The sequence below is a fragment of the Tauraco erythrolophus genome, chromosome 20 (assembly GCF_009769465.1).
Source record: "Tauraco erythrolophus isolate bTauEry1 chromosome 20, bTauEry1.pri, whole genome shotgun sequence".
NCBI lineage: Eukaryota > Metazoa > Chordata > Aves > Musophagiformes > Musophagidae > Tauraco > Tauraco erythrolophus.
This window is the reverse complement of record NC_141484.1, coordinates 8,220,429-8,472,880: the sequence shown is the minus strand read 5'-3', so window position 1 is coordinate 8,472,880 and position 252,452 is coordinate 8,220,429. Positions and strand designations below refer to the sequence as shown.

Genomic DNA, 252,452 nt, shown 5'->3' with positions numbered 1-252,452 from the left:
CCCATGCTCTGGCGTGAGGACATGAGACCTCCAACATCTTCCTGCCCCACAGGAGCCTGTTGCACGGGTGTTTGGCCTGGTGGGAAGGCAGACAAGGATACAGAATGGCAGTAATTAACGCAGCCTTTGTTGCTCTGTGAAGATGTGGCTGGCAATCTGCCTGACTACTTTTAGCTTTCCGAATAAGCAAATAAGTAGAACCTCGCAGCTAGAATTAGCCCTTTAAGTCCCCAAGGGACATAAGGTTTTTTAAAATAAAACAACTAAAATCCTCCTCGTGCAGAGTTCAGATCCTGGAAGGAGAGAAGGAGACTCGCATGTGCTGAGGGATTTGCATCTTGATTTTTGGGTGGAAGCTGCTCAGACCATGGAGTAACTGTCTGCTTGTACCTATAAATTGATCAGCTCTGCCAGGTGCCAAGTCATGAGCTGAGTCAAAACTTGAAAGCTCAGGAGAAAGGCAGGAGCTAAGTGCGCGGTAGATGCCTGTAGTTATTCATGGTTGCAGTGCATAGGTAATGTTTACAAGCATATTTCAGAGGCAGAACAAAAACTCTGCATGAAGAGAGATGCTCGTCGCCTTACCCATGCCCACGCTCTCCTAAATCTCTGCAACTTCGTCTGCGTGGGACTTAAATCCGTTTTCTTAGCTCTTCCCTTTAGAGGGCGTCCATGTCCCACACATCTTCAGGATGCAAACTTCGCCCGCGAGCTGCAGTACAAGGCAAAGCCTCCCAGAGGTCAGCAGAACATGGTGGCTCTTCTGAAGAGTCTGTGAACCTTCCTAGGGATGCGAAGGGAGTTACAGTCTGCTCTGAACAGTTCTGATTGAACATATTCTCCTTCCTCAGGCAGTTGCAATGCGGCTCCCGAAGGCAATTTGGACATAATTTTTATAGACTTCCTGTGGCCAATCTCCATCAGTTACGGTACTTTCTTGCTCTGGTCTTTGAAAGGTTGAGCAAGTAAGGAAAGCTATTAAAAGGACATGGAGATCATCTACATGTGAACATTTTGGGGCTGCTCTTAACTTCCCTGCAGAGGATCTGGAGGGGATTTCTTCCTCCAGCAAATCATATTCTACAATAAGCTGCTGTCTTTCTGCTTTCTCAAGGCACTTCAGTATCTGTCCTGTACAGCTGCAGCATTACCCCCTGCGAAGAAGCCTGAGCTCTGCTCTAGGGTATTTGGTTATCTCTAGAGCAGACAACAGGAGAACGGGCAGAATATGTGACAGAGAAGGGAAAGGCAGAAGGACAAACAGACATCAATGACGGAACCTTTCCAATTTCAGCTAGGCTTTGATCCCACGCTCAAACTGAAGGACAAGGTCTCCTCCCAATTTCCCACCCATTTCCCCTCTTGGCTGCCTGTAAGTCCCTCCAGGGAGAAACTCTCCACGCTTACTGACAGCAATTTGATTTCCTCTTGATTTCCCCCTCTGCCTGTCCTGGTCCCACCCTGCAGACATGGCTCCATGAAGACTGGAGAAACAAAGCATCCGTTCATTCAGAGATGCCCCGCTGTGGTTATCATCTTCGACATATGGCTGGGGGAAGCAACCAGGGTATTGGAACGCATTAAATAGCGAGTCCCCCATTGCTAACTGCGTCTGGCAGGCACCAGCCCCCTGCATGGCTTGAGCGTACGAAGCACGAGGAGACGTTGAGGTGCAGGGGGTGGCTAGATTGATGCTTGTCTCTGTTACGTGTGCTGTGTGCACAGCAGTGCACAAACATCGGTCCCCTGGGGATATGGCTGGAGATTGCTTGCTGGTATTTCAGGTGCCAGACTTCTGAGAGGAAAGATCTGTAGTGTTAAAAAAAGCCTGCTGTGAGGTCCCAGCTCCTGCTGCTTCAAATCAGACCCAAGCAATTCCAGAAGGGCCCTTTGCAGCTTGGTAGCAGGCAAGCAACATCTTTCCACACAGGACAAGGCACACTGCAAACAAAATGTCCTTCCCTTCTCCCAGCAGCAAAGCTCTTAAGCCTCCATTTAATGTTCAATACGTGCTTAAACCGATTCCTCCTCAGCACGTCCTGTGTGCTTACATAGAATTTTATCAGGCTCAGAAGTGCTCTGCTGTAATTGGGGCCTATCTAAAGGCTGAACCTTGTACGCTGAAGAACAAGAGCTTTATCTTTACAGAGTATCTGTGCAATGAAGGGATGGCTTTTCTGGGAGCATGGCGGTATCTGCAAGCAGAGCTATGATACGGATTCCTGCAAGTGGAGAACGGAAAAGATTCCTTTTTCTCCTCCCAGCAGTGTTGAATAGCAGAATAAATGGCAACTTCAGCTGCTCAGCTGTTTCTCCCACTTCTTCCCCCTTTCCTCAACTGGGTTTTGGGCACAGTGCAACAAAGCCAGTCATAAGGTCATGTCTTCTAGTGCAACGGGGAATGGAGCCTGAGGAGATCGCATCAGGGGAATTGAGACAAGCTGATCGACTGACTTGATCGCTTCAGGTCTGATGTCCCAGCTAGGCAAAGTGACCATCTTGTCAGGACTAGCCAGATTGCATTCGCAGCTTCGTTCCTTGGAGGAGCTGATCAGAACAGAGAGCACACAACAAATTGTTCCGATTGCAGTGTATGCATGGATAAATCCCGGGGCCAGACATATGCACTTTGTTGAACAGCAGCAGTAGGAATCCAGCTTCTTATAGAATAGATTCTCATAGAATCTATGATTCTTCATGGGTGAATATGTTTAATTAAAATATATATCCTTAGGGCATACCCAGAGATGGAAGATGTGTACAGTGACACAAATGCACTCAAAGATGGTAGGAAAAACTGAACGCCATAAGGCTAGTGAAACTTAGGAGTAAGATTTCCATCACAGAACTTTAAGGCCAAGCTAGATAAAAAATTACTGGCAATTGAGAGTTGACCTTGCTTTGGGCAAAGAAATGGATCCTTTCTATTTTCTATGCCAGCCTGAGAGATTAAAGTCATGGTAAGCAGAAAGAGAGTGATTTGGTATAAAAATATCTAGGCACTATTAACGAGGAACTTCTCAGGCCCTCTTTTATCACAAACAGTATTTCTGTTTGCCCAGATTACTCGGCCAACCAGCCGTTGATTCAGTCAACCTGATCTGCACTGTCATATAAAGCAGTATTTCATCTATCAAGCTTAGATACAAGAAATGTGCTAGGCACATGCAGAACAAACAAGTATTTTCTTGCAAGTAATTAGCATAAGCTGCACTGAGGTCAAGTGGTAGTGTCAGAGCACAATACAAATCACCAACATTTCTTTCTGCTGAAGGCTGAAAATGGAGAATTGCAAATGCCATATCTCTCTTGCTTCCCATGGTTTTTTACCAGAGGAAGGAGATAATTGTTTTGAGGTACTTTTAAGAATAGCATCTTTGCTACTTTTGTTGCTTAGTGGGAAAGAACATGTTTGAAGGATGAAAGGTCACGTTATTTCCGGACTTGTTAGGTCATTTTTCTTGACCTTATGCAGGGCAAGCAGGTCAAATGCCTACATAATTTGACCAAGTTCAAAGTAGTAAACTGAGGTCTCACTAAACTACAGAGGGCAGTTGGTTAAAGGCCTGCAGTTATTCCTCCTGATATCTGTAAGAAGACCTGTCTGGGTGGTATCTCTTTGAGGGGAGGCCCTTTTCCACGGCGTCAGACCAAGGGCCATCCAGAGTAGCATCCTGTATCCAAGGGATGCCCAAGATGGATTCCTAGGAAAGTGCAAGAGCAGGCTGATTGCATAGGACACATCTCCCAGTACCCTATCAGCCACTTGAAGGGTGCAAGCTTTGAGAGCCGGATGTCAGTTCAGTGCCTCCACTAATGGATTTTCTCTGGAATGGAGATTTCAGTTACCTTCCTTTCCATGAACTGGTCCAGCCTCCCTGTGAACCTGTAACAGCCGTTCCCTCCTGTGCGGAGGACTTGCACAGGTCAGCCCATGCTGCAAGAGGGACCAGCTTCCTTCTGTTGGTTCTGGCTCCTGTTACTTTTGTTTGATGACTCCAAGTTCTTGTACAGGAAGAGATCATGAATGGTCCTTCCTACCCATCCTGCCTGTGCGGGCAGAACTTATGGATCTACTTATCCTTCCCTTCTCTTCAGGCTCCCAAGTTTGATCTTTTCAGAATAGATCAAAGAATGAGGGTAGCATTGTTTTAAACCACAAGTTTCCTACAGAATGTGATGTATCCACTTGCAGATGGCTTTTATGGTCTCTAAAGCCTCCCATGGATTAGCCCACGGTTGACTGTATAAACATTTTCTCTATCCCACATCCTGCTTCCACAGCATGTCTCGTACTCACTTCTCTGTCCTTTCACTCAGTCCAAACATCCTGCAAAAAGCCTCCAGCTCTCCTTGACAGCCTTGTCACTCCCTTTCCCCCCAGCCTCTGCCAGGTTGCAAATAAAACTCAATCAGCCCAACACAACCCCCACATTCTTGGAGACCTGCCCACAAGACCCAGATGCCTGCCTTTCTGATTTAACTACCAACACATGTACTGCTGCTTTGCTGTTGACCTAATGCTTCTGGTGTTGCATAAAGGTCGGTCTGTCTTCAGCCGTCTCTCCCCCTGCACATTCCAAGTGCTCTCCTTTCCCCCCTCAGCTGTCATCTCGAGCAGCCTTGCTGCTGAAGGAGGTGGGTGGGAGAACATGCACCGCAGGAGATGGCTGATCTTCCCTAGCACTTGTGCTCAGGGATGGCAGAACTCAGCCGTGGCAGCATCCTCCTCCTCCTCTCCTCTCCGCCTCAGGGGGACAAAGCCCCACCACAGCTGCCCAGCACATACGTATGCACCAGTGTGTGAGTTCTGCGGCTTAGGGAGTGCTGCTGGGGTGTTGGGGGGGGGGGGGCTGCATGGTGGGAGCTGGATGTACACCCCTTTTTCTAGCACACCAAGGGCTGCCCTTACCGCTACTCTGCCCGCACAGATGCACAGCCAGAGCCTGCAGAGGAGAGGGAGATGCTGTGACTTACCAGCCTCTGGTTAACCCCCTTCCCCGGCAGCTGGTGGGGGCATGACTGAAGCTTGGGGGGTGGCATGGGGGTTTCTTCTGCCAGACCAGCTGTGGAGCAGATAAACTGAGGCAGGGATAACCAGGACAGTGTGGGTGGTAATGTCTCAAACCACAGCACCTGATTTACCAGAAGTTGTGTGTGAAGTGCTGCTGACTTGGAGCAGCTGGCAAAAAGGAAAACAATCCCCCTCCTCCCAAATAATTATTTAAACAGTATAAAGGTCTCTGTAAATGTTTAAATCAACAACATGGTTGGGAGGGGAAGGAGAAAAGACAAACAAGTTTGCTGTTTCAGTTTCGCAGAAACAGATCTTAATTTTTGGCAGGGTTTTATTCATCCAGCAGATCCAGCTGCCAACACTCTTTGGGAGGCTCCAAATTCATAATCACTTCCCTAACATCTTCCTCCAAGAGGCTGCAGTTTGGCACAGGCACCACCTTTGATGTCTGTGTTTGGCCAGCACCTCGTGCCATGGGATCCCGGTTCATGGCCAGGGCATCTATCCTAGGAGTCAGTGACTGAGTGCTCCTGACGATGTTCTTTCCCAAACCTGAGGTTTATGGTGGCCAAAGCTCAGCAGGAGCCAGGGAGCTCAAAGGGGCAAGGTGCTGCGGGCTGGCTGACTGCCAGGTACCTTGTGAGCAGGGCAGGAATGAGGAGCCTCTCCTTCCTCTGAGCACCTCTCTCAGGAGATGGGGGCTCCCAGTTCCCAGCCCACTGCCTCTCCTTTCCTTCCTCAGGTACCTCCATAGCCCTGCCAGCACCTGGTGCATTACAGCAGCAAAACCCTGTGTAATTCCTGTTTAAGTACACGGCTGGCAACATGACTTGAACTAATTCAGCTTTTTGCTGTTGAAGAGCTGGAGCTGTATTCTGCTTTGGTTCCAGGCTGAGAGGGACTTGATCTGAAGCCCTGGGTGTCTCAGGCTGCTGAACACCTGTGGCTGCTTTCCAGCCTCCATGTGGATCTGACGCTCTGGGTCCCAGGTCCTAAGCCCTGAAGCATCTGCCCTGGAGCAGGACCATCACTTGTGTGGGATCTCAGGGGAAGGGGGCCATCCTTCTCAGCACGGGGGAGAGTTTAGGCTGGGAAAATGAGGGTGCATCCATGAGAAAGACATGAGAACAAGGTCTCCAGGGAGTAGAGGAGGACTGTACTTCCCACCAACCTGCCTGAGGTCTCAACTGGTCACCAGCCCCCAGTCAAGGCTCGTTTCTTCCTAGTCCCACCTGCTCTGCTCCTGCCCAACCAGGGGAGGGGCTTGTGCTCCTGCCCAGTCTTGTGTTTGCTCAGGTCTCCCTCTGGCCTAATTCTGCTCAGTCCCACACCAAGCCGTGGGGTATGTATCTCCTCAGCATCCATAGCTAAGTAGTTGCTTGCTGCTGTGAGTTTTTTGGCTGGTGTGTGCAACCTGTATTGCTATAGAAATGTGTTTTAATCTGCTGTGCTTGCTCTACAGTCTCTAGAATTATGTTCCTGCTTCAGCTGTTTGTTTTGACAATGGTACTGGGCTGTGATCTGAAGATGCTGTTTCTAGAGAAGCTCAAATACCTGTTGGGTGGCTTAAGAAGCTGACCTTGCTGCTGCTGGCTGCTGCATGGCTGTACCTGGCAGATACTGGAGGGAAGATGTATGCAGTGGTCCCTCATACAGCCAGTCCCAGTCTCGCTCTTGCTGCTTCTGTTGCTGGAGTGACCTGGTCCAAAGCAGAAAGACTGAGCTCAGCTGGGCTGGCTCAGCTCGTGAGCAGGGCTGCTTCTGTTGCCTGGGGCTTCTTGCAGTTTGGTGGGGGAAAACCCTGATACTGCTTTCAACCAAAGCCTGAAGTGATGTGAAGGACTAGCCTGCTTCTGTGCTGTCCTGCCTCTTTGAAGTCCTGTTCTAGTCAAATCAGTAACTGCCTGCAGATAGCACCGGGGAAAGCTGTTGCTGGGGTCTCCTTTGCTTTTCCAATGTCAGCCAGCTCCTGTGCAGAACCTACACTGAGATAAAAGAGACTGACACAGTGTGAAACCTTCCTCCTCTTCAGCAGATGGTGTTTGCAACAGTGGACTTTGCTTGTGTTGTTGTAAGAGAATGGCCTTGTCTAGCCAAGAAATGGAAGGAGAAGCTGCAGTCTAGTCTTGCTGAGACTGGTTTGCTATGTAAACCTGGCCTCAAAGCCTGGATCACAAATGAACTCTTGCTTTTTCAAGGATAAGACTTTTCTGCTATTTTCAACTTACAAGCTAAAGTGTTGTCATGACTTGCCTGCAGTAGCTCTAGTCACTCTGCAGCATTCAGGGCAATCTCCTGGGACTCTCAATGACCGAGGATGTGATGTGTGTTGCAATGTGAACTTCATGTTACCTTCACAGAAAACCTGAATGCATCTTAACTGGATGGTTAACTGGTCACTGCCTTAGGGTTTAGCAGATCAGTGATACATCTGTCCTAGCTGTGAACTCTACATGCTTCATGCCTAAAACTCTTCATGATCAGAGAAACAGTGCCCCTGCTTGAGTGAACCACTGAGATGGTGTGAGTTATTGGCTGGTACTGTGACTGACTGAGCCTGTTCCAGCATATCCTGCTAAAATGATGCACTGAGAAGGTGAAGCTGAACCTCTATCAGGCCCATTAATGTCATACTGAGACTGCTGAGCACTAACTGCAATGGATGCTTTCAAGATAAACCTCAGTCTCAGAGTGAGCATGTTGCCTGAATGCTGCCTTCTGCATTGTGACTGAGAGTGGAACCTGATTAACTGCAAAAAACAGATGTCAGCTGATGTCAGCCCTCCAAGAAACCGCCTTACCAATATTTCTGACCTTGTTCTATCTATTACATTCAAGATGTGAGCAAACCAGAGCAAGTGTTCCTTCAACTGGAAGGGCCAAGAAACCATGTGGTCTGAGGCCGCTTGTTTGTCTTAGCTGGTCCCAGGCCTCCAGAAAGTCTTTCCTCAATTCCATTCTGGCTATCTCTGACCACCTCCCTGTTCCCAAGTAGTGCTGCTGCTCCCGAAGCATTGCTGAACTCTGCCTGACTGCATCAGCTACCTGAGCTGCTCTGCTCCTTGCTCCTCCTGGTAACCAGAGACTCTGTACATCAGTCTTTAACCTCCATTGAAAAACCTGCTGAGCCACAGCAATCTGAGAAGAAACCCACAAGCATGGCAGAGAGACTGTTGCAGGCTCTGCTCCGCATTTGGTTAATACCTGGGGGAGATATTAACCTTCATGAGGAAGGGGGTTATGTACATCTGTCAGCTCTACTATTCAAGCATGCAGCGATCCCATGGACACAGACACCTCCTGAAATCTGAGAGCCAGCTTAGCCCACACAACCCCTGTGTGCATCCCTCCTTGCTAGACTGACTCTGATAGCACCAGGCTTTCACACAGCTCTTGGGGACAAACCTCACTTAGCCCTGACAAGCCTCAAAAGCTCTTTCACAGCAAGCCATGTGTGAACTCAGTGTGTCTTGTATCAGCACCATCTACCTGACTTTATCCTGCCCAGTTACAATGGGCACGACAGGCCTGCACAGGTAAGAGGACACTGGGCACAATTGGACTTGGGTGGTGGGGCTGGGAGGGTTCAGCCAGAGTGCACTCTTTCCCACAGCGCTCTGCCTTCAGCTAAAGAAAAGATCTCTCTTTAGCTCCTCTTTCACTCAAAGCTTTCAAAGTGGTACCGTATGGATGCTATCATGATGTTCATTAGTCTCTGTCTGAGCCTCCTCATGATGCAAAAATCCCTGGAGGGGACGGGCTGGAGTGGGATGGGTTTTGCTGCAGCTGAGCTCTGGTGGTTTTTCCCCTGGGGTTTCAAGAAGTTTTGTTCCACCCATGAGAAGTGCCAGGCGTCAAGGGAAGATTTGTTTCTTGGCAGCTGTTCCCATTTTGCTCTAGAAAACAGATGCTGTGCTAGGAATGCACCGTGACTAAAATTCCTCTGGGCTGCTCGGGTCAAATAGCAAATAGCAGCAATAGGGGAAACAGGGGGCAGGAGAGCTGAGCCCTTTCCTTTGCCTTCCATCCTCCCCTGAGCCAAAAAAGCTGGAGCTGAGCAGTTTGAGGGAGAGGAGGAAGCTGGGGGGTAGCAGGCTGCCTGCCTCCCACCTCTGGCAGCCGCACGGTGCAGGCACGCACGCCTGGCTCTGCCTGTACCTCTCTGGGGAGCTCTGGCATTGTCAGCCTCCTTGCTTTTGCGGTGGTGTCCGATCTCCTTGGAAAACAGACCGCGCTCTCTCTGTTTGTTTTGCAGAGGGCTCAGGGAAGCTTCCAGGATCAGAGGTTTAAACAAGGGGTGTGATGAGCGGTGACAGTTTGGGAAAAACACAAGCGGCAAAAGGTTTTGATGCTGTCAGAGAACATGACAGGCAAGTTCACAGCCCCGCAGGCCTTTGGCTTCTTGTTTGCTTTTGCCAAACGGGGAAAGCAATCCTGTGCGGTGACGGAGTCGCAGGCGGTGACCCTGCGGCAGGCGGAGCGGCTCTAGAGACGCTGAAAGCAAAGCAGAAAGCCTAGACAAGGGGCTGGGGAAGCTGGGCACCTCTTTTTGGGTGGATACTGAGAGACATGTGGAAACTCAGCTGCTCCAGTATGCTCAGCTCCATCCTCCACATGCTGGTTGCTGAAGTTGCTCTCAGGGCATCTCTTCCTTCTGCTGCTCAGGGGCTGGTAGGACCATTGGGGGTGAGAGGTGCAGGCAGCCCAAAGCCTACCTCCTTGCCCCTCACCACTTGAAGGTGCTAGAACTGAGGAACGGGCCATGCCTGCCCAGAGAGCCCTGGGTGGATGGTGAGCACAGCCTGGACACAGCCCTAATGCTCCCAGCCCCTCGATGCCACTGCAAAATGGGTCACCCCATCAAAACAAACCTTGCCTTGTTCCCAGACTAAAAGAAGGGGTTGTGTGATAAAAAACTGCAGCTGGTCTCTCTCATCTCCCACCAGTGTCTGCATTAACCGTCAAGACAGTGACTTCCTTGATGCTGGGCAATTTTTTTCTGTGCACGCATCCAGCTAATCAATTAAGTTTCTCAGCAGCTTCCTCCAGCATTCAGGCTTGGAGGCTGGAAGGAATTTGTTATTCTAGGCACTGTTGGAGAGGCATGAACTGTACTAAAAGCAAATTGGTTGCGCTTTCCAAGCACTGACACTCTTCACTCACAGCTTGGCTTTCTGGTTCTCCTCCCTCAACCTTCTCCCTGTTCTCCTGAGCACCTCTGGGTGCAGCCCTGGTCCGACCAGCTCAGACAGAGCTGGCCTGAGGCACATCTGCTCAGCACTATGCTGCACCCTGCCATGGTGGGGCTGGGTGCTGGGGATGCTTCGTGTCCCACACAGAGGTATGGACATTTGCCTTGGGGTCTTCGTACCACAGGTCACTCAGACTGTACAAGGTCTTAACGCTGCTGGATTGCCTCTCACCTGCTGCAGTCAGGGGTACATGCTGAGGCAGGTTGGTTTGTCTCTTAGCTCAGTCCTCTGCTAAAAAAAAATATTATCTCTTGATGCTTTTTTTCCTTTTCCCATCTTGTTTGCTTCCTTCATGGTTGTTCCTTGCCCTGCCCAGGCGTGGTCCTCCACATATGGGAGGGGGACGTTGTGTGATGTATGCACATCCGTCCCAGTAACCTTGGCCTTTGCGGAGCTGAGCACTGGGCTGAGAAACAGAAGCGGAAGGATCCAGCAGGGTGGGTGGAGGCACCAAGAAATACAGGGTATTTGGGGTGATCTCAGGAAGATTTATGGATGGTTGAGAGCAACTGCATCTCCTGCCAGCTCGGCTACACCCTGGCTCTCTGCTAGTGGGAAAAGGGTTATTTTTTATGTGTGTTTAGCAATGCAATGGCTTTAGCATGAGAGCGGCAGGATTGCCGGAGTCAGGAGGGCTGCAGAGGTTTGTTAGGAGCTCAGCCAGTTGTGTAAAACTTCTTACTCCCCACACTTTGGCCAGTCAGGATATACTCACACATCCTCCCAGGCCAAGGAAAACTTGGCCCAAGCAGAGCAGATCTGCTGATGTGCCGTTGGCTGGGTGGCTGGTGGGTAGGGATGGCCACAGCTTGAATCCAGCGTGGCCTGGAGGTGAACAAGGTCTTTTCCATTAGGTCCTGCCTGGCAGCCTCAATGATGCCTGCTCAAAGGCTTCCCTGCCATCTTGTTCCCCCAATGCGTCATCCTGCTTAGAAATCTCAGCAGAGAGGATAAGGAGAAACTGGGTGGAGAAAATGACCCATGCTTTCAGAGGGTTATCTTCATCAACAAGAAGATTTCAGCCACCTCTAGTCCTGTTCTCTACAACAAGATAACCTGATGCTAATGGCATTGCTTCTGTAGGATAAATCGCATAGATGTTCTGCTCGGGAGGTAATTTGGTGAACCAGGAAAGAGAACCCAGGATGCCTGCTACCAGTCTTCTTTCCAAGCTGTTACACAATACTACTCCAGGGTTAACAAACTGAAAACATCTGGGAATGATCAAAACTATTTAGGCTCTGGGAAAGCATGGCTGGAGAAAGTTTGAAGGAAGCAACTTGAAAGCTCAGCATTGTTAAAAGCAGTCTGGAAGCCCTGGAAATAAAAACTAGGGTAACATCTACAAAGAGTGAGGAAGTATCAAGAGGAGGATCTAGTATCCTCTGAGGAATAGAGAGGAGCCAGAATGAATTGTAATGCTCAAGCCTCTACTAAGCTACAGGGCATTAAAAATTGCTTTGGAACAAACAGATCTGCCTTTCCTGTGGTTTCCACTGGCAAGGGAGCAGAGGGAAAGACCAGGGGTCTGTCTTAAAAACAGCCTAGGGAGTGGAAGTGCGATTTAATGACAGATAATCACAATCCTCCCAAAGCCCAGTAATGCCGATGCAGAGCCTGCAGTGAGCGGTACCTGCCAGGGCTGGCTCTGGGAGGATGCGGGGCACACAGCGCAGGTTCGGGGCCAAATTGCATCCCTGGCAGGGCGCCACCAGCCAGAGCAGAGCTGTGGCAAGGAGAAACGTAACCCACAGGCTTTGCTTTCCAAGTAGCAGGATACGTGCTTGGGCTGGCCGATGGCATCGCCACGGGATGGATTGTGGTTCCCGAAACATGTTCCCCACGGAGAGTGACAGCACTGTGCTGCCTCCTGCCACGGGAAGCGTGCTCAGACCTCCTCTGGGGTGGAAGCTCAAATGACCGTGGGATCATCCTCTGAGCTCGGTGGATAACCCAGGGCTGGCGGCTGGAAACACTTTCCAGCCAGCAGCAGGGACCACGGCGCTCCGTGCACTTTGCTGAGCTACCTGCAGCACTGACCCCGCTCCTTTTGCGGGAGCCTGGGAGGATTCTTCCCTGGCGTAACTCAGAGAAAGGCCACGGAGCCAGCTCTTATCGATGGAAATCTCCTCTTTTAGCATCACTGGGGAGGCAAGTCTGTTTCTGGGAAATCTTACTTCTGCTAATTTATAGGAGCTTTAATCTTGAAAGGCCTCTCTCAGTGCTTTCTGTTCCCTCTTCTACCACTTCACATCTCCTACTTCTGCCTCTCACTGGCTCTGGGGTACAAGGTGCTAATGTCACCAAGAGACAGAAAAGCAGCCTGGGCATGAGGAGGGTGGGCACACCAAAGGAAGGACAACCAGCCACCGCAGGAGCCATGGAAATGGTTAAGGATTTGGGGAGCCCAGATCTGCCGCATCTTCCTTGACAATCTGGCCTCCCCAGCATCCTTGTAAATGAGAAACCGCATAAGGCTCACGCTCTATTATTGCTACGGAGCATTAGAGTCTCTCATTTAGGATAAACATTCTCATCTCCAGCAGAGCATGAATAACATTAAATGAGATAGTTAAAATGTTTCAGGCCAATTATAGCCCTGGTGTAACTTCGGCAGAGTTACACCACGGATTAATTTGATCCGTAGAGCTCTGCCTCCTGTTCTGAATTGGGATTCCAGCACGGGTAATTACATCCTGCCTCTCTGCACTTCCTCTGGAGTTTTAATTGGGTTGAATGGACCAAATCTACAGCAAGTGTAAATCAATGTAATTGAGCTCTCTCTGGAGAGGAACCCTGCTGATTTACACCCTCAAATCTGGGCCAGCCTTCTCTCTTTCCTCTCCGCCAGCCTCCAGCTGCCCCAGGGGCTGGAGGCTGCCCACCAAAGGGCAGCATGGGCTGAGGTTGGTGCAAGGAAACTGCCCTGACCCAACACCAGCCTCCCTGCAAATGACTCAGCTTCTGCTCTTTACTTCAAAAAGTCACCAAATTTCCAAACTGAGGGCCAAGGGAGCACTGCCCTGCCTCTCTGCCATGTTAGTGCAGGTCAGGTCTGCTCTGGGGTGCTGGCAGCCCAGCGTGGGTGCACAGCAGCCCGCACCCCACTGTACCTTCTGCCAGTAAACCCACCACCCTGATCGCATGTGAGAGGGACCAGCCCTCACCTCCCAGCCTGGGTCTCAGACCGGGCTCCCTGTGCATTGAGACAGGCAGCTGGACTGTCTCCCTCTTCCATTTCCCAGCCTTCTCAGTAAATCAGCATTAATGAGGGACATTTGACCCTCTCTTTCCCTGAACAGCCTTAAGAGGCATTTTTGTTCCATGAGATAGTTAAGAAACTTGAAGCAATTTCCTCCTCCTGCTTCTGCTGTAGTTTTTGGGTTGATTTTTTTTTTCTTTTAGAAAAGGAAACACAAGCAGCCTTTTAGGATGCCTCAGAAGTGGGAGCAGAGGGGAGACAGCAGTGTCTGATACAGAGGGGATGGAGCAGACAGGCCAGTCAAGATGGGGTGACCTCAGCCCTGGTACACTTGGTTCATCAGGGTGACCATGTGTGCAACCAAGAGGGTCAGAGCTGAGAAAGTGCACTTGCTGGCTGTAATTAGGAATTTAATTGCGAGGCATTATCTCACTGAGTTGGAGCCTGTACAGAGCCATACATCCTCCATAGCCAATTGTATACAGGGGCGACGGCAGAGGGAAGAGTGCTGGGAATGGTCTGCCTCACACATTTCCAGGACTTTCTTCTGCTGTGTGGTCCCTTTCCCTTCTCACAGAGAAACGATGAAAACAGACAGTCAGATAAACCCTGGGGAGCTGGGCCCGGCAAGGTTCCACGGCTTCGCTCCCTCCTCCAGGCTGTGTGGGACTGCTGGTCTCACACCACCTCCACCACCTCCCACCCAGCTGGGTGTAGCCCACTTGCTGTTTCATTTGTCTTTTGCTTTTTCCCCAAAGTGTATTAGTGGGGACAGAGATGGAAAGAGTAAGAGCAGAGATGTCACAATCCTTCTTTCCTCCTCAAACAAATGGAATCTCCTCAGCAGGACCACTGTGGTGGGACAATGCCCTTCAGCTTCCTGGCCCCGAGGAGACCATCAGCATCCCATCCCTCAGAGAACCACCGGTGACATCAGGCCTGGTCCGTGAGGGCTGTCGCTACCAATTCTGTGTTTCTCATGAAGTGTAGGGTGATTTTGGCCAGCAGAGAGGACGCAGTTAATGAGGTTAAGTGAATTCCCACTCCCACCCACCAAGGGCCTTCTGGGACCATCACAAATCTCAGCGCAGACAGCAAACACCTCGTCGTGGCCAGTAACCCTCATGCAGCCGCTCGCTAAAGGCAGACTTGCCTGCTCTTGGCTCAGCTGCTGGCTGCGGCTGAGTGAGTAAATAAAGAACATTTTTCACGAAATCCACCCTCTCAGAGGTCCCCTGATGAAAAGTTGGCCTTTCCCTGGCTCAGGAAACCTTTATCCCCCAAACCTACAACACCCCCATGCAGTCGATTTAGCAAGCGATGTTTGCACACCCAGGTTTGCAGTGCAGTGACCCTGTTCCCGGCAGCACCGTGACATTTGCAGGCACCATCTCCAGCTGGCCCCACGCTGTCCTTTTCGGGATTTTTTCTGTGCTAGACCAGAAGGGGAGAAAGGTCAGACTGATGGTAAGATCCAGACTGAAATCTGGATTTTCCCGAAGCCCAGGATGACTGTGCCTGGGCTAACCCTGCAAACTGCGGGTCCAGTCATCTACGCTCAGCGGGTTGCACCAGGCTCTGCTCTTAGTCCTTGGGGCTATCATAGCTCCAACAGACACACGTCTTTCTTGAGGTCCTCTCCAACCCATTTCTGACCTTGCATGAATGCAGATCCTCCTTGTTGCTCATCGCTGCCCACCCAGAGCTGAACAGCCTCAGCCCTGATTCCTCCTCTGCAGTTGAGCTCCTGACCTTTATTTTCCCTTAAATCAATACCTAAAGCCACGCTACAGTAATACCAGCACGTCAGGGGAGTCCAGGTGATTTATATCAGCTGAGGAGCTGATTCTGCTTTTGAGGCTTCAATCCCGATAAGCTTTTGCCTTTCCAGACCTCAATCTCTTCTGCACTGCCTTCAGCACGTGTACGTTGTGTTCATCCTCTGCCTCCCCCCCCCCTTCCTGGCATTATTGACACCCCATCTTGCTTTTAATGTGCTATAAAATGAAAGCAGCTCCAGGTAAACCAGCAGGATTATTTTTCCTGATCATAGTACTTCCTTTATCAAAAAGAAGAAAAAAAATGTATAAACTGAGTCAAGCTTGTAAAGGCTTATTTAAAAGCTTCAGGGAAAAAGAAAATCTATTAGAAAAACTCTGTAGGCATTTGTGAAGGTCTCACTGAGGAGAACCAAGCTGCTGGGAGATCTTGTCTGTGTGTCTAGCCTTACCTCAGTGGTGAGGTGACTACAGCCCCAGGATGGGGAGAAGGTGCTGCTGTCAGTCAGGAGCATCCTGAGCAGGAGCCACATCCCAGGCTTCTTCCCCACCATCGCTGATCAGCAGCTCTCCTTCCCCTGTCACTGTGTCCTGCTCGTGGCTGCCAGCAGTGGTTGGCTCTTGGAAAGGAGCAAACAGCCTCTTCTGGGTGCAAAAGGGGTGTATTTGGCACTGAAAATTCATGCCAGTCTTGATGAGGCCAGCACGACTGTGCCCACAGAAAGGAGTCTGCTCTGTAAGTACTTCACTCACCCAAAAAGCAAACACCTGTCTCCTTCTGCCTCACTCGTATTGGCAAAAGCTTTGGGAACTGCTTTTTCAGTTAGGGTGAAGCTGATGTTTGCAAGTCTACCGATGACTGATCAATACATGCTGATAGACTTTTTCCATCAGAACGTTTATTTTTCCAACAGGACACCGAGTTCTCAAACAAATGACGGCTTGCACAAGAAATCGTCTGCCTCAGTTTGGCAGCAAACAGAAAACAGGAATATTTTTCTTTACTCTAAAACCAAATTTTTGTGGCTAAATAGAGCCAAAAATATACCTCCCCCCCCACACTTCTCCCAGACACAAGACATCTCTGAATGCTGAAAGCAACTCTTCCCCGCCGCAAACGGGCCAAATAAACCCAGCACGAGACTGGTGCTTAGTAGAAACAGATGCGCCTCTATTGCTGTCATCTACAGCAAGCTGCGTCTGCAAACTGAGCTTTTATTAACATATTTGTATAGATGGGAAAGCTGCAGAGAGTGTGCAAACCCCAGCACCGGGAGCAGGATGCTGGGTCACTCCGCACCCACAGGCTGCGTTATGGCTTGCAGAGGGCATCGCCATGGGGCTGCTGGCCACCTCCCAGGGCTCAGCCTTAAAGACAGGCAAATTTCTTTTCTGCACCAGCATTTAACCCAGTGCCCAGTTCTCCCAGAGCTGCGGGAGGGGAGCCAGGGTGATGTAGGTTCGTTGGTGTGCTGGTTGGCGTCATGGGTTGTTTTGCCGGGGGTTTTGGCATGCGCTGAGGCCGGGATGTGCTGGGTGCTGGCTGCAGGGCACAGGGGAGCTGCAGGAGGAGAAGGAGTCACGGTTAATTGTTTGCTGAGAGCTGGGACAGATGAGGTTATGAGCTTTGAGGGACCTGCTGAAGGGAGAGCAGGGCAGGGTGAGTCCCTGAGCAGCTCACGGGCATTCAGCAGTGCCTTGCAGGCTGGGGGGATTGAGAAGAACAGCCCTGGCCTCAGTTCCCCCCTGAACCCCACGCGTGTGCCCCAGACCAGTGTCCCCTTACCCTTGACACCAAAGGTTTCCTCCTGAGGCCAAGACAGTGGTGTGAGTTGCCCGTCCTTTGCTGGGAGCTGCAGATGGACAGCCTGGAGCTGGCCCTCACTCCCTGGGATCACTGTGCAGGATATGAAGCCACATCAGTCCCAAATCTCCATGTCACATGCACTCCATGCCCACCCCAACCAGACCACCACTGGCTCTGCTGCCTTTTCTGTCCTTATGAGATGTTCTTTCCATCCAGGCAGTGGGTGGGAGGCCACAGAGGAGGGGCTGGATGTTCCCTCACCTGGGAACTGAGCTGCTATTGAAAGTGATGGAAAAATGGGCTTTTCCCTTCCAATCTGGCCGTTTCAGGCTCTAATTTCCTTGCCCCAGAGCGAGCCACTTTTCCAGAGCCTTCACCAGTAGGCAAAGAGACCTTTAAATCCTGGGTGAAACAGGAAGAAACCATCATTAAAATGCCTGAGGTGCCTGTGAGCAGGACAGAAAGGCAAAGATCAGGCTTTTTACCCCAAGCCACTTTCTTTCCACGATTTCCCCAAAGCTGCATCTATCCCAGATAATTGCTACCTCCCACCTGGCTGTTACTCCGAAGCGGTGTTACGTGGTGCGAGGGTCAGAGCCAGCCTCTCTCCTGGTCTCTTCTTCTCCCTCGGGGTGCCTGGGGACAGAGAAGACGGGGTGAGCTGTGGGCAGCGGTGCTGGCGGCAACTTCCAGGCAGCCTGTAGGCAAATTGCCCTGAGACCTTGCTCTCGGTGGGAGCAGAGCCTCCAGACTAATTTGGCTTTTTAAATGGAAGGTGTTAACTTGCTGCGAGAAAGAGCAGCTTCAGATTGAAGGAGCTGAGCCCTCAGTAAGAACAAAAACCTTCTTTTCCCTGTGTCCCCCCGGCCCTGCAAAGCAGCACGCAGCAGGCAGGGATGAATGTCCCTTGCAGGGGGACCAAGCACCTCAGCTCAAGTCCCACGAGGAATTGCTGCAGCACAGTTTAGCCTGGAATAGCTGATTTTATCCAACAATGTTTGGTTTTTTTTTTCTTTTTTTGCCAGGAGATAAATAAATCATACAAGTCCTCCATCACCCACTCTCTCCAACCAGCTGTCCCTTTATCACGGCCCATCCTTCCCCTGGGCTTTGGAACTGGGTCAGTGAGCGACATGCAGCAGCGGTTGCTTCCCACTGAAATTCGTAGAAAGCAGATATGGCCCCTGGGTGATTCTGAGTGGCCCAGCTTTGTCTTTTCAGCACCCACATCAGCCAGCCCGGAGCGGGGTGACCGGAGGAGCAGGCGATGCCCAAGCACAACCGTCAAAGGGATGCAGGGCTCTGCCAGCCGTACTTCCCCGTGTCCCTCTGCCACATCAGCGCTCATGGCTCTGCATCTTCACTACCTGGTAGGGACTAGATGCCTTTGAACTTCTATCTCCTGCCAAACTTGGCTGAAATAAGTCAGCAGGCTCGAAAGCTGTTTGGGGGAGCAGCCACAGGCATGTGTGCACGTACACACACACATGTGCGTGGTCACACAGCCCTTACTGCCTGTGGAAACCAGGCAAAGGAGAGAGCAGCTTCCTCCTGTGAGTCTCACCCTTGCTCTGCTTTCAGTATTATTTCCTGCCTGGTTACACCTGATGATAAAAGGGAATTTGTGCTCGATGGATCGAGGACCAGGTCTTGGGACAGGGCTTGTCTAGCCCTAGGGCACGTGGCTGAAACAAATACAGGAACCTCCTCAAGCTGCCAAAGGAGCCCTGCAGAGACCAGAGAGGTGGGTAAAACCCATCCCCACCTCCAGACACGCAGATGGCTTTTCCACTTCTGAAGCACAGCTCCTTTTCAGTGCTAGAATTTGGGGTCACTTTCAATAACTTGCTCAAAAATCAGAAGAAAAAGCTGGAGATACTCTCTGAGTCACTGGCATGTTGTTACCAAGGACACTAAGGTTCCTGATTTTGAAGAAGAGATTAATTACATTCTACAAATAGACATTTTATCTGCATTGAAAAGCAGCGAGAGCTAGTTCTTTTAGCGTAGCTCATTATGTATCAGCAGGTAGTATTGTGACAGATGTAGGAATCCAGTCGTATTGTCACTTGGGTTTAATCATCAGAAAGCTGTCTTCCCCGGGTCAGCTTCTAGTGAGGATTCGTAATATTTACATAGCACTTTGGGCTGACTGCTTTATTGCTGGAGTCTGTATTCACTTGTCAGTCTCTCATTATGCATGTGCCAGTATTAATTGCATTTAGAAATGAGATTCTAAAGGAGAAGTGAGAGCTATTTAGACCTCCATTCAGCTTGAAAGACAGCAGCCTTCTGTGTGACAGCTCTCGAGATGTTCTTGTGCTCGGCTTTCTCTCCAGCTGAAAAGCAGGTGTTGGAGAGAGTTGGTGTTGGAGCCACTGTATCAGCATAGCCTTTTGTGCATGCCCAGACATTTATATAACCGACAGTATAATGACTCCGCAGAAGTGGCACAGAATTGACCCTTCTGGTACTGGATTCAGACACAGCAAGGTAGAGAGCAGGTCTGCTTGGTTGCTAGACAGATATGAGAGGGAAAGTGATGCTAAGCCTTATCTCCCATGGAAAGAGGGGGGGGCTGTTTTCTTGCTGGTGGGTTAGGGGGTTATTTATTGGCTCGGCTGTGCCTGCAGCACTTTGGAGCTGTGTTTGTGGCCTTGCTAATGTATTTAAAGTCATACAGAAATTCAGCTGACACTTGTCTGTGCATGCCTGCTGCGCGCTGATTGCTCCAGCCCGGAGATGCAGAGCCGTGTGCCGCCGCTGCCGGCTGCCAGCCGTGCCTGGGCAGTGGAAATGAGGAGGTCACGTCCTGCTTCCCAGAGGGAACTAAGCTGGAAGGTTAAATCCAGATGATGCCAAGCTACCGGCTCTGTTTTCTCCAGCCTGAGGTGCAGAGGGTCTGTTCTTGCTTTGCAGTGCGGTGTGTGGGGTGCAGTGTCCTTGAGGGGGGAGAGATCAGTGCAGGTGCCAAACGCTCCTTCTCCCCATGGCCCTGGCTCTCAGTCTTAGGAAAATAACCCTTCTAGGGGCTGGGGAATTTGTGTACAGCCTGTTATGAGAGGGCTGAGAAAGCAGCAGTGAAGGCAAATCCACATTTCTCTTCCCTAAAGTACCTCCTGTGCTTTGCTGTCGTCTAGCCCTGCCCTGCGAAGCCCCCGACCTGTTCCCTGTCCAAGAGCTCTCCATGGAGGGTGTCTCCTCTCACAGCCTTGGCTCTTCCCAGCAGACTCCTTTGGGTGCTCCTGTGCTTCTTTGGGTGCTCATTGCCCGGCGTCCCACTGTGCTGGACCAGCACTGAGACCAAACCCCAGGCTCCAGGTCAGCGGCATCTCTGCCTCCCCAAACCCACATCTCTCTCGGGAGCAGGCGGTAAGCAGCTCCCGCTGGGGAGGGACCGGAGGGGAAGAACATGGGAAAGGCAAACAGAGCAGACATCCGTAACCAGCCCTGGCCCCCGGCCAGGACCTTCTCGTTAAATATCGCATAAACCAAAGAATAAATCACCCGTTGTTGAGGAAATCCAAGCATCGAAGCCCAAGGAGTCCCCATTGACCCTCCTGTCCCTTGGCGAGGAGGTTAGTCCAGGTTAGCATTCCAGTTTGCTTTTTGCCTCCAGTGAGGGGAATAGCAGACCCCACAGCCGGGCTGTTAGGAGGAAACCCTCCAAATCTTTCCTTTTGAGATGGTGGCAGCCAGCTCCAGGGGCCAACTCTAACCCCACGGACCCACGGCTGAGCCCCCCAGCCCTGTGAGTGTGGGCCAAGGACAACCTGTGCTGTCCCTGGCAGCCGCAAGGCATATAAATAGAAGGTGGGACGTGAAGGAGGTCAAGTGAACAGGGGATTTCATATAATCTGATCTTGCCTGTGCTGTTCATTTGTGTCCTTTGCCCAGGACGCACGCTCTGCTTCGCACATGGGCACGTCAGAGCCAGAGGGATGTTCCTGCACCGAGGTAGCGATATCCTGTGGAACATGAGGGCTCCTGTCTTTTTCTTCACTATCTGCTGATTTTCAGGGATGTTTTTAATCCAGGGGCCATCCAGACCAGTGCACATGTGGAAAATCCTGGTCTTTCTTCCTGTAGAGGGTCCTGGTGCCTGCCCAGCCTGAGCCTGGTCCTCTATCCCACCAAATTCCAGTTAGATCAAAACTGGATTTGGGCTCTGGTGCCTCTGGTCTGTTTGTGGTCTGGAGGATGCTGCCTGCCCTCTACCGCACCCATCCAAAGCCTCAGTCCTTCTGCCTTGGTCAGCTGTACCATTTCTCCCCAGTCCTTGGCTGGCAGCACTTCTTTCTCTTGCTTCTGCTACTTCTCTTTTCCAAAATACAAAAAACTGGAGACAAATTCTCCTCTGGTATAAAGCTGTCAGTGGAACTGCACTGATTTATGCCAGTGGAGAGCGAGGTGGGTAGATGAGAGTCCAAAATAGAGCAAGTAGAAAACCTGTTAATAGCCACTGGTCTTTGATGGAGAGAGCAATTAATCACCAAAAGAACTAATCTAGCAGTGTACGGCTTCTCTCTTGGCTGGTGTCTTTGCATCCGGACCAGGTGCCCGTCTGAAAGCTGCAGCAGGGCTCAGAGGAAGCTCCTCCCGGCCATCCAGCTGTGAGTCTCCCTTGTGTTCCTCGGAACCCTGTGCCGTGCCGGGGAGTCCATGAGCTGAGCCCAGCCTCAGGCTCCCGGTGCCAGCACCAGGCATGCTCCCTCCCTGTGCTGTGTTGCTGTCACCGGCCACACGTTGATGATGATGGTGGTGATGATGGGGGTCACCACGCTGCAGGACCCCGGTTTAGATGGGGTGAAAGGGATGCTGATGCTGCTGTGAGTGGAAATAGCCAGGGCAGCCCCTGTTTCCCTCCCAATCCCAGCTTTTTCAGCTCCAGGTTCCAACCTACCTCCTCCTGTAAAGTTTTGTGCTTTCCCACTGCTTGCTCCAAACAGCAAGGACATAGTGGCTGAGCAACAAACCAGTCCTGCAGTCCTGACACCTTCTCCCACACCTGCGTGCTTTACTTGCTCCTAAGAGGATGCCAAGTCAGGGCAAAGCTGTCCCCATACCAGTGTCCTGGGCACCCTGAAGGCAGCTCACGCCCTCTCCCACAGGCAGGGCTTGTGCTGTGGCTGAAGCTGCCTCCTGGGACCGGGGCCCTGGGCTGCCCGCATGCTGCCAGCACCCATGCCAGCACCGCAGGTGACCTGTCCTCCAGCCATGTACCTGCCCTATGTGCGGGCAGCGCTGCCTGCTCACCCTGCAGCTTCCCCAAGGGGTGGGTCTGCAGGCTGCCAGCTCTGCCAGCCTTGCCAGCCACCTCGGACCCCCTGCCCAGAGACAGCCCCCACCTCTGCAGTGAGTGCCTGTTTGCTCAGGCTCATTCATCCAGTGCTGCAGGTAGCACTGGGAGGGCAGGCAGCACCAGGCCAGGAGATGCCTTTCCTGCTTCCAGTTTTGTTTCTCCCTCCCCTGACTTAATTGGCTCATTAAGTGCCAATTCGACCTCCCCACTCTCCAGTCTCCGCTGGTAAATAGATTTGTGCGTCTACAGCGGAAACCTCCTCGAGCTGACCCTGGCATTGGCGCAGGCGGCTGCACAGCAAGCGAGGGTGATGCTGGGCCCCTCTGCGAGCGTGGCCCCGCGGCCACCGAGCTGAAGCCAAGCGAGCGCTGAACGGGAACAAAACCCCATCCCAAAAGACACGGGGAGCTGCAGGTAGTGGAAGCCGCAGCAGTTGGCACCGTGCCCATGGCGCAGTGGGGATGCACCGAGCGAGAGCCGACCCGGCACTACTGTCATGGCTTTGTCATTGCCTTGCTGTGGGACTGCAGCAAGTCCCTTCCCATCTGCTCCCTGCCTTCGCCTGGGAGCCAGGACATGTGTGAGTGTGTGTGAGTGTGCGTGAATGTGTGTGTGGGCACCGAGCACAGTGCAACAGGGCCATGGCTGCAGAGTGGTGGGTGCCAGCTCTTCTGAGAGCCGTACCCAGACCCTCACCCAACCTCCCAGCACTGCAGGGATGGAGCAGAAGTTCCCCAGGGCTATTTTATGCCAGGTGCAGGTTTGCAAGCTGGGGTGACATTGGCAGCCTGGTGATGTGCCCACGTCTGAGAGCACTGCACAGTCTCCTCCCCAGACGGGGCATGAAGAAAAACAGACTGCTCGGCTGGATGGACAGCAGCGTGCTGGACTGCTCCATTTGGGAAACACCTTGATCGGTGCATGTAAAAGCATCCCAGGAGTTCAGCCCTGTCCCTTTGCACCAGAAAGACAGGGGACCACCAATCCTGCGTTTTTCCTTGCTTGCGCTGGTGCAGCGGGGCGGAGGAGACAGCACGTTGCGCAAGGCTCTGCCCAGCACAAGGGAATGCTCCTCGTGTCACCCAGAGGACTAAAACTAGACAGAAAGCAAATGTCTCCAAGGATGGGTCATAGGCTGAGTAGCGAGATCCTCCCCCCCAGGACCACCCATCGCCCCCCCAGCTCCAGCCCCAGGGTCTCGAGGGGACGGGAAGGGGATGGGGAAGGACATACGGTTCGACTTTGTTGAAGAAGCGGCGCCGCAGCATCATGACCAGCGTGCCGAGGAGCAGGACGGTGGTGCACATGGTGCTTCCTCCATCACCATGCAGCGCTGCCGGCCCCTCGCGTCCCTCCGGAGTCCCTGCTCAGCCTGGGGCTGTCACCCGTGCACGGCTCGCCCGTCACGCTGGCTGGCGGGCACCTCTCCCCGGCAGCCACCTGAAGGCTCTCAGGGCTGGTTTAGGAGGAATTAGGGCAGGATCAGATGTAATTAAGAGACAACAAATGAGGACGCTCTCCTCTGACCTTCGGAAGGGAGGGAGCTGAGCTGCTCCGTGACCTGTTGAGCACTTAATAGGTTTTGGTGTGCGGTGCTCCCGCCCCGGCTGGCCCCCGGCCCCGCACCTCGGCCAGGTGGGCTCTGGGAATGCCATTTGATGGACCAAGCCTGTTCCCATCCCATGGGCCCCCCAGCCTATGTTCCTATCCCCCCCCCAGCCCCATCACCACCATGGCTGGGTGCTCCCCTCTGCTCCCCCGTTTCCCATGTGCCTCCCTCCCCTCTTTGCCCAACTTCTCCCCGCTCCTCCCTTTCCCTCCAGTTCCTGTATCCCTCCTCCTGCCAGACCTGCCTCAACCCGCTCCCCCTTTCCTGGCTCTGGTAATCTGACAGGCTCAGACCTGCCTGTAATTCCCTGTGGACGTGTCTCAGCCAGCTGATCCTGAGACTTTGCATCCTCCGCTCGCCTGGGCTGGGTTCGCCTCCTCCTCCCTGCTCTCCCGTCGCACAGCGGCACGCACACCTCTCCCCATGGCACAGCTCCAGCCCCACGGCCGCTCACCAGACCCCGGTGCCTGTTTCCAGTGCCTCTCCAGGGAAGCTTTTCCCTTCCCTGTAAGCTCCTTAGATGTCCCCATACCCGGGCAGTGATGTGCCTTCACGCACCTCATCCCAGCTCGGCCCTTAGCAGCAAGAAACACGTCTTCTAGAGTTGAGTGACTTTGTGGGTTTAGGTTAAAGAGAATAAAAGGGAAATAAACCTCTGTAAGAGGAGGAGGGAACACAGCTGTGTGTGCACAGGCATGCCCGTGAACGCACACACGCAGGGTTTAATGGTGCATGAAGGTCCTAACCCAGAGAAGAGCCCCCGAGCAGACAGGGAGTCACAGGCACTGGCTTCCCGAGCACCCGTGAGTTGGCGCCCCCGTGGGGTTTTGCCCCCACATGAGTATTTCCCCCCAGGTGGGCTTTTGTGACGAGGGACCTCGGGTGCATGTTCTGCACTGCCCACAGCCCCGGCGCTGCTGGCCCCACACCGACACGGCGGCAGCGGGCTCCGAGCCATGGAGACCCTCAGCAGGTCTGACAGTGGTGCTCACCAAAGTTGGGACGTGTCAGCTTTCGGGGCTGTGCTGGGGGCCAGCACACAGCCTCTCAGGTTCTCTCTCTTACATCGGCTCTGGTTTGGCCCTGGGGAGTGCGATGGGGGTGACGTGGGACGGATGCAGTTGCGACAGGACAGCCGAGAACAGCCCCAAGCTGGGCATTCCCGTAATTCATCTGGAAAACAGCTTCTTCCTGCAAAGAGATTTTGAAAGCAGAACCGAATCCGAGTAACCTAAATTGATCCAGGTTCAATGACTGGTTGGGTCTGAAAGAGAAAGCAAAGCCGAGCTTTCCAGGAAGCCTGCCTGGCTTTCCGTTCCCAGCTGGCTGGGGGTGGAGGTGCTCCCCAAATCCAGCCATGACAGGGGCCTGGAACAGCTGTGATTAATCCCCTCTTGGTGGACACATCCTTTCAAAGTGCTCCAAACCCTAAAAACAACAGTTACAAGCAGCACTTGATCATCAGTAAAACCAAAACTCTCTAAACCCATCCAGTAAATAGTCCTTGTTCCTAAACCTGAGGGTCAGCCATGGGCAGAGGGGACAGATCCAGCCTTGCTGCTGGCACTGGCAGGGCGGGAAGCCTTCAGGAGAGCAGTGGAAGAAACATCTCAAGTGCCTTCTCCAGCCAGATGGAAACAAGAGTGAATAATTTCTTCCCGAGTGGAAGTCAGGCCGGAGCGTGCGGAGCTGGCTTACGCAAGGCACTGGGGAGCGCGTGGGGTGGCCGAGCCTGACGTCCTGACCAGCCGTGCTGGAGCGCGCTGGGCTCCCAGGAGCACGTTTCGGTATGCTGTGAAGTCATTGAAGCCAAATAAACAGCGGCTGCTGGCTGAGCTGGAGCCCAAGAGGCTGGAAGAACCTTCTTTTCCCTGGCAATAGGCAGCGTGGCTTTCGTAATCCCTGGGAAGCCATCGCTGCTTGCAGACCCTTCTCCCCTCACCAAGACCCAGCTGGGTTGACACCAGGAAGGTCCCCGCTCTCACGCCCCAGATGCTGTCTGAGGTGCTGAGAAAGAGCAGCCGCAGGAGCTTGGTCCTTCATGGGCTTGTTTGTAACCGTACGGTCCTCCGGAACTGAACAGAGGGCCGTAACTTGGGCCGCTCCACCGTGCCTCCATGGGCACAAGCCCCGGGTGACCCCTGGGTGCCAAAGAGCACCCGGTGCAGGGTGTCAGTCCCTTCACTTCCTCGGCATTGGGTGACCTCAGTGGCCAAAGCCGACCCTGCGTGGGAGCGCATCACTTCCAAACACTCCTGATGGACACCGAGAGATGCTCGGTTCAAAGGCAAGGTAATGTGAGCAGATTAGTTAATGCTTCTTGCCCTAGCCCTTGGGAGCAGGGCTGGAGTGGCAAGGCAGACTTAATGGGTTTTGAAGGCTTTTCTTTTTAAGATATGAATCAATGAAGCCGTACGGGGAGCACGGATAATGTGATCGGAATAAGAAACAGGGCTTGTCTTTGAACCGGAGCGAGGTCCCTGACGGTGTTTACTTCATGTCCTGGCACCAAATGCAAGATGACATGAATATATTAGCTTGCTGGCTTTCCTGAGCAACCCTTGCCATGCTCAGACCAGCTTCAGGAAGGAAAAGAGCAGCAAAGAGAATCTGTTTGGAAGTGTCGTCTTGTTTCCCAATAACCCTGTCATCCTTGCTTACCGCTGAAGGGTCTGGCGGTGACAGGGGCTGTGCTCCCAGGGGATCGGCCGCTTCCTGCCGGTGGGAGAGCTCAGCGTGGGGGAATGAGGGGGAAGGTGGTGACATCGGGGGCTGTTCAGGGTCTGAAGAAGTCTAGCAGCCGGATGATGCCTTGCCTGGGCAGCCCCACGGTGCTGGATCTGTCACCTGGTTCCCAAGTGAGCACCTCTTGCTTCATCCCTCCTGGTTGCATCACAAGATGTCAGTTTCCAAAAAACCCCGGGTGGAACTGGGGGTTTTTGACACAGTTCCCAGGCCAGGACCAGGTTGGTCTGGCTGGGACATGCTCTCCAGGTCTCCCTCAGCAGCTTTTCACCCTGCCCTGCCCTGCCCATGAGCACTGGCAGCACCCAGCCCCACTCCCAGGGCTTCTCACCGCTTCCTTTTGTTCCCCTGAATTCCTTAATCCTTGGAGATTTTTAGATTGTGTGGGTTGGCAGGGATTTTTTGGGGAGGGAGGTGGAAAGCTGACACAAGGTTTGAAAAAGTCACAGAGAGGTCACACTGTCCCTGTCTCACCCACCTGCCTCCCCCCTGCCCGCTGCTGCCGAGGGTCCTGCGGGGTGTCTTCATCCTATTCTTCCATCCTGGGCATCACCCCAGCTGTCCTGCTATGCTGGTCCCCAAACCAGCATCCCCTGCACCCCATATTATCCTGCTCCCATGCGTGGGGACAGTGAGATGGAGGCCGGGGTGGCCCCAGGGGTTGGGGTCCCCTCTGGGAGCTGAGCGGGAGCAGTGGGTGCCGGGGGCTCGGGGCAGGGTCCCACGGAGGGGTTTGCTTTGGTGGCACTGCAGATCCCGGTCTCTGCACAAAGCCACATCTGTCGGACTTGGACCCCAGAGCAGACGAACCCTGTTTCCATGGAAGAAGGAGGCTCAGGGCTGGTTTGGTTTAAGCGTGTTCCCCACCAGCTCCAGCAGCACTGCCTGAGCTCTGGTTTCAATCAGAGGAGGAATGTCTGCCCCTGGCTTTGCCCTGTGCCAGCAGCCGAGATTTCGCTTCCCCAGGGCTGCCCAGGGCTGGGGGGGGACACCTATCACCTCCCTGGCCAAGCTCTTCCCAGCCATGTTGAGGACATGGAGCTGGGCAAATCCCACTCTCTACTGGTCTTTACGAGTGAATTAGCAACCGAGCATCCAGCGACACAGGCAATGGCTGCGTGATTAAACCAGGATCCCACAACATCCCGCGTGGGCTTGCCACCCCCACGTGATGGAGATACAGGCAGCTATGCAACCCCAGCTGGATCTGGGGGGGTCCTGTTGGCTCAAGCCCCTTTTCACCCCCCCAGCATGTTGTCCTCCAGCCCGTTCCCGCAGTGACGGCTCGCAGGCTCCAGGTGCTGATGGGCAGAGCTGAAGCATCGGGATTGCACACGAATCTCCTGGGATCAGAGAAGCCAAGGGAAGGAAATCTGCCATAAGTACAGAGCATTTATACAGGCTTTAGGCTAAATCCTTCCCTCCCAGGGCAGCAGGCATGGCAAAGCCGTTTCCTAAAGTCTTGTTATTCCTTTTCAGGCCAGGACTTTGCAGTTGGCAGCAGGGTTGGATTAGGAAGGGAGAAGGGAGAGGCGTTGCACACTGGGGACAGTGCCAGGTGAGCCGAGCTGGCAACCAGGGGCTGCGTTTCAGCAATGACAGAGTCCAACATCTCCGGGTGAGATAGCACAGCAGCCCAGAGCCGCTCCAGGAGGAGGTGAGAAGCAGCTGCTGCGAAGGACGGAGGAGGAACACCCACCCTTGCACACACATGTGCCCCATGATAACCCTCAGCAAAAATGACAATGAGCCGTATCAGCATCGTCCACCTTCCACCCTGTCCAGCTCAGAGGGAAAAGGGGCAGAGGCAGGGCTGCTCTTCTGGGTGCCTTATTTCATTTAAAATCCCAGGATCACTCCTGTTCTGGCCAGGTTGGTGTCTCAAGGGTCTGGAGAAGTGGTCCTCACTGGTCTCCCAGCATCACACCGGTGCTAAGGGCTTGGGGCAGCTCCTGCAGCTCCTTCCCAAAGCGCTCTCTGTGGGAGCTCATGGGGTGTCTTCCCGAGATCACCCCAACTCATGGTGTTTGTCGGAAGGTCCCAGGGAGCTGGCTTTGCAGGGGACACAAGAAGTCACCTACTTTTCTCCAGGAACCGAATGACAAGGCTGTCCCCACGCAGGAAGGAGGGTGGGCTCAGCCCCGAAGGTCTGGATATGGGGTTTCTGCCTTCGCCCCGGAGACAGTGGAGGAGTCAAGGGTGGGGATGTGCCATCATCCACATCCCACACACCCTGGAGCTGAAATCTCGGGTTTTTTGCCTTCACCTCCCACTCAAGGATCGGGAGCCAAGTACATTTCTCATTGCACCCAGCGCATGGGGAGGAGGAGAGGCAATGTGGGAGGGCACGGGGGGAGTGGGAGAAGCCATTGGCAGGCGGGTATAGACCCCGCAGGAACACGGCACACAGTGAGCGGAGGCTCGGAGTGCCTGGAACCCATCCTCACCCCCTGCAGCCGTGCGAATGGAGGATGGCTTGAAGAGGCACTTGATCTCTCCCTGCTGTACAAAAGCTGCGGGAGGAGCAGGCTGGGTCTTGGCAGGGATGAGGCCTCGCTGGCAGGGCTGACACTGCTGTGCCACCACATTACTGGGACCGGTCCGTGGGAAGGAGGTGGAAAGCAGGAGAGCTGCGATGTTCAGCTGGAGAGGGGAGAGGGATCAGAACGCTGAAATGAACTGGGAACTGAGGGAGACGGGGCGATTTCTCCCATAGGGATCACCCAGGCTGATCCCATCTCAGCCTTCCTGTTGGCCATGGGGACCAAGTACCCCATCCCAAGCCACATGTCCCTGACCCAGCCTGCCACGACAGCAGGCACTGTGCTGAGCTCCCCTCTGCGACAGCAGCCAACAACCACGGGCAGTTTGGGCTGGGCAGGGCGAGAAAATGCCATCCCAGCCCTCAGCACTGCCACCTCCCTCGGCACAGCACCTGGCACCAAAGGGACTGAGGGTCACCCGAGTCACTGTGGGGTTGTACAGGCTGGCAGGGCATCACAGGGCGATGCTGCCCACCTGCCAGAGCAACTCCCAGCTGAGATTTTGCGGCGATGGTGTCAAAGCAGCATCTTTCTCCTTCCGGAAGGTGTTGCCTCCTGACCCGGAGCTCTCAAGAGCAATAGTGGCAGGAAACCATGGAAACGGGTGGCTGGTGCATGGCAGTGCGTGCCAGCGCCCCTGCCCCTGATTTATGTCTTCCATCTCAGACAAGAGGCAGAAGTTGAGGGCTGTTGGGTTTTGTTCGGGATTTCGAGGCAGCGGGTCGGTGCGGAGCATCGCCGTCGCCACCGCTTTGCTCGTCTCCTGTTTACGGAGCGGGATGGCACGTGGGAACGGGGCTGGGCTCCTGCCAGGGCCAGACGTGATGTCCCCAGGGAGGGAGGCAGAGACTTCCTTGGAAAGGCTGGGGAACTTCTAATTTATTTGCTTTTCTCATATTCTAATATTTCTAAATGGAGACTCTTGAGCCAAGACCCCTCGACTCCCAGGGCCGGGGAGCGAGGCGAAGCGCCCGCAGCGGCCAGGCTCACCATGCAACCAGGCGCCGGGCCGTGAGCCCGGCATGGACTAAGGCACAAGGTACAAAACCTTCCGAGAGTCCTTTTCTTTAAACACGCAGCAAGTAATGACTTAACCAAAGCTCCACCTCGATCATCGCCTGAGCGTTCACGTTTGTCGGAACTTGAGGTTTTTTCCCCTTTTGAAGGCGCGAGCGCTGCATCGCAGTTTTGCTCTGGTTTTAAGCCGGGTCGAAGTGCAGCACCTCTTCCCCCGCGTTTTTATGGGAGGGCGATGGGCTCGGCCGTGCCACCCTGGGTCCAGAGGGGCTTCTCTGCTGCGTGGTGGCAACCTGGGGACATTGTTAGTTAATATTTGAGCTCGGGCTCACAGGTGCTAATCCCAGTGGCCAATGGACAGGAGGCAAAGCCAAACGTTAAGCTGGCTGGTGAAAATCTGATGATTTGGAAGGCGGTGGTGGTGTTACTGGTGACCTGAATGATGCCCAACCTCCAGCTGGCTGGGGATGGCCACACTGCTGTGTTTGTTTGCTGGCATGTTCGGCAGCTCCCAGCTGAGCTGAGCATTGTGTCCTTGAGCTGAGGGGTTCATGGACACACGGGGCTCCCGGTCTGTCCCAGTGCAAAGTCGGTGCAGGACCCACAGTGCGGGACCTACAGTGCGGGACCCGTGAGCAGCATCTTCTCCACCGGCTCTCGTTAGATTTGCAAGAGCAAATTTGCTGACGCTGCCGGTCTGGCTGCTGTTAACTGAGGCTGGTTTTGAGAAGAAATAACAGCTTTTTGCCTCGACAGCTCTGCAATAGCAAAGGTCCGGCTCCCAAAGGGGCTCAGCCGCCCCCCAGCCCCTGTCTGCCCGGGTGTCAGAGCTGCACCCGCAGCCTGTCTGGCTGGCTGTCTGTCCGGCTGTCGGTCCGGCTGCCCTGGCAGGGTGCGGGAGGCGGCTGTGCACACCAGGCTGCTTCTCTTGTCTCGGACCCCCTCTGGGGGATTGTCGGTTATTACAAGTCTCTGTAGGATTTTCCTTCTCTCTGTGCAAATGGACTGTGCTGCGGGTTTAATATGCTGGATTGTTGGGGAGCTGGAAATGGCATTCGGGAAAAAAAACAGCCTGAAAAGCACCGGCATGAAGGCAGGGGGAAGCCTGGCGTGGAGGTGTCCCTGCGCTCCTCATCGTGCCCAGACGCCACCGGCAGCGATGCAGTCGCAGAACAACAGTGATAAATTCGTTATTTCATGAGTGCCTTAACTCTGGATCCCTTTACAACTGGGTCGTGCCACGGGAAGGGGGAGCAAACGCTGGTCGTTAAAAAAGGGGGAGCAAATGCTCGTCCCCATGGGATGGACCGTGATCTCGTTTGGATGTCAGGGAGATGCCTGTGGGTGGGGGTCCCTCTCTCCCCTCTCGCCCCAGCTCTCCGTGCAGCCCAGGCACAGGAGGCCAGCGAGGGTCCGTCCTTTGGAATGCAACCGCGTGCAAAACACGGGAGCACAGGGGGGAGAGCGGAGGCAGAGCTCGGCACCGCCAGCGCTTGGGATAACTTCAACTCGGCACTTCGGATTCTCAATTTCCTTGGAGCTGTTTACAAGGGCTGGAAAAAAAAAACTTCCAGCCCTACCTCTCCCCCCTCCTCCAGCACCGTCCTGATGTTGCTCAGAACATCTCCCTCATCCCTCCCTTTCGGGGAGAGAAAAAAAGGGAAGGAGGGAGGAGTGGGAGAGAGGAGGAGAGAGGGAGAAAGTGAGCTCACGTTCACACATTGGCAGAGGCTGGTCTCGCAATGCCTTTGAATATCTGACTTTTAGGCAGTTCCCCATCAGTCAGCCGCACGCACCGAGCCGAGCTGAAGCTAACCACAGCCATGGACAGCACTGGGAGAGCTGAGATCTGATCGCACACAGCAGATCTCCGGGATATTTTTTTTTTTAAATTACATATATAAACACGCCGGCAGGCAGCTGCGCTCGCACACACACGCACACACACACACGTATCCATCCCCGCGTCGGCAGAGCCGCCAAGCAAACACCTTGTCTCTTCTCGCAGGATATACCCGCTCGCACACATCTCTCTTTATCTCCTCCTGGCTTCCCGGAGGATCGTGCCGGCTGTTTTTCATGGAGAAAGTCCAGGGAGAAATGGAGATTGAGAGATGGGAAAGAAGTGAAGACATTTCAGACGCAGAAAAAAAGGTTATTCAAGAGACATGGAGCAGAGTATACGCCAACTGCGAGGACGTTGGGGTCTCCATACTCATCAGGTATTTAAACAAAAACGACAGGGGAAAAAAAAAAAAAGAAGCAGCAAATCCAACTAAATCTCTTTAGGGCTGAGAAAGAGGCAGAACAATATCTATAACTGAACCAAAATGAATGACAGTGAGTGGGGGGCTGGCTGGGTGTATCGCTGGCGGGGAGCAGGGAGGGTTTCGCAGCTCTCCTCTCATTTCCACACCTTTGAGCCGGGCGGTGGCGGGGGGAGCGGGGGAGCCGTGCCGGGGACTTCGGGGGAAGCTGCTTCCATCGCAAAGGTCACCTTAGCCCGCGGACGGAGCTGGGGGGGCGGCGGAGGAGGGCAGAAAGCGGCGCCGGGCTTGGGTGGGTTGGGGGTATTTTATTTTTTTTAAACATCCCCCCCCCACCCCGATAGCTGCGTGCGGATGGCATCGGTACGTAGCAGGCTGGCGGGTGAAATAATGCAAGTTGGGAGCCAAGATAAAACCCAAGCAGGTGTGTCTCCGAGGGCACCATCTGTCCCTCCGGCGGCAGCGTCGGCGGGAAGGAGAGCGCTGAAGTTGGTGGCGGAAGCAGGGTGCGGGGGGCACAGGCAGGAGAGGGGGGCAGCGGCGGGGGGACAGGGCTGCAGCCGCCCCGGGAGCGGGGTGCAGAGTGTGGCCCCACGGCCTGGGGCTGTGCGGCAGAGCCAGGAGCTTTACCCCACACCTGAAACCCAACCCAGGGAGACACTCTCGAGGTGGGGAACAGGGGCAGGTGGGTTCACTTGTACTGTCTGGGGGTGCCACTCTTGGCTGGGTACCCCAGAAAGCACTGAGCTGGAATCCCACGGAGTCCCGTGGATGCCGGGAGTTTGGGGTGTTGGTGGGGTGCAGCACCAGGAGGCTGTTTCCCTTATGGGGGAGGGGGACAGGCAGGGCGAGCAGGGGGGCAGGCGAGGTGCCCGCGCTGACCTGTTGACAAACAGCAAAGATGCTCTCTGGAGGGACAAAGCTCCCGCCACCCATCCCGGGGACCAGCAGCACAGGGATCCCCCTGGGCAGGCTCCCACCTGCACCCGCCGCCGGGCACCCCAGGTACGAGACAGGAGCCTGGGTTGTGTCCTTCCCCTTGTGCTCCTGCAGCCGCGGACTGTGGGTGCTTGGAGAAGCCCTTGGAGGGATGCGCTGTTTATTAATAATCATCCAAAAGTTTTCCAAGAGGCTGAGAGCTCACGTCCCGAGCCCACGGGATCTGCAGAGAGCAGAGACTCCCTGAACATGCCGGTGAGCAGAGCTGGTTCCCCTCCAGTCTTGCTGCCAGCTCTGCAATGGGATTTTCCTAGCAAGACCCCTCCGCAGAGAATCCAAAATGATGTTTGAGTCCCCTCTCCCCCTCTTTCTCAAACGTTTCCTTCTCTCTGAGCCAGCTGAGCCCATTTCCCCAAGGACCCCGCTCCGCGTAGCCAACCGTGTCGGTCAGGAGGTGACAGCCCTGCGGCTGGGGACACCAAACCCACCCAGGCTGGGTTTGAAGCCCACACATGGCAGAGGTCTGGGGGATGCAGAATTCCCCTTTTCCCCATGCCGTGAGCTTCAGCACGGGGCTTGGCCAGCAGCCCTGCATGACCAGCCCCTGGCTCAGCACCCAGGACATGCCATGGCCCCTTCTGCAAGCACAGCCGGGTGCCCACCTGCCCGGGAGCACAGGGAGGGTGGCTGGGTGCCCGCGGCTGGTGCTGAGGGACTCATGGCAATGCCATGAGGTGTTCACCCAGGGCAGCTCATTGCTTTCGGTGTCCCTGTGCGCAGTCACGGGACTTGGAGCAGGGCTGGGGACGAGGGACAGTGAGATGCAGCAGTGGGGACCACGTGGCCAAGCTCTGGTCCCAACTCAAACTTTCCCAGTAGAAGTTTCTGGTCCAGTTTTGTTTTGTTCCAGGGAGAGTTGTGGCACGGTGGTGAGGGGTTCCCCTCCAGCTGTGCCAACAGGGCAGGACTGAGCTGGCACCGAGGGTGAACCCCGACTCCTTGGGAACCTTTACATGCTTGGCCATGGAACGTGCCCTGGTATGTCCCAGCTAAACCCACCCCCGCTCCCTCAGCCCGAGCTTCCCTGGGATGCTTAAAGTGAGGTCTGGACTTCCCGAGGATAGATGACGGTGTAATTCGGGATACCTACCATCCCCTCCAGCAGCACCAGCTGGAGCAGCACACCCACCTGCGCCCCCGTGCCACAGCTCCGGTGGCTGGACTGTTCCCCTCCAGCACCAAACTCCATCCCCATGCTGCTGCCTTGAACCCCACTCCCACCACGAGCTCACCCCGAGCTCCCAGGGGAAGCACGTGCCTGGCAAAAGCAGGGCAGCCTCGGCCAGGGTTGGGAGCACCGGCGGCCGCCGCTCTCCTGGCTGCTTTTCCCAGCTGGCATCAGCTGCCGGGAGAACTGGGTCATGCGTGGAGGCCGCTGGGAGCCCAAGCGGGCGGCAGCCGCTTCCCAAGACATGATTCAGCAGCTCCAGAGGTCGGGGATGGGGAGGGGGTGGCCACTGGCTGGTGGCCACCCCCTCCCCATCCCCGACCTCTGGAGCTGCTGTCGGTGCAGTGCAAGCTGACCCTGGATGCCAAGAGCTGCCCCAACCAGCCTCCGTGCTCTACCAGTACGGGGCTGGTGTTGCTCGTTAGCTCACTGAGGAAACTGAGGCAGAAAGGGATTTGCAGCACCTCTGGACAGAAAGGGTCGAAACCAGTTTGGGATCTGATCCTATTTGTCAAGGGTGGATGCCAAGAGGCGGCGATGCCCACCTGAAAGGCAGAAATGGGGCAGGATGCAGCACCGGCATCCCGCAGGAGCCCTTCAGCCCCTGCCCAGCAACCTCCTCCACCTCCCCCAGCATCTCCATGCTTTGCACATGGGGAAACTGAGGCACATCAGGTTCCCAGCCCTCGCATCTACTGCTAGTGCTTGAAGCCACAGCAAACCCCTGCAGTCCTTCCAGCAGCGCGGTGAGGTCCTGATCCCACAGGGCCTCTGGGCTCCAGGGGGGACATAAACACGAATAATGGGGACTTCTGGCTGAGCAGCCACCGGATCATGGGAATCTGCACTGTGTGGTTAAAACTATGTCGCTAATTGACAATTTCCTCGGTGGGGGAGCCTCACACCGGAGGAAGCACAGTCTCCTCGTCACGCTCATCTTCCTTCTCCAGAGCTCAGGGGCCTCTGCGGGCTCCATCTCACAGCAGCCGCCTTAACCCTTGCTGGAGCTGGAGCTGGAGCTGGAGCTGGACCCGGGGCTGGAGCTGGACCTGGACCCAGACCCTCACCCTGCACATCTGGGGCCATATGTTTCAGCTGGATCTCTCCCAAGTGGGCACATCAGTCAGCACAGCTGGCCACCCATAGGGTCCCTATGTCCCTGGGCTCGTTGCTGTGCCTCAGTTTCCCTATCTGCAATTTAGAAATGGGTCCTTTTTGAAAAACACTCCTCATTAGAGAGCTCGCAGCCGGGGAGCCCGGGCGTGCGAGGGGAGCAGGGCAGCCCTGGCATCAGCATTCGCCCTCATTGTGCAGCGCAGGAGCCCTTCCAGCACGTGGCCATCGCTCCCCAGACATCCCCCTTTCTCTGACGCCCTCGTGCCAGTTTATTGCCAATAGCCCACGCTCCGGGACTGTGCCGGGGGATGCAAGCACTCGTGCGGCTCAGCCCTCCCGCTGCCCACCCTCCGCAGCACCGGGGCGAGCAGGGGCGGGCGTCAGCGGGGGCTTGGGACCATCGTTCCGTTGCAGCCCCCGACTAAGCCCTGGACTAAAACCACTTCTTGCCGTGACTGTCGCGCTCGCTCCCACACCCACACACACGTACCGCGATCGCAGACGTGGGACCCACGAAAAGGAGCAATGGCTTTAAACTGAAAGAGGGCAGATTTAAATTAGATATAAGGAAGAAATTTTTTACAACGAGGTTGGTGAGGCCCTGGAATAGGTTGCCCAGAGAAGTTGTGGCTGCCCCATCCCTGGAAGTGTTCAAGGCCAGGTTGGATGAGGCTTTGAGCGACCTGATGTAGAAGAGGGTGTCCCTGCCCATGGCAGGGGGGCTGGAACTAGATGATCTTGAAGGTCCCTTCCAACCCAAACCATTCTGTGATTCTATGAAAACTTTATGGATCCCATCAGGGGATAAAACTCAGGGATATTTTCTATTAGCTCCCAGGCAAATCTGCACCAAATGTTAATGCCGTGCCAAGCACAGGTGATGCAACCTGCCACAGCCACCGCAGGCTGTGCCACAGCCAAGGGGTTTCTCCTTCACAGTTCCCTCCGTCTCCACTCCAGACCCATCAGCTTTCCAAATTTCCAAAATTGTTGCCTTCTCCATCACTCCCCATGTGCTCTTTCCCTCTCAGGAGGTGTAGGAGGGGAAGCGAAGGGATTGCCAACACAGAATCAGGCCCCTGGCTTTCGACAGCTGCTTAGTCTGAGCTAACACACCTGGTTTCAGACAGTTTGCAAAGAGCTCTGAAATATAAAAGCACTCCTTGGATGCCAGACATTATTATGAGTTTTAGGTTAAAATAACGAAGAGCCTGAGGAATGAGTCTGGCTATGCAGAAAACCCTTTTTCTTTTTTTAGCTGAATCAAGAAACAAAAAGGGTTGAATCCACCCAAAATGGCATTTAAAGCAATGATTTTGCAGCCACCCCCAAAGCCAATGTGTGTTTTGTGGAGGTGTCCTTCGGGAAGGAGTCCATTCCTGGCTGCTGGCGGGTAAATTTCAGAGCAAAGCAGCTCCGAGAGATCCCCTGGCTGCAATATCTCGCTTTGAAAAGGGCCCAGTGGAAACATCGACCTTGTGTGGGGCACTGGCCCTGCCCCACGGCTTGTCACACGCTTGTGAAGTGTCGTGGTCAAGCGGGAGAGATGTTTTTTCTGGAGATGAGGAGAGCCCAAGAGCCAGAGGGCTCTGCTGCTGAGGACGTGCACGAGGAACATTTTCCAAAACAACAGCCCCCTCCCCGAGCGGCGAAGGGGATGAGTGGGGCTTCAATAACCTCTGTCCAGAAATAGCCCCTTTTATACAGCTGCATTTTCTGTCTGATCGCAGCACCTGGAACCAGCCCTTTTGGCTGCTTCATGGCCCAGGTGGCTGCACGGGGATCCCTGTGGCACATCCCCCACCAGCCACAGCCTCAGGGCTACCAGTGGCTCTCAGGGTGTCCCAAGAAGAGCCTTGCCCATGTCCCCTGTCCCAGGGCTGCCCTTGCCTCCCTTCCAAGCTGTGCAGGGCTAGAAAGATCCCACTCGACATCCCAAGAGCTGCAGGGACAACCCCGGCCAAGGGAAGCGGAGGCACAGGGGGGTCAAATGCTGTCCCCAGATGGTTTCCCCAGCTGTGGCTGGGGGAAAGCTCCAGGGGTGAGCGGCCAGCAGAGCCACTGGTATCACCGAGCTGGGGCTGCTGGAAATTGGCACGCGAGTGTTGGAGAGGAGAGGCGGTGGCAGCTGGCGCGGTGGCATGGGGCTGGTCCGCAGTTGCCAGGGGTTCCCGATTTTGCTGGACAGATAGTGGGTCCCAGCGCAGGGACCACGTCCTCGCAAACCTGGATTACTCCTTCTCCACCCAGCCAGGGTTGTCTTCCACCCCCCAACCCCTCTGCTGTGCCTGGGAGTCGGGGATGCGCAGCCAGGCTCCAGCAAGCTCCGTCCTCACCGTGCATCTGCCTTGGAGGCAAGAGTCATGTTTTAGCACCGTTTCCTAACACCCACGGACCCTGCCAGGCCACCCTGATCCCGGTTGGCAGAGCTGCAGGAAGGGTGCCCGGTGCAGGGGGATGTGCTGGTGGCAGGGTGGAGGGGGCTGACGTGGCTGTCCCTGCAGCCAGCGGGCAGGGACGCAGGCATGAGAGGGGCTTGGCAGTGGAGAGGGGAAGGGACCCAAGTGTGGAGGATGAGGATGATGCTGTGGATGAAGGCACTGAGCAAAGGGGATTGCAAGGGCCTTAGGCAACTGGAGGTGTGGGGAAAAGCCACTTTGGAGCTGTTAATGCGTTTATCTGATGAAAGCTGTCCTTACAGCCTCGAAGTCCATCTACGCGGCCAAGAGGCTTTGGGCTGAGTTCACATACATGGTAGGAGAAGACAAAAGCAATGAGGACTTGGAGGTGCACACACGAGCAAGCAGGACACGCCCCCGGGGGTTGCTAACTCATGCCCAAAAGTATTTAGCTGCATCTTTGCTGCTAGGCCCTGTCCCAGCATCACTGGGGTGTCCTAGTCCCCCTGCTCCGGGGCTTTGCCATGCCCAGGGCATTACAGCCTCCGAGCACGGCTCAGCCTTGTGCTGGAGGCTGCTCCCGAGGCTTTGCAGCAGGACGTGGGCTTCACCTGGAGGAAGGCCAGCTACACCTCTTCTCCCTCAGCTGGAGAAGTTGAATTTAGCATCAGTGTGTGGACCAGGGGCTCGGCCCTTCTCCCTCCAGCCCTCCCACGCCAGAGCTGGAGATGCTGCCCACCACCGCCACCACTGTCTCCACCGCTCCGTGAGCCCTTGCAGAGAGGACACGGGCAGAGCTGTGCTGCGGGGGCAAGCAGGCACCATCCTTTTCTCACTCCCATTAGATTTGCCTTTTTCTCTCTTGCTGGGCACTGGCATTGACATGACCGAGACCTTTCCCACCTCGATCTGTAAACTCGGGCAGCACCCAGCACCCCTGCCCCAACCTGAAAATAGGACAATAGGCTACAGGTGGCTGAGGAGAAACAGGGGAGAGACAGCCCTTGGCTTAGCAGCACCACACACCACCTGCCTACCCGTTATCAGCTGCTTTGTAGGCACCCGAGCAAAGAGGAGTTGGAAGGAGAGGTTTGAAAAGGGACGCAGAGAGGCTCCAGGCTGCATTAGAGAGAGTTTCTCCCACGTAGAGGGATGAGGTGAGAGAAAATCTAGCAAAAGAAATGTCTACAAGCGCTGGCTGGGGGCTCAGCTGAAGTCGCCCAGCACCTTCCAGCTTTTTTTCCTTGCAGTTTGCAAACAGGGTAAGTGAAACATCAAGGGTTTAGGTGCTCAGGGGGACCGAGCAAGCAGCTTCCTTCCTTTTTCCAGCTGGGAAAGGAAGGAGATGGCTGGGCTTGAAGATCTTCTCCGTATGGGGTTTGTTCTGCAGCGTCCAGTGAGAGGGAGGAAGGTGGGTTTGATGGGAGGAGAAGCAGTGGCTCTCCTCCGGAATGGAAAACAGGTTCCCAGTGACTGCAGTGGTTTTGCACCTTAATTATTTCCTTTGGCTCTGCTACTGGGAATGGTTGTGTCCTTAAAGTTGTTAAAAGGGCAAAAGAGAGAGGAAAAGCAATCCTGACATCCTGTCCGTTGGGTCCAGATGTAGCTCGCAGAGTACAAATTAGTGGGTGCAGAATGGAATCGCTTAAAAAGAAATTTAATGAGATCGGTATGCCGGCATCTGGTTTCTATCAATCATCATTTTGTATGATATGCAATGGTAAATATCATCTTTTTAATGACTCCGATGAAGAAAAAGAGCCCAAAACACACACGCACGTAATGAGCCAACAAAATTCCAGAGCCTGAGATGTTTGAACTCTTGAAAAATGTTCTGTAGGTGGAAAAACCCCAACTGACACCTCTTCTAATTTGCTATTGTTTGAGTTACTTTATTTCTTCCTTTTTTTTTTTCCTTTCCTCTGGTTATATTTAACCTTTGTGTTAAATTAATCTTCTCTGTTTATTAACAACTACCACTGAGCGAGCCTCCTTCTCTCGTTTTCTTGCTTCGACAACTCAAATATTTGCTCCAGGCCAGAAGTTCTTGCCGCCAGCGCCTGCCTTTCTCCAGCCCTGCAGAGGCACTGGCCAAGGAGAGCCGGCTCCGGGTCTCTGGATGGCTGCAGATTTGCTTTTCAACTTGAAGCAAAGACGCTTTGGGCTCCCCTTTCGGTTCCCCATCGGTGAAAGCGAGCAGGCAGCGCGGGGTTGAGCGTGTTAGCCAGGGGTTTGCTGGTTTTATGTCCCTCCATCACCGCTGCCGTCCCTCCTGCCAGTCCCTTAGGAAAGCCACTGGGCTCAGGTCCCACCGGGACATCACCTTGAGGGTCTGCGAAGTGGAGAAAGGTTGGAAATGGGTTTCTTGGATCCTTCACTTCACTCACCCAGCTTAGGGATTTTTTCGGGTTTGATCAATCTTTGTGATTCGGTGCCGAAAGCAGCAGAGAGGCAGAGGTGATGGGGTGGGAGAGGCGCAAGGGCTCTGCTCCTGCTCCCGGAGGGCAGCAGCTCCTTTTGGTCCGTCTCTTGGCGGGGGAATGCTGTGATTCCTGGTAGTGCACGGGTCAGTCCCCCCTTGCTGCACCCCTTCTGCTGAAAGAGCTTGGCTCACACCAGGAATTTTTCTCAGCGCGTTCCCTGGGTCTTCACATCACGCCCTTGAGCTGAGATCAAATCCAGCTTTTCGGGGAACCTCCAACGGTTTGGCATTCAGAGGCTTAGGCACACATTGACCAACTGCCCCCTGCTTTGGGGTGGTCTGTGGGCAGCAGGTCCCACTTCCAGCAGCACCCACTGCTCCCAGCACCCAGGGGGGATGCCTGCCAGAGCCCAAGGGTGAGTGGGATGGCAAAACCCTTGGCTCCCACCTTGGCAGGGTGTTCGCTGGTGATAGCTGGAGGGCATTTGGGGATAGCTGGGGGGCATTTATCTCAAGGGCCAGCTGGAGATGCAGGCTTGGGGGCTGAAGCAGCTTGCACAGAGATGAGGAGGGACAGAATGGGGGGAGAAGGATGCTGAGAACAGATGGAAAAAGTGGTGCCATTCAGACAGAAAGGAACACTTATCTTTCTGTTGGGAAATGGTCAGAGCAGAAGTCTTGAATCCCAGGAAGGAGTTATCTGCATGGCTCTAGCCAGCTCCGTCCCCTGGCCTGGGGACGGGTGTCCATCCCTGACCACCTCTCCGACAGCTCCAAGCTGAAGGGTACGGACTGAGCATCTCTGTGGTGACAGGAGCTGGAGACAGCCAGGCCCGGGAATGATTTCTCCCAACAAGGACCAGATGTGTCAGGAGGAGCTTTGTCCGGGGGAAGCTGCACAATAACAAGAGGAGTTTTGTCATGGGTCTCCTCCGGGTTTTAAAAGCAACACCTTGTCTCCCCCTTTCCACCTTCCTTCCTCCCCCACCCTTTCCGCCACACACTCTTCACACCTCCGAAACCTATTTTGGGCTGTTTGATGAATCCCAGATGCCTCGGGGAAGCAACAGAAGCGGTGACAGTGCACTCCAGGCACTGCTTCTCCCGCTCCCTTGGCAATGCCCCTGAGCTTTTGCAGTGGAGCGGGGGAAGGAAGGGAAAGGGGAAAAAAGAGGATAACGAAGGGGTAAACGAGTCTGGTCCTCAATATTGCGATTATTCATGGAGCGGTGAGTAGGGAAGAGATTCCCACTTGGTCCTGGAGGGAGGTAGCGATAGCTGGGAAAAGAGGTGGGATAAGTTCACGTGTTTTGGGATGGTGCTTGGGAAGGGGGTTACGGCAGCTGGGTGTCTGTCTGGAGCTGGGGACAAAGGAGACAATGGAGCTGCTTGCCACCTCCTGAGTATCCTCACCTGGCTCCCATCCAGGTGAAGGGCCCAGGAGGAGGGAGGGAGAGACCCTCGGAGGCAGGGAGCTGGGTGAAAGTGGGGAGCAAACACTGCGGCTGTTCTCTCCTGTGTAAATGGGGTGGAAGGGGGTGGTTAACACCACGCGAGTGTCAGCCCCAGCTGCTGAGATCAACTGTCACCTTGTCACCCTGTGCCCATCAAACCCCCCTCCAGCTCCCCAGGGCGCATGGCATGTCAGCTGTGACCGCAGCTTCGTTTGCTTCAGCTGCTTTTCATTGGGGTTGATTTAATCCTACAGAAAAGAGGGTCCTCAGTGGCTGAGAGGGGCTGGTTGGGTGTTTGGGGTGTCTTTGTGCTGGGGGAAATGGCTTCTGGTGTAGAGCAGGGTCATGAGCTCAGGGCTGAGAACTTGCTGGAGACTTTGAGTGAGCTGTGAAAATCAGGGGTGTCCTGGGCAGAGGAAGACTGTTTTGTGTGGTGATGTAGGAACAAAAGCCCTTGGAAGCTGCTGTGGGACTGGGGGAGAGGCTGGCTGGGATAAAGAGACATTTTCATGCCCATCTCCAGCTCTCTGAGACAGGGCATGATGTTTTGATCTATGTGGGCACATACGCAGCATCTGGCACGCCTGGGTCGAGTCTCTGGGTATCAAGAACTCAGTCTTGCCTCTACTTTGTGGATGAATATCCAGCTGCAATGCCCTTGCAGCAGATAAGGAAGGTTGGGAAGAAAGGCATTAATGCTGGTTTTTAGGCAGCTGAATGTCACAGCTCCCGGGAATTCAATGAGAAAACCAGACCTGGCTGTGTTAGATGCAAGGGGCTGGTTTCCAGCATCTCCACCGCTCCGTGCTTTGCTTTAACCTCGCAGCCTGCTCTCGCCCTCCTGATGGTATTTCGTGTCTATTCTTTCTTGAAGGTTTTTTGTCAACTTCCCATCGGCCAAGCAGTACTTCAGCCAGTTCAAGCACATGGAGGACCCACTGGAGATGGAGAGGAGCTTGCAACTGCGTAAGCACGCTCGGCGGGTCATGGGGGCCATTAACACTGTGGTGGAGAACCTCAATGACTCCGAAAAGGTCTCCTCCGTCCTGGCCCTGGTGGGCAAGGCCCATGCCCTCAAGCACAAAGTGGAGCCCATCTACTTTAAGGTAAAGGATGGGAGCGAAAAAAAAAAAAAAATCTCTGGGATGCTTTAGGAATTAGGAAAAGGGCAGGAGGGAGGGAGCCGTGGCGTGACGGTGCTGCCTGTCCTTGCCCGGAGGAGGTTGGCTGGCCATGGGGGTTGATCCCCACGTGACTGTGGTGTCCCGCCGCAATGTGTCCCATGCGGATCACCCTTCCCAAACACAGCCGATGCTGGAGCATCGAGTACCTTCCTCTGCCTGTGTCCTGCCTGCAGCCCCTCCGCCGAGGTTGGGGCAGCGTGTCCTTTCTTTTAGAAATGAAGTGTGATCGAAGGGATTCGATAATTTGAGATCCCAAATCAGGGAGATGGTTGAGGCTGGAAGCAGCACCCCAGTGTGCCCATGTCTCGGCCTCCCCCCTGCCCGGGCAGGCTGGTTACCTGCCCTGTCTGTTCCCTGGGGTGTCGACAGACCTCCTGAACGTCTGTCTTTCCCAGAACTCAGCAACAGGATTACATTATTTTTGTAGGAAAAAGCTAAATTTGCTGTCAGCCGCTCCCTGGAGAGTCATTAACCCTTTGCTGTCTGCCTCCTTCCAGAAACTCACCGGTGTCATGCTGGAGGTCTTTGCTGAAGAATTCGCCAATGATTTCACCCCGGAGGCGCACGGCGCCTGGACCAAGATGAAGACCCTCATCTACACCCACGTGACGGCGGCGTACAAGGAGGTGGGCTGGGCGCAGTATCCCACTGCCACCCTGTGAGCGGCCAGCAGGGCCGGGCGAGGGGCAGGGAGGGCTTCACTCACCCCAGGACTTCACTCTGGTCTCTTCTCAAGATCTTCGCTCAGTCTGGGGAGCCCGGTAGGGCCAGATCTGTTAGCTGCCAAGTCACAATTTGATCTCCATGGGGTTTAAAAAGAAACTAAAGCCAAAAAACCAAATAGCATCAGGAAGGGTGTGTGGGTGGGTCGGGGTGAAGCAGTTGCAGGGGATGCTGGAAGGGGATGCAGAACATGAGGGGAGAGCGTTGGTTGTTGACTCCATCTTATTGTCCTGGCCTGTCCCTCACCACCTCCCACATCCTGCACCTCATTTGTACCATCTCAGCAAGTCCCTTGCACAAGCTCTGCCCCATCCGCTGACGAACAACACAACCTTTGTTTTCCATGCAAAGCCCCCAGCTAAATCTGGCTCCTTACTTTTGGTGGTGCGATGCTTTTGGGGACTGCCGGCTGCCCAGCTGGCACTGAAACACTTTGCTTTGCACTGTCTGGACTCAGCTGGCAGGGTGGCAGGGCCGATGGCTGCAGCCAGAGCTGCTCTCAGCTCTCCATCACCCTGCCCCGCGGGCCGGCAGCAGCCCTCCCATCATCCCAGTCCCTCACCTTGGCTGGCTGTTACAAACCTTCCTGGGGCTGGAGGGAGCAGGAGAGATGTGCTCCCCCAGCATGAGAGAGGAGGGAAGGAGGGGGGATGCCTTTGGGCTGCCTCCCTTTGTGGCTCGGAGTGTGGTGCGTAGGAGGTTTCCCCGTGCCAGTGAGCCCATCCACCTCCCTTCAGCTCCCGCCAGCAGCAGGGACGTGCATGAGGATGGGGACGGGTGGCACATGATGTGCCATTGCCCTGGGAGCTGGTGTGCATCCGGCTGTCCGTCCAGCAGCAGGGATGTAGGGCTGCCCTGCTCGGAGAGAAGGAGATTCAGGCTGCGATCGGGAGGAAGGTGAAGTGAACGTAGCAGGAGGGGTTCCTGGGTGTGAAGAAAGGTCCCTGCTCTGTTAAAATTAATAACTAATGTGTTACATAGAGCATATTCCTGGCCCCTTGGTGAAACTGGGTTCCCTCAAATAAAGTGCCTGGTAGAAATCAACCCATGCAGGAGCTGCATCCCTCCCCAGGGGCCAGCAGTGCTCCCGCCCGTGCCTGGCAAAGGGCTCTCCCCCCTAAAAGAGACGTGGCTGCGGGGCTCACAGCACTCGTCTTGCTCCAACACCAACTCTCCCTGAAGCTGCGGGTGAGTCCGCTTGGTTTTGCTGCCTCAGTTTCCCTGTTGGTTACGAAAAAGGGAGGAGGAGCAGCAGCCTCGTTGCCTTCTGTGCACATGTGCTTGGATTTATAGGATGCTCTGGGGACTGATTCCCAAAGGATTGGGGATGAAGCATCAGGTGTGCTAGAAAACTTCGGCATCCTTGCCACCCAGTAATTCCCAAAATGTCTGTTATTTTTAAAGCACTGATGTTAAGGGAAATGTTACCTATTGAAGTGGGAGGCGGGGGGTTCCCTTCTGAGATTTCCTCTGGCCTCACTCCACTGCTGCCCTTGGGAGCTGGCGGCTTTCCAGGAGAGACCAGCACTTCTCCTGGATGTCGGTTTGACAGGCAGTGAGCCCACGGTCCCTGGCTGGGATCCCCACGGATGCCCTGGGGACATGCCCCTGCCACAGGGAGGGCACAGCGGTGGCTCTCCCCGGGGCTCACCTCCCTCCTTCGGAGTAGCCAGCCAGACACTCCTGCTTTGCTCACCCACAGCTGCTTCATTTGTGCTTTTAATCATCCCCAGGGAATAGGTTTTTTTTCCCATTTCTGGTGTTTTGCTTCCATGCCAAGGGGCTCCTCTGCCTGCAGCCCTGGCACCACTGGGAGGGTGGCCAGCACTGGGTGCCCGCTCCCAGAAAAGCTCTCAGTGGGGTTTCCCCCTTTCCTCTGCCAGCTGTAACAACAGGTTTCTGCTCCTTCCATCGCTCATGCCAAGGTGCTGGCACAGCCCGTGCCTGGGCAGCGGCCCTGGGGCAACTTTGCAAAGCAGCAGGGGGGGCCATGTCTTCTCCAGTTCCTCTGGGCTCGGTTAGATGCAGCCAAGGAGTTTGTGCCACTGCCCGGTGCCCCGGCTCTGGGCAAAGCAGGATTTGGGGAGGGCTCTCAAACTCTTGGCTGTGTTCCCCAGAGCTCCTTCGCTTTCCTGCAGAGTCCTGGGACCAGGGTTAGTCCCAAAACTGCCCCAGGACTCCACTAATGCCACTACAGCCACTCCCTCTGGCCTCGCAGATCTTTCCTTCCTATGTCCCACAGTAAAACGGGTGGAGAGGAGGGATGGAGCCAGGGGCAGTGGTACGACTTGGGTGTGCACAGAGAGTTGGGTGGAAATAACTGCTCCAGGTTCGGCTGTCCTTTGCATGGCAGCGTGCAAGGTCAAGGGGTTTATAAAAGGAAGGGTCAGGCACAGGGTGACAAGTGATGCCACTTTGCTGATGGGGTGGGCTGCCATTTAGGGTCAGCACCCCCGAAATTCAGCCCACCAGCCTGCATCCGTGGAGGTGCCAGCAGCTGATGCCTCCGGCTCGTGTCCGAATGTCAGAGCAGTTGCTCGTCCCTTGCATGGTTGGTGGAGGTGGCTTTCAAACATCAGCTGCTGGCCGGGCTCGGGATTAGGCCCATGCAGATGGGAAAAGACCTGTTCAGTCATTGATGAGGCTCCAGTGCAAGACTGGAGAGCGATCACTTGGAGCAGACTGTTAGCTATTTTTTGGGGTGTATCACGGGACTCTCACGAGCACGGCTCCACCGATTTCTGCCAAAACCTCAGGGCCGGCAGCGCGTGTTTTCGATGAGCTCACGTACTCCCCGTGCTCTGCGCATGCAGGGACGTTTCCATACAGGCATGTTTCATATTCAGACAAAGTTCAAGCGTTAACCTTTGAGGTTAATATTCTCAAGGTGGGAATTTTATTTTTCATTGCAAACCTTTCCCCTCCCTTCCCACAACCAAAATTGGGCTCGGTCGCAATCAACAGGGAAGCAATTCTGGGGTGGCTGGAAGGTGCCTTGGCTGGGGTGGCCACCCGAGTGCCTTGGCTTTGGGGGAGCAGCAGTGAGGTCCCCCCCACCTTGCCTTTGAACGAGGCTTCCTTTCTTCTCTTTTTTTTTTTGTATCCCTAGAAAAAAATCTGACCCACGACCTCGTGCGCCCACGTGTGTGTGTGCTGGGCTCGGGGTTTTTTTCCAGGCACATTTTTCTAAAGAAAATCCGGATGTGTGCAGCTGCTGTCCCTCGAGGAGCTTTCCCCCGCCCCATCAGCCAAATTGCAGGCCAGTTGAATATGTGCAAACAAAAACATGTTTATTTTTACCAGCTCTGTAGGAAGTAAGATGAAGTGGGGAGGGCGGTCGGGGCAGAGCTCGCCAGGGGAAGAGACAGAGATAAAGCCACCACCTCCTCCTCGCCGCCTGCGGTGGAGCAGGCATTGCTTCAATCCGGGAAAATTCTCATCTGGGGAGAGACGAAAATGAACAGAAAAAAGGGGAAAAAAAAAAAAAAACATTCCAGAGTGACAGGGCTGATAAATGCTCTGTGGAAGAGCAGAAAGGGAGGCTGGGTCCTGGCGCAGAGTGTGGCTCTCCGACACACGCACATGCCTGCACAGCTGCTCCCTGTTACTGCCAGCTCTGCGTCCCCCTTGAACCCACCACAGCCTGCTGGGGACCCCTTTGTCCCCCCTTCCCTTCAAGCCCTGCTCACGGAGTACACGATGTTTCACCTCTCAATGTGCTTGGGTTGAAATAAGGGAGCTTTGGGCTCAGCATCGCTCTCCTTGGCAGTGGCAGGTAGGGACCGACTTGCAAAATGATGCCCCCAAATTTCATCAGCGGGAAGCTGGGAGCTCAGGACACGGCACCGACATGTTCTGGGGACCAGCCAGTCTATCCTCTTCCTTGAGTGGGACCTCCATGTCCCCCAGCCCCGTTCGCCTTTCCCAGGGATGGTGCCAGGCTGCTCCCGCTCACTCTGCTCCTCCCTGATGCCTGTGCCACTGCGGCTGTCCCCCTGCATGCCAGCTGAGCTCAGCTCAGAGCTGACCCCCCTGTAACCAGGGCAGGATCCGGCCCCTGGCTCAGCCAGAGCCTCTGTGTTGGCATTAGGGCTGGGCTTGGACCTGCGACCTGGGTGGGAAAGTCTTTCTGTCCGCTGCCAGTAAGAGATGAATGCCAACTGGGGGGGACTAGGTTTCCCCAGGGCAGAGTCACCCCCGAGCACCTCGTCCTTGCTGCCTCTGGGGACACCCACTCATATTAACCAGCTTGTGTCCCCCCAGCCCAAGTTTGACACTGTGTTTGGTCAGAGGGAACTCAGCGCTGGAGGGAGTGGGAAGCGTTAGGTTGAGATCCCATCCACCCTGTCCCCCACTCCCTACGGCGAACACGGCGGGTACAGCTCCACGTGCACCAGCCAGCTAGAGAGACACCCCAATGCCACCAGAGCCGTTCAGACAAGGAACCCCCACAGACCTTGTGCCACCACCCTTGTCTTCTCCTACAGCAAGACAAATCCCCAAGGATTTGCTGCAGGCTCTCCCGGGGGACTCCTCTTGCATCTCTGCCAGTTTGCTCCAGTTTGTCCCAGTAAAGGGGATCCCAGTTTATCTCTCCTCACTGGGGACGTGCCCAACGACTTCAGTGGGGACCAGATTTCGGCTGGCTGGCCTCCGGAGCTTGGCCTTCCCTGCCCCGTGCCATAGGGAAGCCACCCTGGTGCGCCAGTGTCAGTGCGGGGATTGCACGGGGCCAGCACCAGTGATGCCAGACAGAAGGGTGGAAGGGAAACCCATGAGCTAACCTGGGACCAACTTATCCGAAAGGGAGGGATAAAACTACCCACCTGGGTCTGACCTATTTAACAGACCGCGAAGCTAATTATTTTCCATAGCTGAAGTTGTCTCTAATTGTTAGTATGTCTTAACCAGTCCCACCGTGACCCACAGACATGAGCCGACATGGTCTGATGTATCTCCGTGTCTTTCCTGTTCCTGCTGCGGATACTGTTCATGTACGTGTTTCTCGGCGCTTCCGTGCTGGTTTTATACATGCCGTTTCGTGTGCGATGGGTGTAACTTGTTTTTCTTTTTTGTAGGTTTTTAGTATGTTTGTAACCAGACAGAATGGTGTTATTAAAACGAAACTTGTATCTTCAGTGGATAAATCAATCAAACCCCTCCAGCTCTTCTTGGTTTCTTTCTGGTGGGTTGGCTGCGAGGCTGGCGGGATGCAGGGGGGATTTGGGGGGCTGCCCTATTGCCAGGAATGTCTGTGGGTGCCTGCTTGCTCCAGGGCACCGGTGAGGGAGCTTTGAGGCTGGAACACAGCAGCAAAGGGAGGGGAAGTTGTGGCTGCCCCATCCCTGGAAGTGTTCAAGGCCAGGTTGGATGAGGCTTTGAGCAAGCTGGTATAGTGGAAAGTGTCCCTGCCCATGGCAGGGGGGTTGGAACTAGATGGTCTTGAAGGTCCCTTCCAAACGAAACCATTCTATGACTCTATGATTCTATGTGCCCTTCACTACCAGCCTTGGTGCAGAAGGGCAGAGGTGGCCAGAGACGTTTTACTGATGGGCTCAAGTGAGAAGGGGAAGGTCTGCTTCTTCTCTGGGCTCTTTGCTTGGCTCCCAGGTAGGTTGTGCAAACCTCCGAGGGCTCCCTCTGCATCAGGAGTGGTTCCCACACCTTCACCAGCCCAGCCAGTCCAAAACGCATGCAGGGAGGATGAGCTGCACAGCACTGGCCAGGGATTTTCCCTAACAGACATCCTAAGGCTGGTACATAGCCTCCATGGCACGTGGATCCGGGCAGGCACCGAGACGAAGGCTCTTCTCCACCGTGGGACGCAGCAGGGCAGAGCTGGACCTGAAACTTGTGGTGACGATGGCCACAAGACGCAGCAACCACGACCTCCAAGGACTGTGAGATAGTTCTCAGCCTTTAAGAATAACAAATGGCTCCCTGAGCAGCAGAAGCCAAGTTTTCCATGTCTCTGCCCCACGCGGCTCCTCCTGTGCTGCACACTGCAGCTGAATCATGTTGCAGTGGGATGGGTCCCAGCACAGTTGGGTCACATTGTGGTTTCCCTCCATGGATCTTTCCAGCTCCCTCTTTTGCAAAACAGGCCTGTGATGTATTTGAGACCTCTGACAAATTTGGTTGATGCTGGCCAACCTTTCCGAAGTTATTGGCAAAGGACAGATGGATGGACGGACAGACAGTCTTGTGTTATGGTCCCGTAAGCCCCATTTCCTTGGGCTGCAAGGCTTAGAAAAGAGATCCAAGCAATCCTTTCTATGGTGCTCCTCTCAGCTGATGTACGTCAGAACGGGCTTTCAGGGAAGGGAAAGCTCATCCCACCAGGGTGGCAGAAACAGCCAGCACCTGGCCACGGGCAATTTTAAGAGGAGCAATCTCACCTTAGGATCTCAGACTGAGGCTGGAGGGACCTCAGTGGGATCTGAGAAGGAGGAGGGCAGAGATCGGTGCCTTGGAGGCTGCCCAGGGCCTTGGGGAGCCTGATGCTGGCTTGTCTCCTGTTGGGCTGAGGGCAGCAATGATGTTCTCCAGCCCTGCACGTGGAGGGGCAGCTCATGTGTGAGCTCACTTGAGCTAGTCTGGGCTCCCCAAGCTACAGGGACTGGGGTGGCCATGCAAGAGGAGCCTATTTCTTCCCCTACAGCTTAGCCAAAGTGAGCGCAACCGGCCATGGCCGTGGAGAAGGGAACCAAAGACCAATGCACATGGGAAGGGGAACAACCACCCAGTTCAATCTGTCTTCTCCTGCTGTGTCTTTTTTTTGGGGGAAAACCGGTTGGTGTTGTTAATGCACTTCATAAGCCGTCCTCGGAGTCTCTGTCACATCCTGTATACGCTTCCAGGCGGAAGCGAACGGTCAGCAAAGCCCACACGCTGCTACGCTCCAGATGGGAAATGTTGGCTGGGAAATCACAAGTGAAAGGACCAGCTGGCTCAGGAGGGGAGAGGTTGCAGTGTGGACCTGAAGCTCCCAGACCTTTGCACGCTGGGCTGACACTGGCCAGAGCCAGCGGTGGCCGGAGGGCGCTGACACGGGGCTGGTTTTTCCAACGGCTTGTTGAAAAGCAGCCGGGAATTTCAGCATTACCTTGCAGGGAGAAAGCGTGTACACAGCCCTTCACTTTGTACTAACATTTACCCCCAGATCCTGTCACTTCGGAGTGGCTGTGATGATCACGCCGTGACCCGGACCCCTCGGCCACACCAGGGCTCTGCAAATGCTGGTGGAAAAGGAAACAGGGTGGGAGGCTGAGGCTCGCAGTGCACTGGAAAATTAGCCCAGGCACCCAGGTGATGGGCTCACACCCTCCTGCTGCCCTGTGCCCAAGGGGGGCCAAACTCACCTTGTTTCCAAGTGTCACAGCCTGGGATGCTGCTTTCTAGGAGGAGCCCCTCATCCAAGGGAGCCAGAGGGGATCCAGCTTTTAGAAACCGCCTCAGTGGCCCCGATGATGTTTTATGGGCTGGGAAATGGAGGGCGAGGGGAATTTGATAGCTGGGGCATGGCATGGGCTGTGCTCCCAGCCCATCTCCAGCCCCAGGAAAGCCTGTCCGCCCCACCGGTTCCAGCGCTCCCTGCCCAGTGCCTGCCACATGCCGGGGGAATCATGGCTTCACAACACCGGGGCAGATGTGGCTCAGAGGTGGCACATCTCCACCATGTGTCAACATCCCACCAGACTCTGCAATAACTGCGCTGCACAAGTAACTATTAAAACCCACTCCAAGGGAGCTGACGGTGAGAAGTCCTCCCTTGTGTGCTGGGTGGCACAGGGCAAGAAATCCTAGGAGACTGAGCCTGCAGGCTCCAGCTGGCTTGAAGGACACGTTCCTTCTTCTTCTCTGTTATCTGCACTGAGATAAGAGCCAGGAGCTCCAGGCTTTGCTGTACAAACCAGCCTATGGCTACTCTCACCAGCACAGGGCTTTTGGTGTCTCCTTGCTCAGAGCAAAGCCCCTGGAAAAAAAAAAAAAGGCAGGAAAAAAAATCATCCCACCGTGGCGGGACTGACACTGAGCAGGAGCCAGCCCTTCCTCCCGCTCCCGGCTCCTCTTCAGCTGTGCCGGCTGATATGGTTTATCTGAGCAGCGCTGAATGTAAACGCTGTCAGCGCCGGCCGGGATTAATTCCCGGGAGTTTGGCAGCCAAGAGATGAAATAACAGCGCTGGGGGGGGCAGGGGGAGAGTGCACATCTCAGATTGAAAAATCCTCCCAGCTAATTTACAGCCAGGTTTCTCTTCTCCCAGGCGCTTTTGAGAGAGAGCAGAGCCGAGGGCCAAGGCAGGATGGGGGAGAGGGCCAGGAGGAAGAGGATGCCTCTAGGGGGGCAGGCTGCCTCCTCCTCCTCTTCCTCCCTGCAAGACTCAAGGGAGTGGGGCTGATTGGGAAACTACACTTGACCCATGCTTGGGAGCTGGCCCCAGGGTGGCCAAAAATGCTTGGCCCCACTGCCAGGGAGCGAGGGGGTGGAGGGGGACCCAACCAGCAGCCCCCAGCCCAGCCAAATCACCCCCTGGTTTTGCAGGACCCCCCGGGCGCCGGCAGAGGAAGCAGCGCCGAAGGCACCAAGATGCTCCCGGACACCTGACCCTGGGCAGCTGGCACCGGGCCTGAGAGAGGGGCATCCCTCTGCCCCCTGCTCACAGCTGGGTGGGCACACTTGGCCTGGGACCTCGGGGGCGCCACCGCCCCCACGCTAACGAGCACCAGCGACCTTCTTTTTGGGAAGCAAACCAGCAACATGCACATTCCCATTGCTCAACGCGTTAAACGCTGCGGGATCACCCACAGCCAACAGCTTTGCCGCTGGGAGGATTCCCATCCCCACGCAGCTGGGACATCTATCGCTGTTTATTACAAATCCTCTGGTTTATGGGACGTCTATTGCTGTTTATTACAAATCCTTTTTATTTAATTGACAACTATATTTGCTTTAAGGTAAAGCTTTAGAAAACCACCCCACAGATGCCGCTGTTTGTATGTTCAATCGGTTTTGAGGCCGATGTTCCAAACAGCTCCTGAAATAAAATAATCATCAGGCTCTGCCACATTGTTTTGGTTTTATGTTTATGTAGCAGAAGGATTTGTTTTGGGGACGCTTTTCTAAGCAATAGTGTGATTTTTACTTACTTCAGATATTTCAGAAAACAACTACAAATACTTTCTCTTGGTTTTATTGTTTTCTTGGTAGAGAAAAATATTGGCTGGACAGAACAGCCAGCAGTGCACGGGCAGGTAAATCGATTTATTTTACACTTAGGCAAGCCCACTTCTCATCTGTCTGCCAAGGGCTTGGCATCGCTTGGGGCTCTGCTACCTGCAAATTACCATTACACTCAGGATTTAACAATATATTTTATATCTACCTACGGATAACATAGTCCTATAGATGTACAGGACTATATACCCCGCCATGGCAGGGGGCTGGAACTAGACGATCTTCGAGGTCCCTTCCAACCCAAACCATTCTGTGATTCTATGATTCATTCTATGTATTTTGAGGTCTCGCTGCTGCTCAGGAGCCGCGTGGCTTCGTGCGCCTCATGGTGCTGCCACCGTTCCCCGGATCCTCCTGTTCCCCGGATCCTGCCGCTTGCTGCCCTGCCCGTGCCATGCCTGCTGCCAGGACACAGCTGGGCACTTTCTGCTTTCTGTCCCTGCGATGGAGCGTCCCTGGTGCCATCCACGCCGGTGCTGCGGGTGACGAGGGGGTGCAGAAGGCAGGGAGCAGGCCCTGGAAATCGCACCCTCAGCTTCAGGAACCTGATTTAAAAAGTAATCCTAGTGATGACAGCCAGGCAGGAAGGCAGTGAGACAGCAGCCGTGCCTCGCTCCGTGCAAACCCACCCGTGCCACGGTCCACTTTGGGAACAGAGGCTGGCAGCGGGGTCAAGGTGACAACAGAGAGGGGTGTCTGCAGGGATGGGGTGTCTGTCTGTCTGTGCCTACAGATACTAGGGTGCTCAGGGAGGGACAGGGTGCCAGCAGAGATGCGGGTGCTGATGAGGATGCACTGGGGAAGCCACTGTTCTTGCCATCCAGCCTTGCTCTCTATCATGCCCCCATTGCCCCTGGGGTCCTGCACCGAGGGATGCTGAAGCATCGCTGGCCCCCACCCTTCATTGGCTAAGAGGGGCTGGGGCTGACAGAGGGCCATGGTGCACAGACGGTTGGAGCTCTGCTCCCCCCCACCAGCCCAGCGTCTGGGCACAGCTTGGCTTGGTGCCAGCGGCAGGCAGGACACCTCTCCGAAGGTGAATGCAGATGGCTGTGCAGGAAAACACTGTGCTGCAGCCTCTGCTCAGCTGGACACAGACCCACTGAGCCCACACACAGCTCATCCCATGTCCCGAGCAGCGGCAGGGCGAAGATGGGCAAGACAAGGGGGATTCTCAGGGCCAAACGGGTGGCTTCTCCTCCCAGCTCTGCTGCCCAAGGGCACTGGACAGGCAGGACGGTTCATCCCCTCACAGAGCTGCTGTTCCAGTGGTAAACGTTGCATTCAGCTCCACAAACCAGGACCACCCCCAGACAGGAGACAGCCGCAGCTCAGCAACAGGGCAGCCCAGCATCACCCAGCCTGGCCTGCGTGTACAGGATGGGGCTCAGCAGAAGGAGCCGCCGGGAAGGCTGGATAAATAGCAGCGGGCAAGGAAGATTGCTTCTTAAAGGTCACTGCTTCCTCCGTGCTGCTGTGAATTCACCCGCTTCAATCTCTTCTCCTCCCTCCCAGCCCAGCAGCTCCCACTGACCCCAGCCCCAGGGCTGGGGGGTGAAGCAGCCCCCACATCAAACCAGACTATTCCCAGCCTTATTGTCTGACTAGGCAGTCATTTCTACTGGAAGGAAAATCCCCATGGCTGGATCATCGTCCTGCGAGATTTGCCAAAGGGAGCAGGCGGCTCCTGGCCTCCCGCCCTTTCCTGCTCCACTAAATCACCCCAGAGCCCTCCTGAATGTTTATTCTTTGGGAAAGCAATAAAAGAGAAGGAAACCCCGAAAGACAGCCTCCCACCAGCCTGCCTTTGATTGCATTTGATATTTTTTCATTTCCAAGCCCTTTCCCACCGCAGGCTGGCCGTGGAGGGAGGGAGAGAGGAAATAGAGCTTGAAGTGGGTAAAAATACAAATTTCCCACTCACAAATGTGTCTGGAGGGGTCTGTGTGCTGCTAGGGCGGCTCGATCAGTGTCTGAGGGTGCCAGTATCTCCAAGGATGGGAGCTGGGGACCCCCAGCAACCCGGGCTGTGGACTTGGAGATGAGTAGGAGTGTCCCCGTGTTTGCAAAGGTGCCAGAGCACAGGGCAGCCGCAGAGCATGGCACAGGTGGGCAACGGGTACTGCTCCCCACCTCCCAGCCCCTCGATGGCCAGGACATAGGAGTAGTGGGGACGGGCAGGTGAGGACACCGTGACAAGCTCCATCTGCTGCAGAGCTGGGTGGCCCCACTGCCACCACCACCGTGATGCCAGGGGGAAAGGTTGAGAGGGGGGGCTTTTCCATCTGCTCTGCCCTCACAGAACCAGACCTGGGCTCCCAGTTTGCCTGATAGGAAAAACTTCCCCCATCTTTGTGCGAAGCACCGAGAACCGAGTGGTCCCGGGGTGCCCCATGTCCTGCTCAGCGGTGGCAGCCGGTACACCCGGCATGGCACCGGCGGGGATGGCGGAGTGGGGCAGCAGAGGCTGGTGAGATGGAGGTGGGAGGGAAGGGATAGCTGAGCCATGGCAGAGGCTGAGCATCCTCTGCTGCTGCTGGGAACAGCTTCCAGCGGCGCCGAGCGCGGCCCCGGCCTGGCCTCTGCCGTTCGCACCGGGAACGGCAGCGCTGCGGGCAGCCGGCTCCGGCACCGGGCACAGCCAGGGGCTGTGCTGGCTGGCGGCGGCCAGAGGTGACGGTGACAGAGGGGACAGGCGTTTTTTAACCCTTAGTGAGATGACACAGAGCGAGAGTGGGACATGGGCGTCCAAAGTGGTGGCGAGGGCGGGGGCAGGACACGTCCCCTCCATGTGGGGCTTTTCCCCCAGGTTGTGTCCCGAGAGACCAGGGGACGAGGGGATGGGGGGGACAGGCTCGCAGAGGGGCTGCGGGGACACAAACCCGTCTGCCTGCGTGTGGGAGCAACTCAAGGCAACCCTGGGGATCTCACATCCAGATGGGGGAGCTAGTGAAGAGCCAAGAGTAGGAAAAAACTCCTGGAGAACCCGGACTGAGATGTTTTAGGAAGCAGCGAATGTGTTGGAAAGACAAGAAAACCTTGGACTGCAGTCCCAGGATGGGAGCATGGGGTTTTTACAACACAAAAACTACAAGGCTGGGAAAAACCAAGAGCTTTCACCCTGAGCATCCTTGTGATGCTGCCTCTGAAAAGTCTCCAGAGCTGGTGCCAGGCACCCAGAGCCTGTCCACAGGTGGGTGCCCACCTGAAATGCTGTTCCTGGCTCCATCCAGCCCCAGCACATCTCATAATTTTGAGTCCACCCACCTGTGTGTCCCAGCCTGGGCTGGAGGGTGCCTGGCGAGCGAGGAAGGTCAAACCCCGCAGAAGACAGGGTGGGATCCCTCTCCCCAGGGAACAGGCAGCCTCCCAGGTTCTCCAGCTCTCCTGTGGTGGTACAGCCAGGCTCGTGCCACATGTCACAGCCCCATTGGCACCCAAATTTGTGCAATGTCATCATTGGGAGGGAAAAAAACACAGCTGCCCTGAAAGCAAATGCCCTTTTCCAAACATACTTGAATTGTCTGAGAAAAAGTCCTGCTACAGGGATACCAAGGCCAAGAGATTCGGGGCTGAGCTCACCTCTGAAAATCCTCTTTAAAAAGGCCCCAGGGCTTTGACTTTGCTTTCTAACAAAGCCCAAAGCTCCTTGCTGGGGGTGCAACCTGTCTCCACATCCAGGGACTGTACCTGCCCTGGCAGCAGCTACCTCCCAGTGAGCAGCAGGACCTTGCCTGGCCCCAAGCTGCTGGGGACGGATCCCACCCTGGAGAATTTCATGGCATAACAGGGAGGGATGGCTCCTGCCAAGATATCCCAGCCCTAGGCCTGGCACGTCACACCGGGGGCTCCCAGCAAGTCACCCAGTACCGCCACAGGGTGCACCCAGCACAGGATCGATGTCTCAATGCCAGGGCGCACGGCGCTGTGTCCCTTCCCTGCGTTCCTTTGGGGACAGGCCAGCTGGGGCATTTCTGGCCAGGCTGGGCTGCAGGGCGATTGGCACTGCAGAGGGAAGTGCTCTGCTAAGCAGCTCCCCGGTGCTGATGCAACACCCTGACGTTGCTGCCTTGGGGGTTTTTAGGTCACTTCTCTCACTTCCTTATTGCCCAACGCTCCATGGGTTTGCACAGGTGGCAGTCACCATTCTCCTCTTCCCTCTGTGGGCCTCGCCAGCCCACACGGAGCTGTGCCTGGCTCCTCTGCAGAAGGACACATCCTGCAGGTCCAAGCCTTGGAGTGGGATGCAGGCAGGGCCATGGCAGAGATGTTTTTTGTTGGCCGTTGTTTGTCCCAGCCAAAGACAGGCTGATCTGTCCCCACCCAAATGCCAGGAGAATTCGGTGCCTGGCATCTTGGCACGGGTCCCTCCTTGCCACCTGCCCGAGCTTGTAGCTGGGGACACCCCCACCTCACTCTGAGTCATGGGCAGGGAGCGTCCACCCGCCCCACGGCACAGCCCGCGTCTGGATGTCCATGCCCAGCCACCCACCCCGGCACCCGCTGGGCTCTCCCCTTCTCCACCCGCTTCAAAACACAACTTCAAAGGAGCTGGGAGGAACCAAAAGCTTTTTCCACCCTTTTATCTACCAGGAACTGGGAGCAGATTTGCTGAGCAAGACCCCATGGAAGTGGAAGGGGGGGGTCACTGCGAGCACAAGCTCGACGTGCTACTAGACACCAGTGAATCCAAGCTGAACCAGAGACAGTTTTAGCACAGAAGGTCTGCTTGAAGTGTCCCTGTGCAGATAAGAAATATCAAGGAAAAACGCAGTTTTGAATAGGGAGACAAAGTTAATTTCTGGTCCTGCCTGGTCCAGGCTGTAAATTCAGTCTGTGCTCACCTGAGACCTGCACCAAGCCATGAATCAGATATTTTGTGGCACAATCCTGGGCATGTTTTCCCGTATAAAAGCCTCAGCAATACAGCCACGCCAAACCCAATCCATAAAGGTCTCTCCTCAGCCCTCTCAACTCCTGCCGGCACCCAGTCTCCTCCGTAGGGATGGGAGGGAGCCGAACATGAGGCTGTTGGGGAAGAAGAGCGACATGGTGTCAGTGGCGATGGGAGCAGGGGCAGCATCCCCAGGGGCTCACACTGCCAGGCTCTGGCCAAGTCACGGCTTTGAAAGCCAACATGACCAGCTCTGTGCCCACTGCCTTCCGCCTTAGCCTCGCCATGCGTCACCGGGATCTGGCCCAGGCAGCAGGACATGCCTGGGCCCGCAGTGCTGTCTGGGATGTGCCAGCCCACACCGTGGCTGCCACACGGCCTGGCACGCCAGGGTCTCTGCTGCTTGGAAGTGGGATATGGGGGGGACCGTGCCCTGGCATCCTAATAGTGACCAGTCCTAATAGCGACCAGTCCTGATAGGGACCAGCCCTAATGGTGCCTGGTCCTAATAGTGCCCAGTCCTGATAGAGACCAGTCCTAATGGCGCCTGGTCCTAATAGTGACCAGTCCCAACAGTGACCAGTCCTAATGGCGATCGGTCCGGATCGTGCCAGGTCCTGACAGTGACCAGTCCTGATAGCGCCCGGCCCTGGCAGCTCCCGGTGCCGGCGGTGCCCCGCTCGCAGCTCCCGGTGCCGGGGACCCGCGGCAGCCCCCACGCGTGACGCCGTGGGCGGGCGCTCTGCGGGGCGGGCCCCCGGGCAGAGGCCCCGCCCCCGAGAGGCCCCGCCCCGCGAAGCCCCGCCCCGGTGCCGCCCCCCACGTCCCGCCCGACCCAGGTGGAGGCGGCGACGAGCGGTGGCTGGTGCCGGCGGGACCGGGACCGGAACCGGGAGCTCGCCGAGGTGAGCGGGGTCGGGGTCGGGAGCAGGAGCAGGAGCGGGCCGGGTGGGGGTCCTGGTTCTTCCGCGCCGCTTCGCGGCCGCCCGGTTTGTCGGTGCTTTGTGACCGGCCGCGTCCCGCCAGCTTCCTCCTCCGCCCTGCGGCCGCGCTGCCCGGCCCGGGGCACCGGCCCCGCCGGGGCTGGACGCCTGCCCCTGCCCCCGGGGACCCTTTGCCGGGGTCGGAGGAGCGGACGCGGGTCCCTCTGCCCGAGCTGCGGTCGTGCCCCGCGCGTCCGGGGCGGGCAGCGTGGACGGATGTGGGGGGACTCCCCTCTTCCTCCTCTTCATCACAGGGGGAAGTGGGTGCGTGTCGCGGCGGGGTGAGCCGCCGTGCGGAGGGGAGACCGCGGGGCAAGGAGGCCCTGCCCGCTCCTCTGCCCGCGCCCCGCTCCCCTGCCCAGGCTGGGAGGAAAGCCCTAACCTACTTCTGGAGCCGATGGCTCGATAAACAAGCGGGCATGTGGTTTTGTTTTTGTTTTGTGGGTTTCCCCCGCTTCCCAGGTGAGCGGGGCTGGCAGTGCCCTTCGGAAGCGGCAGTGGCCTCCAAGCCACACGCGAGGGCACGCGGGTCGGGGTCCCGGGTTCCTGCCGGCTCTGCCCGGCAGCACCCATCGGCCTCCCCTCCCCATGCCAGGGCTTTGTTGCTGTTGCTGCTTTGAGGTTTGGTTTGAACCCTCGCACGTGCTGCCGCCAGCCCTTTGCAAACAAACAAAACTCTTCGAGACCAGAAGGGTCTGGTCATCGCGCGTCCGTACGTGCATCCCGCAGGGAGCAGGGGGATGCCGAGTGTGGATGTTTTAGCCGGTTGGTGTTTCCTGTTGACCCTCAGTGGTTTTGGGGCTGAGGGGTGAGGTTGGCCTATACCCAGGTCCTGCCCAGCCTTGCTGCTGAGCCAGCAGGAGCAGGTAGGAGCCATCCCTCCAGACTTGCCCGCAGCTGGATTGCGGTCCCCACGGTGGTCTGAGACCCTGCGGGGTCCCTGGGCAAAGGGGACCTGAAAGGCTGTGTTGTGGCCTCTGGGTCCCTGCGGCAAGAGGAAGTCCCTGCCCTCTTCCCCAGTGTGGCGTCATCCTTCCCGCCTCGGGGAGCCGGGACGTTCTGTCTGCATGTGCCCGGGTCCTGGCTGGTCATTCCCAGGGATTTCCAGGGTGAGCTCCTTGTATTGCTGCTGTCCCGGGCTCACAGCATATCGGCCTGGCTGGAGGGATTGGGAGTGCACGCCACCACTGTCCCATGGCTGTCGTGAGTGGGGAAATGCCACACTACTTGGCTCGCTCCGTTGTGCCCTCCGAAGGAGCATCCTTTGGCTCCTCCATGTTTCCAAAGTGGGAAATAACCAGCTTGAAAATGTCCCACTGCTGAAACGAGCTGGCGGGTTCAACCGCAGCCATGCCCTGGAAAAAGCAGAGCCACCTCTGCCTGCTCTACCCCAGGTGCCACGGGCTCTGCACCACGGCTGGCTTTGCAGGTGGCTCGCTGGGCTCCAGCTGTGGTGCCTGGGCTCTGCCATTCCAAGCTTTTTTGCAATTAATGGAGTGATTGACACCTATTGCTGCTTGCTCCTTTGGAGGGCGGCTTCTGCCTGTTTTGCTCCTGTTTACTGGAAAGCAGGTGACCAAAGTGAGCCTCAGTGGCCTCTCCGCTTCCCCCTCTGGCACCACTGCAGCTGTGCTGGAAACTGCACCCCGAGGCGCTGCGAGCCTTGGGGGGAGCGGGGTTTGACACCCATTTGACACAAATTCTGCAAGACGGGGGCCGAGCCTGGTGTCGCTCTCGGATGCATGTGCAAGCGCTTGATGCCTTTCGTGTGTGCCAGGAGAGCGGCACTGCTGGAGCGTGCCCATGGATGCTGGTGGGAGGAACAATGAATGCTGGTGGCTGGGAGAGCAGCTCAGAGGCTGGGGATGCGGGGTGGAGGGGAGTGAAGCTGATGGGGAAGGGGCTGGCTGGGTCATTGTTCCTCAGGGCAGCTGTGTTCCTTGGGATGAGCTGGGGAATTCAGACGGTGTTCCTTGGGATGAGCTGGGGAATTCAGACGGTGTTCCTTGGGATGAGCTGGGGAATTCAGACGGTGTTCCTTGGGATGAGCTGGGGAATTCAGACGGTGTTCCTTGGGATGAGCTGGGGAATTCAGACGGTGTTCCTTGGGATGAGCTGGGGAATTCAGACGGTGTTCCTTGGGATGAGCTGGGGAATTCAGACGGTGTTCCTTGGGATGAGCTGGGGAATTCAGACGGTGTTCCTTGGGATGAGCTGAGGAATTCAGACGGTGTTCCTTGGGATGAGCTGGGAAATTCAGACAGTGTTTGGCTCTTCTGGTTACAGATCTTTTTGCCTTTGCTACGGCACCTGTTTAACTCTTAGATTGAAGCTGAGGGAACCCTTAAATAAATCCTTCCTTCCCTTGGGTTGTCGCCCTTGATCCAAAAACAACCCTGAGGATGAGCTTGGGGTCAAAACAGTGCCTGCCACCAAAGGAAGCGGGACAGGTGATGGAGAACCGGCTGGCGGGGGGCTACGAGGGGGACTGGTGGTGGGAGCCCTGGACCCATGTCCTACATCATCCGTGGCAGTGTGCCACTCCGTGAGGAGGGGGCTTCTTCTTTTCCTGCTGTCCCTTGCCTGTGGTGCAGGAGCTGCCCAGGCCGGCGCAGCACTCCCAAGATGTTTCCATGTTTCCCACGGGCACCAGGAGCCCCGCAGAGACCTGAGCCTGGAGGAGTGAGCATGGGCTTGGCGCTGGCAGGGGCTCTGCACCAAAGGAGTCAATTAGTGAAGGCTAAAAACTAATTACTTAGATCCATATGAGCCCACAAGTGATGGGATCATAAACTCTTCTCTTCTTGAAGAGCTTTTTATCTAATGACCGCTGGTCCCCACTGTCCTGCCCAGCCAGGAGATGCCTGGTAACGTGACAAGCTGCTGGCAGGGCTGGGCACAGTGCCTTTTAATTATGGGGATCCAGGAGCTGTGGTCATTTGGGAGCGTGCAGTGCTTTGAGTTGTGGTTGTTTCCCGACCTCCAAGCGAGCGCTGAAAGCTGTGCGTGTTGAGTATGGAAGAAACCCTTGGCACTGGTACCCTTTTTCTCACTTAATCCCTGTTTCTTAAAAAAACAAACCAAAAAGCAGTTGCTTGGTGGTTGCTCTCTTAACGAGGCATTTCGGATGGGCAATGGACCCAGGGAGGATGCCCTGGGGAAGGTCCACGTGCCGGCTGGCTCCAGGACTAGCCCTGCCCTCTGCTTGGCCACCACACAGGACCCCTGTGTCCTGCCTCGTCCTTGGGGACCAGCACCCAAGAGCCAGCATCGCAGGGTGCTGGTCATGTTAGCTGAGCATGGAGCAGAGGCACCCCCCAAATAACTGTTTTGGGAGGGCAGGGGAGCAGCCTGCACCCCTTGTGGGAGTCAGGCATTTATGGGTTTAGCGGTGTGGGGGTGGGAAGGCGGGGGGGTCTTATTGTGCTGCTGTGCCTCAGTTTCTCCACCTGTGAAACACCACAAATGAGTCAGAAAGCTTGAAGGTCTCCTGTGAAACCCACTGCTTATCACCTCGAGGGGAGTTTGAGCAGCCACCGGCACAGGACCCGCCGCTGTCGCTGCACCTCAAAACAGGGGAGCGTGGGTGCAAACCGACTTGCTCGATATCGGGGGCAGCGGCAGGGCACGGGGCAGGGAAGGGAGCAGGGCGAGTGTCCAGTGATGCTCCTCTGCCTTTTCCCAGGCTGCTGCCATCAGGAGAGAGGGAGAAATCAGCCAGTGCTGGAGGGACATGGTCTCCGTGCTGGATGTCCAGCCCTGCAGTGACCCGCTCAGCCGGGTGGTGCATGGCCCGTCGCTCCTCGGTGGGATGCTCCTGGTCTCCACTCCCATGCCAGGGGCTGTCGCGTGCCTGGCCATCCCGCAGGGCCGTCCCTCCCATCCACAGGTGCCTTTTTGCGGTGCTGCAGCTCCCAGGGTGATGGTCCCCTCCTTCCAGCAGTCTGCGGGGTTTTTTTAGTTGGACTTTACTTAAAAATAATAATTCCTGATGTGTTCCTCTGGTGCGACGGATCCACTCAGGGCAGGACAGATGTGACTTGTGCCCCCTGAGATGCCCAATGTGCCAGTGCCCCCCTCGCGCACCATGGGGCTGCCTTCACTCCCTGTGCGTCATGAGGCAGCTTGTGCCGGGGATTTGACGCAGTTATCCCTGTAATTCGCTGGCCTGTGGGAACACCGGGGCAGGGCTGGGAATGACATCCCGGGATGGGTGAGTGTGAAGGCTGCACGCCTCGCTCACGGGTATCTGGGGCAAATCCCTGGCACCAGGCGTCGGTGTGTCCTGCTCTTTCCCTGGCTCCTCGGTAGCGTGAGATCCTTGCCGAGACCAGCACCGTGCTGCCGGCACAGGGCTTGATGCCATAACCGGGGTGAAGTTGGCTCGTGCACGTGGTGGCTTAACCCGGTCTGAGCACTCCTGGGAAAGGCGCAGAGATGGCTCCTTAAAAATAAGTGTCTCCAGCCCCTGCAAGGAGCTGCGCAGCATCCCTGGGTGGGAGAGCGGGCAGGAGGAGGATGATGGGGGAGACCCCACCATCAGCTCTTGGCAGCTGAGGTGCTGCAAAGTGCCTTGCTGGCACAGGTCCATGGCAATGTTGCGGTGGGGGAAGAGTGTCACGCAGATTCTGTAGGCGCTGATGAGTGTGGGATCCCCCATGCCAGGCTTGCACTGTGTTGGATGGGGATGAGCTGGTCCTGGTCGGGCTTTCCCCTGCAGGGTGTGGACCTGGGTGTTGGTGGCCTTGTGGCAACCAGGAGTGGAGGGAACGAGGCTGAGGAGTGGCCCACGTTTGGCTGCTGGTGTTTTGGGAGGAGAGAGGGGTGGGCAGGGAGCACGCTCCCTGGGTGGCACCGAGGCCAGGGGAGCACCAAGACTTTCAGGGGGGATTAACCTCTGGGTTTGCTACCCCCCAGGGACATGGCCCCTTTGCAGGGTTGGCTGGAGGGCAGTGAAACGGGGTGTCTGAGGGGCACCCCCCATCCTGTTACCAGCAGAGATGCCACCTTTGTCTGCAGCACAAAGGGGAGTCCGTGCAGCTGGGTGCTGTGAGGTTGTTGTCCTCACTCAGGGAGCTGCTGGCCCCGGAGGGGATCAGAGGAGGCTGCTGGCATCCCCCCCTGGGCCTCTCCCTTTACTCAGGGGGCAGTGGGGCCAGCAGCCGCCTTGAAATGACTGCGCTGAGATAAGGAGCCTGTTCCCAGAGATGGGGAGCTTCAGCCGAGGGGGATTGTCCTGCCACCAGCCCAGGGCTCGTATTGAATTCGTGCACCGGGACTGAGCGCTGCCTCCCATCGTCACATCCCACGTGGCGCGGGGATGCTCAGAGCTCACGGCGAGGGGACTCTCTGCTTCTCCCAACCTGGCGCTGCTCCGAGTGGCTTGGTGCTCTCCAAAACAGGCAGCGGAGGATTAGGGAATTCTGCAAGTCCAGCCCAAGCCCTTGTGCCGAGACTTGCTGTCAAAACAAGTGTTTTGCAGAAGAACCGGAGGAAGAAATGTGTGTCCCCAGCCACCCTAGTCGTGATCTGGCACCACAAATTTTGCTTCGCAGAGGGAAGTGAGAATGAACTCAGTAACGACCCATGGCACGGGGATTGTGGGGATCCCTTTGCCTCGGGGAAATAACAACCTGGGACCCCTCAATCCCTTCCAGAAGGGGCAGCTGGGGTGGGAGCACTCGGACTGTCATGCTCATACACCCCGTGTTTAAGCCAAGCTAACGAGGCATTGGAGTAGCTCTGAGCAATTACACAGCTCTTGGATAAAACCGAGTTAAATCAATCCTGGTAGCCCAGGGAATCCGTGCGGTGCCTGGAAAAGAGCTTTCCTTGGGTCTGGAGAGTGCCGCAGCCCTGCCTGCAGTGCTGCCGAGGAGCAGCCGACCCTGCCGCGCTTTCGCCAGCGGAGACGCCCTCGCTGCTGACAGAGACTTTCTCCCTTTGCTCTTTCCGAAGCCGTTGGGGTTACTCAAAGCCTCCATGTGCGTGTCTCCTGATCGGCTTGGGCTCCAGCACGGGGACAGGGCTGGTGGGCCGGGGGTTCCCTGCGCAGCCACGGCCTCTCCAGCAGCACCCATCACCCTGGCTGGTGCCTCGCCACCGCGGGACACAGAGTGAGGTTGTGCTGTGCCGCCTGCTTGGGGTTATTTTGCTGTGAGGGTGCGTGGATCCCTGGGAAGGGGAACTGGGGAGGTGTGGGGTGGGTGGACAGCGGCACAGAGGGACCCTGGCTCAGCGGGGCTGGCCACCCGCCCCAGCAGATTGGGAAGCCTTCGGGTGCTGGTACAAATTAACAAGGGTGGGAAACAAGCTGTGCCTGGGTGCAAGAAATTTTCCGCGTGGCTCTTTCCACCCACTCCCAGATCTCGCAGGCGAATCCTTCCCTCTCCACGCGGATCCCAGCAGCATCACCCAGAGGGTGATGGGGCCATACCCGCTCCCAGCGAGGAAGAGAAGCCCAGCACGTGGCTGTCTTGTGCCATGGCCCTTCTCGGCTCTCACATCCTCTCCCCGCAGGCAGGCAGGGCTCTGCCCGCTGCGCCTTTATCAGCAGCGTCCAGCGCAGCCCCCCTGGCCGACACGCTCTATCTCCCCTGGTTTTGCTTCCTTCCAGGGCGTGCCGTGCATGCCAAGCTCGCCCGGGCTGAACAAACCTGCTGTGGTTGCCCAACCTCCTGCCCGATGGAGAAAATGGGAGAGGATTTCCCAATGGCAGCACAGGCAAGGTGCATGCTGCTGGCTGCGGGCACTGGCCGGGCTCTCACATCCGTCGGTCATCCCTACCCCATCTTGCTACCCGAGCTGTGCTGGAGACAGGAATTAAAACTGCTGTGGATGTCGGTGCCGACCGCGTGGCTCAGCGACGTGGGAGAGGGACGGGACAGCTTAAAACATCCCCTGAAACGCAGCGGTCCCTTCTCAAGACTCAGAGTGAAACCTGGCGTTTCGCAGGTTTGCTGAGCGGCCCCATTGTGGTGGGGTTGGCACAAATTGAGGGAGAAAGATGGAGTTGTCTTCTCTGTGGTGGGGAGAGAAAAATATCAGCCTTGTGGTGCCGGGGTGTGAAATGGCCGTGAATGGGCTGGGGGGGGGTCTGTGGGGCCACACAGGGACATGAAGTCCTTTAGGGACAGGAGAGTTCTTGCAGTGATGCCATAAAGTGTATTTTGTCCATTAAAAAAAACACCTAAATACTCCAAATACAAAAAAACAAGTGGGGGCTGAGAGGAGGGAGGCAGCGGACTGGCTGCTCCCCAGCTTATGGGGTTGCTGCTCTCCAGGTCTCCCCATTTGAGTGGGTGCACGAGGGACTGAGACACACACGGGGCTTTCCAAGAAGAGAGAAAAATATTAAGATATTTAATTTCCCCCCCCAAGAAGTGTTCTTCCCTTTTTTTTTTCCCCAATAATATCTTTTCCTTTCAAGAGCTGTTTGTCTCCAGCTGCTTCTCTCAGATCTGAAATTTGAGACTGGAAAATGGTAAAAAGCTTTTAGAAGGGGAGCAGAAGTGGGGGGAGGTGCTGGGTGGGTGCTCGGGGTCCTCTGCCCAGGTGCGAGTCTGTGGGGGCTCGATGCTCGGAGCAATTGGACCGATTGACTTTCCTACCCAGGGCTCTTAATAACCCGGAGCGCCTTTTAACGAGGCTCCAGCCTTGAGAGAGGTCTTTAACGCACTTGTGAATCATTTATGGGCAGCTGATAGCGCGCGGCAGCGGCACGCTCGGCCAGGTGGACTCTTGGGTGCCAGCATGGGTGATGGCTGCGGGGGTGTTTGGGGGCTGCGGGGGTGATTCGGGGGCTCCGTGGCATCGCTGACCCCTTTCTCGCTCCTCTGTGGAGATGGAGAGGGAGGAGCAGGGACGCATCGTGCTCAGGGTGATGGGTGCCTGGGTGCTCACAGGGGTCCCTCTCCCACCCTGCACCCTTGGGTGGCTCAGAGCTGCTTTCTCCTCCCGACTTAATTGCGCCAGCCTGACACACTTTTATTCCAGTGTGGGTAACGCTGCCTGCCCTCACACCAATAGGCTCGGGGTGAGCGATCTCGATCCTGCTCTGAGCCTCTCTGCACCCACTGCGTGCTGTGTACAGCCCCTTCCGACCTGTGCTGCTCTGCTGGGTTGTCTCTGGTGCCTCATACGATGGTTGTGCTCAGTTGTCCCCAGCTCTACAGGTTGCTGCTTGGCCTCACTGATGGTCCCTTTGCGTTGCTTGGAGCGTCCTGGCATGTCCCACGGTGACGCCTTGTATGAGCCACATCGCTTTTTCCATCACTTTCTTCCTTGGGCGTGCTTCCTTGGGTCAGCTGTCATGATTCACGCCAGGGCTGGTGCTGGGAGCCAGCCCTGCTCGCCCTCCCTGTACCTCGCCTGGTTGAAGGCTAAAACCTTGTCCCCGTGGCTCACCAGCACTCCGTGCACACCTGCCCTAGTAGGAGGGGATGGGGGCTTCGCCCGCTGCTGCTGGGGCGAGGGCAGCGTCCCTCGCTGCTGGGTGTCGGGCTTTGGTGAGCTTTGCTGAACATGACAGCTTTGAGAGGGAAGATGGTGATGGTGGGGGATCTCTTCTTCTCATCGACCAGACCAGGTTACCCTCCTCCACCCCTCTGCCCATTTATTGCTTTCCCCATGGGTGACGGCAACGTCCCCAGTGCGTTTTTCTCTCCCTGGAGATCTTTTCCAACTCGAAGTGACACTGTGCTGTTCTGGGACCCCTCCTCCAGCTGGAAGCACAGCTCCTACCACACTTGGGACGTGCTCGTGGGTGCTGAGTCTTGTGTCCGTCACCTGCTGCTGCTGTCACCACCTTGTTCCCATGGCAGAGCATCCCCGTGCCAGCTCAGCACATCGCCTCTCATTTCCCTTCCCTGGTCCCAGGCAGAGCCACCACGTCCATCCCTGTGGACCCAGCTGAGGCTCCCTGGGGACCCGCAGCCACTAGCACTGGGTGGCAGCTGGGCTGTGCCCTGCAGATGGGGCCATCAGGCAGAGGGTGATGCTCCAGTGGCACTGCTCTCCATCCCGGGGCTGGGAGGGTGAAGGGGACCCGGAGGGCTGAGCTCATTGTGGGTTTGCTCTGGATGGAGGCGCCAACTTGCTTGTTCTCACACCAAGCGCTGGGTGAGGGCAGTGCCAGAGCTGGAGGGGTTGGGTGCCAGTGCCAAACACGTGGGGAGTTGGAAAATGCCTTCCTGGCACCATCCCGGGGGGGTTTCTCTGGCTGGCACAGGGTAAAACTTCTCGTGGGTCAGGATCTGTGCATGGGGGGTGGCTGTTGCCCCCAGCCCACGTGGCCAAGGAGACTTCAGCCCTGGGGGGCTGCTCCCCTCCTCTCTCAACGCCAAACAGTGCATTAACACACAGAGCCGTGAAAGCTGCTCCGGCCGCGCTGCGTGACCAGCACGGCAGGTGCCCGCCGGCCTGTGCCAGCTCCCCCGGGAGCTGCGTCACCTCGCCCGTGGCACAAGGTGGGCCAGATCCATCCCTCCACCCTGGGGAGCCAGTCGGTGGGGAGTGGAATGGGGCTGTAATAGCACTGGGAACCCACTTCACCAGGAAGCACTGAGGTCCTTGCCAAGGGCTGCCTGGGGTGTGATGGGAACAATTAGGGATGGGATTTCGGGCCAGGGGCTGTGCAAGAGCACCATGTCCTCTTGCATCTCCAAAAGATGCAGTTTGGCTCCAGTTTCCGTGCTCTTGGCTGTCTCTGCTCCCACCATCAAGAGCCATTCCCCAGGGCTGGAGGAGGATGAGGGTGGCCTGGGGCTCACTCCGACCCTGCCGTGTCCCCATTGCTGGCTCTCTGCAGCAGCTGGCATCCCAAGCTTCTTGCTGGCTGCCCAGCGAGGAAAACAAACAGCGTTGCCAGCAGGATGGAAAGTTTTGCTTGCTGGGGCTGGACCGCCCGGCTGACGTTCTCCCAGCTTAGCAGCTGTGAAATACCTCGGCGAGGCACTCGGGTTCCGTCCCTGCTCTTCGTGGGTGTCTCTTCCTGAGAGCTCTGCCTGGCAGCAGTGGGTGAATACTCCTCACTTGCCATGGAGCAAGGCACATTGCTGTGAACGACGGCTTTTCCTTCTTCTGCCACCCTGTGCCAGTGACGGGTCCGTGTCCCCTGTGTCTGGCCGCCGGCAGCCCCGTCCCATCCCCATGGTCCCTGGAGCGTTGAGCTCAGCTTTCCATCTGCCCTGGGTGCTCCTGTAACGCTCTGCTTTCCCTCGCGGGGCTTTTCATCGCAGCATCTCTCCCCACCAGGCGAGGCAGGAGGAGTTCAGCCGTGCTCCGAGCCTCCGGTGCATGAAGGACGGAGGAGAAGGAGGAGGAGGAAGGCCACCACGGGTGTTCGCCATCGAGACGCGCTGCGTGGGATCCCTGCCACTCTTATGAGGTAGGAAAACCTTGGTAGGGACCAGCGCTGGCTGAGCCCCCAGGAGAAATTTGGGGGCTGGTTGCTCTCAGCTTTTGGTGCTTAATGACAGTGAGAGGTGAGGCAGCAGCCGAGCTGCTGGCAGCACCCCAGGGTGCTGCTTTGGTGCCTGTGGGGAGGAGGCAGGCAGCGTGCTGGGGTGCTGCCTGCCATCACAGGCGCTGCCTCCAGCAACATCTCGCCTGGCCCTGGTGCGCTTTGTGTGACGGCTGCCTTGCGTCTTCCCAGCCGCATCCCCACCGTGACCTGACCTAGTGCCAAGGCCAAAGGAGAGCAGGGTTAATTTGGGAATGGGGATCCTGCCCAGCCGCCAGCTGGGGCTGCCGGTGCCCCTCGATGGAGGGGTCTTAGCAAAGCTACTACTCACGTTGCGTCTGATGCTCCCCCTGCCCCACATATGTCCAGTCTCGCCCCGTCCCTGCCCTGTGCTGCCCCAGCCAGCCCTGCGCCTGTTTTAAGCAGTGCAGGGACAGGCAGGAGCAGCAGGCTGCCGCCTGGCCCAGGAGCCAGCTGAGGGCAGTGATGCTGTCTAGTGCCACAGGCACCAGGCTCCTGTGTCCCCAGGGAGCTGGTCCCAGACTCCTGCATCCCCATGGGGACCCCATGCTCCTAAAGCCAGGGTCTGCTTGCAGTAGGGTCTGAGTGGAGGGTGATGCCCAGGGCTTGGAGTGCTGGGGGAGCTGTGAAAGTGCCCCCATGCTGCCTCCTGCTCAGGCACCTGCTGTCAAGGAGGACCCTGCAGCAGGGAGAGCCGGGGAGGTCTTGATTGCCCATTGCCTGCTGGAGCACTCCTTCCTCAACAAGAGCAGAGCAGGATACGAGGCTGTACAGCTGGACTGGTTATTGGAGGGACGGGGAGAGAGGAGAGGGGACCATGTCTCCCTTTGTGAGCCCCCATAAGCCCTAATAGGTTCTGGGACTTGCTCCCTTGTGCTTGGATGGAATTACCTTTCCTGTGAGTTCCTGCCCGGTAGAGCCAGGCTGCGGGGACTCTTGGGAGGGGATTGCTTGAGGAATTAACCACCTCTCAGCCGTTAAGCTTCCCCCTCCTTGCACGTGGTGTTGGAGAGGATTCAGTCTCCCAGCCTGGTGTGTGCACACACGTGCTGGGGGGGAACGTTCTGTGTTCTCCCACAAGCATCTCAACACATGACAGGTCCTGGCCTCGTGGCTGGAGGTGGCAGTGGCTGCCCCAGCCCCTGTCACTGCAGCAGGACCCCCCATGTCTCCCATGCCTGTGCCGAGTGGGTCAGGCCCATCCTGACGGGGTGGGCAGTGTGACCTGGGCATCCTGCGGGCACATGCCGGGGCGATGGGGATGATCTGACCCTCTGCTGCCGTCTCTCGCTGTGCTCCCGGCAGGTGAACGGGTGGTGCTGGTGGTCCTGGGGAACGGAGAGCGAGTGGGAGATGGAACCCACTGTCCACCCAAACCGGGAGAGGAGGTGTGGGTGTCAGGGACATGGTGGCTGGGCTGGTGATGATGAAATCAGCAGCATGGCCAGCAGCACAGGGAGCTGAGGCTGGTGAGATCCCACTGGTGCGGCCCCATCCCCTGCGCTGCGCCCCAGCCTCTCCCCATGCACAAGCTCCTCGGGGAATATTTCTTCTCACCTCGCTGGCTCCTTGCCCCCTCCCAGCCTGCCGACTGCCGCCGGCCCAAGATGTCAGCCGGCGACAAGAACGGGGGCAGCCGCTCCAGCAGCAGCCGCCTGCAGAGCAAGAAGCCCCCCAACCTCTCCATCGTCATCCCCCCGCGTGAGGCAGAGGAGGACGGCACCCGCAAGGAGGTGAGCGATGGGGAGCTGTGGCCATTCTGTGCTGGGTATGGGGGGCTGCTGTCCCAGGGGACCAATCCATATGCCATCCTGTCTCTAATGCCCTGCTCTGCCTTCCAGCCCTCCAAAGTCCCCATCTACCGAAAGAGCAAGAGCCTGCAGGAGCCCCGCTCTGAGCGCCAGCCCGGCTTCCGCCGGCAGACATCCCTGTCCCAGAGCATCCGCAAGTGAGGGCCGGGCAGCGGCGGCGGGAGGGCAGGGTGGGCTCCAGTCGTGGCTGGGTGACTGGAGAGGCCCCTCGGTCCTCGTCAGGGTGTTGTGGCTGTGGGTGCCGGCAGAGAATGGGCACCGAGAGTGGCAGCTCAGAGGGGAGCGCCTTGGGGAGTTTCATGTGGCTCTGCTTTGGCTCGCTGGTGTCTGCCTGGGGATGATCCCATGGCAGAGTTGTTTAGTGCCAATTCACTGTTGTTTCGGACATTGGGGATATTTCTCAGCCCTGTTTATGTAGGACCTTCACAAGCACCTTGAGCTGTATGAGTGCTGCAGCCCCTGATGCATTTTCCTGTCTAAGGGGCAAGTCTTGATGGAGTTATCTCTCCAGAGAGACCCAAAGGCCAACGACCCTTTCCCCTTGCCTTTCCCCTTGCCTTTCCCCTTGCCTTTCCCCTTGCCTTTCCCCTTGCCTTTCCCCTTGCCTTTCCCCTTGCCTTTCCCCTTGCCTTTCCCCCTCCCTTTCCCTTTTCCCTAGCTGAGACACCCCAACCCAAATAACCCGCCAGGAGGGATGCCCGGGTGGGGTGGCGGTACCAGGGTGGGGGTACCGGCTGGGTGACGAGCACACCCATCGTGTGTCCAGGGGCACGGCGCAATGGTTCGGCATCAGCAGCGACTGGGAGGGGAAGCGGCAGCAGTGGCAACGCAAGAGCTTGCAGCACTGCAGCATGAGGTATGGGAAGCTGAAGCCTGCCTATCGCGACATGGAGCTGCCCAGCCAGGAGGTGCCCTCCTTCCAGGGCACCGAGTCACCCAAGACCGCCAAGATGCCCAAGGTAGAGCTCGGGGCAGGGGGTTCCCAACGCCCAGCCAGGCTCTCCTAGCACTGACACTTCTCCCTCCTCCAGATCGTGGACCCACTGGCCAGGGGCCGTCCCTTCCGCCATCCCGACGAGACCGACCGGCCCCACACGCCCCATCACGTCCTGCCCCCGCTCACCCCTGGCGTTGTCTCCTTGGCGTCCTTCAACAGCGTCCGCTCTGGCCATGGCCGCCTGCCACGCAGAAAGAGGGAGTCTGTCGCCCACATGAGCTTCAAGGCGGCTGCAGCGCTCCTCCGTGTGAGTTTTGGGGAGCTTGGCAGGGGGTCATCTTCCTCCTGACTTAGGTATCAGCTCTATCCCTCACCCATCATCTTCACTTCTTGGCTTTTTGCCTTGTCTCTCCAGGGTGGGCTTGAGGAGAGCAGTGGGGTTTTTTTTAACCTGAGCTCTGCTTAAAAAGAGATGTTTTCGTGAAAACTGAACTGCTGAATTGGAACTACCCTGCATGGCATCTCTAGAAAAAAGCAGCTTCTGGGTTTCGCTGCCAAGGAGCCAGGAGACCTTTTGCTGCAGGGGAAGCTTCTCCAACAGCTTTCGAGGCCCTGGGGAAGCCTCAGGGTCGGGTTTGTGGGACTGAGACTGAACAGGGGATTCAGAGTTCACTTGTGCTGACTGACATGGTCACGGTCACCTGCTGCCAGCTTCTGCTACCTGCCCTTCCCAGCCGATGGGGATGTGATCCTTGCCTCTCAGTGTTGGGGAGAGAAGCCACAAGAAACCCTCAGTACTTCAAAAACGGGGGGGCTTCTGGTTGCTCACCCTCATTTGCTTCTCCTGCCAAAGGGACGCTCTGTCCTGGAGCCACTGGCTCCCAAGCAGAGGAGCAACAAGAGGAGCTTCATGTACCCCAGCTTCATGGACGAGGACATGGCAGACGCTGCTGACACCCTCGACTCATCCTTCTTCAGTAAGGCAAGTGCCATTCCACGCCAGCTGCCAGAGCGGGGAGGGGTCCCAGTACTGGTAACCCTGTGCGGGGGCTGGATGTGGAGTGGGGACCCCCGTGTTGGTGCTTCACCCTGCCAGGGAGCAGGGGCAGCGGTGGCTGTTGTGCCGGGCTCTGCGGAGTCCCAGTTTCGGTGATGCTCCTTGAGGGTGTCACCCTCATGGGCACGTTTCACACCCTGCGACATGCAGTTACTGGAGTATTGATGGGGATCCCCCCCTCCCCAGGCTCTAGAAGCAGGTGGACCCAGACTGCTGTGGTGATGGGCACACTTGGGCAGAGGGAGGTTTCTCGCCCATCGCACATGTCCAAGAACGCACCTCTGTCCTCCTTCCAGATGGACATGCACGATGAGACGTACTCCATGCCCGATGATGTCTTCGAGTCGCCGCCTCTATCGGCCACATATTTACGCATGCACCCGGTGGGGGAGGATGCCAGGGTGTCCCCCGAGGTGGAGCAGCCCACCCCGTGAGTACCAGCCCCTGAGGCTGCCCGGGTCCCCTGCCGCAGTCAGGACAGTGTCCTCAGCCATCCCTGCCATGGGCCACTTGGCACCTCCAGCATGCTTCTCGGAGGATGAAACCACAAGGCGCTCCTAGCCCGCATCCCTGGCATCCTCTGGTCTGCTCCAGCCCTGGGGTGCAGCTGTGGGGTTGGACACGGGGGATTTTTCTGGCCCCTTTCGATGGGCATGATGGGTTTCCTCCTCTCTCTGCAGGCGGGAGGGTGTCCGGCTCGCTTCGTCCTCCACCGGTGCCGGCCTGGCTCCCCAGCGAGGCAGGCGCATCGCTTCCAAAGTGAAACACTTCGCCTTCGACCGCAAGAAACGCTACTACGGGCTGGGGGTGGTGGGGAAGTGTCTGAACAGGACGTACCGCCGCAGCCTGAGCAGCATCGTGCAGTCACAGCTGGAGATCACCGACAGCCACCGGTGAGGGGGGACTGGCGGGATGGGATGGGCATGGGGCTCCTTGGGGCTCCCCAGCTGTGACTCCGGATGTGCGTCCCCCTCGATGTCTGGGTATCAGGGCTTGGGGGACTGCAGCGTCCCTGTGCCCAGCCACCCTTGAGCTGCTCCAATTTTGGGTCCTTTCCTCCGCAGGCCATATTTCACGTACTGGATCACCTTTGTCCACGTCCTCATCACCTTGCTGGTCATCGGCACCTACGGCATCGCCCCCATCGGCTTCACCCAGCACGTGACGACAGAGTTAGTAAGTTTAAGAGCTACTGTCCGGGGCTGTCCCCTCCCGGCTCTCCGGTGACATGTCTGCCTCTGAAATGGCAACCAGCTGGCTGCCAAGGAGAGCAAGGCTGGTGTCTGGGGAGTGCCTTCAGCACCCCAAAACGGGGATCCTCCTGCTGGGATTAATCCTGGGAACCTGTAGCTGGCTGCGTTGTTCCACTGGCACCCAGGCTGGAGAGAAGAGCAGGCACCTGTCTTCCTGGAGGGACGGTGACCACCAGCATCCCATGCTGTTGTGCTCCGTGCCAGGGCTGGGAGCATCTTGGGGTGCTGGTGGCTCCTGCTGTTTGAGAGGGTCCGTTAAACAGCCAGTGCAGAGGGTCCACGTGTGTCGCAGCAGCGTGCGTGCCAGCTGTGCCACAGAGCTGCCTTCCCTCACACGTGGCTGGTGGGACCCAGCAGCCCTTCCCCTTGGGTGAAGGGGCTGCTCAGACCCCCAGGAGCAGAGGCAGAGGGGGCTGCACCCCCACATTACCAGCCCCCTCGCGGGAGCTGACACTGGGCTGACCTGGCAGGTGCTGCGGAACAAGGGCGTCTATGAGAGTGTCAAGTACATCCAGCAGGAAAACTTCTGGATCGGTCCCAGCTCGGTAAGGGTGCAGCCGGACCACTGCCTCTCGCCCCCTGGCCTGAGGCTCTGCCTTCCACCAGCCTCTGCTCCCCCTGCCCAGAGCCAAGGGGGTCCCTGGGGTGCTGCTCTCCCTGGAGGTAGAGCTCGACCTCTCGTCCCAACCTGCTGACCTGGGCCCTCAATGTTCCCATCCTTTGGGACCTGCTGTGCCCAGTCTCCGCCTGGGCTGGGGGCTCAGTGGCGATTCCCAGAGCTGCAGCATTGTGGTGGGATGGTCAAGAGAGATTCCGTCCCCTTCCTCCCACTGGGGTAATGGAAACTCAGGGCTGTCACCTGTGGGGACCCCCTGCCCCTGCCGAGCTCTCCCAGAGGGTAGCTGGAGGGAGGAGAGGTGCAGGGGGGCCACAGAGCAGCCTCTGGACTGGCATCTCCCTCCTAGATCGACCTGATCCACCTGGGAGCCAAGTTCTCCCCCTGCATCCGGAAGGATCAGCAGGTGGAGCGGCTCATCCAGCGCGAGCGGGACCGGGAGCGCGACTCCGGCTGCTGCGTCCAGAATGACAACTCGGGCTGCATCCAGACCCTGCCGCAGGACTGCTCGGTGCGTGGGTGCGGAGAAGTGCTGGGGAACAGCGGGAAGCCATCTCTGCCCCGCCTGGCACCAGGGCAGGATGCGTGCGGGGTCAAAGCAGTGTGTTTGCTGCCATGTCCTCAGTCTCTCCATCCTCCCTCCATCGTCCCCAGGAGACGCTGGCGACCTTCATCAAGTGGCCGAGCACCAAAGCGCCGGCCATGGGCTCAGGTGGGAAGCGGACATCAGGGGCTGTGTGTCACCAGGACCCCAGGTAGGAGTGACAACTGGGGAGAGGTGGCACAGTCACCTGGCTGTATGTGGGACACGGCAGAGAGGCTGCGTGGGGCTGCATTTCCAGCTTGGATGCCTTGAATCCTCTTGTCCAAGGGGCTGGGGTGGGGAGCTCTTACAAACCGTAGAAGAGCGATGAGGAAGAGGGAGTCAGTGGGGAAACTGAGGTGGGGTCTGTCCTAAATGCAGGCACTGTAGGACACTGAGGTGCAGGATCTGTTCCAAGCCAGGGGAAGAGGCAGGTCCTGGGGCTGCCCATGCCCGCAGCGGGTCTAGTTTGGGGGAGGGATGTGTGGAGGGAGACCAGTCCTGACCCCCCATCCACCTCCTTCTGCCAGGACGTGTGAGGAGCCGGCGTCCAACCCACCCCACGTGTGGCCAGACGACATCACCAAGTGGCCGGTAAGAGCCTGGTGCCACTATGAGCTGGGTGGCACCGACGTGGCAGCCTCTGTGGGAGGTGCGGGGGGCAATGAGACCCGCAAGGGGAGGACCTGGGGCCAGAGCCTGACCACGGCTCCTCTCCCTCCTGCTTCTAGATCTGCACCTACGAGACCAAAACCAACCACAGCGGCTTCGCCCACATGGACTGCCAGATCAAGGGCAGGCCCTGCTGCATCGGCACCAAGGGCAGGTGGGTTGCAATGATGGGGGCACCTGGCCCAGGCTCGGCTCCCCCCTCCGCCCCTGCAGTGTCTGGGTCAGAGGGAGCTTACGAAGCCTCAGAGGGGTGGGAAAACGCAGTGGCGACAGGAATGGCTGCTGGGAGCGGAGAGGGATGCTCGGGGGAGTGGGGAGCGAGGCCGACCCCGAGCAAATCCGCTGCCCACCCTCTGCCCAGCTGCGAGATCACGACGCGGGAATACTGCGAGTTCATGCACGGCTACTTCCATGAGGAGGCAACGCTCTGCTCGCAGGTGAGCGCGACCGGGGCCACGGGGCGCTATGCCGGCGGCCGGCTCACACCCTGCTGCGCTGACGCCAGAGGGTTTTCTAGTATCCTGGGACGCAGTTTGGGATGGGTGTGAGCAGGGAGAATGCGAAGGGCAGCAATCAGCTGGGCTACGGCTGCCGCTGTGTGCCCACCTGGCTGGTGGAGGGCAGGAGGAAACATAGGGCTTGAGCCAAGTGTCCTTGGGGAAGGCGCATCCTGGGTGGAAAGACGGTCCTTCAGCATCTCCTGGGGCACTGGCGATGCTCGGTTGCTCCCTCTGCGGCACGTGGGCAATGTGGGTCCCCTCCACCACCCTGGGTCCCCCCCACAGCTGACATGTGGCATCACCAGCCATGCGTCTTTGACCCATCTTTCTCTTCCTGTGGCTCTGGGGTGTGGGCTGAGCCCCCATCACCCCCGTCACCCCAACCCTGGCTCCTTTGCAGGTGCACTGCCTGGACGAGGTCTGTGGCCTCCTGCCCTTCCTCAACCCAGACGTCCCTGACCAGTTCTACCGCCTGTGGCTGTCCCTGTTCCTGCACGCTGGGTGAGCTGCAGCCCCCCGCGCCCCAGGGGTGACTGGGGACCGGAGCGTCCATTGGGATGGTCCGTGATCCCCGATGGGTTGGGAGAGAAGAAGGGAGGACACCCCCAGACTACAGTGACACGTGCCATGGGTGGCGAGTGTTTTGTAAGCTGTGCCATGCCCCGGGGCAGCGAGTGGGAGGGCTGGGCAAGGGATCTGGCAGGGCAGGGGTCTCTAACTCAGGATCTCCCACCCCCACTGCCAGCATCATCCACTGCCTGGTGTCGGTGACCTTCCAGATGACGGTGCTGAGGGACCTGGAGAAGCTGGCGGGCTGGCATCGCATCTCCATCATTTTCATCCTCAGTGGCATCACGGGCAATCTGGCCAGTGCCATCTTCCTGCCGTACAGGGCGGAGGTGAGGGCTGGGAGGGGGTCTGCTCACATCCCCCCCAAGCCCAGCCAGCTCCCCAGGGACCAAAGGACACCTCTCCCTGTCCCAGCAGAGGTTTGGGGAGGGGGCTGCAGCCGTCAGCACAGAGCTGTCAGCCCACGGCAGGTTTGGCCGTGGCGGTGTGGGAGGCTGGTTGTCCCGTGGCAGGGGGAAGGGGGAGGCTCTGCCCCACGTGTGGGGTTCGCACGTGCCACATGGGTCACGCGTCGCCACGTGTCGGTGTGGGTGCGGGGTCCCTGGGCGGGCAGGTGGCTAATCTGCTGGCAGCCAGACCCCGCCGGGCTTTAAATGGGATCACGCCGAGCGCCCTAATCCCCCCGGAGCGCGTCAGGACGGGGACGGGGGGGCTGCAGCCTGAGAGAGGGTGATGCTGCCTGGCTGCTGAGTCACCGAAAGCACTGACTCTGCCAAAACTGCTGGCGTACCCCCCTCCTCTTCCTCCCATGCGAGGGCTCCTGTCCCTGAGCCCTGCCCTGGTGGAGCCCTCGGAGGGCTGCAGGAGCCAAGCGCGTTTTGCGAGGGGAGGAAACAGTGCCTGGGGATGGGAGCACATCTCTGGGGTGACATGCACGGGATCCCACTGTGACTTCCCCCATCTCCACAGGTGGGCCCTGCCGGGTCCCAGTTCGGCTTGCTGGCCTGCCTCTTTGTGGAGCTCTTCCAGAGCTGGCAAGCACTGGAGAAGCCCTGGAAAGCCTTCCTCAACCTCTTCGGCATCGTCCTCTTCCTCTTCATCTGTGGCCTCTTGCCGTGGATCGATAACATCGCTCACCTCTTCGGCTTCCTCAGCGGCCTCCTCCTCTCCTTCGCCTTCCTGCCCTACATCACCTTTGGCACGGTGGACAAGTACCGCAAGCGAGCCATGATCATTGTCTCCTTGCTGGTCTTCGTGGGGCTCTTCGCCTCGCTGGTGGTCTGGCTCTACGTCTACCCCGTGAACTGGCGCTGGTGGAATATCTCACCTGTCTGCCCTTCACCAGCAAGTTCTGTGAGAAGTACGAGCTGGAGCAGGTCCTGCACTGACCCTGCCGGTGAGGACGGGGCTGGCAGAGGCACTGGCGGTGATGCCTTCCATGGGCTTGAGTCTTCACCAGCCTGCAGGAGATGATGGCTGCTCTGGGATGGGGCAGACCCCGGGCACAGCTTCATCCTCGGGGCCGGTGGGTTTGGGCTCACCCCTGTGAAACATTGCAGGGACGCAGTGGGGAGCAGGGCTGGAGCCACCCTGCCTCGCACCCCTTTAGGGCTGCCTCTTGGTGCTGAAAAGCCATAACTGGTTTGGGGACTGAGCCGGGACCCCAGCCGCTGTCTGCATGGGGTAAGGGCCGAGGGAAGCAGAGTTTCGACTCGTCCGCAGCCAGGCTGGACCCACGTCACCGAGGCTGAAGCTGCCGAGGTTTCCTGCCTGCCCTGGCCCCATCCCACCTCGGTGCCCCCGGGCGCTGCAGCTCATACTGTGAACACGACCCCTTCTTTTGCAGGGGCACTCTTTTGGTTTTTTATCCACAGCTCCTTAGGCCGAGGGTTCCCCCCACCTTGGGCTCCCCAGGGCCTCTGTGTGACCCTGAGGTGTTCAGAGCTGAGCTCCCAAGGTATTTTTCAGTCCCACTCTCACATCCAATGCTCCCATGGGGCTGTGGAAGGAGCCTGGTCCTTCCCCACCTAGGCTCATTGTCTTCCCCCTTCCCTGCCTGAGGGATGCCTCTGCTTCCCTCAGCCCGGGGCTACTGCCCCCAGCATCTCCTCCCTCCCACCAGCCTCGGCATGAAGGCTGGTCCTTCCTGGGGTCCAGGTGACCCCTCTGAGCTGGGTTGGACCTGGGCTGGTGTGAGGCTGTCACTCCCCTGGTAGGTGTTGCTTTGGCAGTGATGGGTCTCGGTGCTGTTAAATGGGGGAAGGTGTGAATCCCCCCACCGGGATGTCCCGGATGAGTATTCAAGGGCTGGGAGCTTGATCCCTCTGTCCACAGCCACTCTCCAGGTGAACCCCAGGAGCTCTGTGGCACCTGCGTCCCTCCCTCCACCACGGGCCAGTTTCCAGCCCCACTCCATCCCTCTGGTTGTTGCTCCAGCCAAAGACAGACACTTCGCCTCATTTGTCTCTTTTTGATACTTTTTTTAAAAGCTGTGGGTTTTTTTTCCCTCCTTAATAAATTTCTACGTGTATTTAATGAGACGTGTGAGACCTCTTCTCCCTTCTCGGAAGTGGGGACGCAGCATTTTTAGGAGGTTCTGATTGTTTTGGTGATGGTCAGCATGGCAGGAGAGAGGCAGAGATGGGATTCCCTGGGAACTGGTGCCCTGATATGCTGGGGTGCTTTGTCCCCCCTGTACCCTTTAAAACCCTCCCTGGGAGGGAACGGGGTTTGGAGGGTCTTGAGCAGAAGGGGAAGCCAAATCCTTGGAGCAAAAAGACCCACGGAGCCTCCTGACCCTGCCTGAGGGCAGAGCCACCCCTCCCTGTATCCCACCCTTCATCAAATGCCCCCGGGCTGGATTTGCCCTATCTCCCCCAAAGCTGAGATGCTCCAAGGGGTGTCGGATGGCTCCCGTGGTGCCAGCTGGTGCCCTTGCTCCAGCTGTCACGGCGAGGTGATGGTCATGGCGGGGCAGGAACACACACGGGCTGCGTAGAAAACCACCACCATGTCTTTATTTGCTGCTTCACAACAGCCTGAGGAGTTTGCAGAAAGGTTGTCCTGGGCCAGCCGTGGGTTTGGGGTGGGGGGGTACTGGTTTGGACTGATCCTCCAGGGAGGTTCTGTGATGCGCAGCTGGGGGTGGCTGTGGGCTGGGCTCCAAGGGGTCTGGAAAGGTGTCGGTGTGGGGGGGGGGTGGCTGCTGGGACCCCTGCCTGGTCTGGGGGCTGGGCAGGGAGGGCTTGGCCGTGATATGCTTCACTCATGGTGTCAGCGGTGGGAGGGGTACAGGGCTGGGGGCACAGGGGTGCGCAGGCTCTGCTGGGTGTCTCAGCAAAACATGGCAGTGGGTGCCCCTATATCAGCTGCTCCCAGGGCAACGTCTTTCCATCCCCGGGGGGTGCGTGGCCCCAGCTAAAGCAGAGACCGGAGGGGTCAGTGCTTCCAGAGGGGCCAGGTGGGAGATTTCTGTCCCCAGCCCTGCGGGGCTGGGATGGGACTGGGCTGATCTGGCTGGAAGGCAGAGGTGGCAGAGGGGGTAGCTGTAGCCAGGGCCAGCTGGAGAAGGTGTATGGCCATGGCAGGGATGGAGGGGGCTTGAAGCCTTTTATCCACCCCTGCAGCCTCTTTCCAGCCCCCTACCCCAGCAGGGCCGGACTGGAGGGGGCTCAGCAGCCGCTGTTCCTGCGCATGAAGGCATGTCCCCGCACGGGATGGTGCATCTCGACGAAGGCCAACTCCCCCACCGTCACCTCGCAGGGACCCAGCGCCTCGAAACCGCACTTCTGGTAGAAGGGCACGAGGAAATCTTCGCACATGAGCAGGGCACGCCGGGCGAAGGGCAGGCACCGCAGGTACTGCAGGTACCGCCACATGAGGATGGAGCCCTTGCCCTGCTGCCGGAAGGTGCGGTGCACGGCCAGCACGTGGATGTGCACCGCCGTGCCCCGCGGCTTGTGCAGGGTCAGCGCCGCCTGCCAAGGGAGGAGATGGGGGTTAGTGTGACTGGGGGGTCCCATCCTGCACGTGTCTTCGTTCCCCACCCCTGTGGAACACGGTCAACGTCCTTCCCTAAAGGGAGAAGGGTCCTGGTGCCATCCCTCTTCACCTCCTTGCATCATCCCTGCAGGCTTTTTCATTTTAAAATGAGTGCTGGGCGGAATTGCTTAACATATTTTTAACAGCATCAGTAAAATTAATTAACAAGAAAGTCCCTTTCCACCAGAGCAGCCCTGTAGCACTTTTGGGAGAAGGCTTGGTGAGTAGCCTCAGGGCCCCAGGACCTTCTCTTTGTCCCCAGGCTCCGGCGGTGCCTCTCCCAGCACAGGAGCACGGGAAGAACAGGGTCTGGTTCTCACCTGGCTGAGCCTGTCCTGGTCCCAGAGGGAGCCGATGATGAACGCCACGAGCCGCCCTTCCTCAAACCAGCCGAGGGAGAGCTCCGGGCACAGGTTCAGAAAGTGGCGGATCTCATCCAGGTGGAGCGGACAGTCTCCGGAGACGGATATAAAGGCTGGAGGGGGTCAGCGGTGAGTACAGTGAGGGGAACCGACGACACCCAGACCCAGAAACCCCCCAGCACCAATGTTGGGGGGAAATGGAATGTGGTGGGGAGAGACAGCATGTGTCCTGCTGCCTGCTTGGTCTGAAGGAGCTCCAAGGGACATGGCTGATTCCAGGAAGCAGCTCTACTCCTCCAGACGCAGTCCCCCATGACCCAGGGACCTGCTCTCTGTTCCTGTTGCTGATTCCAGGGCTACAACGAGGGGTGCTGAGATGAACCCTCCCTCCTGGCATCTCCCCAGCTGCCCTGGCCCTTCAGAGAGGAGGGAGAGAACGGGCCAGGTGAGTCTGGGTGGGGGGAGCTGGGGGTTCCTGGGGTGGAGGGGAGGGGGGCAGGTTGCTGGGGGTGCATCTCAAAATGCCCGTGTGCAATAGGAGGTAGGGTGCAGTGTCCTTCCTCCCACCTTCCTCCTCTCCTGCCCATTCTCCTCTGGCAGTGCTATTTTGGAAGAGCCGCTCCCTGGTCCTGCTCCAGGATTGCCCCAGGCTGCTCAGCACAGGGCATCACCTCCCACCACCCGCACCCTGGCTGACCTGGGAGGGGTGGTGGTTCTCCGCCTCCTTAGGAAGCCCTTGGTGGCCTGGCCACAAGTCACAGCCCCTGGCTCCCTCCCTCATCCCCCACAAGAACTCGCACGGGAGTTTTGCCACCACCATGTACCCCAGCCACTGCCACCAGGCAGGACCTCCCCGGGGCACTCCCTCACCTTCCCGCTCGATCTCAAACACGCTGATGGCATCCTCAGGGCTGAGGCAGCGGAACTCGCTGGCGGGCAGCGTATGGCGGCGCTGGCCCCTGGGGGAGCTTCGCGGGGACCTCAGGTGGACGGGCTTCAGGAAAGGCAATGTGCTGAGCGCCGACATCCTCTTCCTCCTCCTCCTGCCCAGCTTCCCACCTCTCTGTCCGTTCAGGGCAGCCCCAGCAGCGGCACGACACCCTTTACTTTGGCCAATCTCCTCCAACACTCTTAGCCACGGAAAATACCTGCTGATCACACACGGGATTAGGCTGCTTGCCATCCTTTTCCTATACATACGTGTGTATACACATATATATGTATCTCTCTCAAATACTCGCCCACAGTGACCCCGTTGCTGGTTTGGCATCGCTCAGAGCTGGGTCTGGTGCTCAGAGACCGGCAGCCTGGCACCAGCATCGGGCTGTAGCAAACCTGTGACCTCAGGGACCAGGGGGACAAAAGCTCGGTGACCAAATAGGGGGTCTGGGTAGTGGGACAGGGCAGGGACAGGGATTGTCAGAGCTGGAGCAGGGGGGAAGCAGGCGTGGGGCTGAGCATCCTGCCCCACGTCTCGCAGCCCATGGCAAAGCCAGGCAGTGGGATGAGTGGCAGAGCCCTGGGGCAGGTCTGGCCACCGCCCCGGGACGGGCAGGGTGGGATGTGGCTTCGGGAAGCCAAGAGGCTGCAAAATAAGCATCTCTAGGTGAACGCTCCCCATGACCCTCTTGTGTTTGCAGTGCTGCACAGCTGTGTGCGAGCAAGAGGTCAGTGCTGGGCCACTACACACAAACCGCAGTGACCTGGCACGGACATGTCAGGCAGCCAGAGCTGCCTCCTGGAGACAGCCCAGGAGCTGCTGGGATTTACTCCCTTTTCCGGTTCGCTCAGCGGGTAGGCGACACAGCTTAGCCCTGGCTGGGCTCTTAGGTCATGTCCATGCTCACAGATGTAGCTGAAAAGGGCCCGTGGCAGGACGAGTGGGTGCCTGTGGCCGCGAGTCTCGGATGTCCTCCCTGGGCAAGGTGCCCCCAGGCTTTGCCCCCTGCCCTGGGAGCTTTGGGCAGTGTGATGCCACCGGGCACAGCCCACGCCAGGACACACCACCTGCGATGTGGGACCCCAGACCCCTCAGTTCCCCCAGGAGAGCCATTGTCCCCCGAGCTCGTCCGGCAGCGCCCGTCCCACAGAGCCCAGCCAAATCCCTTGACCTGGATCGGAGCCGGTAGCTTCAATCTGCCTCTGGTTTCGTGTGCGAGCAAACAGAGTTAATAAATCCAAGAGAACCACAAACTGAGCGAATAACTTTGCCAGGCACAGGCAGCCCTCACGCCGAAAAAGCGCTCCCCGAGCCATCTGTCCATCCGTCCCTGCTCAGCCCAATATTCAAGGAATTTGCAGCAAAGCCAGGTCATTTTTGATTATTGTCTGAGAGGTGCCGGCTTTCCCTGCTAATTATAGGCTTGTCTCCAGCTAATAGGATTTACAGAAACAAAAGCATTACCAGCACAAGCGTTGTGCAGGGCAGAACTGGCGCAGCAAGCTGGGAATTTTCCATCCTGAAATGCCCAGGTCTGGGTGCTCAAAATGCCTGTTTTATCCAATCCGAGGTGAGACGGGATGTCGTTGTGATTTATTGTCAATGAATTGCTGGTTTGGCAGTGGGTGTGTATCTAAGGGATCGGGTCCATCAGGGAGAGGGGATTTGTTTGGCGGCGGAATTATTTAGCATCCCCAGTGCCAGTTCTCGTCACCAAGGACTAACTGAAACGGTGCTGGGAATGGGTAATTCATGTTCCTGGGAACAATGTATGAGGGAAGTAAAGGGGTGGCTGAGCTGGGGGACAGAGCAGGGTGCTGGGGGGTTGTAGTGTTTGTAGAGCTTAATATCAAATCTTTTGGAACTCCTCATCCTGCTAATTGGATTAGAGGCTCATCCACCTGGATAAATCCCAGAGCAGGTAAGAGGGTAGGCTCTGGGCACCTAGAAAAGGCAGCAGTGGTTTGATCCTGGGCGATGCTGAGCACCTGGGGCAGGTTCTTGGGATGCTGCTGGATCAGGCCTAGGGACAGCAGGGCAGAGCAGCCGGCTGGATATGGCCTCGGGCAGGGCTGGCCTTTCAGCTGCCGCAGGAATTATGGAGAAGGGAGGTTTGCACACCGATAGGCACTGTTAGCCAGGTCACCATCCAAGAGCAATTCTTTATCCCAGATTATATAAAGGCTGTAAAGAGCTGAATGCTGGAAAGTCTCTACAGGGACATCCACAGAGCTGGGGAGTTCAAGACCTCTTGTGCGAGCGAGTGCTCAGTTCCCATTAGAGATGACCGAGAAATGGGAATTGGATCCCTCCAGCTGTTTTTAGAAATTTCTTGAGACCCCAACCAGCAACAGCCCGGAGCAGAAGTCGGTGACGGGGGGAAGGCTGCTCCTTAGCTGTTTTCCTTGTGTTTTTTTCCCCTCTGGCACTTCATTCCTGGCAACCCACGTTATACAGCCGGAGGGCTGATAGATTTGTGTTTGTTTGCTGGAAAGGAACTTTCTGCTTTGCTTCTCAGCTCCCTGCAGATGCAAAGAAAGGTGGGTGCTTACCGGACGGGGACCCCAGCGCTGCTCCTCTGCCCGCCTGGCTCCGGTGATGCCGTCCCGCAGCTGGTGGGAGAGGAGGACCTGGAGTTTTGCCTCCCCTCCTCTTTGTCTGCCGCACCCTCTGCAGCCCCTGCTTATATATTTGTTATTTATGGAGCACGTGATGACATTCTAAGGAGTTTATAACCGTGATGAAAGACAGGGAGAGGTGAGAGGCTTTAAGGTGACAGGCCAGCAAAAGGATCCCATTAGGCTTTTATTTATTTTTTTTTTTTTGCTCTGGCGTGACTGCCCGCAAAGGGATAAAGCATTTAGCTGATTGCTCTGCGCCGAGTCCCCGCTGCGGGCCGGGCACGGAGAGCAGAGAACTTAGCTAGGACAGGAAAGCAACGTACCGTGCCTGATCCAGACCTCTCCGATGGCATCGGGAACCCGTAGGAAGCCGAAGGCAGCCCTGCCGAGCACGGACACGTTTTCTTTGTGCCGAGCATGGGGAGGCTTCTGGCCGTGCCAGGTGTGATTGTATCTTGGGCTTGAGTGTTTCTCAGGGGAATCAGGTGGCTTCTTGAAGGACGAGGGGCCAGACCTATGGTTTCTGCCCCAAAAGGCTTACTCCAAAGACCAAGCATCTCTGCCCCACACAGCCCACGGACCCTGGGAGCTATTACACAGGAAACCGGATAGGCAAAGCCAGCAATATTTGTCCCCATCAGGACATATATAACAAAAAGGGGATTATCCCAGGCGTGAACTCCTAGAAAGGAAATGACTGGGAAGGTCAGCAAATATAATAATTAAAAAAAATGTTGGCATCATCATTATCATCATGAACCAGATGCAGCCCTGAAAGAAGCCCGGAGCAGGAGGCAGAGCTGGCTTTGCTCCACCAGAGACATTTCCAGGGGACCTCAGGACCTGCTGTAGTTTCCAGCCACAGGCAAAGTGACCCGGAGCTAGACCCTTATCTCCCTCTTCTAAGTTTTTTGCCGGGTAGCTTTCTGCTCTTCAGAAATGGCATTTCAGAGCAACTCCTGACCATTAAAACTGAACCCAGCAGAGCTCAGGCTGTCCCATGGCTGGAATAGTCAAGCAGGGATGCTGCCTTTGGCGCTTTTAGCCAGGTCCGTCTCTCCCTGCTCTTACACAGCTGCAGAGGGTCAAAAACTCCATTAAACGAGAGTCACAGCAGTGTGCTGAGATTTACATATTTAGCAGCTCTCTCAGCATCTTCAAAGAGCCCCGAGCTGTCGCTGCGGCCCTGCAGCCAGGCTGGTCCCCGTTGTTGGGGTGCCCGCTCAGGATGATGGCAATTATCTCTGGGTAGGATTTGCAGCGAGGGGCGATGCGTGGGCGGCACATGAATCAGTATTCGTCCCCTGGTCTGCCAAGATTTGAGAATGAAGCAACACACATGCAGCCCAAAGGCTCCTCGGCTGTGCCGCGCTCTGCCTCTGGCCCCACCACAGTGCCGAGTTATCCTGGGGTTTGGGGCGATTCAGCTGCTTTTGGTGGCTGCAGCCTTCCTAGTCCCTTGGCCTCCAGGGGCAGGGTCTGCCATCGCAGGGGATGCAGGTGGCATCAGGTTCCTCCCCTGTGTGGCACCGTCCAGAGAGGTTTATCTCCCAAACTCACGTAATTACTCACGTAATTACCAAGCTGGACACTCTGCTTATATCCCTGTTTTGCACCTTCCCAAGGGGATTCACGTGCCCAATGAGGGTGACACTTTTCTCCTGGCAGTGGCATAACATGGGCGGCAGCTGGGCTCTGTGGTTTGGCATCGTGGCAAGGCCAGCTGCAGGCTCTTATTTCATTCTCCCTTGTCTCCTGCCTTTTCTTCAGCTCCCATGGATCGGCAGCGCACAAGTGCTTGTCGTCACTGTAACTTCACAGCAGGATGCGGCTCTTTGGACATACTCGGTATTCTCAGTGCTTGCCAGTCTGGCTACCTGCTGCTTTTATCCCTCAGTGCTCCTCTCTCATGCTGCCAAGAGCAGTTCAAAATCACCAGCAGGTCCTGCGAAGCCAGCGTGCCTCCAGCCTCTCCACTGGAGCGAGGCGTTCTGTGTGGCTTAGGAGCCTGCGAGCTGGTGCTCTTTCGAAACAGCGATACAGGGCTCCTATGGATGGTGGCCAGACCCCAGCCCCAGGCTCCAAACAGACCCTAGAGGGGCTGGTTCTGCTCTGTGTTCTAAAATGTTTATATGTATATATATCATAGAACCATAGAATGGTTTGGGTTGGAAGGGACCTTCAAGACCATCTAGTTCCAACCCCCCCGCCATGGGCAGGGACATCTTCCACTACACCAGGTTGCTCAAAGCCTCATCCAACCTGGCCTTGAACACTTCCAGGAATGGGGCAGACAACTTCTCTGGGCAACCTGTTCCAGTGCCTCACCACAATCATGGTAAAAAAGTTTCTTCTTTATTATATAAATATAATTTCTTCCTTTATATGTATATAAAATCAAAATATGCAAATATACACATGTGGCTTTCTCCTGGCATACTCCTTTTGGCCCATCAGTGCAGGTGATGCCCTTCTGCAAGGGTGCAGGGCTGATTCCCTCTGCAGACAGTCACAAGGAGCTGGGGAAGGGATGAAAGGATGTTACTTGAGCTTATTTGGGATTGCAGTAACAATCAAGGGATGCAGACTTTGAACACTGGCTTTGACCTGTGCTAGATCAACACGTGCCTTTGCAGGGCTGGTGTATCTCGTTACTCCTCTGCAGGAGCCTTTGAGGAAAGAGTGCAAGCAGAGAGGGAGACAGTTCCACCCACATCTGCTTGGCCATGGCAACCTCAGCCAAAAGCAGGAGGTGGGGGGACAAGGACCCAGCTGGGACCTCTTTGATCCCCTCCCTAGAGCACAGGCACTGCCGGTGATTAGCCTCGTTTCCTTCTCTCTGCTGGGCTGTGGTAGTTTGTAACTAGGTCACGGCCTCTCACGACACAATCCTGGGGAAGAAGGAGGATGGGATTCAGCAGGGGCTCCTCTGAGAGAAGAGAACCAGGCAGGTAGGAAGGGGCCCGGCAGAGGTAGCCCCCACCCTCTGGTCCCAGACTCCACATAGTTTAGGTCCAGTTCTGACTTTGGGACATGGTGACTGGGGTATCCTGCTTCTTACAGCTCCACAGGAGCTCTCCTGCCCATGGTCCAGCCCTGGTACACTGTTGGTGGGAGCCAGAGTGACCTCATGGAGATGGCTGGGGACCAGATGCCATCTATGGGGAAGCCAAATCCTGCATCCCAGAGCAAGGCTGGGCCTGGACCAGCCCTATCAGGGGATTTGTAAGGTCTTGATCTCAGCAAAGAGGATGAGAGAAGGGAGTGGAGGAGGATTGCGCCTGCATGAAGTTATACGTATCAAGGTGACGTCATGCTGAGGCCATTTGTGGGGAGGGCCAGAGGTGTTTGATCAGGGCAGCAGAAGCAAGGAGGGAGGGGCCGGGTAATTCTGTGCAGGATGGGGGCAGCGGGCACTGCTGGGGACCCCCTCTCGCAAGGCAGAGACTTTTCCCTGCCCACTCAGCCTCGGGAGGTCTGCTGGGCTCACTGAGACGGGATGAAAGATTTCCATGTGCTGCATCTCTTGCTAATATTGCTGTTCCCTGGTGTGATGAGGACACAGCGATTCCTGCTGAGCTGTTTGCCAGCACGACGGCGATAAACTCCAGCCTGTCCCCATGGGAGGGTCCAGAGACAACCCAGGACCCGAGCAACGAGCTCTGCTCCCAGGCACCTTTTCTGAAGGCACCAGCTCTTCCGAGCAGCTGGCGGGGTGGTACAGGAACCCGTGTGCCTCTGGGAAGCGGCAAAAGAAGACAATAGTGGTAGGACTGGGCAAGGAGGAACTCGGCAGCAGAGCGGAGGGTGCGGGCAGCCGCCCCGGACCGGCGGACAGACCCTGCCTGCGAGCGCCGGGGCTGCCGGGCAGAGCTGCTGCCCCTCTGGGCCAACGAGCCGGGGCCGTCCTCTCCCTCCCGCCGGGCCCGGAGCCGCCGGGCCGGACCCTGCGCGGCGGCGGGAGGCGGCAGCCCACGAGGTGGCACCAGAGCCCCGCCGCAGCGCGGGCACCCTGGCACTCTGCGGGCATCCCGGCTCCCTGCGGGCATCCCAGCACCCTCCGGGCATCCTGGCACCCTGTGAGTATCTCAGCACCCTGCAAGAGAATCCTGGCACACTCTGGGCATCTCGGCACCCTGCGAGCATCCCCAGCACCCAACAGGCATCTCCAGCACCCCATGGGCACCCAGGCACCCTGCAAGTATCCTCAGTGGGCATCTCAGTACTTGGGGGGCATTCCAGTACCCTGTGGGAACCCCAGCACCCAGAAGACATCCCCACCATTCTGTGGGCATGCCAGCACCCAGCAGGCTTTCCAGCGCCTGCCCCTTAAATCCTGCAAGGCCTGTTCAAAGATGCTTCATGTGAGATGCACCCAGTGCCATCCGGGTCCCAAGGAGGAAAAACGGGGCTTGCGTTTCACCAGCATCTCGACAGGGAGATACTGGTGATCTAACTATTGCTCACACTGGCAGCTTGCTTGCAGGGAGGATGTTCTCCTGCAGCATAAAGGCCATTGCTTCCTAAGACAGCCTAGCAACAGGAATTGTCCCTAAATGGGGCAGAGGGTCCTACTTGACATGTGTCACTTTGCAGAAGTCCCGGGTGTTCAGACCTCTGGCTCAATCAGTTTCATTTGCCAAAAAAATCATGCACACAAAATGCTGCTTGGTTGTGGGGCAGTCTGACTTGCTGGGGCCCCTCAGTGCAGATCCAAACAAGCTGGCAGGTTGAATGATGCTCCTTTGGACACCCAGGGACTGTAACGTGCCCAAAGCATGTCAGTGTTGTGGCAGTCCAGGCCCCAGGCTGTCAGGTCCTGAAAAGTGACGAGTCCTTCTTCCATGCCACTTCCCAATGGAAGCACGTCTGAGCCCCAGCTGGGATCACAGTGCAAAACCACACCCAGCTCAACTCCTGTAACAAGCAAACAGCCCTGACTTCTCCCCATTAAAATCCCCCTGCCGTGAGCCTGTTGGATGTGCAATGTGCTTGTTTGCACGGCTGTTTGTGGCTACCTGAAACCCCACTGCTGCTCTTCAGCATGTAATTGCTCTGAAGAGGGACAGTTTCCATCTACACACGTGCTTGTGCCCATTATGTGTATCTATATTTTATTAGCAGCTGCCACAATGTGCATTAAGGAGATGATGAGAAGCATCACCAGGCTGGATAAAGCTGGGCTTTGAAACCTTGAGAAAAACACGGTGACAGTTCAAATGAAGCCAAAGGGCACCTTCTCCCCCTCCCCGAAGGATCCTGCTCCCACAAAGGCCCGATTCCCCCTAACTAAGGAGGGAGGGAGGCCAGCACCTCCTCCCCAGCTCCAGGTGGGCTGGCTGGATGCCCTGGGAGATATGCCGTGCTCCCCACTCCAGCACAGCGATGGTGGGAGGGTGAAATCCTCATGCTGGCAGCACTCACGTGCTCAGCAAGTGCTCTCCTCCTTGTCTCCTGCACAGAGGTCACAGCTTGCGGACAGAGTCTGTACTCCCAGAGCACATCCCTGTAAACAGCTGTATAACCACACAGCACTGAACGGATATTTAAACTCTTTCCCCAAGCATATGCTGCTATTTTGCCACCCAACAGTCCCTTTTAGCTCTATTCTGTTTCTTATCCCTGGGGTTGACACCAAGAAATGTTTCAGCAGGGAACAACATCAACACCTTAACCCTCTGATTGAAATGATGCTGTATTGAGTAATTAAATGCTGGCATGGACATCAGGCTGGCCCAGGGCAATGCAGGCGCTGAGGGTGCTTTGCCGTCTGCAGTTCCCTGATTTGGGGGCAGGACGGGAATAGTTTGTACTTCAGCATCACTTAGAGCATCCTGCTGCCCTGCCACCCACACCTCGGGATGGCCAAGGGGCTGGGTAGAGCTGAAACACCGTCCGGCTCTGGGCACATCCCTCACCCACACATCACCCATCTGCCCCAGCCTCTTCCCAGCGGTTTCCCAGGGTTTTAAGGCCATTTGCAAGGTTGGAAAATCCCAGCAGGCCTGAGGAGAAGGTCCCTGCTCCCTCGTGGGGTGGTGGATCCCAGAGGTGAGCACAGGCAGACTTTACCCAGGTTACTTTTCCTGAAAGGAGAAACCTTGGAAGGAGTGATGGTGGCCAGCTGGTTGATCCAGCCAAGGCAGAGCAGCCCTGTGTTTGTGGGAGGGAGAGGAAAACACTGCTCTGCTGCTCTGGGGGTTGTCCCTGCACCAAAACAAGTCAGGCTGAGGATTTGGGGCATTTTCCTGATATTCCAGCCAGCGTTGCACAGGTGGGGAGATCTAGGGAGCAAAGAGACAGGGTAACTTTGAGTAAAGGACAGCCAAGGCTGTTTTGGATCCCTTTAGTCCTTTGCCTGCCACAGCAGCAAGACCCACTCAAGAAATCATTTTATTTCAAAATTCCCTGCAGGCAGAGGGGAAAGAAAAAATCACAGGAGTCACTAAAGCCACATATTTGGTGCATTCGCACACCTTAACGGGGGCTTTCAGCAGCCAAAATACCAAGATTGGGCTTTGCCGTCAGCTAGAGAGCACCTCCCAGCAAATAGCAGTGCCCGGTGCCAGGGTGGACTGCCACCCTGTGCCCAGGATGGCTGCCTTGGCAGGGCAGGGAGGGCGCAGGTGGGGGTGAGGAGCGGTGAGTGGGCTTTGTACCCCCTCCTCGTGCAGATACCCACATCCGAGCTGTAATGTCGAGACTTTTTATAGCAGAGCTGTGTATACGCTGCTGGGGCTCAACCCATCGGCTGCTCCAGCTGGGCACCAGGGCTGGGGATATCACGGCTCCTCCGGTGACTGGGGACACTGGGGATGATGCAGTGCAGCCTCTTCAGTGACAGAGTACCCAGAGACGGTGCAGGGCAGCCCCCGTCCATGACCAGGGACCCCAGGGATGATGCAGTGTAGCCTCCTGGTGACTGAGGACCCCAGGAATGATGCAATGCAGCCCACCATAACTGGGGACCCTAGGGATGGTGCAGAGCAGCCCCCCATAACTGGGGACCCCAGGGATGATGCAGTGCAGCCCCCCCATGACCGGGGACCCCAGGGATGATGCAGTGCAGCCCCCCCATGACCAGAGACCCCACGGATGATGCAGTGCAGGCCACTGGTGACCGAGGACCCCGAGGATGACGCAGTACATCCCCCATGGCCGGGAACCCCGGAGATGATACAGTGCAGCCCCCTCGGACACCGGGTGCGGACCGGGCACCTCCCGCCGGTTCCGCGGTGGGCGTGGCGCAGCGGTGGGCGTGTCCCCGGCGGGCCCCGCCCCCAGGCCGTTACTTGCGCGCGTCCCGCCCCGCCCCTCCCCTCCCCCAGCCTGCGCCGGCGGCCGCGCGCTCTCCCGCTCTGCCCGGCGCCATGGCGGACCAGCCCGCTGAGGCGGCCCCGGCCCCCGCCGCCCCGGCCCCCTCCGCCGCCCTGCCCCTGCCGGCCCCGCCGGGCGGCTCGCAGCGCCTCCTCTTCTCCCACGACCTGGTGTCGGGCCGCTACCGCGGCTCGGTGCGCTTCGGCCTGGTGCGCCTCATCCACGGCGAGGACTCGGACTCGGAGGAGGAGGAGGGCGGACGCGGGACCGGCGGCGGCGCCGCCAGCTCGGGAGGCTCCGAGTCGGGAGGCCCCGGGACCGGCGGCGGGGAGGAGGGCCGCGCCAGCCCGCTGCGGCGGGGCTACGTGCGGGTGCAGTGGTACCCGGAGGGCATCAAGCAGCACGTCAAGGAGACCAAGGTAACCGGGGCGGCCGCGGGCAACGCCGGCTCCCGCCCGCGGCCTGGCTCGGCCTCTGCGTCCGTGTCCGTCCCCCCCGCCCTCCCCGGGGGGCCTGGCTCCGGCTGCGAGGCCTCCCGGCGCAGGGGCCTGCGCGGCCTGCCGGTTTGCGGGGCTGCCGGCCGGCTCCCTTCCCCGCGGGCCGTGGTGTCTGGCTGCTCTGGAGGCACTCGGAGGGGGTTGTGGCTCCTTTTCCAGTGTAACCCCCCACCCTTGCCCACCGGAGGTGGTGTGCAGCGGTCTGAGTGTGGGGAAGGTGGACAGTGTCCTCCAGAGGTTGGAATTCCTTTCCCTTCTTTCATCGTGCTCCTTCTGGAAGACAAGAGCGGATGCTGCTGGTGGCAAAGCACGGCTGTTTCTCTGGGGTGCTGGGATTTAGTGGCATAAAGAGAGGCCGGCCTGTGAAGGTGATTTAAGCGAGCTTCCAGACCCCTCTTACGTGCTGGGGATGTGGGCCAGTATCTCTGCCTTTATTGGACGGTGTCGTCATCGCCTGTTTTGGGAGAGTCAACAGCCGAGTAGGGAAACCTCCACTAGATCAAGATTTCGGCGGCGAGTAACCGTGGTTTGGATCTGCCCTTGTTTACGTGAGCGTTTACCCCCCGCTAATGAGGCACACGTAAATCTGTGACCTCTCAATCATATCTGAAGAGCCACAGGGTGCAGGTCTGTGTTAGAATATTCCCACTTCCCAAAGTTCTTCTGGCATGGTGTTTCGCCCAGACCGACTGACAGTACGGAGACAAAAGCGAGCGAGGGGGCACTGTAATATAGCACAAAGGGGCCTGCGAGGAGTGGGCGTTACGCTGAACAAAACAGGCGGCCTCGCTGTCCTTGCAGCAGAGCGGGTCCCAGCGCTCTTCTGGGGTGGCAGGAGAAAGCCAGAGGCTTCTGGGATGCTGTCTGCTTTGCCATTTCATAAATGGCCCCGTGCGCCGAAGGAGAGACTGAGAGGAAGAAAGGTGTGTTGCAGTCCTACGGGCATCGGTAGGAGTGCAAGTGCTAACAGAATGAGCTAAATTTAGGTGGTAGTGTCATTAGGCACGTGACCAGTTGGAGATAAGGAAAATGAAAACAGGTATTCAGAAAAGATATTGCTGTGGGATGCATTTTTACCTTAAGAAAAAAAGAAGCCTTCTTTCTCTAAAGAACCAGGATTCAATCACTGCAGCCTTCCAATAAAATCTTCATGTGCTGTTGCAGCAAAAATTTGTCCCGAGTTGAGTGTGGTTTTCAGCATCTAAACAAAGGCGCCTTGATTCGGGTGAGTAAAGATGGATTTAGGAGTTGTTATTGGATTCCCAAATCTGAAAGCGTTAACTCTGGCTTTAGTCGCTTGGTAACTGCACTCTTTGCAATGTTAGAAAAAGCTAGACTGGGGAGGATCAAAGATAGTTATGTAAATAAATGGTTGGTCTGTCTGTCTTTTCGTGGCCCTTCTCTGGTGTTGGTGCCTTTACCACTCAGGTAATGGACCCTGGGGAGAAGTTTCCTAAGTGCTTGAGGAATTTAGGTGTACTTACCATATTGATTTTTCCATTTGAAAAAGCTGCCCGCTAACAAAATTGAGAGGCATTGTGTACGACCTGTGCTGGAGCTCGGGGTTGCTAGAAACAGATGTGACGCCATCGGAAATGCCTTGTGGGACTTACCATTTTGTGGTTATAATCAGGTTTTTTAGCTGTTGGCTGACCTAACCCTTTTTGTGTTACCCCGATGTGTGAGAACTAGCCAGGTAAGCCTGACATGCTCGTCATTGTCCACGCTGGGAGGGGTACAAACCATAGGCACCACGTGGTTATCCTGCGCCTAAAGTTTGTTGGCTTTTGGGTGCTGTTATCTGCAGATACATCTTTTGGCTGTGACTTGCTCTCTAGCATCTTTGGCTGGGAGATCCTTGTTTGACATCCTTAAAAATGTTCATGTGTCCTCATTGCAGCCAAACCATGGATTCAAGAGGGTGCTTGTTGCACTCTTTTATTTCCTTTTATTACCTTTTATTTCCCTGAGCTCTTAATTCTGAAATGGGCACAGGGTAAAGGTGCTTCTGGGGCCAGGGCTTTCACTAGCCCCATCGTGTGCCTGTTTTGCATGTTAGATCCTGCTTTCCTGTGGAAGGCTGCGTGCCTGCCTATCTCCTCTTTGTCAAGCACTTTAAGATATATGAACCCTGGCGTGTGAATTGGATAGAGTGAGTGTTGTAACTGAGGAAGGGGAGAAATAAAGTTGCAGATTTTGAGGATAGTGAAACAGCTCCTTCAGCTCCTAGTGCAAAGGTCAAAAGCAGTTTCTTGTACCTAGAGCTTTCCTGTCTTTTCTGTAAACTATGGGGAGTTAAAATTCTTTTTCTCAGGGAGCATGTAGGCTAATCACTTCTATTGTTGCTTCTAGAAGTTCAGTGCTTACTTCTGTTCTTTTCTGTTGGAAACAGTAGGCAGACTGCCACTTAAACCCAAGCAAACGATTGTCGATGTTAATAAGTAATAGAAACTTTCTCTTTAAATAGAGCTAGAAGTTGGTACAAAGCCCCACTAGCTCCTCCAACCAAATAAGCAGTTTTTCCGAGCATGTTCCTGTGGTTGATTCCTGTGTTGATAGTCATTAGCAGTATCGTGACAATTATGTGAATAAAAGAAGAACAAGGATTTCTTACGCGCTGGCTCCATGTTCTCCTTTCCTGCCTTCCATGACCACTTTCCCCATTTAAAACACTGCAAAATCATTGTTGCTGAATACTGTAAAACCCAAGCAGTCCCAGAAGGAGAAAGCTTCCCTTTCCAAATATGTTTGCCATTCATGTCTTGTCTGACCCAGCAAACCTGAAGAACAGTTCCTCTTCTACAACTAAAGCCATCTCTTGTCTCCATGCTACTGTTTGAATGCGAGATGTAATTTGCAACTCAGGTTTTGAAAGTGCTGTGAACTGGTGTGAGCACTTGATGCTTTTTCTAACAAATTAGCAGAAGTACTTGAGACCCAGCTGGATTTTAATTTCAGGATTTCTCAGTGCCAGGTTAGCATTCCTGCTGCACACTTGAGCTGCCTTTGGGAACTTTACAAAAATGCTCAAACATTGGATATTAATATGTAAGGCTCACAGGGTGCTTTAAAATGCTGTTAACCTTCACCTTCCTCCTGCCTCTCATCTGAAAGCCTCAGAGCTTGCTGACTCCTTGTATTTTCACAAAGTCTGTGCAAGGCAGATATGGTTCTTCTGCAGCTGGGGGAATGGAAAGTGCAGGTGTTGTGTTTCAGCACCTTATCTGAAGGCCTTCAGCTGGCCAGGCTGCTGAGTTCCCTGCCTCTTGCTCTGTGTCTGCCTCGGGGAGAGAATGCTTGTGCTGGTGTCTTGGTGTAATGCTGTGGTACGCACACACAGTGCTGACTGATTTATGTGTAGGGAGCCCTGTGGGGCCCCAGCGTTGCCATAAGAGTCAAGGTGCAATATTTTTTTTAAAAAAAGTTTTTAGCAGCCTTTTGTTTTGTAAGGCCCAGAATACAACTTGTTTTGGGTTGGCTCTCTCGCTGCATTCAGCTTTGCTTTGGAAACAGATTCAAACTATCAGGGCTCTTCAGACGTAATCCAGTGGCTGATCAGCTTGTTAGCTGGAAATTATCTGATGTTATCTCCGCAAGTCTCTCTATGAATTCAACTCCCACACAGCCCTTCTGTTCCTATCCTTCACTGCTATAATTTCTTGACCTCAAATATCAAGTCATGAGCATAAGGTGAAGTTTCTGAAAACATTATACTCACATCATTTCAAATTTGTAATGAATATTTTGTTTCTTGTCTGAAATTCTGCCGTGTAGCTACTGCTGTGACTTAAACTTTCAAGTTGCAGTCTTTCTGTACTTACAGTATGGGGGAAGGAAATATTTTCTTTTACTGAAAGTCTGTGTTTCCCTCTCTGTCCCTTTACAGTCACTCTCAGCCCTGGCTGCTGGGATTCCAGCCTGCCAGTGTGTGCTCTTCAGATATTAGTCCTAGCTAGTGAGTCTATGGAACTTATTTGCAATTGAGGGATGGATGAAAACAGAGCCTTAAAAATCTTCCATCTTCAACCCTGGCAAGGCGTTCACCATCTGGGAGTGCGGTGATGCAGTGTAGATACGTTGCAGGAGGTGAAGAGGGATAGCTCTGCCTTGCGTGGGCATGGTGCTTTTCAGGAGCCATGGAGAAATGCTGGTCACGGTGCCGAGCTCTAGTTTTGTTGCAGCACACAAATTCAGTGCCCATAAACTATTAATACTGGGGTTTATTGCGTGAGGCAGCTGTATCTAACCCTCTTCTTGCATCTGACATTTCAGTTAGTCTCCCAGGGGAGTTTTTTGAAACCACCTGATGTTTGTAGCCATTAGAGACAGGAGAGGAGAAAAAGCTTACTGGAATTTTTGCAGTTCTGTGTAAAATGGAACCACTTTAATGGCTGACCTTTCTGTCCTGTGAGTACCCATTGCAAGGTTACGTACCCTAAGTATGTAACTTTGATTTGTTTGGCTCTTGCAATATAGACTTGGGGAGCGTCATTAATATTTTACTGCAAAAGTGGAATCCGGCCCAACTCGCAGTATGGAAATCTCAGGAGCACTAAGTAGTGTACACAATTACTGTATGGAGAATTGTTTTGTGTACAGCCTGCAAAGTGAATTGATAATTCAGGAGTTGCAAGTGGCCGCCTGGGCTATGCAATTAATTACAACTATTCCAAATCTAGATAGGAGTGTTATTTTTAAAATGGACAAAATCTGTCCCCAAGCAGGCAGTTTTTGTGGCACACTGTCTTCCAAGGTGCATTCACTTTCAATATGCTGGTATAGCTTAAAAAAGCAAAAGCTAAATTAGTGATGCTCTTAGGACCAGTAAACAAACTAACGTGCACTAAAAGCTTTAGAAGGAATCAGCCAAAGCCCGTGACAGGCTTTGAAATGCCTGTATGAGTGAGGCATATTGCTGCGACTTTCTCATACATGTTCTTCCTTTTCTGATGTGATGCAGCTCCAATGCAGACTTCTGCAAAGAAGTGACTTAAAGCAATTTTAAAGTTACTTTTTTGGCTGAAGAACTTCATTGAAGTTAAATGGCAAGTTTTTGGGGCAAAGTCTTGCTTGCTTATGGCAGCTGTTCTCAGCTCTGCTCTGAGGAAAGACACTATTTTTAATGTTCGGCATCTGTGTTGGTGCTGGGAAATAATTAGCGTTTGCGAAGCTAAAAGCCTCTTCTTGATTGACTGTTTAATTACTTGGGGGTTTTCAAAGGCTCAGAAGGTGATGGCACCTTCCTAAATGCTGTTTATAAAAAAACCTGCCTCATTGTTTCCACTCTACTGTTACCTCCCACCATGTGCTGGGTTTTTGCCCAAATGGGTTGTTGTAAAGCACAGGAGCTGATCTTTCTTTGCACTTGCTTTCGAGGTTGTCGATCCTGAGTTTCCTGGAACTGAGAGATGCGAGATGATGGCTTGGTTTGCTGCCTTCGTTTTATGCTGTGCTCTGGAGCACTTGACCTGTAACTTGGTTCAGGATCTACCTTGTGTAGCTGGTATGGTGTGCTCGAGAGGCTTGTGGCAAGGTAGGAGAATACTAACTCCATATTCTGGAACGACATTAAAAAAATACATGGAGAGACTCCATGGTAATGTGTGAGCTTTTTAAGTTTGCTGTTGGCTGTTAGGCTGCTAAATAGATGTGTTCATGTTTGTGGCTGAAACTGAAATTTTCTGCTAACTTGAATTTACAAAGTTACCAAATTTAGCAAAAGTCATTTTCTTTTGCAAGGTCCTGGGACTGGGTGGGGGATTTACCTCTGACAGATATTGATAGGTTGTTTTTTTTTTCTTTCTGAATGTTAAGTGTTTCTGTGAAGGGAGCAGGAGACTATGTGGGGGGTAAAGCAATAATGATTGTAAGGGATGATTAGAAACATCAAATACTATGAAAAACGTGGTTTTGGCAGTAGAGGTGTTGCGAATTACTGACAGCTGCAATAGCTGCAGTGCTTTCAGATGTGCCTGAGTTTCAAGTTGACAGGTGTCCTTTTAGTTCTGTTGCCCTTTGCAGTCTGTGCTGAGTGAATTGCACGGAGGATCCTGTGCCCACGGTGGTAAGGCAGAGCACATGCAGCCCGGCTTCCTGCAGGAAGGGCTGTTGTGGGCTCGGCTGTGTTTCTTGGTACAGGCGTCTCTAACTGTGTGTTCTATGATCACTCTTACCTACCCCGTGCATTTGACTGTGTCTGCTGTGCTCTCTGCCCCAGCCTTGGGGAGTGCTCGGACCAGGTGATGGAAGTAGCCCAAGTGGAAACTGTGAATGTTTACTGGGTCAAAATCTTCAGAGCGTGGTGTAGATGGAAACAAGCATATTCATTGGTGGTGGATGTGGACTTGATAACTGTATGTGGAATATGTGCTTGTGTGGGAGAGGTGAGGGGGAAGGACAGGTGATGTTATACTTGCCTTCTGCCCTTAATTGTGTAGGATTTAAAGCAGCTGAATGGAGAGAAACATTCAATGAGCACCTGTAGCTGGAATTCCTCCCTCTTACAGAATGACATGTAGGTAGAGGCCAAAAACATGAATTAAAAGTGATCCGATTTTAAGACTAAGAAATCCGTACCTCTGTACACTAGACTGCTTTTTGTTTGTTTGTTTTTAAAGAAATGATATCACCTTTACATTTTGTTCATCCTTCTCTGTCTGCCAGGTGCATGTTGTACCAGAGAAGCTCTGTGACCACGGAGGGAGTTGTGGTGCTGTTCAGTTCAGGTTATGGGGAGGACTTAAGCTGAATAGCATTGATGCCTGTATGCCGTGAGCTTAGAGCGTGCACCATGTATCTACTAACCTGCTGGTCTAGAATTGAATAGTTACAGATGTGTGGAAGTGGTGTCTAGAGTAGTATCTTGATGAGACTGTAGTTTTGGGATGAGTTTTGGAGGTACTCTATTAGCTTCTGGCATAGGGTAGGAGGTTGCTTGGGTTTACAAGAGAAGCAGAGAAGCAGGTGGAAGCCAAGATAAAAAAGGGGTTTGTGCATATATGCAGAGATCTTGAAAGTGGGACGCATCAAGCTACATCTTAAATAATTTGCCTGTTTTTTCAAGGGGTTTGAACAACCAGCTCCCTGCTATGGAGGTATGTTGGATGCTCTAGGTAGCTGGCTAGGCTTATTTGTGATTCCAAAGCTGAATTTGTTCCCTGCTTTTGTCATTGTCTTTAAAATCATGACCTCTGTTTATTTTCTCAGCAGCTGGTGCTGTAACTTAGTAAAATGAATGGGCAGTGTGAAGGCTGTTGGTAGGAGGTGAGACCAAGGACTTGCAGGAAAACAGGCTCAGAGAGGACAGGAGCACTTGATATCTTACTGTAGCTTCCAGGCCAGGAAAAAAAATTAATTCGTGGGAGTAAATTTGAAACAAGGAAACCCTGCTCAGCTTGCATTTGCAGTGGTATCACTTCACAGCCTCTGGTTACAGTCTCTTGAGCTGAAGAGAAACTGTGCCTTTGGTCCATTAAGCAGCATTCATTTTGTACCATAAAATCGCAGCAGTGGTACCGCGCGGTTCTGTATTCAGCACACATCAGACAGCCTTGGTGGTTTGTTGTTACCCCTGCCTGTAAAGCTGATCGCTTTTCTGTGTGTGAGGGAGGGGTTTGGAGACTGACAAATGGAGAGGGCTATTTAATCACCAGCTGAAAAGATGAGGAGCTTAAGGTTTTTAACTGTATTTCTGAGCCCAAAGCTGGGAGTTCTGGTGCATCATTCCTGTTGAAGTGACTGGGTACAGTTTTCATTCGTCAATGGAGGATCAGCCTTCTGCTTAGTAAAACACCGTAATACTGAGAGAGCTGGAATTAGTTCCATCATGACTCATTTATTTTTTTTACCTACTTCTGAAAGAATATAACTTTGTTGAGAATAAAAGAATTTTGCGTATGAATAATTTTTGTTGTAAGAAAGTGTTGCTTCTCCGCTGGTAAGCGTACTTAGCAAGTAGCACTTTTCATCTTCAAAGGTTTTTCCGGGCTCTGATGTGGCAGTGCCTCTTTGGCCATGGGTGTTGGAAAGGTGACAAAAGCTTTCCCTCTCAGGTGGCTCTGGGTATGGCAGCTGGCATCGGTGCTGCCAGGGCCTGGTAGTGCTTTTGGTGTCTTCTCAGTGCCTTCTCTGTGTGACCCTTTCTGATGGGGGCTGGAGAGTTTGAGCTGTCTTGGTGGTGGAGAAGCATTTGATGTTCCTCAGTGCAGTTGTAACTATAGAGTTCTGTCTGGGCATGTTCTCATCCCAAATCATAATACATTGGTTATTCAACATATGTGTGAAATGGGATGCTTGGAAACTGGGTGATGACATACTGTATCTCTTGCTTTTGAGGAAGTCGGGTTTGATTTGATTTTTCACATGTGAGTAAATAAATGCAATAACCTAGCATTTTAAAAAGTTAGTTTAGGTATAAATCTAGTGAGCTGTGGGTTTTGCAAGGCTGGGTTAGAAACAAATGCAGTCAGTGACGTGCAGCCTAGATGTAGGCTGTTAACTTGGTTCATAGTGCTGTTTCGAGAATCAAGTGGGTCTTTCAGGCCTCTTGGCTCAAGATAGACTATTAAATAACTGGTCCTAGATCTCGGTCCTTGGTGAAATTGTTGGCAGCAGTTACGCTACACTGAAACATAGTTGTAGCTTGAGCAGCACTCCAATCACCAAGGAACCTTTGGATTTTTCTTCATCCAACTATATTCCACATGGCACTAAACCAGCCACTTCTGCCTTACTTGCCGCTGGAGAGAGGGGTCGGGGGTGTCCGTTCTGCAGCGTGGGGCTCTGCCCTCTCTGCAGGCACTGCCTGCCTTGAGCTGCCGGTGCTGCCGCTGGCCTGTGCCCTCATATCTTTGCTTTTTAGTATTTGAGGTTAGTGTGCATGTAGCACCACTTAATATTTTTGTTCGGAGTCAATAGGATTTCCAGCAGGGCCATATTTGTCCTTTCGCTTTGCCTTTCTGTCTGCTTTTGAAGACAAAAGTTGTTTTTTCTTTTTCCCTTGGAAGGTGGGTTGTGTATCTAATCCAAGTGAATAATTCTTATGACTGTTGCAAGAAATATTCATGCTTCTGTGCAGTGTCTTGAGTCCAAGTTCCTTGAAACAGCATTAGTCTTGAGACAAAATAGCCACATTTTCTAAATTTAGAATTACTACGCGGTTGTGTAACTGGCTGGAAATGGTACGTAATGAACTGCTGCTTCATCTTTGTTTTGTCCTTAACACATGCAACTTCTGCCAGAAGCCTTTTCTCTGTCCTTGTGCCACAGGTTGTAAAAGTTGCTCTGGTTTCTCATACTGAAGTACAATCTCATTTTAGTGAATTGTTTGTGGGCTTCAGTTAAAAGCAGTTTAAATGGGAGTGTGGGAGAGGGAGGAATCTCTGTCCTTCCTGGAAAACGTCTGGCCTTTTTTTTGAAGTCTGCAGATGTGCATGATTCATTTGCTTCCTGTAAGAGGTGGTCTGGCCAACATTTCGGGTATATTCTAAAGAGCTAGGGAAGCTCTTCGTAAGGAGGTGTAGTAGTATATAATGTTTCCTCCCCGGGGTATATTTAATGCAGCTTGTGATTGATGAACATAGACTTGAATTATCCTGACCATGGGAGCTTTCTGAACTGGAGCGCTCTTCGTAGGATGAAGCAAGTTGTTTCCTTGACTATGCACCTATGTATTCCTGAAACATAAGAAAGAAGAGAGCACCTTGCAGAATTACACAGCAGGGAAGGTGACACTGTCCAGGAAATACCAGAATTCTTGGCTGCTTAGATTAGGAAGAAACGTCAGGATTTTTTAATACATTAATTGTTGTTTTTAACATCCTAATGTGCCAGCTGTCAGTGTTTTGAGATCTCACTTTATGGGTAAAACCTAGACAGTCGGATTCAATGTGTGCTGTTGGCTCTGTAACTACGTTTTCACCCAGAACATCTGACCTGCGTAGCTGAATTGGCTTTATTTGCCCTTTTGACTCTGAGGCTAGAAACTTCCTCTATTTAGTTTTGTGTGGTGTAGGGGATTGTGCTGGTACATTACAGAGAAATGTCTCATTTGATTCACAAACAAAATCTGTCCTGTAATGATAAAGCGCTAAGTACAGGGTGACTTCACTGTAATAAAATAGTGCCGGGCAGGAACTCCATGATTATCCTGAGCCGGTCCCTGCTATCCCTGCAGCAGCAGCCTGCTCCTGTATCCATCAGGGAAGTGCTGCCACAAAAAGAATTAACTGTTTGCTTTGATTTCTTGAATTAGGAAACTGTCCCAATCTTGATGAGAAAATTTGTAATTTCTAGTGTAAACGTGCAAGCAGTTTACACCCATCTCTTGTAAAAAGCAAATCTAGCTCCTAAATAGCTTCTTGTCTTTATAAATGTGCTATTATGTGGTGAAGCACAATAATTTTCTTCCTTTCACCCTCAGACTGTGTATCACTGAATTCCTTGCCAGATAGGCTCTTTCTGCTCATCTTACAGCCCTTGTCTGCACCTACTGCAGCTCGCACCGTGCTTTTGTGATCAGAATTGGCTCTGGCTGCCCTGATCAACCTTGAGTACCTTGTTGAATGGTATTAATGTTTCTTTCCTGAGGCTGCTTTTATCGGAGCTGAGGTGTTAGATGAAAACTTAACACTTCCCATATCTACCACTCCATATTTCACAGGCATGTTATGTGATCAGCTTTTATTTCTTGTTTTGTTGGGGATCTTAGAGAAAGATTAATTATTTATAGGAAGTAAATATCAAAAGTACAGTAATTGATATGGTCACTGTAATGCATATATAAAATCTTTAACTGGAGGAGTCTTTCTGTTTTGTTTCGTTTTTTTCGAGTGATGACACACTTTGAGCTTTGGAAGAAAGCCAGGCTAAGTTCCTGGCTTCCTCTTAATTGTGCTGTCTGTATTTTTTTTCTCTATTCTCAGTAACATAACTTAGTATCAGATTACTGTCCATAGGTACTGGTTACCATTTGGAATCTATCTGCTCTTGCACAATAGTTAAAATAATTGTGAGTTGAATTATGTCTTGTGTTAGTGCGATGAATGTGGCCTGAATGTGTGTTGCACTGATTCTGTGTATTCTGCTGTTTAATTGGCATTCAGGTGCAAACACACAATGTGTATTCACACCTAATGTTGTGTCTTTCGCAGTGATGCACAGTCTTTTTTGTTTCTGCCCCAGAGTTGCTTTCTGTTCAGATTACAGCCGTCTTTGATTAGCATGTGTACAACTATGCAAGCAAGGCAGTTTTGTAGAGAAAACACTCTTATCTGAGAACTCCCATGGTTGGCATACTCGCTTTACAGCAAGTACTGTAAGTGAAGTACAGGGAAGTAATCCCTGCAAAAGCTGTTTTTTTTTTTCCTTTAGTAGTTGTGGAGATGGTTGGAAAATGGTGAGCCCTACATGTTGGGTTTGACACACTGCATTTGACGGTACTAGCTGTAGTAATTGGGTAGACTCACCCTACCTCTGATAGTTACTATTGTGTGTACTTAGTACTGACAACGGTGACTGCCATGAACAAGACTTTCTCTTGTGATAGCTTAATTAATCTCTTCTAATCTATCATTGATAAGCATTTACTATCAGGAGGGCTGGGATGAGAAATGACAGGACTGAAAAGATGGGCTCTTAAAGGCGGTGTTTATAGGGCAGATCTGTCTCTGTGCTCCTGTACCTGCTTCTCCAAATGACTGTTGTGCTCTTATGCTGCTAAGGGGGAGCATGTGGAGGGGGCAACAAACTCAGGATGGAGAGCTTTTGCTTTCCAGAGCTTGGGTCTTTACGACTGTGTAGTATCGTATAGGGTAGCAAGCCATTTTGTAGAAGCATTTATGAGCAGTCTTAGAATCTGTCTGCTGTGTGGCTCCTATCGGCATCTCCTTGGTGCTGGAATGTTCATGTTGATGTGACGATGGCAGTGAACTGAACACTGCAGGAGCTGGAGAGTCGGTGATACTGGTTCTGGAAAGCAGCCTGGGAGATCTTTATGAAATGCTGTTTGTTCTTGTTAGTGCTGCTAACTTAGCTCGGCTGCAGTTGGGTTCAGACTGTCTGCCTCTGATCTACAGCGCTGGCAGTGCCTGAATGAAGGCTTGAAACAAAAGATCAAGGATTAGACACAGAATGGCGTTCATAGCATCGTTGTCCAACCTGTCTGTACTACTGAACATGGTAGGAGAGGCACCAAATTGTAGTTCTTAAGTATTTGCTAGCTTGGCTCTTACCTCAGCTGCTTCCTGCTGTGCTGTAGGAGGATCAGGTGTGTCACTGCTATGGCAGACAGAAGTCTGTTGTGGTAGCAGGGCTTTTCTCATAGCTCATTCTTTCATTTTTGTACCATTTTGCTGCTTAGAGGCCTTTAGGTTTTTATACCCTTTGATTAGGTTTAGTTTTCTCCCCACACCAGGATCTTTGGCACCTCAAAGACCCTTTCTCCCCACCCATTTATTCTCACAACCCTTATCTTTGCTATTTTCATTTTTCTCTGGGAGTTAAGTTATTCAGGACAACAGCGTGTTCATTGTTCTTAAGCACGTGGTTCCTGCCCTGGACAGTGGCAGACCTGTCTGATGTTAACTCCTCGGCTGGCAGGATGTCTTGTTTACACTATTGTTTTTCCAGTTTCATCAGAAAAAAATCCCTGGATGTTCTCAAAATGCTTAATTGGTTAAGTATGGCCTTCTAGCCTGGGAGTGTTCCATCTGAACTGAGTGGCGATGTTAAGCTGGGTTTTTAGGTTTTCCTGCTAATTAATGGTGCTGGTATGTGAGCTAAAAGGGCATCTTTTCCACTAAGTTGCCTTGGGGTATTTGAAATGAGGCGGTTAGGATTATCTGTGTTCTGAAGAAGAGTAAAACAAAGGATGTTTATTATGTTCCCATGTGGAAATGAGGCTCCGGTGGGAACGTTGCAAGGTTAGTGCATGCTGTGTGCATAGCTAGTGCTGCCACTTCCAGCTTTGCCTCATCCAGACATTGCCTTTGAGTTTATCTTGTGCTTTCAGGAAAAGGTGGCACTTGTCATGTTCAGCTACACTGTGATTTAGCAAAGTGGCAAATCTCCATCAGAGACCCGGAAGAGGAAGAGCTTTTAATCATGAGTGGCAGCATGTGATTTGCACCCAGACCTCCAGTGATGGGTGAAATTACCTTTCCCAACACCCATGTTGCTATAAATAGCTATTTTAACTGGGAGCAGGTGCTACCAAAGTGTCACTTGGGTGAAACCTGAGTGATGTGTTGAACGCATGTCTCTGCTCAGAGGCATTGTCTTGCTTCGGTGGAGGTATCGAAGCTGCAGCATCTCTGCCAAGGGATGATGTAATGGTGAGATGGAAGATCTGATAAATAGCTATTTGAAATGTTTTGAAACCCTAATTTTTTTTCACTTATCTCAATACTCCATTCATAAAAGCTGCTGTTGTTAAAACATCACACTAATAGATAATGTATTGTTTTTATCCCACCCTGTTCCCGCACCATAAGTGATTTTTTTTTTTTTTTAGGAAACTCTACACTTTTTCAGTTCTCTACTTTTGTGAACATCACAAGGGGTTTTTTTCATTATTATGAAAGGAGGTGTTGTTTGAGTGCCCAGACTGTTGGTAACATCTAGCAATATGCTTTTTGGTGCAGTGTTCAAGTGTCTTCACAATTCTCTTTTTACAATTGTCCTTTGAAAGAGTAAGCTGTAGTGACTTCCCCATTGAAATATTATCCATCACGTGCCATCTCTGCAATACTGCTGTGGGACTAAGCTTCTCATGCTGAGGTTTGCTGCAAAAGGAAAATAGCCATTTTTCTTGATCTGTTCAACCCTGAAGTGTTACCTGAACTTTGTGGAGAGGTCTGTGATTGGTGCATGTGGTAGAAGAAAAGTAGGATTCAATTGCAAATTTTACTTGCCTTCATCACCATCACTTTCCGAGATGATGAACTTTACTGATCCTCTATGAGACAAGAGCAGCAGTGTCTTTTTAAACTTCCTTAACATCTTATTTAAAGCTGCTGTATCAAAATCATCTTTGCTAGATTAAATAGATCTGAGACTTTTGAATTACAGGCTTTGACTTTTAAGCTAAGTTCTGATCTTTGGGCTGTTCTTGTTCAAAAGGTGCACAACACCTAAATGCTTTGACACTGAGGTGCTTGGAGGCTGCAGGTGGCTGGATGGAGGAGTTGACTGGAGAATGCCTTTTTGCAGCTACCGTTATTGCTTTATTAAGTGATAGTAAGGTGTTGGTAAAAATAACACCCAATTCCACCCTGTGGAATTTCTGAAAAGGCTTAGCTAGTTATCTCTGTTATCCTGCTTGTGACTGGCAAGGGCTTGTGCTGATGCCTGCCGGTGATGTCACTGTGGTGATGATGTAATCCTGGGGAGGTTCTGGAATGTGACAGTGGTGGAAGACTCAAGCACTGATGGACGAGCATGTACCACACCACCAGATAAAGGATTTTTAGTAATTCCCATTTTCATTATACCGTCTCGGCCTAGCTTGTTGACCAAACTGAAAGCTAGGAAGAACTTGCAATTTGAGGCTGAAACAACATGTATGCTTTGTCTGTGGAAGACACAAGTGTGGTAAGAATATAGTTGGAGACACCATCCTGAGTTGGGGTTGCCTTAAAATCATTTCACCCAGAAAGGTGATTTTTGAGACTCTCCTCGGTTGAAAATGTGGATTTCTGGTAGAACGGTATGGTTGTCTGCTATTCAAATAAAAATTTACTAATTATTGCAGTACTTCAATACAAACCATCTGTCAGCGCAACCCTTGCAGGAGGGGAGATGGTTTCAGAGGTGACCTGTATTTCTGCTGGGATTCTGTCACAAATGGTTTGTGTTACTGCTGATCTGGTACACAGAAGGGGAGACCCTTCTCATTACATTTCAGGTTAAAAATAAATATTGGCTTAAGTTTCCCTAAAAATCTGGGGTTAAACTTTGCTTCTAAACAGACAAGTGTTCCACTATGGGCTCTTAATATTTTTAGCTAATTGTGAAAAGAAAATGATGAGATGACCTTTGAAGGTCCCTTCCAGCCCTAACCATTCTATGATTCTATGATAGTTCTGTTTGGGATGGTGTTGAACAAAAGGGAAAATTATGGGATTTTTTTCTCATCTGTGGCTTTCTTACCACGCCCCCAGTGATCTCATATCTGTTGAAATCTCAGACCTATTTCTGTGCAACATAATCTTTGTTGTTTTGTGACAGATTATTACATGCACATTCTGTGGGCACCTCCTGATCTTAACTGCTTCGTGTACCAAAGCAGGAGTTATTTTACTACTGTCAGTATTGTTGAGCTTTGCAGCGTTGGGTGTATCCTGTTCCGCATCACTCATCGACAAAGCTAACAGCCTTGGGAGGTATGAGGGTCTTTATTGCTGGTGGTGGTGGAGAGGGCAGAAAAATGTTGTGGTTTAGCTTGTAAAAACTGTCAGGTTTTTTTAAATCTCTAAAATTGATACGGGATTAGAAAAGTGTAAATCTGAAACATGTCCTGATGGGGAGGATGCGTTGATTGAATTAGTGTTTTCCATAGGCTGTGGCAGTGAGGTGTGTTATTCTGTCACTGCTTTTTCTAGCCCTTCTCGGTTCCTGTTGCAGCGCTGACTCCCTTGGAGGGAGCTGATGTCCTACAGGAATGCTATAGGGGAATTCCCTGGGGGAACCCTGAGCAGCTCAGGCCAGAGCCCCAAGGGATGGGCCTGGCTCCCTGAACACACTGCCCCAGAGCACTTTTGCACAAATTCCTTCCCTTTTGAGCCTTCTGTGGTTCCTTTCTGGTTTTCGGGGGTTTCTTAGGGTGGGTTTGGGGGTGGAGTGTTTAGGGAGGTTGTTTTTTTTACTGGTTCTGCATAAGTAAAGAGGAGAGGCTGTATCTTGGAAGTGATTTCTCAAAACTTTTGGGAAACAGAGTAAGATGTAATCCTTACATGTGAGTTGCTGCTCCCTCTTTGTGTTTTAATACAGCCAGTGATTCTGCTTGTCTATATGTTCCCTTTACTGAGGGCTCGTAGGCTCCTTTCCTGTGGAAAGAGGAGACAAGAGTTAAGGTTGCTAACTGCCCCAAGACTTCTCCTGATTTTGTCTTCCTCCTCAAACCTGATCTTGATGATGGGTTTCACCAGAAGGCAACCTTTTGCACAATAAGGTAAAGCAGCTGGCCAGGCTTGCTGGGGCACGTGGCACCTTTGGTGTTCCTTGATCCCAGTAGTCTCTGGAGCAGAGGGTGCCAGGCAGATGAGGCTGCAGATACTGCCTGCCCTTATTTGAACTTGATGGCTTTTTTTACCACTCGCTCCTGGAGCTTCTGTAATCTGTGTGTTATCTGAAGAGACATGAGGCCGTTCCATCCATCCCTGCTGAACCCTGAAAAAATACTGGAGCTGATTAAACAGGCACATTCCCTCTGGAGATGGGCCTCCTTTGAGCAAAGGAATGTAGGTCATGGTTAAGTATATAAAATGAAAAAGACTCCATTGCAATCGCAGCATTTCACCTAGATAATCCAGTGAGGTCCTCACAGTAGCAGAAAACTTGTTCTTACATATACACTATTTAATATGACTCATTAAGCAAACCTAATTAAGTAGCAGCTCCAACCCTACTAACTGCCATGGCATGTGTGATTCTTAACGGCTCTAGGGCTGGCATCCTGACCAGTGCATCCTCCTGTCTGCCGTATTTTCTCTGTCCAAATTGGTATTCTCAGCCTTCAGTGCCCAAGGCAAGGGTAAAGGAGAAAAGTGGCGAGGTGTGAGGCACCGTCAGGTACCTGATAGGATAAAAGTAATGTTGCATACATGGCCGTCTGAGCCAGGCACGTAGCTCTGGGATAATGAGAAATGAATCCAGACAGATGAATTAAGTGGGATGGAAGCTGGCTCTTCACAGAGAAGGGGGTGCTCTGTGTTCGCTGCATGAATCTGTTGTGAAGAGGCATGTTGTAACATGGAGGAGATCTCCTAATGCACACTTGGTAAGGGGTATATCCAAATTAAAATCTGACAAAGACAATAAATGCCTGTTGGCAGCAAGTGGAAGGCTGGTGGTTAAATTACACAGATGCTCACAGCTGTCGACCTTTCACTACAGGATTCTGCCATATCAGGTGCTTTCTGGATTTTTTTAGTTTCTGATAAGAACACAGCGTGTCACTTCATATTCACAGCAAAAATATCCCTTTTGCTGCTTTTTCTGTATACTTAATGCAGTTTTTAATCTTGATAGTATCTTGAGTACTTGACTGAGTGTATACTTGAGTATATGTAGAGTGTGCACCTTCAAACAGAGAAGTGCCATGTTCTTGGCTAATTGTTCACTATTTAATGGTGCACCTGACTTTTCATAGCTACCATATTCGACCCCAGTGCTAGCTGCGTTTCGGTGGCAGATGACACAGATGACACATGCTTTGTGTATGCATAGCCTGCAAAGCTGGAGAATCTTTTTTGAGTGAAAATCACTGTTGTAAGTGTAGGAGCATCCTGGCAGTGACTGGCCTGACTTGGTTTGAGTTGCTGCTGGAGGTTGCGCACCCTATTCAGGAGCCTGTCAAATCTGAGGAGCATACAGTGGCAGTTAATAAGTAGGGGCAGTTTTAAGGAAGAACCTGGTTTGAATGGTTAATTAGGAACGACAGGCCATATAATGCAGCCTAAGGCTTATCAACGTACGGACCTTTCCCAGCACACGGCTGGAGCTCAGCACCTTGGAGCAGTTCTGCTTACAGCCATGCTAACGCTGTTCAGTTCATGCCACGTGGCTTTTCAGTGGCTCTGAAATCTGCTGTCCAGTCATTTCTTTCCGCAGTCACAGACCTGGAGCTTTGTCCCCCTTCCAAGGGTGTGCAGGTCAGTCCTCACCGTGGCATTTTGGCAGCGCTCGTAAGAGGCAGAGTTCAGTTAACCTCCGTTTTGCTGGAAGCGGGAACGAGGAGGAGGAGGCAGAAGTACTGCTCCAGCTGTCAGGGCAGCAGAGCTCTCTAAATCATCTTGTGAGAGTATTTTTATAGTGTTTGCAAACCTACTCTGTGTTTATGGCTCAGTGTTTCACTGGGCTTGTGATGGGCTGAAATCCCTCTATTATAGCTGAAGGCATTAAAGCAAAGAACACACTGTGTATGGCACATAAGAGTCTGGTGTTAAAGCAAAATACACCCTTTCCTACTGAATATGTGCATAGCAATATGTCTTCAAAAAAGGTCATTTTAGGACCATTTAGGAAGTAGGCGTCAAGTGAATTACAGTTCCAGGAAATATGGGGCTCCCTGTCAAGGATAACTGACTTGGTTTAACAAGGTAAAATGTATTTTGCAGATGAGTCTGCTGATTAATTGTTCTCCAGACTTTTTTATTCTTTAGTGTGTGGATGCGAAGGCATCCAGATGTACAAAGCATACATTTGGAGTCATGCCACGGTAGGGACAGGGATCAGTGGCTTTGTAATTGATTAACAGCATCGTTTGTCCTTAGGACTTTTTCTTCTTGGTTAGGATATTCCCAAGAGGCTGTTAGCACAATCCAGGACTCAGTATTGCTTCTGTGCGAGGAATCTAGTGCCTTTCTGCTCTGAAAGGTGAATGCTTTTCTAAAAAGGAAAAAAAAGGAAAGGAAAAGCCTCTTACTGACTGTGTGTCTGTTTGGAGGCAGAACTGCTGATTTCAGGAAAACGAGCTTTTACTGCTTTTTGCTCATGCTGTCTGGAGTGAGCACTTATTCCCCTAAGGGCATCCTCAGCAGAGCTACTTCCATCCACTCAGGTTACACCTGAGAGAGTCCACGGAGGCAGTGAAGATGGTTAAGATGAAAGACCTCAGCTAATCTCAGACCTTAGGCTGAGCTAGCAGGTCTGAAGGAGGGGTGGGAAGGATGGGAGGGGGAGAAATGCACTTTGTAAGTGTACAATATTTGACAGAGCTGCTGAGTCAAGTGTGACATCCCCAGTGCCATTTTAGCATTGATCGACATTGAAACATCTTAGAGGTGATGTTACTATCTGATGTTTGTCATATTAGGCCAGGAAGAGAATAGACATGTTCCCATGTTTGTGCTGAAGATGTACAGATTCAGAGACGACTTTTTAAACATGCTAGAGGAGCAGCCTGCCGATCTGTACGTAGAGGTGAGGGGTGCAGCAAAGCATCCCTCTAAACTGTTGTAAAACTGAGTTAGGAAAATTCTGATACTTCAGTCTTTGACGGTTATGGGAAGATCGTCAGCTCTGAGGTGGGTTCAATCTCCCCTTGCTTGCCTCTAAGAAGTGACCTTTTAGAAATGTTTCTAGAGAAGGGGCAGTTCTAAGTTTCTCTGAGACGCTTTTCTCGTTAAAAATTGAAGATTTCAGTTTCCTGGTTGGCCTAGAAGTGTGTTACTCCCTTGTGGACTCTTATGATGCTGAGTCTCTTGAACACCTAAGCCATTCTTGAAAATGGGATTGGAGCACCTTGACAAATATTTTTTCCCAGTAATTCGTGATTGCTGTACAGCTGTTGGGCTGTGTTGTGCTGTAGAGCGCGTGCAGAGTTGAGGCGTACGGAGATGGACGACTGCAAGAAGTTTACTGTTGTCTGCTGTGTCCAGAGGAAAACCAGACTGGCACGGGTTAATGTGGATATAAAGGATTTTGGCCATAAAACCTGCGTACAGGGAGGTACAGTCTAACTTCAGCAGGTTTAGAATGGGAGCTGTGTGTACTTCATGCAAAACCAGAGAACATCTGGCTTTATTGCTCCTCTGGCTTCTATGCCATTGTTATGAGCGTTCACTTATACCAGGGGCTCAGTGACTTCTGCAAGCACATCTACATATGTGCTTTTTGGTTGCTCAGTTGCCAGGGAAGGGATGGGGGGAGACGAGACTCCTCAAGCTATAATCTTGAATTATTGTCACATCAAGTGTGCTACTGAATGGGTATCTGTGGAGTGACGTGGAGAGGAGAGCGGTGTTTCCATGCAGATGTTGGATGTTGTGCTGGGCAAATGCTGTGTAGTCTTAGGTTGCTGGCACAAATCTGGAAAGCCTAGATAAATGGTTTAGAATTCATCCTGGAAAACACCTGAAGGCAAAATGATACAGTAGTATTGTATGATCACGTTGGTGGGTTTTAAATATGCTGTTGAAAGCTTTGTGTCCTGGCTGAGATGGTAAGGAAGAAGTCAGTCCTCTAGACTCACGTGTGCAAGGAGGGGGTGAATGCTGTGCTCTGGTAGTATTAAGTCAGACTCTGAAGGGCATTTACACTTCTGTCCCTTTTGCACCATTGCTGTCACCAGTCCCTGGTGAGATTTCTCAGTTACTGAAGGGAATTGAAGTTCAGTGGCTTTGGTATTATAGAATACACAAACAGGAGGCAATGAATTAAACCTGCTCTGACTGGGAGATGTTTTATCTTCCCCCAGCCGTTGCACAAGTAGTGAATTCACCTTTTGAATAAAAAGGCATGTAACAGTGCAGGGGTTGCAGAAATTCACTTGTTAAATAATAACTGGGCTCTGTAGCCTGGTGTATGGATTCAGTAGGGGCTGTTCCTTTTTTTTTTGTAACGGCCAATGCAACATTTATGTATGGGGGGATAATTGGAACTCTTTCAGTGAATAGAAAATGCAGCTGAGGTTTTTTGGGCAATGATGCAATTGTGCTGTGTTGTCCCAGTAGCATTCACACACTCCTGTCTGCAGTGTGAGCTGGGGGAGTGGCTTTGCTGTTTATCAGAAATAAATGCAGGCACGGGGTACCCGGTGGATTCTCTGTAGCATTCCAGAGGCTGCTTGAACTGGTTGTAAACCAATGTCTGACTTAACTGTGGACACGAGTGGTTCAGAAGGCATGTTGTTTAACAGAAAGCCTTTGCAGAACGCTAGCTGTGTCTTGCAGCTAGTGTTAGCTGTTGCACCTCTGAAGACAGCACTCGTCTTCGCCCTGTGCGAGGAGGGACTGGAGAGGTCCCAGACCTCTGCCCCGGCTGTGTCCTATTGAGGAGGCGGGGTGATGGTTTCCTTGTGAGCTCAATTTCAGAGTTCCCCCGAGTGCTCTTAATCACTAGCCGTGGAAGCTGCCCCCACTTCCAGCATGAGCATCCTCTATTTCCCCGTTAAGCTAGCAAATTTACCCAGGTTCTGATCCTCCACTTCATCGAATTCACTGCTCTGCCTCTCCGTGGGCTTCAGACAGCCCGTCTGTCCATGCAGTGTTCTTCGTGTGGAGCAGAGCAGTGAGGCACTGCAGTGTGTTTGGGGAGTGCGTTGTGCATGTGAGATCAACCAAGAATATTTCTCCAGGGGGATGCTCTCATTTCAGAGCAGGCATGAAACTCGGAGAAGCTAAAAGAGAGGCGGTCAGCTCCATGCATTCGCTGCCCAGGATTGACTTGGGCATGACACAGCATTTGCTGTGCTTCCAGCCACAGCTATTTATACATCGCTTTTCAGTGTTATTTTGTCTCCTCTAGGAGATTCTGTACTTGATAAAACAATCCTGCTTAAGTTTATTCAATTTGCTATAGTTCCTAGACCTAGATAAGTATTTTTGGCTATATGGCAGCACCGTACCTCTGCGTCCAAACATGGCTGAATGTGAGGGAATTTCATTGTTAAGGCATGTCTGGATCCAGTCCCCTAAAGTGATTTGACCTACAGACTGAACTCGCGTTGGGTCTCATGTGAATCAAAACTGACATGCTAGAGGTTTAAGGATAAAAGACTGATATCCTCCCTCTCTCCTAGGAGAGAAAATTGCAGCGATTGTGAAACATTACTGTCTGTGTTTGGGGGAAGGGATTCCTGTGAGGGTGGTAGTGGAGGCTTTGGGTGAAAGAAAGGGAAAGAAGAGTGGGCTGTATTACACTAACCATCCTGTGTCAACCTCCCACGTTCGGGTGTCGCATGGCTGACATCCTATCAAAGAGCTCCGGCTGTGTCCAGAATTTTAAGCAGTTTTATAAATAGTGTCGCTCAAACTGCCTGTGTGTGCAGAGACTATGAACGACTGGGGTAGACCAAAATATTATTGGTTTAATTTTTGAGCTAGTCCAAAAACTGGAGCAAGAAAGAGCAGAAACCTGAAGTGTAGAAACACCCATGGATTATCTTTCTCTGCAATGCAAAGCACACGTCTTTGGGGAGGGGGGTGTCTGTTAGAGAGGCAGCGTTGCTGGAGATTGCAGGCTGTGAGCCTCGCAAAGCACGAATATATGAATCTTGTTAAGGCATCTTAAATCATTCTTTCTCTCCTACTCGCCTGCCGTCTTAAAGCTGCTTGCAGGTTATGCTGTCTCTGAATAATTGTGAACAATTAGAAGCTAATTTAAATGGCTGGTTTGTATTCACAGCAGCAGCATATGAGCTAACCAGCTGGAAAGCAGACACGGTGATTTTCTGTTGATATGTCTCCCTCTTGTTCCCTGGCAGTTTTTGCAAGGTGGATTTTTGCTGCGGGCTAATGAGCTCCTCCTGCATGCTGCTGACCTGATGGCAAGGGGAGAGGGGATGCTTCATTCCCTAGCACAGAGTTACCACCAACCCAGCAGAGTCCAGTTTGGCTCAGCAGAAGAGCCCTCCCTGCTTTACTTCAGCAATGGAGCAAAGGGGTATATCTCCTGGATATACTCTTTATTCCTGCTCTCGAAGATGCAGAAAGGGGCAGTGCACTTGCTGTGCCTCAGGAGTGAATTGGTCAGCAGTAGTCACACAAATTTCCTCGCAGCATCCTTTTTATCCTCTGGAAAGGCAGATGGAGGTTCGAGCAGTCCCACTCTTCTCCAGGCCTAGCAGCGTGCCCCAAATGCTGCTCAGTGACAAGTGACTAATTTCTACAGTGCTGATGCTGTCCAGATGGCAACCCCAGCGTGGTCCAGTGAGAAGGTAGAAAACCTGTTGCATAATAACTGTCATCTCCCTCCCAAGGCAACAATTTGAGGAATCCTTTTGCTTCAGCTAAATGAAAGAGCTGCTGGACAGACTCTCATTTGCACACAAGAAGGAACACTTGCTTACTTGGTAAGCTAAAACAGCAGGCTGTTGGGAATCCCAGGAGTCGAGACTGGTAGCTGAAATGGGCTTCTACTCTCTCCCTGTTGCACTGGTTGGTGCCAGCATCCAGGTGGGCTTCTGCTTAGGAGAGTCTCTTCTAGCAGTCAAATGCATCTCACTTAGACCTTGTTAGATACTGCCAAGAAGATCAACGCAACCATTGCTTTTGCCCTGGATGGTTAGATATTCAGCAAGATTTCCACAGCCATCCCTTTGAGTTCTGTTTGAACTGGGTATCTCTCGACAAGCTGGACCGCTTATCTAGGGCTGTTTTCTTCTTGGTGGTGACTGCTGGCTCCGACCTATATTTCAGATGAGGCTTTACTGAGGGAGTGTGTTGAGACAGCCTGTCCGTGAGAAGTGTTGGCTGATGCGTAGGTAAAACATTGTCTACTTTTCTGCTTGCTGCTTCCTACCAGCTTCTCCTGTGTCTTTAACTGCAGTCTCCCGTGGGTTTTTTTCAGGTCACAGTGCCATCTGGTGCTGGAGCACTGCTCCTTGTCAAGTTTTTCTCAAATTCTTAGGCAGAGGTGGTAGGACAGTACTGCTTTTAATCAGCCATCTTACTATGAGAAAATAGGAGGTGGAGGGGTGTCTTGTCATAATACGTGCTGTTGGGATATTGCACTTGGAGGAGATCCTTTAAGCAACTGATTTTCCCAGAACTGCTATACCCAGAAGACAGAAGCAGAAGTATAAACACTGAGAAGGGGGAGCATACCTTTTACCATAAACTGCTGCTGAGAAGAAAAATCCTATGTTTAGATTAAATCCTGTAACTGGGGACATCTTTGAAAAATTCCCCATAGGGCTCTAAGTGGCTTGCTGCTCAACTCACTAGTCAGTAAATCTTTTGTTACAAGATCTTTCCATATTTTGTAGTCGTAGCCAGGTATTTCTAAACTTCAGCCTTCCATATCTTTATGCTGAGCATCATTATTATGTTTGTTCTTTTTTTGAATTATTTTTCAGGTCTCCCCTAGAGTTTTGTAAACTTTTTTTGCGCATACAGGGATTGCTTTGCATTTCCAGATGGAAAGACCAGGTTACTGGTTGGTGTAAGTGAGTATATGGAATGTAAGCCTGTTTGAACAAATAATCCAGCAGCACTTGATGACAAGGTTGGACAAAGTCAAACTTTTCTGTAACTCTTTTCCCAATTGCACTGAAGATCCTTCTTGCCTGTTGAGTCTAGAAAGTTCAGTCGGCTGTTGAGGTTCTTCTGAGGTTCGGTCGGCTCTTCTTTTAAGCCAGAGCTGGCACTTTAGGTACCAGGTTGTCTTTGCTGCTTTAGCTCTTCTTCAGGCAACTCACCCAGGCTCCCATGCGAGTGGGTTCCCTGTTGCTGCATCCCTTTTGCCATGACTGGTGGTGCTCAACTTCTACATGCATGAGATAGAAATGTGAGACTAAGGCTGAAAAGCTGAGAGCTGTTGTTGCTGCTTATAGTTGTGATTGTGCAATTCTCCTTGTTCTGCCTCCACGATCTTCCTCTCTCCAACCATGTTGCTCCCTCTGCTGGGAAATGCTCCCAAACCTACTTTTCCTTTAAATAATAACCCATTAACCTTCCTGTTCTCTTGCCTTCCCTTCCTTGAATTACTGCCTTGTACTTTGTCTTCCTTTTTAGATTGGTGTGTTCGCCAGGTCAGGGAATCTGTCTTGCAGTGTTTTCCAAAACGTCATGTAAATTTGCAGAGCTACAGAAGTGATTTGTTGCCAGTATAATAAATAATGTTTGACAGTCTTGGACAAGGAGAATCCAAGTAAAAGATTGACTTTTGCTAAGCAAAAGATTTATGTTAAAGCCCGATTCCTCTGCAACAAAGCACAGTGTTTACCCACATTGTAATTAAACTGAACTTTTGTTGCATCCAATGATTTGTTCAGACTTTTTAGCCAAATTCCACTTCTTGGAAAAGTAGAGCCTTTCAGTGTCTTTCTGCCAGAAGGCTCAAAGGTGGTATTTTTGTGGGGAGGGGGACGATGCTGCAGCACATGGCTGTGAGTGAAGGACCAGAACTGTGTCAGTTTGTCTTACGAGAGCTGCAGGTCCCTGGGGAGGCTCGCTGTGTTGGGAGATTATAGGAACTAATGACACAGCTGGATTTTTGAAGCTGCCTGTGTAACAAGCCTTCCCGCACCACTAGCAGTGTTGAAAGGGAACAGCAATGCGGAGCCGATGATTTGATTCTTGTTTTTCAGATTGCCTGATCTCCCGTGGGTGCTGGAAAGGCTTCCCTCCTCTGCTGCCTTCCATGCAGTCACCTGCCGGGTGTTTCCCAAATGGCTCTTTAGAAGATGGCTCGTGCTGCCTCTAACAGTCCAGTAAACAATTGGTGTGTAATTTGATAAAAATTCATGTCCTTTTAATACAGGGCCTTTAAAGCTATTGTCGATATTCAGCTGGTGACAGGCAAGTTTATTTTAGAGCAGTATGTGATGGCCTGGGGTTGGAAGCTGCTGTGTTCTTCGCTACCAGCAATGGGATCTTCGTGGGCTAAATTAGGAAATCCTACTTTAGGTCATGCCTGTTGCTTGTTGTCTGAAAAAGTTATGTCCACACTGTACGTTTAAATCCACAGGAGTTTGCTGGTAACAGGTGCTACTTGGGGTAGGCTTAGTGGTGAGTCTTAGTGCTGCTAGTTGTGAATGTGCTGGATGTTGGATGATTGACAGATTCAGAGCTGTTAGTTATGTGAACAAAATAATTGTGATAACATTATCAGCAGACTGCCTGCAGGTAGTGCTGCACGTGATGCAGAGCTCTCGGTTTCCTCTTGGCTTCTGTGAAGTCCTTTAAAGCATTTATTTCCATTTTTGGGAAGCATTTTAGCACCTCCTTGCCTGTTCTATTCTTCCTGCAGCTGAAGTTCATTGTCAGCCTGCCTTTTTGCAGAATGATGTTTTGGACTGCCCAGAACAGCCTCATGAACCAGCTTTTGGTCTCTTTTTGCCCTGAATGTAGATAACAAAGATCCTGCTCGCTGTCCTTCCTCACTTGGATCAATCCAAATGGGGAATTGCATGCTCCTGAATCACTTGAGGTTTGTAAGAGTTTAATATAGGCCATGTTGAACAACATTTTTTTTAATCTCCTAAGGTGCAATTCCTAAGTAGCTCAAAATATTTTCTCGTTTTGTAATTCTTTGAGTGCTTTGAGATGCCAAGCAATATCATGGTATTATGAAAATGCAGAATGATAATGCTAAAAAGCAAAATGGCTAAAAACCTAAATGTGTTACTTATGTGGTAGTGGTGACTCTGTTCTATAGTAGGGTTTTGGGAACCACAGACCACTCTTAACATCTTCTACTTGATCAGGCAGAAGCCTAAACCTTGTCCCAGAAGGGTATATTTCTTCTGTAAGTAACGTGGGAGTCTCCACAACCTCCTGTCTCAAACAGATTTTGAACCTTTTGTCTGGAGGAGCCACAAGCTACATGTGTTTGTCATGTAGGAGTAGCTGGGAGCTGTCACAGACAGAACTTCTATGCCAGTCAGTGCAGAAGATTTATTCTTGCAGTTTTGCAGCTGCATCCCTCAAGGGCTGTTTTTATAAACCCTCAGTATTGTCTAGCTCATTGTTCAGCTCTTCTGGGTAGTAGAATTTCAGTTCTCTAGAATTTCTCAGGAGTCTTAAGTTTCTAGTAGCCTTTCTTCTACCCCATTCTCCCATCTTCCTTCCCCATAAACTCAGTGTGGTTGGAAACCTCTGGTAGTTAGAAATGAAGCAACATGTGCCACTTCAAATGTCACAGTGTGAACCAAATCTGAGCTTCCACGGAATTCTCTGCTCTTGCTGCTTTATCCTCTCTCCTCCTGCTTTTTAGACGGCTCGTGCAATGCAATATGATCAATGTAACAGCAGTCTTTCGAGGGAAGTGAACTTTGTATGTGGAACATATTTTCCCAAGAGTAGTATGTGATGCCACTAGTAATGTGTTGATACCAAAATGATATTAAAAATATCTTGGCTTCAGATCTTCTGGGTCTTTGAATTTCTGAACCTTTGTTGTCTAACTCCATGTGTCCATGCTATGTTTGGACAGCTGATTTGCTATTTTAGACACTTCATTTGGATTTAAATAAAAACAGCTTGTGTTGAGATGATTGCTACACTACTGTTTTAGCTGAAGTGAATTGGGTATGTAATCAGACCTTAAGAGTTAAAAAAAAAAAAAAAAAAAAATCTGGGATGCTGACTTGGGCTGGCTGCTGCCAGTCTTGCTGCTGGCTGTGCTCCCTCCTGTCCCACCTCCACGAGCACCCATCCCACAGCCACCCGTGTGCCGAGGCTGCTGTTGAGCTGCTCCAGGTTACAGCCAGCCATTGCATCAGTTGGCACCATCTTGTCTTCTCTTAGTGCCCGGGACTAGAGCTGGTGGTGCGCCAGGAGCTGCTTTGTGTCGGAAGGTTTCCCCTCAGCCTCTGTTAAGAGCCCTGCAGCAGTCCCAGTCATGAACCAGTGCTACCTGGTGTAGGTTTCTGCATCACGGCTTCACCTTTGGAGTAAAGGATCTAATAGCTTTCAGGTTTAGAAACCAGGAGTGGAAGTATGGTACATCATGTCCTGCTTCACCTGGGCTTCATGTGCTGAGAGGCCAGGTCACTTGAAAGACCTATGAGGAGCCTGTCTGTCAGCTAAATGAGGCAGGATTGTATCTTTTCACAGCCTTGGGCACTCAGATTTAGCTTTAATTTGATTGTGGAGCATCCTCGGTTTTGTTCTGAGGTTTGGAGAGCTCTCGTGCCCTGTTATCCGTGGCTGCAGTAGGCTGCTTTCCCAATGGCTTACTTTTAACCTGGGGGCTTTCTTTTTCCTCTGAGCATTGATGCTACAAGTTTCCATGACAACTTCCAAGCTAACATGTAGGTGTGGTCCCTTCAAAACAAAAATACTAGTGTGGAAATTGCAGAACACTGGCAGTTGGAATTGGTGACCTGGAGGGATGTCCCAGGTAGGAGATAAATTTTTAACTGCAGAATGGATTCAGCCAGTTGACTTGCTGGTAGCATTCTCCAGTGCAGTTTAAAAAAAAAAAACTTGATACCTAACTGTAAACTGGACAGAAATCGGGTATCTAGTTCATCTCTCTTCCCTCATGACATTTGTCCATTGGCACATGAAACATGCGATATGTTTCCTTGCGTAATGCCTCAGCTTGACTAAAAGGACACCATAGAAGCATAATAGATCCAAAAAGCATTACTTACTGGTTTGCCTTTATGCTTTCTTTTAGTCCCACTGAGAGAACTCATTGCCCCTATTACAAGAGAGGCTTTATAAAATTGCAAGTAATTTTTTTTCTTTTTTGTTTTGCAAATGTAGGAGGAAAAGCCTGGGAACAATGGTTTGAATGAGATCGGTTACACAAGGTGTATTAGGAAAGTGCTAGGACATGTAAGGATGGAGAAATAGCCCAGAATGAATAGTGGTAGCAGGTCCGTGCAGGTCAAAGGCTGGCTTCCCTGCCTTCATGGTGGTGACCACTGCTAGCCAAGTCCTTACTTAACTCAAATGACAGGAGCAACTTCCATAATAGGTAGTTCCCTTCTGACTCTTAGTAGGATAAATATCTCAACCATCATATAGCAGTTTAGGCAAATGTGAAGTGTTCAAGGCCAGGTTGGATGAGGCTTTGGGCAACTTGGTGTAGTGGAATGTGTCCCTGCCTATGGCAGGGGGGTTGGAACTAGATGATCTTGAGGTTCCTTCCAACCCTAACTGTTCTATGATTCTATAGAGTTCATCTCCGCATTATGCCTTCCTTCTTTTTTTTTTTCAGTGCCTTGTATTCCCGTTTTTATAAGCAGTTACCAAGGCAGGGTGGGTGTGCTGCTTTTTCTTCTGCATCCTATGTGCTTATTCCCAGGGCTCTTAGTTTGGAGGATAAATCTGGAAAGCCCTGGAATAGAAAACTGATGTTCTCCTCACCACAGTGATTGCGTTGGAGGTAGAGGCTGTGGGATCGCACAAGCACCCTTGAACAAATTTTATTCTTCTTTGGTGAGACATTGCAGTTATGAGACAGCACTGACTGAGCATGAACTTAACAGTTTAAGTTGGTATTGGCAAGCTTTATGCTGGATCAAGTGTCATCTTCCATAGCCAGGGTGAGCTCTGTTGCTGGGTAGCCGAGCAGAAAGGCAGTTGTAAAACCATGGCTGACTCAGGTGAAAGGTGTGCTCCCAAGGTCTGTGTGTCACTGGGTGTTAAAGATCGAGCGACCATGATCTGAAGTTCAGCCTTGGGCAATGATGAGCCATAGTGACAAGGTCTCTTCTTCTTGGTGTCCAACCATGGGATCAGCCTGCAAGGTCCACCGAGTAGCCAGCTCCTCTGAAAGCTGGCAAGGGAGCCTGTCCAAAAGGTGCGTACTGGCATTATTTGATACTGAACAACCAACAACTGCATGCAGATGCATTCAGCCTTTAAAACCAGGGCTCCTTTCTGTGTTTAGCTTGTCCCACAACTTCTGTTCTTGGGTTATTGGAGCAGGGGACAGTTTATTTGTAATTATCTCCTGTGATAACGTTGTCTGCTTGGAGTGAATTGTGGCAGTCGCAAAACAAAATGCTGCTATTTGCAGGCAGAATTACCTTCTTTCACTTCTCTTAAAGTAAAATAGCAAGACTCCTGCCCTGTGCAGGAAAGAGGCTGTATGGGAATAGGAAACAGAGGTGCTGGCAGTAAGCATGTTGGTGTGTCTTTTTCCCTTTGGATAAAAACATTGTGGGAGGGAGAACAACAATGGTAGCTGGAGCCTGCGTAGAGGTGGATTTGTCCACTGTTGAGTACCAATGATGTTATAAGCAAACTCCAGCAGCTAATTGGGGAATTTATCTCTGCTTTTAAATATGCAGGTAGTGATCAGGGGTTTATGCTGCTACAGAGTACTTCCGTGCTGGTTTTGTTTGGATACACATCAACCAGGGCTAGTTGGTCCCTATAGCAATCTCGGCAACTCCTCCATTGTCACTAAACTGCAGAAGCAGTTGCTACTTATTACCAGCCACAATACTGGGCACTGGTGGCTAGTCTGTCATCAAAATAAACTACTCTGCTTTTGATCTCTTGTCAGAAGGTGGCTGTTGGAGAGGAAAAACTGGCCCATGTCTCCCATTTTGCTTGTGGAGTTGAGGGGTTAAACCCAGAGAGTTAGTGTGAGTTTAACCCACCCCTGCCAAGGATGCCTACACCTACCTGCTGAATTGTTTGCTAAAGCAAGTTTATTGCCACAAGTTTATCTCCCAATCTCTGCAGTTAATTTAAAAAAAAAGAAATTTTCTTCAAATGATGAATTTATTTGTGATAAGAAATTAAACAAATGGTTTGAAGCAATAAGCTACCAAGGCTTCATGAGTTAATGCTCAGCAGCTAGGCAGAAATATCTGTCTTCTTCTAATCTACCCAGTTTCAGGTGAGAGCTGTGATGGACCTTCTTTCATTTGAGGTGAGGTGGACTCAGCTGAGAAGGGGAACACATTCCTGTTGGTGCTTGTTCTTTATGCAGAAATGGGAATTCTGTCCCCCTCCTGCTGTGTTGGTGTGAGAGCATCATCAGACCTGGTGAAGTATCAGACGTTCTCCGAGTTGCAGCTGGTGCCTTTTGACTAGTAGATCTGCTGTGGAGCTCAGGCACTGATTCAGCATCTGAATAAGCAAGGAAATAAATGGGTGCCAGAGCTGTTCTACCTCTTCTTTTTGCAGTCAGTGCACTAACCAATGTAACTGACTCCTGGTAGGTGGGTGTTCGTCGTCCCTTTTTGCCTGGGTATAATGGTGTGTGCAGTGATGAGTGTCTTTGGTTTGCCTTATTTAACATACATAATGTGAATTATTTTTTAAAAAGGCAACACAGAACACACCTTCCATTTGAGGTGTTTGGAGAGTGTTGAGCTGAGCTCTGGCATGGAGGAGGACTAGCTGAGAGCATCTCTGGGAAACTGCTACTTCTCATTCTTGGGGCTATTATCAAGGCGCATGGCTAGAACATAAAGCTGCTCCTGTTAATACTGACTTTCATAGAGGTAAATATAGTGACTGAGCTGTAGGTACCTATTTTAAAAGTGCTTCTCCAATATTGAGTTCCCTCACTGCTGAGTGAGGAGGCTGACCTTCGGCTGATGATCACATTGCTCTGGGTATAACAGGCAAGAGGAGGAATGACTGAACTGTCACGTGTTCATCAACAGCCATTCTGGCTTCCTTCAGTCGGGTTTGTTCTGGGTTTTGATAGTCTCTTGTGCGATGACAGACCTGCTAAGTATTTATTGTTGATGCTGGCATTCTGCCTACTACTTGCTTGCTTATCCTAGCACTGGGGCAGGTGGGTCTGGCACATGAAGCTGAAAATAGTTGTGCTGCCTTTTAAAAATCAAGAGATCTGAAAACAGGTTGAATGTAGTTCCCCTGCAGAGAAAGTTTTATGCCTTGCTTTGGGAAGAATTTGTCTGCTTATATCCTTCAGGAAGGATCACACAATGGGAAAGTTAACGTTTGCAACTTTCATGATTTACTGGAGTTGACTAACACACAAATATTGCCACTGCCAGGTAGCATCAGATCATCTTGTCAAGTACTGTTTAATACAGAATGGAGCGTATGCTCAATGATATGTTGAAACATAATGCATCAATTTAAACACCATGTGTCAGAGATTAAATTGCCCTAATGCATGTGAAATGAAGTATCATTATATGCCTTGGAGCTTTGCAGCAAGAAAACTCCACTTAAATATACCCAAACTGCTGCTTCGTGCGTGAGTGCTTACAGCACATGGATGTTGCTGCCTGCGTCTGGATGTAAGAGGCTATCTACACAGTACTTATTTTAACAAATAATTTTAGAAGCTGTATAAAAAATTGATGTCTATCTATATACCCTGGTGGAATGTGGGAGGCGATGAAACCCTTCCACAATCTGGAAATGGGCTGTGGGAGGCTTCAGGTTTCCCACTCCGATGGAGTTCTGTCTCCAGAAGTTGGATCTAAAAGCCTATCTGGCTGGTGTTCTTTCCTCTCTTCCTGAAACACACAATCAAGAAGGCAATAAATACTCAGGTACTTTGGTTTGATTCCGGATCCTGTCCTTGGATTATAGATTTATGTCTAATTTTATAAAGCAGGCTGTAAGCCAGGGCATGGATTAGGATGAAATGCTGACAAAACACAATGGATTTTGGACTGGGGCTCAACAAGGAGAAGCAACAAATGCAGCAGTAGCAGGGAGAGATTCTGAAAGTGAGATGCGAAAGAGGCTCTGTCCCTGATGCTGCATTCACATGGTGTGTAATTAGTGTATTTGCAGGGCTCAGTGATGTACCAGTGCTAATCTGTTCTTGATCACTGAAATGCAGATGAGACTTCTCCCTGTTCAGCAGAAGGAAGTCTTCACTGAGTTACTGAGACCGAGCAAGCCTGAAATTAGAGTTCAGTCATGTTGAAATCAGAGTTCAGTCTCTGTTCCTATGCTTGCGACATTATCCCCTATGTAGCATTTTAGTGTTAGCATATTCGATGGCAACTGCATTCTGTAGTTTTGAGCTTGCTGATAATAGTGAAATAGCCTGCAAGCAGTCTTCAGATCACTGAAGCAGCCTAAAGGACCCCGTTTTGGAAGGACATTGCCTTGGTCAACTGGCCAGTGGTCACTGGAGATTAATCAGGTGATACCTCCCCTTACCAGTAATGACTCCTGGTGCCACAACTCTGCGTGAACTGATGTACAATATGTAATGATGGTCCCCCTGCATCTTTTGTGGCCAGCACTAACTCTTTGCCAGTGAGTGCTTTAGCAGGAGCAGTATGAGCAGTGCTTTGACTTTATCCGTGCTCTTATCAACATTTTGTGTTACTTGCATGGACCTGGGGGCTACTAAGTGCGACAGCTATTCCTCTTTTTTATTTTTCCAAGGCAAGTGCTTGCTACAGTGAATTTGGCACCAATTCCCCTGCCAGCTAAGACTTCTCATTGCAAGTGCTTTGCTTAAAATGTTCCAGGCCAAACAGGATTTCCACAGATATTTGGGGATATGTTGAATGAAAAGCATGCAGGATGAGACACAACTGTGGTGTGATACTCTTCCTGCATCTTCTGACTTCTCTAGTGCATAGACTGGATGTGGGTAGGAAACAATGTGTGCTGCAGACAGAGGAAGAGGAGGGGGAGACTTGAAGTGATGAACAAGTCAGAATGTCTGTGTCCTTTGATGCGCCTGCTGACTTAGAGCACAGCTCTGGACGCGTTGCCTGGTAGCTGTCTTTCAGATCTGTCGTCTGGATTTTGCAAACATGCCAAGGGGGTCAATTCTGTGTATGGAAGTGCCTCAGCATCCTCTGCCGAAAAGCTCCTCAGTCTGGAGGATTGGGATACCGTGCCTTTGTATTTGTCATGTTATTTCTGACCAAGTGTCATCTGGGGTCACTAAATTCAGTGTGTGTCTCTTTCTCCCCTTAGCTGAAGCTTGAAGATCGCTCTGTGGTCCCTCGAGATGTGGTCAGACATATGAGCTCCAGCGTAAGTGCTTTTTTCTTTGTCCCTTTTTGATTGTGATACTGCTGCATGGATTTCTAAGACTTGCCAAATTGCCTGAATGGAACTGAACAGTAATGCTTTGAGCATGTTCTATTTTTAGTGTGTTTGATAGACCTAGCTGCATCCTTTGAAAGTGAAATGCTGATAAGGCTGCCTCTCTACTGTTGCATATCTGCAGAGGTCTCCTGAGCAAGCAAGCCTGATAATGTCAGGTAATGAGACAAGAAGCTTGTCTGTCTTGCCATCTTTTAAGTTTAAATCAGTCCATTTTGGTATGTGGCGAGCAAACCTAATGAGGAGGCTGGAGTGGAGGCAAATCACATTACCGGTGCGTGCCTTTTGGTGCGTGCTGTGGTAGAGAATTCGGACGAAATATTTTCAGGGAGACCTCTCAATCTACAGTGAGCACTATCTTGTCCAATTTCTCCCAGAAATACAGCAAATCCCAACTCTACTGAAGCAAGGCATATGTTGAAGCATCTGACACAGCTAGGTCAGCAGAAAAACTGGTTCTTAATCAGCAGCCTATAATTGTTATCTTTACTCTTCCTGGGTACTGTTTTAAGTCCTAGTCATTCTGTCTGGTTGTACAGCATTTGTGCTTATCAGATGTGTGGATCTGGGGTTTTTTTTTTGTGTAGGGAATACTGGAAATGTCCAGATCGATTGTCAGATGAGATCTGGTCTCTTTAGGAGCTTAGCTAGGTTGGCAATCCCTTGCAGTTGCTCACACCTAACCTATAACCCCGAGCCATATGGCCTGCCATGTGCACGCCTGCATCTTCTCTTGACTTGCTTCCAGTGATGTGGCTACCAAGGTGGTGATGAAGCAGGCAGCTGGCCACTAGCTGCTGCAGTTGCACCACATGGTGTGCAGCCTGGTGCAGGGATGGGGAAGGCCATTCTCTGACCTGAGTGTTTGTTTTTCTAAATAAAGCCTTTTTTGTCAATTAAAAAAGAAAAATAAACCCACTCCTTTTTCGTAGGGTGTTCCAAAGAGAAGAAAAGGGAGGAAAAACTTGAAGGGTAATTTGAAAAATGCTGAAACAAATATTTGCTTAAGAAATTCAATTGTTGTTTGAAATGGAAATTTGAAGTCAATATATCTTACTGAAACTGGAGCTTTATGGAAGTGTTTCAATCCAAACAAAGAACCGCTAGCAAATTGAAATATCAACTGTTCATGCTGTTGTACCTGGCACAGCTGGACTCTGTAGTGTATCCTCCTCGCGCAGAGGGATGCTTTGAGTCCTGTCTCTCAACTCTTTGTTCTCCAATGCTTCTTCAAGTCACTTTAAGCTTTCAGGACAGCGAGTTACTCTCCTCTTGGCAAACATGGATGTGCTGCTTTTGTTTGCAATTTCCATACTTACCCGAGCAGAAATTGGCTTCTCTGGCTTGCTGCACATGTTTCAGTGTGGATACATTACCCAGCAGTTGCTTTGCATGCTTGTTTATTGTCTATTTGCATGTTTAAACACTGGTTTTTGCTTGATCATTTGTACTAGTGGCTGATAACTTAATTTTTTTTTTAATTGATGGAATGGATATAACCCAATATCTTCTCTCTAATCAAATCTGAAGATGACTTACACTTCACCTTACCCCAAGTATGTTTTTAAATGTCAGTGGTAAATGAAACAATAAACCCCTTCTGTCCCAAAGAAAACCTTCAACTGTTAATCAGATGTATTCCAAAAATTACAAGAGCATTTAAATAGAAAATCTGCAGGTGTCAGCCTGCCAAATTCAGGATGTGGGATGGTTGCCCTGCACCAGTTGGCCTGGCAAATGCACAATGTGGAACTTATTCTGTATTCACCACACTCTCTTAGGGCTTGTTTTTAACCTTGAGCGGGAAGGACTCGAAATCTTCTGTTCCTCAAGAGAAGAGAGCTGACTCAAATTCATGTGCTTCTCATCGAGCACTGAGTGTGGGGAAAGACTGCTTCAGGGGGTAATGCATAAAATGAGATCATTTTCTCTGAATGCAGCTGGGCCTGTAAATCTAATCCAGCTGGATGAGAAGTGGTGAAAGTGGCAGAGATCATTTTTCCAGGTGATAACGCTAATTTGGAGGAAAGATTAGTTGGTCTGTAATCTCAGACACCTGGATTTCAAAGGGTGCTGGGCTATGCTGTTGTTTTTACATAAAGGAATAAAAGTGGTGTAAAGATCCCTTATTAGAAAAGAGCTTTGAGGGAAAGAGTAGAAGGGTGGGAGGTAGATGATGTGGGACTGCAGCCTACACTTGCTGAGCTGCTTTTCTCTCAGATGGGAGTTAGCTGGTCTGCCTTGAAGCCTTGTCTCTGGGGAAGGAAGATAGTCCCTTCTCTGCTCATTCACTGCTTAAATACTCAGAATCTCCAGTGTGGTACGTATGCGTCAGGGTACCAGAAGAAGCAGGAAGAAAGTCTAGGGAGTGCACTTGACTCTGATGTGAGTGGGACTTGAACCCATCAGCTGTTCTAATGAAGATCAGTCACCCCCCTTTTCTGGTTCTGTTTTTGGGGTTGAAGGAAAATAATTTTTGTAACAGAACTGTGAAATGCCAGCTTGTTTCATTTGGCCCCTCCTTTAATGGCAGCATCTAATGAACAGGATGAGACAGTTGTGTTTGAAGAGGCTGATAGGGGGCCGTGCTCTGGCTGTAGACCTGCCCTGGAAGATGAGACAAGTTGGCGACTTCTTGCTTCATGACTGCGTTGCTGAGCGCTGCTATAATCTGAGTGATTCAGCAGAACCCCTCAGCCTGCAAATCTGCCTCCCCTGTCGCAGGCTAATGTTTCATGCGGCAGGGAAGTAAATAAACTTATAATAAGCAAAGGTTCAGTGGCAGATGAGAGAGGAGAGCTGTGACTCAATAGCCCTGTAGCTTCTGGGGCTGCTCACAACATCGATCTCTTAACCACAGACAGTGCTCTGTGCTCTCTCGAGTGCTTTGCAACTGGAAGGAGAAGCAAGTTGAACTAAACGCAGTGCTCTTGCCCATGACTGGGTGGTATCCAATGGTGTTAGACGGGAGGAAGGCTTGTAGGGTGGTGCAGGCACCTTCTCCATGGGGAAACTGTCAGTTAGAGAATGGGCAGAGAGTATTGGTGTGCATCACTTGCCCTAGTCCTGGTTTTATTATTCGTTATTCTTTCACCATCAATAAAAGAGGGGATTTGGGCCCACAGACAAGATGATCCACAGAAAACGCAGGTGTTGGATTCGATCATGTCTCAGAGCTGCTGTCATCTTGGCTGCTGATAAAGGAAAATTAATTCTGAAATGCTCAGTGTAGGGTAAGGGATTTGTTTTTTGCATTTTTTTTGATACTAACTACTAAGAAATCTAAAACACAGGGCCTGAACTGCAAAGGATGGGCGAAGGACAGACTGGGCATACTTAATTTAGCTTAATCTGGAGGAAAAGCAGGGTAGGTGGCTGTGCTCTGGCCTTCAGAAGCTGTGGGTTTGGGTTGAGCAGGTGCCATTTCTGAGCAGGCCTTAATCATCCTGCAGCTTGAATTGTGCTGGCAGCAGCTGTTGTGAATCCGACGTAGTTCTGGCAAACCTTTTTCAGGTGAGAGTTACGGTACAGCTTTGGGTTCTTTCCTGGCAGCCTGTGCAGGCTGCAAGCTATGTTAGGCAGAGCTGCTGTCTGTCATGATGGAGCTATAGCTGGGAAAGGCTCCCTTTGCTTTCCAGCCTTTCTAGAAAGAAATGGGAATGATATGTGGAGCAGCTGGAGGGAACAAGCCCCTGCTGCTTTGGACTCTGTCAACCTCCCTGTCATGACCATGCTGGCACGGCTGTGCATGGGCGATGCACAGGGCAGGACCCACTCTCTTCATTGCTGCCTACTCAGGACCTGAGGGGCTGCATAGCACAGGGTTTGTGTGATGTGAGAAAGAGGACTTGCAGCAGGCAGATGGAAAGCAAGCCAGCCAAATGGGCTGAGCAATCTGTCCAGGAATTATCCTGGACTGTGAGTGTCTGTAGGGTATCTTTGCTCTAACTACCAGTCCCCACAATGAGACTGAGTTGAGCACCAGCAAACTCCTGAACTCCCAAAAGGACTGTCCAGGGCTCTGAGTGAAAGCCTTGAATAATATTTAATGTGGTCAAAAAAGAGCGTGGTTTATAAGTGGACTGAGCAAACAAATCCACTTCTTGCATGGTATAAGCCCTTCGAGTGTTATGTTCAAGTCCTTGTTGGAGCAGAGACCTTGATGTTTGAGATAAGGACAGCTTCAGAACTTGCTGATACCAGGGCCACCATTTGTCATGCTGGCCCTCAGTCAGCTTTTATAATGACTTGTGGTCTTTAATAAATAAGAGTATCGATTGTCCCAGCTGTCAGGGGGCCAGGGCAGCTGCCACATTTGACAGTGTTTGGGTTAGCAGCCCTTCCTTGCAGGCCTTTGCCATATGTGTAAGCAACATGCCTATTGTGTGCTCCCTGCCAAACTATCCCCAGAAGGCTCTTGACAGCATGCGTTATTTTCTTGGGGACAAAAAAGATTAAAACTTTGCTAAAAAGTGAGGGAGATAATGACAACCATCTTGTAATTGGACCAACTGTAAATTATCTGACTTGGAACCTTGAAATCTGACAAAAGGTGCCAAGATTCTTTTTCAGTGTGGCAGCAACCTGAAGACCATTTACATTGTCCTGCAAAATCAAGCTTTACATGGAAAGTCACAGATAGCTTTAAAGGTTTTCTCTTGTGTGCTAGGGTTGATGATCTGCCCTGTGTTTGCTGGCTCAGGGCCATAGCTACGGAGGTGCAGAGATCTGCTCAGTTGAATAGACCAAGGAGCCAGACAGATTTTAAAGCAAGTAAACGCTCATCACCTGCCATAGTGTGGTCTTATTTGACCATGTGCAGGAGTCTCTGGGCTGCTGCCTTAGCAGCCAGTGCAAATGCTAACCAGGAAGAAAATACTGCAGGTCTTGAATAGTGGTCTCACCTTCTGAGTTAGAATCATAGAATGGGTTGGGTTGGAAGAGACCTTAAAGATCATCTAGTTCCAACCCCCCTGCCATGGGCAGAGAAATCCTCCACTACACCAGGTTGCCCAAAGCCTCATCCAACCTGGCCTTGAACACTTTCAGGGATGGGGCATCCATAGCTTCTCTGGGCAACCTGTTCCAGTGCCTCACCACCTCAATGTAAAAAATTTCTTCCTTATATCTAATCGAAATCTCCCCTCTTTCAGTTTAAAGCCATTGCCCCTTGTCCTATCACTACATGCCCTTGTAAAAAGTCCCTCTCCAGCTTTCCTGTAGGCCCCCTTTAGGTACTGGAAAGCTGCTATATAAGATCACCCTGGAGCCTTCTCTTCTCCAGGCTGAACAGCCCCAACTCTCTCAGCCTGTCTTCATAGCAGAGGTGCTCCAGCCCTTGGATTATCTTCGTGCCCTCCTCTGGACTCGCTTCAGTAGCTCCATGTCCTTCTTGTGCTGGGGACTCCAGAGCTGAACACAGTATTCTAGGTGGGGTCTCACGAGAGCAGAGTAGAGGGACAGAATCACTTCCCTTGACCTGCTGGCCACACTTCTTTTGATACAGCCCAGGATACGATTTGCTTTCTGGGCTGCCAGTGCACATTGCCAGCTCATGTTGAGCTTCTCATCCACCAGCACTTCCAAGTCCTTTTCCTTAGTTGTCTTGAGGTCATATGAAATGCCGCTTCAAAATGAGGGCCTGAAGGGTATAAGGTGGGTTTGCTCTTCAGAGTGGTCTCTGCACTTCCATGTGCACACAGAGCATGTACGTGTGTATATAGGACCTTCCCTAGGTGATAAACTGTTTTTCTCTTCTGTGTTTTCAGGACAGCCAGTGTGGGACTGTAATTGATGTCAACATAGAGTGTGCTGTGAAGCTGGTAGGAACCAACTGCATCCTCTACCCTGTCAACAGCAAAGACCTGCAACATATCTGGGTGAGAACACAACCAAAATACATGTGGGAGCCAGGGCTTGGTGGTTTGAAGGGATGCTGCTATATTCCAAGTAACACATGCAAGGAAGGCATCCACATTGTGCAAGATGCCTCTGCGGTTTGGTTTTATTTTAAACTTACCGAAAGCATCCTCCCTGGAAGATGATGCAGCATCACCTCATCTTCCCATCTGTTCTGTGTTTCTGATCACATAGCTGAGACCAAATTGACTTGGAGGGCTAGGCTGACGTAAAATTGTGTGAGAACTTCGACACTGATGGGCTGATGCAACGACCTGATCGGGGCAGCCCATGGCAGTGGCACAGAGCTTCTGAGCTTCAGTATTGTTATTGTTTAAACAGGCTATAAACATGCTGAGAGAAGTCAAATATCTTTCTGTCTAGCTGGAACGATCTGAAATGCACCTGTTTCCCCCCATTGAGTGGATGGGTGATTTCCAGAGACCAGATAGGATAGGATTTCATCATTCTTTTCCTCTGAGAAAAAGATAATTTGGGGGCGAAGAGCAGGTGTGTCACAGTCTTTCTCAAGAAACAGCTTGTGGAATGACAGTGGGATGCAGGCTTCTCTGTTTGGGATGGAATATTAGGCTTAGTCATAAAAATTAATTGTTAATATTGACTAAAGGCAAGTGTGACTTAGCAAGTTTAAGATCCAAGGAAAAAATCCCAGAAAGCCTGAGTTATTTAACTGGAGAATCCAGGCTATGTGCTGACTGTCAAGCAAACTCTTCAATGTACGCAGTTGCTGTCATAAATCCCTTTGAGATTGTGATCTAGTCTGCATTGTGTGAGGACTTGATGGCTTCAAGTCCAAGGGTTGAGATTTGTGATTATTATTTTATATAATTTTTTGTTTCCTGTTTTCTTCATAGCCCTTCATGTATGGTGACTATATAGCCTATGACTGCTGGTTGGGCAAGGTCTATGATTTGAAGAACCAGGTCATCCTGAAGCTTTCCAATGGAGCCAGGTACTTCTCTTTCTGTTGAAGACTGTCCCCTTTGGGTTTCATAAACCTGATCTGTTTTAGGGGAACTAGAAACAGGCTGGGCTTCATTCACATAGATGAGTTATCTGCTTGCGTTATCTTCAGATACAGAGTAAGGATACATCTTTCTCTGAAAACAGAGATTCACTGGTCACCCTCTGGAAAAGCTGTTGTCTGAAAGGTGATAATTTTTTTTTCAGTCCCAGCAGATCAGTGCTCCAGAACTAAAGCCCATTGGTCTTTAAACTGTGTTCTCCTTTGAAAAAGTAGCTGCTTAAGGTAGATTGTTATTCCAGACCTTTTCTCAGTAGGAGAGTGTACTTCACTGAGACGCGGGGAGGATTCTTACCTTAAAAAATACTTTCACTCACTGTGAAAGTGTAGGAACTTGCAGGCTAGTGGTTTTTATCAAAGATGAAAAAGCAGCCCGAGACTGAACAGCTTCGCTTTTTCACTGTTATTTGCAACTGTATTAGGAATGTTTTTTCAATGAAGACATAACCCGAAGTCATATCTTGAGAAGAGATTTAACCAAAGATACTGGAAGAAATATCTGGGTAACTTATTTCTGCAAAGCCAGCAGAAGGATCTGAATTCTGTTCCTTGTGCATGTCAGTTACTTGTGAACTAAACCCCTCTGAATTCACTACATTCACTCTGTTACTGAGGACTGTCTTGTCCAACAAACTTTTTTATTGATGCAAGGGAATGAAGGAACCAGTGAAGGCCAACAGGCTTATGGGCCTGGCAGCTGGGCAATAACCCGTCTGTCTTGTAAATTGAGTGTTGACATTGATGTTTAAAAAAAACCCAAACAAACAAACTCACAACACTGCAGCCAGCTCAGTCTTTCTAAGAGAAGTGAGTAACGAGAGAGCTCTAGCAGATGCATCTGAAATGTTGGTTGTTTTAGCTTTCAGTTAACCCAGACTGGAAGGCTGTTATGCATATGCTAAACTAGGAGTGAAAATAGCTACCCATCTCTATCTGTATCGTCTGCAGTTACTGGTGCAATTTAAAACCTTGCTTGGTTTCCGTTACCAGCTCATGCATAGCTGTGTAAAATGAGCTAACTGTTTTCAAATCTCTTCCTAATGAATCATTTGAAATCCCACCAGAACTTGCTCTGGAAATGAAGCTATTACTGAAGCAAAGATACCCAAATTGCCTTTTGGTCCCAGCATTAGTGTGAACAACAAATGAGACCTTGCAGAAGACAAATCTTGTCTAGCACCCTGCATATCTTTAATTTTTTCTTGTATGCTGAATGGAACTTTAGATACCAGCCAGTGCTTTTATAGCTTGTCTATAACCAGTTTGCTCTGGTTATAAAGGCTCAGCAATATACTGCTGGGCATGTGGACAGACCCGCTCAGGCAGTGACTGTTGCTTTTGAGATGGATGGCTCTGGAAATGTGACCGTGTCTCTTGTCTGTTTTCCAGGTGTTCTATGAGCACAGAAGATGGAGCCAAGCTGTATGATGTTTGTCCTCATGTCAGTGACTCGGTAAGCTTCTGGTTCTCTGAGAGTCTTTTGATCAGCTTCATCTTGTAAGCTTTTGTGCAGGAGGGAGGGAGAAGGCAAACTATAGGCACTTATTAATCCTAAAAATTAAACGATGCATCACAGCTGAAAAACACTTCACTAGATCTCCACTTAAAGTGACAGGATGTAGCTTAAAGGTAAGGTAATAATCAGCACGTTTTGAGGAGGTATTATAATTAATATATCCAACTGCTTTCTTTGCAATCAACTTGCATAACATGCAGTCAGATGGCTGATGTCAAGGCAGTTCACTGTCTGCTCTTTGTATCTGTACGTGCTTGAAAAGGCTCTTACTCCATTTAATGCTTTCAAAAGTGTTCCCCTTCTGGAAAAGGGCGTATTGTTTAAAAGGTGTTCTGCTGCGTATTGTTTAAAAGGTGTTCTGCTAGAAGCACGTTTCCAGATCATGTAAAATACTGTATCTCTTGCTGTTCAAGTCCATCGCATTCTCTGACTGCTGCCATACTGGCATTTTCCAAATCACGTGGTGGGGAAGGTTTTGCTAGCCTTTGGGTGGAATGTGGAGTTCCCTGTGTGATGATGGCCTCTAACCTCTCGCACCTTCAAAGGCTGATGACAGCTTGCTTGTTCTTCCAAACAGCATCTGTAGGGCCTCACTGCACTCCTGGCAGCAGTACTGGGACTTGATTGAGAATGATGTGTAATTCTTAAAACTAGGAATACAGTCAGCCCTTATCCTTCTGAGCCTTCAAAGCAAAGGTCCCTTTGATCTAAAACTGCACTTCTGTTAAAATTTGATACCTGTTTCTTGAGTAAATGGAATATCCGTTTAATAGGATGTGCTGCTGTGGTTTTCTTGTTCTGTACAGAAAAGGTATGGTCTGTTGCTAGGTATTTTCCAGTACCTTAGTCTCTGCTGCTTTGAGTTGTGCAGTGTGTTTTCTGATAGCTAAATGGATGTTGTAGCAGCATCCAGCTTCTGGGTACCTGATTTTTTAGATGCCTTGTTTTGAGGTCAGGCTGCTTTTAAAGTGTATGTAAATCCTCTGGGGATTTGCGGTTTGGTCTGGAACGTGACTTGTCTCCAGTGTTACTCTTGATCCTGTCCTCAGAACTGCTGTGTGTTTGGTACTTAACCTGACTTAGATGTTGTCACACTGCTCTTACCCTTTCTGACAAATTACAAGACTTGTTACAATTTTGTGCTCAGTATTTTATCTACCCTAAACTGCTCTGTCCGCCCCCGCGTTCTGAATCTTTGGCTCATCAAGTTACTCTAAATATCAGTAGGAAGGAGCTCTAGAAGAGCAATTGTTGTGTTTACCATCCTGTTTTGTTTTCAAAGAACTGTCATATTAACTAATCCACTTAAGACAGGAGTAATACTTAACTTAATTTGACAAGCAGAGGAGTGAAAGCAGGCTTCCTCTGGCTCTGAAAGCTGTAGGTACTAGAACTGGAGCATGGAAGAGACAGGTTGTCCTGGCCCAGGACTCAACCCACCTTGGCTATCTTGTTACTGAGAATATTTGTGTGGAAATCCACATCTATTATTTCTCACAATTACCTTTGCTTCTTCACCACTGAGTCATAGTTTCTGGTATGGATGTGTGACCGAGCAGGTTGCTATAGGAACTGCCAGATTGACTTCAGGAGAGGAATGAGCTTTAGGAGATGGGCAGCTTGCAGACAAGACTCTTTCTTACAGTTAATCTTACAGATCATGAAAGAGAAGAGAAATGCTGGAATCTTAAGAGCAAAAGTCCTTTATGCTGTTTTTTTTCCTCCTTCATTTCCCCACAGGGTCTCTTCTTCGATGATTCATATGGCTTTTATCCTGGGCAAGTCCTCATTGGGCCTTCTAAAGTCTTCTCCAGTGTACAGTGGCTCTCAGGTTGAAACCTGTTCTGAGCACAAAGAGCAAGTTCAGATGTGGTGGTGGAGGAGGTAAGGACTGACGAGCTGACACACGGCCCACCTTCTGCACAGAACGGTCCCTGGCTGGCGTTTTTGGAGCAGTCAGCCTGCCATGGTAACCTTCCAAAGCAAATGCACTGTAGCCTTGTGTCTTCTGAGGTGACAAATTCCTCATTGTGGACTGACAGGACTTTTGAGTGTGGCTTGGCTTTTCCTCCCAAGGGTCCCTGCCAGCACCCTGTAAGGTGATGGCATGCCAATACACTTAAAGGCCATACTGCTGATCATTAGGGTAGTAGAAGCACCTCTTCTATTGAAACTTAATGTTGCATGCTATCCAAAAAGGGAGAAATTTGCTGACGTTTTGCTGAAAGAGGGAGCAGCTCCAGTCCATTAATATGTCCTTGTGACATTGACTGCTGATTTTGTATTACTAGCTTCCTTCCCAAGCCAGATGTCATCTTTTTTGAAGTTAAAAACTGTAGAAGCTCTCTGTGTTGCCAGGAGCCATGCTATGGGAGTACTGTAGTGGGCCAAGTGCAGTTTCACCGTATCCAGGACATTTTAAAAAATAAAAGCAGGTTTGCTGCTTTCCTGTGCGTAAATATCAGATCCTAGACAGTGGTCTATGAAGTCTCTGAAAAATTAAATTGTCTTCTCTCTCTTTACATTTTAGGTACAGGTGGTAGAGCTAAAGGTTACTTGGATCACTAAAAGCTTCTGTCCTGGAGGTACTGACAGTGTGAGCCCTCCTCCCTCAGTAATTAGCCAGGAGGAACCTGTCCAGGTGAGATCAGTTGAAAGCCTGTTTTCAATCCCAGCACCCAGGGCCTTCACAGACCATGAGTGACATGCCTACCAACTGATTAGACACAATGCTGCTGTTCCCAGTTTGTTTTTCTCCTTGTTTTATGCCTGTATATTCCAAGCTTAATAAATGTGAGAGAATAGCTTCCAAATTGCTTTAGCAGACACTTTAGTTACCAACACAGGGACTAGCATCCCACAATCTTCTCCAAGTACTCTCCATCTGACAAGTACATAGAGGAAAGTGGTGTCTGGCAAAAGCTTACTTCCCTTGTTCTTCCACTGTGTATGGAGCAGTGTGGGTGTCTTTTAACTGTGTGTGGGTGCAGTAGCCAGCTGAGGTGTCCTGGGTCCTGCTCGACCCAGGCGGGTGCTGAGGGAGCATCTGGTGCCCTCTGCAGGCTGCAGCTGCAGAAAATGGGCTGGACAACATTCTGAAAGAAAAGTCAGATGAGTAATAGCACAATGCAGCATAATTCCTGCCTGGAGCTCATAAGGAAGCTGCAGGAGAGGAGCTCTTGGATGACAGCAAAAAAAAATTAAACAGAAATACCAACTTTAAATGTCTTTTGGCAGCTGTCTCTGGGAGGGGGAGCCAGAGGGAGAGGAGTGACTGGTGTCCCACCCAAACCCTTTGTTATCCCCCCCCAGTCCCCGATGAGATTTCCCACTCCTCCTTTAGAACTGTGTGGCTGGAAAAGCTTTGGTGTGGAGTTGGCTTCTGCCACCCCAGAAATGCTGTTGGCATGAGGTCACGCCAGCCTTGTGAAGCCACTGGTCGCTGCTAGGTTCTGTTACTGCTTTGCACTTTGCTCATAGCTGCCCTCCTGTTCTACCAGGGTAAAGCGTCTGGGGTGCTTTGACCATGCCCAAAGGCAGCTTGGGGAAAGGTGCCTCTATGTGTTCCCGGACAAAGTGGAACCTGCAAAAATCACCTGTGAATGCCCTGAGAGGAACTGTGTCCTGGGTGAAGGATCAGTTGCCAAAAAGGTAGTTTGGGGGATCGAGGAGATGCATTGACTTCTCTAAGCGTTTCTGGTCACTGTGGCTTTTAAAAAAAAATCTTCCTGGTAATCACGTGGTCTGAAATGCGACTCCTGAAGTGGTTGGTTGTAAAGAGTAATGCATGTTGTTGCCAGCAGTGAAGTCACCTTGTACAGCAGTCTGACTTCACTGGGTGAGGTGTGAAGCTATGCCACGAGAGAACATGAACAGGACATTGAACATAGAGGTGTCACCTTGCAGGGGTCAAGCTGTGTCAGAGCTGGTGTGCTCTGACAGCCAGGGCTGTTACACGTGTCATTTCATTAGCATGACCTCACGTCTCCCATGGAGCTGAACTGTTCAGTTAAATCCTTGCTACAGTGAGACAAGAACGAAGTACTTGCGTCCTAGGCCAAATGAGTCGTGCTGTGGTTTTTCCACACTGGCCGGAGAGCAGTGACGTTCCTAGAATAACAGGATATCAGCAGTGTGGATGGTGACCTCCCTGCATAGCAGTCTGTTACATAGATTAGCTTGTGAAGCCTCTTGTGACCTTCCATAACAAAAAGTTCAGAACATGCCTAAAATAGCCTTAAAGAGCAAAACTTAATTTCCTTGGACTAGTCCAGTGCTGCTGGAGAACCAGCTGGTATTTGCTCCCGAGTAGAGCAGTGGTGAGATGCTGGTTTGCAGAATAGGAATAAGGAATAGGAATGGTTTGCAGATAGGAATTACCTTTTCGTCTGGTGTAGACGAAATGTGCAGAGGCCCATGAGGTGCTGTTTTCCTCTTTGTGCCAACCATTCCCAGGTTGGCTGGCAGCATGCTGAGTGTACAGTCGTATTGTCTGATGCCAGTCTGCTTTCTCTAGGTGAGGCGACTGCTGAAGAAACAGATAGTGAGATCATGTCATGCTCCCCAAGTCTCAGGGTACCGGCGAAGCCCCTGACAAAGAGTCTGCTGCAGTTGCAGACCAAAAATCAGAAGAGCTTAAGCCTGGATCAAAGTGTGAGCTGGATGACTCTTCCAACAGTGCATCGAGTCCTGGAGAGAGAAAGGAGGAGCCGCCTGAAGAAATGGGGAAGGAGAAAGGGGGAGCAGCAGCGCGACAGCAGCAGCACCCCTTTCTGCTGAAAGACGAGGGGTCGTCTGACTACCGGCTTCAGTCCATGGAGCAAGATGCTGATGATGAGGCAGCTGATGACACAGATGACACTAGCTCTGTCACCTCTTCTGCTAGCTCCACTGCATCTTCCCAGAGCGGCAGCGGCACTGGCCGCAAGAAGAGCATCCCTCTTTCCATCAAAAACTTGAAGCGGAAGCACAAGAAGAAAAAGACCAAGATTTCACGAGAGTTCAAGCCAGGAGACAGGTGAGTTGGATTTCCAAACATACTTGCCACTTGCGAAAATCTTCCTTACCAAAGTTGTCAGATGTAAACCCCCTCCTCGGCTTGAGTGGAGGATGATAGTGTGCTTCATGTTGGACACTCCCATGGTAGTAACCAACAGTGATTATCTTGCGGTGACTGTGCAGTGGCCTGTGTGAAATCAGCTTGGTCTCAGTCCAGCTTCTGACGAAACTGGGGCCACATGATGTGACACTGATGCTGTTCTATCTCGGCTCTGCCCGGAGGCACCGACACTATCTGTGCTGCACTAGACTCTACACAGAGAAAGACACAGGTGAATAAAGATCATACAGCTTAAACATGACACTAACTGGTTACCTCAATGGCAGCTTCTGGAGCAAGGCTGGGGATATACCATGCTAGTGGGAAAGGACAGCTTATCCTGGAGAGAGGGCTGTCTCCAGATCAGCACAGAGGTCTGTGCTGGCAGGGGTTCATGCTGCAGCGGTCTCTGTTATCCATACCCTGCTCTGGAGAGAGATCTGTAACGTCTGCCAGCAGTATACTTTTATTGGGTTTTTTAATGAACAAAATGCACTCCTTGAGAGCCTTGGAGGAATTGATTTCAGTAGGTTGGAGGGGGAGCATTGCATATATTTGCCCGTTTCTAGATAAAACTGGATCTCTGCAGTTTTTACCTTTTTCCTAACTTGAGAATGTTTAAACTGTTTTCAGGGGATGTAAAGACATCTGACAGCTGGGTAGCCTGTCTTGCTGGCTTCCCTGGGCTACTTAGTTGTGTACAGATCCTCCATCAGAAATGAACTAGTGCAGATAATACGTGAGAATCCTCCCAGAAAAGTGATATTATCAAGATTCAAGAAGTTTGAGAAAATGCCATTAACTTCATTCACATTTGGTTTGAGTATTTTAGCTTGGCTTGTATGCAAGCAGAGCTGTTCCTTTTGGGCTTTGAAGAAACGTGGATTTGAAGGTCTCAAAACCTCAGCAGAGCAGTATTCGAGTGAAAGATAAAATGGAAGTGCATGACAGGTCCTGGGAACTGATTTTTTCTTTCGCTTTTCGCTTCTCACCCCACTGCTGAGTGCTTCTACTTCACTAAAGGTTTTGTTAAGGAGAGCTTAGCTAGTAAACCTGGTAGCTTTCTGCACCATACAGGCAGTGGGGAGAAATCCCTGTGACAACACTGAGATTCCTGTGCTGGATCTGAGCAGCTCCATACAAGGAAATGCAGAGATCAGATGTTGGGAGAATTTGCAGATGACTGTGTCACAGAAGATAAGAAATACACATTTTTAAGCACAGAATGTTAAACCCCAGCTGATACCTTAAAGGGTGTATGTGGCAGCTGGTCACAGCTCGGTGTGAGGGGTCTTTACTGTTCCAAGTATTCAGATTAAGCTGGTGAGACCATCAGTAGGTGTGCTGCCAAGCACTGCTGAGAAATGCAGAGTGGATGGGCTTGCTGCAGCTAGTCACCAGATCTGATGTGGCAGCTCATGGGCATCTCTGACTGCAGGGAACCAACTTGGAACATGTCTTTACCATCGTTTAGTGACTTGCTGCAGCTCTCCGGGCATTACGTAGACCTCTGGTTATTTTTCAGTGAGGATATACAGGGATTTTTACTGAGGCCAAGTTGTGATTTCGTTTGTCAAGCAGCATAAACTGCACCACAGACTGGACTGTATCGTTTCCTTGGGTGGCCCACCTTTCTGCTCTCCCATCCTCTGCTGCACGTGCCTCCACTTCCCCCAAGGAACCATCTCTTGGCGTGTCACTCACTGCACTTGACCTGTTACAGATTTCTTTCTCTGATAATTTCTGTTGAGCACTGGACCTACCAGAACTTCATTTTATCTTAACTTAAAAATATTTCTCTGACAGACATATAAAAACAGGGCTAGGGGAAAACATTTGTATTTGCCTATTGTATCTTCTCTATGGTTTGACGTGAAAACAACATAAATGTAGCACTTGTGTCTGGAAGGCCTAGCCAGCAAAATAAAGACAAGATTTAAGATCAGCATGGAATTCAATTCAATCTCCATGCTGTAGGAGAGATGAAAATGGTAGAGGGCTCAATAGAAGTCTGTCCAACTAGACTGCAGCTCCGTTCCTCCTGCCCTCAAGCAACTTGCCTCTTCAAGCAACTCTGTCAAGCTCCACAGTGGAGTATCAGCATGTGGTCCATTGTTGCATGTTTGGGTTTCATTTCTGAGCTGCAGAGAGACATAAGTATGTCTTTGAACAGCTGGGAAGGGGACTTCTGTCTTTTAAACAAAATCCTTTGCTTTACCCACATTCAATGCGTTGCCTCTTTTTTTCTTTGTGGAAAGGCTGAGATGGAGGCTGCTTTATCTTTCCTTTCCAATCCCATGCTCTTCTAGCTTCAAAGACTCCTTAGAGCTGCCAGACTGGAAGGTGCTTCAGTGAGAAGATCTTAAATTTCCAAGTATTTGAAGCTCCTGTCTTACCTCTGCCAGGGGTAGTAAGTGGGTGCTAGTAGATATTAATTTCCTCCACTAGGAATAAAAGTGAGCTCAGCACCAGCTCCCTGGAAAGTAAATCCTCCTGCAATATAGACTTGCAGCAATGTAACATCTGCAATGATTGAGAACCTGTCAAAACAAATCCTGCTCTGTAGTTGCTTCCACTGAGACTAGATGGGGTTTCCTGACTTGCTTCCCAGCCTGCTGATGTGCGTACCCTTGTGTTGCTGAGGTCCATCTTGATTCTTGATGTTGGCAGCATCATGTTCTGGTTGTGCTCATGCATGTCTCCCTCTGGTAACTCATTGCCTTTCTGTTTTCGCAGGGTTGCTGTAGAAGTGGTGACCACGATGACTTCAGCAGATGTGATGTGGCAGGATGGCACCGTGGAGACAAACATTCGCTCCAATGAGCTGATTCCAGTCCATCATCTGGACAACAACGAGTTCTGCCCTGGGGATTTTGTGGTGGACAAAGAGGTATTGGGTGTCAAAACAATGCTCTTCTCAGGGAACAAACGTGCTTTTAATTGTGAAGTATTCTTCAGTCTGGATCTCCTAATTGTACATTGTAGCCCTTTTTACGGTAGCTGTTAGTGCTTGCTTGAGGTAGGCACAAGAGCCTAATGAGGAACAGACAGTGATTCAGGTGATGTCACATGAATGTCAGCAGAGAACTGTTATTTAAATACCAAGGTTGGACTATGACAACAAGCAAGACGTGAAAGGAATAAATGCCAAGGAACAAAGCTAGGACACTCAGTATTTCTGTAGAGTAGAGGTGGCCCACCTTCTTCTCCTTGAAAGTGCAAACAGCTCTGAGCTCTCTTGCAGAATGAGGGGAGAAATGAACAGCTCACGCTGCTTTCTCTGTATGGCTTGCCTGTCATGACCTTCCATTTTTAATTAGAGGGTTTTGGGATCCAGAGGCATGTTCTTGCATCCTTTTTCTTCACCAGACAAATTGGTGACACTAATGAGGGTCGCAGTACAAGTTCAAGGAGACTTACAGCTTTTGGATATGAAATATTGATGGCACACCATCTGACTCACAGCTCCTCTTCTGTTCTAGCAGGGGTAGACCCTCAACACTGGGGAGCAAAAGATACTGTCAGATTGGGAAGAGGTAAAGCTGGCTTTGCAAAAAAAAAAGATACTTTTTGCATGGCCGTTTCTGATGAGTAATAGTCTGACTGGTCTTGTGAGATAGACATAGTTCATGGAAACTAAAATTATCGATCAGCTCTAGCTCTGCCGTTCTAGTTTGGCCTCTGGGAATCTGTACTCAGAGCTCCATCTGTCAAACACTCTCCAAGCAGTCTGGGATACCCGCAGTTCCTTGCACCTCCCTGCTAAGGATGCCAAGAGGTGGATCCTTGTCAGCCGGATAAATCTGAAAGATGTCTGGATACCAGTGTGCTGGATAACAGCCCAGGCCTGGAGAGGTGGTCTGGGCCCAGGTTTGCTGTTGGATTCCCAAGGCATGCATGTGCACATGTATGCCTGCCTGCTACCTTTGTTTCCAGTCCGTTTTTCCAGAGGAGCACAACTGTTGTGGGCGGCACATTTTTAGATGTAGAGCTTGGCAGCCAGGGCTGCTCTCAGGGAGCTCTTGGCCAGCCTGTCCAGAAACTCTGGCAGTCTTGGTGCAGAGCTAATTTGAAGAGCAGAGCACTAAGGTGACAGTGTGTCTTCCCTTGGAGATGGAGCTCGAAAGTGATCCCAAAGTGAATGTGTTCAGCCAGTCCAATGCAACATAATCTTACTTTATCATCACTCTATGCCCTAATAAAATGCAACTCATTAGCTGAGTACAATTTTAACTGTGTAGGAAGAACTATTTTTCCTCGTGCCATTCACAAATGGAAGGTTTCAGCTGTGAGAGCTTGGGAGCTGACAGCCTCAGTTGCTGTGTGAAGTCTGTGCTGCTCCACTTAATTTGTCTCTTTTCTTTCCTACCATTGTGACCAAAAGCTCAGAGCTCCCAAGACCCCGGGTTGTATGGAGTCGTCCAGTCTGGTGACCATATTGGCCGTACTTGTGTGGTGAAGTGGTTCAAGCTGAAATCCAGCGGAGATGATGTGGAGGTAAGTGCAGGAACCAGTGCCTGCTGGAACCAGCTAAGAAAAAGCAGCTACAAAACAGCACAAGCTTCACAGATAAGCCTGGGAGTCAGCTCTGCAGTGGTGTTTGTCCTTGAGGATGAGAACAGTAATGTGCTTTTGGATCTGAGAGACTTAGCTAGAGCTGGTGTTGTTTCATATTTGTAGATTCCTGCAAGGCAAGGAAGACCAAGCAGAGAATTCACATCCCAAAATCAGCATCAGGCTCTGATATGGGTGAAGATCTCTGCTGAAGTGTCACAGACAGTTTATTTCTTGAGTTCACTATAAGAATTTTTTTCCTCCCATGTCTTTGGTAGTTCATGGAAAGAGACTCAAATCTATTGCATGTTGTCCTGCTTACCTCTGCCAGGCACTATGGCCTACAGTCAGCCTAATACTGTCAGGGCTTGTAGGAACGCTGTATTTTAGAGATTCTTGATGGACTACAGTCTAGTTGGAGATGTGTGGTTTGAGTCCTCCTCTCAAATCTGGTCTGCTGCTGTCTACCTTAGAATGGGAGACCATGTTGTCATAACTGAGTAGGGCCCTTTACATCTAGAAACAGAACATCAATCTGACCTGGAGTTGTGCTCCACTGTACCTGTTTCTCATTATTTGTGGGCTCCTGGTGCTTCTTCTTCAGGAGAAATCAAAGTAAAGATGTTTCCCATTAATTGAGAAGCTTTTTGTCAGACTCCTCCTGTTGCCTTTGATCATTTCAAAAGTATACTTTCGGCCTCACTGAACTGGGGACTTCTTTTATTCAAAAGGGAATGAAATTTCTTGCATGTCTCATGATCATAATGGCATGGAACCTGAAGTAAAGGTGAGGATGAGCAGATGAGACAGAGTATCTGTTTCCTTTCATTTTTGTGCCTTGATTGATGTGCTACGGATGAGGTGACCATAAGGGACATTAGCAGCTCCTTGCAGGCTGTTGGAGCAACTGAAAATTGACAAAATATAACAAAGTACTCTAGGTGTTGAAGGCAAGCTCGAAGGTCAGTGCAGCATCCTGGGGCTGACATGTTTGCATTCTGTCTCCAATGCAGCTGATCGGGGAGGAGGAGGATGTGAGCGTGTATGACATCGCTGATCATCCAGACTTCCGCTTCCGCACTACTGACATTGTGATTCGCATTGGCAACTCGGATGGAGCCACAGCTAAGGAAGACGAGGTGGGTTTTGGGCACAGTTGTGTGACCACAATGTAACCAGGCGTTAGTGAAGACCCTTGAAAGAGGCCCTCCTAGGCCCTGCATGGACGTCCTAAGCTCCCTAGCTTGCTAGTTTTGTATCAGTGTCATGCTGTCATGAGTAAAGTGTCAAGTCTGCAAGTCTGGTGGAGATGTAGCCTTAAAATCCTTTGACCTCAGTGGCAGAGTGTGTAGCAGAGCAAGAACGAACTTGGGACAAGAATCGAACACATGCCTGATGGCTTTTAATAAATCTCTTGCTTAGGATTTCAGAGTAACTTCTAATATGAGGATATTCTGTGGGATCCTGAGCAAGAGTGAAGGTGGATTGTCATGAAACCAGTTTCACTTGGCAACAGAAGACTGGGCGTCTGGTGTTCATCTGAGTTGTTATGTACATGTTAATTTTGTTCAGCTGATTGATCTCCTGGAGGGGAAGAAGGAACAATTTATATTGTAGAGAATACACTCTTTGCTAAGAAACAGGCTTCCTTGCTGTGCAGGGAAGACCTCCAGCTTTTGAGACTGTTGCCCTAAAAAGAGTTAAAAGGTGTAGTGTGTCTCTAATTGTGGTTCTAGTTTCAGCAGCATGAAACACATCCGAGCTTGCTCAGCTGACCTAAATAACCTTCTTCCAGTGCAAGATGCTACTTACTGTGCATGCAATGTGCCAGCTGTGACTTGTCTGTTCATGCCTATGCTCTCTGCTGGGAGAAGCTGCTGTGAGCCCCTGATGGTGGGTGTTGGGCGCAGGGGCCAGCTGCTGGCATCTCACTAGAGGGCAGCCCAATTCAGGGGAAGCTCCTGTCCCCTTGCTGGCACGACCCGAGTGGTGCTGCCTGCGGAAAGGCCACAGCCCTGGAATGGCCCTGGTCCTGATCAAAAGTCAGGATCTGCTGCCAGACCAGCCCTCCTGGTCCTCTCCTCCTTGGTGACGGGGGGGGGGGGGGGGGGCAGAATTTTCCCCATCTCCTTGGCAGTGTTGTGGGGTTTGTCCATATGTGTAGAATTATTCCTCCCCTCAGCATGGAACCCAAGGACTCCTGCCACTTCTGTGGCAGGCTGCAAGTGTTGCTTTAGGTGAGTCTCCAATCTGGAAAATACCTGTTTCTCAAAATCTGCCTGACTCTGCACTGAAATGCCTTAGAGAGAAAAGGGACTGACACACTGCTCTTGTTTTCACAGCCTTCGGTCGGACAGGTGGCTCGTGTGGATGTCAGCAGTAAAGTGGAAGTGGTATGGGCTGATAATTCTAAGACTATCATTCTGCCTCAGGTGAGGTCCTGTTCCAGCTCGTGACATCCCTATAATCCTTAGCTGAGTGACAAGTCTTGGTTTTAAATCCTGGGTGCGCAGACATTCACTGTGTAAGGGAATCATGCTCTATTTATTGGTGGCTTCCCACTTCTGTTAGCACACAAAATCCTTCCTTTGTCAGGAGGACTGGGCAACTAATTTGTCATTGCTCCTTATCAATATAGAGCATATATACTGCCAGTATGGGAGACTGTTGCTCTCTTCCCACGCTGCAGTGCACGTACACAGCTGACCACAGCCCTGCTCCTGGCCTCTGGCACCTGCTGCTTTGCAGAGGGGGTTGCAGAGCTCAGGGAACATCAGTTCTGACTTGAGCCCAGGTTCATTGCATTGCTTAACTAAGGCATTGCTGAAAGAAGATTGCTTGTCCTGTCTTGCTTGTGAAATGGCAAAGAAGCTTCCCAGAAGCTGGACTAGAGCCACAAGCCACTTGAGCTAACCTAAGGATCAGACCCCGATCTCTTCTCAGGACAGGGAGGGAAAGGAGTTGAGTGCAAACTTAAAAATACAGATATAGCCTCACTAATCCACTTATCCCCGTTCTGCATTGTTCTGAGGTTTTCCTTGTGCTGTCTTGTAATCTTATTCGCTACTCCACGTACAGTTTCATTCCATGTCTCTTCTCCTTGTTGCCTCAAATTAAGGCAGACAGCCTAAACATAAGAGGAGACCTGCTTCTGTAGGGTCCCGTCTCCATCACTGTGGCAGAGAACACCACTGCCTCCGCCGCAGAGACGCATTTGCAAGTAGAAAGTACTTGATCAAGATTTCTTTTTAAATCAAGCAGCTCTGCATTAATTACAGTAGAATAGTCAATGCCTGCACTATGGCAGTGGACTAGAGCGTTACAAAGCAGGCTGCTGTCTCCCTTCCCCCTGTTGTCACATGTGCTTGGATCACAGGCACAATCGGAGGTCTGATGTGTGCTCCACAAAGGGCTGTTCTCACACTGCGGTGCTGGGGCTCTGCAGCAGCTCCTGCTGTGTCACGCCAGTCCCTTCGATTCTGCCCGTCTGCCTAATTATGGGAGTTGGGGAAATGTCAGGAGCGTGAATTATCAGTTGGTAAAACTGTGATTTATCAATGCCTGTCCATGTGCCCAGAGACTAGCTGTCTGGGTGCTTTTTCTCGGCTCTAAAAATAAAGATGGCATAACTGGCTAATTAACTTTCCGAGTCAGATTTGGATTAGTTTTGAGGGCAGTAAGTTTTGATGGCTTTTCCTGCCTGCAGTCACTTGTGTTGAACCCAACTAACCCCTGCTGGCTGCCTGTCTCTGGGTGGCACAGGACTGGCAAAACAGTGCTGGTTCAGTTCAAGGCTTTGACAAGATGACTGAGTGTCCATGTGCTTTAGCCTCTGGGGTCATATCTTGTAAGATTAAGAGGATTCTTGGGCCGTCATTCAAGTGTCAGAAGCCTGTGGATAAAATGCTCCATCTTGAAATTCCTAACACAGCCTTGTTATTCTTGCTCCCCTGCTTGTACGTTGGAGCATGTAGTTGGAGTCTGCCTGTAAGCCTCTGCAGGGAAACCTCATGAGATTTGTAGCATGTGCAAAAGCATGATTATAACAGGTGAGGCTAGACACAGCGTGGATGGGTTCAGCTTCCAGTAGCGAAGAGGAAGGGAACGTTTTACCTAAAAGCTTATTCAGCAGCTTGGGTTAGACTTCATTGTCCCAGCTGAATTTTAAGCAGTAGTGACATACAACATCCAAAGCAGCATTGTGTGCCACAGAAGAAGAAAGCTGGTGTGGGAATGTTTTCCTGGTTCCAGCATTGTCTCTGTGGAAGGACAGAGTGTGGAGGCAGCCAAACCAGGGCTCTGTGCCAACACAGTTGCTGGTGCAGAAGCAGGACCAGAAATACTAACTCTGCAGGGGATACTCAATACCTTCTGAACTACCTCTGTGCTCAGAGACGCTGGGGCATCCAGGTAACTGTTTGGTGCCTATGTGTGCTCTTCTTGGCAGGATCTCAGCCACTGGGATGGCTGCAGCCCACCTAGAACTTGCCCTAGTTTTCCCCCAATGCCTTACTTCGAAAGGTGGAGGATGGAGATGAAAGGGGTTGAAGCAGCCCAACCAATCCTAGATGGAAGCTCCCTTTTTATGAGGAGAACTGACTTGTATTTAGAACCAGCTAAAACTCTGTGCCTCAGCCTAAGTCTCTTGTAACTTTGCTCTCCTTTAGCACTTATACAATATTGAATCAGAAATCGAGGAGTCAGACTACGATTCTGTTGACGGCAGCACCAGCGGGGCGTCCTCTGAGTGGGAGGATGAAAGCGACAGCTGGGAGACAGACAATGGCCTCATGGAAGACGACCACCCAAAAATTGAGGAGTTAGAGCCTGAGGAGCCGGCAGCAGAGGAGGTGAAAAAAGTAGAGGAACAAGTCCAGGGAGCTGTGGCTATGGCAGTTGCAGATCTTGCTGCAGAGAAAGCTGGCAAGGATGGAGCCCCAAAGAGCTTCCGGGAACTAAAGGAGGCCATCAAGATCTTGGAAAGCCTGAAAAATATGACTGTGGAGCAGCTGCTGACTGGCTCTCCCACCTCCCCAACTGTGGAGCTGGAAAAGCCCACTCGGGAGAAGAAGTTCTTGGACGATATTAAAAAGTTGCAGGAAAATCTAAAGAAGACGTTGGATAATGTGGCTATTGCAGAGGAGGAAAAGATGGAAGCCATGGTGGAGACGGAGAAGAAAGAAGAAAAAGCAGAGGCACAGACACCAGTGAGGTCAGAGTGGCCCAGCGAGACACCAGTGCTCTGCCAGCAGAGTGGAGGCAAGCCTGGAGTCACCTTCACCAGTGCCAAGGGAGAAGTCTTCTCTGTGTTGGAGTATGCTCCAGGTGAGTGTGTCGGGTCAGGCCAGTGTGCGATACTGTCCCTTGCTGTCCTGCAGTGTGTGTTTCTCCCAGACCTTTGCTTCTAGGCCTTTTGGATTAGGTATCCTCTCTTCTTCCTGGTTGTTTTCACAGCTCATTAACTGGGCAGGAGAAATTAAGACAACTTCTGTAGCACAGTCTGTTCTGGGACCTAAGCCTGGCTTTTAGGTGGTACCTCTAGGCACAACTGTAACTTCTCAGGCCACAGAAGTGGGCTTCCCTTTTGTCCATGTTGGTAACTAACTTTGAGGGGCTGCAGAGACAAGTTGCTTTCCATTGCAGGTACTTTCTTGAAAGCTACAGGCTTTGTTGAGGCTTTTTTGCAGAGATGAATTGGTTGAGAAGCAGAGCAGAAACAGCTGGTGTTCTTGTGCTGGGTGTCCTTGGTGGGTGAGTGTCCTTGTTCCAACTTGAGCCAATGTTAATCAGCCAAAAATAAAAAAGAGCATCTGGTTGTGTGGAACACTGGTGACAGCAGAGCCCAAGGTGCTTGGCGAGCCCAGCAGCCGGGCCAGACCTGGGAAGGAAAGGTGGCCAAACTGTTCTGAACCTGCAGGTGTGTGCAAATAAAGTTGGGGAGCTATGCTTGGGTTTTGCAGAGAAAGGGTCATTGCTTTGTGTGATCATGCATCATTGTCCTGACTGTGGGGCACAGGGACAATGTTGTGTCGGGACCATGAGAACAGGAGGTGCAGGTTGTGGCTGTTGTACAGCATGGGGAAAAATCAAATAATCTCTAGACTGTCTCGTGGCTCGGCACCAAAGAAAGTCAATTCTTGTCTTCCAAATTATAGGTTGAACACGTGAATAGATTTGCCTTTGCAAGGAACCTGTGGCAGTTTCCAAAGACAGACTTTAATCCTGCTTTCCTCCTTGTCCCACAGATACCCATGCCTTCAAGAAAATGGAGTTCCAGCCCCCAGAAGCAAAGAAGTTCTTTAGCACCGTGCGGAAAGAGATGGCTCTTCTGGCCACCTCCCTGCCTGATGGCATCATGGTTAAAACCTTTGAGGATCGAATGGCAAGTGTCTGCTCTCAAATGCCTGTGTTAGTGCTGGGCTCAGCATCCGGATTGCTTTCTTCGGAATTCCCTGCTTAGCCTTAATCCTTTGCGTTAGAGCTGCGGGAGGTGTGCAGCATGTGAAATATGGCTGTAATTACCGTAAACAGCTGCTTTCATGTACCCCAAATGAGGGTGACAAACAACAGGGAGCAACTCGCTGCAGGAAGCCCATTCCGGGTGCTTTATGTGCTGAGCTGCCTCCTGCTGAGCATGAAAGGCAGGCAGCCAGCAAGGCTTGAGGATTGCTGGCCATCCCCTGAAGCCCTGCTTCAGATCTGAAGACTTGGTCTTCTGTCAGGCCACAGCAGCAGCTTCTAGAAGGAAGGTGCCTTGAGCCAACTCTTGCAGGGGCTGAGTTGCTTGCAGCCCCTCTCTCGCTCGGTGTAAATACAACCCTGCAGAGGTAGGAGGACCTGTCACAGTGCCTGGCTTATCTCTTCTTTCCACAGGATCTCTTCTCAGCACTTATAAAAGGGCCGACACGCACACCCTATGAAGATGGCCTCTTTCTCTTTGATATCCAGCTCCCCAACATCTACCCTGCTGTCCCACCTCTCTTCCGCTACCTCTCCCAGTGCAGTGGGAGACTGAATCCCAACCTGTACGACAACGGCAAAGTGTGTGTCAGCCTCCTGGGGACCTGGATAGGCAAGGTAATGCTTTCATCTGCCTGTCTGTGGGGAGCAGTGGTGGTGCCAGGCTGCTTTTGGAATAAGCCACTTCCTACCAGGCCAAGAGTCCTGGGTGGCTTATGGTCTCAGGTGGCGCTTGAGCTGAGGATAGCTCTGGCTTTGGACTCTGGTTTAGATGTCTGGAGCAGGTAACTGGTGTCACTTGACTGCTTCTGGGACTGTATTTGGCCTTTGTCCTTTCTCGATGAGAAGCCTGTGGTCAGACCAGCCAGGCTGTGTCACAGTTGAGCAGAGATGCCAACATCGACCTGGGGTGTTCTCCTCTCGTTTGGGTCCCTGGCTCCCATACCATGGTTGAATCATGTACTGTGGCACAAAGTCCAGCTGGAGACTTGGAATAAAGAGAGCCAGGGAAATGCTGTGCTTAGGCAGGTCGATGCACAGGGCAGCTAGGGAGGGGCTGGAACTGGTGTCTGGCGTGTAGGGTTACACCATTCCAGGCAGAACCGACATGATGGGATGTGGTGCTGCAAAAAAATGAGATGGGTTGGTACAATGGCCTGCCAGCACATCACATGCTTGTCAAGTCAGTCCTTTGTTCCCACTGTGGGCCAGAGGACCTTAGCGATAGGAATGCAGGGAAACTGGGGCCTCGCTTCATCTAACGATTATCACAGAGCAAACCGGTGGTGCTTCTGCCCTTTAACACATTTGTATGTGCATTTCAGGGAACAGAAAGGTGGACCAGTAAATCCAGTCTCCTTCAAGTACTCATCTCCATCCAAGGTAAATGCTCCTGCAGAGCCTGCAGGACAGGCAGGGGTAGAGGGAGGAGGGGATGTAGGCATGTGGGGGAGGCACACAGTTGGGATCTGCCACCCCACTTGGGTTAGTGCTGCCTTTTGCTCTCACCTTGCTGGACAAAGCAGTGTCCTTATCTCTCCAGTTCAGCAGTGGAAGCAGGTGCAAGCTTTTCTCATGCCCTGATTTTTGGCTGCATCCCAGATCTGACACAATGCTTTCCCTTCTCACTGCGGCAGCTAAGCTCAGAGCTGTTTTGCTTGTTATTCTCAGCTGACGAAGGTGAACCACTGTGTCCTCAGCCAGTTACCAAAGTTAGTTGAAGTTGCTAAACTGGGCTTCATTCGCAGGACTGTTTTTTAGCCTGAGTCACCCGCCCATCCTACATTGGGCATATTTTTGCACATGATGCTGGTGTTTATGCTCTTTCTGAAGCAGAGAATAATCAGGGGTGTGTCTAGACCATTCCCAAGGCTTCCTGCCATAGGGCTTTGCCCTACCATATCTAGTTAGAGAGCGCACAGACTAAATCAAATCTCTTCCTCAAGGCCAACTTTCTGTGCAGGGAGCCCAGGCATGTGACTTGAGAAACCTTTGACACAGAGCAAGGGCTCCTGCCTTGAATCTGCAGGCAACTCCTGCTCCTCTGAAGTCTCTTGGTCCACCTGTATCTTCCTGTGGGGGAATGACACCATGCAAAAAGCCTTTTCTCATTTACAAAGCTGAGGAGCCAAATTTAGAAAACGAAATAATAAATGTTTTATTGGAACGACTTGGTGTTAGTGAAAAATCTCCTCTCCTGCTGCCTGGGCTTTGAGAGACTCATGATCTCACCTCCACCAGCTCTAATGCAGCGTGTGGCAGGCTGCCAGCAGCCTGGCAGTATTGGTGCCATTGCTACATACATGTAATTACACCAGATCAGAAGCAAGCAGGAGGAAAGCTTGGTATTGGTGACTCGTCACAGTATTCACTGTCTCAGAACTGCACTGTCTGATGGGACTACACTGGGTAGGATAGGACGTGGCCAACTCAAAGCCTATTACTGAAGATTGGCCGTTGGTCTGATTAAAAGGAGGGGAAAAAAAATATTTAAGAAAAAATAAAAAAATTTGGGTGTGTTTATGGGTTGTGTTTTTTGCTGGGAAGGGAGGGAAGGGAAAGGAGCTGTGAAACCTTTCCCCTCTTGCCCTTTTGACCTACTCCGCTGTTGTGTGCCCTCTGCATTGCACTGGTAGAAGACTATTCTTGCCAGCCAAGGATCTTGAATGCCCCTCTCAGTAGTGGCCGAGATCCTCACCACCCTAGCAGAAGGCCACAGACCCGTTCACATGAGTGGTCCCCTTGTGATACCATTCCAGTGCATCTTGCAGGTGCCTGGTTGTCCACCCTGGCCTCTCCTACCTGCCTGCATCAGTGTGGCTGCAGGTGAAGCCGGTGTGATGCCTCAGCAAGGCGGTGGTGCTGTGACCCTCAGACCTCAACCACTTTGGCAGAAATCGGGCTGGCAGCGTCTGCGTGGGATGGCAATTCACGGTGAAGTTCCTCCCTTAACCCCTTGGTCTCCCCTTCTCTTGGCAGGTCTCATCCTAGTGAACGAGCCCTACTACAACGAGGCAGGCTTTGACAGTGACCGGGGCCTCCAGGAGGGCTATGAGAACAGCCGCTGCTACAACGAGATGACCCTGATCCGGGTGGTGCAGTCCATGATGCAGCTGCTGCGCAGGCCGGTGGAAGTCTTTGAGCACGAAATCCGTGAGCATTTTCGCTGCAACGGCTGGCGCCTGGTGTCCCGCATCGAGTCCTGGCTAGAGACGAACGAGCTGGTGGAGCGGAGCCACGAACAGGCCAACGGGGCGGATTCTGCCTCCCTCCTCTCTGCCTGCGGCACCCTGGCCGAGAGCCCAGGAGACAATGCGGGATCACTGGGGGAGTACAGCAGCAGCTTGGAGCAGGGGGCGGCCGCTGAGCTCTCCGACTCGGCGCTGGATGGGAAGGAGGAGCTGGACGAGTCGGAGTTCACGACCTCGACGCCCAACGCTAGCGATCTCCAACAGTACTCAGACTCGGAGAGCACAGGCCAAGCCAGGGGGGTGGACCTGGCCAGAGACCGAACGGACGAGGGGAAGGCTGCCCAGGACTCTGCCTTGCAGCCTAGTGTGAAACCAAAGAAAAGGAGAAAGAGCTACAGGAGTTTCCTTCCAGAGAAGAGCGGTTACCCTGATATTGGGTTCCCCCTCTTCCCTTTGTCCAAGGGGTTCATTAAAAGCATCCGTGGTGTCTTGCAGCAGTACCGGGCTGCCTTAGCAGGGGCCAATATTCCAGAGTGGACAGAGGACAAATAAACCATCAGGTTAGGGACAGGCAGGTGCAGGGGAGAAGGGAAAGCAGCAGAAAGGAAATTGGCAAACGCTGTTACCAGTAAACTGGCTTCTCCTTCCAACTATTCTTCCTCAGCTTGGTTTGTTCCAAAGAAGGTGGTAGGCCTGATGCTCCTCCGAGGAAAAGTTGTCTAAGCATGAATAACTCTTTGCGCCCAGCCCTTCTTCCTTCCCCGTGTCCCATGTACGTGCTCCTCTTGCGAGTTTGACCCTGCAATGGTAAGATTTGAGACCTGCACAGAAGCAGTCTTGCAGCCACGTTCCCTCTGCACTTTCATCTTGGGGCACCTTTCCACACGAGGACTCTTCCCACCCAGCGCTACACCCAGCAGTTTGTTCTGGTGGGCTGTGAGCCAGGAGAAGTGATTGCTGTAGTATCTGGAAATGAAGGGCAACGCTCTCCCAGTCTTTCATTTTTTCTCTGCGTTACCATGGGTTTTATAAAGTCTACCCCGGCTTATATGTCCTTAGACATTGGATTGTGTTTGCGTTGAAGTCGTCTGCATCGTACGGAGTTGCTCTAGTCTTAGTTGTTCACCAATAGCACGAGGTTCTTCCAATCAGGACTTGACAGGCAGAACCAGAGCTCTGCACTAGCACTTGTGCTGCCCTGGTAGTGCTGCGGGGTTTCCATCCAGTTCTGCAACTTCTGGTCATTCTTCTGGAAGCAATTCTAGCCATCCCCACTTCTTTTTCTCCAGAGTAAGGCAAACTTCCCTTTCCCTACCATGCATGCCTGTCTTCGAGACACATGGGATTCGGGGTTCTGCCCTTGTTACTTGCTTAGGTGTTCATGTCTTTCGTTCCCGGCCATCCTGGCTGTCACACAGCACTACACCTACCCCTGGGTCTCGGCTGTGCCTGGGCAGGTGGCAGCGAGTTGATCTTGGGGTGTAATTTAGATCTAGCAGCTAGTCTGGATGGTGAACCTGGCACGACTGCTGCTTCTCTGCCGTTCAGCTGTAGATGGGTATTTGGGAGCTGTCTTGAGCCAGGGTCACCCAGGGGAATGGACGTGTCATGTCGTGACGAGGTCCTGTCGTAGCAGCAGCAGTTTGTGACTTCCTGTGCTGTTACTCAGCCAGCAACTGGAGCACATCAGACACTGGTGCGGACTGTTACCATTTTCTCCCCTTGCCAGCAGTTTCCCGTGGTGGCCTGGGTCTGCCGTGGCCAGCAGCGTTGTGGTCACAGCACATAACCTCGACTGCCGCGCTGCTGTGCTGCTCCGGGAAACGGCTGGCGAGGTCAGCCCGTGTTCCAGCAGCAGAGAGCTGCCTGAGCTGGTGACTGTGAGCACTTTGGAAGCAGTGACTTGCCAGAGTCTCCTGGCCAAGACACCTTCCTGAAGCCTCTTTTTTTGTGTGTGTGCACTTAATTTCACTTCTGGAGCTGGGAGATCACGCTCTGGCACTACTGCATTTGCCCAATGTTTAGGTGTTGGAGAAGCACCCACTTTGCATCCATGTGGGACACAGTCTGTCAGGGAGAGTCTGTTGGTCCTTCCAGCCAGCACAGGGAGCAGGCTTCCCAGGAAAATGTTAGGCTGAGCAGTTGGCTCTGCCAGAAGTAAGGTTGGAGACAGAACTCTCCTTTGCTCTTGCTCGGTATGGCCGTGTTCCCTCCCCTCCAGCCGGGCCAGGATCTGGCCTTCTCATTTTGAAACGGAGAACAGCAGGTGAATCTCAGCAGGTTTGTGCAGTGCTTTCTGTGCCTTCCAACACCGGGGTCTGCACCCACTGGCCCAAATCCCCCCCACCCAGCTCCCTGTGCCTGCTACTTCCATCTGCCCTGGTGATGCTCCGGAGCCAGGGGGTTGGCTGCACAACAACCTTCTCAAGTCGGGACCATCCAGCTGCAGCTCCGGCCCTGCTCTGGCAGCCGGAGCCCTCCCTGCCCGGCAGGCAGGAGGTCTGGCAGCGCGGCAGACCCCCATTTGGGGTGCAGAGAGATGCTTTAAGGCACTGGCAGGGCAGTGCCAGCTGCACGTGTAACTCGTGGCTGGTGCTAAATGAATGAATCCCTTTGAGTGAGGATCGGTGGCGTCTCTGAAATATAAAGGGGCCGATTGGAGCAGAGGGGTGAGGTTGTTGCTTCGGGGCAGGGGAAGGGCAGGCAGAGGCTTGTTCCACAAAGGATTAAACCTCTTACCAGACAAGAATTGTGGTTGGTGATTTACAGACGCTGACTTCCTCTGTCCTCTCGGCTGAGCTGTGGCTGTCCTGTGTGTCCAGCTGGGGAGGGAGAAAACCCTTTAGAGCTGAGCCACGGCTGGAGGTGGATGAATTGAGGTCCTCTAGGGCTCCTTGCTTTGCCCACCCTTTACTCTCTGCAGGTCTCATCCCACGGGAGGGCAGTCAGCAGGGGCTTGTCAGGCTGCCCACCCATGCGGGGAGGAGGGCAGGGTGCTGGTGTGAGCTGCTCAGACCCCGGTGAGTCCTCTCCTTTGCCCAAGAAGTCTCTTTTGTTTCCTCTGATCGTAATCAAGAGCTTTTTGCACAGGTTCCTGGGGCTTCCCACCGAGGAGGTGTGTATTGGCCGCCTGGAAGGGGGATGCTGCTCCCCGGCTGTCACTACCCCTGGCATCGCTCGCTCTCTGTAGCTGGTTGTCCCAAACTGAAGCGTGCACAGAGGTTTACAAATTTTCTAAAGCTTTTGATAATGTGAAGCTCCTGGGTGATGAGGTTGGTGGTGAGCACACTGCAGCTATGTAATTTTTTGTGTATGTATGTAATATTTAAGGGTAACAAAATTTAAAAGGCTAAAACCTTAAAAAAAAAAATTAAAAACACACAAAAAAAAAAGCCAAAGCATGATGCATATTGTTAGCCTTAAAACTGGCTACATGACTGTGTGATGTACAAATGAGAGCAGCCTGTAACTGTTTTAAGTGCTGGGGTTGGGGAAGAAGCATTACAAAATCAGTTTGTAGCCTTGATTCTGTACAGTATTTAATGAGAAAAAAAAAAAACCACGACCTGACTATTGAGGCCATGCTTAGAGGTGTGTCGTTCACGTGCAGATGTGGATGCTTGGTTGCTTACAATATATGTATAAAGTGCTGTGTGACCATTAAAACTTTTTTTACCTGCAGAATTTTTTTTTTTGTTTGGCTAACCAAGGTGTAATAAAGGAGGGGAGATAACTTGCCATTAAATTTTGCCTCTGTGAGTAGTTCTGACTGTTGTCTCTTTCTTTTCCTCCCCCCTGCCACGCTTGGCACTTGCCCCCGTCTCCGGCGGGCGTCCCTGTGCCAGGGGCTGGGCTGGACGGTGTCCTGCTGGCTGTCGACAGTGAGTCCAGAGGGAGCCAGGAGCTGGCAGCGAGGGGCTGCCCCTGTGGCTCCGTATAAACCAACTCCCCAAACCCTGATTCACGGGGCATCTGTCAGGTTTCTTTTTATTATTTTCTGTGCTCTTTGGCGCATGGTGCACGCCAGCGGCTCGGCGTGTGCCGCAGCACGGCTGGCAGCTGCCTCGGCGGATGGAGCCAGACCCGGGATGAAGCAAAACCCCTGGCAGACCCCCCCCAGCCTGGCAGCGGGATGGCTTGTGGGCTGCTGCTGCCTTCCCAGCCCCTCGCCTCGGTGCACAGGTAAGTGTGATGAGATGCCAAGGGCCTCCTGCACCTCCAGGGTGCTGGTGGGGTGTTTGCCCCCACGCCTGCCCTCCCTGGCGCCCCTCTGCCTGCGGGGAGAGGGCTCCCAGGGTGCCGGTGCAGGCAGAGGAGACGGGCAGTAATGTTGGTGTTCTGAGACTTGTGGCTTTGCTGGAATTGTTCAAAACCAGCTTCCATCTGCCTCTGGAACGGTGTGTGGCAGCTGCTGGCACCTCCCTTGGGTGTCAGGAGCAAGGGGCTCCCCTGGAAGAGCCACTGGCTGACAGGTTTTGGAAGCTGACAGCTTTTGTGCAGCAAAACCTGCAAAAGGGAGGGCGAGGGAGATCCCAGCCAACCTGCTGCCATGAGCGATACATCACTATGAGATGCCCGGAGGAGACTCCAGGGAGCCTTTTGGGTGCTGCGAACCCAGACGGCTCAGCTCCAGTGAACCGTCTCGCTTGGCGAAGGCAGCCAAGAGCTCCGAGCGCGTCCCCTGCCCCGGGCTCTCCCCGCAGCCTCCTCGGGCAGCGGCGGCTGTTCCACGCGGTTGGAAAGTTGAGCGCAGCGTCGCTGAGCCTGTTTTTACACCTGGCCCAACGCCATGGGGGAAATAACTTTATTTTGGGAGGTGGTTCGCAGCGGCTCCCTGCTTTGCTGGCCTGGGAACAGGAGCCCAGCTCCCCCTGAGCAGTGGGGCTGGGGAGGGGGGAACAATCAGGCTCTTCTTTCCCAGTTCTGCAATCCTAATTGAATAGTTTGCAGATGAATAAATGCAAACAGCCACCACTCTTTACTCTTCTGCTTTGTACTTGAGCGCTGTAAATGAGGTTTAATTACTGCAATTTTATACCAAATAGGCTGAGTAATCCTCCCCCCCCACCCCCCGCTGGGCAGGGACCTGCGGCACCGGGAAAGGGGACCCGTGATCCCAGCAGAAAGCCAAACCCCTCGGCTCCAACGACCCCCTCCTTGAATCTCTTCCATGACCCCCTTCCCTGCTCTCGCTCGGAGGCACTAAGCCTTCCCCAGGACATCCCAAAACATCGCTGTGGGGCTGAGCTCTCTGGATTCCATCAGCCCTGCTGTGAGGCTGGGTAAGGACCCCAAAAACCGGGGTCAGTGGCAGCAATGCCTCACGTCCTGCCTGTGAGCCATCTCCCCTGGGAGCATTTCCCAGGGCCGGTGCTCCGGGCTGGTCCTGGCCCCGAGGTGACAGTGGTCTGGCCAGGGGCAGGCTGCCGGGGAGCGAAGGGCCACGGCGCTGAGCTAAACCTGTCCTGACGGCCGCGTGGCCGGGCTGCGTGTGAGCCCAGCCCGGGGTGACGGCACCGCAGACGGCTGCGAGCTCGGATTTAAAACCCAGAAGGGGTTTTTTTGCAAACGCTAGATATTTATTGCATTTCTCACAAGAATAAACTCTGCTCCTACAGGAAGCTTTGGGTAGAAACGTTCTTAAAAAAAAGTCTATTTCTTCTGTTCGATATATTGGTCCTGACCATCCCTGGGGGGTGGCACTGGCTCCGCGGTGGGGACGCGAGCGGTGCCACCGTGTGCGTCCAAGCCGGGGAGGGGACGGGGCTGTGCCGGCGCAGCCGCCCGCGGCCGGGATCTCGTACCGCGATAAAACGTGCTGGTGTCTCACCAGCACAGGGTACCTGATGGGGCTCGTGGCTCGTTTTTGGGACAGCGCTGGTGGCTGTGCCAAGGGGGTAAAGCTAAGCGCGGGGGCAAGCGAGGGGACGAGCACCCACGGCCCCCGAGAGCTATTGCTATGGGAGGAGGAGGAGGTTCCTGAGTGGGAGGAAGGCTCTGCCGCCCTTGTGCTGGGCTGTGCCGGCAGCTCAGCGCTGCGAGGGGAGCGACCCTGGCTGCTCAGGAGCCGCTGAGGACACGGCAGAGGCGGCCATGGATCTGGCCCTGCACAGGCTCGCAGGCCAGCACCTCGCCGTCCACCGTCATGATGCCCGCGGCCGTCCGCGGCTCCAGGCGGAAAGCCCGGACGGGGACGTAGCACAGGTGGGGACAGTTCAAGTCTAGGTGAGTCCCCCTGGCCATGGCCAGGAAGATCTTCAGCAGTGCCACGCGGCTGATGCCAGCCTTCACATAGAAGAGGTGGATGCAGCCATCGTGCAGCCGGGCTGCTGGTGCCATCAGCAGGTTGGTGCCCAGGTGGGACTGGTAGATGGCATAGACAGAGACAAACTCCTCCTCGGGGACCACCGTCCAGTGCGCCGGCACCGGCTGGCACAGCGGCACCAGCAGCGAGTCGGTGGGCAGAGCCCCGGGTGCCTCCGTCCCCGCCGGCGGCAGGATGTGGCCAGCCTGGCCGTTGGTGACGGGTGCATGGGGGTCCCTGGATGCCGGGAGGGTGCCCTGCTCGGGGACAGTGGGCAGGTAGGAGAGGCGGCCCTGGTACACCCGCAGCTTGGCCAGGCACTGGAGGGTGCCCAGGGTGAAGCGGGCGTTGCCCAGCCGGCGGTACTTCTCGCTGTCGATGTCCACATCCGAGATGAAGCCCCAGCCGAAGCCGAGGAAGGAGAAGAGGCGCTTGCCCGAGGCCGTGCTCAGCGAGACCAGGTCCATCTGTGTGTGCAGCCCCTTGCACAGGATGAAGGCGCAGTTCGTCAGCAGCTTCTTCTTGGCGACGTGATCATTGCTGCCAGGGATGGAGAGGGTGAGTTTGGGCTGGACCCGACTCGAGGGTCTCTCCTGTCATCTATGTGCAACCCTCACCCTCGTGCTGCGGGTAGGACACATCCCAGCTGGGTGACAGTGTCCCTCAGGGATGGCTACTGGGAGAGGTTTTGCTGGGGGTAGGAAGGATAAACCAGCTCCTGAAAGAGGGGACTGAGCTGGGGCTGCTGAGCCAGGGCAATGCCAGGCCCCCCACCACGCAGTGGGATCCACTGTGCCCAGGGTAGCTCCTTTGGAGTAAAGTGGTGTCAGACTCGGAGCCCGGGGAGGAGAAAGGCTGTGGGGGGAGATGGGGACCGGCCAGGGCTGTGCTGCACCAGCCTGCGGAGAGGTGGGCACCCCTGTGCTGGGCATCCCTGCTCCCATTACCCTTCCCTTGGGCTGGAGCCACGTGCAGCTTTGTGCTTTCCTGATCCTCCCCTCGGTGCCCGTGCAGCCCTGTGTGCCAGCCGCTGCGGTGCCGGCAGCAGGTGCCTCCGCGGGGTGGGAGCTCACCCTGCGTAGTGGTTGATGGAGGCAGCCAGGGCATTCCCGGAGCCCCCCGGCAGGATGCACAACGGCTTCTTCATGGTGTCCTCCCAGTCCGGCCGCTCCATGAGCCCGTTCACCACCTGCAGGGACGAAGAGAGCTTGTGGCACCCAGGGCCTGGCAAGGAACCCTGCAGCCCCTGCTCAGCCTGGGGGTAGCAGAGACCGTGGTGCCTCCAGCCAGGGCAGGACCGAGGCCATGGCTGCCCTGCTTTGCTCCAAGCTGGGTGCCAGCTCTCCTTTGCCATTTCCTGCCTGCTTTTGTGGCTCAAAGCTTGGCTCCTGCCCCAGGCACCCCTCTTCTCCCGGCTCTCTGCCCATCCTGGCCTGGGGATGCCCTGTGGTGCCCCTCACCTCGTACAGGAGCCCGTCCCCGGCCATGACCACCAACGTGTCCCACTGCGACAGGTCCTCATCCCGCACCTTCTCGTGTGCATGCTGGGGTCTCTCTGCGGGGGAAAGTGGGGACAGTCAAGTGCCACCTGTTGCCACCTCCCAGATGGTGACCGCAGCCCTGCTGTCCCCATGAGGGTCCCAGACAGGGGTGCAGGAGGGGAGGCAGCCACCCCTGCTGAGGGCAGCTGTGTCCCCTTGCACCCTTTGCCACCACGGCCTGTGACAGCCCACCCACTGCCTTGTCCAAGCCAGCCAGAGCTGTGGCAATGCCAGGGGGCACGAGGCCCTTGGAGCAGCCTGTCCCTGCAGCAACACCCAGGCAGGATTCTGGGAAGTGGGAAGGAGAAGAATGTGAGGGAGCTGCTCGCAGACTCACCGGTGATGAAGACGGTGGTGGCGATGTCGGCATCGGCCAACATGGGCTGCACCACTGCCTGGAAGTCCTCGACGGCACGGCCGGTGCCGCTGTGCGGGTTCAGCAGCACCAGCGCGCGGCAGGGCCGGGGCAGCACCCCATAGCTGTCATCTGGGGGAGGTAGGAAGGGGGGGGTCAGGGTGGTTGGGCCGTGGTGCTGACCAGGGAGGGCTTTGTGAGCCGGGACAGCGTTTGCCACGGCCCCATGGGAAGCGATGCTGCTCCTCATCCCCACAGGCTGTATCCCTACCCACAGGCAACGGGAAGTGGGCAGGGATAGGGGGTCCCTGCTGGGAAAGCAAGGGAGAGGTGGCAGAGATGGGGACACAGAGTCCTGCAGGGAGGTAGCAGAGATGGGGACAGGGGGTCCTGCAGCTCTCCCGCAATCAGCATATGTTTTCCACCCAAGCCAGAGCCCCGCAGCAGCTCAGCGATGCCGCAGTGGAGCCAGGGCTCCGCTGCACTGCCTTGGGCATCTCTGTGAATCCCAGGGCAGCCGGGTGCTGCGGGCTACATTTTCAGATGTTCTGAGGAAAGAAAGGTGGAAACAAAGGGGAGGTTTGACACCCAAACCCCCACGGGCACCCCACAGCTCATGACAGGGCTCAGCCCCCAACGCACAGTGAGCCAAGGACAGAGCCGGGGCACTTGAGGTCTCAGTTCCCCACATCCACCCTGGATGGAGCAGGGCCAGGACAGACACCTGCACCAGCAGACGGACATTTCTGCTTCCCCTGCTCCCCACGGGGCTCGAGTTTCACGTGCGAGGGCCCTGACTGGGCTGTAATTACAAGCCTGGCAGGGGCCTCCATCCCTCTGCCCCCCACCCGCATCCAGCCCCTGAGCCCAGCCATCCCTGCGGGGGGACAGGGTGAGCCCAGGCCACACTTGCCCTGCGAGGGAGGCACAGGGAGGAGAAGTGTGATGCGATGGTGGCAGCGTGCTTGAAGGAAGGGTCCCTGGGTGCTGCTCGGGCACCCTGAGCCCCAAAACGAGCAGGGCAGTGTGCCTCGAGCTCTCACAGCACCTCTGGAAAGCCCTGGCCCTGCAGGATGAAGCCACGTTTGGGGGGGTGTCCCCATCAGCCGTGATCTGGGGTAGAGGGTGCCCGTTTGGGCGCATGGGCTCTGCGGGACAGCACGGGGGTGTGCCTGCTGACTCAGCAGAAAGAGCTGCTCCATCAGGAGCTGAGTCACCAAAGCAGACAGCGATTCCCGGCACTGCCCCAGGGCCGGGAACCCCCCTCTGATCGGGGCAGGGGGGCTGGGGCCAACTGCCTGCCCCCCACCTTGTCTGCACACTCTGATCTGAGTCGTTCAGACACGCAGGCAGCTGTTTTACAGCTAAAACCCCTCCTGCCGCCCTCACTGGGCATGGAGGTGGGGAGAGAGGAGCCTGGGGGGATGGAGGTCCCTATGGGTGCCATCTCCCTGGGGTGACACCCGGCAACACCCCACTCACGGCCATGCTGGGGCTTCCCGAGGGTTGGCAGAGCTCCACAAGCTGCCCCAAGGGGATACGTGCCTGGAGCATCACGTCTCCGTGCCTGTCCCAGCCCTGGCAGCATGCAGAGCTCTGCTGATTTTGGTGCCATCAGATTGATTTTCTGGCCCTGGGAGCGATCAGGTGATGGTGTCACCCTCTGGGACACCTCCTTGTCCCCACGCCAGCGGCCTGGGACCTGCCTGGTCCAGGCGCTGGCTCTGGGCTGGTTCTCTCCACTGCAGGTCTAGGACAGGGGAAGTGGCCGGATGCCCCCCCCCTCCCCGGCCCCTTATCAGTGGGCGCCAGACACGAGGGGACCAGCTGCCCTCAGGGGACGGTGGTGAAGCGCCGTGAGCAGAGGCTGCTCCAGCTCGGGTCAGGGATAACACGCAGCAACCCCGGGACTGACTGGCCCTGCTCCCTCCCCTCCGGAGCCTTCCCCAGTCACAACCAGCACTAAAATCCCCCGTAGACAAACACAGCCAAGCCCCCAGGCAGGGGGTTTGTGCTCAAGCCCCAACTGCTGGAGGCAGGTGATGGGGGAGCTTTTCTCTCCTCTTTCTCCCTCCCAGCCCGGCGGATGCAGAGCGAGAGCACGAGGCACTGCAAGAGCCTAAATATCATTTCTAAATCCACAATGTTTCTTATCAGCCACATGGTTTCTGACGTGCACACACACCTGCCTGGACCCGTGGCTGCTGCCCCATGGCCTCCCCTGGGCGGTGGGGTACGGCTGGGACCCTGAGGACCCTCTCCTGGGCTGGAGGGGGAAAGGCGAGCCCTGCTCAGGGCACCGAGGGATGCTGCAGCTCCGTCACCAGGGATAGATTGCTGGGACCAGGGTGTGAAGAGAGACGGGGAAACGATCCCAGTGCAGGACCAGTGACACCAGCAGCATCAGGTTCAGCCCAGGCTCCCGTGGCAGGAGCGGAGGGTGCTGGTTCAGAGCTGGAGTCCAGCAGCGACAATGTGGAGGGGACAGATTTCAGCAGCATCCCTTTCCCTCGCGCAACGCCGGCCAGCCCCTGGCATCTCGGCAAGGCTCAGCCACTTCCTGGCACAGCGCGGTTGCTTTCAACATCCAACGCAGAGCAGAGCAGACACTGAGTCAGCAGGAGGAAGGGGCTCCAGTTGCTGCCAGTGCACAAACTCCACTCTCCTCTATCCACCCACGTCCCTCCGCGTGACACATGTCCCGGCCGTGCTCAGGCAGTGACCACACTGCCACAGCTCCACCATCAGCAGCTCCAGCTGCTTCCTTGTGTCACCGCATCCTTCTGGAAATTCTCTGGGCACAAGGAACAAGCGTGCCAGGCTGGCAGGGGACAGGGCTGTCCTGCCTGGCGATCCAGCTGCCATGAGGCTGGGACAGACTGGGACGTGCCCGCTGCATTCCCTGTCCATAGAGTGTCACCTCTGCACGGCGAGGGGATGAGCATGGCGAGGGGGTTCCCCGAAAGAGGGGCTTGCAGCAGGGCCAGGTCCCGCTTGCTGCCGGCAGCGCTGCCGACGCGCCGCAAGGCCGTGGCCACTGCTGGCAGCTCGACAGCAGCTTCCTGCCACAGCCAGGGCTGGATTTCCCCACCAGGACACAAGCCCAGAGACTGTTCTCCCTCCCAGCCAGCCACAGGGTGGGACACTTCCCTGCACACTGCGGGGAGCCCCAGCTTTGTGGTTAGTCCCTGCTGAGGGACTTTTTTATCCCCTTGGGCTGAAATAAGCAGGGGGACGCTTCCCTCCCACTGCAGCTCTCCACAGGCCTTTCATCCCAGAGGATGCTGAGCTGGGATGACACTGGGATGGGATCAACAGTGGCTGCCTGGTCCTCTCCCTGCAGGGATGGGGTGGCAGGATTGCTCTGCACGGACTCACACGCGGCTTCCCAGTACGGCCTTATCTGTCCCGCACACGCCGCGATGCCGGCACGTGAGGGTGCGTGTGAGCGCAGGGTGTGGCGAGAGGCATTTTTAGCTCCGTCCCAAACTGGGGGAGGAGGTTTGCAAATCCTGCTAGCCCTCAGCTAGAAAAATAACTGCACAATCCCGCACAGCCTTCTCCCGTCCTCCTTCCTCCAGCTCCCCCGAGGCCCCTGCTGTGCAACGAGCTGCTCGTGCTCCAGCACCCTCGCACCGCCTGCTAAAACGGTGAGGGTTTTAAAACGCTTGGAGACTTATAACTGCAGAGTTCAGGCTGGAAATAGAGCCGAGGAACTGGTTTCACCCTCACCCCTTTCCGCTGGAATTTTTTTGTTGTTGTTCTTTAGGAAGAGTAGCAGAAAGTTGTTTTGTAGCTGCAGGTCATGTAAAAAAGCTGCATTTTAAAATCCAAGCAGGGAGAGCTGGGCTAAATGTGATTTGACAGGATCCCTCTAACCGCATGCCTCTTAATTTCCAAGTCTGATCAGTGCGACTGGACAGCTAAATAAATGAAGTAGTGCGTATAATTGAATCTCTGCTCAGATGTTCAAACACACGCCAGCCCGCCCTGCCCCGACTGCAGGAGCCGGGGGACTCGGCCCCCGAGCCAGCCGCTCCCCTTCCAGCTGGTGGCAGCTCCCGGGAGGAGAGAGAACCGGAACCAGGATCCCTCCGTGCTGCCCTGGCACCCCGCTGGGCCCCGAGGGGTGTCCCGGAGGGATTCGCCTTCTCCCAAGTGATGGATGGGACCTGCCGGGGACGGTGCCTGGCTCCCGTCCTGCCTGCGTCAGCAACGATGACTTCTTTTTTTCTTGGTTAATGCTGCCTTTGGAGCTCTGCTCGTTATTGAACTGAAGCGATGCGGGGATGGGGGGGGGGGGCGTGCAAAGGGCCCCCGTGGTGCGACCACGTCCTGCTGCCCCTTCGATTTAAGGGCGAAAGAGGCGAGAAGCCATCCCCGACCCTGGGGCTGTGCACAGGGATGTCTCTTGCTCCTGAGCCCTGCCAGGCTTGGGGCCGGGGGGGGCGGATCCAGGTGACCCTGCGGGCATGAGGATCGCCCCCCGCCCGTTCCCCACCGACCCCGACCTGTCCCTTCGGAGCCCGACCACCGCGCAGAGCTCCCGGCTGGGCGCCCGGTGCCAGCCGCGTCCCCACACCGCCCCTCGGGGACCGCCGTCCCGCGTGGGGACGGGCAGCGGGGAGCCGGCGGGTCCCGCGCCCCACACCCCAAACCCTCGGGCGGCTGCTGGCCCCTGTCCCGGCACAACCCCCCGCCCGCTCCCGGGGCTCGCTCCGTCGGAGCGGGGCAGGGACGGGCCCCCGCCCCGGGCGAGCGTGGGGCGGCCGCGCCCGTGGTGGTGGGGGGGTGGGAGGAGGGGGATGCTTGCAGGCGGCAGCTCGGTACTCACCGTCCTGCGTGGGCACGGCGGGCACCGAGAGCTCCCGGATCCTCCGGCTCCAGGCCTGGGCGATGCGCAGGTTGCCCTCGGCGTCGGGTCCCAGGGAGACGCGGAAGGTCCGTTCCAGGCGCTGGCGGGCGGGCGAGCACCAGCGCGGCCCGCGGAACGGGTAGCAGACGACGGAGAAGCAGGCGGCGGCGGCGGCGGGGAAGGCGGCGGAGCCCACGCAGTCGGCCAGGCGGAGCGCGGCGTCGGGACCGGCCGAGCCCCCGGAGGCGCCGCCGGGACGCCGCACCTGCAGCTCCCGCGCCGTCAGGGCCAACGAGCAGGCGGCGGCACCGGGGGTGGGTCCCGCACCGAAGATACCTTGAAGTAACACCGGGCCCCCACCGGGCTCCGGGGGAGCGCGGCGGCCGGCGGCCATCGGCGGCGGAACGGGAGCGGGACGCACCGGGGAGCGCCGCCCGCCGCTGCTCGCTGCTGACACCCGCCGCGCCGCCCGGCAATGGCAGGCGGGGCGGCCCCATTCATAAAAATTTAACCCACCCACCCCCCCTCTGGCCGGAGGGGCCCGTCCCGGGGCTGTCCCGACCCCCCCGCCTCGTCCCCTCCCCGCTGCCTCAGTTTCCCCCGGCGCCGCCCCGCGCCCCGGGCAGGGCCCGGGCCGGCAGCTCCTCGCTGCCGTCCCACGGGCGGGCGGCGGCGGGGGGGACCGGGGGGCACCGGGACTGCCCGGCTGGAGCGAGGCTCTGCAGACACGCGAGGGCAAAGCAGCGCCGTGGGTTTGCCGCGGGTGACTCTGCCCTGCCGGGGTGCGTGTCTGGCACAGGGGGTCCCACGGTCCTGGGGCTGGCGCGGCACCGACCCCCGGTCACACCGGGAGAGCAGTGGCAAAGCACCGGGCAGCGGCACCCGCCCCAGCTCCTGTGCATCGTGTCCAGCAACGCTCAGACCTGCGCTGGGAGCGGGACTACGCCGGCTCAAATCCTTTGGGCCCCACACTGAGCTGAACTGAGTCTAACACCGATTCCGCACCTCTTCCGCAGGGACAGGGCGAGAGGAGCAGAGCGGGTGCCTGGAGAAATCAAGGCCCAGCAAGGGCTGAGGAGGACAGTGGGCAGCTGGCAAGGGACACCCCCAGGAGGGAGGCTGGAGGGGGACGGTGTCCTGCTCATCACTGGTGGCTCGCCATCAGGTACGTGTATGGGTTGGAGGGTGCCATGGGCATGGAGCCCCACGGAGGGAGGTGGGCTGGGCACCTCGGGGCACACAGCGCTGGGGATGGAGCCCAGGGGACCTGCCCGAGGGTGCCAACACAGCTGGGAGCTGCTCCATGCCCACAGTGGCTGGCGAATGTCACCAAGTCACGGACTTTTGTCGCAGCTTCTGATGGCAACAGGACTGACCTCACGCTCCTGAGGTGCTGCTGGGCTCTAGGGCGTCTGGTGCAGCTCAACAAGGATATTTTTTGCCATCCCCATGGATGTAGCTCTGCTCCATGCGCTCCAGCTGGCCTTTTGCTCTCCTGAGGCTCTAACCAAAGCAGAGCTGAGCTCTGCAGGCGATAAGCACTGGGACCAGTGCCATGGGAATGGTAAGGCAGGCAGAGAGGTGCCCCAGTGCCTCCCTCCACCTCCCCTGGGCTTTCCTTGCATCCCTCAGACCACCCTTCGTGGCAGTGTTCATGCGGGTTTCATAGGCTGCTGGGCTGGCAGGAGCCTGAGACCTGTAACCTTGAGCTCACACCTCGGGAGCCATCGCTCTCCACACTTAGGGCAGTTTCATCGGCGGTGAGCCCTCAGCCCTCTGTCCCTGCTTAAACCTGCTGGAACTGATGAAAAATTGCAGGGAGAGTACGGGATGACCAGCTGGGTGGATAATGCGGTTAAGTCTTGCTTTCCCAGAGTGACCGAAAAGAAGAGCCGACGTGGCATGATTTGGAGCACCACGCTTTCGAAAAAGACTTCCCTGTGAGCTGGGGCAAAACCCATTCCCAGCCATTTGCTGGCTGATGATTTCTGCTGGAGAACCGCAGCACCTGCAGCTGATTTGGGGTGAGATTTGGGCACAGCCTATTCCCCAGCCTCTGCCATGCCAGAGTCCAGCGTTTGTAAACAGCGCTGAGGTCCTCAGCGAGGTGTCATGGAAGGAAATAGCTGGATGCTGAGGAGTGCCATGGTCCAGCGTTTGTAAACAGCGCTGAGGTCCTCAGCGAGGTGTCATGGGAGGAAATAGCTGGATGCTGGAGAGTGCGGTGTCCTGACCTGCGACTCACCTTTCTTGATGACTAACCCACTCCTGGTTTCTGCTCAGGAAGGCACGAGACATGGTGGAAGGATGTGAGAGCAGCTGTCACACTGCTCTCGGCAGGTGCCATGGGGTGATGGGTCTACTTTGGGCTCTGTCCTCACTGTGCTACATCCGGCTGTGGCTCCGTGCTGCAGGGATCCCCCTCACTCTGCCTGTGCTTTAAATAGGAGTCGAATGCCCAGCTGGGCTCCGCTGGCCACGGCCGGGCTGTGGGCTGGGGAAAGGGGCTGAGAGCGTCTTCATGGCAAGCTGTCGAAGCCAGCAATGCCGCAGCACTCAGGCACAGGAAGGGTGAGCGCAGGGATGCCCATGTGGGGGATGCCTGGGGCAGGGAGCTGAGGGGGCTGCAGCCAACTTATTCTTGGATGGAGAACAGGACCAGCACAATCCCAGCCTCCGTGGTGCCACATCACAACCAGGCAGAGCTTTTCTGTATTGGTGCTGGTCTACGGGGACTACGCGTGAGCCCATCCTGATGCCATGCCACCCTTGGCAGATGCCCACTTCGTGCCATGGCCAGCCTGGTGCCCACCTCCAGCCCTGCACAGATCCCTTTGCTCTCAGCACCTGTGGGCTGATCCGACCTGGTCCCGCACAGGCACTGCTTGTTTGCTTCCAGGTGCAACGTCTAACACGTAGGTGGGATCACTTCTGCCACTGCTCCGTGCTGATTAGCAGTCGGTTCGGGCTATCTCAATTACGAGAGCCTTAATGAGCTCCCTGGACGCAACCGGCAGCCGGAAGGGTGCTCAGCAGCCACGGCTCTTGCGCCGTGGGCAAGTGTCTGCCCGTCAGGTTTGTCCTGATCGGCTCCATTCCTGCCCGCCTGGCGCCATAGAGGCCATGTGTGTGGGAGGGTGGTATGAGGACGTGGCGTGAGGATGCGGCATGGAGCCGGTGTCCCGGTGGGGTCAGCTGGTGGTGAATCCGCCCACCTCCTTTCTCATTGCAAAGGGGGCTTGCCCAGGGCGCAGGGTGTCTGGTCCAGCCGCGACCACAGAGGCCATCAGGCTCCCTTCAAGAGCAAACAACCCTCAAACTCCTGTCCTGGGGGGGCTTGCAGGGTACCCCAGACCCCACAGACATCATTTGGACAAGAAGGCTCATACGTCTGGAGTGCCATGCCCCGGGCTTGCTAGAGAAAGTGATGTATGCTCTGTGTTTGGGGAAACTGAGGTAGAAGCAGCAGATAAATTTGCCTTGAGTTGTGCAAGAAGCCAAGGGTTAAATGTGGCAATTAAACACCCCTTCAGCTCCCTCCTGCTCCCAGGATCTTCCTGCTCCTGCCCTTAGCTGCCTGAGGAGCTGGTCCCCGGCAGGGAGCATGTCCTGGGCGAAGAAAGCAGAGAGGCTGGGAGCTTCCCGGCTCTGGCATAACCCTTTTCCACCCCTGGCTGATGCATCCTGGCTGCAGCATGGACCCGTGGCTCTCAGTGCCAGGGCAGGGCTGGATTTTGGGCTGCCACTGCCTACGGCGGCAGCAGGCAGCCCCGGAAGAGGCGTGCAGAGGACACGGCTCTGCTGCAGGATGAACTGCAGCGTTTCACTTCGAGGCACGCGGCTCTTCCAGATCCCTGCCTGCTCTGCCACATCTGCTGGCAGCCACCCGGGGACAGGAACCGGGAAGGGGATGCACTCGTCCCGGATCCATCTCTTTTAGCATCGTTCCCACTGCTGAAGGTCCGTGTCTCAAGGTGGAGCCAGAAATAGCGTGGCTCTGTGCTGCATCGGGGCTGGCAGGGCTGCAGGGTTTGGCAGGGGGACAGGCACCGACTGCAGCACTGGGAACTTTCCAGCCAGCGCCTGCGGAAGCAGCCAGTGCGGAGATGGAACTGTTTTGGGGCAGATTCAGCCCAGGGACTGCAGGTCGGCCCCCTTCAGCCCCCAGCCGCGGGGGCTCGCAGGGATCGGTCACCCTGCAGCTCCTTGGGGAGATGCTGGTGCCGAGGCAGGGGGCCAGCACTGAGCCGGAGGGGACAGAAATCCCAGAGCTGTCTCCTGGAGGAGAGCGGTTGGGATCACAAAGGCACATGAGCTGGGACACAGGTTTTGGGTCTGCCACCGGTTCGCTGCAGGACTACAGCACCCTCGCTCTCTGTCTCCGTGACCCGTGGGCAGCAGGTATCGCCACGGTCCCAGCCTCCCACGGCGCCCAGGGCTTGACCCAAGAGGTTTCTCAGCCACTGAGGAGCTGAGGGTTAACTGTGAGCTCCTAAATCACAGCCAGGCTCTGCAGCCCCCCATGGGCTGCTACCCACCCCTGACCCTTGGCTGATCTCTCGGCGGCTGCCGGCACAGCCCAGGACCACAGGGCTCACCCGGAAGCCCTGGACAACACCGGCGAGCTGAGCTCATTCCTCGCAGCTGACGCTTTACTCAGAAATGTTTCTGAGGTCAGACCTCCTCCAGGGAAACACTCCCAAACGCTCCGCAAGAAGCTGCTGAGTCTGGAGAAACCGCGCGCACCGCTCGCTCAGCCAAAAAGACACCCCGATGAGTGGCCCTGGCGTCAGAGGGATTGAGGCTGAAGTACGGCCCTTTGATCTCCCCCCTTCCCACCCCGGGCGGGGGGAAGCCAAATTTCAGGCTGTTGCAGGGTTTTCACCACTTCCCCGGCAGCGGTTTCCTGCCATGATGTGAGCGCAGGAATTTTTGGGAAGTGAGTCAGAGGCTGCAATGAGAACCACCTGGCTTGGCTGGGACGCATGATCCCAATCCTGGGGGCCGTCCCTGCCACCGTCCTCGGCGCCTGCAGGCAGCATCCCTAGGGCAGAATTACTTATGGGGGACACGGCATCCCACCACGGTGCCTCATTTCTGGTCTGGGAAGAAGAAGAGGGATTCGCTGCCGCAGTTCCCACAGCTCCTCTTTCCTTGCCCGGCTGGGATCGGCGTGCTCTGGCCACCCCACCCGGGCTCCAGGGAAAAACTCGGTAAAGGAGAAAGGGAAAAACTTCGTCCCGCTCTGCAGGAACCTGCCTGCAATGGCTGTCCTGCCCCGGTGCTGTGTCGGCCTCATGCAAGAAACCCCCCCCAAAGCCCCCTGGCATGCACAGGGCAGCACAGCAGCTCTAGTTTTCTCCAGGGAGTGATGCAGGACTTGGCAGAGCTGAGAAACTGCCCTCCCTGTTTGTTGAAATTCAACAAATAAAGCCGGTTCCTGCTAAAGGAACCTCCCAGGTATTTCCTGCTGGGCTTTACCATTTTTTGTTATTAAAAATGTACAGCCCCCTGCCTGTTCCCCCCCTGCAACATTACTAAAACCTTCTGCTCAGCAAATAACTGCATCGCAGCCAGAGAGTGAGACTGAGCCTGGATAAGCTTTTTCAAAGGAGCTAAACCTGCTTAAAGCCGGTGCTGTTCCCTGACCCACCCTCCTAATCCTGCCCAGCTGATAATGAAATAATAAAAGGCTGCAGAGCCTTGCTCTCCACTGCACTGTGGGGGAGGTTTCTGCTGCCTCTGTGTGTGCCATGAGCTGGGATATTAATTACTCCCTAAGTAAACAGAATTGCTTCTTTCTTCTCCTTTGCCTTGCTGTAAAACCAGGTGTGGCCATCAGCCCCAAGAGCAGAGAAATCAGAGTCGTTCCCTGTTCCAGGAAAAAGGTTGGTTGTTGCAGTGGTATCGGGCAGGATCTCTACCCGATGCCCTGCCCGGGCTCCTCAGGAGCTGATCCCAAAACCCCATAGCTCCACCAGCCATCCTGGTGGGACCCACAGGGCCATCCCTGCAGAGGTGCTGTGCCATGCGACCTGCAGCGCTGGGTCTCCCTCCTCATCCTGGGGGCAGGTACCTCCCGATCCCCCCTGCCTGGGTGCTGCTCTGGGGTTTGTCCCTGCTGCTGCCCTGCCAGGCTGTCCCTGCAGGAGCCTGGCTCTGCTCCCCTGGAGCTGCCATTTCTCTGGCGGGTGCAGGAGGGACCTCGGGAAGTAGCCAACTTCCTACATCTCAAAAACAGTCTAACCCTCCCCCTCCTCCAGATCTTTTTTCCAGCTTCTGCCTTTTGAAGGGCAAACCCAGCAACTTGTGACAAGTGTATGGCTGTAGCATGGGTGCTGCCACTGCTGTCGGATGACTGTGCCTTGCAGGTCAGCAGCAGCCGTCCCTAAACATGCACCCACATATGGGGCCAAGGGAGAGCTGCCCGGGGTCAGGGGTGCCCGTGAGGGGGTATCTGGGCCACTTGGCAAACAGATGCTGCCAAGTCATCCCAAGCTGCAGAGTTACTGCCAGCCTGAAGGCCCGATGAGCATCGCACACCCGGCTGTGCTGCCTTCTTGGTGTGAATGCTTCTAGGCAGCTGATGGTGTCAGCTCTTGCCTCGCCTTATGCTGCCGTCGGGGAACAAGCAGGGACGAGGGAGCTGAGCTAGAATAGACTCTGCTGCGACAAGGCACGGATGAAGGACCTGTGGGAGACACAGAGGGCTTGGAGAGGCATCAGTGACCCAGCAGGCACCACACGCAGTGTTGGTGGCAGCAAACTGCCTGGATGTGGGAGAGATGTGAGCTGGCAATGTGTGCTGGCAGCCCAGAAAGCCAACTGTATACTGGGCTGCATCCAAAGAAGCGTGGGCAGCGGGTCGAGGGAGGGGATTCTGCCCCTCTGCTCTGCTCTCCTGAGATCCCACCTGGAATACTGCATTCAGCTCTGGAGTCCCCAACACAAGAAGGACATGGAGCTGCTGGAGCAAGTCCAGCAGAGGGTCATGAAGATGATCTAAGGGCTGGAGCACCTCTCCTATGAAGACAGGCTGAGAGAGTTGGGGCTGTTCAGTCTGGAGGAGAGAAGGCTCCAGGGTGATCTTATATAGCAGCTTTCCAGTACCTAAAGGGGCTACAAGAAAGCTGGAGAGGGACTTTTTACAAGGATATATGGTGATAAGACAAGGGGCAATGGCTTTAAACTGAAAACGGGAGTTGTAGAGTAGATATAAAATTATTCACTCTGAGGGTGGTGAGGCACTGGAACAGGTTGCCCAGAGGAGTTGTAGATGCCCCATCCCTGGCAGTGTTCAAGGCCAGGCTGGACGAGGCTTTGGGCAACCTGGTGTAGTGGAGGGTGTCCCTGCCCATGGTAGGGGGGTTGGAACCAGATGGGTCGGACCAGAATTTTTCTCCTTTGATACTGTCATTTATTGCCCGTACCTGAGAAAGACTTTATCCTCACATCTAAGGAGCCCAGACCACCTGGGAGAGCCTGATAGCAAGCGTTCCCTTCGGAAAAGGCGCAGAGATCAGGTTTAGCGCCAGCAACACCGCCCCAGGCCATAGAGTAAGACTAGAGCGCCGCCGCAGCGCTTCCGTCGCGCCGCCATCTTAGGCGCGGGCAGCGAAGCCGCCGCATTAAGGCCGGTGCCTCGCGACGTCGGGCGAGCCGGCGTCGCCGGCAGCCGCAACCAAGAAGCGGGCTGTGTACCGCCAGAGGAAGGAGAGTTTGTGCCGGTTTTATGCCTCCTGCTCAGGTACCGGTACTGCTCGGGAAGTAGGTGATGCCTCTCTCGCGGTGAGAGGAGAGCGCGTGCCCTCACCCAAGATGGCAGCGGGGGCGGTCTCTCCTGGAGGAGAAGATGGCCGCTGAGGGGTGCGGCCCTCTAGCCAGGGGGCGGAACGCGTCTGGCTGGGTGAGGGGAGCGGGAGGGGATACCCCAGTACCACAGCGATCTCCCTCCAGCCTCGCTGCCTCACAGGGAAACCCCCATCCCCTTCCCAACAACCCCGCGCCCCCCTCAGCTCACCCCCACCTTCCCCCGCCGAGGAAACCCCTCTCTGCTCGCTGCACCCCCTCCTCCATTTGAGGTGGGGGGTGTCGTCCCGCCCCTGGTGCGTGAGGGGCCTTTGGGTAAGCGCGGGGCGGGTTCGGGGTGCGGTCACCCGAGGCCTGGCTCCGGGAGGGGCTGGGGGTGCTCTGTTTATTTTGATAGTCATATTGTCACCCTCTTAACACTTTGCCACAGGGTCGGACCAGCGAGAGTGTAGGTAGCCGAAGGGTTCCCCTCCTCCTCCTCCTCCCCCTCCCCACCCCTTAAGGGGCGGCGATAGCGGCGGAGAGGAAGAAAAGGATGCCACGGAAGCTGCTGTTGCCTTATAAATCTGTTTTTTCTCCCTTTCGAGCTCCGCGGGGCTTGCATGACTCCTTGGCGATGAATGCAGCCAGAAGTGGCTACCGGGTCTTCTCGGCCAACTCCACGGCAGCCTGCACCGAGCTGGCGAAGCGGATCACGGAGTAAGTGCCCTCTCTTCCAAGTTTCTTGGCTTCCCTCCCCGCCCCGGAGCTCCCCCGAGCAGGCAGGCTTTCTGCAGAGCGGCTGGAGAGGCTTCGGCGCTCTCCCGCCTTCCCGCGCCAAAGATGTCTGCTGCGAACACCTTTGCTGCGGAGGCTTTGCGCTGAGCGCTCAGCAGCTCTGCCCTTCTCCTCCTCGGCGCCGGCTCATCCCTCCTCGTAACTCAGTTTGACCCAGCGACAGAAATTGTCCGCCTGCTTTCTGCCTCTCGCGTCTCCGACGTCCAGTTCAGTGCTGGAAAGGCCGGGTTGCAGCAAAGGCTGTTGCTTCTGGGGGGGGAAAGATGAAACTTGGCTGAACAAACCTCAGAAAGCGTTTTAGCTGGTTTGGGAGATGCTCAAAACTCTCCCAGCTGCTTTTTGTGGGGACAAGCTGGCGACCTTGTGTACTCAGCAACTTGGTTGCCTGTGCGGACCTCAGTGCAACAGCAGCAGTGGCACTGGCCAAAGTGGACTAGTGAATCTGCATTTTTGGTGGGGTGGGAGAGGTGGGCAGCACATGCTAACAAAAGAGAGTTCAGTTTAGGAGTAGGAGTGTGCCCCCCCCCCCTTTTTTTTTTCAGCCCGTAGATTTGGGCAGAGTTTGACCTTGACTTGGTAAGGATGGATGCGCTGCGTCCTGCTGAAGGAGGTGTGTAAGAGCTGGCTCCAAAATAGGGATCTTGCTGCACGGAGGAGCACTGAGTTTACCCTTGATCTTTTGTTTTGAATTAGTTTGGTTCAAATTAGGGTGCTCCCAGCCTGTTGTGGTTTAAACCACGACACAGCCAAAGGGTCTTTTCTGAGACAGGCATCTTCGTATTGAGGAGCTGTCATCCTAAAGCAAGATTTGGGCTTCCTTTCTCCTTTTTCTTGGGTATAGTTCATAAGAAACGGCTCCAAAAATTGAGGGACCTCAGTGCTTGTTTGCCTGCTGCAGCAGGTAACATCCTGGCTACCTCTTAGGCAGCTGTTGGCCAGTTTCTGTCTCCAAGGGCATGCTTAAATTGGAAACATTACTAAATACAGGTGTGCTGCCACCTTAAACTGCAAGAACATTTTGCTATTCATCCAGCTAGCTTAACAAACGGTGTGTTCAGTCCTTAGCACAGATTATCTCCATGAAGCTGACTTGGCTGTTTGGCTGAGATCACTGGTGTTGGTGGGATGCAGATGGGATAATAGTGATGGACTTCTCTGGGTGTGAGGTGGAGAGGGAAATCCTTGTGTTTGGAAATGGAAAACTTGTGAAAATAAGGTGTCTCTACATAAAAAAGTTAGTTTTGCTGCAACAGATGGGATATGGTTTTACAAGACTTGCCCTGTTGTGTCAACACAGAACATAACAGAAGTCCCCTGGGGATGAGCTCCAAGTACTCAGGACTGAAAGAGCAAACGGGCAATCTTTATTCTCTGCTCTCTGTCTTAAAAATAACTCCCTTTTTTTTTTTTTTAAAGATGTAATGAGAAGAGACATGGAGTAGGCTTCCCTGGGCTGTGGCACACGCAGCTGGCTGTGTGATGTGCTGCTGCAACCCTTTGCAGGGTTTCCAGTGATGCTCTTGGGGTGAATTGACAGCAGGATCCAGGGAGTGACCCCCTGGCTGTCCTTCGCAAAGTAAACTTTTAATAGAAGTGATGTGGGCTTTTTGCCTTGGCTCCGAGATCAGCGAGGACGCTGGATGCTCCAATGGTGACATGAGCACAAGTGTGATGCACAGCTACTGCTTATATTGAGGCTTAAGGACTTGTAGCTTCACTGTCTGTAAAAATGGGAATAGTGACCACTCGGAAGGGTGTGACGCATTATATGTGGATGAGGTTTTGCTGCAGAGAGGTGCAAAATCTGGAGCCATTAATAGTACAGATTTTCCAACAGTAAAAGTCTCCCAAAAATACATTTATTTTCAGCATCTTGTGCAGTGGTTTTGCACCAACTTCCCGTAGGAGCTCAGGGGCTGTTTCACCACGTTTGTAATACGTCCCTTGTTTTTTCAGGTCGCAAAAGATGCGTGACTGCTGGCTTTCCCACTGTGTCACGTCCCAGCCTGTGCTTTGCTGGGGAGATCGGTTGCGCCTTTTAGTAGAGATGGAGCAGTCTTACAAGGGTGAGTCTGTCCTCTAATATTGTGCGTTCTTTTTAAAGTTTTTTTATGACCTTTAGTGTGAGTAGTAAAAGAACTTTAAAACAACACGCAATATTAGGAGTAGGGCCCCTTGAGACGCTTGTCCATCTAGGCTGTGTTGCTCTTCACCTGTAGGTATGATGTTAAAATCGATACTTGAGGAGTCCTGGCTTATTTGTTTTTAAAATCTCAAGCTTGGGGAGGAGCATTGTGACATAAACCAGACATCTGAAAGCTGGAGTTCAGTCTCCTCGCTTCACTTAATGCAAAACTTCCAGAGTTGCTTTCAATTCAGGCTCTGAGCATGACATTCTGGCACGCTTCCGATCTTTACAACTTCCAGTTAGGCATTCTTGTCTGATGATAGGATGGGAGACTAAATGATTAGTCTAACTTCTACTTTGAGTTCTCAGAGCTTTTGTTTATGTTAGCATCCATCAGGGAGAGGAGATGGTGCTGGCTGATGAGAACCAAATAGCTTGTGAAATGTTAAATAATGAAGATGCTCCTTAGATTCAAGACCACTGAAATGTAAAGAAACCTATATGTTTACTTGTGTCTTATAAATTGAGAGGGAAGATTTTCTTTTTTTTTTTTTTTAATTCTTTCCCAGATGGAAAGAAAACTACTATTGTAATTAGGACACTTGGCACCTGATTGTAAGCTGCATTTGCAGGGGAGAAAGATAATTTCTGTGACCAGTGCTGATCCCTAATGGGCCTTGTGTGCTGCTGGAGGAGGGAGGTCTAGCAAGTCTTTTTAATCTCCAGAGTCCAACAGATGCATTTAGATCTTCCTCTGACTGCGGTGTTTGGCATTGAGGGTACAAATATTACAACCCTCTCCCTGCTTGTGTGCTTGGGTTGCAGGGGATTGCTGATTGAAGCTTGGTCATGCCTCCCCAGTGCTCCTGCAAGTCTGAGTTATGTGGGACGTGATACTGTCGTAAACTCACTGCAGACTGTGGATGTGAGTATTCTTTACATTCATTTGGTTTGCAGCATGGCAGATGCTGGTGACCTAAAGATAAAAGCAATGCCATGAGCCTAAAAAACGTGGAGTAATGAGGAAAACATGGAGACTTGTGTTGTGATCTCTGATTATAGGGAGCTGAGTGTGCAACACTAAAACCAGAGTGGTGTTTTCTGTGAATGAGTGGGAGGTAAGCCCTGCTTTTGGAAGAGACAGTATGTTAGGAGGACTTGCAGTAACCTTCCTCAGCTGGAGGAGATGGAGGAAGAATAATGTCACCCTTCCTTGTTAGGTCATCTTGCTAGCAGGTGAGAGAACGCACAGGGGAGTCAGATCACAGTAACCTTGTGATGCTGCTCTTCCCATCTTCAAACTCTGTTAGTGCCTGCGGGAAAGAGCTCTTGTGTAGTCCTACAGGAGTAGAGGAGGTGGCACCAACTCTTTTCCACCTCAGGAGATGCAGCACTGACAGGAGACTAACAGATATTACAGCGTGAAACTGCATCAGAAGATTTTGGAAAGGGAAAAGAATAACCAGGTAAAGAGGAGCGTAGTGCTGGAGTAGGATGAGTGTGGAGCAGTTGGGCTTTGAGATTTTCTGTGCCGTTTAGATGGAGCATGTAATATGGCTGAGCAGATTGGTTTTGTGTGGTAGCTTTCTGTGCTGGCCAGCACAGGGTTTAGGGGAAGTTGCTTCACGAGGAGCAGACTGGTAGGAGTAGAGGAAAACCTGCGTGGTGTTTGCTGGTGGTTCAGCTGCACAGCTTTGGCATGGCTGATGGCTCCGGGTACAGTTGGCAGATGAGCAGCAGGGACTGTTATTCAAGTATCCAGTCATGCCAGGTGGATGGGGAGAGGTAAAGGAGAGCTCAGATAGTTGTAAGAATATTTGAACAAGGGTGTTGCCTTGTATCCAGGAAGCTGCTGTTTCCTTTCCCTTTCCTAGCTTGTTCTTGACATGGGAGATTAGGAAATAACAGCGTAGAGCTGCCGCTGTGCTAGCTGGACCAGTTAACTGACCTTTATTTAAAGATTTACTCGAGTTTGAACAGCAATTCAAAGTCAGGCTGTGGCTTGCCTTGGCCGCGGTCAAGTGTGGAGCAGATCCTCTGCTGTCAGCTCGAGCTCCTTGTGGAGGCTGCAACAGTTTGTGAGGTCTGTAGGTGTGGGGAGAGTCAGGTATTTGCGGAGCTGAGAGCAGTGAAAGTGTTTGTAACATAGAGGATATTGCCAAAATAAAATCATCTCACAGTCAAGGGCTTTGTATGCAGATTTCTCTTTAAATTGAATGTTTGCTCTGTAAGCTGGCTGGAAGCTTCCTTTGGAGATAACTTTAGAAATGTTTTCTAGGCTCTTGTCATAGAATGGGAGAAGGAAACACAGCCTGGGCTGAGAGCCCTTCCCAGCAGTACTGAAACATGCTTTGATGGCATGAAATACTGCGGGTGCACTTGCCTTTTGAATTTTGGTTCAGCTGAACGTCAGGTCTCTTGTAACTGCCTGTCCTTTGCCTCGAGAACCTGGTACAGTCACTTCGACAGTCTTCAGAGGAGCATTTTAAAGTACAGTCTAGTACAACCTTGTAGTGTTCCCTAACATACTGCAGTGTGTCACTGCCTCATTAAACTAAAGGTGACGTCTGAGCTCTTCACATTCAGGCTGTGAATTTGAGACAGATTTTATAAACGCTCTTGTATCCACAGCTTAATTTTCTCTTGGCATGTGTTGAGACTGCGGAAAGTTAGATCATCTTTCCTGGGCAATGGTTACAGAGAGAGATATTCCAAATCAATATAAATTTTTAGTGGCCGTTTGCTCTGAGTAGGATTTTTTTAAAGCCATAAAGAGAATTTTTCTCGTAGGTGCTATCTGGTCCTAGAGGAATTGGTTTAGTGATGGAGCTGGTGCGAGGATGGCAGAGCAGAGTGAGGAGCACGGCTTTCCCCATCAGGAGCAGCGAGTGGTCACACAGGGAAAGCTTACACTGAGATGGTGTCAAAAAGTTTAAAAGCTGGGAGCAGCCTGGGTGGCAATACCTCAATCCTGCTGTGCCCAGCCCTCTGAGCTTGGCAGGACTGTATGTGCGTAGCCTTTTTAACAGATCCCAGTTCTGAAGACTGCTGCTTTTAAAAACAAAACCAATATCAAACTGAGTTTCTGTTTCGGATGGAGAAGGGAGCTTCCAGAAGTGAACTCCTGTTCTGATGTCTGCTCAGTGAGATTTCTGCAAATACTGTAACATCAGCCTGACCATTCTCCAGTCTTAAACACCTCAGTATCAGCAAAAGCCCCATCCTCTCCGTAGCCAAATACTGCACCACACGGTAGGGCTTTTGTCAATGGAGCTCATTTTGGTTGGAGATGTGATTCAGCTGCAAGACCTAAAGTATTATTTTTGTCAGAAGAAGCTGTATCTCTCTGCAGGGTGTGTGCTCTGGGTTACCTGTAGTGCAGCCTTTTCTTTCCTAGCGTAGATCTGCCTGTGTCTGCAGACAAGTGATCCAGTAACTCATAGTCCCTGTTCGTACGGTCATGCTGTTAGTCCTGAAGCCCAATGCAAACAGAGTTCTTGCTGTCAGCTTAATTCCGTTATTGCCTAAAGCAGTGACTGATTGGGAACTTCTGCACGGAGAGGATTTAGAGAGAAAAGAGCTGGGGATGGTGGGGAAAAAGGGAGAGGTGACGGGAAGGGGGAATTTATCTTTGAACTCTGTTACAAAGAGTTGCCCCCAGGCCGTGTGGTGGCTAAGGCTGTGCTCTGCCCTTGACATCTGAGCAAATCTCACTTTTGACACAAGTTCTCTGGAATTCAGTGCTTTACAATAGGAGCTGCACAAACAGTTCCCTCTTCAATAGCCCTGACTAAATCAAGGTTTTATCGGACTCCTTCACTGGCCGAAGTCTCGGCTTACACAAAGCCTTCAGAAAGGGATTTAGTGGAAGGTGTGCCCCTTGGGTAAACATACCTGAACTGCTTTAGTGAAGCTGCCCTGCCTGCAGCCCGTGAGACTGCAGAGTGCTGCAGGTGGGGGGGATCTATGACTTTTATGGGCAGTTTTATCTCATACCCTTCCCCTTGCTACACCTCTTGTTTACTTGCAGTCAGCATTTGAAGCAGAGGTGGGATTTAGTGTCTGACCAGAGCAATCTACTACTGCTCGTTCCTTTAAGTCAGCAGCTGCTTACTTACTCTTTTCTGCGGCTATCTGCACTCAGCTTTGACAAGCTGAGCTGTTTAGTGTCCCTCTTTCCATCAAGGCGCAAACTTGCCTTTCCAATTTCTTGTTTCAGCAGCACAGAAACTGCATTGCTGCTGTACGATCTGAATACCACTGGGCTCTGGTTTCTTCTTGCCAGCTACATCCTCGCAGAGCATCACAAACCTCTGCTGTGTGTGTTTGCCGTCTCTTGGCATTGGAAGTGCCACTTTCCAAGGGGTGTTTTGCTGAGATGTGTCCAGCTGGACTGTTTTTGAAGCTTTCCCTCCTTCCATGAGATACAGGGTTGACTGATGGCACTTGCACGGTCTCGTTAATGGAGTTTTTTCCTAGTAGTGAGGCAGGAACATGCTGTCTACAGTGAAGTCAGGGCGCACGTGCCTCCAAAGGCTGCTTGCAAGACTTGCCATGCGTTTGTGGAGGAACGAGTGTGAGTCATTAAACGTTTCCCCCACACACTGTCTTGTCTTGTGTATGTGTGTGTGATTATTGAGCTTGTTTCGACTTGGGTGCTTTGGCAGCAATTACGCCAAAGCTCAGTGGTTGCAAATGCCTGACTGTCACTGGGAAGACAGCAGGATCTCAATGGGCAGTAAGAGCTTGACCGATCCCATCTGCAAAAGTCACCTTTACTGTGCATCTATCGCTGGGGTCCCCGGGCATGCCTTTGCTTGACCAGCTGCCAGCTCTTTTTTAAAGATACCGAAGGTGCTGAGGATGCCTTTGTTTTGCAGCTGCAAGTTTTAACCCAGTGGGGCTGGTGAGAGAAGCCAAATTAGAGGTTTGGGTGGCTCATCTGCTCTGGACTTCATGGTCCCTGAGTGATACTCCAGTTGGGACCGAAGATGGGCTGATTGCAGTCTCGCACACATGATGCTCGATGCAGGAGTTTACTCACCAGCCCCAGCCATGGCAAAATGTGCTGCCAGACATGCAATTGGGACCATGTGTGTGCCAAATACGTGCTTTGTAGCCAGCTGAGCAAGGATATCGTGTTGCATTTGAGTGTCTGTCATCGCAGCTGTCCCATGCTTTCCAGTTCAGCTTCTAGCTGAGACCTCCAGCTTGTGGGCTCATAGCTGAGTCCAGCAGTGGCTGGTGGGCCAGCAGCATGCCAGTGTTGGGCTCATTGATTTCCAGAAAAAACATATCTTTATGACAATTTAAGTACCAGGCTGGATCTGCGGCTAAGGAGGTGGAAAGAGACCGACTGCTGAAGCTGGTAGACCAGGGGAGAGCCAGCAACAGATGTGGGCTCTGTAGGATTAGTCCTGATTGACAAAATTTTGGCATGTGTCCAGGTAAATGCAGTGTATGTGCAGACAGGTGACTACTGCCGTAGTCAACGTGTTGAACAAAGGTATTTTGCAGGCATAAACTGTTTCCTAATTCAGCATGTGGGCATGGCCACTGAGCAGACTTTAGAAGAGAGGAAGGACTTGCCCTGTGCTCCAGCCAGCTGAGTTGCAGCAACACACCTATCCCAAGCGTCTTGCTGGTGCAAGGTCTGTCAGCTGAGGCACACGGTTAAAGCTCACGTGCTCTAAATACCTACTGAGGGATTACTTGTCAGTACAGTTAAATACAGAAGTGTCACCTGAGGGAATAGTCTGCCTGTTGGAGCCTTTTAAAATGCTCTTCAAAATGAATCTTTCTTACATAAGAAATAAATTTAAAAAAAAAAATGAGGTGACTCTAATCTTTGTTTTGATGAATGTTGTAGGTTTGATGCTTGAGAGAGGAAGGAGTAATTTGAAAAAATCAGAAAACTTTTTTTTGGAGTTAAAATCTTTTCAGTCAGTGGAGTTGTTTCAGAAGAAAGGTTTTGGGGGAAAAAGAAAAGACAAAGACGTGGGAGTCAAAAAAAAAAAAAAAAAAGTGACTCAATTGCCATTAATCAAGTCTGAGTAAATCATTAATGTTTAGTTCCGCAACAGATCTGTCTAAGGTGGCAATGCATAGGCTGGCAAGATGTCCTTTGCCATCAGGAGACACAGCCTCTACACAAGGACTGGCTCTTTGGATATGGTGTTGACCTGCTGCAGAGCAGCGTGTCCTAGGGCCCTCCCTGGGGACCTCGGAGGGAAGGAGACCCCCGGGAAAGGGAAGGACATGTAGTTCTGCAGCCTGGCTGGCACACTTGGCTCCCTGTTAGGAAATGCTGTGTTTTGTTGGGGTGTAATTGTTGGTCTGGTCTCTCTGCTTTGGATCATGAACTGCTGGGTTCCTCCCATTTTTAATTTCTTTTTCTTTTTCTCTCCAGGCGTCTCGGTGCTGAGTTGGGGAAATCTGTGGTGTACCAGGAAACTAATGGAGGTAGGAGAAATCTTTATTATTTGCAACTGTTTTGATGTAATCTTAGAAATATTGGGTAACTCTGTTGGCCAAACCTGTCTAATAAGTGCAGTGATTCAGCTGTGATGTTGCTGCTCCTCCTGGCAGTGCTAAACCTGTGACCGACCTTGGACAAAGCAATTAAATGTGTTCTTTTTTTTTTTTTCTCCTGTTATCTCATGTGCCTGCCCGTCAGCTAACTCTTGTCTAAAGGAGAGTCCTACCTTGGGTCTCAGCTGCTACAAAATCTTACATGCTCTTGTGCTTGGCAAAGCTTGTCCCAGGTTTAAAAGTAATGGCTTGCTTTCTAAGTGTCTGCCTTGCAAACTTTTAAATTATCCCTTTCTTCCAGCCCTCCCCTGCCACAGCTGCCCTGGCAAGGACCTGTCCTCTTGCTTTAGAGTGCAACTTGAGGACTGTGCTAGGGAGCGTGCCTCTTGGAGCTCGCTTTCATCTCTTTAAATGGGGCAAGTGTCTGTTTTCAGATGCTGGTCTAAAACACAAGGATATTGGCTAACAGTGCAGTGGCTAAGAGTAATTTATTGTTTCAAGATCTCAGTTACCTTATTTGCAAGAAAGACTAGAACCTGAGAGAGATGATCCAGGTGAGAGGAAGGGATGGGAATGGTGCTGGCTCGGTGTGAGGGTTTTTGATAGCGCTGCTGCTCTTGGAGCTGGAGAAGGCCATGAGGTGTGGAAGCTGCCGTGGCTGCATGTGGCTGTGGTTGGGTTGGAGTGAGAGCTTGCTGCCCTTTGGGGTTAGTTTTAAATCAGGTTGCTCGCTGCCAGGTCTGAAATGGTTCCTCATCACTACACAACAAATCAGTCTGCTTTCAGCAGAGTCTCTTAAGGTTACTGCCAGTGCCCAGGCAATTAGACTTTGAATTCTGTAGCTGGGTGGATATTTCTCTCCTTTCGCTTATCCCTGCCCTCTAGTTCACGACTGTGTAGGAACTGAGTGGCTAAGACAGGCACCTCGGGAAACCTGGTGTCGTTGCTTTGGCCTTGCAGAGCTGCTCTGGGGCTTGGCTTTTGTGTTTGAGTCTGGGCGTGTAGGAGTTGTGTGCAGCAGAGACGCGGGTTTGCAGCTCATATCAGTGTTGAAATGTCTTAACCTTGGTAGTGAAGTCGGGGAGTTCTCCCTCTGAACTCTGTGCTGCTGGTGTTGCCTTGGGCCACTCAGCCTGCATGGAGCTGACCCCATGGTAAGCTGCAAAGGAGCCGAGTTGCCTCCTTAGTAAGTACTAGAGGTTGTTCTGGTCTGGGTGGTTCATTGTTTACTAATGAATGTGTTATTGACAGCTTTCAGCACAGAGAAGTGAAAAGAATCTCTCATTGAGAGTTAGGTAATTGTTTTCTACATGGAAGAGAACAGCTTTTCAGCTTGCTTTTGCATTGTGAATACAACTGACTCACTGGTGTGTCATTCCAGCTCTTTACTTCTCAGGACCAGCCTTTGGAAAATCCACTTGGCTCGTCTGTGTCTCCGTATAGTGGGTGTATGTGCACAGAGGACAAAGGAGCAAGTCCTCCTCTGCCCTGACCAGTGAACAAAGTTGCTGCTAAAACATGGTGTGTTATCACTGTAAATCTGATGTTTCAAAACAAAACTGACTGTATTTTCAATCCTCTTCAGAAACAAGAGTTGAAATAAAAGAGTCCGTCCGGGGACAGGATATCTTCATTATACAGACAATCCCCAGGTAAGGGACATGTGGCCCAGTCTTACGGCTGTGATATGCTTTGAATTTCCAGTCCAGCAGGTTGTTCAATAGGTGTGCTTGCTATCAGCCAGCATGATAACCATTCTTTTTCCAGTGGTGTTGTGACTTTGACTTACATTTAGGCCACTATATGATGTTAAGCTGTTAAAATTCCCAGAGGATTGCTTGCACCAGAGCATACTGAGAAGCTTCCCATCAAATAGCTGAAGTGTTTCACTTGAAGCTGTCAGTCATACTTGTTCCTGCCTCAAGTGAAACTCCTCATCTGTGTGTTGGTGTCCTTGCAAACTCTGTTGCTTGGTGATCTCTGACTGATGTTTTCATTTCGGGATGTGTAATTTCCTGTGCCTTCCAATTACCAAGCAGCAGAGGCAGCAACAAACAGCAGCTACTGCTTTCATTACAGGCTGGGTTACTCCTCCTCTTTCACTGTAGTGATGTGAAACTGAATTCAGATGGAAGCCCATAGCTTCCCTCCTCTACTCTTACGGTTCTCAGTGATGTTGGGCCTTTTCTGAAGTGAGCCTGTTTGTTTTGTATTTTGTGCTATTCTAGCATGGGAGTAAGGGGGAAAAGAAGTGCTGTGAGTAACCAGGCGGTAGAAAACCAGCTGTTAACTCCAGGAGCCTTGCTCCTTGCTGGCTGCAGAAGAGCAGAGAGAGAGAGAGAGATCACTAGTATGGGAAAGCTAGCAGAAGGTGGGAGGGAGCCTGTGTACAAATAACTGCAAAATGACCTACTATGAGTAGGGGAGATGATGTTTTCAGAGAAAAGGTATTGGCAGGATGCCTTTTGCACAATCAGCAAAACAAGGATATTCCCGCTCTGATAGCTTTTTCCAAGTTAGCGGATTTTGCTCAGATTCTAGAGATCGCAAGAACTAGTGAGTACCCGAGCTCAAGCAAGTAGCAGAATACCCTTGAAGCAGACTTTTTTTCCTTGCTTGCCAGAGAAATAGAGCCCAGTGAGAATTCAAGTTCATTTCCTCTTTGTAATACTTGGCCTGTTGTTAAAGAAAGCAGTAGGACTACAAGATTAGCTTACTCACTTCTAGAGTTCCTCTTGCAGGTTGAGACATTTTCCTAGAGCTTGTCTCTCTCCAGAGAGATGCTCTAAGTGTTTCCTCCCTCAGGGAGTGACTAAACCTCTGCAAGATGAAAATCCACTGATGCAAGATAACGTTTCGGGTGAATTGTGCTGTTCTGTTGTCCCTCGTGAGAGAGTTCTCTGAAATAACCTGTAACTGAGAGCTGTGTAAACATGAAACAGATAAGGTGTTCAGAGAGAGAGAGAACTCATAGCATTAGGGACAGCAGAAAACCTCCCCTGCTTTTAACTTGTTGATCCCCTTGGTTTTCAATAAACTGAATTCAATGTTATGGGCCAAGAAATGGATCCTTTTTAGCCAAAATGCTTGAGGCCCTCCAGGTGAGGAGCCACCATTTTGCAGTCAAGTCATCTTTTATTCTTAAACTGCAGCTGTGCCTTGCTGCATTACTTGAGAGAACAGGTTCAAGGGCATCTCAGTTTTGCAGTGGGTTTCAGAGAGCTTTTCAGGAGAGTAAAACCAACTGTGTTAATAATCTGAGAACAGGACTTCTGCACTTAGTGGTTTGAAAAGCAAACAAAATATTAGGACTTGGTAGGAAAGGAGCAGAGGGGGAAACAACCTTGTTATGCTGCAGTGTGAATTCACAGTCTGCATCTTAAATACACAGAGAGAGAACAGACAGACCTGAATATTTGATACAAGCTCCCTGTCCAAAAAGCATATAGCAGAACTAAGAAAGTTATAAGGACAGGTATCATCCAAGACTGTTGGTGTGTGGACTAGCATTTGTATGAGGGAAAACCAAGTAGCTTGTGTTTAGACTGTAGAAATACAGAGGAGTTGGTGGTTTAGCGATATGCTAAAAGTGGAAGGAGTCTTTTAGTGCTGAGTGGTGCTGCTGGTTGTTGCAAAGTCATTCGGCAGCTTCATGTAAGCTGTTTGCTCAGCCCGGAGAACAGGGATCTCCAGGGATGGCTCAGGCAGGGATGGGGAAGCAGCGAGAGAGGCTCCAGGCTGCTGGAGATGAGTGGTAAGTAGGGCGTGGGGGATAGCTGAGCTGGCTCTGAATGTCCTGGTAATGAGCTGACAGTCCCCGTGTGCGGTCTTGGCCCAGGCTTTCCAGCAGTAACTGTGAGCATGACTTCAAGGCAGGAGGCGGGGAGGGCAGCGAGGAGACTGGGATGCTCTCCTGGGTATCTCTTTTGAAGGGGATGTGGCTGGGGTTCCACTGCAGACGTTCTCTCCCCCAGTTAGCCCCATACCAAGCTGGGCCCTTGGCTGTGATCAGTGCCTCTTGTGGAAGAGTGGATCAGCGTGAAGCATCCGGGAGGGTGCCCCTTGACGAGCCCCCCAACCCACCCACCCACCCACCCACTCTGGGCCCTGCTGCAGGGACAGACACATCCACTTCTTCCTGGTGCCTGTGCCTGCTGGTCTGCAGGAGCTGCCTGGAGTCCAGCATGGGGTCCTGCTTGACTATTGAGAGGGATGCTCCTCCTTGAGTAATTTCTCCATGAATACAGCTACCAGGTACTCCCACAGCAGCACCAGGACTGCTGGTGCCTCTTGAAATCAGTGGCAACCCTTTCTCCCAGGAGCAGTCTTGTTCTCTGTCTGCTTTCCATGTGAATATATATGTTTTAAAGAAAGTTAATTTGAAAAATGATGAGGGAAAATATTGAATTTCTTGGATGACCTTTAAATAGGCTTGAACTTGGCCACTTTGTTTTTATACAACACTGATAGTAGCATCTTTTTCTCTTCTTGTGGCCTCACTGGCACAACTATAACACCAAAGGGAACAAATGATTCTTTGTTTGCTCGTTGTCCTACGTGGCAGGGGACTATGTTTTATGTAATTCTTGGCTGGGTGCTTCAAAGCTGACAAAGCTTTCCTGTGTGTAAAAGACGTTGTGTGCGAGGGCTGGCAGGGCCAGCGGGAGAAAAGAGACCCGAAGCGCTCACAAACGAAGAGGCACAAACAGAGGTTAATTCCTGAAGGAAGGGGGAGCAATGGAGAAATGGTTAGAGGGTTGTCATGGGTCACACACAAATGGAAAGTGGTGCGTGAGCCCTTGGGGAAGCCGTCCCTGGTGGTCAGGAGGAAAACGGGTCCTTGAGTGATGTCTGAGTAACACCCAAAAAGCTCTGCAGAGGTTTTAGCTGCACTGTGCTGTTTGTTCCTCTGCTGCTGTGTGCAAAGATGGCCCAGTCAGCCCCTGCTCCATCACTGTGGGCTCCATGGCTGAGCCACCCCCAGTGTTGCCCTTGTGGGTACCAGTCTGGGGAAGTGGTGTGTCATTTGAGGCTGTCTGTGCTGAAAACCCCCAAGCAAGTGGTAGAACACTGGAACAGGTTGCCCAGAGAGGTGGTGGATGCTCCATCCCTGGAGACGTTCAAGGCCAGGTTGGACAAGGCCCTGAGCAACCTGATCTAGTTGGAGATATCCCTGTTCCTTGCAGGGGGGTTGGACTAGATGACCTTTGAAGGTCCCTTCCAGCCCTAACCATTCTATGATTCTAAGCAAGGGTGTCTGTGTTGGCAGAGGGACAGGCACCCTCCTGCTTCTCTGAAGTGCACGTTCTTCAGTTTCAAAATGGTCTTGAGTCAGTTTTTGATAATGCAGGTAATGCCTCTTGGTGTTGGTTTTAAGGAACTAAAAGGGCTTGACTTTTTTTTTTTTTACTCTCCCCAAAATGTAATAAAATGCAGATTAACACACTCCTGCTGGGCCATGCCAGTCATCATGGTGAAGCTAACTGAAAATGAGAGTTTAGGTATATTCCTTGCTGTGGTCTATGGATCTGTTCTGCCTAGGTTGCTTTTTGGTTTTTCTTTGTTTAGTTGGTTTTTTTCTGTTTATTTTGTTTTGCTTTTTTCTTTCAAGTAGAAATCATTTGGTATTTAGTATGGTGGTGTTCTTTCCAGCTCTAGATAAGTTAGATGCTGCAGACATGCTGACCTCCACCAAAGTGATATCTGGACTTCCCACTGCTCCAGGATGCAATATTTCTTAAGGCAGGAAGAATAACTTGCCTTACATTGTTAAAAATAAAAATACCTTAAACCGTGTGTGGATGAAGTTGTGTTGGCAGCATGTATGCTGCTTCTTTAAAAGACTGTTTTATTTCAAAATACAGTGTATGTATTTGTTCCAAAGTAAATGAAAAAATGCCTATTTTAGTTGTGTTGATGAAGGGAAAATAATCATACACCTCATGTTAGAATACAAAATCAAATTCAAGTGCGCAGCTCTTGAGTGCTGGAGTCATCTCCTCATTGTAATGTGCTGTGGCACGATGGAAGGAACTAGACGATTACAACCTGGGCCTTGCATACATTGGCATAAGATGTGGCATTATTTGCTTGGAAGTTTGGTGAGGAAAGGTGTGGGTATGACAGGAAAGAGGTGTGTTGGAAAAACACCTACTAATATTTGGAATGGTTTTCAAATGTAGAGATGTGAATACTGCTGTCATGGAGCTGCTGATTATGGCGTACGCACTGAAGACTTCCTGTGCCAGGAACATCATTGGGGTCATCCCTTACTTCCCCTACAGCAAACAGAGCAAAATGAGGAAGAGGGGCTCAATAGTCTGCAAGCTGCTGGCCTCAATGCTGGCCAAGGCAGGTGAGCATCACAGGGAGCAGCAGCATGGCAGGCTTGGATGCTGTGGTGCATTCATCTGCTGGGCATCCCAGAAGGCATCTGTCCTTCCGTTCTTCTCCTGTTTGAAGGCATGTCCTTCCATTCTTCTCCTGTTTGATGTGGGGACGTGCTACTGAGCCCTTGAGCCGCTTTGGGGGAATTAATTTTCTTCAGCGTAATTTTATTTCTTTGTAACTTGCATCTGGGGAAGTGGCCTAGAAACGTCATGTTGAAACACAGTCAGCCTAGTGCTGTTACTTGTTGCGTGCCTGTTTCTTATCATGTCTTTGAAACTTTTTATGTTAACCTGTTTATGTTTATTTTATCACATGAGGTAATAGTCTGAGTAATAGCTAAATATTTGAGGAACTCCAGCCATGTGGGAGTTGTCTCAATGAATTATGTTTTGGGGTTTTTTTTCCTTAGGTTTAACACACATCATCACTATGGACCTTCATCAAAAGGAAATTCAAGGCTTCTTCAGCTTCCCAGTAGACAACCTGAGAGCATCTCCTTTCTTGCTTCAGTATATACAGGAAGAAGTGAGGTTACTCTAATTCCATATGTATCAACTTGACTTAACTCGTCTTCGTGTGATAGCAGCCTTGGGCCTCTGCTTATGCGGAGGTTATGTTGTCAGGCTAGGTCAATCGTTCTGTTCGTGAATTCCTTCTTAGGGGGTACCTATTGCATGTTTCTTAGGAAAGTGGGAAAATGTTATGTGGTATGATTGCACCTGGGTAGAAATTGAACTCTTGACCATAAGCAGATGAGCTTGCTCTCTGTAGAGTTAGCGCTGTTTGCAAGATACTATTTATGCTCTTGCCTCTAATCACCTTTTAAATCCTGTTAAACTGTCTCCCCTTGCCCTTTGTTCTGTGTTGTATGTCTGACTGCTCTGAATTATTGATAGACTTTGTCTTGGGCTGAGCATAGGAATGCTGAGCACAGTGGCCCTGGGGGCAGGGCGTGGAGGTTTCCTTTTCCATGTGCAAAAGATGGTTATTTATGCCCACGTGGTGAGAGCAAGGCTTCCCTGTACGGGGAGAGCAAGCACTGGGTTCAGACCTTCCCCTGCAGACAGAAGTAGCTGCAGCTGGTCCATGCAGGGTAGGTTAAGCACAGCGAATGATCCCTCCTTTGTCCGTTTTGAACGCAAGGCCAACACCTGCTCTGGGGCATGAGGGCTCTGCCTCGTGCTGAGAGCCAGGGTTTGATACGTCTGGCTCCCAGGGCCCATCACTACCCCTTCCCCTTCCTGCCCTGTGCTGTGTGCGGTGCCTGGTGTCTGACACGGCTGCGCTCAGCACCGCAGACCAGGCCATAGCTTGTGGGCAGCAGTAGGGAAGGAGGAGCAGAGCTGCAGTCGTGCAGAGTGGTACATGCAGTATTGCCTGTACTAAACTACTTTGTGTTGCATTTGGGGCAAAATATGCCAATACTGGTGCTGAAAACGAGTGCAATTGCCTCTCTAGTTTCTAACACAGAATGAAGATTTGGGTTTGGGGTAGTGGGCATGATTCTTCAGCCATGTATCAAATCAGTTATTCACTAGCCAGAAGGTCTTTGCTTAAATACCTTCTTATCACATCCAGATTCCAGATTACAGAAACGCCGTTATTGTAGCCAAATCTCCTGATGCAGCTAAAAGGTAAATATATTCTTTACTATCTTGTTAAAAGTAACTTGGAAAAGATCTGGGCTGATGGGAAATACACCAGGAAAAACATGGGAGGGTCGCAAATAGATCAGCAATCTGGTCCATATGTCCTTTGTGGCTGGAAATCATAGAGTGACTTGGGTTGGAAGGGACTGTAAAGATCATCTTGTTCCAACTGCCCTGCCGTGAACAGGGACACCTTCCACTAGATCAGGTTGCCCAATGGGATGGGCATCTGCCATGGTGTGGATGGGCAGCTGAGTTTTGCAGTCCCAACCCTGTGAGAGTAAGCTCTGGAGCTCCCTGCTGCTGCAGAGCCAGGCGGTTCACCTGGGGTTAGGATCAGACTCACTGTTTGAGTTTCAGCAGTGCCTGACCATCTCAGAAAGTGTTTAGCATAGAGGGGAACACCAGGAGACACCTGTGGTGGAGCCAAGGGGTAGAGTGGGCTTTGGGATATTAAGGAGGAATCAAAAGTCACTTCCAGTAAAGCTTCTTGCTGGGGAAACAGCCACAAAGGTGCAGCCTTTGCTTGCCTCTTTGTGTCGAGGAGAGGCCTGCTGCACTGGGCTGTGAAGTTGCATCATCCCAGTATCTTCCTGACATGCTGTGGTTGTCCTGCAGGGCCCAGTCTTATGCCGAGAGACTACGGCTGGGACTAGCAGTGATCCATGGAGAAGCTCAGTGTACAGAGCAGGACATGGATGATGGACGTCACTCCCCTCCGATGGTCAAAAATGCAACTGTGCATCCTGGTCTGGAGCTGCCATGTAAGATTAAGCTTCTCTGCTTGGTTTTTTTTGGAGGGGAAAGAAAAAAAAAGTTTGGTGGGAAATTTGCTGTTGGTTTGGCTGCGTAGGTATAACCAACCTAACGGCAGTTGGACGAGTGGAATTTTTCTCACAGAAAGGTTGATACCAGCAAGTTGTAGGAGAAGGTATGAGGGAAGGTCTTTGTTTAACGCTTTCTGGCCAGAGAGGGAATCAGTGTTGTTCTCCTTGACTGTGCCCACTCAACAGTGTTGGACTGACAAACCTCTGCTAGAGATGGTGCTTTTAAAGTGCTCAGCAGCAAAACTCACTGAGTCCATGAAACAGAAAAGAAATGCAAAAGTATAACGTGGGAACAGGCACTGAGACAGCCTGCAGTCCCCAATGTGGAGGCACGGGCTGGCCTTTGTCTTCCCTTCCTGCTGCAGCAATTGGTACTGCTGGAAAGTTTCTTCATCGTGGGAGCCAGGAGATCACGTTCTAGTGTCTGTTTTGAGGCTCGTGTGGCTAGGGTGAACATGTTCTCCGAGAGCACTGCTGAGCTGCTTCCTGTGCTCTTACCATCAGTTGATAAGCTGCTGATTTGGGAGCACAGAGCAAAGGAAAAAGATGGAAACCTGTACTTTGGGAAATGCTGTCCTTTAGGATTGCTTGTATTCCTGCAACAACAGCAGTCAAACAACAACAGTACAATCAAATCCAGCTCCCTTTTGGGAGGATTTTAGCTCTCTAAGTAGATGGTGGTAGAACAGAAATTGAGTGCAATGAATGTGGCTGAGAACTGAGAGTGGGGAAGAATGCAGGTTGCTGTGTGTGGTAAGGAGCTATCCATCGTGCAGCCAAACTTCATGATGCTGGCAGTGGCTAAGGCTACTGATAAGCATCTCCCCCTGTCTTTTGAAGTTTAGGGAGAACATCCAACCAGTTTGTGGGCAGGTCATGGCAGGGGAGGCAAGTAAGATCGCAGGCCTTTTACATTACCCCAGTCATCGCTCGCTATAGTACAACCAGTGAAACAGTGCTTGTGTTGCTGGTGAAACTCCTCTTAGGCCTTGGGGGACAATTGGGCTTTGGCAATAAAGTTTGGGACTTCATCTTGATCGTCCCTCTTCTCACAAGGGGATTTTTTTTTTTTGTACACTTCCAGCAAAACAGGAATTTGTGTGGTTACTCTTGGCCTTTTCCTTCCTCTTCTGCTCTGAAGAGGATGCTGTCCTCTAAAATATCACCAGCTGACATTTGTCTGCTACCAGGGCATTGATGTGACTGTTAATAATTTCCAACTGTGTTGCTTCAAGGAAACTCAGCTATGGAAGCTTGTGCTGCTGGAGAGTCCTGTAAATGGTAGTTCCTACAGAAATGTGCCCTTGTCCGGTTTAAGTATGATCCCAGTGGAAAATTGTTTTAAGCTAGCCAAACACAAACTAATTTGCTATGGATCACCACTTTCTTATTTTATCTCCTGCAGAAACTCAGCACTTGACTAATGACCTTACATTGCTCCGTGCCTGAGGCACAAGTGTAAAACAAGCTTGTGGCTTGGTAGCTTTGTTGGCTGTGAGATGCGGGGTGGATTGTGGGGTGAGCCTGTCCAGAACTCTCAGCAGAAAGTTGCTTTTCTCTCCAGTTTTCTAATTGTAATAGATACCTGGTTTTGACTGAGCTGGGCTCTGTTACTGGAGGTGCAGAATGCTGAGGGGTAATGCCTGTCCAAAAGCAGTCTGTAAGCTTCTAGTGCATCCTGGTTGTGTAGCAACCTCTGCCGTGGAGCCACGCGCTGCCAGACAGAGGTGAGAGTGCAGCTGGGGTTAGGGATGGTTACTGTCTCTGCTACACCTGCTTTGTGGTCCAGTTCAGTTGTTTGAAAAGTGTTTTCCCATCTCAAGTGGCACATCAAGCAGAACCTTTGAGTTCTTCCTGCCGTGTGTACCGTCACCAGCAATCCCAGTACTTTAAGGTCTGATGTCAGAGTGTAGCAGGGTTCAGCTGTGTCCCTGTATTGCTGTTTGTGAAAGGTAGGACACGTGTTACTCACCCCGAGCTTTATGCTTCCTTACACCAAAACTGACCATAAAAAGCTCTGATTGTTGAAACAGAGCCAGTCTCCAGGTCTGCCTGGCTCAGCTACCACAAACCTGAGTCTGGACAGTTAGAAAGTGGGGGTATTCCCGGGGGGTTGCTGAGACTAATCATTGAGCATCCTGCTCTGGGCTACAACCTGACCAGCGTGGAGCATCCTGTCCTGCTTCTCTAGACTGTGTACTTCAGGGTTCCCAGCAGCTGTGTTAAAGCTGGAAGAGAGGCGAAACCCGTGTCTGGGAGCAGCCCCAGAGCCTTGCAGCGATGACTTAAGGTTTATACAATTCTTCATGGGCTTCCTAGTGAGTTGGTTGGACTCCTGTGTCCTTGCATGCACCTTTTCTCCCTGTTCTAGTAGAGATCATGTGCCTTTAATTAACGAGTGTTATGCAGCGTAATTGCTTGTTTATCGTCCTGAGAGTGTGGCCCAATGCCATGCTCTGATTTGGTGGCATATGGAGCCATAACAGAAAAATGCCAAAGATGCTTCCGATTGCACTTAAAGAGCTGTGCTGAGGTGGCAGCAACAGCTCATGTCGCTCAAACTCCAGAAACCAGAGCCTTTGAGACAGGATGTCACTCCGAGGATGTTCTCTGTGATTGTGTGCTCTGTGTGGCTCAAAGCTTGCAGCTGGCTTAGGGCTGTGCTTTACCAAATGCACGTGGGCTCTTTGCATGTTTCTTTTTGGTGGAGAAAAGGAGTGGAGCACCATCTGTTAAATTGTTCCAGTGGCTTTAAAGTGCAGTACCTTATAGATAGCTAATGGTCTGCTTCAAACCCAGAGCCCAGGAAACTGCCATGGAGGAAGAGAGTCTGGGTGAAAAACTGGAGCGACCATAGGTCTGTTCCTACTTCCCTACCCCATCTCTGTCCTGTGTTTAGGCTGGGAACCAGGATGTTATCTGTCCTTCTGGGTCTATCTCTTCACAAAACAGTTCATTCTTGAGCAGCCTTTTGCTCATAGACTCTCTTGTGAAATAATGCTTCGTTTACTGGGTGACTATCGCTTTAATGCACACTGTCAGCTCCAAACAGAATTTGTTTTAGCATGCCTTAACCCATTTTTGACCGCTTGATTAAAGCAACAGGTTTATGCACCTGGGAATGCTGTTTCTTCATGCCGGTGATCATCTCTCCGTTAATGCCTGGTAGTTCGGCATCTATTACTCATATCAGAACGAAAGTGCAGGTTATAGTGTTTGGCTGGTGAACTTGTTTCCCCACCACTTCTCAGTGTTCTTTGATATGCTTGTTTTATAGAAATGGTGGTCGTTTTGGTTTTTTGTCCTCTTTATTTTTCCCCCCAGAAGCTACAGATACCACCAGCATCTTTTCTGACTCTCCAGAAAAAAAAAAAAAACAGCAACTCTTTTAACCTAAACCCCTACCTAATCCAGGGGGTTACACCAGGCAGAAGTACAGCTGTGGCTTGCTTCTGTTGCCCGCCTTTTGCCTACATAGAGGTTTTGTGTCTGGGAGGAAAACATTCTTTATTATTTGAATCGTTTTTCAAGTCACTTTCTTGTAGCAGTTCTGACTTGCACATCTTGATATGTCTCAAGATTTTGAAGAAAGAGAAACTGGCCATAATAACCCTTGCATAAGCTCTCATTATGTTGGAGCTATCAAAGTTTTCTTGCAGTTCGATGTGGTTGTGGGTAGATCTTTGGCTTGCAATTTTTTTCTTTTCTTTGCAGAGAAAATTGAACAAGAAAAAGGGAGAACATCTCTTTAGGATCCGGGTAGGTCGACGTGTTGCCTACCATACTTCAAAAATAAAGCAAACTTGAAACGCAGCACTTAGAAACAGACAAGAGATGCAAAGCACTGCTAGAGTTGCTGGCTGCTGTGTTAGTCTTTGAGCACAGCAAGGAATGTGTCTGCTTGCTTTATGGAATGGGAGGATGCTGATTTGTTGAAATTTCTTGTGTTTGTCAGTAAAATAGTGCTGAATTTCAGGTCTGTAAGGCCTGTTCACCATTGCTTAGAGAAGAGTTTTCCCTAACCTGGCTGCTGTAAACAGAAACGGTACTTGTCTGTGGATGCACATGAAGGATGGGATGGCAGCCAAATGTAATCCTTCTGGTATTTCACTTCTCCCACCAGGAGTTTTGTTACTGTCCAAACTAGATAATAAACTAATAACTAATCTAAGCAGGTAGGTTGTGCCTGTAATTGAAATTTATGGTCTGCTTATCGTGTGACGCTTAATCCTAGTTCATTACAAGTACTCTTCCTTCTCATAAGAATATTTTCCCTTCAGGATTTAGATGTGACTCTGCATTTGATAGGAGACTCAGAAATAACAATGGAAGTGAGGCTGGGGAATCTGTGCTCCAAAGAGCAATTAGCTGTTAAGTCCAACGTAGCTGTGGCTTCAACTGCAAAACCTGGCAACGAGTAATGTAACTTTGGTCAAAGCAGAACTGTTGGACACCTTTTACACAGTTTTGGTAGGCTTATGGAAAGCCAGCCTGTGGAGTGTGTCGTGTGTATGAAGAACAGCTCTGTGCATGAATCTTCAGAGCTGTGTTCCTTGTAATTGCCCTTATCACATCCCTCAGTCTGACTCACTCACCCAGCTGTGCTTGCATTCTAAGCATTCCCAGGCACTGGTGAGTGGTGAGCATAGTACTCATGACCCTTCTGTGCAGCATGGGGAGTTTTGTGTAGGACTTTTTTGACCCAGGAGGGCAGAAATCAGTTTTCAGACAGGCTTTTGGATGGGCAATGGCTTGTATGCTCATGCTGCTCAAGTGTTAAGCATTCTGTGGAAGTAGGTTATCTTAAAAGAGAAAAATCTTGCTATGTAGGGTGTCCAAAACTCCTTGTCATTTGAGAAGCATCTGCAGCCAAAATCCTGGCAAGACATGAGCTTATGAAGAGGATGGGTACAAAGGGCCTCAATAGGACACTTTGCTGCACTCTCTATAGAGGGTGTAAAATCTGAGGGGTGCACGTGGGCCAGGTAAGTGTTACAAAATACTGGATGTTCCTCTTTGCTTCAGTGGTTAGATCAGCTCAGATTATCACCTAATGACACGTGCATGCCCACCACTGTGCCGTTTCCGTGCTAGGAGTTTTTGTACTGCATTCACTGTATAATCCAGGACCCTCTGACAAGTGAGAGTGCTTATGGACAGCAAGTCCCTGGCCAGTATCAGAGGCTGATTGCTGCTTGCTGTGAGTCTGAAGACTGTGTTGCATCTGGATGTGCTCAGTGTGTCCCAGTTCACATCTCTGTTATTTTTTTTTATACTGCTGCTGGAAGTTTTTCAGAGTAAAGGCTAAAGCCTGATATATATGTAGTTTTTACGTGAGCCATGTCGGTGCAAAAATAGAGCCAGGACGGAGTGGAACCTTATTTCCTAGTTCACCTCTTCACTGTGTGTCAGATAGCACAGCTCATCGATGTATGCTTTTGCTTCCAATTGCCTGTTGCACTGAGCTTGTAGAACTTGAGTTTGAACTGGACTTTGTCCTGCTCTGTCCATTAATACCCTTAAAAAAAGTTCAGCAAGGTTTGCTTTTTTTGCAAACTTCCTTGGGCTTTCTTTGCCTGAGCAGGTGTTAATAAGGTCCTCATGCCCTGTGAAAGAGCCTTGCATTTTGGTGATATGAGAGAAAGCGAGCAAGCTGCAGTGCGAGTCTCAGATCCTTCAGATGAATTAGTGAGTCCAGCGGGTGAAAAATTGCACCTTGTAAAGCATTTGCCCTTTGAGAGGTGTTGCTTGGAGAAGCCTATTTGTTGTTCCAAATCACGAGATGCCCCTTTTTTTCAAGTCCTGTTCTGGAGCACAAAGTCACTCGTTGATGTTTCCCATAAACTAGGTGCTGCTTTGTAGCTCTCTTTGCACAGGTGTGTTAGATATTTGGATTTGCTTAGTGTCTCTGAGGTCAGTACGAGGTCCTCGCAGAAACTGAGAGTTCTGTCTTTATACAGCAGTGCTGTTTGTTCAAGGAGGAAAATGATGGTTAAACCAGTGGTTACCCACTTAGGTGGGTGTCAGGATCACGTAAAGCACCAATGTAAGATGCAGTTAAGGGTTGGGCCTCTTGTGTGGCGAAGCCATTGTGGTTTGACTTGAGGTTAACTGACCTGGGTTTTTTTTTCTTCTTCTTTAGTGATGATGGCCAAGGAGAAACCGCCAATAACTGTGGTTGGAGATGTTGGAGGAAGAATTGCTATCATTGTGGTATGAATGTGATCGAAGGGGGCGAGGGGGTGGCTTCCTCCCAGCATCTTTTCTTGAGCTGCTTTATCCCAGAGGGTAGGAGGGATTGCTGGTGTAAGGGTGGGAACATGATTGTTACCACTGCTTTCTCCAGTTTTGCTGGTGGCTTTGGTTATTTCAGCTTTCTGTTGAAAACTCTTCATACTTCAGTGCTTTAAGCCCTGAAATCTCTTTGTTCCCTTGAATCTACAAATGTCAGATGTCTACAAATACTCAACAAATCCAGGACATACAGGGAAATCTTCTGAAGTGTTTAAAAAGTAAAAAAAAACACACTTAAAACAAAAAGAAAACCAAACAAACAACCAAACAAAAATACTTGCTGAGCTTCTCATGCCTGCCATGCCTTGCCACAGTGTAAGTAATCAACATGCAGTTACTATCACCATGAAGATCCCTTGCTGAAGATAAGCTCTGTTTGTGCGTGTCCATGTGCAGGGACTAATTTGTTTCCAAGACACAATATTTGTTTTGCACACTAGCAAAAGTGTCTGTAAATTAGAGAGACAGCGCTCACAGATTTAAATTGTGCATGTGGCTGTCCTTGCATCTCAACAGCAGCTGAAGTAGCCAGGGATTATTTTTTTTGGCTGTGTGCATGGCCAAAGCTGCAGTACCTTGCAGATCCACTCCTGCCCTGCAGGCACAGTTAACTTCTAGTTTTGATGCTATTTCTGTTTCTTCTCAGGATGACATTATCGATGATGTGGAAAGCTTTGTAGCTGCTGCAGAGATCCTGAAAGAGCGCGGAGCCTACAAGATTTTTGTGATGGCTACTCATGGGCTCCTGTCAGCAGATGCCCCCCGCCTCATAGAGGAATCCTCCATCGATGAGGTGTGTGGAGGATTTCTGGACTGTGGAGGAAGGGCTGACTCTGGCACCTGGGTTGATTTAAGGCACCAAAAACCAGAAACTGAGGTTCTGCCCCCACCACATAGCTCATCTCTGAAGTCACTGGTTTCATCAGATGCTTTCAGTTAGCTGGTTCTCCATTTAAAAAAAAAAAAAAGTGTGTGATTAATACTTGTTCAGATCAGATCTGCTTCTCTGTATGTTTTCTCCCTAATGCACAGGTATTAGTCATCCCTGCCTGGATGCCTCCCCTAGCGCAGCTGGGTGCATGTAACTGCTTTCTCACTGTACAGACCTTCTACCTGCCGCTCTCCCCCAGCTGGTGACAGGCTGTTGGGCACCTTAAGAGGAGGAGATGTCCAACCTCGCCCTTTAGTAACAAACATGTCAGATCCTGAGATCTAAATGGACCTGTCAGCCTGGGCGGAGGTGGCTGTTGCAGAGTAGTGGTTATGCCGGTCCCCTCAACAGATTGGCTGTCACATGGGGGAGACAATTTATTTTGATCTTTTTTCCTAACATACAAGGATTTCTCCCCTGAACTGTGAAACAGCAGGTACGCACCACTCATGGAGTTAGTCCCAGGTAGCTGTCCAGTGAGAGTGAACCTATCAGCAGCACAACTAATGGTCTTTTCTTTTTGGCTCTCCACAGGTGGTAGTAACCAACACAGTTCCTCATGAAGTCCAGAAGCTGCAGTGCCCCAAGATAAAGACTGTGGATATCAGTTTGATTCTCTCTGAAGCCATCCGACGAATCCACAACGGCGAGTCCATGGCCTATCTCTTTCGCAACATCACTGTCGATGACTAGACCTGGCGCTGCCCCTGTCCTGGCTTCCACAAGAGAAAAAAACATGCATGAAAAGGCAATACCATAAATTATAGGCATAACACAACTGTTTATTCTTGTAGGAGCGTGAAGGTTTTCAGGGTCTTGAGCCATGAGATCTAATAGAAAAAAAAAAAGTCAACCTGACCAGCGCTTTACAGGTGAATAGAAGAGGCCACTGGCAATGGGGAGGATGACATCTTAATTAAGAGAGATGGAGAAATGAGATGGTGTTGAATTTTGAAGTTCCTCTAAATTTTTTTTTTTTTAGTGTGTTCTTTCTTGCCCTGTGGGAAGGAAAGAAAAGCAAAAAAGAAGTAGCTGTCAGCTTATGAGAAGGGAACAGAGACTGCTTGTTGCTACATGTGGGCAGCAAGAGGAAACAGCCTTTTGGGTTTCCGTTTCTGACTGTGACTCGCCTGGGAGTGCAGAAGGGAATGCTTCGTTCAGGCAGCTGGGCAGGACTGCTGGCTGCTGGCAGAGCTGATCAGCAGAGCAGCTCCTTGCCAGCTGAGTGGCCTGTCATCTCTTGCACAGCGTAGCGAGGGCTTTCATCAAAACAAAGTTAGCGGAATGTCCAGAAAGGGCAGCTTAGGGCAACCCATTCACAGGGCTGTTGGTGTCCTTGTGTCAGGGCGCTGGGATCAGGCTCACATGCGTCTCCCAGCAGGGGAAGGGGTGCTGGTTAGTGTGCTGGCCTTTTCATTTCATCAGCTTTGGATCATTATTGTTCTTCAGTGGCAAGTCACATGAGGGTCTAGGTCCTCACTTGAACACTGCACTGCAAAACTGGGTGCAATTTCTGGAGTTGCCTGGGGCTGATGAGTTGTGGCAGTCTCATGGGGAAGGGGAGTTGGAACAGTATCTGCCTCTAACGCAGCTGTGCTCTCCAAAACACTAACACTGAACCTGCAATAAAAAGCATAGGATTTTTCATTTTTTGTGCTTCCCGTGAAGCCTGTACCCTCTGAAGAGCTGCTGTGTCTGTACTGTGGGGCTGTTGCTGTAACCAGGCTCCCTTGGCAGCTTGCAGCCTTCTTCCACAGGGAAGCAGGACTCGCTGCTTGCTCCTTTCTGAGTGACGATAATCCTTACCTGGAGGGAACACCTGAGAAAGCCATGCAAACTGCTTGCAAAGGGCTTTATCTCCAGAATGATATAAGAATAAATTCCCAAACTGTGATATTCCCTCTTGATGAGGCTGACAAACACGCTGCAGTAAAACCTGTACCAATTTGTAGCCTGCTGGTGTGAGGAACAAATTCAGCTTGAATGCAGTTGCTTTGAGAGAGCACTGCTGAGGATGGGCTGTCTCTAGCAGGCAGTTGTTTAGCTTTGCTTCTCCTTCAGCTTCTGCCTACATCCTTCTCTTCCACTCCAGCCCCTAAACCGTGTGCAGTGCCAAGGGGCAGACAGTGATTCCATGAGGAGGACAAGCCTTGAAGACCAGGCAAACAAGCGTGCCTTGGCACGAGGGAGTTTGTCTTGCTTATTAACGTCCTGTCTTGTTACTGGTGAGGGTACACGAAAGCCCAGAGCAGTTGGATCATCTCCAGCATCCAGCACGGAATTAAACCTCCAAGACATAATCCCATGAGGGATGCACAGGGCTGGATGAGATCTTAAGGCTGTTTATGGTTTTCCTGCATTTTCAAAGTCCTACAAACAGCTCACAGCTACTTTCTGAGCATAATGTGGCTCCTCGGCCTGGTGGAGTAACAGTACTGTGCTGAAAGTATATTGAACGGACCGACTGGAGCGTGTGAAGTCCTTGCAGATGTCTGCGTGCCCCCTTGTTCTGACCCAGGAGCAGACCATGCTCTTCATACTGGAAGCCAGTGTTAAAAATGTGAGCAGTGTTGCTCTTCTCTCCCCTTCAAACTGCTTGTCGGACCTGCCAGGAGCAAGGTCAAGGCTTCATGAGTGCTATTACCCCATTCAGGCTTGCTTTTACTGGACTGTATTTGGGTAGAAACTGTATGAACCATGGCACCAGTGAGCAGAGGGTTGTGCCAGTTTCCCCCGGGTCATACTTAGGACCACAGCCAGAGTTCTACACAGGCTTTGCTTCCAACCTTACCCTAACTAGAAGCCAAAAGCAGTTGGCTAAACTGAAGCCAGGAGATGTTCACATCTTGAAATCCTGAACAGCTTGAGGAGTGGTGCCCTGTGTTCACTGGACCCTCAGGTGTCATGGGGAGGTGCTGGGTTGAGGCTGGTGGGTGCTAGGACACAGCATCTGCCAGACCTGGCCCAGCTGGGACTGAGGTTGCCATCACATCAGCATCAAACCTCAGCATTTTTCCTTCTGCCCCAAGGTCATCCCCCTGCTGTTGCTGTAGTGCTGGGCTGATATGACCCTGTGCCATTTTAGGGGTCTTACAGCTTTTCCTGCCGGTCCTCAGTGCTGTCCAGCAAACTTGACTGGTCCCTGGGTGTAGCTTTTGAGCTCCTGCCGGTCACTGGAGTGAAGGCTTAGGATCCCTCACAAGAAAGTCATCTCCTTGCCTCAGTGTATCTTGTTCCTCTCTCTTAATCTCTCTCCTCCTTTGAATTCAGCCCTCCCAGCTTGGAAAATTAAAGTACACGCAGAGCAGATCTACGTGCTCTGGTTTTAATGCCTGAAAACAGCCATCTCGTGTCTTTTAAAAGAGCAAGGCCTCTGTTCTGTTTGCTGCTTGCCCATCCTCGTTATTCCTTGGAAATAGTTTCCGAGCACTTCGCTGAAGGGAGTGTCAGTGCTCTGACTGCGCGCTGGTCCTTTGATCCCGCAAGAACAAGTAAATGGAGGTGCTGCCTTGCCGGGACTGGTCTCCTGGACGGTTTCAGACGGGACCGGCGCGGCTCAGCCCTCTGCAGGGACAGCCCAGCCTGCACGGGAGCTCCGTCTCCCTGGGCATGACGCTGCTTCCCGATAGCTGACGTCACGGCCTGCGTTTTGGGGATTAAAGGGGAAAAGGCCGCAGGGCGCCCGGGCATCCTGCGCGTCTGTGGTCCGGCTTCATCCATCGCCCGGGGGCGGAGCGTCGCATAGCAACGGGAGACGCCGTGTTTTCCCCGCGACCACGGAGACGTGGGGCTCGGCCACTGGGTGGCGAGTGGTGGCCAAGGGAAGGGGCGGGCTCAGGGCGGGGTCGGTGGGTGCAGGTACCGGCCGAGAGGAGCCGGGCTGGGGGCGCGGGGTCGGGGGGCTTCGGGCCGGGGGATGGCGGACGGGGAAGGGTCTGGGGGGCCCACAGGGCAGAGGGTGGCCGGGGCGGCGGGGGAGGAGACACCCCCTCCCCAGAAAAGACTGCCCTCGTCCCCCACCGGTTGGCTCACATTCGAGGAGGAGGAGGAAGGCAGCCGGCTGAGGGGGCTGCGAAAGCCAAAGGGGCTGTGCAGGGGCGGAGGGCTTCACCCCAATGGGTGGGTGGGTTCCTGCCCTAAGGCCCCTGCCCCCTTTTTTGTCCCCAGGGTCGTGTCGGTGGCAGGGAGCAGCGTCACAGCACGGGGGGGTTCAAAACAGCGGCGCTTTGTGCAGCCCGGTCGCGGCGGGGGGTGGTCGCGGGGGACATTTCCCCGCCGCTGGAGCGGAGCTCGTCCTGCCGGGGCTGCTCGGCCGCTCGGGCCCGGCGCGGGCGCAGCCGAGAGAGGAGCGGGGTGTGGGAGAACCAGCTCCGCACGCCCCGAGGCCGGTGGAGATGGAGGAGGAGGAGGTTCGCCGGGGCCGCCCCTGCAGCCCCCGGAGAGGCGGCAGCCCGTCCCCCCGCCGGCCCCGCCGCCGTTCCCGCCGCCGGCGGAAGGTGGGGCCCTCAGCCCGCCAGCGCTGCCGTGACCGTGTCCGACCACGGCCCGGCTCGGAGGGGCTGTAGATGGGTAAATGGGCTGTGATGCTCGGGGGGTCCAGCCCCCTCCCCGGCTACGCGGCCAGGGCTGCCCCCTTGATCCCTTCCATCCCCGGGAAGGCTGAGCCTCTGCCCGGCCCCGGAGGAGGCGAGCAACGTGTTGCGCCGGGAGGTGCTGGAGCGTCGCCCGGGGGGCAGCGAAGCAGGAGGAGGAGGAGGAGGAAGCCCAGGCCGAGGTCTGCCGGCGGTGAGTGCTGGGGCATCCCGGCTGCGGAGCGGGACCGCAGCCTCCAGGCGCTGCTGAGCACCTTCCTTTCCTGTGCATCCCGCTGGGAGACAGGACCCGGCACCAGCAGAGCGAGGGCATCTCCTCGGCCAGCCCAATGGGTGTTTTCAGAACGTTTCCCGCTCGGAAAGGTGCCATGTTTAGGGTGGTGGGGAAAAGAAGCTGGTGCTGGTACCTCCCTGAGGGCCGGGCTGCATTGACACCCACCACAGCCCCTCCGAGGGGCAAGTGAGCACCCAAAACCCTTGGGGTGACCACACAGCCCCACGGCCCAGCTGGCTGAGGGTGTGCAGATGGACTGCCTGGAGCTGGGGCCTCTCCAGCAGCAGCTGGAGGAGCGCTGGGAGGGCATCTTGGAGCAGGTCAAGGAGAAGGCACCACTGATGAGGCTGACAACATGGCTGGGCTTAAAGCGAGTGTGATGGGGACAGCGGTGGCTTTGGGGACAGCACTTTCCCCGTTTCCTCTGGCTGTCCTGGCCGGTGCCAGTGGTACCCTGGTACAGGACCCATTTAGCCAACGGTGGGGATGCTAACGAAGGAGCTGTGCCTTCTCCTCTCACCAGTAGCAGGTTCCCAACATTAGAGGAGGGAATGATGGTTCTTGCTTCTGTGGGTCTTATAGTGTCTAATACAAGAGGGAGCTTTTTCTCAGGTAGGACCCCACGAACAACCACAGTCCCCCATCGTACCCCCTTTATTTTGTAACCAGCAGTGGGCTGAGACCCTGCTGGGGTGGGGGGGATATAAACCAGGCTCAAAGCTACATGCTTCTGCCCCTGTAAACACTAACTCACTCGAGCAAAGTGCCCCACACGTTGTTGCTGCCCACCGCCAGCAGGGCTGCGTGTTGCCCGCCCCAGGAGCTCACCCAGCCCTTTTCTCCCCCCTCCATGCAGCTGCTGGCCCATTTCCATTGCTTGTCTGGGAACTGGTCCCTCCACACACTGATGCCTGGCCCGTGAGTAGCCCCCGGCACTGTGGATGGACCAGGGGAAGATGGATGCTGTCAGAGCTCTGCCGTGCCAGGCACAGGGGTCGGGGTGTCTGCCTGGGGGATCTGACCATGCCAAGCCCCCTCTGTAGCCCTATCTGGCAGCTAGGGGCTGGAGACCCTGGGGTTTTGGGTGCTGCCCCAAGCCGGGGTGGGTCATTTGTCCCGCCGTCAACCCACTCGTGGCTCATTGTGGCCATCCTGTCCGTGCTGCCGCTGCCCCCCGCCTCACTGATCACCCCCACACTGTCCTCGAGCTGGAGCAAACAGCAGCACGGCCCAGGGTGGGGCACATGGAGAGCGGGGGGTGGGGGGCAGGGGGGCCTGGGCAGGGCAGGAGAGCAGAGATGTGCTGTGGAGGGTGAGCTGTGCTTGCCCCGGATCTGTGGGGTTTTAAAGCCCCCCTGGCGCTGCCCGGTCTGGCTCAGGTCTGTGTCTAAAGGCATTGAAGCTGCATGTGATGAGTTGTGTCTGGTCTCAGCCTGACCTCAGGCTTGGTGGGGTCAGGTGCCTCCTGTGAAACAAGTGGCCAAAATTAAGCACTGCAGCTGGGACAGCCCCACTCCTGCTGCCCAGTGTCCCTTGGTGAGGCACGGGGATCTGCCACGGCCACAGCCAGCTCACTGGGGCCATGGGGAATGAGCACATTCAGCATGGCTGGATGGTCGGGGGTCTCCCGCCACAGTCAGAGGGGAGCTGGGAGGGATGTACCCCACTGGGGAACACCCCTGGCCCCCTCCCTGGCCTAGGGCAAAGCATGGAGTGCTGCAGCACTGGGAACGGAGCACCCTGTGCACATCCTGAGCAGGCGGCTCCAGCCAGCAGCAATGAAGGGCAATGGGCAGCCAAACGCCTGGGTGGCCCGAGCAGGGCATCCCTGGGTCGGGATCTTCCCATCGTGCACAAGGAGGGCCGGCAGCATCCCTCGTCCTGCGGCCACAAGTCACCGGAGGAGCCGAAAACAGCCCCAGTCCACCCCCCTCGCAGGGTCTGTGCTGGCCTTGTGCTGCCGCGCTCCCCCTGACACCCCCAGCCTCCACGAGCCCCGTTTGGCCCCTGATGGCCTTGGCCAGGGGGGTCTGTGACCCCAAAGGGGTTATGGGGGAGCCAGGCAGCACAGCAAGAGGAAGATGATGGTCAGCTGCTGCTGAAGGTGGCAGGAGATGGGGGCCTCGGTGGGAAGGGCAGCAGCAGGACATGGCTTAGTGCCAGAAGCAAATCCCATGTTAAGTCTGCTGCTCTGCTGTCGCTTGTCCCCAGGAATGAGCATCACGGAGCTGGTTTCCTTATCTCCCAGTGGGAAAACCCCTTCGCCACCCCCTTGTTCCCCTCCAATGCTGCCATCGGTGGAAAGAGGAAGGCAGTGACCCCACTGCTGCCTGCCACCTCCAGAGCAAAGCACCAGAACTCCTTGTCTGTCCCCAACCTTGGGGGCACATGTCCCGTCCTTTCCCTTCTGCCACCCCCATGGCTTGAGGCTGCTTTTCCCCAGCCCCCTTCTGCCACCTGCTGTGTGCTGAGACCTGGCACAAGTTGTGTCATGAGTGGCGAGGTACCAGGCAGGGAAACTGTAGCCCTTGGGAGCAGCGACCGGGGGTCCTGGGGGTGTCACAGCTGGGGACACGTGGCTACATGCATGGGGAAGCTGGGGCTGTTCTCCATCCGCACATGCAGTGACATGTAGTGGGGGAGACACAAAGCTGGTGGCACCTCTTGGGTGAGTGGGAAGGTGAGAAACCCCAAGGGGAACCCCAGGAGTTCAACACTTCTCTGGGACTAATTGCATTTGCAGCTGGGGGCGACCCCTGGGTGCTTGTCATCCCAATTTCACACCCCACCCCCTTTGCTGCTGCAAGGACCCAGCTGTGTCCTATAAACTCCCTCCACCCGCCCCTATAAACAGGAGCACCCAGCTCTACTTCCTTTCTTGGGTGCTGCCTGTGCCACTGGAGTGGGTGAGTAGCCCCAGCTGGAGCCCTCTTTCCTTTTTTCCTTGGAGTTTGTGCCGTGCTGGGGAGGGGTCTCCCTGTCCCATAGAGGATGCTTTGCCACTGTCCTTTGAGCCCCCCAGCCCTCGCTGGCATCTGGTGCTGCTGCGTTCCCATTTTGAGGGGTTTTTACCCCAGTTGGATTTTGCATGAGCAGTCTGGCAGTGGGGGCTGTGGCAGTACTGGTTTTTCATTTAGTTTGGGTATTTAAGCACTGAAGCAGACTGGTGTGGCAGTTGATGTCATTAGAAGGGTGGTGGCACCGCGAGCGGCTGGGCAGGTTGGGGCCCAGGGCTAAGCAGTGCCTGGGCTTGGGGCAGGGGAGTTGGGGGCTGCTGGCCCGTCCCTGGTGAGGGACACTTGGAACGCATCACCCCTGGCACGGCGTTGGCTGAAAAGCCCAGCAGCCCACGAGCATCGCCAGTGGGATGGGGTGTGCCCCCAGCGCTGAGGCCTGGCAGGCTCATCACACGGGTGCGCAATGGGGCTGGGGAGGACGGGCTGCTGGTGGGGGTCACTGTAAGCTGCGGTGTTTTGTGGGGCTACAGGATGGGCTTCTGGCTGCATCCCGGCACATGGGGGTCCTCACGGTGCTGACATGGCACCCCCTGGCTCTGGGGTCTCCCCTTCCCTCTGCTCCTCTCTTTGGGGACGGCAGCACGCGGGGCTGGGTGCAGCTTCCCGGGATCTCCAGCAGCTCCTGGAGGGACGTGTCCCCTCTGGCGATGCCGTGACATGGTGCGGGGGGCTCACCCCTGTTCTCGGTGCCCTGCCAAGGATGCCCTCCCAGCACAGAGAAAAGGCAGGGACAGCGGGTGTTAAAAAAGTGATTTTTTTTTTCTAATTTATTTATTACTTTTAAATTAATAAAAAACCTTCAACCTGTTTTTTTTTTCTTTTTTTTTTTTTAAGCAAGATTGATTTGAAAACTAAAAAACCCCCCAGCTGCCCCCTCCCTGGAGAAGGGCCATAAACGGCGGTCGCAGGGACAGGGGGGGCATCACCTCCAGCAATTCCCCCTGGGCCCTGGGGGTGCCAAGGGAGGGAGGATGGGGTGGGGGCGGTCCAGGGGGGGTCTGTGCAAGAAGCTGGGCTGAATTTTGGAAGCCAGAGGAGAGGCGTTTGCTTGAGCGCTGCAGCAAGCGTCTGGGAAATCCAGAGTCGGGGGGGGAACCAGCAGCTCCGTGCCCCCATGGCCATGATCCGGGGTGCTGACAGCTGCCTCCAGCCATTTATTTTTTGTTATTCTCCCCCTCTCCTGCCCTTCTGCAAGGATGCTGGAGGAAAAGCCATAGGGAAACACCCCCCCCCCCCCCCCCCAACACCCAGCAGCTGCCTCTATGCTGCTGCTCCTTCTCTCTGCATTTATATACATTAGATATATTTATATATTATAGTTATATATTTAAAAAAAAAAAATGGGGGGAGAAAAGACCAGCTAGCGACTCTTGCAGAGGCTCTTGTGGGCTGGTGCCCTCCCCGGCAGCGTGTGTCCCCCCCTTAAAAACAATAATAAAACCTAGAAAATTATTCCAGTGCGTTTCTGGGGGAGCCCCCACTCCCAACGCCCTGGCCTAGACCCCCCTGCCTGCCCCCCCCCCCTCCACCAACCCAGTCTTATCTCTGGCCGTCCATGGTGGCCATGGCTTTCTGTGGGGGGGTGGGAGGTGGTGGGGCAGGGGGCCAGGCGGGCTGCGGGTGGTGCAGGTGGTGGTGGAGGCCGTGGGTGGTGGGCGAGGAGGGGGGCAGCCAGGTGGGCTGGTGGCTGGGGGGCGAGGAGGCCCAGAAGGGGCTGAAGCTGCCTGGGGGGGGAGCAGGCCATGGAGGTGATGGGGCTGTTGCTGCTCTGCAGGGTCTCGGAGGTCCGCAGCTTGGAGAACATGGCCAGAGCATCTGGGAAGTTGGGTGGCGTGGCCGGCGTGTTGCTGGGGGTGCACATCTGCGGGGGAGAGGAGAGGAGGAGGGAATCAGATGGGTCACGGATGTTTTTGGGGTCCCAAGCCGCCCGCAGGAGCTAGACCCATCGCTGGGGATCCGGAGTGCATCCCGCAGCTGGGATACCCGGGCCCCAGGGTGGACTGGCATCGGGGTCCAGACTGAGCAGAGCACTTCTGTGCGCTGAATATTAGGGCTGCAAACGTCCCCCCAAAGGGGCTGCGCAGGGGGTGGGGGGGATTCACCCCAGCGGTGCAAAATAGGGTGGGTGCCTGCCCTAAGACCCCTGCCCCCTTTTTTGTCCCCAAGGTCGGGTCGCTGGCAGGGAGCAGCGTCACAGCACGGGGGGTTCAAAACAGTGGCGCTTTGTGCAGCCCGGTCCCGGCAGGGGGTGGTCATGGGGGGGGCATTTCTGAGCAAAACTCAGCGAGGCTGCATGGGGTGCGTGCCCAGGGAGGGGGTATGGGGTGCATGTGCGGGGAGGGAGGATGCAGTGGGAGGGGATGCCTGGTCACGAAGGACAGTGCGTGTGTGGGGGGCTTCACCCCTCTGGGTTAGATCCGCCCTGAATCCCTGTTGCCCCCGTGGAGCTGCGGCTCCTCTCGGAGCCTGGGGCACAGCTGAGCAGCGTGTCCTGCTGCTGTGCTGCTCCTGGGATGTCAAGCGGTGCCAAGGGGCCAGGGCAGCACCTGCTGCCTTTAGCAATGAGGAACTGGGGAAGACGCTTCTGATAGGGAATAGCTGCTGCATCTCCCCTTCCAGGGGAATTTTTCTGGGATCTGCCCCAGGCTCAGCAGCCCTGGCTGTTCCCCAGCACATGCAAACCCTGGAATCCCTCTCACAGGGTCCTCCTCATCCCCATCCTGGCCATCCTCGGGGATCACCAGGATCTCTGCTGCAGGTGTTCCCTGTTCCTTGCCGTGGCCAAACCCCAGCCATGTGGGTCCCAGCCGAAGTTGTTCGAAGCTGGGTGCTCCCCTAGCCTCTCCTGGCCTGGGGGAAGCAGCAGCTGGCAGGTTCATGCTGGCAGTGGGATGGAGGAGCTCCCAGCACCATGTGGAGCTGGTGCTGCCCAAAAATGCAATCATAGCTGGGGCTGGCACCAAACAGATCCACGGTGAGCCAGGGACCTTCCTCCCTTGGTGCACACAGACTTTGAGAGAATTGATTTCAGAGCTCACCTCAAACCAGTGGTAAGTCAGCTTTTTTTTTTTAAATAGCTTATAAATTTGGCAGATTCTGAAAAGATATTTGTTGGGGGGAAAAAAAAAAAACAGACAAAAAAACCCCACCAAACCAAAAAACTTTAAGTGATTGTGTTTGGAAAAAATCCAACACACCACCACAGCCATACGTACAGACACACACATCCCATCCAGCCCTGGATGAGGCTGCTGGAGGGGAGACCCGGCTCTGAACTTCTGGGGTGGTGTTTGCCAGAATAATTTAAAAAATTAATGTTAAAAAAAAAAAATATTGCAGTGTAATTAATGCCTTCCTCCTCTGACAGGGTTTTGTTAAGGAGCCCCTCGGCTGTCAGAGGGTCAGTCCCACCGTGAGCTGCCACACCGACACACCGAACAGCTCCGGCACGTCCCTTCCCGCCGCCGCGGGGGGTTTCAGCGGGTGTGGGGAGCGGCCCCCCTGCGGGGGCGAAGGTCCCACGCTGCGCTCGCAGCTTTGTTCTCCGCTGCTTGAAAAAAAAAAAAGAAATAGAAAGTGCAACCGTAAAGCCCCTCACCGCGCTGGGCATTTCACGCTGCAGAGACCAGGCTGCTGGGGAGGGGGACAGCGGCAGAAAAATGCCAAAAATGCACAGCAGGAGTACGTGGGGAGAGGGGGAAAGGTGTTTTGGCACCATGTGGAGCACACGGTGTTAGGAAAACACCGCGGGGACTGGGAGAGGCGTTTGGCTTCAGACCCTCTGTGCCCCTCGTGAGCCCCAGGATCCCCCACCCAGCCCTGGGTGGGGGCGATGGGGTGGGACGTGGGTCTTGTGGGGCCCTGGGGGGCGCAGGGACGGGGAGCGGGATGGTGTCATCAGAGCTGCTTCGCAGCCCACTTCCGGCAGCTGCCGGGCGCTCGCCGGCAGGAATCGCCCGAAAAGAGGCGTTTTGGCGTGAAAACACAGCAAGGCCTGGATCTGGCTGGCAGCTCCCACCGGCTCTCCCACCGGGAAAGAGGGTTTTCCATGAGGTGTCCCTTTGCCAGCTGCAGCGAGAGAACATGCGGAGGGAGCAGGAATTAAAATAAAAGGGGTTGAAGCAGGAGCCAGCCGGCAAAATGACTTTCTCCAAGACAGAGCGCGTGCTGCCGGCGATTTCCTGACAGCATGAGAAAAGGGGGAGAAAAAGAAAAAAATCGGCTTAGCCCAGATTTGCTCCTTCCCCTGACTGTTTCATTCCCTCAACAGGAAAAAAAAAAACCAAAAAGATATAAAAAGCCAAAAAACAGCCGAAGGGGAATGACTTTCTCCCCTCAGCCAAGGGGACGTGCCCTCGGCCAAGGTCAAGCGATGTTTGGGGAAGGGAGGGGGCACCTTTGGCCCCCTCCTCCCCCTGGCTCGGGGAGCCCAACTTCCAGCGTGATGCTCGCAGAGACAAACTATTTCCTGGCAGACATTTTAGCTCGTGTTTACATTCGCCGGCTGCGTGTTCCGCCGGGCGCGGAGCAATATGGCTGGCGAGGGGGGCTGACTGGCCCCCGGCCGGGGGCTGCGGACCCCGTGGGGGGCTCAGGGGGTCCTGAGCTGGGTGGTGGTTGTAGGCTGGGGGGTTTGGGGGTGTTTTGGAGCTGCTGGGGTAGGTTTAAAGGTGGTTTTGGGGAGGGGATGGGATGGGGCAGTGGGGGGGAGGGGGGTGAGGGTCCCACTTACCATCTGGGGGGGGTGGTGGCTGCTGGGAATGTTGGTCTCCTGGAAGAAGGTGCTCAGGGCCGTCTGTGGGGATAAGCTGTCAGCCCCGACCCACCCGACACAAAGGGGAAGGAAAATACAGCCAGCCCTCCCCTCTGCACCCACCACCCAGACCCCCGCTCACCACCCCCCTCCGGCCCCGGGGGATCCCCCCCTCGGGGGGCACCCACGGGTGCCCTCTCCCCCCGCCAGGCCTAGGGCAGGGAGGGCCCGGTGCTGCCCTTCAACCGACCCACTCGGGATCGTGCCCCCCCCCGCAGGGGTTCCCCGAGGTGTGTGTGTTGGGGGGGGGGGGGCCAGCCCACCTCCCCCTTGTTTACACGGGGCCCCCCCCAGCGGGCCCACCCCGCGTTCCTCGCCTGGGGGTGGGGGGCAGGCCACCCCCCCCTCGGCGGCGGGCGCTGGGCCGCAGCTCGGGTTACAGCCCGAATATAAATAGACCGGGGGGGCGCTCGGAGCCGGTTCCCCCCCCTTCTTTTCCCCCTCCCCCGCCGCGGGGGTGCTGGGGGGGTCCTGCGGCCCGGCCACGCGCGTCGGTGGGCCGCGGCTGGGCCGGCGTTCGCCCCGCTTCCGCTCCCTGGCTCTGCAGGCTGGCAGGGGAGGGGGTCCCGGTTTGGGGGTCGGGGAGGGGGGGGCGGCCGGTACCTCGAACTGCCAGTGGGCCGCCTGCAGCAGCTGCTTGGCCTGGTCGGCGGCGCAACCGGCCGCCAGCACGAACTGGTTGATCATCACCTGGTGCCGCAGCTCCTCCATGTTCACCGACATGGCGGGGGCGGCCCCCGCCGAGCGCCGCCCTGGCTGCCCGGAGCGCGCCCGCCGCCCCGCGCCGCGCCGACACCGGGGGGCGGCGGACGGGGGGGGGCACGGAACGGGGGGAGCGGGGAGCACACGGTGAGGCCACGCCCCCCCGCCCTGATTGGCCGCCGCCGCGCCGCCCGCCCCGACGGGCGTTCGGTTCGAATCTTCCAGCTGCCCCAGCGCCTCGCCCCGCCCCTCCGCCTTCCCATTGGCGGGCGCCTGTGTTTTGGCTGCAGGCGGCGCCGCTATTGGTTGTTGAACAGCAGGGAGGGCGGGGCGGCCGGCAGAAGGAGCGGCCCGGCCGCTGATTGGCTGCGTTGCGAGTTTTTTTTCGGAAGGCGTTGGTGACGTCACGCTCATTGAGGAGGTTCATTGAGGAGGCGCGGCGGGTCGGGGCGCCGGGGGGGCAGCTCCGGCCGGGGTCTCCCGGCTTTACCTTCCCCGCTCTTAGCCCTGTCGCCCCCGGGGCAGGGACCGGGGCCGGGGAGCGGGAGGGAGGACCCGGCCTGAGCGCACCCGCGAGCCCCTTCCCATGGGAAGGTGCAGGGGCTCAGGCGGAGCTCCCAGCTTTGGAGTTGCGGGGAGATTTTTTGGTAATGTTTAAAATTCTGGTGACTCCGAGCTTCAGCCGCAGCCTGTGAGGGTGAGCAAGCTCCCTCCTGATCCATGTGCCCCCCGCCGGGTTCGGGCACTGGGCAGGACCACACGCTTGGAAGGATGTAATTCAAACGAGAAAAGCAGTGTTTAAAACCAAAATTAATAACCTGGGAACTTTGGAAATGGATGGTGTGAAAACAGAGTGAGCTGAGGAAGACACGTCGAAGGTTTGGATGTGGCGGTGGTGACCGGCTGAGGGAGAGGGACTGAGGAGACAGAGGGGTGGAGACTTCGGAAGCAGTGTCTGCGGCTGCTTACCCCAGCAGCTGGTGTGCGAAGCCTCCCACGGGGTTTTGGCAAAGTCCTGATGGTCCCGTGGCAGTTGGGGGTCTGGCAGGCAGCAGCACACGATGCTCCCCCAGCCGGCTCGGCCGCCTGGTGCAATGGAGAAGCGGTGCCCGTTTGTGGTTTCCCCAGCCTGGATGTCACCCTGGGGTGTTCAGGGGGGATTCCTCTCACTGGGGTGCAGGAATGAGCGTGGAGACTCGCGCTTGCCCAGCTGGGATTTTGGCAGTTTTGTCCTCTGGGGCAAAACCAGCCCTGGGAGGTGTGAGAGGAGCGATTCCAGGAGAATCCGAGACCCCGAACCCACCTGCCTCCTGCGCGCAGCCCCTTCACATGGAGCCCTGGGGAGCTCTCGGTACCTCCTGCTTACCAGAAGCACCCACCGTGTGCACAGTGCGGCTTCTCGCTGAGGCAGCAAAGCTGCAAGTGACCGGCTCCGGGCGCTGCCTGTCCCTAAACCCCCCTTGCTGCCAAACCTGCGGGGCTCACGCAGGCAGCAGGCATCCGAGGCTGTGATGGTGCTCAGCGTTTGTGATGTTTGGAAGAGCAGGCAGGACCTTTGGTCCCTCACAATGAAACTCTGGGCCTGGCCTGGCTGCGGAGACACCTGTCTGCTGCAAACACCTCGGCTTTTCCTACCGCACCAACTAGCTGGTGGAAAAACTCTGTTTTGGGGCAGGATGTGCAGCAAGGGCAGGATTCACCATTGACCCTCCCAGGGCTGATCCTGCCTGAGATGCTCTTCCATCCTTCCATCAGGCATGTTGCCCTGCCATCCTTCTGGGACCCACGGAGAGGGGGTCTGGGGGTAAGCTCCCAGCATCTCACTCTACCTTCCCAGACAGGAGCTGCTCTGGGAACCAGCCAGGGGGGCCTAATGACACGGCAGCCCTCATTAGGGCTCAGCACCCTCTAATGAAGGGGTCATCCTCTCCCCAGCCGTTGCCACCCTGCAGAGCTCCACATAGCTGGGATCAGAGGTGGGGTGGCTTGTTGGCTCTGCAGCATGTGCCAGTGACTGCTGGAGGAACTGGGAGCAAACTGGGAATACTAGGTCCATGGACAAACATTCGCTGCCACGGGTGAGGAACTCTCCTGTTGAACCTTCAGGCAAACCGCTGTGACCTCCCATGCCTCAGTTTCCCTCTCAACACAAGGAAGCAGGAGCAGGATCCCATATCCCTGTCAAATATACACACCAAATCCCACGTCCAGGCAGCACAAATGCTTCAGACTTGCATCTTGCCCAGCAGCAGGTGCATTTTGGGGTTAAAAGTTGCTTTTAAATGCTCTGTATGTTGAACTCCCCCTCCCCATGGCCCTGCCAGTTCAGCCCTGCTGGGGTTTGTCCTGGATTTACCTATGTTGGGGTCTGGCATGGATGCGGCCAGGCTTGGGAGGGAACCTGCCCTCGAAGCCATATCGTCACCCAGCTCCTGCCTGCGCTCCCGCGCTCCACTGCGGCACTGTCCTACAAAATTCTCTGCTGCAGCAATCGCTGAAAAAAAACAACCCCAGAAGCCGTGCGTGCACACAGCAGCTCTGCCTGTAATGACTGCTGGGTTATGGATCTGCACGGGGATAACTTTGAATTATTATCTGCACTAAAACCCTGCAGTCTGTTGTGTGCTGGTAACGAAATGTGCCGGCTCCTTTGCCCGGGCTCGTGTTTCTCGCTGCCGTCGCTGGCCGGAGCGAGGCAGGGCAGCGGGGCCGTGCCGGTGGCTCAGCGATGCTGGGCTGCGCTGGATTTTGCAATGATGCGTCTGCAGAACAGGCTCCCGAAATGTGTGTTGGGATGAGTGGAGATCAGCCCATGGGGACTGGGGGCTCCCGGCCAGGTTCCAGCACCGAGAGCCGGAGCGGGCTCCTGGCATTAATGTCGCCCTCAGCTCCTCTTTGGCCGATGCTCCCACTGGCACCCAGCCCGGGTGTGACATCCAGCGGTGCGGACACGGTGTCACTGCCGGGGCCGTGGGTCCCGGTGTGACGGTAACAGCTGACAAAGCTGTCCCCGGGCTTGCTGTGGTGGTGGCCACTCTTTGGTTCGGCTTTTCTCAGCTGTCCTTGGGGCTGTGCCGGTGGAAGGCACATGGGGAGGGAGACGTGTGTGCCCCTCTGCAGGGAGGGTGCGAAGGGGGGAGCCCCGGGGACGGCCTCTGCTCGTCGCCGCCGAGTAGCTGAGGACATCGGGGCAGTTGATCCGCCTCTCTGCACATCTCCCGTTTGATATTTATAGCACTCGTGTTATCAACTCGAATCAAAATCATGTGACGCTCCACTAACTTGCACTGCAGGACTAATTAATCACCAGGGTTTTTAAGCGAGCGGTCGAAGGGTCCATCCTTCACCTCCATCCCCAAGGGGAAAATGCGATGGTGCCCAGTGCTTCCCAGCAGCTTGATGCTGGAGAACTGGGGCACTCTGGGGGTGCGCTGGGGTGTACTGGAGCGGACAGCCAGCGCTCTGTCTCCAGAGGCTGTGACCGGCAAACGCAGCTGCTCCTGGTGCAGAGCAGAGCTGGGAAGGCAGGATGGAGAAGATGGAGGTGTGCAGTGGGGGGGGGGGGGCTTTTAACCTGCCGCTCCCCCCCCTCCCAGTGCTGTGCGCTGCCAGAGGGGCTCAGCTCCTGTGCTGATGGCTGCTCCGTCTCCTTCACTCTCTGCCAAGTGACCTGTGCAGAAAAGTGGGGGCTTGGCCTTCTCCCAGGGGACACCCGGGTGGCTGGGGGGATGTGGGGCCATGCTCTGAGCCAGCCCAGGGTGGGTACCAGGCTGTCCCTGGGCTGGGGGTCACCCAGCTGGAGGGGCTGGGGGTGATGGTGGGAGGGAGGGTGATGCTGAGGTGGGCAGGGGTCACTGGAGTGTGTGACTGAGGGGGACAGATGAGTGGTACAGGGGGGCAGGTGGTGGCAAGGGGGGCTGGTGAGCGGTGCTGGAGGCAGCCGGGTGCCCCTGTGGGTGGCAGGTGGGTGACACTGGACACGCGTGTGCCACTGGGGGGGGGGGGGGGCGGTAAGTGGCACCTGAGGGGGGTCCTGCTGCGCAGGTGGGGGACGGGAGCCTTCGCTCCTTGTCCCCCAGCCCCACAGCATCCCCGGGCCGAGCCGAGCCGAGCCGCGGCGGGGCGGAGCAGTCCCGGCCCGGCCCGGCCCCGCATTGGCGCAGCCCCGGCGCTGGCGCGGAGGCGGTGCCGGGCGCGGCGCAGAGCGGAGGATGCTGCGGGCGGGGGCCGCCGCCGCCAGCCCCGGTGCCGGTGCGGCTCCCGGTGCCGGTGCCGGGCGGGTGGGCGCCCCGCCGCATCCCGCCCGCTGAGCCCCGGCGCGGCCATGGGGGCTCTGACCAGCCGGCAGAACGCAGGGGTGGAGGAAGTGGATATCCCCGCTAATTCCGTCTACAGATACCCCCCGAAATCCGGTGAGCTCCCGGGGGGGGGTCCCGCGCTCCGGTGCTGCCGCTGGGCGGGTGGGGGTAGAAGCGAGCAGGGCAGGAACAGAGCACGACCTTGCTCCGGTCGGGGATGCTCCTGTGCACCCCAAAGCGAACGCTGCTTGCACATGGGGGGGGGGGGGGGCACCCTAAAAATATAGGTCTGGTGCTGGGCACCCTGGCTCCGTGCGGCGCAGTAGGGATGGGGTCACCCCTGGGACTGCCCGTGGGGTGCCCCTTCCCCGGGTGCCCGTTTGCCAGCCAAACCTGCTCCCAAACTCGGCTGAGTTGAAGTGACTTTAATGATAATATTATTAATAATATTATTATTATTATTAATATTAATATTATTTGTTCCCGTGGTCTGCGGTGCCAGGCTGGGAAGGCTGGAGCTCTTTTTATAGACGGTCTCTCCAGCACTGGCTGCTCAGGAAAAGCCTGGGTTCGAATTCCCGGGAGGATGAGGGAGGCTGGGGTGGGAGGGATTGGAGGGGATCCCTCCTTCCCGGGGCCCTGCCCCACAGCAGCACCCCAGCCTCTGCCATGGGGGGACTTCACCTTCCCCAGCTCCTCGCCCAGCCTCGAGGCTCGCTGGTGATGTCTCTCCTGCTCCCAAATCCGGCCCTGTCTCAAACCTTGTGTGTGACCTTGGAAAATCTGTCCCTCCTCTCCATGCCTTGGTTTTCCCTGCAAAGAGCCGGGCTAAGCGGGTGTCCGAGGGGGGGCTATGTGGGGGTCACGATGGAGTGGAGTCCTTGGGTGGATATCGCTTCAGAGCCCCAAAAATACCAATGTCAGGGGACGATGGCCGGGAGCACCGTGTGTGTGTGCAGGGACTGCCCCAGGATCCTTGCGGCACTGGATATTATTAATAGGTTGAACTATTTTGGTAGTTTGTTGGATAAAGTAAACGCTTGGTTCGTTAGTGCTGTGACAAATTGCCCACTAATTACAAATAAAGACCTCCTTAAGAAGAATTACAGCCAACGCAAACCCTGCTCTTGTCCTGAAAAGCTGTGTTGTTTTTTTTTTTTAATTTTAATCTAAAATGGGCTGCACAGCTGGCTGACACATCTGCAGTGGCGGGGGTTAACCGGGGTGCTGCGGGCTGGGGGTGGCCGATCCTCAGCAGCCCATCGTCCTGCGGGGCTCCCCCAGCTCCCTCTTTTTTCCACAGTTTCAAGGCCTTTGTCACCTTGATGCCAGCCGAAGCTGGACCACCCCATCCGTGGGTTTGCGCTTTGCACGGGCAGCGGCTCTGTGCTTTAGGGGGTTTTGTCTTGGGACCCCTTCTTATTTAGGGGCTCTTGAAATATCTGGGCATGAAGGGGTGGAGGGTGCCAGTACTGTGCCCTGCTCTGGGGGAGCAAGTGCACCCAGCTGAGCACTGCCAAACTCATCCCAGCTGGCAGAGGACACCAGGCTAATGCCAAACTCTGGTTTTCAGGGAAAAATCAGAGCTGTGTAGATGTGTTCAGCTGGGCTGGTCCCACCCGTGGGACCTGGTCAGAGCTAAGGGGACAGTCCTGGTGCTGCCTGGGGTCCTCAGGAAGAGGGGCAGGGGGTGCCCAGGTGACATGGCAATCTGTGCCAGGACGAGGGCAGGCTGGTGACTGCGGGAGATTATGGCTGGTTTGCTTTTAATCCGAGAGGGGATTTGCCTTCAGCGCTGCTGGCAGCCGAGAGGGAAGCAGGGGAGGATGAGGATGTGCTGAGCAGTGGAGCCAATTCCTCTGTGACAGCAGCGCTTCTCTCACCTCGAATGCCACTTGGAAACAGCCACTGGCTTTGGAAATGTGGCCCTGGGAGGGGTCTCATGGGATCCTGGGGCAATTCCCTCTCCCTGCAGACGTGGTTTTGGCTGTCGGGCTGCAGGCTTGCTCGGGGTGCCCAGTGCAGCCCATGGGAATGGGGTGGCCACGTCTTGTCCCACTTGCCAGTGAAATGTCTCCCCGTCCCGTGCTGGGATCCCGTCCTCTCCAGGCAAGGTGCAACGCGATTAGTTAAACCAGTATTTTGAGGTGAAGGCTGGGATTTACTTCAGTGGCTCTAATCTCACCCTGGCAAAGGCGATGGGAGGGGAGAGCAAGCAGGGGCTGTTTATGGAGCCTGGCTATGGGATGGCTGTTGTGGCAAATCCTCGGCTTTCAGCCCCTGTCCCTGGCTGAGGCCGGCACCGAGCTCCCCCCGGGTGTGCGGGAGGGGGGACTGCGAGCAGGGCTCTGGCTGGGAACAGGTGCAAAGGGTATAACTGGGCAGTGACACCCCCAATCTTGGGGGCACAGCCCCACAGTGGTGGCACTGCTGTGGCACAGGGAACAGCCCAGGGGCTCCCAGGGCTGCAGCAGGCGAGAGCTGACGCAGCAGCGCTGTGGCCGGATTTTGGCTAAGCCTGGCTCTGGCTGCCCACTTTAGAGCACTGAATTAAATAAGCCGCAGCGTGCCTGCTCACCAGGCGGCCATGGGATGCTGCAGGCAGAAGCACAAGGTGCCATTTGACTGGCTGGGCTTCACCCAGCTGGTGTTGTGCCCACTGCCACGGTGTGTCCCTGCACCAGCACCATGCCATGGCCACTAACGTGACCACAACCTGGCACTTCCCTCACCGGGAGCGTGCGGATGGGTGGAAAATGAGCTTTTTCTATTTTAGCCACTATGGAGAGCGGGGCTGTGAACCTGCTGAAACATCTGGGCTCTGACCTTTGAGAGCCGGGGCTGCTTTACCAGAGCCGAGCCAGACCCCGGCAGGGCAGCAGTGGCTTTGGAGGATGATGCAGGACGTGAGCCACCATGTGCCAGAGCCACAGGCATGGCCACAGCCCGCACCAGGGTCTGTGCTCTCGGGGTTCTCGCCCATCCCAGGGCATCCGGGCAAGGTGGCATCCCTGGAACTTGCGGAGAAAAGGGGCTGACAGTGTCATCAGTACCGGCTGATGCTGGATACGTCCTGCATGTCAGTGCTGGCGGGCATGCAGGACTCACCTTCCTTTGCCAGGAACATTGGGCAATTTGGTTTTATTCCTCCTTTCCTGCAGCCGCTCTGTTCAGCCCTTCCCACACACCTGCCAGGCCTCTGATGTTTAAGATCTGGTTAAAACCCGGCTTTCCCTCGGGATGTGACCGTCCTTGACGAGCTTTCCTTCCCCGGGGTCAGGTGTTGGTTAAGGATTTATAATTAGCTGATAATAAGGTGGCTGTGACTGGAAAGGTGCTTCTTTCCTCTGCGACCCGTCCATGCCACGGGGTCACCGGCATCTGGCGGGGCTCCTGCCGATGCCCCAGACTTTCCGGTGCTGGTGCTTCCTGGGGCAGAGCCCGGCATGACTCCAGGCTCTCGTTTAATGGCAAGGTTTTTGGAGGACCTTCCCGGGGAAGTGGTCCTTGACTCCTCTGCCCATCCTATGGAGGCTGCCAGCACCCACCAAACCGCAGCTGGGGCCATTGCAGAGACCCTGTGCTGCTTTTTCCAGCTTTTCCCCAATGCTGGGGAAGCTTCTCTGCAGGTTTAAATACCATTTTTCCCCCCATCTCCTGCTTTTGCCTTAAGTCGGTGCCAGGAAAAGCTCCAGACGGCCCCGTTTTCCCCCAGCCGTGTCACTGCAGGCAGCTCTGAAGGCACTTTGCTCTTGGGTTGTTTTTTTTTTTTTTCACGTGGCCGCGTCCTTCCCTGGGAAGCTGCCTATAAATTATGTAGGTGGAAAATGGGACCAGAAAGCAGCAGGCATCAATAATTGATGGTGGACGTTTGCTAACAGGCACGCTGCATCCGGGCACCCCTGCGTGGTGAAGCCTTCGGGTGAAGCTGTGCAGCCCTGCTCGTCCCTCCCGCCCCAGTGCTAGATCCCCTCTGGTGCGCCCGTGTGGACTTTGGGCTCGGTTTGGGTTTTTAAATGCAGTATGAAGGCCTGATCCAGCCCTGGGCAGTTGCTGCATCTGCTGGGAGGCAACTTGAGTCCCCGCCAGCAGAGCTGCAGCCCGAGCTTGAGCTTCTTCATCTGTGGACCCCAAAGGTTCAGTTTCGAGGTGTCCCCAGGGGGGCTGTGGATGGCTCTGTGCCATTGGGTTTGGGGTTTTTACAAGCTAGACCCCATCCCCATGGCTGGCGGGACACAGGGTGATGCGTCTGTCCTCCATCCTTTGCATCTCCTGACTCCTGGTGCTTCTGCTCACCCCCAGCATCCCTGGTCACCTCCTCCTTTCCCTTCCTTTTCCCACCTCAAGGAAAAGTCTTGACCTTCCTGCCCCTGGATCTCATGGACAAGGAGCAGGCACCAGTCGGCTCCTGGCTGGGCTGGGAGGAAAATCCCCCTTGCAGCTGAGAAGTGGGGGCTGCTCCCAGCTCGGGAGACGGGACACGCTGGTGTTTCGGCTCAGTGCTTTACCCTACGAAGGGAGAGTGGGCATTGCCTGGCGTTCATGAAGGCAGCATGGGGCACTTTCTGGAGGGCTTGCTGACCTCCTTGGAGGGTCTACAGCCCCCCAAAATCCTCCCTCCTGCAGTCGAGCCCTCCTAGGGAAGCTGCGGGCTGAGAACGGACAGAACTCAGTTCATTTGTGCTTTGTCCGCCTTCCCGCCAGCAGCTGCGGCAATCCCGGGCGAACCTCTGCCTGCGGACACGCTGCCTCGAACGGCACGCGGGGTCGGTGACGCCAGGCTTTGGGCAGGAGTAACCCGGCAGCCGCCGTGGGGGAACAGGGGCCAGCCCGGCTCTTAGGGGGCTCCCAGGGCTTTTGGGATGGATTGTTGAGTGCTGCCTCTCCTGCTTTCTCGGGAAATTAGCTGATGCTTGTGCAAAGGATTAGCTGCTCTCCTGCTCCGCTGCCCTGGGAGACAGCTCCCCTTCCTGCTCGCACACCAGGATTCGGCCACCCCGGCAGCGCGGGGATGGCTGAAGGTCGGGGTGACCTTGGGTGGCTCAGCCTGCCCGGGGCTCTCAGGGATTTCGTGGGCGGAGAAAGGGGAGCAGGTGTGGGGCTCCAGGAGGCAGCTGAAGCCCTGGAGTGTGAATCCTGTTAAATCCCGCTGGATGGAGCAGCCCCTGACCTGGGCACTGCCATGGGGCTGGCCCCTGCACCCTCCTCTCCCCATCCCCGCTCCCTCTGCCTGGGCTTTGGGCATTGTGGTGGGCAGGCAGGGACAGGAGCGCTGGCAGCAGGGGGATGCAAGCAGGGAGAGGGGAGGGCAGGACAGGACGAAGGGTTGCTTCTTGGCTGGCTCCCCCTTCGCCTCTGCCTGCCTGGGGGCTGGCGGTGCCTGAGCTCAACCCAAAAGGCTCCTGGTGAGGTGACCCTGGGGGACAAAGCCACCTCTGAGCCATCGACTCGGTGACTTCGTGCCGCTCCATCGCCTGGTTGGAGCCCTGTCCTCCCGCTCCGCTCAGGCAGTCTCTGTGTTTTCTTTCCAGGGAGCTACTTCGCCAACCACTTCATCATGGGCGGCGAGAAGTTCGACTCCACGCACCCCGAGGGTTACCTCTTTGGCGAGAACAGCGACCTCAACTTCCTGGGGAACCGGCCAGTGGTGGTGGGCACCGGTGGGGCATGGGGCTGGGAGGGGGGCACGGGGCCCAGGTGTGCCTCTTCCCAAAATGGCGATGGCTCTGTATGTTGGGGGGTGCACGGTATAAAGCTTCTGGCTGTCACACTCTGAAGGCAGAGCCACCCCAGCACACCTGGGGTGGCCTGTGTGGATTCTCTGATGTCTAATATAAGGGTTGGCCACTAGCTGCAGCCTGTCCCCCATCAGGGACTAACATGGGTCTCCTCTCAGCCCGTCTGCCCACGGCCACGTGCTCCTCAGCAACGTAACTTATCGCCCTGTCTCTCGCCTCACCGCCAGGCTGGAGTTGCAAGGGGTGAATAGGTTTGCAAGTGGTTGGGAAGGAGCAGGGCAACAGTGTGACCGCTGCCTTTGGGTGCTGCCCTCCGCAGCACCTGTGTTGTTGGTCGTCGGACCATGAAGGCTGCTTGCACGAACAAACCCCTGGCTTAAAAACCTCAGCTGGTGAAGGAGATGGGGAGGGGTGATGGGCTCGTTTAGCCCAACTCCTTCTTTCTTGCTCCCTCTCCGAGAGCTGCTTTTCCTCTTGCCTTTCCCAGCCCAGCCGGGAGCCATCTCCCAGCCCAGACAGCACAGGGTGGGGGACATGCCGGGAGCAGTGCATGAGTATGTAGGGGCAGAGTAGTTTGGACAGGAGCAGGCAAAAGTATTCCCCAAGCTCTAGCAAAAAAAGGGGAAAAAAAAATAAAAAAGAGAGAGGTGGGATGGTGGGGGCTGCGGGCAGCACCAATGTGTTTCACGGTGCTGACCCCAGGGCATGGGGAAACCCAGGTGCAAGGAAGGTCCCTGGACCCCATGGTCCTGCAGATGTTTTTTCTGGTTGATGCCTTTTGAAAGGGAGGAAACGAGAGCGGGGCTGTCTCCACAGAGGGGTTTCAGCCATGGGGGTCATGTCCCCTGCTCCTCCGGGTGCATCTCAGCTGGGCAGCTCACAGCGTCAGCTGGAGCAGTGTGGGCATCGAGCATTAAAAAGAATTCAAAGTGGGGAATTAAAAGGCACCAAAGCTTTTCTGTTGAGTCGAGATAAACTTGCCCGGTGCTGCCGGCCCTGCTATCGAACGCTGCCCGCTCTGCGCTGGGCTGGCGAGGCTGCTGCTGTCCCGCTTTGTGCGCCCGTCGTGAAATTGGCTTCAGCAGCATTTTGGCAGCATCGTACGGTCCTTGGGTAGGGAAGTGCCCAGCCCTGGGGCCGTGCCAGAGAGGGGATCCCGGCAGAGCCAAGGGAAGGAGCACCCCCTAAAACCCACGAGTGTTAGGGGGGGCAAAGCCAGCGCCTTCCTCTCCATCCTCTGCGCTCCCCTAGAAAATGAAAAGTCAGCACTCGGCTTCTCTCCCCAGCAGCGAGCGCTGAGAAATCCTCTTGATTACGGTAAAAGCCTCTAAACTGCCCAGCGAGCGGTTCCGAGTCAGACGCCCCGACAGCAGAAGCAGCAGGGAAGGCAGAGGAACAGCTTGGAAACAGCAGAAAGAATTAATACAGCGTTGCAACCCCAATGGCATTGCTCCGGCTTAATTACCCGCGGCCCTGGGCTGCAGAGCTGTGACCGAGGTCCTGTCTCCCTGGGGAGCGGGGGTGTTTTGGGGCTGGGCTTTCGGGTCAGGCCGGTTTTGGGGGCTCAGGGAGGACCCCTGTTGTTTGTGGTCCAAGCCTGTGCCCAGGCACTGTTTGGGCATCTCTGATGCTGCCTCCAACACCTGTCCTGATGCTTCTTGGCTGCGACGCTTTCATGTTCTGGCCTGCTGCAAGAGCCTGGGCTGGGCTGGAAATGTCAGAGATGGCCAGTGCTTTTCGGTGAGGGGTTCATTTTGAGTTCTTTGGGTGTCAAGAGCCACGAGGTCTTTGAAAAATTGTGTCCCAAGTCCTCTCTGAGCCAAGCGCCTTGGCTGAGCTATTAACAGCGCTGCCGCCATGGGGACGTGCAGAGCACCTGGACTCTCCCCTTCATGGATACATGATAATCTGGATTTTCCAGCTTGGGATGGGTTTCCAAGGAGCTGGGAAGGGCTTTGCAGGTTTAAGTAGGTGCCACCATGCTGGGACACCTCTGCAGGGACTGAGGAGCGGAGAAGCTGCTTGCAGCACCCAGGGACAATGGGGTGGCCAGGAGAAGCTGGGGACTGGTGAAACGTGCCACTGGGTTTCCCTGCCCACGCAAACCAGCCTGGGTCTGCTTGTAGAAAAACCCCAGGAAAGATTTTTGAGGGGCTTTTTTCACTTGAACAAAAGCCAGTCTGGACCAAATGTTGCTGTAGGCACGTGGACAATGTTCTTAAATGAGTAACGGTTGCAGCGAGGTGTTTTTCTGTTGGTTTTCAGCTTGATTTAAATGGAGGAGATGTAAAAAGTCCTTTAAACAGCCCCTTTCTGATGTGCAAATCCGGCTTGCAAAACTTCAGTCAAAATACCCAACCCCCCAACAAAGAGCCCAGATGTGGGTCTGAAAGAGCCCAACGGCGACGGCAAAGCGGTTTCTGCAGCAAGAAATTTGCTTGTGGCGCTTCCCCATCCTGCCCAGCCCAACGGCCCCCGCAGGGCTGCGCCCCAGGGGACCCAGCTGCCCCTTCCCTCCTCCGTCACCCGCCTCTGGGTGCTGCGGCGGGAGGGGGCTGCACCCATGGGTGCTCTCCCTGCCAGGGTGAGCTCTGCCACTTGCCATGGGCCGGTTTGAGTGCGGCTCGGCTGGGCAAGGTGCAAAGGAGTGAGACTGGGTTGCTTCGTTCATTTGAATAGCAGAGGATGTGTCGTGACGTGGCGTGTCGTGACGTGGCGTGTCGTGATGTGACTGGGCTCCAGCCCGGAGGCCTTTTCTCACTTGCTCCCTTCCAGCTGCAACCAAACAATTCTGCAGGTGCCTGTTTAGTGCTCGTGACTCATGAAAAAGCTCATTAATAGCAGATTAATGACTCAGCTGCCCTTTTCTCCTCCCGGAGGGCAAGGAGACAGTGGCAATTCCAAGGTGCTACAGATTCATTTTCTGAGGGCCCAGTGCCATCCCTTTTCATGCCATCCATGGGACTGGAGCTGCAGGATGGTGGGACGCGGTGGGTGATGCCCAGCTGGTGAAGGAGGGATGGGGCAGGCCACTGCCTGGTCCTGCAAGCTGCCTGTCCTGTCCTGTCCTACTGATCCCTGCATGGGTCCCCAGCCAGGGCGGTTGTGCAGCCCCATCCATCTGCTCTGCTGGTCTTTGGGGACTGGGAAGGTGACGATGGCTTTGGGGATGGGGAAGGTGACGATGACTTTCCCAGGCGAGGGCGCCAGGGACATGGGAAAGGGGCCCGTGGCTCCACAGAGGACATCCCCCAGTGCCATCTGCAATTCCATCTTGTCCCCTCAGTATGGGGGTGCAGTGGGTGCCTCGCTGTCCCCGAGCCTCCCCATCTAGGCTGGAGGCAGCGTGGGGGGACGAAGGGACCCAGGCCACTCGGCTTGGTTACCAGTTCCCTCTCCCAAGGCAGCAGTTGAGCACTTTGGCTCTTGTGAGTGGCTGCCATCCCGGATGGCACCTGGCTCTGACTGTCCCTGGCACACAGTGACAGCTTGCCAGCGAGCTGAGTGTTAATCCCAGCATAAGCTCCGTCCGTCCAATACGTGTTTGTGTTGGAGCCGGGGAGGCTGATCCCTTCCTGGCACTCAAGCTACCTACCTGGGAGATGGAGGAGAGGGAGGAGATGGCTCCTGCATCCCTTCCCTGGTGCCCTCGGTCTCCCTTGGGTGGTTGCAGTGCCAAGGAGAGGGTGTTCCCTGGCTGCTGCCCTGTCACCTCTCCCCAGCAAGGTGGACAGGAAGGACCAGGAAGGACAAGGTCACCTTGAAGGATGGCACAGCCCCTCTCTCTCATAGCGCTGCTGCCTGCCTGGTTCCTGCCCAGCTGCTCCATCGGCTCCCTGCTCCGGGCATGGAGTTGGCAGGGACCCCACCACCCAAATCCCATCCGTCCTCGGGAGAAAACAGGGACACTTGTGCCCTTTTCTTGGCTGGTGGGCAGGGAGGGAGCTCCAGCCTCCCCCTGCCCAGCCTCATCCAGCAGCTCTGCGCTGCATCAACACCCAAAAAATACATCAGCACCTGCCTGGCTGACCCGTGCACCATGTCCCCTCCAGCCGAAGGGACGAGGAACAGCTCAGCACCCATCAGGATGTACAGCCCACCCTGGGTCCCTGTGTACTGGCTCTCGGGTCAGGGCTGGGTCACTGGGGGGGTCCCAGAACAAGGTCTGTAACCCCCCCACCGTGTGCGTCTGCCTTCACCGGTGTCTCTCTCGTCCTAGTTCCCTTACGCTGCTCCACCTCCTCAGGAACCTGTGAAGACCCTCAGGAGCTTAATCAACATCCGCAAGGACACCCTGCGCCTCGTCAAGTGAGTCCTGCGGTGGGGATGATGGGCCGGGCCCCCCACAGCTGTGAGCCACAGGGAGGGAAGGGTCCGGCTGGATGCTCCCGGGAGATGCTGAGCACAGGGATGCTCTTGTCTCGGCACAGGTGGATGGAAGGGGACGAGCCACCCCTGTCCAAATGTGCCCCTTCCCCTCCCGGTGAGCTCCCCGAGCGCAGGCAGCGGCTGCGCTGGCTCCACCGCAGGATTAAAGAAGCTTAGTGCTGCTTTTGAAGTGCTTTGCTTTTTCTTCCTCCCCCACCTTCCAAAGGCTTTGTTGGAGAGAGGCTGGGGATTGCAGCCAGGACAGGAGGCTTGGGATTACAGCTGAAACCTGCCCACGGTGCTCCCCAGGCTGCAGGCCTGATCTTGGCCATGACATGCCCTCCTGGCATGCCTCAGTTTCCCCTGATGGAGGGGGCAGCCTCTTTTGGTGCCGAGGGGAACGTCATACCGGGGGAGCTGTCTCTGCCAGGGGGACAGTCCTGGGGCACCCTGAGCCGTCCCTGAGGGATGCCCCTCTCCCGGACCCTCTGTGCTCCCCAGGTGCTCGGAGGAGGTGAAGACCCCGGGGGAAGAAGTCAGCAAAGCCAAAGTGCACTACAATGTGGAGTTCACCTTCGACACGGACACCCGTGTGGCCATAACCATCTACTACCAGGCGAGCGAGGAGTTTCACAACGGGGTGGTGAGGTGAGGAGACCCAGCCTGGTGTGTCCGTGTGCCCCCAGCCAGGGCACGGGGCTCTGCTGATGGAGATGGACCCTCTCCTCCACATAACATCTCCCCTCCTTGGGGCACGAGGCAGCTGCTGGTGGTGCTGAGGATGGAGGAGGGTTCCTCGCCTCCCCCGGGTGCCACCACCAGGTCCCTCCCAGCCCCCACCGCCTCCTTCCCCGTCCTATCCTGCTCCCTCTTTTTACCTCCAGGTCAATGCTGAGACCAGGAGGAATCATTGTCCCTCCTGGTCCCCACCAGGTTGGCTGCGGAGTTGTCCCTGTCCCCTCCTGTCCCGTGTTTGCTGCCTTGGGGTTATTTTAGTCCCGTGGATTATTTTAGCCCTTTTTAGGTCTTCTTACCTCAGCCCCAAGAGGCATCCAGGAGGGGAGGGGAGGAGTGACTTCCCTCTCTCCCATCTTTCTGACATCCTCGTGAGCTGGGGCTGGGGGGACACTGCGGTGCTCCTGACTCTCTGCTCTCCCCAGCTACATCCCCCGGGACAACAGCCTGCAGTCGGAGACCGTGCACTACAAGCGGGGGGTGTGCCAGCAGTTCTGCGTGCCCTCCCACACCGTTGACCCCTCCGAGTGGAGCGAGGAGGAGGTGGGTCCCACCGGCCCGTGGCATCGACCGCGGGGTCAGGTACGGTTCCGGACATGGGATGAAGCCTCCGTCGCTGCTCCATCTCACCAAGGCTCTCCTCCTGTCTCTCTCCAGCTGGGCTTCGACCTGGACCGGGAGGTGTACCCCATGGTGGTGCACGCGGTGGTGGATGAAGGAGAGGGTGAGGAGTGGGTTCTTTGTTGGGTTGGGCTTTCCCAGTCACCTGGCACTGCGATGCCAACCCTTGCACTGACTGGGCAGAGCCTCCTGCTTCTCCTTGCTGCCACTGTGGCCCTGCCTGTCCCCTGAGCCCTGCACGTCCCTTTGTGTCTTGCAGAGCACGCTGGGCACTGTCATGTGCTGCTGGCCACCTTTGAGAAGGTAAGTGCCAAGCTGGGGCTGTCCTGCCCCCTCGCCCACCAGGTGCGAGCGACTGGAGAAACCCCGCGGAGCTGGGGACAGTGGTGCTGGGCTGGGGCTGTTTTGGAGCTGCTGCTGAAATTCTGGGAATATCCCTCAAATCCTTGATTTTAAGCACCCAATTCTAAGGCATTCAGTCTCCACTCCAACAAGTCTCCAGCCCTGTGATGTGTGGGACATCCCACACCTGCCTGGTACTGGGCTGTCGGGGAGAAAAACTGGAATTGCTGCAAAACGGGCTGGGTGGGAGCAGTGACAGCTGCAGGGTAGGTGGGTGGGTGCTCGGGCACGGCGGTCCCTGGGGTGCTCAGCCCCAGTGCCCACCCGTGTGCTCTCCTCCCTCCAGCACAGCGACGGCACCTTCTGCGTGAAGCCCCTCAAGCAGAAGCAAGTGGTGAGTGTCCGAGTGTCCCCGTGGGTGGTGGCAGCGACCGCCCTGCACACCCCAGGGGCTTTTGGGGAGCAGCAAACCCCGGTGTGTGCGGCAGCCTGCCCCGGCCCTGCTCCTGCCCGGGGAGCCTGGGGACCAGCCGCGATTTCAAGTGCATCGATCGATGCAAAGAGGAACCGCGATGTTGGGGCGAGGAGGGGGCCAGGAGCCGTGGCAGCTCCGGGGGGACCATGTCTGTGCTCCTCACCCCTTCCCTGTGTGCTTGCAGGTGGATGGCGTGAGCTACCTTCTGCAGGAGATCTACGGCATCGAGAACAAGTACAACACACAGGACTCCAAGGTATGGGGCTCCAGCCCATGGCCTCCATCCTGCGTGTCTTCCCTCATCCTCTCGCCCCTTCCCCAAGCCTGAGTCCAGCCACTAAAACATGCTCGGGGCAAGAGTCTGCAGCATGGTACAGAGCTGCCCGGGGCGGCACAGGTGGGGGGGGGGTACTTGGCATTGCATCAGAGCTGCTGGAGGCAGAAAGCTAAAGGATTGAGCCTTTTTCTCACCATTCTTTGTGGTCTGTTGGGCTGGATCTTGCTGGCTTAGGAGGGCACCGTGGGGTTCAATGCGTGGGATGTGCCTCCCCCTCTGAGAGATGGAGAGAAATATATGCGTGTGTGTATATATATGTATGTATATACATATATATGTATGTATGTGGAAGTTGGGGTGAAGGATGCATCCCTCCATGGGGTGCCTGATGGCTCCAGCCCCCTCTCCCAGCCTCTGGGAGGGGAGGGATAAGGTTCCAGGGTTGTATTTCAAGAGCAGGCAGCCCGGGCACACAGGCAGGACCCTACAGCAGGCTCTTGGGCCACCCAGCCAGTATTTTAGGGCACCCACCCTCGTGCTGCTCGGGCTGGGGACCCTGAGGCTGAGCGGTTCCTGTCTCTCCCACGGAGCAGGTGGCCGAGGACGAGGTGAGCGATAACAGCGCCGAGTGCGTCGTCTGCCTCTCGGACGTCCGCGACACCCTCATCCTGCCCTGCCGCCACCTCTGCCTCTGCAACACCTGCGCTGACACCCTGCGCTACCAGGCCAACAACTGCCCCATCTGCAGGCTGCGTAAGGGCCGGAGGGGTGGCATCCTGGGGGGGAAGGTTGGCGTCTCTAGGAGGGTGGGTGGCATCTTTGGGAGGGGGCTGGCATCTCCCATCCTCTGTTTTTTGGGTCCTTCTAGCCCCACGTGCAGCGGGGCTGTGCAGTGCGAGGATGTTCCTCTTGGGAAATGGGGGGGATTTTGGCGGGGGGGGGGGGGTGTGTGTGTGTGTGTGTCTCATTTCAGCACCAGGTTTTCACCCCACTCTTTGTTCCCGCTGCTGCAGCTTTCCGAGCTTTGCTTCAAATCCGAGCCATGAGGAAAAAGCTGGGTCCCCTCTCGCCCACCAGCTTCAACCCCATCATCGCCTCGCAGACCTCCGACTCCGAGGAGCACTCGGTCAGTGCCTGGTGAACCCGGCTCCCTCCATCCCATGGTGCTGGGGCCGGGAGGTTTGGGTACACACAGGCTTCCTGGGGCCAGGGTTTATTTATTTAATGCAAATCGATGGTGCAAAAAAATGCAAGGTTGATATTGCTAAAAAAAAGGGCTTTCGATTTGGTTGAAAAGACCACAGGTTTGGGGCTTTCATTTGTGCAATGAGTTTGTCCATTCACTGGGTTTTGGCTTCTCCCTGGGGCATCTCAATCCTGCTGGGAGCAGGATCCCATCTGGGGCATCTCAGTCCTGCTGGGGCATCCCAATCCTGGGAGAAGCAGCAAAATAGTCCAGGGGGGACCCTCACCTTGTCTCTCCCCGCTCCCCAGTCCTCGGAGAACATCCCCCCGGGCTATGAGGTGGTGTCACTGCTGGAGGCCCTCAACGGGCCGCTGACGCCCTCACCGCCTGCCCTGCCGCTGCGCGTGCTGGGGGAGCCCCCGGGCACGGGGACCCTGCCCTCCTACGGCAGCGACGGCCCCCTGCCCCCACTGCGGACCCTCTCGCCCCTCGAGCGTCTCCCCGACTGCGGCGGCCCGGGGCTCAAGCTGAAGAAGAGCCTCTCCAAGTGAGTACCGGAATGGGCATGGGGGAGTCTGGGGGGACCTGAGTGCTGCAGGCGAGGGTGAAGCCTTCTGCTTTGTCCCCCCGACCCTGCAGGTCTGTCTCGCAGAACTCCTCCATCCTGCCTGAGGAGGAGGATGAGAAGTCATGCACTGAGTCAGAGCTGAGGGTCTCCAGGCAGAGATCCCCTGCCCGGCGCGAGGAGGTGAGCACCCTCTGAAACGTGCTGGTGGCCAGCTGAGGTGCCAAGGGGTGGTAGGTCTGGGGACCAGAGGGTCTGGCTGGGTTTTGCCCCTCCTGGCTCGTCCTCCATCCATAAGGATGCCTGGGGGAGATGGATTCATCCCTGCTGAATATCCCCATCACATCCTCCCCACATGCTCTCCTTCCAGGAGTGCGGCGCAACGCCAGAGAGTGAAAACCTCACGCTGTCGTCGTCAGGAGCCATCGACCAGTCCTCGTGCACCGGAACCCCCCTCTCCTCCACCATTTCGTCCCCAGAAGGTACGGCACGGCAGGGCTCGCGGGTGTGGGCAAGGCAGGAGAGCGGGATCGCAGTCTCGGATCTGTCCGGCTGCGGGAGGACGCGGAGGGGGTTTGCATGGCCCCTTCCTATCCTGGCATGGATGTTGCGTGAAGCCCTGGGGTGTCACCTCTGCTTCGTCACCCATAGACCTGAAAATGGGGGCACAGGGGCACTGATGTCCCCTGCTTCATCACCCCAGAGACGGGGGCTGTGAGCCCCGGGGACCCGCTGCTGGCAGCTTTCCACCCATCACACCTCCGTGGCATGCAGCGGGTCCTTGCTCCATGCCCTGCTCCTCCTCGTTAGCCTCGGTTTTAATTAGCCGGTGCTGTGACGCAACTGGTGTCGATGTGCTGGGGGGGTCCAGCAGCCCCACTCAGCCCCTGCTCTCCCCCAGAGCCCGTCAGCAGCAGCCTGGCTCAGTCCGTCATGTCCATGGCCTCCTCCCAGAGCCAGCACTCCCAGCTCAGCACCGACACCGTGTCCTCCATGTCCGGCTCCTACATCGCTCCTGGCACAGAGGAGGAGGAGGAGGAGGAGGGTGACATGCTCCCCTCGCCTGCGGCCGCCAGTGCCACAGCCTCTGATGGAGAGGTAGGGACTGGGGGGTTTGTTGATGGTGCCCATCACCTCCAGGTTCAAGAGCTTCCCCAGGGGATGTAACTTGTCCTCCAAACCCAGCAGCACCAGACTCTTTTTTGTTGTTGTTGTTTTCCTTCCATCTTTCCCACCTTCCTCCTGCAGTCGACGCCTGTGGAGTCCCCGGATATAAACTTTGTCAGCATATCGGCCGAGGAGTGTGATGCCGAGGTAACTGTGACCACCTCGTGCGGGATTGGGAGCCGCGGTGCCACCCAGCATGGCACAGGGATCCCGATTGTGCCCGACTCCGGGTGCCCACTGAGGGGGAAGCAGGGTGGCCAGCACCGCATCCCCTCGGGGCTGGGATGGAGAAGAGGCTGCCCTGGGGCCAAGTGGGGTGGTGGGGCTGTCACCCATCCGGGCTCATTGTCCTGGTCCACGGGCACCCCTTGAGGTCAGGGATGTTCCCCCAAAGGGACCCGGGGAAAGTCACTGTCACGGGGCCGGGATGCCACGGGGCTACTAATGCTGCCTCTCGCCTGTGCCACAGGGCAACGACATGCTGGAGGATGAGGACGCCTCTCCCACGCAGGAAGACGGTAAAAGGCCCTGGGTCGTTGTTGTCCCCTCGCTTTCAGTTCGGTGTCACCGGTGGGCAGCCGGGCAAGTGGCGGGTGCTGTGCCGTCCCCAGGTCCCCTGCCTGCCGGCTGCAGCTGGGGAGAGTTCCGGGTGCCTCCGTGGGCACCAGTGGTGGGAAAGCATCTGTTGCCGCGGGGCCGCTCACAGATGGGTTGACCACCAGTGAGTGGGGGGAAGCCAGCCGGCACGGTGCAGGGCATGGAGCAGGCGACGACTGGCATGCAGGATCCGACGGCATTTCCAACGGGCCAAGTGGCAAAGAGGCTCCTCCGTGTTTTTCCCCTCACCAAGAAGGTCTTTCCTTGCCTCTCCGAAAGCCTCCCCCTTAGGGACCCCTCTCTGGGTTAGTTTCCCGTAGGAAGGGGCTGCAAAACTGTTCCCTTTGGGATGCTTTCCTCTTTTTTTTTTGGCCTGTTCTCAATGTACTTTCACAAGCCGACCCACTCACATGGAGGGCTCCTCTTGCCTCCTCCCGTGTGCTCAGATAGCCAAGGAAAGCTGTGGTCACGCCTGTGCCACCGGCCACCAGCCGCCTTAGATTTCCTTTGGGTGACAGGGAGGCTCCCATGTGCCCCCTCCTATCTTTGCAAGTCTCTGGTTGGCAAAAATATACCAAAAACTGTTACCCTATCCATGGCGGACACTCAGCTGAGCTGGCAAGCACCAACACCCATCCCCAAAACACGGCCTCTGCCCTGGAGGGAGGCTCCTGCTGACGGGGAGACTCAAACATGACAACTGGGGAGCAACCAGGGGCTGTGGTGGACATCCACGGGCGTCCCAACATCTCCGGGAGCGGGATAGCCTCCCTCTGCAGGACGCGGTCCTGTGCCCATTCTCAATGGGGCTACTGGTGTTATTTGGGAACGTCCCTCCTGAGGCTTAGTCGGCTGCATCCAATGGACGCAGGTCACGGCTTGGGGGCTGGTCTCTTGTACAGGTGATGCTAAGCAGCAGTTACCTCCCTCAGCCCCAAAAAACCTCCATCCCCCCTGCAAAGCTTGGCTACGGCTTCTTTGCCCCACGCATCCAGTTGCTGCCTCCGCCCGGCATCCCCGCGGCTCTCGCACACGCCACGACGGTGCCAGAGCGGCTCCGGCGGGAGGTGACGGGTGCCACTGCGGCCCAGCTCTACCGACCAGGGACCACTTGGCCGTGCCGGGGGGAAGGTTTGGTTGAACCCCGGGCAGGCGGTGGGGGAGCAGGTCAACGTGTGCCGGTGCCCATCGTCGCTGTTTCGCTGCTCTGCGCTGCGGCCGGGGCAAGAAAAGGAGCAGCTCGGACCGTGCCTGTGTGCGTTATTGTCCGCTCTTCACCCGCTCCCATCTAGATGCATAATTTTTTAATATTTTTTTCTTTTTTTTTTTCTGAAAGAGGGTGGGGAGGGGAGAGGAAAAGACCCAGAAACCTCACACTCCACCTCAAAAAAGGCAACGGCAAGCCCCAGCGCCGAGCCGCGGCGTTAACTGCCTTAACTCCCTTCCAGGCCCGAGGACAGGCGCTTTCCTCGGTCTGAGGTGTGACAATAACAATGACTTGGGCATCGCACACGTGAAAGCGCTGGACAATAAACTGTGCTCTGAGGCCTGCTTACCTGGTGAGTGGCCGTCTGCTGAACATGAACTTGGGGTGGGGGGGATGGTTCCGCCCTTCCCTGCATCACCCCAGCCCTTTGCATCCATCCCTCCTCTTCCACCACCACCATCCCTATCCCCACCACCATCATCCCCACCACCACCATCCCCTCCAGGTTGTCCTCACAGCACCTCACCAGCCGTCCCACTGCGGGGCTGAGCACCAGGCACGTCCCTACCCGGCAGCCATAGGTCAGGGTGACCTGTGCCCACCGGGACATCACTGGGGGCTTGCAGACTTGCTTTGCTGGAAGGTCTTGTCCCTTATTCAGGGGGCTGCTGGCACCTTGGGGGGCACCAGCCCTCCCCATGAAGGTGGTTGTGACACATGACTGAATTCTAGTCTGGGCTTGTGGTGTGTGCAGCAGTATTTTGGGTCAGAATGGGAGCTGCAGCCACAGGGGCTGCCTGCCTCCCCCTCTTCTTCTTCCAAGGACTGGGAGATGGGGCATGTCAGGTTGAGCTGTCCTTCTGCAGAGCCCCAAAGTTCATCCCTCTTTCCCATTTCATGCTTTCTCCTCCACTCTCCTTCCACTGTTTCCTCCCACGCTCTCTCCATCCCCCTTTTTTCCTCTTCTTCCTCCCTCTCAGGCTCCTCTGTCCGCGTGAAAGTTCATGTTCGCTCTGTGCCAACACGGTTTTCTCCACCCACGCTTGTGTCCCCTCCCTGCCCAGAGTTGCCCAAAGGTGACAAATGTATTGGTGACCCCCCCAGTCCCTGTGCGGGCCAAGGGGGCGGTGGGCTGGCAACCCTGCCCAACGCTGCAGCCTCCTCTTCCTCAGCCTGTGGGGTGGGGAAACAGAGTCCAAAAAGCCAAGACAAAGCCCTCAGAGGATCTAGGTCTCCATCAATACATTTGTGGACAAGCTGAAAGCAACTCTGCCCCTGCCTCGCCTCTTCAGCTAAATTTGTGGCAGGTCCCAGACCCGCAGTGGGTGCTGGAGAGCCGAGAGGGTGGGTGAAACCCACTGGAGGGAGGGGAAATCCTTTCTTCCCCCGTTCTCCTCTGGGAAAGCCTGTTCTTGGCTGTTTCTCCACTGGAGAAATTTGGTGAGGCTCTTGGGGAGGAACAGGCACCTGCCACAAATGCCTCGTGTCCCCTCCATCACCCTCAGCACCTGGCTGAGCCCCACTGGCCTGGGGGGGCTGGGGAGGGGGCTGGGGTTGTCCCAGCAGCCCCCCTGCCTTTGCTGGGGGTCCTGGCAAAGCATCCCCTGGCCGCGGCATCAGCCAAAGCCATCCCTGACCTTGTCTTGCTTGGTTGTGCCGGGGCGAGGATGAGGAAGGGGGGGGCTTTGCAGCCCAAACAGCCCCGGCGCAGTGACGGCATGGGGCCAAATTCTTCCTCTGCTGCAAGGACCGCGCTGGCTTCATCTCCCTCCCAGCCTGGGGTGCAGAATCTGGCCCCTGGGCCCAGCCGAGCCAAGGATGCTTTGTCCATCCTTTGGCCACCACATCTGTCCGTGTGTCCGGCGGCTGTCCTGCTTGGAGCCCTGGGCAGGGATCCGTGCTGCCGCGCGCATGAGAGGGGCCATCTGGCCTCGGCGTTTGCTGGGGGGGTGGGCTGGGCGCTGGGGCTGGGGGCAGAGGAGGTGCAGCACTGGGGCTTCGGGGCTGCCCGCAGTGCCCTGGGCATGGCAGAGGGGCTGGAGGGAGTAACTCCAGGGATGCAGAGAGCTCTGCCCTAAAGGAGTTGGAGGAGAATTGTCCTGGAGTGTCCCGGTGTGCTGGGAAGAGCTCGGGAGCAGGTCGTTTCCTGGTTGCAGTCGGTGTTTTGCAATGTCGGTTTTGTTCGTTGGACTCAGGGCAGCTCCTTCCTTCCCCTGCCCCGTCTGCTCCCCGTTGGCAGCTGCCCGCTCTCGGGACTCGGCCGCTTTGCCACGAAGATGGTTTGAGGCACGATTTAATACCGCTGGTGCTGGATTGCAATCGCGGGGCTGGTTTGCATGCACTGAAAAAGCCCTTTTTTGGCAGAGGTTTCTTGCAGGTCTGGGTGTAACCCACATCCCCGGGGCTGGCAAGAACAGGGAGGACTTTTACTTTGGGGCCAGGTGCTGTTTCCTTGAAAGCTTAAAAGAAAATCACCTTCACCAGAGATGCTGCTGCTGCTATTATTGTTGTTGTTATTATTATTGTTCCTCCCTCAGTTTCTCTCGCCGGGAGGTTTTGCCACAATTAGACCCCCGGGTTGGTTTTTGCCCTCTCTAATGGATGAAGGTGCGGGATGTGGTTCCTCAAAGCTGTTGGGAAATCTCTGCAGATTTCAGTGTGGTTGGAAAAGGCTTTGGGAGGAGTGGAAAGGCCTCAGCCCTGGGATTTTAGGACACAAAGTTTAAATAAAACCCACAGACCCATGTCCTCAAGTGGATCCTACAGAGCCCTGGGGTGTGCAGCTGTTCCCAGGGCTCAGAGCATCCTCTGGCCCCGGCCACAGCCTCTGCCCGGGACAGGGTGGTGTTGGAAGGAGAAAACGGGAGAAGGGACCTGCCGAAAAGGCTGGCAGCAAGGTGGGGAGGGTTGGGGAGATATGGGAGAAGACGTGAAATCCCCTGAGGGCTGTTGCTGGTTTAAACCCGCGGCTGATGCGAGCCGTAAGTGATACCACAGTGGGCCGGGCGAGCCGGTTGGGTTTCGCCGTGATGGTCTTTGGGAGCCAGGCTGCACAGGGCAGGTCTGACGGCTGCGAACGGCAGGGGGACCCCCCCTCCTGCAGCCCAAGGGGAGTAGAGGCGGGTGGGCATGGGGCCAGGGCCCCGCTGCCCCCAGCCCTGCTCCTCGGCAGCCTCCCATGGGTGCGCTGAGCTGAGCCGGGTCTCTGCAGCGGAGCACTGCAGTGACTTACGCAATATCAAGCTCTTAATGGGATTTCGGGGTGCGTGTCGGTAGGTGCGTGTGTGTGCATGGTCCTGTTTAATGCTCCATTCCCTCTGGGATCTGCAGACTTAATGTGCCTCACTCTCCAGCCTGAGCTCGCTGTAAAAAGCCGGTCGAAACGGCAGCTGTCACCTCCCATAAATCAGCAGGCAGCAAGTTTTTGTTGCTCCCTCTCTGGGAAAGCCTCAACACTTGCCCTTGGCCTTGGGGGTCCCCTTGAATGGGCCCCCTCTGGGCTCAGAGCTGCCCCCACCCCTGGCCACAGCGCTTAACCTCGCTGGTGGGAGCTGTGCTCCCTTTCTAAGGGCACCACGTAGCCTCTGATCCTTCAGGTGGTGGGATGCAACCCGCAGGCAGGCAGATCCCAAGCTCTGCCCGTTGTCCTGGACAGGGTTTCAGGGTGCTGCCTGAACCCCGAGCCTGCAGCCAGAGAGGAGGCGTGGGGGGACCAGGTTCCCCCTGCGCCACAAGCATGCCCACCCCTCGGTTCTCCTCGGCACAAAACCCTGGGGTGGCACCGCGCATGATGGCCCCCTCCCACCGTACCTGGCAGTGGCTCCCTGTCCTTCGTCCCAGCCCTGCTGGCGGGCGGCGAGCACCCCCTGTCCCCCAGCCGGTCCCCCCGGGTGCTCACTCGCGTGCATGCCCCCCGCGCCGCCTCCGCTCCCGCCTTCACCATGTGCCTTCTGGTCTCTCCTGCCACGCAGCCGCTGTGCCGGACTCCTGCCCCATTAACATTGAGGAATAGGTATGAGACCCCCAGAGCCTGCGCCCACCTCGCGCCCCTGTCACCCGGGGGAGTTGGCGCTGGGTTGGCACCCCTTGCCCCGGCGTTGCTGGCAGTCCCCTCGCTGTCTCAGCCAGGGTGACATCCCTTCGTGCCTACCCTGCAGCCCCCACAGGGCATCGGCATGTGCCCTCTTGCTGGGCGTGGGGGGCAGAGGCAGCCCCCTTCCATTTGGGTTATTAAAACCCTGCCACGGCGCTTCCCATTTGCCCTTTGGCATTCCCAAGAAATCGGGGTTTAAGGGGCTCCCCCAGCCCGGAGAGGTAAGTGCAGGTGCTCACCAGCCCTCGCTGCAGCCAAAACCCAAAGTGGGGCTGGGGAGGTGGGTTTTATTTGGGGAGACTAAATTGCATCCCCCATGGAAAGATGAGCTGAGCGTGCGGGTGGGTTTTGAGATCCCCTGACCCCCCGTTTTCTCCCCCCAGGCCCGGAGGCGGCCAACAACAACGTGCGGCTGCAGCAGGCGCCCTGGCCCCACCAGCCCCACGGCACCCGAGACCTGGAGCGGGCAGCGGCCGCCCTGCCCATGGAAGGGCTCAACCTCAGCAGGGGCACTCACAGGGGTCCCCTGCCCACCCAGAGGGACCCTGGTGTCCGGGCACCATGGGCATCGTCACCTCCACCCCTCAGCTGTAGCAGGACTGATTTTCGAAAGAAAAGACGGTAACCTCAACTTTGCCTCCCCGGCCCCCAGGAGGGCCAAGAGCCGCATCACTTCGGAGCCCCCCATCAGCACCTTCCCATCCTCCAACCCCAGTGGGGACAGGCTGGGGCCTCCTCCTGCCCCCGGCCATCTCACACCCCCAGGCTCCTCTCCTCTAGCTTGTGGAGCAGGTGGGATGGGGGTCACCTCGCAAAGAGAGTCCTGAGACGTGGCTGAAGGGGAACGATGGGATGAGGGTGCCCACGGGAGCGGGTTAAGGACAAGTATTGGCATTGGCATCCTTGGTGCATAAGCCAGTGACCTTTGTGGGGGGCCGGTCCCCCCCAGGTTTGCTGGCCTGTGCCCCTGCCATGCCATGGGGTGTCCCCATGCCATGCCATGGACTGTCCCCATTAACGCACTGGCGGTGATGGTGCCCCCCTGCTCCCTGTCCCTCCACTCTCCTGGGCAGCTCGTGGGCACTTGGGCCAGGCCTATGAGGTTGCTTTTCCCTGGGAGATGGAGCTGGGTGGCAGGGCTGACAGGGGACCTGGTACCCCCTGCTCACCAGCCCTTGGGGCATTGCTAATTAAACCACACTGTCTTCCGCCCCGCTGGGAGCTTGGGGCTCGGGGCTGTGCCCTCTCTCTGGAACAAGTGCCAAAAGTGTCACCCCTCCCCTGTCCCATCTGTCCTGCCCTTTCCATCACACTTTGTAGCAGGGGGTGGATGAGGGTGCGGGAGCTGCCCCCCACCCCTCTGTCCCCATCCCTCCGGCCAGCACTGGGCTGAAAGCAGAAGTGGGTTTTGCTCAACGGGACAGGCACACAGGGACACCCATGGGGTAGGGATGCTGCCACAGACCTTGGAGACCTGATGGAGCCATTGGCCAAGCTCCACCCTGGAGAGCATCAGGACAGCCAGAAGCCACTTTGAGGAGCATCAGACCCAGCATCCCGATCTAGCGAGCTCTGGAGCTGTTTGGGCCAGCTGGGGGGGCAGGTCTGAGCCCCCCTTTTCCCTACCTGGTTTTGTCACGCAGATGTGATAGCAAAGGCCACCTCGTCCTCCCAAGTTTCTGAGCTACCTTAGGACAGAGAAGTTCATACAGTGAAAGCAACGTCCTGCAGTGGTGTGTGCAGGAAGCAGGTCCCCACTGCCCAGGGAGCAGGTCCCCACCACCCGTCCGCATGGAGGAGCACACGCTGTGCGCATGGATATGGCTCCTAAAGGGGAATAAAGCCCTTTTTGGGGCTGGGGGTGTTTTCTCTGCTTGGCTCACAGCTGGGGCCCTGGTAGCTGCTCACTCTATGGTCTCAGTGTGGGTCCTGCCAGAGGGGAGATGGTGTCAGTGACCCCACTCCTCTCTCCAGGCTGGCACCCTGTGGTGTCTTCCATAGGCTCAATAGCTCCCAAATTTCTCCCTGGAAACCCAGGGCTGGGTGCTTGTTTGGGGGTGATGCCTCCAAACTGCTGTCCCATGGGATGGGAGCTGCTAACAGCAGGGAGGGCTGGAGCAGCAGGGACAACCCTTGCACCCCATTTGGGTACATGCCACGTCCCTCCGTGGGGATGTGCTACCCAGTGCTGTGGTGGGACCCCCCAAGTTTGGGTGTCCCAGCCCCGAGGAGCCAGCAGCACCACACCGGGCACAGGGAGAGCTTTGGGGGTTCACAGTCATGCTGAGCTGAGAAAACCAGGGGGGCTGCGGGAGGCCAGCTGTTCCCTAACTCTCCAGCATGGATAGGGGAGGGAAAATCAGGCTGATGCTCCAAGAGTGTCTACCAAGGCCAACCTCCCTCGCATTTCAAAAGGGGACCACAGTGTAGGGCTGCAATGGTGCTTGTGGCTGCCAGCAGGTCAGGGCAGAACAGGCAGGTCCTTGCTCAGGAGGGTCCTGGGAGGTGACTGGGAGGGTTTTCCAGCGGTTCTGAGCTGTGTGTCTTCAAGGCTGCAGGAGCAGCCAGCCGAGCTCATGGGGTGGCTGCAGACCAGGGTGGCTGCGAGTGGGTGCCTGCCGCTTACTTGGAAGGGCCAGGGCTGCCAGCGAGCACAAGGCAACAGAGAGGAGCTGGGAAGATGCTGCCATGGTGTGAGCAAAGAAACGAGCATCCTCCACCGTGGCACAGGAGAGATGGATTTTGGTGTGGGTGACACCAGCACCATCCTTGGCCGCCCACAAGGGACAAGGGGCGGGCAGGAGCTTCCAATGGCGGCAGCGTGGGGTGAAAGGCAACAGCCCCTTCTCTCATGGGGCAGCTCCTTGTTCCAGCGGTCCACCCGTCAGGGATTTAACGAAAGAAACCAGATTGCTGCTTACGACTTTGCTTTGAGCATGTTTCGGAATTTAAGAGTATGTTTAATAAGGGTATCTTATGTCAACAATGCACCCAGAGTCATTTTGTGGTTCCAAGATGAGGGCAGTCGAGATCCTGGGGGCTCGGTGGGTGTAAACCCTTTTTGGCTGGGAGCGTCCTCCTACCCACCAGCCAGGCACCTCCCCAAAACCAGCTCAGCTGCTTCTGATCTTCTAAAACACTTCTTAAAGTCCCTTCTAACATACATTATCCGACCACCCTAAATCCTGCCTCCTCTGAGCCCTGCTGGGATGGAGAAGGTGCAAAAGCAACCAAAACCTCTGCAGGAAGAACCTGGTCCGGGGTAGTGGCATACTCCCTGGCATGATGGCACAGGGTCAGCAGCCCCTGGCACTCCTAGGACAGATGAGGACACCCAGAGGGGACCTTTCCTGGAGGAGAAGGGGGAGAAGAGGAGCACCGAGGAGCTGGGTGCTCATGCAGGAGAAATCCCTCCAGAAAACTTGTGCTGGGAGCTGAGACCTTAAAGGTGAGGAGGGCTGTAAGGGGGCTGTTGTAATTTGATTTTAATGGAGGGGGTTGGGGCATGGTGGGGGCAGCACCTGGCAGCAGTGGAGGGAGGGCTCACAGAGGGACAGATCCTGCAAAAGCAGAGGATGGGGTTGGGAGAATCGAGGCCTGAAGTGCTTTGCCCCAGGCTGTTCAGGAAAGGCCAGGGCTGTGCTGGACACCAGCCCTTGAGCTCTTGCTGCCTTTGTGTGCATTTTTCCAGGGCCAGGTCCCACTCCCGAGGGAGCTGACCTGTTGGAAGGACAGAAACCTGAGGTTTGGGGTGATTTGCTGGGTTATCAGACTCCTGAAAAGCAAAACAGAAATTTCCGCTCCCCTGGGAGTTGCCTCCTTCCTTCTCCACACCCAGTCCCAGCACTGGCCACCTCCTGGCCTGCAGCCACTGGCGATGGGCACGAGCAAAGGGGCACCTGCCCAGGCACTGGGGAGAGGGCTTGAACCTCCAGCCTGTCCTGCTCAAATCCTGGGGATCCTGGCAGGAAAATTCCTTCTTGTCCACACCACTTCAGGCAGCAGCGACCCTCGAGAGTGGGTCCGGCTGCTCACCTGCCCTTTGCTCTCCAATGTCCTTCCTCCACGGGGCAGCAGGAAGGAGACATGCCCGGTGTTTAAACCTTCCTGAGACACCCCGAAACCCCCCACTCCCCCAAAGGGCGAGCCTCGTGTTGCAGGGTGAAAAGCAAACAGGGCTTCCCTTGGGTGTCACGGCTGCTCTCAGCCTCCTTGGATGGGGACAGGGAGTCCCTCACTGGTCCCTGTTAAAGCCCTTAGGCTGGCAGTGGTGGGGGTCAGGGATTTCTTAGAGGGGCATGGAGCTGTCACCCTTTTAATGACATAAAGTTAGACCCCACTCTTTAATTTGGGGGTCTACCAGCCCCTCTTCCCCTTCGGCTTTGTCCTAATCTCTTTGTGCCCTCAGGGGTCAGAAATGAAGCAGCGGGGGGCACAGGCAGGAGGAAAGAGCTGGGGGTTGTCCCTGTGCCAACCCCACTGGGTGCCAGGACACAGGTTTGGGGTTTGCTGGTGCTGCTGGTGCTGGATTTGGCCCCGGGCGTGGGGTACGGTGGGGTCCCCCAGCATCCCTGGGGATCAACACCTTCAAGGACTCCCCCCACCCCATCCCCGTCCCGAGCTCTGTCCCCAAAGGGCCAAGTCTCAGCCAAAAGTGGCCGGTACGCTCCGGCTCCCCATGGCAACGCGAGGACCAATGGCAGGGCCGGAAGCTGTTTACGGGGCGGAGCGTCGCCGTGGCAACGCGTGAAGCCTTTCGGAGCCGCTACTTAATGGCAGCCTCCGGGCGGCCGCAAATCACGGCGGCTCGGCGGGCAGGGCCTGGCACCGCGCGGGGTCATCCCTCACCCGCAGGGGGGGGCACCGAAAATTCTCCCCCTCGCCCCCCTTCCCTAGGGCCGGGGCTTTGGGGCTTTTTTTTTTTCCCTTTTTTTTTTTTCCCTTCCTCTTTTTTTTTTCCCTGCTCCCTTTCTTCTGTTTTTCCAGAAGTTTCTTGCTCTTTTGTGAACTTGGGAAGTTGGGGGACATCGCCGGGACGGGGTAAGGCACTGGCGGCGGTGGCCGAAGGCAGCAGGGAGCGGTGGGCTCGCTGGGGAGGGCGGTGGGATGGGCCCGTGGGACAGCACTGTAGGCTCAGCTGGGCTGCTGGGGTGAAGCCGACTGTCAGGAGCAGTAGGTTTGCACGGGAAGGATGTTTCTTCTTATTATTATTATTTTTATTCTCATCCCTTTTTAATCCACCTGCCCACCCCGCCCCAAGCCGGCACTGCCGGGATCTCCCTTGCTGCGGGCACAGGAGTTTGCAGGGGCTGGGTGGTGACACCGGGGACCAACTGACTGAACCAGCTGTCGCTGCCCTCAGCCTTATTTTTTTGGGGAGAAAGTCTGTTTTGCGGGAGCAGGGCAGGTGGTTCCCCTCCATCCTCGTGCTCCCGCCTCCCCCTCTCTGTGCCCGCTGGGCGCCGCATCATTCAAATGGTGGAACCCCTGGTCCCCAGCGCAGCTGGTGCGCACCTCCTTGGCCCCGGCTGGCCCCAGCAGGCTCTTTCCTCCCCCAAAACCACGGGATTTTGGGTTTACAAACCCCAGCAGAGAAATCAAATGCCCAGGAATCCCCAGCCCAGGAATAGCTGAAGCCTGAATCCACCAGCTTGCTTTGAGCGAGGGTGTGCTTGGGTGTGGGGGGCCATGCTCCCACACCGGGTTGTTTTAGGGGTGCCAGGTGAAGGGAGGAGCAGAAACAGCTCCCTCCCAACAGGGGAAGTTGATAGTGGGAGGGGAAATTTTAAGATGTTTCGGCAAGATGTTGGATCTTGAGATTTTGTCCTGCTAATGGCAGGTGGGAGAAATGTCCTTGCTTTGTGGGGTGGCAGGGCTCGATTTTGGTTGTCTGAGGAGTTGGGTTTTTTGTGCTTTATTTAAATTTCTTCTTCAGCTGAAGGTTTGCTGGGCAGCATCATCCCTCTGGGGACTGGGGGACACCGGGACGTGGGGGGTTGAGGGAATTTCCCCGAGCTTCAGGGCTTGCTGATCTCAGGGGAGGGATCGCAGCTCCAGTGCACATCACCCCGGGGACAGGTCTCACCCAGTGGCACCAGGAGCACTCTGCCTGGGTGTCGGAGAACAGCTGCACCTTGGGGATCCTCAACCCTCTACCTGTTGTATTGCAGGATCTGCCCCGTCCCCTCCCTACCCATCACCCCGTGAACACAAGAGCCGCTGACGCGCCGAGGGATGGCTAAGAGGTGGCTGAACTGGCGGCCGCCAAGCGACAGCAGCCTGAAGGTCCTGGACGGCCTGGACGACAGCTTGACCAGCCTCATGTGGCTGCAGGACTTCTCCATCAAACACGCCAGCATGGGCAAGCCCTCCCGCTGCCCCAGCAACCCGGACCCCCAGGACTGTCAAGAGATCCCCGGCTTTGCTGCCCCGTGCTCGCCCATGGCCGCCGACCCGGCATGCATGGGTATGCCTCACGCTCCCTGCAAGCCCATCTCCTCCTCCACCTCGAGGACGGCGCACCCCACCATGGCCACGCACCCTCAGCTCGCGGAGGACATCGACTACAAGACCAACCCGTACGTCAAGCCGCCCTACTCCTATGCCACCCTCATCTGCATGGCGATGGAAGCCAGTGATAAGCCCAAAATCACCCTCTCTGCCATCTACAAGTGGATTACCGACAACTTCTGCTACTTCCAACATGCCGATCCCACCTGGCAGGTAGGAGATTTGGAGGCCTATTGCCTTGTCCCCTCTCCCCTCAGGGCTGGGGAGGGCTTTCCACAGCTTCCATCCATCACACGCGGATGGGTCCTGTGGGGATGCTGCATCCCACTGGGAGGAGAGCAGCACTGGCAGCCGGTGGAGAAGGGCAGGAACGGGAAGGAGCTTGGGTGTGCAGAAACGCCATGGCCTTGAGGGCAGCGGAGGAAAGGATCGGTTACAGGGGAGAGCTCACGGCCACTTTGGGAATCGGGAGGTACCTGCTGGGCTGCTGGTCCCTGCAGCTCCTCTCGACTCCGGGGTAAAGGCATCTCTGTCCTTGGCTCCACATTTCTGGAGCCCCTTGGGGCTAAGCACACGTGGGAAATGGCCAGGTCAAGTCTCTCTGGGTGCTGAGGACCAGGTGTAGGAGAGGGCCGGAGAGGACCCCTGGGGAGATGCCACTTGTTGGACAGGTCCCTCGTTGGGAAGGTTCAGAGCAGAAATGCTGCTGCTTTCTAAGCAGGTCTTCTGTCCCCTTGGACAAGTGAAGGAGGCTCCATCTCTGTGACGAGCTGGTGAGGCCTCAGCGGAAAGCCCAAGGAAGGTCACTTAGGGCTGCTGTCGCCAGCTGGCAGAAGTGTGTCTCCAGGGGTATGGGCCAGCCCCCAGGCTCACCAGCTTTGGGGACAGCCTGAAGCACAGGGGCTTTTCCCAGCCACCTTGGCTCGCGCCCTTCTCCAGCACAGGAGGGGACCTCCAGCACGTGAGGCTTTTGAGGATGTGTCAGGGCAGGAGGGACCTGGGTGGCTCATCCCTCCGCTTGCCTTATTCCCAGCCCAAACCTGCAGCGTGCCAGCGACCCTAGCAGTGGTTGCTCCTGCCTGGGTGTTGCCCACCTTGTCCCTGGGCAGGCGGGTCTCCAGTGGCTCTTGATGCCCACGACAGGGAAGGGAACTCCCCGGTCCCTCTCCAGGGCCACTCGGGTCCCCCCATGCTGGGGGACCTCCGGGAGCGACGGGGGAGGAGGAGCTGTGTGCCAGCGTGTTGACTTTCTCCTGCAAACTCACGGCTGGCTAATCACCGCGGTTTTAATTAAATGCGGTTATTAAAAAAAGCAGGAAGGTTTTCAGCCCCTCTCTGCAGAGATGCAGGGGGTTCTCGGGATCGCCGCAGGAAGGAATGAGAACTATGCCAGCCGGGCGGGCTGCGGCGGAGGGCAGCCCAGGCTGGGGGCAGGTGGGGATGGGAGGGGAGACAGGAGCAGAGAATTCCGCCTGCAAGTCCCAGACCCTCGGGAAATTTCGTTAAACTGTAAATTTGGAGTTCCGCAGCCTGGATTGTCTGCAGGGATACCTGTGTTCCTGCTGCTTCTTTCTGCTTTTTTTCTTTTTTCTTTGTTTTTTTCACCGTTTTTTTTTCCTTTCTTTTTCCTTTCTTCTTTTTTCTTTCTTCTTTTTTTCCTTTCTTCTTTTTTTCCTTTCTTCTTTTTTCCTTTCTTCTTTTTTCCTTTCTTCTTTTTTTTTTTTCCTTTCTTCTTTTTCCTCTTCTTTTCTCTTCTTTTTCCTCTTCTTTTTCCTCTTCTTTTTCCTCTTCTTTTTCCTCTTCTTTTTCCTCTTCTTTTTCCTCTTCTTTTTCCTCTTCTTTTTCCTCTTTTTTTCCTCTTTTTTCCTCTTTTTCCCTCTTTTTCCCTCTTTTTTGCCCCTTTTTTCTCCCCCTTTTTTTTTCCCCCCTTTTTCCCCCCTTTTTCCCCCCTTTTTCCCCCCTTTTTTCCCCATTTTTCCCCCCCTTTTTCCCCCCATTTTTCCCCCCATTTTTCGCCCCATTTTTCCCCCCATTTTTCCCCCCCCTTTTCCCCCCCTTTTCCCCCCTTTTCCCCCCCTTTTTCCCCCCCCTTTCCCCCCCCTTTCCCCCCCCTTTCCCCCCCTTTCCCCCCCTTTTTCCCCCCCCTTTTCCCCCCCCTTTTCCCCCCCCTTTTCCCCCCCCTTTTCCCCCCCTTTCCCCCCCCTTTTCCCCCCCCTTTTCCCCCCCTTTTCCCCCCCCTTTTCCCCCCCCTTTTCCCCCCCCCTTTTCCCCCCCCTTTTCCCCCCCCTTTTCCCCCCCCTTTTCCCCCCCCTTTCCCTCTTTCCCTCGTTCCCTCTTTCTCTTCTCTTCCCTTTCTCTCTCTTCCCTTTCTCTCTCTTCCCTTTCTCTCTCTTCCCTTTCTTTCTTTCTTTCTTTTCTCTTTCTTTCTTTCATAGGCTGTGTTCTCATCCCCTATCCCAATTCCCGTACATGAAAACAGCCTGGAAAGGTCATGCCACCCATACTCCGGGGGGAGATGGATATATTCCTGTGGGAGCTGAGTGCTTTGGAGAGGAGCCAACACATCCAAGGAGCTTCAGCCCAGAGGAGGGTTTTGGTGTGTGTGTGTGTGTGCGTGTGCATGTTTTTCAACAGCTCTAAGTATTCAAGTCTTGTTTTTCCTATTTGACACTACGGATTATGGATGAATAAGCATAAAGATATCCAGGCAACATTAAAAAAAAAAACAACCTCTACCATATCCAATCTCTTAATACAGTCTTGGCTTTGTGGAGCCCAACGCTGGGTTATTTACCCAATAACTGAGTTTCCTTTCTGATTATTCACATCACTCCAGGCACATTCAGGGTTTCAGAACAGCTCGATGGGAGTAGAAACTCCTCTTTTTCTTTTTTCTTTTTTTTTTTCCCCCTCAGCTCATTTGAGCGGTGGCTGATGAAGATGCAGTGATTTCACACTGAGCTCGTCCGGGCCAGGAGGCACCTCTGGGGACATGCAGGGCTGTGGTGGGACAGCCCACGTGTCTCTCCTGTTTTGCCCGTCTGGTTTGTGTCAGCTTGGCTGTGGGGAGGCATGGTGCCAAGTTTTTGGCCAAATATTTTCCCCTCAACACTAGAAATAGGTGCAGATGAACTGAAGGATGCAAGGAGGGCCCTGATGATGCCGTCCCCCATGGTGATGCCATGTGTTCCCACTTGTCACAGGGCCGTGGCCACATCAGTGTAAAGACCCTCTTCCTCCTTAGCCATGAAGGAGAGACCTGACCTCCTTCAGCTTAGGAGCTCCATGCCTAGAGCAAGCCTGGCTGGTTTCTCCCAATGCTCTGCACGATCCAAGGCCCCATGGCCCCAGTTTACAGCCAAGGAGAGTTGCCCTAAAGCTTCCCGTTGGTTGGCAAGTCCCAGCTCGAACCCCTTGGCTCCCACCATCCCTGGCTGGGTTAGACAGGAGGCAAGAAAACTGCTGGTGACTCGGGGTAGGGGAGTTTCTGCTGGGCACGTAGCCTGGGATGTCTTGATGTTGCCATTTCTGCTTTTTCCCAAAGGTCTTTGCTGAAAATGTGCCTTTCCACCAGCCTCCCCGTGCAGGTAGGTGCTGCAGCAGCAGGCAAGTATTCAATCTTGGTTTTTTTTCCTCTTTTGGGTCTAGAACTCCATCCGGCACAACCTCTCCTTGAACAAGTGCTTCATCAAGGTGCCCCGGGAGAAGGGCGAGCCGGGGAAAGGCGGGTTTTGGAAGCTTGACCCCCAATATGCTGACCGGCTCAAGAACGGTGCCTTCAAAAAGCGAAGGACACCCCCAGTGCAGATCCACCCAGCCTTCACCAAAAAAGCCCAGCAAGAAGCACAGTGCGTCACCAGCCTGGCCACTTTAGCTTGCACCTCTGATAACATCTTCGATGTCAACATGGAGTCACAGCAGCTGCTGAAAGAGTTTGAAGAAGTCACTGGTGACCAGAACTGGAATCCAGCGGGTGCCAAAGTAGGGCAAAAGCGCAAGCAGCCCTCACCCCAGCGAATGGCCAAGGTGTCTCGGCTTTCCAGCTGTGCCTTGCTGACCCAGGAAGAGCAGATCGAGCTGGGATCGCTGAAAGGTGACTTTGACTGGGAAGCCATCTTTGACACCAACCTGAATGGAGACTTCTCCACTTTTGGGGATGTAGAGCTCACGCCTCCAATGAGCCTCATATTGCACGACGTGGACTTGGCAGCACCTGGGCACATAGACTGTGCCCAAGGGCAGGAGCAGGTCCTCCATGAATCCAGCCAGAACAACCTGGACTTTGATGAAACCCTCGTGGCCACTTCTTTCCTGCAGCATCCCTGGGATGAAGGGACCAACGATTACCTCCCCAACTCCGTCAACATGGAGCAGTTGTTTGAACTCGACACCGCTTCTTTGCCAGTGGATGTGAGCGACTGGAGCAGTCTGGCGTCCCTCTTATAAGAGGCCAGTCACTTTAGGAGGATGCTCCCCCCGTGCTGCTGGGACTTACAAGGGACAAGATTTTCTAGGGACAGAGACATCCAGAGGGACTTACACCAGCATCATCGTAAGATTATGCACAGAAACACCGAGGAGAGAAAAAACCAGCACTACAGGAACTGCTTGATACATCTTTAAAGGACACATCAAAAGTCTCTAGTCCATGAATTTCCTCAAACGAAGAAATATAACACTACTTATTTTTTTACTTTTAAAGGAAGAAATGTGAACGATCATATTTTTTTTTTCTGTGGAAATGGTAACAACGTATGTTCCTTCAGGGCTAAAAGAGAGCACCTGCTAAATGCCATCCGAGACATGAGATTCCTGGTGGCTTAGGACTTGATAGACTAAGTGCAATTTCCTCCCCCTTTCCTCTCTCCGTCTCTCTCTCCCTTTCCTTTTTCTGCCCATGGTAGTTGGTAGGTCTAGTGTGATAATTAGCCAGCAGGTAAATAGAGGTCCCTTCTGGATTCTCTGAGTTCAACCTCCCTCCTGACTTGTGCCTAGGGAAGAAGAAAAGGTCTATAAATTCAGCAAGTCTGCCTTTTTAGATGTTTTTATGTATTCTATTATATATTATATATTCAAAGAAACCTATATTTTTTGCATTAGAATTTCTTAATAGTGGGGGATAGGGGAAATGCAGTTTGGGTTGTTTTTCTGTTTTCCGTGGCAGCTCTGACACAGCCTGGGCAGGGACAAGAGTAATGGTGGCCAAAACGCCCTCCCATACCAGAGCAGCTGCCCGGGGAACGCGGCAAGTGGAGCAGGCAAACAGGGCACGGCGCGGCGGAGGGATGCAGCGCGGCAGTTCGTGCGGGGACGGCATGCGGGCAGAGCGCAGTCCCTGTCCTGGCCCGGAGGGTAGCTGGTGGTCACTGTCCTCCCAGAAGAAGACCTAGCTATGGTTTCCACCAGGCTAAAAGCAGTAGGCAGATGGAATGTGAACGTGGCGACCCAGACGGAGCTCCCACACAAACATGCAGCTGTCCAGGTGTCTGGCTGTAGGGAAATTAAAAAGGACTTCATGGCACGGGGGTGATTAGTAGAAGGATCAAGGGCACAGGCAGCGTTTTCCTCAATCCCTTCAGTGCCACGGAGGAATACTGAGAGCAACAGGAAAATGCTCCTGATTAACACACAGCTCAGAGGCTGGTGCCAACAGTGGAATTTGGGGTTTTTGGATCATGGGGAGGTGTACACGGCACAGGGCCTGCGG

The 252,452-nt window shown here is 54.0% G+C and overlaps 9 protein-coding genes across 14 annotated transcripts; 6 read left to right on the top strand and 3 right to left on the bottom strand.

Moving 5' to 3' along the window:
- Nucleotides 1-32,351: 32,351 nt before the first annotated feature.
- Nucleotides 32,352-43,943, top strand: CYGB (cytoglobin). Its single transcript, XM_086624209.1, has 3 exons — nucleotides 32,352-32,494; nucleotides 42,972-43,203; nucleotides 43,779-43,943. Exons 1-3 carry the CDS (start codon nucleotides 32,352-32,354, stop codon nucleotides 43,941-43,943), a joined length of 540 nt encoding a protein of 179 aa, XP_086480335.1.
- A 15,057-nt stretch (nucleotides 43,944-59,000) lies between these two features.
- On the top strand, nucleotides 59,001-79,037 carry RHBDF2 (rhomboid 5 homolog 2). The gene is given in 20 exon segments (XM_086623887.1): nucleotides 59,001-59,040; nucleotides 69,373-69,505; nucleotides 71,185-71,334; nucleotides 71,443-71,549; nucleotides 72,179-72,371; nucleotides 72,444-72,656; nucleotides 73,203-73,331; nucleotides 73,703-73,836; nucleotides 74,087-74,299; nucleotides 74,471-74,582; nucleotides 75,130-75,204; nucleotides 75,625-75,786; nucleotides 75,930-76,030; nucleotides 76,389-76,452; nucleotides 76,590-76,684; nucleotides 76,892-76,967; nucleotides 77,431-77,531; nucleotides 77,776-77,929; nucleotides 78,570-78,912; nucleotides 78,915-79,037. Coding segments are annotated over 18 exon segments (2,472 nt in total). The 5' UTR covers nucleotides 59,001-59,040; nucleotides 69,373-69,505; nucleotides 71,185-71,208; the 3' UTR covers nucleotides 78,989-79,037.
- Nucleotides 79,038-81,271: 2,234 nt separating this feature from the next.
- Nucleotides 81,272-83,030, bottom strand: AANAT (aralkylamine N-acetyltransferase). The gene is made up of 3 exons (XM_086624180.1): nucleotides 82,874-83,030; nucleotides 81,962-82,116; nucleotides 81,272-81,577 (listed from the first exon to the last, which is right to left on the bottom strand). The coding sequence occupies exons 1-3, from the start codon at nucleotides 83,028-83,030 to the stop codon at nucleotides 81,272-81,274; spliced, it is 618 nt and encodes a 205-aa protein (XP_086480306.1).
- Nucleotides 83,031-92,934: 9,904 nt separating this feature from the next.
- Nucleotides 92,935-157,227, top strand: UBE2O (ubiquitin conjugating enzyme E2 O). The gene is given in 21 exon segments (XM_086624332.1): nucleotides 92,935-93,300; nucleotides 126,885-126,944; nucleotides 132,785-132,895; nucleotides 133,790-133,887; nucleotides 135,349-135,412; nucleotides 137,216-137,306; nucleotides 137,309-137,347; nucleotides 137,952-137,962; nucleotides 138,006-138,110; nucleotides 138,956-139,126; nucleotides 139,992-140,036; nucleotides 140,038-140,492; nucleotides 143,310-143,470; nucleotides 144,958-145,070; nucleotides 146,141-146,266; nucleotides 147,470-147,559; nucleotides 149,795-150,452; nucleotides 151,373-151,509; nucleotides 152,001-152,204; nucleotides 152,912-152,969; nucleotides 154,566-157,227. Coding segments are annotated over 21 exon segments (3,927 nt in total). The 3' UTR covers nucleotides 155,330-157,227.
- A 3,130-nt stretch (nucleotides 157,228-160,357) lies between these two features.
- SPHK1 (sphingosine kinase 1) lies at nucleotides 160,358-168,241 on the bottom strand. Its single transcript, XM_086624105.1, has 5 exons — nucleotides 167,812-168,241; nucleotides 162,960-163,109; nucleotides 162,542-162,636; nucleotides 162,155-162,270; nucleotides 160,358-161,621 (listed from the first exon to the last, which is right to left on the bottom strand). The coding sequence occupies exons 1-5, from the start codon at nucleotides 168,224-168,226 to the stop codon at nucleotides 160,838-160,840; spliced, it is 1,560 nt and encodes a 519-aa protein (XP_086480231.1). The 5' UTR covers nucleotides 168,227-168,241; the 3' UTR covers nucleotides 160,358-160,837.
- Nucleotides 168,242-168,586: 345 nt separating this feature from the next.
- Nucleotides 168,587-204,743, top strand: PRPSAP1 (phosphoribosyl pyrophosphate synthetase associated protein 1). Of its 6 annotated transcripts, XM_086623999.1 has the most exons (12): nucleotides 168,587-168,614; nucleotides 168,849-168,997; nucleotides 176,229-176,340; nucleotides 184,956-185,008; nucleotides 186,663-186,729; nucleotides 191,260-191,432; nucleotides 191,877-191,992; nucleotides 193,046-193,101; nucleotides 193,735-193,880; nucleotides 200,086-200,156; nucleotides 200,884-201,030; nucleotides 201,703-204,743. In XM_086623999.1, exons 3-12 carry the CDS (start codon nucleotides 176,258-176,260, stop codon nucleotides 201,859-201,861), a joined length of 1,071 nt encoding a protein of 356 aa, XP_086480125.1. In that variant the 5' UTR covers nucleotides 168,587-168,614; nucleotides 168,849-168,997; nucleotides 176,229-176,257; the 3' UTR covers nucleotides 201,862-204,743. The 6 variants fall into 6 exon arrangements, with proteins under 6 accessions (XP_086480125.1, XP_086480126.1, XP_086480124.1 ...); XM_086624000.1 differs by lacking the exons at nucleotides 168,587-168,614; nucleotides 168,849-168,997 and adding an exon at nucleotides 175,849-175,956; XM_086623998.1 differs by lacking the exons at nucleotides 168,587-168,614; nucleotides 168,849-168,997 and adding an exon at nucleotides 176,075-176,093.
- A 5,847-nt stretch (nucleotides 204,744-210,590) lies between these two features.
- Nucleotides 210,591-214,588, bottom strand: UBALD2 (UBA like domain containing 2). The gene is given in 4 exon segments (XM_086624134.1): nucleotides 210,591-210,782; nucleotides 210,784-210,912; nucleotides 213,784-213,846; nucleotides 214,468-214,588. Coding segments are annotated over 4 exon segments (504 nt in total). The 5' UTR covers nucleotide 214,588.
- Nucleotides 214,589-218,890: 4,302 nt separating this feature from the next.
- On the top strand, nucleotides 218,891-240,838 carry RNF157 (ring finger protein 157). Its single transcript, XM_086624035.1, is given in 20 exon segments — nucleotides 218,891-218,978; nucleotides 224,396-224,514; nucleotides 228,822-228,910; nucleotides 229,472-229,618; nucleotides 230,131-230,248; nucleotides 230,363-230,429; nucleotides 230,586-230,629; nucleotides 231,015-231,062; nucleotides 231,328-231,399; nucleotides 232,014-232,173; nucleotides 232,434-232,546; nucleotides 232,915-233,153; nucleotides 233,246-233,354; nucleotides 233,542-233,653; nucleotides 234,073-234,269; nucleotides 234,420-234,485; nucleotides 234,808-234,856; nucleotides 236,384-236,498; nucleotides 240,020-240,154; nucleotides 240,619-240,838. Coding segments are annotated over 20 exon segments (2,307 nt in total).
- Nucleotides 240,839-242,026: 1,188 nt separating this feature from the next.
- On the top strand, nucleotides 242,027-251,191 carry FOXJ1 (forkhead box J1). Its single transcript, XM_086624331.1, has 4 exons — nucleotides 242,027-242,047; nucleotides 242,696-242,730; nucleotides 246,514-246,958; nucleotides 250,394-251,191. The coding sequence occupies exons 1-4, from the start codon at nucleotides 242,027-242,029 to the stop codon at nucleotides 251,189-251,191; spliced, it is 1,299 nt and encodes a 432-aa protein (XP_086480457.1).
- The last annotated feature ends 1,261 nt before the right edge of the window (nucleotides 251,192-252,452 follow it).

Bases quoted from the DNA above. Each gene is read 5' to 3' on its own strand.
- FOXJ1 (XM_086624331.1), top strand. From the start codon at position 242,027: ATGGAGGAGCACACGCTGTGC. The intron at 242,048-242,695 runs GCATGGATATGG...GGCTGCCAGCAG, and splicing joins TGGAGGAGCACACGCTGTGC to GTCAGGGCAGAACAGGCAGG. The intron at 246,959-250,393 runs GTAGGAGATTTG...TTTTGGGTCTAG, and splicing joins ATGCCGATCCCACCTGGCAG to AACTCCATCCGGCACAACCT.
- CYGB (XM_086624209.1), top strand. From the start codon at position 32,352: ATGGAGAAAGTCCAGGGAGAAATGGAGATTGAGAGATGGGAAAGAAGT. The intron at 32,495-42,971 runs GTATTTAAACAA...TCTTTCTTGAAG, and splicing joins GGGGTCTCCATACTCATCAG to GTTTTTTGTCAACTTCCCAT. The intron at 43,204-43,778 runs GTAAAGGATGGG...GCCTCCTTCCAG, and splicing joins TGGAGCCCATCTACTTTAAG to AAACTCACCGGTGTCATGCT.
- SPHK1 (XM_086624105.1), bottom strand. From the start codon at position 168,226: ATGGCCGCCGGCCGCCGCGCTCCCCCGGAGCCCGGTGGGGGCCCGGTG. The intron at 162,637-162,959 runs GTGAGTCTGCGA...TTTCCCCCGCAG, and splicing joins CACCACCGTCTTCATCACCG to AGAGACCCCAGCATGCACAC. The intron at 161,622-162,154 runs GTGAGCTCCCAC...CATCCCTGGCAG, and splicing joins TCCATCAACCACTACGCAGG to CAATGATCACGTCGCCAAGA.
- AANAT (XM_086624180.1), bottom strand. From the start codon at position 83,030: ATGTCGGCGCTCAGCACATTGCCTTTCCTGAAGCCCGTCCACCTGAGG. The intron at 82,117-82,873 runs GTGAGGGAGTGC...GACCCCCTCCAG, and splicing joins GTTTGAGATCGAGCGGGAAG to CCTTTATATCCGTCTCCGGA. The intron at 81,578-81,961 runs GTGAGAACCAGA...CTCCCTTGGCAG, and splicing joins ACCAGGACAGGCTCAGCCAG to GCGGCGCTGACCCTGCACAA.
- PRPSAP1 (XM_086623997.1), top strand. From the start codon at position 176,177: ATGCCACGGAAGCTGCTGTTGCCTTATAAATCTGTTTTTTCTCCCTTT. The intron at 191,433-191,876 runs GTGAGCATCACA...TTTTTTCCTTAG, and splicing joins CTCAATGCTGGCCAAGGCAG to GTTTAACACACATCATCACT. The intron at 193,881-200,085 runs GTAAGATTAAGC...CTTCTTCTTTAG, and splicing joins TCCTGGTCTGGAGCTGCCAT to TGATGATGGCCAAGGAGAAA.